The following is a 288,358-nucleotide window of genomic DNA, read 5'->3' on the forward strand; positions in this document are numbered from 1 at the left end:
TCTTATTCTCCTCACGTTCCGTACTAATCCTTTCCTTCTTATGGAGAGTCAAGCTTCCTTTCAATGTGCCTTTCTTGTGCCAGCGGACCCAGATCACCGAGGTCCGCTGCAGCACTTCCATCAATCCATCCCTCTCCTGGGGATCTCTCAAAATCTCTCTGACAGACTGACTCAATCCTAAACTCTTCTCGCTCTTTTGTATAAACTCAGCTCCACCCACCTCCCAGCACGTTTCGTGTTCCAAGCAGGGAGCCACCAAGGGATGCTATGCTATACTCCAAGCAGGGAGCCGCCGAAGGTGCTTTGCTACACTACTTTGTGGTGTGGGGTGCAGGTGTTGGAGTGTGGTCAGGTGTCCCCACCTTACCTGGATAGTGGGGTACCACACCTCAGGAGGAGGTGCAGTACCTCTGTGGCGACTGAACCCTCAGGGGCGTCACATAAGCAAAAGACAATACTGATAATACAGCAGGAGATCGCAGAGGTGTGTGTGTGAATGTGTGTGTGTGGTGCGTACGGCATATAGAGTGTGTGTGGTGCGTACGGCGTATAGAGTGAGTGTGTGTGTGGTGCGTACGGCGTATAGAGTGTGTGTGTGGTGCGTACGGCATATAGAGTGTGTGTGTGTGTGGTTCGACGGTGTTCCTCTGGTGGTACCGCATAATAGGTTGGTACCAGGAGCAGTTTCTATATTGAGGCACCCATCACTTGGGTGTCCCAATATGGCGGTCATTGAACTTCCTCCGCTTGGAATTCTGGGATACGGTGACATCTGGACAGAACAGAAAATGAAAACATTACAAGGCAATTATATAAATAGAAGTATAAAACAATGAGAAAACCCTATTTGCTGAATCTGGAATACCTTTTTATTAGAGATCAGCAAACTACACTCGTCTGGTGTCCAGCTAAGCCTCTGCCTCCCCCTAAGCCACCCATGACATCGAGGCGTGCTGCACATCTTGACATCCCAAAGATTAGGCCTCATACTACATCAACACAGTGGTCTAATAAATAGCAGAGGTGCCCTACATTAGGGCTATATACAAGCTCTGAGTTGTACCGAGCTGTAATACAGTTTGCAACAAAGTCAAATAACCCGTAGAGTTTTCACAGGAGTATGGAAAGAAAATGTTATGTTTCATCATATTCCAATGTATTAGTTAGACTTGAAGGGAATCTGTTAGCAGATTTCACACTCCAAACTGTTTATATGCACATGGAGCTCTTTCAAAGTAAAGTCCAGCGATACCTTTACATGGCCAGTCCGTTCCTCCATTACTGAGAAATCAGCGATTGAATTGTTAATGCAAGCCTCTGTGGTAGAAGCCTCTGTCACTCCAGCTCTAAGCCACTATGCTGTGGGACTTCATCAGGCATAGGAGTTGTCAGTTAAGCAGGAAGAGGCGGCGCTGTGTGGGGAATAGAACTGGAGTGACAGATGCTTCCGATCTACTGTAGTCAGTCAGCCTCATTTGCAAATCAATTGAAATGCTGATTTCTAAAGTGTCAGTGAAAAACTTTAATCCATGTAGACATCTTTTGAGACGTAACCTATCATCCTCAAATTGAAAATATAGGGTTAATTGAAACTGATGAAGTGAGAGAGAGCTGACACTTCAACCTCCATTTAAGTAGTGACCACCTGCAGTTACCAGGTACTTATAACAAAGGTCTGCTCTGGGAACTAGCCACCAAGAATAGGATTCATTTATTCAGAGATGGAGAAGTACAGGGGCTTACTCTGTTCAAATGATTTTTCTTAGACCTTTTGGAGCCAGTGGTTAGTGATGAATATTGGGGTTTGCATCAATCCAAAGTTTATGGGAGGAATATTTTCAGCGCTGTAGCAAAAGGACGAACATAATGCATTCACTCACACATGATATAGTGGACTGGTGGGTACAGCGAAATTAGTTTTAACTTGTGGTGGATGAGGCATCAGGTTTTGTGTTGAAGGACAGGTATGTATACATCTGGAGATTTTTTTTCCATATGTACTCCGTATGTTGTAGGTAAGCCTTACTCCATTTTATTGCAACAGTCAACACAAATATTTGACAGATCGGGCAATGTCTTGATGTCAGGATGTCTTTATGTCCCCCGTTTTAAAAAAACCTTTTACTCACAGTCTAAAGGCCCCGTCACACTAAGCGACTTACCAGCGATCCCGACACCGATATCAAGGTGTCAGGATCGCTGGTAAGTCGCTATGTGATCGCTGGTGAGCTGTCACACAGACAGCTTCACCAGCGATCAGCACAGCGATGCCGAGCGCCCGGCATCGCTGGCCAAATAGAATCAAAATAAAAAATAAAGTTATTCTCACCTTCCGACGTCGCGTTCAGCCATCCGGCCTCTCTCCACGCTCCAGTCCCAGTGATCCTTTGCACGAATGACAGCGAGATGTCACGGTCTCGAGGGATAACAAAGTCTCGCGGTCATTCGTGCAAAGGATCACTGGGACCGGAGCGTGGAGAGAGGCCGGAAGACTTCGCGGGACATCGGAAGGTGAGAATAACTATATTTTTTATTTTTTTTATTATTTTTTACACCTGATTGCTGGTCTCCCGCCTGTCACACACAAAGATGCGTGCTGGCCAGTGGGAGACCAGCGACAAAAGAAATGTCCAGAGGTTTCTTCCAGCGATCAGCGATACCGGCAGGGGGGCCGCTCGCTGATCGCTGTCACACACCGTGATCTCGCTGGTGAGATCGCTGTTACGTCACAAAAGTTGTGACTCAGCAGCGATCTCGCTACCGAGATCGCTTAGTGAGACGGGGCCTTTAGGTGTAAGAAAACAAACTGAGCTTCACTTACCCTTCCCGAGTCCAGGGCTGCCTCTCTGTCTCTGCCCCAGTCTCTGTTGATCGCTGGCAGCAGTGACGTCAGGAACGATTGTCTGGTGAGTGATTGATCTGCCTATGCAGCCAGACACACTTTTGTCTATAACTGTTGTTCAGATTGGCTATATATGGACTTGTACAAGTGGCGAAGAATAATGCTTCTCGATGCGTTTTTCCATGTGAAGATCTTTTGTGAACTTGTGACTCGGCTAATCACAGAAAAGTTTAAAAGACACCCAATTCATTTCCAGACGATGATAATCTGACGTCAGTAGCCTAAAATGATCCTTTATGTTGGAATTTTTAGTGGAAATGGCTAATTTTTATCACTTTTTGGCATCTTTGAAGGGGCCTTTAACCACAATATTTATTGGCAAGTGTAGGCTGGTTTCACACTTCGGAGTTTCCTATATCTTGACTATGGATGAGCAAAACCGAACTGTCCAGTGATGAAATTAGATCATTGACTTCTTACGGAAGTCCGTTTCATTGTTCGGAGTTCAGATGCTCAATAAAGCCTATTGAAAGGCCGCAGCACAGCCAATTAACAAGCTTTTCAGCTGTGGGAAATATCACAGACTTCATTGCCGACTATTGGCATGGCTGTGATTTCCCGGTGCATCACGAGACTCAGCCTGTATAACCACCGGATCACAGGTGGCGTCGCAATTCTGTTCTGACTAGCAAAGGGACAGGACGTGGCTTGAGTGAGGGGCAGTGTTAGCTTCTGTGGGCGGTACTCTGCAAAGCAACCTCGTTGGGGGTACTCTGCAAAACAGTCTTGGGGATACTCAGCAAAACAGCCTCTGTGAGGGTACTCTTCAAAATAGCCTCTGTGGGGGTATTCTGCAAAACTGCTTCTGTGGGGGAACTTTGCAAACCAGCCTCTGTGGGGGTACTCTGCTAAAAAAACCTTTGTGAGGGTACCCTGCAAAAAAGCATAATTGGGGGTACTCTGCAAAACAACCCAGTTGGGGGTACTCTGCAAAACAGCCTCTGTGGGGGTACTCTGCAAAACAGCATCTGTGGGGATACTCTGGAATATACAGTCATGGCCAAAAGTATTGACACCCCTGCCATTCTGTCAGATAATACTCAGTTTCTTCCTGAAAATGATTGCAAACACAAATTCTTTGTTATTATTATCTTCATTTAATTTGTCTTAAATGAAAAAACACAAAAAGAATTGTCCTAAAGCCAAATTGGATATAATTCCACACCAAACATAAAAAAGAGGGTGGACAAAAGTATTGGCACTGTTCGAAAAATCATGTGATACTTCTCTAATTTGTGTAATTAACAGCACTTGTAACTTACCTGTGGCACCTAACAGGTGTTGGCAATAATTAAATCACACTTGCAGCCAGTTGACATGGATTAAAGTTGACTCAACCTCTGTCCTGTGTCCTTGTGTGTACCACATTGAGCATGGAGAAAAGAAAGAAGACCAAAGAACTGTCTGAGGACTTGAGAAACCAAATTGTGAGGAAGCATGAGCAATCTCCAGGCTACAAGTCTATCTCCAAAGACCAGAATGTTCCTGTGTCTACCGTGTGCAGTGTCATCAAGAATTTAAAGCCCATGGCACTGTGGCTAACCTCCCTAGATGTGGACGGAAAAGAAAAATTGACAAGAGATTTCAACTCAAGATGTGCGGATGTTGGATAAAGAACCTCGACTAACATCCGAACAAGTTCAAGCTGCCCTGCAGTCCGAGGGTACAACAGTGTCAACCCGTACTATCCGTCGGTGTCTGAATGAAAAGCGACTGTATGGTAGGAGACCCAGGAAGATCCCACTTCTTACCCCGAGACATAAAAAAGCCAGGCTGGAGTTTGCCAAAACTTACCTGAAAAAGCCTAAAACATTTTGGAAGAATGTTCTCTGGTCAGATGAGACAAAAGTAGAGCTTTTTGGGCAAAGGCATCAACATAGAGTTTACAGGAGAAAAAAAGAGGCATTCAAAGAAAAGAACACGGTCCCTAAAGTCAAACATGGCGGAGGTTCCCTGATGTTTTGGGGTTGCTTTGCTGCCTCTGACACTGGACTGCTTGACCGTGTGCATGGCATAATGAAGTCTGAAGACTACCAACAAATTTTGCAGCTTAATGTAGGGCCCACTGTGAGAAAGCTGGGTATCCCTCAGAGGTTATGGGTCTTCCAGCAGGACAATGATCCAAAATACACTTCAAAAAGCACTAGAAAATGGTTTGAGAGAAAGCACTGGAGACTTCTAAGGTGGCCAGCAATGAGTCCAGACCTGAATCCTATAGAACACCTGTGGAGAGATCTAAAAATTGCAGTTTGGAGAAGGAACCCTTCAAATATCAGGGACCTGGAGCAGTTTGCCAAAGAAGAATGGTCTAAAATTCCAGCAGAGCATTGTAAGAAACTCATTGATGGTTACCGGAAGCGGTTGGTCGCAGTTATTTTGGCGAAAGGTTGTGCAACCAAGTATTAGGCTGAGGGTGCCAATACTTTTGTCTGGCCCATTTTGGGAGTTTTGTGTGAAATGATCAATGTTTTGCTTTTTGCTTCATTTTCTTTTGTGTTTTTTCATTTAAGACAAATTAAATGAAGATAATAATACCAAAGAATTTGTATTTGCAATCATTTTCAGGAAGAAACTGAGTATTATCTGACAGAATTGCAGGGGTGTCAATACTTTTGGCCATGACTGTAGCCTCTGTGACAGTACTCTGTAAAACAACCTCTGTGGGGGTATTGTATACAGGCCGTGTTTACTTTTCACAGCGCCGTTCACTGAGGCCTGCTCTCGCTGCAGCGAGCCATTCTCTTCAGCATGAGCATCAGGGCAATGGATTCTTTCAACTTCGGACAGGTGAGACTTATAGTTGTTTTTAATTTTTGTTTGTTTACAGGGTACATTGGCTTCAGGGGATTATGTGTTAAGGTAAGTATAATGTGATTTTTTTATTCTATTCTTAATTTTATACTTGAATACAACTCCCACGCTCTTGCTCATCACAGGGAAAGCAGGGAACAATGATGTGCACTGTCTTCATTACCCGACACCTGAGAACAGCGTGAAATGTGCCAGCTTTTCTCAGTGTGATACTTAAGCACATGGTTGTCGCAAGTATGAAACACACGGACACGGGTAACTCCGGTACTGTATTTTCAAGTACCGGAAATATCAGGAAGTGTAAGGGGTTGTAATATATGTAGCAACTTTTTATCCAACCTCTTTAAGTATATTGTCATGTTGCTATGATGTGTATATTTAATGTGTATGTCTTTGTATGTTGTTATGCTGCTATGTATATTTTGGAAATGTCATACGTATAAGGTGTATTACATAGGGATAGTGTAGTACCCCGGGTCGGCCACTAGATGTGGCACAATGTAAAAAGGGAGCATTGTCTCATAGGGGCCAATGGAGGGGGGCCTTACAGTATTTATTTAAGAATAGGGATGATGGTAGTAGAATTAGTTTAACATAGGAGGGGCACGGTGGGATACTTTAGTGAGAACTTCCTGATTGGGGGTAGTCTGGGCGAGGGCGCCCATTAGCTCAGTAGGGCTGGCTAGCCCTGGGCAACATTGTGCTCCATAATTTTTTGACAAGCTTCAAGCCCAGCATATATTTGTGACCTGTATCGTCACAGGAAGGGATTACAGCACCAGCGCTGGCAGTGCAGTTACTGTGGGTTTGCAGGTGCTAGTGAACACTAAGCAGAGCGGGAACACTGAAGATGTGGCAGCCAATCTCATGGGCAGACGCCCTGAAAGCCGGGGCGAAATGGCAGGGAACACCCAAATGGAGTGAGGCTGGGCACTGAAGATCCTGTGGGACCGTTTGGCATGGTCCGTCCTGGAAGCGGGCTTAGTGACAGGGAGAGGAGGAAAGGGACAGAAGAGAAGCTGCATGTGGTGAAGCCTGATGATGATGCTGGAAAGAATATGAATATGCTGTGTACAAGTCTCAGTAAAGTTGCTCCGTTTAAAGTTGATCTGGACTGTGACTCCGTTATTTCCAAAGTGGATCCTGAAGTCCTCCAGAAACGTTCAGAGGACCCTGATGAGGCTGGAACAGTCGCTGCAGGTATGCTGAGTGATGGGCAGTGTCTTTATGTGTTGGGAGGCCAGGGCACACTGATGCAGATGTTGGTGGCCACGACTATGTCCTTGGCCCTCCCTCAGAGAGGCATAAAATAAACCAGGTATGGATCCCACAGGACCTGTCTGTACCTTTGCCTGAACAGAGAAGTATATCAGCCACCCCCAGCCATTGTTAGGTCACTTGCACACTTTGAGTATTTGGTGAGTTTTTTACCTCAGTATTTGTAAGCCAAAACCAGGAGTGGGTAAAAAAATGCAGAACAGGTGGCATGTTTCTGTTATAAGATAAGACAGAGATTTTGAGGGTGATATGGCTGTCTAAACCCTTCTAAAAAGTCTAAATAATATCCATCATTACTATCATCTGTAGGCAGATGCCAGTGGAGACAGGAGATGTTGGGTGCACAAACAAAATGTTTGTGTAGGAGGCCGTCAGTATGATGACACGTCATGAGTAACAACAAGGTAAACAACATGAAAAGATCATATTTATGTCAGATACACCATTAGTCATCCTAAGAATAAGGACTTTAAGGCCGGGGTCAGACTTGCGAGAAACTCGCACGAGTCTCGCACGTCAATACCTGGCACTGCCGCCGACACTTGGGATCGGAGCATTCAGCTGCGTAGAAATACATGCAGCTGCACGCTCCGATCCGAGTGCTGGCGGCGGTGCCAGGTATTGACGTGCGAGACTCGTGCAAGTTTCTCGCAAGTCTGACCCCGGCTTAAAGCCACGTTCAGTATTTGGTCAGTATTTTACCTCAGTATTTGTAAACCAAAACCAGGAGTGGAAAAGTATAATAGAAACATGTCACCACTTCTGCATGTTTTTTTTACCCACTCCTGGTTTTGGATTGCAAATACTGAGGTAAAAAACTCACCAAATACTCTAGGTGTGCACGTGGCCTTATTCTCCACAGCAGTTTGTTTGTTCTCTCTGCCATTACCAATGTTTTGGGGCCTCCTCAAATACTGTAAAAAAAAAAAACACAAAAACAGTGTTGGCCTCCTTCTCAGCCTCTTCCACCTGCACCACCTCCTCCACCTCCACCTCATGGTTCAAGATTATTATTTTTTTATTCTATGTTATTTTTAGTCATCCACATTTGTTTGAATGGCAATTTCCCTGCTCTTACCCCCATTTTGCTTCCTTTTGCAACCTCCTAGCCCTTACTATGACCATTTTACAGAACCAAAATTTGGGTCCCCATTGGCTTCTCTGGGGCTCGGGTTCAAGTTCGGGTAATTTGGACTAGAGTTCGGTCGAACCCAAAGAATCCGAACATCCATGAATCCGCTCTTTTCTAATCTTGACCAGTCACGGAGTTTCGTGACCCAACCTCCATAGTCTCATATATGCCTTTGGTTTTGGGCTAAGTGATCTGCAGCAGGCCCGGACATCATGGTCCATTCTCAGACCCTGAAAGTTGGACGTCTGAAACCGGCCTAAAATACAGCTTCGCTTTAAAGTCTTTTTGTGGCGGTCTCCATATCTCTCAAAAACCCATCAATTATTTATGTGCATAAATTGTTAAGAAATATTTGCTGTTAAGACTATAAAAAAACAACAGATGAGAATTCTCCTTCTTTGCTCAATCTATGTTAACTTCTGGTTTGCAGATGTCTTTCCAGCAATATAACGTTTTATTTTTGACTTTTTAGTTTTTTTTTTACCTTAATTACAGTCGTTAATCGGCAGTAAAGCGCTGTCGTTTGTCCTTTGAGCCATTGAGCAGGTGGATATATGCTTGTGTTAGTAGTTAAATGGGAAGGCCATGGAGAGAAGGCAGCGAGCGAGGGAGGAGGAGGGAAGCAGAGCAGTGACGTGCTGCCTATTGCATTTGCTCCTCCGAGTCTTTAGCAGCCAGTCTCATCTCCTTTCTCTGCAGAGGCAAAGAATAACCCACCCACCTAGAGAAATCCCTTATCCAAACTCACAATCTGCCCCCACCCAGAGACTACCCCTATTCCTCACCCATCCACCTTCTACCTGCGCCTCTGTACCTTCCAGCATGGCTGAAACCACTAAGACCCACGTTATCCTGCTGGCCTGCGGCAGCTTCAATCCTGTAACAAAAGGACATGTTCAGATGTTTGGTGAGTCCATACATGTTCACCTGTCTATCCGCATAGGGGTATTTTTTTTTTTACTCTTCTCCTTCCTTTACTGTACCGTCCTCCATCTTCCACACTCGGCTTCCATCTAGTTCATCCGCATCCTCTATTCTTCCCATTAGATATCCATCTCTCCTGCCCTTCCGTCAGTCCAATTTTTCCATTGCGTCTGCCTTGCTGGCATTGCTCCATGATGGAGATTGCAGAGTCAACAGATCCCCCCTTCTCCAAAAAGCACATTTCCTTGTTACATATGATCCTACAAAATTGTCCCGGGCCCGTTATCTAATGCGGTTTGTGTTTTGCAATCCCTGCTCTATGGACATGACGGCATACAATACAATTGATCTATGCATGAAATAGTTAATATTGTCGTGGGTAAAAGCTAATGGCTCTCCGTGTGTTTCCAAGGCAGACAGTCCATAAAGGAAGCTATTCCGTGCCATGATAAATTTATGCATATTTAGGATCCATAACAAAGAGACCCTCGGGCCAAAAGAGGGGAACTCTAGGCGCCCGAGAATTGTGGCAGTCATTACAGGTTCGGTGGAAAGGGTTTAATACGTGCACCTGCAATGTTAGATTCGTTTTTTTTAATTACGTTTGTCATTTAATTAAGGGTTTCTATCACTGTGGTGGAATTTCACAGTTTATGTGGCTTTTAGACATCACCAAACTAAATCATGAGCCCCCAATGTTGCGAGTCGGAATGTCTCGGGTTGGACCGTAGTTGGCATTAGTTTGTCATTTGCTACATTAATATTAATAATATCAAAATAACATCAAAATGCAATGTTATAATAATGTTAGAATCATGATAATGATAGCAAAGAATTAACAAATTGTCCTTATAGGATGCATAATTAAAGTACCGGATGGAGGTCCCAGCTGCTGGAAAAGTGTTAGGAAATGAAATGTCATCTCCTGCTGTGAAAGGATGACAATAAAATGAGAATGTGGACTAGTAGCAATGCTCAGGAGACTCTGCAGTATGATCACTCGTGCGGCCTTTTAATAATCCGTAAGGAAAAAGACTCCATAAAATCTAGACTGGAGTCAATTAGACTTTAAGATTTGGATATTAGGAGTAAATAAATAATAGTTGGTCAAATGGTCAAAGCCCCATGGGAAACAATCCATTAATGAGCATACATGATTCTATAAGCTTAGATGGGTCGTGGACAACCCTTTTTTATATAAAGTGGTCCCCCTTGTAAAACTGAAAAAAAAAACCTTATACTTACCTCCCACATGGGTGCCATTCCAGCGATGACAGCGTCAGGGTTCGTATGGGTGGCATTATCCCACATGAGCTCTGCAGACAATCAGCGGCTGTTATTGGGATACTACACTCTTATTAGCAAAAGAAGTGAGCGCAGCTGCCGCTGATTGACTGCACGGGTCACATGGCATAACAAAAAATGTCACGTGAACCTCGGCTGAAGCAGCGTCAACATTGTTGGAATGGTGCCCGTCCGGGAGGCAACTACCGTATAGCTTTTCTTTTTTTTTTTATTTAAAAAAGGGGCTGGCCAGGTAGTAGACCACCCCTTTAAGTTTGTCTAGAATGTCCATTGATTTAAAAGGATACTTGGATGTAAATGGTGTAAAAATTATTATTAGCCTGCAGTTGGGAATTTGCCTTGAGATTCTTGTCCTTTGCCCTGAGCTTCTTGTCCTTTGCTCTGAGCTTCTTGTCATTTGCTCTGGGCTTCTTGTCCTTCTTTGCCCTGAGCTTTATTGGGTTGTTCAACTATCCATTAGATAAATTGCTATAAAATAACAAAATAAAGTAATATTTTATCTATCTCACTCTGCAACCAGGTTGGGTTCGCCATCGGTGTCTGTTCATCCATGTCCACCGATGCCCCTTACATGTGATAACTGAATCACTGGCTGTAGCGTTGACATATCAGTACCACTGACATCACAGCAATATATAATTTCTACAGCAGGAAAAATAGAGACTGGAAGGGGACCAGGGGGAAATGTTGAAATAAAAGGTTTGGTACTGGGAAGAGCTTCAAGCATCCCAAAATTCACAATAAAAACCTCATACATTTTTAAATAGATCTTTTAGACCTGATTAGGCTGGTGTATTTACTCTGAAAATCCATGTCCGAATAACTGTAAAGTACTCCTTTGACATTTTCTTGAAAGTCCCAACAGGACTCGTATAAAATTATCATCTTAATACTAGGATTGTACAGCCATACTGCCATGGATTTTCAACGTAAGTACACCAGACCCTTCTGGTCACTTGCGTTGGGAAATCTGGTGGCAAATCTACTTTAATCTGTGAATCAAATTCTGCTTAGTACTTTGAGTGTTAATTGGCTACTGCTTTAAAAGAGGTGTGAATACATACGTATATTGTAGGCCAGCGCCAGCTAGTCAGCTTGTTGACAGTTCCTTTTTACTTACATTTAATTACATTTATGGGATCAAATAAGTAAAAATCGGCATGTGAATATGTATGTATTCACTCCTTTTGCGATGATGCCCCTAAAAATTTAAGTGTCACACCGTCTGTCAGTATATACATTTTACCTTTTCTGAAAGTACACAAAGGCTGCAACACTAGTAGGCAAGAGGCACCACTATCCAAACAACACCATGAAGACCAAAGAGATCTCCAAACAAGTCAAGGACAAAGTTGTTGCGAAGTACAAGTCAGGATTGGGTTATAAATACATTTCCCAATCTCTGATGATCCCCAGAGCACCATCAAATCCATTATCATCAAAGAACATGGTACCACAACAAAGCTGCCAAGAGAGGGCCGCCCACCAAAACTCTCAGTCTGGGCAAGGAGGGCATTAATCAGAGATGCAGCACAGAGACCAAAGGTAATCCTGAAAGAGCTGCAGAGTTCCCAAGCAGAGACTGGGGTATCTATACTTACGACCACAATAAGCTGTACACTCCATAGAGAAGGTCTTTATGGAAGAATGAGCAGAAAAAATCCTTCACTTACAAACATTTTAAGGCTCGTTTTGAGTTTGCCAAAAGATATGTATGAGACTCCTCAAATATATGGAGGAAGGTGCTGTGGTCAGATGAGACTAAACTTGAACTTGTTGGCTACCAAGGTAAATGCTATGTCTGGTGCCAAACCAACACAGCTCATCATCCAAAGAACACCATCCCCACAGTGAAACATGGCCGTGGCAGCATCATGCTGTGGGGATGTTTGTCGGCAATAGGGACACGGAAAATGGTCCTAGTAAAAGGGAAGATGTGTGGTGCGCAATACAGGGATATTCTTAAGCAAATCCTGTTTCAGTCTGTCAGTGATTTGAGACTGAGATGTAGGTTCACCTTCCAATAAGACAATGACCCAAAGCATACTACGCGTACTAAAACAACACTTGAGTGGTTTAAGGGAAATAAAGCAAAATGTTCCCAGTTATAGGCATGTTTTTTTTACATGAACTGATGCAAACCCTAAAAAAGGTGAAATTCCAGGGTTGTGAGGTAGCACAAATGCCAAGGGAGTGAATACTTTTGCAAGCCATTGTATATGTCATATGTTAACAGTTGGAATTCTTGTCTTTAAAATTGAACTATAAAAAAGTAAAATAACTTAAAAAGAAAAACTTGAGTCCTTCAACCTTAAGACCGCATTTAGTATTTGGTCAGTGTTTTACATCAGTATTTGTGATTGTTCCTAATACTGAATGTGTGAACGTGGCCTTAAAGTCCTTATTTTCAGGATGACTAATGGTGTATCTGACATAAATATGATCCTTTTCATGTTGTGTTCCTTGTTGTTACCCATAACGTGACATCATTCTGGCGGCCTCCTACACAAACATTTTATTTGTGCACCCAACAGCTCCAGTCTCCACTGGCATCTGCCTACAGACAATAATCATGGATATTATTTAGAACATAAATTAGAAGAAGGGTTAAGTCACCCACACCACCCTCAAAATCTCTGTCTTATCTTCAGCAAAAGTGTGTTTTTCGAAAAAAGTGAATCCAAGACAAGAATCATTTTCAATGTAAAATGGAAGAATTAAAAATGTAGATTTTATTGAATGTTTAAGGTTTTTTTTATAGCTTGAGTATATTTCTGTTGTCTTTGGATTCATTTATAACATTTTTGAATGTCTTGTTAGTTAAATAATGATACACATGTGTTTTGCATATGTATAATATTTCTGCTGTCGGTCATGTTAGTAAATAACATTCCTAGTGGCATAGTGGAAAAATAAGGGACAATCATGTTACAGCAGAATAAGTCTGAGTGGCTGGAGCCACTCAGACCCATGTGTCTTTAGGCCCCCTTTGGCCATCGATATTTAGGTCCCCTCTCACCATGAGTCTCTAGGTCATCTCTGGCCATGGGTCTTTAGGTCCAATCTGGCCATAGGTCTTTAGGCCCGCTTTGACCATGGGTCTCTAGGTACTCTGGCCATGGGTCTCTAGGCACTCTGGCCATGGGTCTTTAGGCTTCCTCTGATCATAGGTCTTTAGGTCCCCTCTGGCCATAGGTCTTTACATCCCCTCTGGCCATGAGTCTCTAGGTCCCCTCTGGCCACAGGTCTTTAGGCCCGCTTTGACCATGGGTCTCTAGGTACTCTCTGGCCATGGGTCTTTAGGCTTCCTCTGATCATAGGTCTTTAGGTCCCCTCTGGCCATAGATCTTTACATCCCCTCTGGCCTTGAGTCTCTAGGTCCTATCTGGCCATGGGTCTTTAGACCCCCATCTGGTCATGGGTCTTTAGAACCCCTCTGGCCATGGGTCTCTAGGTATTCTCTGGCCATGGATATGTAGACTTCCTCTGGATATAGGTCTGTAGGCCCCTTCTCGCCATAGGTCTATAGGTCTATAGGCCCCCTCTGGCCATGGGTCTCTAGGTACTCTCTGGCCATGGGTATTTAGGTCTCCTCTGGCCAAGGGTCTTTAGGCACTGCCCTATGGCCTCAATAATCAGTACTTTGCTGCTGGACTAATAAAATGCAAATCTTAAAGGGGACCTGTCAAGTTCCCAACCTCTCTAAAACATCACCTGGATTATAAGAAGGTCCTTTATGTACCATACACTTATTTCTAAGACTGAAAAAAATCAAGATACTAATCTAGTTTGTGATGTGAAAATTGTCTAGAAAAAGAACGGCGGGACATTGATTGCCTGAGACTAGTCCTGCCTCGGATCTTGTAATCTTGCCCACGGGAACCTGATTGACATCCATCACACAGGAGATGTGTCCATCAGGACTCTGCTACTCTCGTGCATCTGGGTGACATTTGTCTTTCTGGTCATGCACAATGAAGCCAGGTGTATGCGCTTCGGCTTCATCAGCGCACCATGCATGCCCCGTTAGGGGTTAGTAACACTGATCCTGATTTGCATCCATCTTTGCAGAGATCGGTGTCACTAATGCCCTTTTTGGCATGAGGAGTGTATCTATGGATGAACCTGGTGAGTGTACACTTGGCTTCATTCTGCATGACCAGGAAGGCAGAACATCGGGTCATGAGAGTTGCAGAGCCATGAAGGCGACGTTTCCTGTGTGGTGTATCTTAATCACCCATCTCTGGGAGTGATTACAAGATCCAAGGAAGAACTAGTCTTGGGTATCAATGCCCCATCGGACTAGTCCTGGTTAATTATATAAAGCTATGGTTCTGGTTTAGGAGAGGTTGGGAAACTGACATGTTCTTTTTAATATCAAGCAAGAAAATTTTTGCAAAGGATTATACAGTTGTTCTGAAACAGGTTTTCAAAGTCAGCATACCAACCTCATCAGGTCTAAAAAATATTAATAATGTTAATGTATGCAATTTGTATTGAGAGAGCTGGTGACAGATTCCCTGCAATGCACAGAAGCTCATATATTAGGGATTTGCATTATCTGATTTAGCCTTGACACAAATAGAAACAACTTTGTTAGGAGCCACAAAGAAAGCAAATTCCCCTTGTCTCACTGTCAATAGGATAAATAATGTTTTCTGGGGGGCTTTGTCTACAGATCCCATGGGAAAATGCAGAAAAAATGCAATTCATTGCCACGTCTCACCCTTCCCCCATGGAGTATATAATGGAATTGTTAATTTGGTAAAATAATAAATTATTACTAAATTTTAAAAAAGTAATTACAATTTTTTATTTTTTTTTTAAATATAACTCCATTTTTCCCTTTTCAGCACAATGCCCACTTTGGTCTCTTTATCCATCAAAAACATATCTTGCTCTTTTTAAAGTCCACAATCTTGTCTTCATTAGTCTAAAGGTCTCATTTATGAACACAGTGTATCAGAGACATTGGTCTTCTTGCCCATAGTATCCACTCAGAGACATTGGTCTTCTTCATTATTTTAGCTGTTCTAGAAAATAAAAGCTGCAACGTGATTGCTGTAAGCAAAAAAAAAATCAGTTTTTTTGTTCGTCAACATGTACTGTATTATGGCTCTGTTTAGCTTCCACGTTGTATTTCGGCACTGATAGACGTCTGATTTGTGTTATACCCCATTAGGTACTACATTCTTTTTAGGGGAAATTATCTCTACAATACTTTTGGCTGTGGAACCACAAAGAGTTTGCGCCAAATTATTGAAGTCACTCAGTATACAACCGGAACATAAAGCTGTGTATTAGCTGTTTTAATGGGTATTTGACCCAAAAAACTACCGTATTTTTCGGATTATAAGACGCAACCCAAATTTTGAGGAGAAAAATAGGAAAAAAATATTTTTAATAAAATGGTGGTGCTTCTTATAATCCATGCATCTTATTGCTTACCGGGGGTGGTGGCTGCATTGAAGCGGTGTCCCAGGGTCGCTGCTGGAGGAGGCAGGAACGGGGTGATGCTGCAGGCTGGGATGAGGGGGTGTTCTGATGTGTGGCGCACCGCTGCGGGTGTCTGGTGCTGCTGCGGTGTCAAGTGCTGCTGCAGGTGTCCGGCGCTGTTGCAGGTGTCCGATGCTGCTGCCCGTTGCTGCGAGTGCCCTGCGGCGCTACAAGAGTGTCCAGCAGTGCTGCTCGGTGCTGCTGCGGGTGTCTCTGGTGCTGCTACGGGTGCCCAGCAGTGCTACGGGGGTGTCCAGCGGTGCTGCCTGGTGCTGCTGCAGTGTCTCCGGTGCTGCCGGGGCTCTGCCAACATCTTGTGAAAGGCCAGAGCCCTGGCAGTTCCATGGTTTCCTGTGCGGTGGACTTCAGGAAAATGGCTGCTGGGGGCGGCGCATGCGCAGATGGAGATCTCGGCACCAAGATCTCGGGAGATGAGATTTCAGCACTGATACCCCCGCGGCACCGCCAGACACCCCCGTAGCACCGCCGGGCATCCGCGGCACCGCCAGACACCCCCTCATCCCAGCCTGCGGCCTGCAGCAACGGTACCGGTAACGTATATATGCATTGTAAGACGCACCCCATTTTCCCCAAAAAATTTTGGGGAAAAAAGTGCGACTTATAATCAGAAAAATACGGTAAGTACCTTTTGATGTATTCTTTTCTGAAGTCTCCGTTCTGTTCATTCTTGTCTTGGTTACCTTGGATTCCAATGTCTTTCATGAATACTGGTTCCAACCACTTATGACAGTAATTACCGAACATAATAGACTCTGTGGACTTTCTGACAACCATGTAAATTGACAATGTTGGTTTATACTCTGACACTGCTTCCTTTTATTTTACTTCTTAATATTTCATAACATTTTGGATTGAGGGACATGACACAGTTCAAATGTTCCAGATCTAATCTGTAGCGTGCTGAAAAAACTACCTTGATCCATGGAGACCTTACCTTGCACCGTACATGAGATAAGACACCTCCTGCTTGTTGTAAGATACCACAGGACACCTTAAGGGTATGTGCACACAAGATGTTCTTCAGTCTGATTCCGATGAGGAGAGCCTCAGGAAAAACCTATCACATATCATCCAAATGAATAAATGTTTGCATTTGTATGCAAAAACGCCTTGGCTTTTAAATACACTGGTCAAAAAAATAAAGGGAACACTAAGATACCACATCGTAAATATCACTGAATGAAATATCGCAACTGCAAATCTTTATTCATTTCATAGTGGAATGCGTTGAGAACAAGAAAACATAAAAATTATCAATGTAAATCAAAACTAATATCCCATGGAGGTCTGGATTTGGAAGGATACTCAAAATCAAAGTGGAAAATCATATTACAGGCTGATCCAACTTCAGTGGAAATGCCTCAAGACAAGGAAATGATGCTCAGTAGTGTGTGGCCTCCACGTGCCTGTTTGACCTCCCTACAACACCTGGGCATGCTCCTGATGAGTCGGCGGATGTTGTCATGAGGGATCTCCTGCCAGACCTGGACTAAAGCATGTCCCAGATGTGCTCAGTCAGATTCAGGTCTGGGGAACAGGTGGGCCAGTCCATAGCTTCAATGCCTTCATCTTGCAGGAACTGCTGACACACTCCAGCCACATGAGGTCTGGCATTGTCCTGCATTAGGAGGACCCCAGGGCCAACCACACCAGCATATGGTCTCACAAGGGGACTGAGGATCTCATCTCGGTACCTAATGGCAGTCAAGCTACCTCTGGCGTGCACATGGCTGTGTGACCCTCCACAGAAATGCCACCCCACACCATTACTGACCCACTGCCAAACCGGTCATGCTGAAGGATGTTGCAGGCAGCAGATCGCTGTCTGTCACATGTGCTCAGTGTGAACCTGCTTTCATCTGTGAAGAGCACAGGGCACCAGTGGTGAATTTGCCAATCCTGGTGTTCTGTGGCAAATGGCAAGCGTCATGCATGGTTGTTGGGCTGTGAGCAGAACCCCCATCTGAGGACGTCGGGTACTCAGACCATCCTCATGGAGTCAGTTTCTAACCGTTTGTGCAGACACATGCACATTTGTGGCCTGCTGGAGGTGATTTTGCAGGGCTCTGGCAGTGCTCCTCCTGTTCCTCCTTGCACAAAGGCTGAGGTAGCAGTCCTGCTGCTGAGTTGTTGCCCTCCTACTGCCCCCTCCACATCTCTTGGTGTATTGGCCGGTCTCCTGGTAGCGCCTCCAGCCTCTGGACACTGCGCTGGCAGACACAGCAAATCTTGTCACAGCTCGCATTGATGTGCCATCCTGGATGAGCTGCACTACCTGAGCCACTTGTGTGGGTTGTAGAGTCCGTCTCATGCTACCACGAGTGTGAAAGCACAACCAACATTCAAAAGTGACCAAAACATCAGCCAGAAAGCATTGGTACTGAGATGTAGTCTGTGGTCCCCACCTGCAGAACCACTCCTTTATTGAGGGTGTCTTGATAATTGCCAATAATTTCCATCTGTTGTCTATTCCATTTGCACAACAGCATGTGAAATTGATTGTCAATCAATGTTGCTTCCTAAGTGGACAGTTTGATTTCACAGAAGTTTGATTGACTTGAAGTTATATTCTGTTGTTTAAGTGTTCCCTTTATTTTGTTGAGCAGTGTAAATTCTAACTACTTCAAGTTTCTAAAAATGTCTATCGGTTCAAAGAAGTGACGTCCATTCTTCTTGCTTTTTCGCTCGGAAGATGCTCTATACTTTGCAACATAAGTCAGTTGGAAAGCTCAAAAGATATCTGGAAGATGGACAGATATTTTGCCATCGGTTTTGCTTAAACAAACTCGTTTTTCTTCATTATTCCATGGAGTGGGAAAAAAACGACCATTAAACGACAGTAAAAAAAAACATGACAAAAACCATTGGAAATCCTCCCAAAATAACGCTGGCAGCCAAGATAGTCAGAAATTGCTCAAGAAATGACCAAATAAATAACACAAAAGGCGCTTCAGAAAAAAAGACCCCAGAGTTTCCTGAAACTTCTTCTGCTTGACAATATCTGCAGGTTCTCCTGAGTTTAAAAGATGTTGTGGGAAAACAACGGGAGTTATCACTCATGCGCTGCTGAGATAGAATTCTTAAAATAAAAAGTTTTTTTAGAACAGGTTTACAAGTCAACGCATTTCGAGGTCACGCCGGACCTCTTTATCAGGACAAAGAGGTTTGTGTTCTAATAAATGTTTTTATTTTAAGAATTCTATCTCAGCAGCGCATGAGTGACACCTCCCATTGTTTTCCTTTAACCTGTGGTCATCCTTTTGACCGGTATCTGTGCAGCAGCTGTTACATGCCTTTCATGTGTTGCCATTGAGCAACTCAGTAAGGTGAGTGTATCTCACTTTTTCCCGACACCCTATTGTCATTGGATAAGACTCTATTGCTCTTTTTTCTTGCCAGTTATTTTCCTGTTAAAAGATGTTATGGGCATATACCCTTAGACCTCATTCACACGTCAGTTTTTTTTTCAAGTATAAGTAAAACGGACCAACTTGCATCAGTGATTTTCATCATTGTTTCACACGAGTTTCATCATTTTTTCTCATGCAGGAAAAAAAAAGTTTCACCACCTTAGGCTTCTTTCAGACATCCGTCTTCTGTGTACCGGCGCCGTGCGGTGAAAAGCCGTACTGCCGGATGCGGCGTGCAGTGCTGACACCGGATGTATGTGCACGGCCGGATACGGTGTTGTGAAGATTTAAAGGAGCCAGACCGCAAAGAGGGCGAGAGACGCAGACAGGTATGATGATCCGGGGGACGGGAGGAGAGATCGATCCGGGGGACGAGAGAGAGATCCGGTGGACGGGAGAAGATAGAGAGATCCGGAGGACGGGAGGAGAGAGAGAGATCTGGGGGACGGGAGGAGAGAGAGAGAGATCCGGTGGACGGGAGAAGAGAGAGAGATCCGGGGGACGGGAGGACAGAGAGAGATCTGGGGGACGGGAGGAGAGAGAGAGAGATCCGGTGGACGGGAGAAGAGAGAGAGATCCGGGGGACGGGAGGAGAGAGAGCGAGAGATCTGGGGGACGGGAGGAGAGAGAGAGAGATCTGGGGGACGGGAGGAGGGAGAGAGAGAGACTTTTTCCTCTAGATGGCTGTCACTTATGGGGTTAAATCACAAAGTGTCTGGGCATGCGCTGTTCGGAAAACCGTTCCGGCACTGTCAAAAAACGTTCCAGGGAACGTTTTTTGCAGACGCCGGACAGCGCATTTTTGCCATCTCCGGCAGAAACCTGACATGCCGCATGCCCATCCGGCACGATGCAGCGATAATATCAGTCAATGAGGAAAAAAACGGATCCGGTGCCAACCGGCGCCGGATCAGGTTTTTTACATTTTCGCCGCATCGTGCCGGATTCCAGAAGACGGATGTGTGAAAGTAGCCTTATCCTAACAGTCCATGAAAATGGGAGCGCACGCAGATGACATCCAAGTGCTGACCAAAATAATCACGACTCATAGACTTGCATTGCCGATTTTTATCCAACAATCAGATCAAAAGCGAACATGTCTCCTCCATTTTTCCTGGACCGTTGGTCTTCGAAAAATCATGGACACGTGAATGACCCTATTCTCTACTATAAGTACGATCCGTGAAAAACAAGGATTGAACTCGTATGCAGAAGACGGACGTCTGAATGAGCCTTTAGAAGTCTTGCTGAATCATTGACCTTCACAGGGTCAATGACTTGGCAGCAAAATACAATATTATTACACCATAAAGGACAGGTGGTTTTAATTTTACAGCTTTACATGGTTTTCTTTGACCACATATTAAAGGACATTTCTAGGCAATTTGGGGTATGAGTGGGCATTTTGGCATTTAATTGTTGACCTGTATGGTTTTCTTTGTGGTTTTAGCATTCAGATCACAAAACTTGAATTTAATATTGAATAGTGACATAGATCCCATTCGGATAGAGGGAGTGTTGAGAAATATGAAGTGCAATTTTGAAAGGTGAAATAAAAATTGGTAGATGAGTGAAATATACACCTTAGGGGGCATCAATGTATTTTCGGAGGGAAAAAAAAAATCATTTTTGAAATTAAGATTCAAGAAATTTGCGTCGTTTGCAAACATACCATATATCAGAGCCTGACCGAAAAGTAAAGACTCCGGGACTTCAACATACGTTTCGCCATGGCTTTCTCAAAGAGTCTTTTTAACTGAAAAAGCCAAGGAGAAACAAATGTTGTAGTCCTGGGGTTTTTGCTTTTTGGCCAGTCTCTTTTTATATATGGTATGTATAGATCTGATATTAGTATTGAATTATTCATATAAAATGTATTTATGCTTTATTCTATATATCTAATTTGTGGCTGTATATATCTTATTTTGCATATTATGATATTCTATTTGCTTCTTCCAATACCATGTCTTTATGTACAGCCACTTAATTACCATAGAACACAATACTGACTCTTGTATATATTACACCCGTATCTGATGCATTTTCCATGAACTTTCTTTTGTTTAGCGCTCCTCGTGTTTCTTTAATATTTTCATATATCAATAAAATTGATTTTGTGGTCACTTTTTGAGTAGTTATTCATTTTTGGTATGTTTTTCATTCCATAGCAAGCAATAGAAAGTGTAACAGAGGATACAGCAGGCAAACAATGCAATATTTTTTATGAAACTCAATAGCAAAAATGATATTTACTTAAAAAATAAGCATATAAGTAAAATAAAGACCCTAAACGCGTCCATATCTTTTAACCGATTAACATATTTTAGTTTACAGAAACATTGAATTGAAGGGGTCTTATAAAATTAGAAAAATATGGTTCCTTTCTTCAGGGGCATTGCCACTTTGGGATGAGCTGTCTGGATCATGAACAAATAATCAGCTTCATAGTATATTCTATAAAAAATGTAAGACCGATAGTATGCGTCTCCATGAAATATTTGTTTTGCATGTTGGCGGTTTCTATCCATCCTAGAAAAATGGTGATTGACAGCACTGCTTCCCTGGGGGATCCAGAGCAGCTCGGTTTCTAGAACCAGGCTGCATCCTCATGTTATTGAATATCTCACCAGCCTCTGCTGCAAAAAAAAAAAAAATCAAACATTTTCATCAGCTTTCTCATATTTGATCTCAGTTGCTCATGCTCTTTCTTCGTAATCTGATGCATGCAACATAAAAATAAAAATATTGAATGTCATCACATGGCAGAGTGTCTAAATATATTCCTGCAGATTCAAGGAAAATTTCTGTAAAACAATCAGGTTATTTAGAGAGGAACCAATGCCGGCTGGCATTCGAAACGCGTTGCTTTTCTTTTCTTCCACCATATCTTCTTTTTGCTTTTATTTTGTTATTTTAAGGATAATTTAATAAATAAACAAGTTTTAACCTTTATCCAGGGAGCTGTAACAAATGTTAAATAATACCTGAATCTCTGTGTCCATGAAGATGCCTTTCAGATAACCTGGGTGCACAACTTGCATAATATTGATATTGTAGTCAGGCATTTATCAAACTAATTGTCATGCTGTGACTGTACGTAAATAGGGAAAGGGGGCCCTGCACTGTCCCAAGGGCTAGGACCCTAACTATCCCTGCTCCCAAAGATGCCTCTAAAGGTGAGGAGGTTTTGGCCACAAGCCTTACTGTTCTCCTGTTATACCCTAAGCCAGTGGTCCCCAACCTTTTTTGCACCAGGGACCGGTTTCAAGCAAGACCATTCTTCCATGGCCCGGCAGGGCGGGGATGGAGGTGTGGCAGGGGCGGGGCTTTGGTCATAAGGGGGCGGGGCTATGGACACGGTTGTAGTGTAGCAGTGCATACTTATAATTAAATAACATTTATAATGTGATTCAACTCACCATAGGTTTTGAATGAGTGCTCCATCACCCCCTTCTCCCCATCATTGCCTTCACCCCATCACTCCCCTCTCCCCATCATTGCCTTCACCCCATCACTACCTTCTCCCCATCATTGCCTTCACCCCATCACTCCCTTCTCCCCATCATTGCCTTCACCCCATCACTCCCCTCTCCCCATCATTGCCTTCACCCCATCATTGCCTTCACCCCATCACTACCTTCTCCCAATCATTGCCTTCACCCCATCACTCCCTTCTCCCCATCATTGCCTTCACCCCATCACTCCCCTCTCCCCATCATTGCCTTCACCCCATCACTACCTTCTCCCCATCATTGCCTTCACCCCATCACTCCCTTCTCCCCATCATTGCCTTCAGCCCATCACTCCCCTCTCCCCATCATTGCCTTCACCCCATCACTCCCCTCTCCCCATCATTACCTTCACCCCATCACTCCCTTCTCCCCATCATTGCCTTCACCCCATCACTCCCTTCTCCCCATCATTCCCTTCAGCCCATCACTCCCCTCTCCCCATCATTGCCTTCACCCCATCACTCCCTTCTCCCCATCATTGCCTTCACCCCATCACTCCCCTCTCCCCATCATTGCCTTCACCCCATCACTGCTGTCTCTCCATCACTTCCCTCATGGCCTTCTCCTCATGTCCCCATCTCCTCCAGGGCCAGGCTACACAAACACAGACCAACACACACATACATACACACACACACACAGACAGACAGACACATACACACACACACACACACACATACACACACACACACACACACACATACACATACACACACATACATACACACACACACACATACATACACACACATACATACACACACACACACACACATACACATACACACACACACACACACACACACACACATACATATACGTACACACACACACACCACCTCTCTCCTCTCACCTGCCCGCCGCCCGCGCTTCCTCGCTCTGACACAGCAGCGGCCGCGCTCCTCTCTGTGTCAGAGACAGGAAGCGCGGGCGGCAGGCAGGAAGCTGGACGCAGTGGACGGGTCCTTGCAGCTCCGCTCCTGATATTCCCTCTTGCAGGCAGCGGAGCTGCTTGGATCGCTCCCTGCCACCGCTACACACGCCGCCCCAGCCCCCGCTACGCCACTGACCGCCCCTGGCTCCCCTTGTGTCCGCGGACCGGCAAGGGCACTGCAGCGGCCCGGTGCTGGGCCGCGGACCGGCGGTTGGGGACCCCTGCCCTAAGCTGTCCCCTCTCACTGCCAAGGCTTTGTGTGTTAATTGCTGAATTTGTTGCTGAATTTGCAGAATGGGCAAAACAAAAATTGGAACAGGACCCCCATTTTACACAGAACATTATGTTCAGTGATGAGGCAAACCTTTTTGGGGTGGGCCATTTATATGGATACACCTAACTAAAATGGGAATGGTGACAGTTTTCTTGCGTAGGTTGTTTTGCTTTGAAATCTGCTGCAATGACCCCGGATACTGTGTTCACCAGACATCAACACAATTTCCGCTCCTCACGTGTTAACCTCTGCGACATGTCAATGGCTGTAAACAAAGAGAAACTTATAAATAACGCATGAAAGAATAAAGTTACGTTAAAACCAAGCACACCATTGTTTTTCTTGTGAAATTCTCAATAAGTTTGATGTGTCACATGACCCTCTTCCCATTGGAAAAAATAAAGTTGGATCCAAAATGGCCGTTAGTACATAGTTTTCACTGGGGAGGTGTACTCCTGCTTCCTGTGTGATGCTGACCAATCATAAACAGGCAGCAACACAGAAGTGTAGAAGGATGTGTAATGATGTCATCAGAGTCACATGACCTTAGTCCACTGGTTAGCTGGAGTGTGCAGCCTAATTAAGCACTCTAGATATATCACACAGCCCAGAAGTTCTGGAAAAATTAACACTTCTGTGCTGAGTAATATTTATTCAGCCCTTTTTTGGGCTGTACACTCCAGGTGGCAGATCCTGTGGGCTCAGGTCATTTGACCCTGATGATATTATCACAGGGCCTTTTGCACTTCTATGTTGCTGCCTGTTTATGATTGGTCAGCTTCATACAGAAGACAGAAGCATACGCCCCCAGTGAAAACAATATAGTAACACCCATTTGGAGTTAATTAAACTTAACTCATTAGATGCCATATTTTTAATTACTAATATCTGTGCAAAATAAAAAAAATATATAAAAATGTTTTATTCCACTTTGCAGCTGTTATTAGATCTTGGGTCCAGCTCAACATGAAGAATGTGATTGTTAGGTATTTTAGCTAAAAACAAATTAGGATCTACCTTATGGAGTCTTTTAATACTTTTCTAATTTCTCTGCATCTGAGCACCGAGCGAGAGATAAGACTATATATTATCATGTACCTTAGAAATATGGCTGAGCTCAGACGCCTGTATATTGGTATGATCGGAGCGATTAATAAATAATGAGTCTGAGCGTGTTCCTCCTGTGCAGGTCCGGTTTCATTATTTATTAATGGCTAATTGTGGTAGGTCAATGTCACTGGTTGGATTTACAGGATGAGGAATGGCTATAGTGCATGAGATGTAGCTGCATAGCCTCATATCAGGAATGTGATGGCACCATGTCATTTTTAAATCCAAAATTCTGTGCTGTTGGAGCTCACTGATATAGGAATATGGCCAGCACTATGCAGCAATTTTGGGCCTATTGCACAATGTTTGTAGATTAAACTAAGGTGATAGCACAGTGTGCACTTGTATCTTTTCAAGCTCACCTGTCCTTTCACAAAAAACCAGCAGAAAATTATACCTCCACAACAAAAATAAAACTGCTTCTAGTGGAACTGGGGTCTAATATATCCAGCCACTCATTCTCATTCTCTATAACTTGCCATCCACTCTTTTTTTAAATAAGCAGTTCCTATTGGTTAGCTTTCTTCCAGCACTATAGGTGCTGGAACTTCCTTTCTTCTACTTCCTAGCATGTGCTGCTACTGACATGTAACAGCTTGCCTGTCCCACAAGGATAGCCCACCACCATGTTTGCCTGTATGTACGTTTTCAGCATAGCAAGAACAGAGAGATAATGACCTGCCCTTACTTCCCTGTTATTAATGGGTCACCGAGGAGAGCAAGCCCAAGCTAAGCCACAGAAAACCAGAGAGGTTGCTAACTAAGCGAATTGCAGACCCCTGATACTATCCACACAACTAGCAGTAGCCGTGGAGCGTACCTACGATGATCCTAGATGCCTCGGCACAGCCGGAGAGCTAACAGCCTAAAGCAAGACAGGGTAAATCTAAAGTACCCCAGAGCAGACCCCAAAGGAATAGAAAACACAAACGCAGGCAGGAAAATAGATTGAGCAAATGATGGGGCCCACACTGACTAGACAGGACAGGAAAGGAAAGACGTCTGCAATCACGCAAAAAACCCTGCAAAAAGTCTAACACGTCTGATGCAAAAAACACTGAAGTCGCACGACTTTGCCCACTATATCAGCACTCTGGTATATTCTGAAAGCAGAGCAAAAAGAGGCCAATCTAATAAGGGACAAAAACAAACTGGCACAAGCAGGAACATATGGACGGTGATTCAGCACAGCCCCAGCCGGGGCAAAACTGAGATAGACAAAACCAGATCAAATGCAAACAGAATAGCAAATGAACACTTAGCTGAACATGCAGGGACTGAGCTGGAAACATCAGACCTCAGGAGGCAGAAGAAAATCACCAGCAGGGATAGAGGGAGTCGGCTGTCTTAAATCCCAATCTGAAACCCCAGTTCTCCAATCGTCGTCCTCATTATCACGTGGCAAGCCTCTGTTAATCAGATCAGCTCCATTAATTCCAGCAACCAACAGAGGGAGCCAAGAAAGAGAACTCGCAACCCCTCTGTCAATCTGACCAGCTCCACTACCTTCAGTAATAACCAGATGGAGGTCAGAAAGCGAATTCACAACACTTCTCCTATCGCAGTGCCTCTACTGCTGGTGATGGATTACAACTAAATACAGGCAGTGGACAGTAAGTTATTCAGAAGGGAGACACTCAGTGGCTGGCACTTTGGGCTGATTTCTTTGTGCGTAAGACTGCATCATTTTTAAATAAAGTGATTTTCACAGAGTCTATTTATCACATCTATCAAGGAGATCAAATTGACTGAAAATCTAGCAATATTTCACCATGACCGCTATAAGACCACTATATTAAGAATTTAATCAACACAGCATTTTGCCTTTTATAAGATTTTTGCCAACAAATTTGTGTTCAATGACCTTATAATTTTCAATAGCTTTGAGATATTATATTATTACACTCAATATGCACATCATTACTTTTCTATGGTGTTGCTATTAAGTAATTTTGACATACCAGAAGATGTCACTTCTTAAAGGGAATCTGTCACCAAGTTTTTGCCACCTAATCTGTGAGCAGATTGATGTAGAGACAGAGACCTGGTATCATGCATCTGGGTTCGAGCCCTTGAGCCTGTGCTTTGTGGTCGGCTTCACTGTCCACCGAAGCACAGCAGATACACCTTTTCTCCTGGTGTTTAGTCTCTGTTATCCTTGCTTCAGTTTTTATGGTAACAGGTGTTTTCATTTACTCATTTCCCTGCCCTATCACCTTTTGGGTGTGGCTATTTATAATTTCCCCCTGCTGGTGATATTTTCATTTGGATGTCAAGTCATACTGTTGTATGAAGTAGATGGCATGTTCTCTGACATTACATTTATTCTTCATTTTGCATTTCGTGGTTTATTTTACTCGCTTTTGAATGTTTTCTTTTTTTCAGCACACTTTCCCTTCTGTTAGTAATTTGTACTCTGCTCTGCCCTCCCATTCTTTAGGAGGAATGAGAAGCGCTTGATGCACTTTCAGGCAGCATAAGTCCGAGTTGCTATCATCTAGTCTGTGGTTAAGGCTATCTCAGCTCATGCAGGAACCAGTAGGGACTGCGGGGTCATGACCTCTAGGGTTCAGTTGCAGTTTTTAGTGTGTTAACTATTTTTCCAGAGTGAGTTGCTACACTGTCACAACACCCTGATTCCGGCGATGTGTCACTGGGCTACTTGCTTATAATCTCCTGCTGATAAAACAGCGATTTTAACACAAGAGGACTAGTAAAACTTTTGCCATGTAGTCCTCCATATTCATGACCTCTGTATAACCCCACCCACACCACTGATTGACAGCTTTCTGCCTATGCACAGTGTAGAGAGAAAGCTGCCAATCAGTGGTGTGGGTGGGATTATACACAGCTCAGCTTTCAGAGAACTGCTAGATCTGCAGCAGAGAAAACAGTGATTTTATAAAAATTGCAATAAGGAGCCCAGTTAGTGACACATCGCTGGAATCGGTGTCTCTGTCCCTACATCATATTGTTCACAAATGGGGTAGCAAAAACCTGGTGACAGATTTCCTTTAAAGGCTGATTGTCTTCCACCCTCGAGCAACCATCCTAGCACAGTAAAACATGACCACCTCTTTTACAAAACCACTCGTTTATTCAGACCAGATTTTATGGGGAAGATTTTCAGTTGCACCACATATTATGCATACTGACCAATTACTTTATGAAGATCACCCCACTTTATAAACACATTTCAATGCAAGTTTGATTTGCCTTTGTCTCAAAAGAGATTTCACATGTAGTTTGTACTGTATACTAACAACAAAACTAATAATTCTTACATAAGTTGAAAAAAAGACCTAGGTCCTTCAACTTCATCTTTTTTTCCAGCAGTTATAAATTCTTTGTCACTAAATTACCTATAACCCACAATCTCATTAGTGCTAAGGATTGAATCCACCTCTTTTAAAAAAAAAAGCTGTAATAGTGGCTGCCATTACTAAACATCATTCTCTCTTCTTTAGAGCTAGTCTCCCCAGGTATAGAACCCGCTACCTGTATCATTGCAGACAGCAGCCACAACAATGAGCCACAGCTTACCGATAATTCTTCAATATTCAATATTTTCAGTGTCCAAATAATTAACCACACAGTATTTATGGTGTATTTATATTAATGGACAGAGGCTAGAGATAGTCTTCATTGTTTTATTTTATTAAAACATCTGAATTAAAATGATGCATTGCTTGGTAAAATAAAGGAACACTAAACCTAGACATGAATAATGAAATTAGCCAAGACATATACAATATTTGCCCTCACTTTTTGTTATTTTGCAGCATTTTCTTGTAGTATTTTCTTCAGTCTTGTAGAAATCCTGCAGAGATTGATCTCCTGGAAAGGACAGAGAATATTTTGTATATTTCTCAGTTGTGATTGTAAAATGAGAAAAAAAAATAGGATGAAAGTAAAGTAGGTTTTCCTTAATGTTGCATCATTAGATTTATGCTGCCCAAGCCACAGGCAGAATTAATCAGAAGTAGTATAAGAGAAATTTGGATAAAAATTGTTCAAAAACTGTATAGTAAATTGGGATAAAGTAGGACAGTCCCAGTGCAAGAAAAAGTACGTGCGAGCTTTCCTATGCGTTTCTCCTGATTAGTCTGGTGTGGCCCCAGCAGCTTCTTCCCACGCCACTCCCATTGTTTGACAGGTCTCTTGCATGTGTATTCATAAGGAAAGACCTATCTGTCACCTGAAACAGTTCTAGGAGAAACCAGCCGGGTGCCGAATCAGACTGGTCTCATCTCTCCCTATAGTTACCTGCCGACTTCTCAAACTGCGCAGTATTCCAGAGAAACACATATCTAGCTGCAGTTGTGCAGCCAGGCTGAGATTCATGCTGCGCGTGGTTCGGGCAGGATGAATTTAATGTAATTTTCTCTTTAAAGGAAGAAGGGAAGAAGTGCTGGGATTTTTTTTATTATTCTTTTGTGCATTTGTTGTTTATTTTTATTTATTTAGTTATTTTTTTAAAGAATCGATTTCCTTTGAAGTTCTTCTTTGGATATTTTGTTAAGTTTATCTTGATTTCAAAGTAAAAAATCAACAACGTCATTTGTACATTAAGTGCTATTTTGTATCACCGTGCCGGTAGTCATGTAAGATGTATTGTTCTATAAAGAAACAAGTTCAGTTTCCAAGCAACACTGGCTCTATCGAGCAGAGGGCACTGTCAATGTGTCACACAGGAAGGACGTATATGGATCTCATATTTGGTATCTATTTGGTATGATTTCAGATTGATGAGAAATAGAATTTTTAGGTTCACATAGTTTTTTTAAAGTCTGAAGCCTGATACATTGCCCAGTTTAAAAAAAAAATAAAAATATATATATATATACAGCTGTAACTAAAAGTATTGACACCCCTGCAATTCTGTCAGATAATACTCAGTTTCTTCCTGAAAATGATTGCAAACACAAATTCTTTGGTATTATTATCTTCATTTAATTTGTCTTAAGTGAAAAAACACAAAATAGAATGAAGCAAAAAGCAAAACATTGATCATTTCACACAAAACTCCAAAAATGGGCCAGACAAAAGTATTGGCACCCTCAGCCTAATACTTGGTTGCACAACCTTTAGCCAAAATAACTGCGACCAACCGCTTCCGGTAACCATCAATGAGTTTCTTACAATGCTCTGCTGGAATTTTAGACCATTCTTCTTTGGCAAACTGCTCCAGGTCCCTGATATTTGAAGGGTGCCTTCTCCAAACTGCCATTTTTAGATCTCTCCACAGGTGTTCTATGGGATTCAGGCCTGGACTCATTGCTGGCCACCTTAGAAGTCTCCAGTGCTTTCTCTCAAACCATTTTCTAGTGCTTTTTGAAGTGTGTTTTGGGTCATTGTCCTGCTGTTAGACCCATGACCTCTGTGGGGGACCCAGCTTTCTCACACTGGGCCCTACATTATGCTGCAAAATTTGTTGGTAGTCTTCTGACTTCATAATGCCATGCACACGGTCAAGCAGTCCAGTGCCAGAGGCAGCAAAGCAACCCCAAAACATCAGGGAACCTCCGCCATGTTTGACTGTAGGGACCGTGTTCTTTTCTTTGAATGCCTCTTTTTTTCTCCTGTAAATTCTATGTTGATGCCTTTGCCCAAAAAGCTCTACTTTTGTCTCATCTGACCAGAGAACATTCTTCCAAAACGTTTTAGGCTTTTTCAGGTAAGTTTTGGCAAACTTCAGCCTGGCTTTTTTATGTCTCGGGGTAAGAAGTGGGGTCTTCCTGTGTCTCCTACCATGCAGTCCCTTTTCATTCAGACACCGACGGATAGTACGGGTTGACACGGTTGTACCCTCGGACTGCAGGGCAGCTTGAACTTGTTTGGATGTTAGTCGAGGTTCTTTATCCAACATCTGCACAATCTTGCGTTGAAATCTCTTGTCAATTTTTCTTTTCCGTCCACATCTAGGGAGGTTAGCCACAGTGTCATGGGCTTTAAACTTCTTGATGACACTGCGCACGGTAGACACAGGAACATTCAGGTCTTTGGAGATGGACTTGTAGCCTTGAGATTGCTCATGCTTCCTCACAATTTGGTTTCTCAAGTCCTCAGACAGTTCTTTGATCTTCTTTCTTTCCTCCATGCTCAATGTGGTACACACAAGGACACAGGACAGAGGTTGAGTCAACTTTAATCCATGTCAACTGGCTGCAAGTGTGATTTAGTTATTGCCAACACCTGTTAGGTGCCACAGGTAAGTTACAGGTGCTGTTAATTACACAAATTAGAGAAGCATCACATGATTTTTCGAACAGTGCCAATACTTTTGTCCACCCTCTTTTTTATGTTTGGTGTGGAATTATATCCAATTTGGCTTTAGGACAATTCTTTTTGTGTTTTTTCATTTAAGACAAATTAAAAGAAGATAATAATAACAAAGAATTTGTGTTTGCAATCCTTTTCAGGAAGAAACTGAGTATTATCTGACAGAATTGCAGGGGTGTTAATACTTTTGGCCACAACTGTACACTATATGAACTACAAAAGCTGTGCAATGTATCAGGTTTCAGACTTAAAAAAAAAAACCTATGTGAACCTAAAAATTATATATACAGTGGGGCGAAAAAGTATTTAGTCAGTCAGCAATAGTACAAGTTCCACCACTTAAAAAGATGAGAGGCGTCTGTAATTTACATCATAGGTAGACCTCAACTATGGGAGACAAACTGAGAAAAAAAAATCCAGAAAATCACATTGTCTGTTTTTTTTTCATTTTATTTGCATATTATGTTGGAAAATAAGTATTTGGTCAGAAACAAGCAAACAAGATTTCTGGCTCTCACAGACCTGTAACTTCTTCTTTAAGAGTCTCCTCTTTCCTCCACTCATTACCTGTAGTAATGGCACCTGTTTAAACTTGTTATCAGTATAAAAAGACACCTGTGCACACCCTCAAACAGTCTGACTCCAAACTCCACTATGGTGAAGACCAAAGAGCTGTCAAAGGACACCAGAAACAAAATTGTAGCCCTGCACCAGGCTGGGAAGACTGAATCTGCAATAGCCAACCAGCTTGGAGTGAAGAAATCAACTGTGGGAGCAATAATTAGAAAATGGAAGACATACAAGACCACTGATAATCTCCCTCGATCTGGTGCTCCACGCAAAATCCCACCCCGTGGGGTCAGAATGATCACAAGAACGGTGAGCAAAAATCCCAGAACCACGCGGGGGGACCTAGTGAATGAACTGCAGAGAGCTGGGCCCAATGTAACAAGGCCTACCATAAGTAACACACTACGCCACCATGGACTCAGATCCTGCAGTGCCAGACGTGTCCCACTGCTTAAGCCTGTACATGTCCGGGCCCGTCTGAAGTTTGCTAGAGAGCATTTGGATGATCCAGAGGAGTTTTGGGAGAATGTCCTATGGTCTGATGAAACCAAACTGGAACTGTTTGGTAGAAACACAACTTGTCGTGTTTGGAGGAAAAAGAATACTGAGTTGCATCCATCAAACACCATACCTACTGTAAAGCATGGTGGTGGAAACATCATGCTTTGGGGCTGTTTCTCTGCAAAGGGGCCAGGACGACTGATCCGGGTACATGAAAGAATGAATGGGGCCATGTATCGTGAAATTTTGAGTGCAAACCTCCTTCCATCAGCAAGGGCATTGAAGATGAAACGTGGCTGGGTCTTTCAACATGACAATGATCCAAAGCACACCGCCAGGGCAACGAAGGAGTGGCTTCGTAAGAAGCATTTCAAGGTCCTGGAGTGGCCTAGCCAGTCTCCAGATCTCAACCCTATAGAAAACCTTTGGAGGGAGTTGAAAGTCCGTGTTGCCAAGCGAAAAGCCAAAAACATCACTGCTCTAGAGGAGATCTGCATGGAGGAATGGGCCAACATACCAACAACAGTGTGTGGCAACCTTGTGAAGACTTACAGAAAACGTTTGACCTCTGTCATTGCCAACAAAGGATATATCACAAAGTATTGAGATGAAATTTTGTTTCTGACCAAATACTTATTTTCCACCATAATATGCAAATAAAATGAAAAAAAAACAGACGATGTGATTTTCTGGATTTTTTTTTCTCAGTTTGTCTCCCATAGTTGAGGTCTACCTATGATGTAAATTACAGACGCCTCTCATCTTTTTAAGTGGTGGAACTTGCACTATTGCTGACTGACTAAATACTTTTTTGCCCCACTGTATATAAACTCTGAGTATAATTGTGTGGTCGTGTAATTCTTACTGCAGTTTTTTCTGAATTGTGGCACTAAGTTCATTCATTGATTTGTGGATTATCTCACTGCATTTCTGTCCAATATCCTAGTTTCTGATCTATATTGTCATGAGGATGGCTGTACAGTATGTTGGTGACACAACAGGATAAAAAATTGATCACTTGTTTGGTGATGTCACATCCATTGTGTCTGAGCTGTGATCTCACTGTTCTTCTCTCCTTTGCTATGACATCACTGAATCCTTTATCTGCTATCCCCATGCCGTGAAATCACTGTTTATTCCTTCTGCTCTGTGACATAACTGTGTTTTTTTATCCCTGTTCTGTGAATTCACTTTGTGCATTCTGATACTAATCTATAACCCATGTATTATCACATAACCATCATCAGCTATTAGCTGTGATATCTACTTATTCCCTGTCCTGTAACATCACAGTGTATATTATTGCCAAACCATGACATTACGGTGTGCAATTACCATTTTCTTTGACTTTATAGTGTTTATTATCTATACTGTCTGTGATATTTTCTTTTTATTGGTTATGGTGAAGCACATTTAATAAATTAAAATTTGACTTTGGAATGTGAAAAAGGGCATCTGTCTTGAATCAGTAAAATTAGCTACACTTTAGAATGTCATCATGGTGGTAAAAGAGATCTATGAACAATATATATTTGTATGTGTTAGTGAATTGGCAGTAATTCAGTAACGCCAAAAATGTTATTATGAACATGTAGGGATATATTTCTTCTTTTTGTTCTTCACCTTGTTCTTTTTTTTCTTCTTTTTATTGTTCTTCTTGTTCTTCTCCTTGTTCTTTTTGTTGTTCTTGTTCTTTTTGTTGTTCTTGTTCTTTTTCTTCTTGTTCTTCATCTTGTTCTTTTTTTGTTCTTTTTCGTCTTTTTATTCTTCTTCTTGTTCTTGTTCTTCTCCTTGTTCTTGTTCTTTTTCTTCTTGTTCTTTTTCTCCTTGTTATTCTTTTTCTTGTTATTGTCCTTGTTGTTCTTGTTCTTCCATATAAAACCTGTAATATTCATGTTGTTTTAGCATATAGAGATATTACAGAGCACTGACATGTCCAGGGGGCACAAATGTTTATCTTCACTTACTAAGAAAGTCTTGCAGCTATAATAAGAGTATCCAACTGTGAACTGTCCAGCATCCTGGTGCTGAAAATGTCTGTTGATCTTTGACACATACTCATCTTTATGGTCTGTTGATAAGACAGTATATTCATACAAGTCTCTGCTGAATAGCAGAAAGCACAAATCTTCTAAATTGTGAGGAATAAACGTCAAAAAGATACTGACCCTTGTATGTGGTTTCAGTATACATGATAAAGGATTTTTTAATGCTAAAACTTAAATACCCCTTCATTTAACATTTGCTCATAAAGCAAGAAACCCTGATAACAGAAGTAGTTATTTCACATAAAGTATTCTTTATGGAAAGGGGCTAGTTTACTTTAATAGGCTGATAATGGTTTGTAATATTTCATAAGCCATTATTCAAATAACTAGAATTATACGTATAACCCCGTAGCTCTAGAGCTGGAACATTTCCGAATAAGATCAGACTATTTTTCTAAAAAATTAATAAATAACTGAACTATTTGTACTGTATACTGTACTACAGCTGGTGTGTATCAATCACTATCATTGCATCATAAGAATAAGCAATAATATAGTTGATGTTCTGTTCTGCTATATCTGTACTACATGTTATTCACTGAAGTCTATCTGTGCTACACATACTATACCACTCTATCTCATACCAATACTACATGTACTGCACTGCTCTCTACCTGCACTTCATGTGCTGTACTGCGCTCTAGCTGTATTACATGTACTGCACTGCTCTCTGTGCTACATGTACTGCACTGCTCTCTACCTGCACTTCATGTGCTGTACTGCGCTCTAGCTGTATTACATGTACTGCACTGCTCTCTGTGCTACATGTACTGCACTGCTCTCTACCTGCACTTCATGTGCTGTACTGCTCTCTACCTGAATTACATGTACTGCACTGCTCTCTACCTGTGCTATATGTACTGCACTGCTCTCTACCTGCACTTCTTGTGCTCTACTTCTCTCTACCTGTAAAATAACATTTTTATCCTGTTCCTCGTTCCTTTTAGATCTCCCCCATGTAGAATAACAACTTCTACAAAATTGTTATTAAGACGGATCAACCCACAGAAAGATGAGGAACTACATACAAAAAGGATATATATCGTTATGTATATATGTGGATATATCCACATACATACGTACACACATGTAAACATGTGTGTAAATATAAGATGAAAGTCTCTTCTTCCTTCTTTCCTCTTATCTCCTCTGTTGATATAGGGTAGATTATTCACAAAGACCCCACTCTACTCCAGACAAAACAGATGGCAGATTCATGCAATTGTGGAAAAATTGGATGGTAAATGAGTCCTAAAAAACTAAACCAATGCAGGATTAAAAACAAACAAAAAACAAGACATACTAATACCAATTAAGGGTCTGTCACACTAAGCGATATCGCTAGCAATATCGCTATAACGTCACTGGCTTTTGTGACGTTATAGCGATATTGCTAGTGATATCGCTATGTCTGATACTTACCTCCGACCGGCTCCCCCGCTGGTTATCGCTGATCGCGCGAGAACGTCCTGGGCCGTTTCTCATCGTCAGCTTCCTGCTGGGCTTCCTGCTGTGACGACGAGCGACGCGTGGACGCGGGCGGGAGGACGTCAGGATCGCCTCATCTGACAGGTAAGTAGCGACCCCCGACCCCTGCGATGTCGCTGGTGAGATCTGCCTGTGTGGCAGCTCACTAGCGACCACTTAGCGATGTACCAGCGATCCTGACCGCGTAATATCGCTGGTCGGGATCGCTGGTACATCGCTAAGTGTGACAGTACCTTTAACCCCTTCACTACCAAGGGTGGTTTGCACGTTAACTCCCGGGCCAATTTTTACAATTCTGACCACTGTACCTTTATGAGGTCATAACTCTGGAACGCTTCCCGGTGATTCTGACATTGTTTTCTCGTGACATATTGTACTTCATGTTAGTGGTAAAATTTCATTCAAATAACTTGCGTTTATTTGTGAAAAAAACGGAAATTTGGCGAAAATTTCGCAATTTTCCAACTTTGAATTTTTATGCCCTTAAATCACAGCGATACGGCACACAAAAAACTTAATACATAACATTTCCCACATGTTTACTTTACATCAGCACAATTTTGGAACCAAAATTTTTTTTTGTTAGGAAGTTATAAGGGTTAAAAATTGACCAGCGATTTCTCATTTTTACAACACCATTTTATTTTTAGGGACCACATCACATTTGAAGCCACTTTGAGGGGTCTATATGATAGAAAATACCCAAAAGTGACACCATTCTAAAAACTGCACCCCTTAAGGTGCTTAAAACCACATTCAAGAAGTTTATTAACCCTTTAGGTGCGTCACAGGAATTTTTTGAATATTAAAAAAAAAAATGAACATTTAACTTTTTTTCACAAAAAAAATACTTCAGGTTCAATTTTCTTTATTTTACCAAGGGTAACAGGAGAAATTGGACTGCAAAAGTTATTGTGCAATTTGTCCTGAGTACGCTGATGCCTGATATGTGGGGGGGAACCACTGTTTCGGCGCATGGCAGACCTCAGTAGGGAAGGAGCGCCGTTTGACTTTTTCAATGCAAAATTTGCTGGAATTCAGATCGGACGCCATGTCGCGTTTGGAGAGCCCCTGATGTACCTAAACAGTGGAAACCCCCTACAAGTGACACCATGTTGGAATCTAGACCCCCCCAAGGAACTTATCTAGATGTGTGGTAAGAACTTTGAACACACAAGGGCTTCACAGAAGTTTATAACGTCCGGGCGTGAAAATAAAAAAATCGTATTTTTTCCACAAACATCATCTTTTAGTCCCCATTTTTTTTATTTTCCCCGAGGGTAACAGGAGAAATTGGACCCCAAAAGTTGTTGTACAATTTGTCCTGAGTACGCTGACACCCCATATGTGGGAGAAAACTACTGTATGGGGACACATCGGGGCTCGGAAGGGAAGTAGTGACGTTTTGGAATGCAGACTTTGATGGAATGGTCTGCGCGTGTCATGTTGCCTTTGGAGAGCCCCTAATGTACCTAAACAGTAAACCCCCCACAAGTGACCCCATTTTGGAAACTAGACCCCCTAATGAACTTATCTAGATGTGTGGTGAGCACTTTGAACCCCCCAGTGCTTCACAGAAGTTTATAACGACCGGGCGTGAAAATTAAAATATCGTATTTTTTCCACAAACATCATCTTTTAGTCCCCATTTTTTTTATTTTCCCAAGGGTAACAGGAGAAATTGGACCCCAAAAGTTGTTGTCCAATTTGTCCTGAGTACGCTGACACCCCATATGTGGGAGAAAACTACTGTATGGGGACACATCGGGGCTCGGAAGGGAAGTAGTGACGTTTTGGAATGCAGACTTTGATGGCATGGTCTGCGGGTGTCATGTTGCTTTTGGAGAGCCCCTGATGTACCTAAACAGTGGAAACCCCCCCACAAGTGACCCCATTTTGGAAACTAGACCCCCTAATGACCTTATCTAGATGTGTGGTGAGCTGTTGTGAGTTCATTTAACCCTTCATGGAGTATGAGGTAGAGAAAGTACTGGATTCCCGTCTGGCTAGACGGAGACTCCAGTATTCGGTTAAGTGGAAGGGTTATGGTCAGGAGGATAATTCCTGGGTCTCCGCCTCTGATATTCATGCCAAACGATTGGTGCGTGCCTTTCATCGGGCTCACCCTGATCGCCCTGGTGGCGTAGTTGAGGGTTCGGTGACCCCTCCTCAAGGGGGAGGTACTGTTGTGAGTTCATTTTCCCCTTCATTACTGAGGCCCGAGGAACTCCCTCTTCTGGTAAAGAAAGGTAGTGAGCCTGATTGTCAAACACCTGAGGCTGATGATTGTGACTGGCTGAGTGGAGTTACGGACTGGATATAATGCTGCCGACGCCCTTCTGCCCTGCGGGTGATTTCTCTGTGGGATCCTTGGAGACGAGTCTGAATTCCTGCTCCTCCAAAGCTAAGTTTGCTGCTCGGCCTTTTGCTTTTGTGCTTTGACTTTGTTTTTGCTTTGTTTTTCTGGATTTCTGCCATTCCCTGCTGGGGTGTGCTGAATTCATTTAGCTTTGTCTTCTGAAAATACCTGAGTGCTGATTCAGTTTTTGAAGCCTAGCTGCTTCAGGGCCTTTTTCTTATCAGCTGGTTGGCTTATGTCTTTGATAGGGTTTTGGCAGATTGCAGACAGCAGCCTTCCTGTCCTTTCCTATCTAGGTAGTTTTTGGGCCCCGTCTTTGCTCAGTCTATCTTTCTGTCTGTGTTAGTATTTTCATCTTGCTTCACCGTCATTATATGTTGGGGGCTGCCTATTGCTTTGGGGTCTGCTCTGGGGCAGTTTAGATTTCCCCTTTCTTTCTTTAGGCCTATGTATTTCTCCGGCTGTGATCGAAGGGTCTAGGGCATCGTAGGAACCCCCCACGGCTACTGCTAGTTGTGTTGATAGGTTCAGGGGTCTGCAATCTGATAGTTGCCAACTTCTCTGGTTTTCTGGACTTAGCTTGTATTTCTGCTTTTGCCTCCTACGGTGACTCAATCATAACAGTGAGCACTTTGAACCCCCCAGTGCTTCACAGAAGTTTATAACGACCGGGCGTGAAAATAAAAATATCGTATTTTTTCCACAAACATCATCTTTTAGTCCCCATTTTTTTTATTTTCCCAAGGGTAACAGGAGAAATTGGACCCCAAAAGTTGTTGTCCAATTTGTCCTGAGTACGCTGATACCTCATATGTGGGAGAAAACTACTGTATGGGCACATGTCGGGGCTCGGAAGGGAAGTAGTGACGTTTTGGAATGCAGACTTTGATGGAATGGTCTGCGGGTGTCATGTGCGTTTGGAGAGCCCCTGATGTACCTAAACTATTGAAACTCCCCACAATTGACCCCATTTTGGAAACTAGACCCCCCACAGAACTTATCTAGATGTGTGGAGAGCACTTTGAACCCCCAAGTGCTTCACAGAAGTTTATAACGCCTGGGCGTGAAAATAAAAAAAACATTTTTTTCCGCAAAATTATATTTTTGCCCCCAATTTTTTATTTTCCTAAGGGTAACAGGAGAAATTGGACCCCAAAAGTTGTTTTGTAATTTGTCCTGAGTAGGCTGATACCCTACATGTGGGGGTAAAACCCTGTTTGGGCGCATGGCAGAGCTTGGAAGGGAAGGAGCACCATTTGACTTTTTCAACGCAGAATTGGCTGGAATTGAGATCAGACGCCATGTTGCCTTTGGAGAGCACCTGATGTGCCCAAACAGTGGAAACCCCCCAATTATAACTCCAACCCTAACCCCAACACACCCCTAACCCTAATCTGAGCCTTAGCCCTAACCCTAGCCCTAATCCTAGCCCTAACCCTAGCCCTAACCCTACCCTAACCCTAACCCTAGCGGGAAAATGGAAATAAATACATTTTCTTTTAGTTTTATTATTTTTCCCTAACTAAGGGGGTGATAACGGGGGGTTTGATTTACTATTTATGCCGGTTTTTATTTTTGGCAGCTGTCAGACGCTAAAAGACGCTTTTTATTGTAAAAATAGTTTTTGCATCACCACATATTGTGAGCTATAATTTTTCCGTATTTTGACCCACTGAGTCATGTGAGGTCTTATTTTTTGCGGGACGAGTTGGCGTTTTCATTGGCACCATTTTCGGGCATGTGACATGTTTTGATCGCTTTTTATTCCGATTTTTGGGACGCAGAATGAACAAAAACCAGCATTTCATGAATTTCTTTTGGGGGGTGCCTTTACATCGTTCCGCGTGCGGTAAAATTGATAAAGCGTTTTTATTCTTCGGGTCAGTACGGTTACAGTGATACCTCATTTAGGTCTTTTTTTTATGTTTTGTCGGTTTTTTGCAATGAAAACAATTTTATATAAAAAATAATTATTTTTGCATCACTTTATTCTGCGAGCTATAACTTTTTTATTTTTTTGCGGATGACGCTGTATGGCAGCTCGTTTTTTGCGGGACAAGATGACGTTTTCAGCGGTACCATGGATATTTATATGCGTCTTTTTGATCGCGCGTTATTGCACTTTTTGTTCCTTGGTATGATAATAAATCATTATTTTTTGCTTCGTTTTTTATTTTTATTTTTTAAGGGGTTCGCTAAAGGGGTTAACTAATGGGACAGTTTTATAGGGCGGATCGCTACGGACGCGGCGATACCAAACATGTGTACTTTTATTGTTTTTGTTTTTTTTTATTTTGAAAAAATTGATTTATTGGGGAATATTTTTTTTTTTTTTTTACTAATTTATTTAGCGATTTTTTTAAATTATTTTTAACACTTTTTTTTTTTTTTTTTTACTTTATTACCTTGTCCCAGGTGGGACATCACTGTCCTGTGACAGATCAGCGATCTGTCACAGGCACTGCTGCAGACTTCCTCATGCCTGCGCTTTGCAGGCACTGAGGAAGTCAGCTCCCTGCAGGCCCCCGAAGGCCCCCGTCGCCATCTTGGATCCGGGGGCCTGTAGGGAAAGAGCCCCCCGCAGCAGCGCTGCACATTGCGCTGCCGTGGGGGGCTCAGGGAAGCACGGAGGGAGCCCCCTCCCTGCCGATGCTTCCCTTTAACCCCCGGTACACCGCGATCGTGTTTGATCGCGGTGTGCAAGGGGTTAACGTGTCGGGGGAGGTCCGTGACCCCCCCTGACACATTGTGCCGGGTGTCAGCTGTGATAATCAGCTGACACCCGGCCGCGATCAGCAGCGCTCACCACGTGGGCGCCGCTGATTGCTGGGACGTAATATTCCGTCCATGGTAGTTAGGTCCAGGGTCACATGGACGGAATATTACGTCCATTGTAGGTAAGGGGTTAAAGAAAAGGGGCAAAACTCAAAATCTCATTAAACCCATCTGGTTGAACAGAGCATATCATAAATATTGTGAAGAAACCAGACTATATCTTAATTACCCAGACAACTGTGTTTTTGCAAGCCAAGGGGAGTTGGTTTTTCTATCTGTATATTGGCTTGTGGATTTAAGTGTTTCTTGTCTGGTGGGTCAAAAGCACAGTCTTGTAAGCTGATATACTATTTAACATACTGTGTAAAGGGGGTTTTACACATAGCGATATCGCTAGCAATATCGCTAAAACGTCACTGGTTTTGTGACGTTATAGCGATATCGCTATGTGTGATACTTACCTCCGACCTGTTCCCCCGCTGTCCATCGCTGATCGCGCGAGATTGGGCGGCTCCATTTCTCGTCGTCAGCTTCCTGCTGTGACGACGAGCGACGCTGGAGACGGGCGGGAGGACGCCAGGATCGCTGTGTGTGAAAGGTGAGTATCGTGCGCTGCGTCGCTGTGAGGTCTTTCTATGTGAAAGCTCACTAGTGATCATTTAGCGATGCACCAGCGATCCTGACCGGGTCAGATCGCCGGTCGGATCGCTGGTGCATCGCTAAATGTAAAAGGGCCTTAAGTCTGTAATAGTGACTTGTACATAGTGTGTGTTTATCTGTGTTTATTGTAAGCTGATATGCTAATTGTGTATTGTATTCTATAACCAGTTTGTTGACTGTAGATAGGGAAAGGCTGTGAGGGGGTACTGAAGGACACTGGGTAATTTTAAAAATAGCTTACCTTTCTGGGGTATGGATGGAGAGACCAGGGCTAATCTCATCTCATCACACAGAGAGCTACCAGTCTGCACAACACTCAACGGACGAGAGAGAGGACTGCAGCCAATTCACTATGGCACCATCACGAGGGACACGGATCTATGATTCTAAGAAAAACAACCTAGGAGTGATCGGCTCCGGTTGGAAGGATACAGATCTGAACCAGTGACCATGTTATACCGACCGTTCTGGACATACCCGGCCTACGCTCCCTCACCGTCTTTGCATACTCATTCGGCCTCCGCTCCCACGCCGCAGCCTCTCGCCACCCGACGGCCACGACGGTCACCGCTGACAGGCTCACGGCCGACGCCATCTCTGCATGCAATGCGCATGCGCCATAGGCCGCGGCCGCGCCTCCCTTCTGCTTCTTGTGCTCCGCTGTTCCCTGACCCGGAAGCACCTTCGGACCAATGGCAGATCAGACGGGGCCATATCAGGCCGCTTCCCCCTGAGGGAGGCGCCTGATTGTTGTGCTACCTTGCACACTGGGCCCTGCTTCCTCCTGTGCTCTCTGCAGCCTCTCGGTGCCATCCTCGGTGTTTCCTGCAGCAGCCTCGCAGCCTGTCTTCCGTGTTCCCTGCAGTATTCTCAGTCCTGCTCCAGTGTGCCTGTTTCCTCCGTCTCCTGCCCTGTTCCTGTGTTCCTGTTCCAGCCTACTCCAACCCTGCCTCCGGTGTTCCTGCTCCACTCAACTATCCACACTCCTGTTCCATCCTACTCCAGTCCTGCCTCCGGTGTTCCTGTTTCATCCAGCTATCCATACTCCTACAGTCCTACTCCAGTCCTGTTCCTGTATTCCTGTTCCATTCAGCTATCCACTCTCCTACAGTCCTACTCCAGTCCTGTCTCCTGTGTTCCGCTCCAGCCATCTCTCCACGTTCCAGCCTTACAGTCTACACTTCAGTCCCACACTCCCACTCCAGTCCATCCTGAGCCGCCCCTCTCGGTACCAGCTACCGTGGTACTTGAACCCCTGGGCCTGCTCCTAACGGTCCCTGTATAGGGGTCGGTTCCACCTGGCAGCTCGCCCGGGGCCCCTCGGTGCCACGGTCCAGAGGGTCCACTCCTGGAGATTCCGGCTCCTGACCACCCACGCTAACAGACCATCTCTGAACCATGGATATGTTTGGAGAAAGCCAGGTTTTGGGACCCGCTGCTCGCCTGGTTCCATGGAGATGGTCGGATAAGCCAGGTGGTGATTCTCGTGTCAGCTGGCTTTGGACCTTGTATGGACAGTATGGACTGTCACCTCCCTACGCTTGTTGTTATCTCTTCTCTGTGTGTATATCACAGGTGGAATAGCAACCCTGGGAGCTCTGACGTTGTGTCAACTAGCTTGGACCTTGTACAGACTCTATGGACTGTTCTCGGTCATCTCCCTACGCTTGTCAATATCTCTTCTCTGTGTGTATATCACAGGTGGAATATCGACCCTGGGAGCTCTGACGTAACATCTACCATTATCCAGGCGAGTCAGCGGAAGGGTTAGGCCCTATAATGTGCACCATGTTGGGGGTAATTGCTGGGATTGTTCTGTTTCCTATTGTTGTGGTTCAATAAAGCATTGCCACACTGTTTTGTATGTTGCCCACTTGGAGATAAAGTGGGCGTTCAGTGGTATGAGCCCTGGTCTATGCAGTCTTTCTAAAGGAAGTCAGGCCACCCTATTATAGTTAAAAAAGGGGCTCTTCATTCAGGACCCATGTTCACTGTGGCCAGTAGCTACTAAGAGCTTCTCTAGCCGTGGAGGTCTCAGCGCATGCATGGACTAAACACACAGTCTACTCATTTCCATGGACCCCGTTATGCCTGATTTCTCCTGTAGAGGCGCTGTAGGAAACACTTGGACCCAGATTTACCCTCAAATCACAACCGATCACCTGAAGGACATCCTCTTATCTGCTTATCCAAAGACAACAGCCCTTTTTATACTGTTGCTTCATGTTTTTGCACATATAGGAATAACTTAATACAGTAATAATTGGTTTTAATACCAAAAATGGGAATTTCTCTGTGGCTCATTTCATGCGGATTATTCATTATGTCCTGTATTCATGTGTGTGGAAAAGTCCAGAGGAATAGATATCAGCTGTGTGGTCACCATCAGGTACTGAATGCATATGACCAGCTAAGGCCGGGGTCTGACTTGTGAGAAACTCGCACAAGTCTCGCATCTTAATACTCGTCACTGCCGCCGGCACTCGGGACCGGAGTGTGCGGCTGCATAGAAATACATGCAGCCGCACACTCCGGTCCCAAGTGCCGGCGGCAGTGCCGGGTATTGATGCGCGAGTTTCTCGCAAGTCTCACCCCGGCCTTAAAGGGGTTGTCTGATGTAAAAAAAAAAATAAAAAATAATGTTCTTTTAGGCATGGATTATTGCTGTGACCCATCTGGGTCCAGTATAGACCTCTCCATTGGTCTGCATTGGAACCAGAAGCAGTGACTGCACCGTCTATGTCGTCTGGACAATGCAGCCATTGCATCTGGAGCAAACGATGACCGCGAGAGCTGCCTGCGCTGGATCCACAGGAGTGACAGCAGATGAGTGTCCCTCTAGTTATTTTTTTTTTTTAATAATCCATGACTATGAAAATGTATATTTTTTTCAAAATGTAATTTTTATTGAAAGGTTAAATAATTTTCAATCACAAAAATACTGCAAAAATAAAAGAATAACTAGGGCTAACGCCTATTTTATCAATAATTTACTGTTCATTTATATGTAGTCTACTGTTCTCTGTTAGCAGCCCTCTTAGTATAGGGAGGGCCTGACTGTAGCGTTTTTCAATAGGAAGTGCAAGGAATAAATCCTTTGCCCCTATAATCACTATTTTACCTCTAGATTCAGTTTCCTGTGGATTCCTAACCGTAATCCATTTTCTGTTTGCAGAGAGAGCCCGGGATTACCTGCATAAAACAGGACGGTTTATTGTGATTGGAGGAATCATCTCCCCCGTCCATGATTCTTACGGCAAACAGGTGCGGATTAGTAAAGATTCGTTGTTATCTTTCCTATAAAAGACAAATATGTTTTTTTTTCTATGTCTGTATTTGTGCGGCTAACGAGCGATCAATAATCAGATCACAACCACGTGTTTCTCACCATGGAAATAAACTGCGTCGTGTTTGTAAAGATATTTCCTTTCGACATAATAATGTTGATGACAATCAAGACTAGGAAAAGCTGTGTGACATTAGATCTTGTGATCAGCGAATGTGCTGGGATAAGGTGTTATCTGAGCATGCTCTGGTGCTAACCGAGTGCCTTTGGCGTGCTCGAATAATATGTTCGAGTCCTCGCGGCTGCTGTTTGTGAGGCAATCCCTGCATGCGTTGTGACTGTCGAACAGCCATGCAACCGCGGGAGCTCAAACATATTTTTTTCGAGCACGCTGAAGTCACTCGGTTAGCACCGGAGCATGCTCAGATAACACCTTATCCCAGCACATTCACTCATGACTAATTAGATTATATTCAGGTAGATGGAAACTGGCATGTTGCACTTGTCCTCTTCATCGTGCGCCATTCAAGTCACCTCCACAGTGTTACGTAATTTCTGTTCTAGCAAAATAGAAGAAAAAAAGGTCAACTCACCCAAAAATAAAGGTTCATTGCAGGGAAACTTGCGGTTCCACCGGAAAACCAATTAGAAGAAATGAGATTCCAGAATCAGGATCTTCATTACAAACACTTTGTTAGAAAATGGTTTAAAAAGTCACAATTCCAGAACCAACCATTTAGTCATTGCAATCTCCTTTCTTCTAATTCATTTCTAGCCCCCCTGACTCTACAGCTGGGGCCCCCAATCTGGAACTCTAGGCTGGGTAAGACATCCATGTTTTGCGGTCCGGATCAGCCACTGGTCACCTGACACTAAGGCCATGTGCATACGGTGCGTTTCTGCTGCATATACGCAGCAGATTTGGCCCTGCGTATACGCAGCAGAACTGCATGTGATGTACAGTACCATTGTAGCCTATGTGAAACAAAATCCGCTGTGCACATGCTGCTTTTTTTTTCTGTGCGGATTTGGTGCAGAATGAAAAAAGCAGCATGTCACTTCTTTTGTGCGCTTTTGGTGCAGTTTTCCACCTGCTCCATTCTAGAAATCCGCAGGTGGAAAACTGCACAAAACATGCAGTGAAACCGCAGGAAATATGCAGGTCATTTGACCTGCAGATTTAGAGAAATCTGCGCAGAAAATTCCAAAGCAGAATACGCACCGTGTACCGGCACATTACCCTAACTCTATAGCTTCATATATGCCGGTGCCTGTATGGCGGCCCAGACTCGGATGTGTGAATCTGGCCTTAGCCGGCGACTTTGCAATCGATATACGTTGCGAACAAAAAAAGTTGCTGAAAACCCAAATCATTTGAGCTATCTTTGCCACTTGCGGGTTGCAGGTGCCGTAACTTGATGGTTGAAATCCAGCAACATTTACGGTACTTACTTTATGGAGTGATATAGCGGTGGCATTGTGCGAGTGACCATGAGACGAGCGTGAGTCTCCTTGTGGCCCCGGCTTTAGGCTTCAACTGTTCATAAGTTGTGAAACCAACATTTTGAGCTGCAAAGTTCCGGATTTACATCTTCTGGCACCTGGGGTATACGAATTTAATAGACATCTTTTTGCATGCAGCACATGTATTGGAGAAGAGGACCCCATGGCAAAAATCAAAATTGGCCCTTGAATTTTTTTTTCATCCCAAGAAAGAAGCGGCTAATGTTTGGTAATAGAGATGAGCTAATCAATTTGTGCGAGCCTAGTCCAACAGCCATGACCAGAGTCCTCCAACCTACCGGAAGCATTAGTCTGAATGGTAGACCCTGTCATTTCTGATCTGTTGGCCCAACGCTAAGGCCGGGGTCACACTGGCGAGGAATACGGACGAGTGAGAGGCGCTAAAAGCATGCATTAGACACGGACCAATGATTCTTTATGGGGCAGCTCCCAACAGCCGTATATTTCTCATCCGTATTCTACGCTCCGTGCCAGTCGCAGCATGCTGCGATTGTCAGGGTACTACGCCCGTAATACACCAATGCAAGTCTATGGGTGCGCTAAAAATACGGATTACACACGGACCACACGTGTGACTTGTGAGAAATACGCACACGGTGCCTTTTAGAAAAGCCGTCAATTCAGTGCGCTATACAGTAAACTCACACTGACAGGTTTAATAAAGAAACGAAAGAATAGATATAACAGATAGAATACATATATATATATATATATGCATTCTATGTGTCTATATCTATTCTTTGGTTTCTGTTATAAACCCTGTCATAGGGCTCCATTATATGTCCATTTTGCAAGCCTGCAAGAAAATCTCGCCATACGGATGCCATACGGATTACATACGGATGCTTACATGCGCAAAGTACGCGACCACACCTTGCTTACGGATGACATACGGAGCACTGTTTAGGGGTCATTCATCCGTATTATGCCTGTAAACTACAGACCGTATTTTGCGTCGGTTAGTGTGACCCCGGCCTAACCCTTCTAATCAGAAGAGACGCAGAGGATTCCGACAAGAAGGAGTCAGATGGCAGGGCTCCGGTATGTCAGCCTCAGACCCCTAATGTGGCCGCTGGACCAGCATCCTGCAGTCGATTCGCTCCTCATATTTGACCTTTGGGTCAATAGTCGGCCTCTATGATTTGTATGTCCTTGATTATGGCATTGTCCAGAAGCCTCAGTCTATAGGGACCTGTAGTGATGACATCTTCCCATTAATACCAATCACTGATTGCCAGCAGGCTATAATACAAATGATTCCTGAAATTATACATGTATCATTAAAAGAGACGTCAAGAGGGAATTGCTCAATATTACATAAAATTCTGCTAAGGATTCGGGTCGTCATTTATCAAAATATCTTTATCTGTGCAGTCCTCAAACGCGAGCAATGCTTTCTTCCACTGCGGGTGACCTTTCATTACATGCAATGCATATTTTATGGCTGCCATAGGGGTCATAATGAAATTGAATGATTATTCGGCTACATGTGGATATTAGAAGATAAATCCTGATAGCGTTGTCCTAATCCTGTCATTAACAGAAATCCGCAGCAAAGAAAATGACATTTTTTATTTTAATAATTCAAAACAGGTTTTTTTTTTGTTTGTTTTTTTTTAGAAAACCTCAAATACTTGTGACCTACAAATATTCTTTAAAAATTTGTTTGGGTGATATATAATGTGGATTAAATCTGACATTACATTCACAGATTGTGGAAAGAGTTTTCCAGCCTAAATAAAAAATGTTAGCGGTCGTATTGATGGGGTGAAAGTAACAAAATTGGGTATACTCATCCACTATTACCCCTGTGGATACAACACTGGCCGCTCTTGCGGGGCCGGAAGTGATGACTTCACTATTCTTGTGTCACAGGACCTGTGATTGGGTGCAGCGGTCAGGTGACTGGAGTGGCGCATTTTCACAGAAATATCTTATGATGAGTCATTTAAGTCACCTGACCACACACTTAAGTGGTCTTGTGATAGAAAAATGGTGACTTTGTCTGTCCAAGTGCTAGCGCAGACCACCAGTGTGGTCAATACAATACATGGTGGGGGAAGGGAGCTTGCCAGACTTTGTATAAGGCCATAATATCAGTGACCACAGACTTCTAGGGGGCGCTACTGTGCATTCATAATCCATTCATTTCAAAATTGTGCCACTTGATGCCATATTATGGGGGTGTTGATTCCAGAAGCGAATAACGCCGCGCAAAACAGCTCCATGGCATCACATACTGTAATATCTGCCTTATTCACGAAGACTAAAAGAAACATTATAGGTAAAGCTAATAGAGGCTATTTCACTTCATGTAAAGCCTGGTAGTGCCAGTGCATCGCACAAGGAAAAGAGTACCAAAATAAGTCATGCCCCCTTCAAGCTCTGCACAATGATAACATGATGATATGTTGGTTATAACTGGATTAAACTCTTTAAAGGGGACCTGTGACCAAATGAAAATTGGCCTGTTTTTGAGATAATTTTTTCCCCACTGCTCCTCTGAGTATTCCATTTTTTGTTTTGTTAAAATCCTCCCTATGGATCCAGAGATACAAGCTTTTTTTTTAAATTTGCTCCTAATGTTTATGTTCTTTACAAAGGGGGCGTGGCTCATGGTAATAATGCAGCCACGCCCCCAGAGAATTCTCTGAGCCACGCCTCCCTCATAAAGACCTTAAAAATTAGTGGTAAATAAAAAGGCCTATATCTCTGGAACTGCTTAGAGGATTTTAAAAAGACAAAAAGTGGGATACTCAGGGGAGCAGTGGGAATAATATATGATAAAAAATTGACTGCTTTTGGCCTGGTGACAGGTGCTCCTTAAATTGGGGTAACATAGTAATAATGATCATTCTTACACTGTATATAAAGGGGACTATTGGATGATACAGTATCTAGCGGTTCCTCCTTTATAAACTACACGGACAGTTTGACTGATTTAATTGATCAGACTTATTTCTCTTTGCTGTTCTTTCTTTTGATGCTACTACGCTGCAGGAATATGATGTCTTAGCAAGTGAAATTCTTTGCGTACTCATTACTCATCACAGACGATAGTTTACAAAACACATGTCAATGGTGGCAATTATCAAACCTTAGAATTCCATCTCCGAAGTGAATATTCTGAGACTCTATTGTATTGTCTTCTCTGCTTTTTTTTTTTACACTTCTCCTGTTCCAGACGATTCTTATCTAGCGCTTGTTATTTTTGGTACCAACCTATCATTCTTGTCTATCGTGTCTCTGCCTTCAGCTGACTTTATTGTTCTTCAGGCCAGGCTGCCTCCTCCTTCTCCCTTCATGCTTTTAGTCCCCTTTAATGTCCTCCAGTCTTCCAGCCTGGTAACTTCTCCGTTCAGAGCTTCACATTGAATAGCTTTCATTTTTGATGCTCAGTCTTTTCTCCTCCTCAGCTATTTTCTGCTGTTCCTTTCCCCCATAGGGTTGTCCGTAGACTCATTCCCTCACCATCAAATTATAAGGCCGGGGTCACACTGGCGAGGAGTACGGTCGAGTGAGAGGCGTTAAAAGCACGCATTACACACGGACCAATGATTCTCTATGGGGCAGCTCCCAACTGCCGTATATTTCTCGTCCGTATTCTACGGTCCGTGCCAATCGCAGCATGCTGCGATTGTCAGCGTACTACGCCCGTAATACGCCAATGCAAGTCTATGGGTGCGCTAAAAATATGGATTACACACGGACCAGATGTGTGACTTGCGAGAAATACGCACCCGGTGTCCTTTAGAAATGCCGGCAATTCAGTGCGCGACACAGTAAAATCACACTGACAGGTTTTATAACACAAACGAAAGAATAGATATAGACACATAGAATACATATCTAATATATACACAAGTCATTTAGACACATATATATATTTATATTTCACAGAGTTCTTCATAGCAGAATAGCCGCTAATTCAATTGCCGGCTTTTGTCAAATCATTCCCCAACCCGACATGAAATGACACATGGTTTACATTCAGTAAACCATTTCATTCCATGTTTTGTTTTGTATGTCTTTCATTAGTAATTAGATGAGGGTTGATGTGTAAAATTTGGGAGGTGTAGGTGTTAATGTAAGGGGTTAATTCGTTGTAAAAAAATGTGTGGGCTCCCGCAGGAGCCCACACATTTTTTTACAACAAATTAACCCCTTACATTAACACCTACACCTCCCAAATTTTACACATCAACCCTCATCTAATTACTAATGACAGACATACAAAACATGAAATGAAATGGTTCACTGTATGTAAACCATGTGTCATTTCATGTCGGGTTGGGGAATGATTTGACAAAACCCGGCAATTGAATTAGCGGCTATTCTGCTATGAAGAACTCTGTAAAATATAAATATATATATACGTTTGTCTCAATGACTTGTGTGTATATATATATATATATATGTATTCTATGTGTCTATATCTATTCTTTCGTTTGTGTTATAAACCCTGTCATAGGGCTCTATTATATGTCCATTTTGCAAGCCGGCGAGAAAATCTCAGCATACGGATGGCATACGGATGCTGACATGCGCAAAATACGCGACCACACCTTGCTTACGGATGACATATGGAGCACTATTTAGGGGACATTCATCCGTATTACGCCTGTAAACTACGGACCGTATTTTCCGTCGGTTAGTGTGACCCCGGCCTCAAAGGGTTAACATTGAAAATAATTTTTCAAAAACACGGACACAGACAGCATACGGACAGCACACGGACAGCATACGGATGGTACACACGGACACACGGATAGCACACGGATGTCACACAGATGGCATACGTATGCACATGGACACACGGACACGGATAGCTCCGGTACCGGTTTATTATCTGGACGTGTGAAACTGCCCTTAGTGTTTTGGATTTGTGTGTCATCAGTGTTTGGTCAGTGTGTCATCAGTGTTTGGTCAGTGTGCCATCAGTGTTTGGTCAGTGTGTCATCAGTGTTTGGTCAGTGTGTCATCAGTGTTTGGTCAGTGTGTCATCAGTGTTTGGTCAGTGTGCCATCAGTGTTTGGTCAGTGTGTCATCAGCGTTTGGTCAGTGTGTCATCAGCGTTTGGTCAGTGTGTCATCAGCGTTTGGTCAGTGTGTCATCAGTGTTTGGTCAGTGTGCCATCAGTGTTTGGTCAGTGTGTCATCAGTGTTTGGTCAGTGTGTCATCAGTGTTTGGTGAGTGTGTCATCAGCATTTGGTCAGTGTGTCATCAGTGTTTGGTCAGTGTGTCATCAGTGTTTTTCACGTATGGTTAAATAAATTACAAAGATTCTCTGATCCTTTGCAATGATAAATATGGACAGCACGCGGACTGTACACTGATGCCATCCATCTGCTGTACGTGTTTTTCACAGACACATAGGAAAAACACTGTGTGCACAACTGTGGTGATGCCGAGGTAGGTTCCCAAACCATATATAGTATAATGAAAACCTGGCACTCAACTTAAATGCTTAAATGGAACAGTTTATTTGTAGTACCAAACAAAAGGTTTTGGTCAGTGCAGACCTTCATCAGTTACGTGCTCAAAGATTGTCTGTACTTAGATTGGAAGGCGCTTTTTGTATGTCCCTGTAAAGCCAAATGTCAGTGTGCTGCTGGAGCGCAGTTAAGTCTTATCTGTCTGGCAGGGAAAGCACAAGCCGGGTCCTCCTGGTCCACACAGCGTCCAGGAGGACCCGGCTTGCGCTTTCCCTGCCAGACAGATAAGACTTAACTGCGCTCCAGCAGCACACTGACATTTGGCTTTACAGGGACATACAAAAAGCGCCTTCCATTCTAAGTACAGACAATCTTTGAGCACGTAACTTATGAAGGTCTGCACTGACCGAAACGTTTTGTTTGGTACTACAAATAAACTGTTCCATTTAAGCATTTAAGTTGAGTGCCAGGTTTTCAATATACTTTCACAGACACATAGACTTGTATTGGCCCTTTTCATCCATGATACCGAAAAAACAATGGACATTTAAACAGCCCCATAGACTATAATGGTACATGTTTTATCCGTGAAAAGCACGAACAGAAAACGTTCGTGCAACCTGGACATCTGAATGAGGCCTGATGTGTAGGGTCCTGGTCACATTACCATTGTGTAGGGTCCCGGTCACATTACCATTGTGTAGGGTCCCGGTCACATTACCTTTGTGTAGGGTCCTGGTCACATTACCTGTCAGGGTCCTGACAGCGCCGGCGAGCAGCATCTGCTAAGCAGGGACTCACCCGCACCGCAGGGACCCCCGGGGACAAGAATAGCCGGAAAATGCACTAAGAAGACTAGAAAGCAGGCACAGGACCTTCGGTCATGTGAACGGTCATGTGGCTGCAAGGGGGCAGGGCTTAGCGTCAGAGAACTCAGATTCAGGCAAAACAGAAGTCATGTACAGTACAGTCAAACGAGGTACAGGAGAGATAAACAGACGGGAGGTCGGACAAAGCCAAAGGTCATACACAGGATCACAGTACAGTACCAGGGATGAGACAGAGCGGATAATCAGGGCCAAGCAGAGATCAAAACCAAACAGACATAGGAGGTACCAGGCAGAATCCAAAGCGATATCCAGAGAACAGATCGAGTCATACACAGATTATCAAGTAACCAGAACACAGCAACTAAGGCCTCTTTCACACATCAGTTTTTCGCCGTCAGGCGCGATCCGGCTTTTTTTTGTAAAACCGGATCCGGCGAAATGCAATGCCGGATCCAGTTTTTCCCCATTGACTTGCATTAGCGCCGGATCGCGCCGGATGGCATTGCGTTTCATCCGTTTTTTGCCGGATCCGGCTACTTGTCTCATTCCGGCGTCTGGGAAAAACGGCTACTGTAACGTTTTTTGTCTCCGGCGAAAAAGCCGGAAGCGCCGGATCCGACGCTTCCGGCTTTTTGCCACAATGAAAGTCTATGGGCGCCGGAATGCGCCGAATCCAGAAAAAGACGGATCCAGCCACCGGATCCGTTTTTTTAAGTCTGCGCATGCTCAGATCCAATTGGCCAGCCCCCAGGAAACAGATATAACCTGCTAGACTGATCCGGCAGAAAAACGGATCCGTTTCTACAGTTCTCCAAAATTTATGCCGGATCCGTTTTTTCTAAAAATAGCCGGATCCTGCCTGACGGCAAAAAACTGATGTGTGAAAGTAGCCTAACACACTCAGGGGTCACCACACAATGCCAAGGGCAAGAGTATAACTGACAGGGATGGGAGCGTCCTGAGGCTATAAGAAGCCTCCCCCAGAACCAGGGAGAGGCCACAATCATAGCCCCAGGTGTGCAGGTAAGCCTGCACCGCGATCACAACCTTTAACCCCAGAAATGCCAGTCATCAGCACTGGTTCCAGACATTAACCCCACGTGTGCGAGTCAAACCCGCACTGAGATCATGACAGTACCCCCCTCTCAACGGGGGGCCTCTGGACCCCCAGGCTTGCCCGGGTACTTAGCATGGAAAGCCCGCACCAGGCGATCAGCATGCATCAACCGGGCCGGTACCCAGGACCTGTCCTCCGGTCCATACCCCTTCCAATGAACCAGGTACTGTACCGACCGCCGTACCAACCTGGAATCTACGATATGACCAACCTCGTACTCCACCTGCCCCTCGACCAAAACAGGAGAAGCAGCAGACTCGGAGTCTCCCCGGACTGCTTCAAAAGGTTTCATTAGAGATTTGTGGAAGACGTTAGGGATCTTGAAAGAGGGTGGAAGGCACAGCCTATACGCCACTGGATTGATTTTTTCCACAATCTTGTACGGGCCAATGAATTTGGGTCCCAACTTGGCTGACGGAATCTTTAACTTAATGTTTCGCGTGGAGAGCCAAACTTTCTCTCCCACCCGAAACATGGGACCAGGTGTTCGTTTCCTGTCCGCGAAAAACTTATACCTGTCTTGAGACCTAGATATACGCCGCTGGACTTCTGCCCATGTTTCTTTTAACCGCTGAGCAGAGTCCTCAGCCCCGGGACACCCCGAATCCAGACGAGAAAACTCACCAAAATGAGGACTGAACCCATAGTAAATCAAGAAAGGGGACCTACCAGTGGATTGACTCACCCGACTATTGAAGGCAAATTCAGCCAACGGCAGTGCATCGCACCAGTCATTCTGTCTAGCAGAGGTTAGACACCTGAGGATCTGTTCCAAGGACTGGTTAGTGCGCTCCGTCTGCCCATTGCTCTCAGGATGGTATGCAGGCGAAAAGGACAGAGACATACCTAATGTTTTGCAGAAAGCACGCCAAAACTTAGCCACAAACTGCACACCACGATCAGACACCACATTCAGGGGTACCCCATGCAACCGGATCACATGCTGCACAAACAACCTGGACAACGTCTCAGCTGACAGTTGTGCGGACAGGGGTACGAAATGAGCCTGCTTAGAAAACCTGTCCACCACTACCCATACCACTGTATTACCCTTAGATGGAGGGAGATTGGTAACAAAATCCATGGATAAGTGAGTCCATGGCCTTTCGGGCACTGCCAAGGGTATCAGCTCCCCTGCCGGCTGGCTATGAGAGCTTTTAGAACGAGCGCAGACCCCACAACCAGCAATGAATTTTTTTTATGTCCGAACCAAGGGTAGGCCACCAAAAGATCCTAGCCACCGCCAGACGTGTGGCTGAAATACCAGGGTGAGCACTCAGCTTGGATTCATGGAACTCCTGCAAGAGTTTCAGGCGAAGTTGCTCTGGGACGAACAACTTCCCCTCCGGCTTGGCCGCCGAGGCCTGCGACTGGGCCCCCTGAATCTCCCGTTCCAATTCAGATGAGACCTCTGCTATCACAACCCCAGGGTGAAGAATGGAGGACGGTGGCTCAGGGGGCGACACCGGCTGAAAACTGCGTGATAAGGCGTCAGCCTTGACATTCTTAGACGCTGGACGAAATGTAATCATAAACTGAAAACGGGAAAAAAAAAGTGACCAACGGGCCTGTCTGGGCGTTAGTCTTTTAGCAGACTCAATGTACGACAAATTTTTGTGATCCGTGATCACCGTAACCGGGTGACTGGCCCCCTCCAAAAAGTGCCTCCATTCTTCAAACGTCAATTTGACCGCAAGAAGCTGTCTATTGCCTACGTCGTAATTTCTTTCCGCAGCAGAGAACTTCTTGGAAAAGAAAGCACATGGCCTGAGGTTGGTTAGAGTGGCAGGCCCTTGGGACAACACCGCCCCCACCCCCACCTCAGAGGCGCCAACTTCCACGACGAATGGTTTGGACGGATCTGGCTGCACTAACACAGGAGCAGACATAAAACATTTTTTCAGCGTTGCAAAGGCCTCTTTTGCGAGTGAGGACCAATTTCTCACATCCGCACCTTTGCATGTTAGATCCGTGAGAGGTTTGACCACTTGCGAAAACCCCCGGATAAATTTGCGGTAATAATTGGCGAACCCCAAGAAGCGCTGAAGACCCTTAAGATCTCGGGGTTGCACCCAATCCGCAATGGCCTGCACCTTCTTGGGGTCCATGCGAAAACCCTCACCGGATACAATTAACCCCAAAAAGGACAACTCTTGTACACAGAATACACATTTCTCCAATTTGGCATACAAATGATTTTCTCTAAGCCTTTGGAGCACAGTTCGTACATGTTCCAAATGAGAATACTTGTCGGGGGAATATATCAAAATATCATCTAAGTAGATAACGACAAAACGACCAATGAGATCCGAAAATACCACGTTGATGAAATTCTGAAATATGGCAGGGGCGTTGGTAAGACCAAACGGCATGACTACATTTTCAAATAGTCCCTCGGTCGTGAGGAATGCGGTTTTCCATTCATCCCCCTCTCGGACCCTTATCAAATTATATGCCCCCGAAGGTCCAGTTTAGAAAACCACTTTGCCCCTGATAGTTGGTTACATAAATCGGGAATCAACGGAAGGGGGTACGTATTCTGTACAGTAATTTGATTAAGCTCCCAATGTCACGGTCACGTGTCTCTGGACGCAGCGGATACCGCAAGGCGAACCCATAACACACGTGACCCTGGATACACCGCCTCCAGTGGGGCGCATTTAAATAATAAAACGTGCAGGTGGATACGCCGCCTCCACCTGGCGAATTTAGGTATTACACGTTATACAATAATCAAATAATAAAGGGGGAACCTGGGTAACTTTAACAATGGTGGGCCCTGCGATAGGGAATGGGGGACGTGGAGACCTCCTAAGCTCCCCTGAGCCAGTGTCCCTGCACTCCTTACGTTCCCTATACAGGCTCCGCACCTGTCGCCGCACGCGTACCTTAAAACCCTTGCTCACCCTGACCCTAAACCCTCACTAGGGAATAGGTCGGTGCGGAGACTAATCCCACCACTGCACTAACAACACACATGAGGAAAGAGACAATACAGGGGAAACACCACTTAGCTTTGCTCTGTTGCGTACGCTCCTAGCAACAGAGCCCACCACCTGCGTGCATCTTCTCCTCCACCTGGATCCATCACCATAACAGGATCCTTCACCTTAGTGCAGCCTTGGAGCAGAGTCCACCACCAGTTGCTGCTGCTTAGTAACAGAGTCCCCAAGATGAGTCCAGCTTCTGCCACGAAGTCAAGCATGCTTGAGTCCAGCTCAGCAGCCAAGTCCCACATGGTGAGTGCCACTCTCCATAGTCGCCACTCCACCAGTCCATGCAGACACTTCCCGCCGACACCATCACTGCGACCCCACCACGCCATGCCAGCCCTTCGTCCAGACACCATAGCTGAAACACGTCCCCCCCTGGCTAAGCAGCGCAGGACTCCTCTCCAGCTCCATCCTTCCATCAGGCTCTCCAACTCAGAATGAACACAATCTCACAATATCACAGGCAGTGATTGCACACCCCTAGCACACCTTTATAGGGAGTCACACCTGATCCATAATTAAGTGAACATTAACCTAAACCTAAGGTGCGATACCACTAACCACCACCGGGGACAGTCAAAACACCTTTGAACTCAACCAAAGTAAAAAAAGTTCACTTTGTGCTTTTAATACCGCCAGATCCAACACTGGATCATGACAGTACCCCCTCCTTAATGAGGGGCCTCTGGACCCTCAAGACCACCCCTCATTAGGGAAACACCTACAGCGGGGACGCCCAGACCCTGAGTTCACCCCACCATTCCCTGACACTTCAGGTTTATGACAAACACCGCTGATATTGGCAATATATGTTCCTTTTGGAGGCACCAATCATCTCCACAGCGCCGACCTTGGGAACGAGTTAATGTATGTGTAGGTTTGCTCAGAGCTGATCAGACTCCACAACACATTTCCACAAGATGTTTTTTGGTGGCACCCATACATGCTCGTTCACACACAGGTCCGGACCTGAACGTTTATTGCACACATAAATATGTCATAACTTGGTGAACTCACTCTGGACTCAACAGAGGCGTCCCCCTGTGTCACCACACTCACACCCCCACTATTCACCAAGGGACACCACCCTCCAACCCTTTCACCATGAGGACTGCGCCTCCTAGGGTTGGTTAATGGAGAGGGTAGAGATTTGTCCCTACTCCCCCGCAGCACACCTGCTGCACAGACCAGGAGGAGAAGGGGACCGGAAATGGAGGAAATATACTCTCGCTGGTCGCCTCCACACGACCAGGAGGGCGGCTTCTTCGATGGTATGAAGATTTGGCGTAAAACCCCGCGGACTATCACACCAGTCAGCTCACCACAGGGGCGTACCCCTTCACCTCGGGGAATACCAGGCAGCTCCGTGGGGCACCATTCCTCCCACCTGCCTGGGTGCGCCCGCCTGCATGAACCAGTCCTGCTCCCCAGCAGAGACTCTAGGGGGTTTTAGCAGACCACAGTCGCCATTTTTGTTTCTCTGGTTATCTGAGCAGAGGCCCCAGACCCTGATAACTGCTGCTGCAGCGGATTAAACACGCCTTGCCGCTCCCCACTGCACCTCAGTGAGGCCCGGCAGCAATTACCACAGGTCTCCACATGGCCAAAGCTCACCAGAAAAAAAAGTAAGGGCTGGTGATAATGTCATGATCACGTGTGTCAGGACGCAGATGATGTCGCAAGGCGAACCCATAACACACGTGACCCTGGATACACCGCCTCCAGTGGGGAGAATTTAAATAATAAAGCGTGCAGGTGGATACGCCGCCTCCACCTGGCGGATTTAGGTATTACACGCTATGCATACATATATCTGGAAACACCGCCTCCAGTAAGGCGCATTTAAATAATAAGGGGGGAACCTGGGTAACTTTAACAATGGTGGGCCCTGCGATAGGGAATGGGGAAATGGAGACCTCCTGCACTCCCCTGAGCCAGTGTCCCTACACTCCTCACATTCCCTAAACAGGCTCCGCATCTGTCGCTGCACGCGTACCTTAACTCCCTAGCTCGCCCTGACCCTAAACCCTCACTAGGGAATAGGTCGGTGCGGAGACTAATCCCACCACTGCACTAACAACACACATGAGGAAAGAGACAATACAGGGGAAACACCACTTAGCTTTGCTCTGTTGCGTACGCTCCTAGCAACAGAGCCCACCACCTGCGTGCATCTTCTCCACCTGGATCCATCACCATAACAGGATCCTTCACCTTAGTGCAGCCTTGGAGCAGAGTCCACCACCAGTTGCTGCTGCTTAGTAACAGAGTCCCCAAGATGAGTCCAGCTTCTGCCACGAAGTCAAGCATGCTTGAGTCCAGCTCAGCAGCCAAGTCCCACATGGTGAGTGCCACTCTCCATAGTCGCCACTCCACCAGTCCATGCAGACACTTCCCGCCGACACCATCACTGCGACCCCACCACGCCATGCCAGCCCTTCGTCCAGACACCATAGCTGAAACACGTCCCCCCCTGGCTAAGCAGCGCAGGACTCCTCTCCAGCTCCATCCTTCCACCAGGCTCTCCAACTCAGAATGAACACAATCTCACAATATCACAGGCAGTGATTGCACACCCCTAGCACACCTTTATAGGGAGTCACACCTGATCCATAATTAAGTGAACATTAACCTAAACCTAAGGTGCGATACCACTAACCACCACCGGGGACAGTCAAAACACCTTTGAACTCAACCAAAGTAAAAAAAGTTCACTTTGTGCTTTTAATACCGCCAGATCCAACACTGGATCATGACACCCAGAAGTCGAGACAGGGACGTAACCCGCCATCTTTTTTCTTTACAAAAAAGAAACCTGCCGCCACAGGTGAGACTGAAGGACGTATGTGTCCTTTGCGCAGACTTTCAGTAATGTACTCCTTCATAGCCAAGCGCTCAGGACAGGAAAAATTAAACAGACGGGCTTTGGGTAATTTAGCCCCCGGGACCAGCTCAATAGCGCAGTCAAAGGGTCTATGTGGCGGTAACGTCTCGGCCTCGCTTTCGGAGAATACATCTTCGAAGTCCTTCAGGCATTCCGGAATACCTTCCAGCTCGACAGATGATACAGACACAGATTTAACAGGTTCAACCAGCAGTGCGGATTTATCACATAACTCAAAATCATTAAACCCCCATTGAACAATCTCCCCTGTTTTCCAGTTAATAACTGGGTTATGGCGTTGTAACCAGGGCATGCCCAACACCAACCCTGCAGGTAGATTGTCCAGCACAAAACAACTTATGTTTTCCACATGAGTAGCGCCCACTCTGAGCGAAAACACATCAGACATAAAGCGAATTCCCTCCTTAGTGAGTGGAGATGAGTCAATGGCCATCACCTTGATCGGAACCTTGAGCCTAACTGTCCCTATCTTGCAGTGTGTGACCAATTGGGAGTCAATAAGATTAATAGATGATCCGCAGTCCACGAAGGCTGTAGAGGAAAAAGAACTACCATCCACAAACAGTTCCACAGGCAGTACTACTTTAGAAAATGAGGAAAATGGTACCTGAGGGTCTGAGCAGCCTCCCCGTTGACTACCCAGACCTAGTCGTTTCCCGCCGACCGGGTTTGAAGACGGGCAATTCGGGCACTCCCTTTTCCAATGTCCCGTTTTACCTCAGTAAAAGCATAACTGCTTGTCCTTCCGGCGTTTCCTCTCCGTATCCTTCAGGGAGAGGGCGCCTACATCCATGGGCTCAGGGGCAGTCTCTTTTCCACTGGGGAATAATGGAGTATCCACCTGCATCACCCCTCTGGCCCGCAGCCTGCGGTCCATCCGGACGGCCTGGGTCATGGCCTCCTCGAGAGAGTTAGGTGGGGGATGTAACGCCAAGGCATCCTGCAGCCGCTCGGACAAGCCTCTGCGAAAGAGTCCTCGGAGTGCGGCGTCGCTCCAAGAGACCTCTGCCGCCCAGCGGCAGAACTCAGAACAAAACCACTCAGCTGAGTGTTTCCCCTGACAGACACTCATCAACATGTCCTCTGCCAATCGCACTCGGCCAGGTTCATCATAAATGTGCCCGAGGGCCTCAAAGAATGCGTTCACTGACATACGTTCAGGAGCAGAGGAAGACAGAGAGAGAGCCCATGCTTGCGGAGCCCCCCGAAGTATGGAAATAATGACCACCACCCTCTGGAACTCATCCCCGGAGGAGCGGGGCCTTAGAGAAAAAAAAAGCTTGCATCCTTCTCTGAAAGACCTGAACTCCTTTTTATCCCCTGAGAAAAGTTCTGGCAATTTGACCGGAGATTCGGGGGACGCTAATGACACATCCCTACCCCCAGAACTAGAAGCCCCTGCATCGACAGCCCCCGCACAGTAACCACCAACTGTTGCTGGGTCTGGGCCATCGTGCGTTGTTCCACATTGAGCTTATGCAACATTTGGGTCAGGTGCTTGACCTGATCAGCCAAGGCTTGTATGGGATCAATGAGGACAACACACACTTTTTTTTTTTCCTTCAGAAAAAAAAAAAAAAACTGAAACGGTCAGTTATAATGTCAGGGTCCTGACAGCGCCGGCGAGCAGCATCTGCTAAGCAGGGACTCACCCGCACCGCAGGGACCCCCGGGGACAAGAATAGCCGAAAAATGCACTAAGAAGACTAGAAAGCAGGCACAGGACCTTCGGTCATGTGAACGGTCATGTGGCTGCAAGGGGGCGGGGCTTAGCATCAGAGAAGCCAGAGAACTCAGATTCAGGAAAACAGAAGTCATGTTCAGTACAGTCAAACGAGGTACAGGAGGGATAAACAGACGGGAGGTCAGACAAAGCCAAAGGTCATACACAGGATCACAGTACAGTACCAGGGATGAGACAGAGCGGATAATCAGGGCCAAGCAGAGATCAAAACCAAACAGACATAGGAGGTACCAGGCAGAATCCAAAGCGATATCCAGAGAACAGACCGAGTCATACACAGATTATCAAGTAACCAGAAGACAGCACTAAGACACTCAGGGGTCACCACACAATGCCAAGGGCGAAAGTATAACTGACAGGGATGGGAGCGTCCCGAGGCTATAAGAAGCCTCCCCCAGAACCAGGGAGAGGCCACAATCATAGCCCCAGGTGTGCAGGTAAGCCTGCACCGGGATCACAACCTTTAACCCCAGAAATGCCAGTCATCAGCACTAGTTCCAGACATTAACCCCACGTGTGCGAGTCAAACCCGCACTGAGATCATGACATTACCATTGTGTAGGGTTCAGGTCACATTACCATTGTGTAGGGTCCTGATCACACTACCATTATGTAGGGTCCCGGTCACATTTCCATTGTGTAGGGTCCCGGTCACATTACCATTGTGTAGGGTCCCGGTCACATTACCATTGTGTAGGGTCCTGGTCACATTACCATTGTGTAGGGTCCCGGTCACATTACCATTGTGTAGGGTCCATGTCACACTACCATTGTGTAGGGTCCCGGTCACATTACCATTGTGTAGGGTCCCGGTCACATTACAATTGTGTAGGGTCCATGTCACATTACCATTGTGTAGAGTCCCGGTCACATTACCATTGTGTAGGGTCCATGTCACATTACCATTGTGTAGGGTCCTGGTCACATTACCATTGTGTAGGGTCCTGGTCACATTACCATTGTGTAGGGTCCATGTCACATTACCATTGTGTAGGGTCCTGGTCACATTACCATTGTGTAGGGTCCTGGTCACATTACCATTGTGTAGGGTCCTGTCATATTACCATTGTGTAGGGTCCTGGTCACATCACCATTGTGTAGGGTCCAGGTCACAACACCATTGTGTAGGGTCCAGGTCACATTACCATTGTGTAGGGTCCAGGTCACAACACCATTGTGTGGGGTCCCAGTCACATTACCATTGTGTAGGGTCCCGGTCACACTACCATTGAGTGGGGTCCAGCTCACATTACCATTGTGTAGGGTCCAGGTCACATTACTATTGTGTAGGGTCCAGCTCACATTACCATTGTGTGGGGTCCAGGTCACATCACCATTGTGTGGGGTCCTGGTCACACTACCATTGTGTAGGGTTCCGGTCACATTACCATTGTGTAGGGTCCCGGTCACACTACCATTGTGTGGGGTCCCGGTCACATTACCATTGTGTAGGGTTCCGGTCACATTACCATTGTGTAGGGTCCTGGTCACACTACCATTGTGTGGGGTCCAGGTCACATTACCATTGTGTAGGGTCCTGGTCACACTACCATTGTGTAGGGTTCCGGTCACATTACCATTGTGTAGGGTCCCGGTCACACTACCATTGTGTGGGGTCCCGGTCACATTACCATTGTGTAGGGTCCTGGTCACACTACCATTGTGTAGGGTCCTCGTCACACTACCACTGTGTAGGGTCCCGGTCACATTACCATTCTCACCATTCTGTCCGGACTGTTCATCTCATACGGATCCTTGTAATTCTGCCAAGGTAAATTCAATTACTTTCCAAAAACTCCAGTGGGATAATGCCATCATTTCAGGAGCAGGCTGCTAAAATTAGTCTCCTCTTTCATCAAGTAATCCTTTGAAGAAAATATAATTTTACTCATGGGAAATCTAATTGGCAAAAATAAAATACATTGAAATATAATGTTAAATCACAAGTCCTGGGTCTCTGGGTATGAAATGTTTCCTGCGCTGATTCCTTTGTCTTTTCTTGTGATAGAATAAGGCAGATTATATCAGAATTTTCCATGTCCATGAGATGTCCTCCTATGTGTCTTCCTTAGGGTCTGGTCTCAAGTCGGCATCGCCTGAATATGTGCCAGCTGGCCGTGCAGAATTCGGACTGGATTCGGTGAGATTTGGCATATTATCAATTACTCATAAAGATGATTGCTTGTGTAACTAAAGCTCTGCAGGTACAGACCGGCCCACCGGGAAATCAGATGGTCCACCTTTGGTGACTCTATTTAAACATGACCTGTCTCTTGCCATAAATATATATTTTTATCTGGTGTAAATGCTGTCATTTTCCTGAATCCGGCATTGTTTTTCTTTTGCTTCTATGCCTCTCCTTTCCTGAGATATGGCCCTCTCTTCCTTGTATATAAATCTAGTCTTTTTTAATCAATTGGGCGTGGCCATCAAGTCTTCTCATTGTCTTCTTCTACGCCCTGTTGGCTAAAAAATGTTACATTTATATTCAGGGAAGAAGGGGTCACATCTCAGGAACGGAGAGGCGTAGAAGCAAAAGAAAAAGAGTGTCGGATTCAGGAGAACAGCGGCATTTACACCATTATGGCAAGTGACAGGTTCCCTTGAAAACTAACTTTCAGTCAATCAGTGTCACAAATGAATTTCTTATGGGTTGATTTGCACAAACATTTTCGGTCTTATTTGTGAAGCATTCAGTGAGCCATGAATTAACAATGCTCTGTAAATGGATGCGTACATGTTCTGTATAGACCCTCTGGCCCAATAAACCAATAATGGCACTCTTTCTTTATGCTTAACTATGGTAGCTTTGTAGCTTTTGATTAATTTAATTACTCTTTACGAGATCGTATACGTCACTAGGACTTCCTGATGTCCACATCCAGCGGACACCCTGAGGCGTGGGTCACATGGCCGATCTTCTCTCATCTGATCAGACTCTGATCGGAGTGTGATCTGATATTCTAGGAGGTGGAGAAAAAGCAAAGTATCTCGCCCTTCTTCTCCATTTAGTCTGTCCATAAAAATCGGGCTGCACTCGGATGTCATGGTGCGGAGGCCGAGCGTGCTCCCCTCTTCTCTATTCAGAATAGAGCTGCAGAGCCTCATTCTCTGGGGTTCTGGAGTCCCCATCTCAGGATCGTTGGGGGTTCCCCAGCGGTCAATGTGTTATCCACCATCCTAAGGATAGGAGACAACTTGATTTCTTGGAATTAACCCTTCGATGTGGGTTAATGATTGGTATGATTTAGCGAATCCTGCTTTGAGCAGGGGGTTGGACCAGATGGCCCAGGAGGTCCCTTCCAACTCTACGATTCTATGATTCTATGATTCTATGATTCTATGATTCTGTGTACAAGGCTATTGTTAGGGCTACATTCACATATCGGTAGTTCTCATTGTGAACCTTTCCTCTCTGCAGGGTGGACCCGTGGGAGTGCTACCAGGATACTTGGCAGACAACGTGCAGTGTTCTGGAGCATCACCGAGACCTAATGAAAGTGAGATATACGATATATTATGGGGGACAGAATGGATGACTATAAGAGCAGTACACTGTGCCGTAGACACCAGATACCACCGTGCAGAAGGACAGTATTTCTTGGCTTCACTTTACACTGAGAAGAAGCCTATAATAATGTGGTGTCTGCAAATAATAGATGTCGTGTTACTATTAATTCACGTAAAACTCCTTACACTGCCGTCATTGCTGATACTAACAGACCTGCCGTTCCTTTCCAGAGGGTAACTGGCTGCATCCTGTCTAATGTGAACACACCATCGGTCACACCGGTGATCAATCAGACCCTGAACCAACCTACACAGCCCGTCTATCAAAATAACAACCTCACCAACAAGCCCACCGCAGGCAAGTGTGTGCGTGATCGGTGCAAGCAACAGGACCGCCCAAAATACAGTCATCATTGGCACTCATCATGACTTATCTGTAGCCTCCTGAAAGGTCTTCAGATACTGCTGCCGACCTGGGGAATACATAAGACTAATGACTAGTCATCATACAGAACAATTAACAGCAGATTTATTGATAAATCATGTCATAGCCGGGTTCTAATATGCATTTATTGACATTATTCAGACTGATATAGTGTATATTAAAAATCAAAATCAATACATTAGTACAGGAACATTTATTCTTAAAGTGGTACTCCCATGTCCAAAATCCTATCCCAGTACTGTATGTAGTAGGTGTAATAATAATAATATTAGCAAATACATCCAATTACAAATGTAGTATAGTTTTTCTGATTCGCTATGTTTCTTTCCTCGTGTGCAGGCATTGCAGGAACTTAGGCATCCATGGTTACGACCAATTATATCATCCCAGTTAGTTGCTAGAGGTCATAACCATGGATACCTAAGGTCCTGCAATGCCTGCACACAAGGAAAGAGACATAGCGAATCAGAAAAACTATACTACATTTTTAATTTGAGGTATTTGCTAATATTAATATTACTACATATTGGGATACGATCTTGGAGATGGGGATACCCCTTTAATGGAACTTATGGAGATAGTTGAGCGTTGCACTTGGCTGGTCTTCGGCACTACAATAGGAATGAATGGAGTGGCAGTGCACTCGATCAACCACCACTCCATTCACTCTTCAGAGCCCTAGCGGTCGGAACCCCGAGTGATCGAGAAGTTATCCCCTTTCACACAAATAGGGGATAACTTTCAAACTTGAGAATAAATACATCCTCAGCTCTGTTCACACCTGCATTATTTAGCTTCTCTGGTTTAGAAACGGAATTCCTGCAGAGGGCGGATCCGTTACATGGCGGATGTAAATGACACCTGAAGGACCTCATTGACTATAGTGGACTCTGTCTGGTGAATACCCCTTTAAGGGAGGCACAACCTCATAGGCTCGTGCACCTATTGTTGCTATCCTTATCTTAGTGGAAATTTAGATATTGATAACCTTTTGATAATTGGAAACCATCAACCAGTAGATTAATTCAACAATGCAAAAAAAAGCAGAAAAAGAAAATGATAAACCCTGGTAAGATCGTCACTTGCAAACTCCTAATGTTCTGTATGTACATTGTCACAGCGGTAACACAACTGGATAATTGATGTTTATTTGTGTTAGTGAGGTTTCTGGGAAAAGTTGGAGAAGGACTGAGTCGTATGTGCTGTGTCCGTCCCAATCTGCAGCGTGTTACCTTCGTGGGTAAGTTTTAGGAGACACTTTATTTTATTGTAATTAATAATAATAATTTTATTCGATTTTTGCCTTTATTTTGTTATTTTTTCTTGTCATGCCTTTGTTTTTGCGGTTGTGGATTTAGCGCCAAATTCTTTCAAATGGGAGCAGAATGTGTGATGAATCGCAACTTCGAAAATGCACTTTTTGGGGCCTCTTATCCATGTCCCAAAAAATTTAATTAGACTAAAACATCTGGGTAATGAAAAACGCACCCATAGCCCCAAAAAAACTAAACAAAACTATTAAAACCATTTTCGCTCCAGAAATAAAAGTGCAGAAGCAACAATGAATCAACCCTTTAGTGTTTAGACTGTGCATGTAACATCTAGAGTGCTATATCTCCGGTGTCCTGCAGAGGTCACTATAGCTGTGCTATTATTTGTTGGGGTTACAAACTTTTAAAAAGTTTTCTGTTTTCTTTTGTGATTTTACAAGATTGTGTCGTTTTTTTGTCTACAGTGTACACAATGGTATAACAAGTGTCTCCCACCCTAGAGGGCTCAATGTGCACACGTATGACGCTGCAGACCATTGTATTCAGTGGGTGTCGTGTAGAAAGACCACTTTTTTTTGCAGCTGATGCAATACATTTAGCATTGATGCCGCTTTAATACGAGATATTGGATTGTACTGTTATTTAAAATAATAAGTGAATTGATCCATAACGAATTTGTTTCGGATTTTGGCAAATCTTATATATGATATGCATAAATCTCTATATGTTGTGTTAGAATCCCAACCTTTTATCACTGTCATTTTTGTTGGTTGAGGGGGTGGCGAAAAGTTCTGTGCTAATTAATTTTTTTAACATATCCTTATGGAGATGAAGATGCCACTAATTTGATGCAGAACTCCAAAAAAATTTTTTATAGATTGGTTTAAAAATTATTAAATAACTGGTTATCTACAACCACCACAAGAGGGAGCACAGGAGCTTACCGCATACTCTCTTATGATTGACTTCAATGTATAGCAGAATGCGGTTAGCGCCCTCTAGTGGTGACTACAGGCACCAGCAATTTATCATTCTGTGCAAGGGATTTGATTAAAGATATATTAAGAAAGGATTTTTTAACCTATTTAGATGAAAAATAAAATGGTTTTACAGAGGAGATTCTTGAAAGTGTGCATCTGGCCATTTGTGACTGTACTGACCTGGTTGTGTTTCATTTGACAGATGAGAATGCAAACTTGGGCACAGTGATGAGATATGAAGAAATAGGTAAGTGCCGATAGGGGACATGTTGTGGGCGCTGGTGGTGCCCTGTCTCTATGGTACTGTTGGCTTTGGTCTTCTGACTCATACACTTGCTATCCTTCCTACCCAGAGCTGCGGATCTTGCTCCTGTGTGGTAGTGACCTGCTTGAGTCATTTTGTATCCCCGGCCTCTGGAATGAGTCGGATGTGAGTATTGTTCCTTATGTCGTCCAGATCCTCCTCCATCCTCGTATGGATGACGTGTTTTGTTATACGGATGACTGGATAGTGACTTGATGTCTGGATTTCTTTCTTCCTCACTGTATCGTGTGTCTGAATTTCCTCTGCAGATGGAGGTGATCGTCGGGGATTTCGGCATGGTGGTTGTGCCACGTGACGGTACAGACACTGAGCAAATCATGAATCACTCGTCGGTTCTCCGTAAATACAAGGTGTGTCCTGCTCTTATCTGTAGACTTTCATTTATCAACTACACAAGTGTTTCTCAGCGGAACAAAAAAAAAAAAATTATTACCATTTCTAAAAATTGAGACTTTAGGTCTGATTCATGTAGTCAAAGAGTAATTGCCGTTTTCATTTTGCATTTCATAACTCAATAATACACGAGAAAATTGTAAACTTTGTAATATATCTTATCAGAGGAATCTGCTTCTTTCTCCTCCTGTACTTGTCAGTCACTGTCAATTCTAGGGGTAAAATCTGTATTGAATGAAGACAAATTTTCCAATAAGAGATGACAGTTGGTGATTATAAAATTCTATGGAGAGGGGAGGAGCTAAAGGCAGAAACAGACATTCCATAGAATGTTACAAGCACCAACTGTCATCTCCTATCTCAGGAATGGGAAAATCTGTAATCACCTGTGAATTTGAGAATGAATGATCAGTCCAGGAGGTGAAAGAAATAGATTTCTCTGATGCATTTTGCGTGCTCGTCTTATTGCAAGAAACTCTCAAGTATGATGTGCCAAATTCATTACGAGCTTGAGTTCATTTCTGGCTTAAATTAGGATGAATCAGTTCGGTGTAAAAGCTTTAAAAAGTTTTAACATTTTAGTGCAATTTTCAGCTGATCAAAAAATTTTGAGTAGTTTTACACCAGAAAACTGTCAACAAAATTTACTCCTTGATTAATTAGGCCCATTTTGCTAAAAAAAAAAAAAAGGAAAGCAGTGGGACAACCATTACAGTTTTATCTGTACATTATGGTTGACGAAACCCATGAGTCAGGCTGTGTGCACACGCTGCGGATTTTGCTGCGGTTCCGCAGCGGTTTTGGCCGCTGCGGACCCGCAGCAGTTTTTGCTGCGGTGTACAGTAGCATGATTCCCTATGGGAATCAAAAACCGCAATGCAGATGGTGCGGAATTTTCCGCGCGGATTATCTGCGGTTTTCAATCCCCAGAAAGAATTGACATGTCAATTCTTTCTGCGGATTCCCCTGCGGTTTGCCATCTCCTCCATTGAGGAGATGAAAAACCGCAGAGCAATCCGCAGGTAAAACCACAGGTCTTTTGACCTGCGGTTTCACCTGCGGATTTTACAAAATCCGCGCGGATGAATCTGCACCTAATCCGCAGCGTGTGCACACAGCCTAAGACTCTTTAGCCCAAACACGTAGGTGTGAAATGAGGCTGCCGTAAACCTTTTAACTTGCTAATAAATATGAAGTTTTGATACTTGCCTCGCTTCATAGCTGGATCATTTTTCTTTTTCCTTTAACACTTGTCTCTCTTCTTCTGAGCCACCTTCTAAGCTGATGTATGACCAGTTGAAAGACGAACTTTGCTCCGGTCATAAATCAGCTTAGAGGATGATTCAGGAGAGAAAAGAGATAAGTTTTACCGCCGGCCTTGCATTTGGAATGAGCTCACTGACGGATTCACTGGGAATCCTGGTCTGCTATGTATTATGATGCACAGAGGATGTGAAACCAGGTTGGTCAAAGTTTTGAATGTAACTGCATTGCAACACTTATTTACTAACATTGCAATGCCTGGGAAGAGTAACAGAATGAATCCATCCAGAAGGGAGGGAAATGTCAGTTCCCTGAGCTGATGCCCCTGTATATGCCCCCCCCATTGATAGGGAGCATAAACCCTTGAATGGTTTTGCTTGGGGAACATATTTTTGTTTCGAGAATTGCGGTATATTGGAATAATATTGCAGAACTTAACTTGCTAAACGTCCCTTACAGAACAACATCCTTGTGGTGAAAGATGACACCAACCATCCGATGTCCCATGTGAGCTCCACCAAGAGCAGGTAATACTGCACATTAAGTATCCTACCGGCCAGAAAAAAATATTCAATTTGTTTCAATACATGATGATTCTCAGTCTGTATATCAGAATTACTTGCAGGCAGGAACGGATTGGGGCTGAAATTCAGACTTGGCAATAGAAAATCACACAGGCCCATGTTTTCCCCATCCTCAAGCACCAGATGGGATATATTACTAATATTACCCTGCTTGTAGGAAAGCAAGATTTACTACAAGACCAATATTTCTAATGATACCCGTGGCCTGTTGGGTTAAGTGACGGAGTCAACGACTTTGTGCTCCATCACAATTCTTAACATTGTGGGTGTCTTGAGAACACCGATTGTGTTAACAACGTTGCAGACAAGGTGGCCCACGACCAAACAGGCCCTTCTGGCATTTGCCAGAATTGCCAGATGGCCAGTCCGGCCCTGCTTGCAGGACACTTTTGTTTAACACCTAACCAGCCTAGTTAGCTTTAGGCCTCGCTCACACTTGCATATAAAACGAACGAGTGCAATCTCATAAAACAAAATCAGACTGCTTTCGGACTTATGTTATTCACTGAGGCCTTGCAGATCTGCAGAGTTTTCTCAGCTGTATTCGGCATGCTGCGATTTCACTTCGAAATCTGACGGTGCGAGAAAAAAAATCGCATGCCATATGGACCGTCAGTATGGAAGCTGAGTTTTACAGATACATTACAATTCTGTAACAAAAGAAACTGTAACTGGTTTATAGTTTCTGGGTAAAATAACGGATTGTACACAGACAACACATGGATTACTAATTAGAAAAATCATCCCACCCTCCAGGATGAGAATGGGACGTATACACCAGTGTGAGCGAACCCTTAAAGTGGTCATCTTGGAAAAAGAACAAGTGCCTTGGTGCTCGGACCTCTCGGTTTGATCAGTGGTGGTCCAAGGAGATCTCGCTTTACTGATCATACATTAATGGTTGATAAATCCTATATAACCCCTGAAGGTTTTCATGATTCCAGATATGGAATAGTGATGATTATGGGATGTTCTGGTTATTGGGAATCGAGATTACTCTGAAATGCAAAGCAAAGGGAGATAGGAAACAGTTTAGGTTTAGTGTCGTCTTAAAGTGTTTCTCATCACCTTATTAGGAGTGCACCTAAAAATATGACCTCCGGGGGTCCATGAGGACTGGAGTTTGGGAAACAATGTTAGTCTGTAGCAAGAGGTTGTAAGCACTTCACTCCTTGCCTAGGAACCCAGCCACCGCTGATAGCCTGCAGAGGTGGCGGGGAAACTGTACTATTGTTAGGCGTCGGATTCCTGCAGCTGCACAGCAGGAATCCAGAGCCATACATCCAGCGGTCTCCCATTCCTTTCCGACCGCTGAGGGACCTGCACAGCAATCTCAGCGATCCAGGCGCCCTGCTCAGACCAGCTCTCTGGGTTTGGATGTTGCTGCCACCTCTGGACCAGCAATGGTAGCGCAACCTGCTTTGCAGGAAACCACTCCAGAGGCTAAGTCCGCTCGCCGCGCTACTGGGCATGCCCACGAGATGATCTCCCAGTGGAGATCGCGGGTCACATGCTCAGGTCCTTGTCCTGATCTGATTGGCCCATCTCAGAGGTCTGGAAGGTCCCGGTAGCGCACGGCTATAAAAGGCCCGCATGGCCGCTCGCCCATGCGCTAGTATAGGCTATACTTGCTATCTGTGAATGGTGACGGATGTATGATTCTGGTGACTGACTCATTTGAAACCCCTTCCCTCTGATATTACGCATGTTGATAGGGAACTAGAGAGATAGTCAGCGCCAGTCAGTGGCAAGCTATAGGCCACAGTGCATACTGCACCTCTGCACTAGCGTCCGATGGTGTCACGGCTCACGGCACTATCGGATAGCAGCAGTAGTTACCGCCGCGCTGCAGTTAGCATCACTTACCGGCGTCTGCGACGCCGCACGCACGGTAGGTCAAGACGGACACCGACCTCTGTCTTGGGCCGTGTCCTGTGATCATATACCTTGTGTGCACGCCAGCTGAGACCTGTGAAGCTAACAGGCTCGGCGTTTATGCTTTAGGGCCTCTGTGAGTTTAACAGAGTCCGCTCTGCGCACCCCGGGTGACGTTTAACCCGAGCGCAGTATACCACCATATAAGTGAGTCCGCCATTACTCAGCAGCGGTTGTTACACCTACTGCACGGTGGACCCCGGGCGGCGAACGCACTTCATATTATTTGTATTTAGTGCGTTCCGCCGTCCCTAACAATGAGCAGTCAGCTATAGAATTAAAAATCCATCCGTTCTTGAGAGCAGAAAGGATTTTTAATAGCAATCAAATTGCAAAGTTGCCAGTTTTTACAAGCCAACCCCTTTAATACTACCGAAAATGTGTATTGTCTTCCTATTCTTTAAAAATTGTATCTTGCTTTGCAATCATATTAAGTACAATTTTTTTTTTTAACCTTAAAAAGGGTTGTCCAGGCTGGAGGTTCAAGTCTGCAGTCACTATGTGACTGCAGACTTGTGAATGCTCACAGCGTGCCTTGTGCGCGCTTGTCAGGATTCTTCAGTGTTGGCGCCGGGAGCAAGTGGTCAAGTGAGTGCAAATATGCGATTTGCATACTTCCGACCACATTCCAACTAGACGTGTCAGACCTCTCTCAATTCACTTGTATTGAGCAAGTAATGCACATTTAGTTGGCACGTGACTGCATTTATGCAAGTCACATACTTGTGGTCATGTGCCCACCTGTTCCTGGTGCCGGCACTGGAGAATCCTGACAGTGTGAACACTGCACGGTCTGAGGATTCACAAGCATGAACAACCTGTTTAATGCTATAGAAGAATTTGCTTTAAAAGAACCAAGCAAACCAATGCAAAATCTGTAACTGGGCCACTATGTATCATGTCCCCTTTATAATGCTGACGTCTTCCTATATGGCATAGAGGTCATTGGACTGCCACAGGCCCAAAATGCAATAGCCACCTTTACACCTCCATTAGTTTCACCCCAAGCCATGAATAGTGCTAAAAAAAGTGAGAAAAATGTATAACATGGATACGGCTGAGATTGACGTTGCAGAATAATCTTTTTGATGCCCATGTCTGTCTCCTTCAGGTTGGCCCTGCAACATGGGGATGGACACGTGGTGGATTACTTGGTGCAACCCGTCATTGACTATGTACTGAAAAGTCAGCTTTATATCAATACATCGGGGTGACCGTGCCCGCTCCTGCTGTAGGCGCAGCCTTGTGCTCACCTTGGTCATCACAATCCAATGTGTTATTACTCACTACCCACCACAGTCTCCTCACGGATCATGATGCCTCTCTTACCCCACTCATTCCTGTCCTCCTCACCTCTATGCCTTACTCATTCACTTCTAATATCTTATGACTCCAAAGCCCAAAGTGAGGGAACGCTAGCGGTACATCTGAGGGGAGTGCTCGGGGCAGTGTTATTCTGGTGTGTAACCATGCTGTTCAACCATTCTGTATATGATAGGGGAAGGGTGGGGTATATAATGTAGCAGGGGAATATATATATATATATATATATATATATATATATATATATATATATATACCTCTGTATGTCAGGATCTCAGGGTGGGAGTTTACGTACAAATCATTTATTGTTTTCTCAACTTTCTTTAGTGGTGGTAACTGGGAGTAAATCAAATATTCCAGTCCTCTTTCTACCATTGGAGGACTGTGAATGCCAAGAGAAGGGGGTCCTTGATGCATTCCCTCCATAAGCATTCTGCATGCGAGTAGCATGTTCTTCCCCTGCTTATAGCTCCATGGTGTTAGCATAACTTTTAACAAGCACCCTATCTGGGAGGAAATGACATATGACTCACTCAAAAGTACACAGATTAATAGAGAACTTGTCCAGATCCTTGGATACAATTTTTTTTTTTTTTTTTACGCAGGATCCTTTACCCCAGTTACAACTATTTTGGAAGTACACCTCAAAATGGTGTCACAGTCTAAGAGTAGCCCAACTTTCTAAATTTTCAACTTTCAGTGTCTGCTTTAGCAAATCGAGACTCACATGACTTCCTATAAGATGGGGTAGCAATTTTTATGACGTATATGTGCAGTGGTGCACACCGATAAACCTTTGTGGGCCACTCCCGAAAAGACCTTTTATAGCGATCGGGGCCAACAAATAAGCTGATGCCATTTACCGTATATTAGACTTTTAAAGGGAACAAAAGAATTTTCAGTCTAATAATTAGAGATGAGCGAATTTGTTCTGTATTTGTCCCCAAATCTGATTTTGACGTATTCGGGCCATATTCAAACACTATTCATGCCGAATATATGTTTGATGATCGGTTCCGAACATATTCGGTAATTTGGACTCCTATTGACTCTAATGTGTTCCGACGAATATTGCAAAAACAATATTTGATGCCGATCATATTCAGAACTGAATCCGAACAAATTCACTCATCTTTACTAATAAGCACTTCAAAAAGAATATAAATAGTGATGAGCCCAAGAGGTCGTTACTCGAGTTTGCCAAGGGTGCTCGGATATGCACTGAGCATCGCGGGTGCTCGACTGACGTGTTTGAGTCGCCGCTCCCGCATGTTTCGAGGCTGTTAGACAGCCATGAAACGCTCGTGTTTGTCAGGCAATCCATGCCTGTTTTGTGGCTGTATAACAACTGCGAAACATGCGGCCGAGGGGGACTCGAACATGTCGCTCGAGCACTCGCAATGCTCGGTCCACACCCGAGCATCCTTGGTACACTCGAGTAATAAGCACTTGGGTTCATCACTATATATAAAATATTAGTGCGATTATTAGAGATTGTAGAGTAACCTAAAACACAATATAGAACTACATGTGAAAGGGCTATCGGTGAGCATTGACTATTGTAGACGTACGAAACAGTGAAATCAGATCGAAAAAATAAAACGTGGCATCAGTCATGGTCATTATTCCAAGATGGTCTCTGCTGACTCCACAGACTAAGGCCAGACATTGTCTACATGATCCCACCAATGGACTGACGCTGTGAGGACCATCTAAGTGCATAGGCTTTTCTGAACATAGAACTTTCATTTTTAGCCAGCATGCATAATTTCATAGAGCCTGAACCATATAGACATGTCTTGTATACATCAGTGCCCATCCCTCCTCATCATATGTTGGCTTGGCTTTCATTACGGCATGTAATGGATGAATTTCCTACAAAAACGCAAATGGAGTACTGTCTTTTAGGACTGTAAAAAGTTCAGCTGGGATTGTGAAAATGATAAAATCACTTGCCCTTGTGGTTACTGGCCCCAAACAAGGTTTACTACTATCCCTTATTGGCCTCATTTACTTGCAGGCAAGTTTGGGAAATAATTGAATTTTGTGTGGCCATAAAAAGTCAAGAATGAAGGGACCAGAAAGGTTTTTTTTTTAATTGATGTAACTTGTGCAACAAAAAAAAACAAATTAATAAAAAGTGGGGGTTTGTCTCATGTTTGGAGGGGATGATTGCAGTTCTTTGACTAGTGTATGGTTCTGTTCATATTAATGTCGCTGTTTTACCAATAAAGATCTTGCTTTGCTAGAACGTGCGAGTTGTGATATCGACGACAGGTGGAAATGGTAGAATAAGGATCACATTTTATTAATAAATAAATAGGGACAGTACAAAGCAGAATTACAACGGTGCAATGGACGAAATTCAATGTTTCAGGTAGTTTTATATATATATATATATATATATATATATATATATATATACGCGAGTCCTCTCTCTCTTTCAGCCAAGTCCAAAACTGCATACATTCCTTGAAATAGAAAAAATATCAATGAGTGATCGTGTACTTAAATACTGCAATATATTGCACCCAGTATGGGTGAGGTGGGGCGGCCATGTGGCTTTTGGCGCCGCTTTGATGAACCATCATTGTGCGTGGTGCCTTCAAGGTCTCTCAATGGCAGAGGTACTGTAACACCCTGGTGGTAGAGCTTTACGTATGTCACGAAGGTTTTGGATGTCAGTGAGAGCCTGTTGAATCTCTTTCTCTAAAATGAGAATTTCCTGTTTTTGAGTTTTAGCTGCTGATTCCAACACCTCCAAAGCGGGCCTGAGCTCCCCGGTGACCTTGGTACGAGCGGTCTGCATACTGCGATCCAGTTCTCTTAACCCTTCTTCACTGCCTTCTACAGGTTGGTCTGCAAAAGAAAATCAGACAGTCTAGAGACAAATGCAGACAGGAGAGCAAGTGAGAAAGAATGAGCCAGAGTAAAGGCGAGATGAAGGGAATGAAAGAGAGAATGAGAGAGAATAAAGGAGAGAAAGAAGGTATGAAAGAGTAGAGGATAAGAGAGAAATAGAGACAAAAGGAGAGAGAGGACAAGAGAGAGGACGAAAGTGTAAAGGAGAGGACAAGAGAAAGGACACAAGAGAGCGAGAAAGAGAGACAGTAGGAGAGATGGAGAGAATGATAGAGGACAGGAGAGCGGAAGAAAGAGTGTAAAGGAGAGAAATAAATAGATGGAGAGAATGAGAGAGGGTGAGAGAAGGAGGAGGGGGAAAATGAGAGAGAAGGAGCAAGAGAGAAGATAACAAAGGAGTGAGAAAGAGAGACAGAAGGAGAGAGAGAATGAAAGAATGTTAAGGAGAAAGAGTGACAGAAATAGAGATAGAAGGAGAGAATGAGAGGACAAGAGAGAAAGGATGTGAGAGAGAGAACTCGAGACAGGAAAGATTGAGAGAGTGAACAAGAGACACATAGAACAAGAGAGAAAAAAGGGAACCAGAGTAGAACAACCAGAGGAAGGATGAGAGAGAACGAAAAGAGAACATAAGGGAGATTAAGAAAGAGAGGATGAGAAAAAGAAATGAGAGTACAAGAAAAAGAGGAGAGAACAATTAAAAGGGAAGGCGAGAATGAGAGCAGAGAATGAAACAACAAGAGAGAAAGAAAAATGGATAACAAAAGACAGAACAGAGAGAAAAGGAAGAAAAGAGGGAGACAGAGCGCTAGAGAGAACGGGAGAAAATACAAGAGAGCGAATGAGTGAGGGGATGTGCATTGTGGCTGAACGACGTGTATGGCTCCAGTGGCGGATTATAATGAGGTCAATTTGGGCAGTTGCCCCGGGCCCAGTGGGGTTAAGGGGCCCACAGCCCAGGCCAGTAAATTGCCCCATTATAATCTGCCACCGCGCAGGGCCGGATTATAGGCAGGGCAGGCGGGGCTTCAGCCCCGGGGCCCCCACCACAAGAGCTTCTAAGGGGGCCCCCACCACATTCCTGCTGGCTGCTGCAATGGCACTCCATCTTCTCCCCACCTACAAGTGAGTGACCGTGGGGGCGGCATTATGTGCTCTGCTACCAGCAGCATCTACAAGTAGCGTGAACGCTGATACTGCTGGTAGCGTGCAAAGGCTTGTGATGAGATCACAGGAGGTAAGGTGTCAGGGCCCCCGATCATGTGACCCCTGTCTCCTCCCCTCCTGTGACCTCATCACAGGTCCTGTGCGCACAGCACTGAGAGCAGCCATGTATGTGGAGTGCGGCTCTGCGGGTGGAGGTCGGTGCTGGAGGCTCCATTATTCTCTATGTGGAGTGGGGCTCTGCGGGTGGAGGTCGGTGCTGGAGGCTCCATTATTCTCTATGTGGAGTGCGGGTGGAGGTCGGTGCTGGAGGCTCCATTATTCTCTATGTGGAGTGCGGCTCTGCGGGTGGAGGTCGGTGCTGGAGGCCCCATTATTCTCTATGTGGAGTGCGGGTGGAGGTCGGTGCTGGAGGCTCCATTATTCTCTATGTGGAGTGTGGCTCTGCGGGTGGAGGTCGGTGCTGGAGGCTCCATTATTCTCTATGTGGAGTGTGGCTCTGCGGGTGGAGGTCGGTGCTGGAGGCTCCATTATTCTCTATGTGGAGTGCGGCTCTGCGGGTGGAGGTAGGTGGTGGAGGCTCCATTATTCTCTATGTGGAGTGTGGCTCTGCGGGTGGAGGTCGGTGCTGGAGGCCCCATTATTCTCTATGTGGAGTGCGGCTCTGCGGGTGGAGGTCGGTGCTGGAGGCTCCATTATTCTCTATGTGGAGTGCGGCTCTGCGGGTGGAGGTCGGTGCTGGAGGCCCCATTATTCTCTATGTGGAGTGCGGGTGGAGGTCGGTGCTGGAGGCTCCATTATTCTCTATGTGGAGTGTGGCTCTGCAGGTGGAGGTCAGTGCTGGAGGCTCCATTATTCTCTATGTGGAGTGCGGCTCTGCGGGTGGAGGTCGGTGCTGGAGGCTCCATTATTCTCTATGTGGAGTGTGGCTCTGCGGGTGGAGGTCGGTGCTGGAGGCTCCATTATTCTCTATGTGGAGTGCGGCTCTGCGGGTGGAGGTAGGTGCTGGAGGCTCCATTATTCTCTATGTGGAGTGCGGCTCTGCGGGTGGAGGTAGGTGCTGGAGGCTCCATTATTCTCTATGTGGAGTGCGGCTCTGCGGGTGGAGGTCGGTGCTGGAGGCTCCATTATTCTCTATGTGGAGTGCGGCTCTGCGGGTGGAGGTCGGTGCTGGAGGCTCCATTATTCTCTATGTGGAGTGCGGCTCTGCGGGTGGAGGTCAGTGCTGGAGTCTCCATTATTCTCTATGTGGAGTGCGGCTCTGCGGGTGGAGGTAGGTGCCGGAGGCCCCATTATTCTCTATGTGGAGTGCGGCTCTGTGGGTGGAGGTCGGTGCTGGAGGCTCCATTATTCTCTATGTGGAGTGCGGCTCTGCGGGTGGAGGTCGGTGCTGGAGGCTCCATTATTCTCTATGTGGAGTGCGGCTCTGCGGGTGGAGGTCAGTGCTGGAGGCTCCATTATTCTCTATGTGGAGTGCGGCTCTGCGGGTGGAGGTCAGTGCTGGAGGCTCCATTATTCTCTATGTGGAGTGCGGCTCTGCGGGTGGAGGTAGGTGCCGGAGGCCCCATTATTCTCTATGTGGAGTGCGGCTCTGCGGGTGGAGGTAGGTGCCGGAGGCTCCATTATTCTCTATGTGGAGTGTGGCTCTGCAGGTGGAGGTCGGTGCTGGAGGCTCCATTATTCTCTGTGGAGTGTGGCTCTGCGGGTGGAGGTCGGTGCTGGAGGCTCCATTATTCTCTATGTGGAGTGGGGCTCTGCAGGTGGAGGTCAGTGCTGGAGGCTCCATTATTCTCTATGTGGAGTGCGGCTCTGCGGGTGGAGGTCGGTGCCGGAGGCTCCATTATTCTCTATGTGGAGTGCGGCTCTGCGGGTGGAGGTAGGTGCCGGAGGCTCCATTATTCTCTATGTGGAGTGCGGCTCTGCGGGTGGAGGTAGGTGCTGGAGGCTCCATTATTCTCTATGTGGAGTGCGGCTCTGCGGGTGGAGGTCGGTGCTGGAGGCTCCATTATTCTCTATGTGGAGTGGGGCTCTGCAGGTGGAGGTCGGTGCTGGAGGCTCCATTATTCTCTATGTGGAGTGCGGTTCTGCGGGTGGAGGTAGGTGCTGGAGGCTCCATTATTCTCTATGTGGAGTGGGGCTCTGCGGGTGGAGGTCGGTGCTGGAGGCCCCATTATTCTGTATGTGGAGTGGGGCTCTGCGGGTGGAGGTCGGTGCTGGAGGCTCCATTATTCTCTATGTGGAGTGGGGCTCTGCGGGTGGAGGTCGGTGCTGGAGGCCCCATTATTCTGTATGTGGAGTGCGGCTCTGTGGGTGGAGGTCGGTGCTGGAGGCTCCATTATTCTCTATGTGGAGTGGGGCTCTGCGGGTGGAGGTCGGTGCTGGAGGCCCCATTATTCTCTATGTGGAGTGCGGGTGGAGGTCGGTGCTGGAGGCTCCATTATTCTCTATGTGGAGTGCGACTCTGCGGGTGGAGGTCGGTGCTGGAGGCTCCATTATTCTCTATGTGGAGTGCGGCTCTGCGGGTGGAGGTCGGTGCTGGAGGCTCCATTATTCTCTATGTGGAGTGCGGCTCTGCGGGTGGAGGTTGGTGCTGGAGGCTCCATTATTCTCTATGTGGAGTGCGGCTCTGCGGGTGGAGGTCGGTGCTGGAGGCTCCATTATTCTCTATGTGGAGTGCGGCTCTGCGGGTGGAGGTCGGTGCTGGAGGCTCCATTATTCTCTATGTGGAGTGCGGCTCTGCGGGTGGAGGTCGGTGCTGGAGGCTCCATTATTCTCTATGTGGAGTGGGGCTCTGCGGGTGGAGGTCGGTGCTGGAGGCCCCATTATTCTCTATGTAGAGTGTGGCTCTACGATTCGTGACCCCCGTCACGTGACGAGGGGGGCCCACAGAGTGTGAACTGCCCCGGGCCCTGACTACCCTTAATCCACCCCTGTATGGCTCCCCTACATTTGATGCCTTGTCCTTTACACTGATATATAGTAATTTACAGCTGTTAAACAGATATGAGCCAATAGAATGAGATATAAGTATATGAAGGAGTGAGGTGGAAGGTTCATTATTTATAGTCCTCCTATGGAAATCATTAATGAAGTGCACACTGCAACAGAGCAACTGGCCACAGAGGAGAAACCATCGCTCCAGGCAGGATTTACCTAATTTCTGCCCTGAAATCTGATTTGGAGTGACAATGGTCTCTGAAGACTACGAGGCCTCAGCTGGCGCAGAAGTACTAATAGCTGCAGTAATGTAATCAGGACGTGATGCAAGTAGAGCCGCCACCTCCGGAAGATAAATGATGGCGGCCTCTTACCTAGTAGACTCAGAACATGATCAAGGGCATTCAGCGTTTCTGTTACAGCATCCAGGCTGCCGCTCGCGCTGACCTCTGCTTCCAGAGCACTAACAGCAATCTAAAGGAGGACAAAGAAAATTATAAAATGCATCCAGGTATCTCCAGAAACATCAGAACTCGGCTGTGACTTTATTTTTTTTTTAATGATTATTGTTACAAATTTAATCAGTTAGCAGTGACGAAGTTGAGATCGGTGATATCTATTGGCAATTTGGATGTTTGTATAGCTTGGATGCAATGCCACATACCACCTGTAAACAGGAGAGGTGCTGTGCTGGGGAACAAAGTATTTTCTAACATTAATGTAATGGTTCTAGATTCATGCTGCCTGAACAATGTGAAGCATAAATGAGAGACCGGCTCCGTTACAAACACAAAAATTGGGAAAGACCCGTCAGCCAAAGTGATTGGGACCAGGAGAAGCCAAGAGAAACCGACGTCTTGGATTAGACATCTTAGGCTAATTTCACATTAGCGTTTTTTGCACAGCGCATCGTGCGCAATAGAAACGTATGAAAAAAATGCATCATGCGTTTTTGCATGCGTTTATGCTTATTCGTTCTCTAGGGGTTAAAACCAGTGTCCACATTTTTACGCCAAAAACGCATGCGCACTAAAACACAGACGAACGCATGTCCATGCACACGCCTGGGTTCCTATAGACTGCAATGCGTTATTTTGTCGCATTCCCTTTTTTTTACGCATTTCGGCGGACCCCAAAATACAACAGGTTGCGTCTGGCGCACCTGGGCGCACACCTTGAAAAAACGCATGTGCGCGAAAACGCATACGAACGTGTGCAAACGCAAGAGCATGCGCACGCCATGTTAAACATAGGTACGCATGACTCATGCGCATGGACGCACTGCGCAAAAAAAAACGCTAATGTGAAACCAGCCTTAGTCGCATCATCCCAAGCCGCCAGGTCAAAGTATGTTTTCTCTGAGACGCCGCAGTATTTCAGAGTGATACATGTCTGGCTGCAGACTGATTCACGCCGTACGAGCACCATGAAGCAGCGGATTTAGAACAGATTAATAAAAATGAAAATATATGGTCCCCAGAGGATGATCTAAAATTGTGCCAATAAATGTCTTGAAATATTCCATGGGTAATGGAAGTAACCTGCACTGCTGGATCAATGACGAGCCACGATGGAGAAAGAAGATGTTGGTTATTGTCAACGCTTTTCAGACTCCTTCAAGACAAGTAATATGGCTTTTATTTTTGTTGTCCTGAAGAAGAAATCAGAGTGACACTGAAATACATTGACAATAAACCAACATATTTTCCATTGTGGCTCGTCAATGATCTAGCAGCGCAGGTTACTTCCATTACCCGTGGCATATTTCGGTACTTTCCTTGGAAGCTGGAGCAGTTGGAGTATATGTATTTAGTAGTTGTGTCACACACAACCCTACAAGTTGAGCACAACCACATATTTGCTCTCCTTCACTACTTGGATGAGACCTTATTGCGCTTTTGCTTCCTTTATCTACCAATATATGTCTTAGGATAAGATGAGTCGTACCCCTTGAGCTGCCGCACTGTCTTGTTCTGCAACCTTTGTCCTGTCATCGAGATCTCCAGCTGTTTTGGTAACCATCTTACGCAATTGTGCAAACTCTCGTTCCAAAGTCAAGGCCAGTTCAGCTGTGCTGTTTGCATCGAGGCTCATCTGCATCATGTCCTGTGAAGTAGAGCATGGCATGTATTATACAAGACGAGCCAAAGACTACTAGCATCTCATCAGCATGGGCAACACTGTGCGTATCTCTACTAAGAAAAGTGTTGTCTTCATGCAATCCAGACACACATCCACAAGCCTGCTATCCTCAACACTGGGATGGTACCATCGATAATGGTCCTAGGAAGTGGTGGTAGCCAGGACATTTTCAAGTTTTTCCTTGATGAAAAGCAGTATTCATTGTAGTGCTGCATTGTGTGGACCAGTCTCTACTCATCAGTGCTTGTCAACCAGAAAACTGTCATACGTATGCCACATCTGGTCTACAGTAGTGATGGACGAACATGCTCAGATTAGGGTGTTATCCGAGCATGCTCGGGTGGCAACCAAGTGTCTCCGGCGTGCTCGAAAAGTATGTTCGAGTCCCCGTGACTGCATGTCTCGTGGCTGTTCAACAGCAGCAAAACATGCATGGATTGCCTAACAAGCAAGCAAATGATGCATGTGTTGCGGCTGTCGGACAGCCATGAGACACGCAGTCGCGAGGATTCAAACATACTTTTCGAGCACGCCGAAGACACTCGGTTAGCATCCCAGCATACTCAGATAACACCTTATCCGAGCACGTTCACTCATCACTAGTGCAAAGGATACAGGCTGAGGACCTAGCCCTAGACCTTTAAATATGAACACATAAGTAATTTGGGGAGATATGAAGCTTGACATTCCCCATTAATCCAACCCTGGGAAGTAAACAATCGGCGCATGATGGTGATAATCAATATCTACAGAACTGCATAACTACAGCATCATCATTGTAAAGAATAAATGTTATGGAATGGGTTTCCTAGAATGTAAAAACATTAGAGAAATTTTTTTTTTTCAAGATTTTGAAAAACCGCTCTAAGGCTAAATTATGGCAATTGCATTATTGGCGGTGGTACGGAGCCACAATTTAGTAGTGTACATACAGTCATGGCCAAAAGTATTGACACCCCTGCAATTCTGTCAGATAATACTCAGTTTCTTCCTGAAAGTGATTGCAAACACAAATTCTTTGGTATTATTATCTTCATTTAATTTGTCTTAAATGAAAAAACACAAAAGAGAATGAAGCAAAAAGCAAAACATTGATCATTTCACACAAAACTCCAAAAATGGGCCGGACAAAAGTATTGGCACCCTCAGCCTAATACTTGGTTGCACAACCTTTAGCCAAAATAACTGCGACCAACTGCTTCCGGTAACCATCAATGAGTTTCTTACAATGCTCTGCTGGAATTTTAGACCATTCTTCTTTGGCAAACCACTCCAGGTACCTGATATTTGAAGGGTGCCTTCTCCAAACTGCCATTTTTAGATCTCTCCACAGGTGTTCTATGGGATTCAGGTCTGGACTCATTGCTGGCCACCTTAGAAGTCTCCAGTGCTTTCTCTCAAACCATTTTCTAGTGCTTTTTGAAGTGTGTTTTGGGTTATTGTCCTGCTGGAAGACCCATGACCTCTGAGGTAGGCCCAGCTTTCTCACACTGGGCCCTATATTATGCTGCAAAATTTGTTGGTAGTCTTCTGACTTCATAATGCCAAGCACACGGTCAAGCAGTCCAGTGCCAGAGGCAGCAAAGCAACCCCAAAACATCAGGGAACCTCTGCCATGTTTGACTGTAGGGACCATGTACTTTTCTTTGAATGCCTCTTTTTTCTCCTGTAAACTCTATGTTGATGCTTTTGCCCTAAAAGCTCTACTTTTGTCTCATCTGACCAGAGAACATTCTTCCAAAATGTTTTAGGCTTTTTCAGGTAAGTTTTGGCAAACTCCAGCCTGGCTTTTTTATGTCTCGGGGTAAGAAGTGGAGTCTTCCTGGGTCTCCTACCATAAAGTCCCTTTTCATTCAGATGCCGACGGATAGTACGGGTTGACACCGTTGTACCCTCGGACTGCAGGGCAGCTTGAACTTGTTTGGATGTTAGTGGAGGTTCTTTATCCAACATCCGCACAATCTTGCATTGAAATCTCTTGTCAATTTTTCTTTTCCGGCCACATCTAGAGAGGTTAGCCACAGTGCCATGGGCTTTAAACTTCTTGATGACACTGCGCACGGTAGACACAGGAACATTCAGGTCTTTGGAGATGGACTTGTAGCCTTGATATTGCTCATGCTTCCTCACAATTTGGTTTCTCAAGTCCTCAGACAGTTCTTTGGTCTTCTTTCTTTTCTCCATGCTCAATGTGGTACACACAAGAACACAGGACAGAGGTTGAGTCAACTTTAATCCATGTCAACTGGCTGCAAGTGTGATTTAGTTATTGCCAACACCTGTTAGGTGCCACAGGTAAGTTATAGGTGCTGTTAATTACACAAGTTAGAGAAGCATCACATGATTTTTCGAACAGTGCCAATACTTTTGTCCACCCTCTTTGTTATGTTTGGTGTGGAATTATATCCAATTTGGCTTTAGGACAATTCTTTTTGTGTTTTTTCATTTAAGACAAATTAAATGAAGATAATATACCAAAGAATTTGTGTTTGCAATCATTTTCAGGAAGAAACTGAGTATTATCTGACAGAATTGCAGGGGTGTCAATACTTTTGGCCATGACTGTAAAACCTAATACAGCTAACAAGCTGAACCAAATACATGATGCGTTATTTGTCGGCAACTTGCAGACTCATGCATCCATCAACTCTACAGATGAATCTTACTCATTGTGTATTCCGATGTTTCACCTTTTGCAGAAAAACGAAAATTGGGATTATCGCGGCTACTGTACTGCTATCTGGACATTGTAGAAGTGCAGTATACAATCCTCAAGATCCGCCTCGTACAGTCTCCTCTGGGTCATTGCATTGACTATAAAATTACTCTTGGATTTTTTAGACAACCTTTGTAAGAAATCTTAGAAAACAAGACAGCGCCATTTTTAGTATTGTCGCATTCTCCACCAAGGTTCCGGCTGTACCTGTTGTATTGCCGATGTTATACTCAGCGCCTCTCTGGCGTTTCCGACCGTAGTGCCCGCATCCTTCTCTGCCCCCTTCAGGGCGGCTCCTGCTTCTTGTGTAGTATCGACAGCAGCCTGAGTCTGGCGCATGATCTGTGGGAGACGTCTCAGTGCGTCTTCAGCCTCCGCGCGACGGTCGCCTACAGAGTCTCCACACCCTAAAAAAAGAAAGTTAGGTTTATGGCAAAATTACAAACCCTGCGTAACCCCATTTAATGGAATGTCTGGATTAAAAGAAAAATCAATATTCTTTGACTCGATACTGAGTTAATAAAGGGTCATCCATTTTATCCACCCAAACCTCTATGTGTACCCCCAGAATTATGCCTGTAACAACTACGGTAATCCAAAAGGCCTCAAAATGCAACGCAGTCATAGAGAATTTCCATTTTCAGAAAACCTGGAGTTTATACAAAAAAAAACAAAACATAATTATGCTATATTCACACTCTTCGAGTCCAGCAAGGAGTCTCCGCCGTTGCTCACAATGTCTGTTATTGTCTGCAGCGGTGACGTCACATCGATCGTGCTGCAGCCAATCAGTGAGTTCAGCAGCTCATGCTGTTCGCTCGCGCAGATCCGCTGAGCTCACTGATTGCATGCAAACACCGGGAGCATCAGAAAAAGCTCAACACTGGACCAGGGGAGGGTGAGTAAATCAGACTTATTATTTTCCCTGGCAACAGAGGTTTTCTAGAAACAAAAAAACCCCACTTTGGGTAAAGAAATATATAGCTCTCAGAATACAGGGAGGTGAAAACAGAAAAATTAATGCAGCCCTTAACATGAAAATGACATGATCCATAAAATGTTATAGACCCATTGAAAAGCAATTCAGGAGTTACTATTATTATTATGCTGTAACATTCCTCAGTTATTTCTCCTGAATATTTTTGTTTACATTGATAAATGGATGGTATGATTACCGTTGTCCTTACAAAATGTGACGGTACTGTATGGAGTCAGATTGTATAGGGACATTTCCCATGAGAATGGTAATAATTAGTTGTCAATTTACTCATGCAACAGATGTTGTCATTGGTGGGATTTGAACCCAAGACCTCAGTACTACAAAGCAACAGTGCTAACCACTGAGCCACGTGCGGTGTTTACAGGGTTCAGATATAGAGAAGTAGCATATTCATTTGGGCTTGTTAGTTATAGCTTAAATTACAGAAAAAAAAGCAGCAAAAACAACGGCAAGATCACAAACTTCAAGAGTCTTCTTCACCTAGGAAAACCTCAACAGTTCCGCCGGCATCTTAAAGACACTGCGTGCTCATATCCTGACTATTAATGTACACATACTCACCACTCAGGCTGCTCAGAATCCCTTCAATCTCATGGTACGTGCTATTCCCTGTTTGCATCGCCTTTTCCGCTTTATTCTTTGCAGCATTTGCGCGCGATAGCAACTGATCTGCCACCTGCAAGAAATACAGAAAAATAAGTTCTCAACTGTGTAAAAATAAAAAATAATAAAGATCCAGTCCGTCTGAGGAGAGGTGGAGAAAGATGATCGCATGCAGAGGCCGATTTCTCTCATTGACATTCATCAAGGTCTAGTCTGGCTGTGTCTCTTGTCCCAAACTCAACAGCCTCTAATACATGAAATGAGGATGAGAAAGATCAGGTCAGGAGACTTTCAGCCACACCGGACATTGCAGTCTGTAATTGGATCATGAATGTTGGATGTGAGAAACCAGCTTAAAAAAGTGAAATATTCATCATTCGATATTTTTAACTATACTTATAGAACCATAGGGGCCGATTGATTCATCAATTGCATTTTTTTCCCAAGTCACTTTTTTGTTATATCTTGTGGTATTTGTTGACATTATTCTCCAAAATGGTACATGTGGTTCATGAATTTTGCGCAAATTCAAAAATGCTCTTTTTTTGGTCTTTTATCATATTGGTGCCTTTTTAGGGCAAAAAAGTTGATTGTTTTGCTTAAAAATGTCACAAAATATATGCAAAAATCACTCCTGAATAAGTGCGGAAAATGTGCGCAGAGTTGGATGTAGAAACGCATCGGTCTGTAAAATCTGCACCAAACGCTCATGTGAACCATGCCTTAGTTTAGTAGGATCACCTCGAAACGCGTTGACAAATAAAACCGCATCAAAACCGTATCTGGTCTCTTATCATATATTTGGATCCTCGGCAGCACGGGTTTACATTCACTTTCACCTCCAAGTTTGCACCCTATCTTTTTGGTGGATCTGCAGCAGTCGTTTCCATACAAGCTAACAGGTGAGCAAATCTCATTTTACTCTTTCAGGATAATACCCTGTTGCGCTTATTGAAATTCCAGTTTTATCTATACACAAGTGCGAATCCAAGAAGAAGGAAAAATATGACCCAAAGACTGATACTTGTCTCTACTGTATTCATTCCCATCTTTGGCTCATAAACTGCATTGAAAGTTGCATTCATAGCAATATAGGGAGGTCTACAAAATAATTACCAGTATATCCATATAAATTCAAATTCTTTGCTGGGGTATTAAAGGGGATTGGTGGTCAGTGGTGATTTATCTCCTTACCAGCCGGCTGCTTCGTCCCTCCTGAAGCTGCTGCTCTACATCCTGTTCCCAGACAGTAAATTTGCTTTGTAAATTCTTGATCTGAGATATCTCAGCTTCCACCGAAGTTCTCAAGGACGAGGATTCTCCTCTCAGACGTTCCATCTCCCCCTGATAATTAAGAAGATGTATCACCGTGAGTCCAAGCAGATGGTTCCTAATAATTATTACCAGGTACTGAGAACCTTCTCCAGATCTGACAACCTAGAATGTCGGGTATTTCACCCATGATTTGTCACTGAGACATATCTGTAGATATATATATATATATATATATATATTAGTATATACTTTTCCCTCTTGGCGTAGCAATTTTATTATGGAGAAGTCATGGAATAATGGACATATCTTTCGATCTTATTTCAATAATTCCATTTTCCTTCTTGGCGTTGCAATTTCAATTCTGAGGCGTGTACATTTATGTATTCTATTCAGGATGTGTTTTTTTCCTGTTAGTTATAAGGCTATTTTGTAGATCTGTGTTTAGATTGTAACCTCTGATATCAGCCCCGGTCCTGGATGGGGCTCGCAATATAATTCCTTACATATACAGTTAGGTCCATATATATTTGGACAGAGACAACATTTTTCTAATTTTGGTTCTAGACATTACCACAATGAATTTTCAACCACACAATTCAGATGCAGTTGAAGTTCAGACTTTCAGCTTTCATTTGAGGGTATCCACATTAAAATTGGATGAACGGCTTAGGAGTTTCAGCTCCTTAACATGTGCCACCCTGTTTTTAAAGGGACCAAAAAATAATTGGACAATTGACTCCAAGGCTATTTCATGGACAGGTGTGGGCAATCCCTTCGTTATGTCATTCTCAATTAAGCAGATAAAAGGCCTGGTGTTGATTTGAGGTGTGGTGCTTGCATTTGGAAGGTTTTGCTGTGAAGGAAACAAGCGGTCAAAGGAGCTCTCCATGCAGGTGAAACAAGCCATCCTTAAGCTGCCAAAACAGAAAAAACCCATCCGAGAAATTGCTACAACATTAGGAGTGGCAAAATCTACAGTTTGCTACATCCTGAGAAAGAAAGAAAGCACTGGTGAAGTCATCAATGCAAAAAGAGCTGGGCGCCCACGAAAGACAACAATGGTGGATGATCACAGAATAGTCTCCATGGTGAAGAGAAACCCCTTCACAACAGCCAACCAAGTGAACAACACTCTCCAGGAGGTAGGCGTATCAATATCCAAATCTACCATAAAGAGAAGACTGCATGAAAGTAAATACAGAGGGTTCACTGCACGGTGCAAGCCACTCATAAGCATCAAGAATAAAAAGGCTAGACTGGACTTTGCTAAAAAACATCTAAAAAAGCCAGCACAGTTCTGTAAGAACATTCTTTGGACAGATGAAACCAAGATCAACCTCTACCAGAATGATGGAAAGAGAAAAGTATGGCGAAGGCGTGGTACAGCTCATGATCCAAAGCATACCACATCACCTGTAAAACACGGCGGAGGCAGTGTGATGGCTTGGGCATGCATGGCTGCCAGTGGCACTGGGTCACTAGTGTTTATTGATGATGTGACACAGGACAGAAGCAGCCGAATGAATTCTGAGGTGTTCAGAGCCATACTGTGTGCTCAGATCCAGCCAAATGCAGCCAAACTGATTGGTCGTTGTTTCATACTACAGATGGACAATGACCCAAAACATAAAGCCAAAGCAACCCAGGACTTTATTAAAGCAAAGAAGTGGAATATTCTTGAATGGCCAAGTCAGTCACCTGATCTCAACCCAACTGAGCATGTATTTCACTTGTTAAAGACTAAACTCCAGACAGAAAGGCCCACAAACAAACAGCAACTGAAAACCACCGCAGTGAAGGCCTGGCAGAGCATCAAAAAGAAGGAAACACAGCGTCTGGTGATGTTCAAGACTTCAGGCAGTCATTGCCAACAAAGGGTTTTCAACCAAGTACTAGAAATGAACATTTTATTTACAATTATTTAATCTGTCCAATTACTTTTGGTCCCTTTAAAAACAGGATGGCACATGTTAAGGAGCTGAAACTCCTAAACCCTTCATCCAATTTTAATGTGGATACCCGCAAATGAAAGCTGAAAGTCTGAACTTCAACTGCATCTGAATTGTTTTGTTTAAAATTCATTGTGGTAATGTCTAGAACCAAAATTAGAAAAATGTTGTCTCTGTCCAAATATATATGGACCTAACTGTATACACGCACTATGATACAGAACATAGTATAGGTGGTAAACGTATCATCCGTGAAGTCCCACCGCTGGGGCACACACCAATCGCGAGAACGGTGGTCCCGTGTCCCCCCACGTTAGTGTCACGGTAGTGCCAGTGTGTGGCCATTGCTCCATTCACTGTGTAAAGGCCAGGAGGCCGCTCACACCTGGGCTCGAACCCTCACGTGGTCCCATCAAAGTGCATTTACTGGTGGTCACACATGAGCACGGCCACTCCATCCACATGGGGGGACACAGGACACCCATTCTTGTTTATTGGGAGTCTCAACAGATGTAGCCTCAATGATCACACATTTATCACCATTTTTGCTTTCTTTGTAGGAGAACTCAATAAAACAGGAAGATATTCTCCAGAAAGAAAGCCCAAATCAATCTGTGAAACACTGCAGATCTGTCTTGATCCCAATTACCAGACCTGTTGGGGCATATACATATATAATACAATGGTTCCTCACTATTAATAGGCCATGGTGTCATTTTATTGTCTTCCACCTCATCCGTTATTATGCACCGAGAATAATGAGGCAGAAAAATGAAATATTATCTTTCTTGCACCTTAGCAACCAATCACAATGCAGCTTTCAATTTACCAGAGCTGTTTTATAAATGAAAGCAGTTTTCTGATTGGTTGCTATGATTTCCTTTTAGACAGGAGGTGTTCTACAGTCGGCATGGAGACATTGGCACACGTTTCTTCTTGTCTATTTAATCTGTAAATGGATGAAATTATATTTCAGCATCAACTACTCATGTGCTCAAATAACTCGACTTGTTTTGAGTCCTTCATATTTTCAGGACTTGACACTGAATATGTAAAATACCCAAACGCTAGATACCAGTGGAATTTGAGACGATCGATGTAATTATATGCGGTGGTCTCGCTGACACTATTACCTGGAATCCTAGAGGATCTGTAAGAGACGCCTGCGCCAGCGCGCGAGCTGTTTGCACGCTTTCATGGTAGGACTGCTCTGCCGCTGCTGCAGCTTTTATGGCCTCGCTCTCTATTTCTCCATTTTGGGTGCGGACATCATCCAACCTATGAGCACAAGCATAACAATATAGACATATCCAGGGAAAACAAGGCATATACATGTCGGAGTACCCCCATATATCAGCTAGAACAAGGTTCTGATGGACTCAAGCTGTCTGCTCATTACATGGATGACAAGGACCAATACAAGTCTATGGGTCCATGTAAAACACGAACAGCACATACACGGCATCCGTGTGTCATCTACGTAACGTCTATGTGCTGTGCCTGTCTAACATTGCAAAGTATAGGAGAAGCTTTAAACTGATTTTTCTTAAGCCATAATGGAGAAAAATGGATGACACATTGATCCAAAACTCTGACCCTAAACACCGACCCTAAACTCTGATGACACCGGTACCATTTTCTTGTTTTGTTAGTCAGATTTGGCATTCAAAAAGTTAGGAACACTGACAACCCATTGAGGGCTGTGTTATTGGTCACATTATCGTAAACCCTGGGTGACAACCAAATAGAAAGAATTAGAAATACTTTTACAGAAGCCCTGTCACTTACACTAATAAAAAAAATACATATTTATGGCAACTGCCTCTGTTCGCCTGAATACGTTGTTTTTTTCCCCCTATACCTTACTATTTCTGAAATATGCCTCCTATTTTTGGTATATAAATCTAGTCATTTTTGCCAAGTGGGTGTGGCCATGAACTCTTCCCTGTGGATGTACTATTATGGACCACGCCCAGTTGGATAAAAAGACTAGCGTTACATACAGCGAAGAGGAAGCCATATGTTAGGAATGGAGGGGGACAGCAACAAAAGAAAAAAAAAAAGCCATATTTGGAAGAACAGCTGCATTTAAAAAATGTACATATTTAGGGCGAATGGCTGGTCCTCAGTAACCTTCCTTTACCTACATCTATGTGATTATAAATCAGGGCATTATATGATTTATTGGCATTTGAGCTAGTATTATTCCTGGATCTTAGTAGTTAAGGAGCGCAGTGAAAAGCAGTAATTCCTTTACATAATGAGAGGTGGTCGTCACTATTGGGACGCACGCAGATGGCGGTATTATGGATTTGGGTCCTTGAGCTGGGCATTATATGGATGTGGTCTCCCTCGGCTGTGCATCCACTAGTTGGGCTCAGTCCCTCTCAGCCCTTATCCACATGCACGTCACTTGACAAACAGTAAGGTTTTTAATATTAGGGTTAGGACTGTCCCAATTACGGTCACCGTGGAGTGGTGGGATGGCTTTCGCATTGTTTTTTAATCAAAAAACGATTAACTAAATACCGTATATTATTTTCATGCACTACGCTGTTTATTTACTGCAGGGTATTTCATCATTATGTTTCGGTCTTTGTTTTTTTTTGGGGGGGGACTTGGGTAGATTAGACATTTAATACAAAGCCCATATACAGCTTTGGGACCATACAGTACCTGTATGTGGCTTATATGAGGTTCATAGAGTTTTCTCTCATAGAGTTATCCATGAGATAACAATTAGGGCATGTCCCATCACATTACATACTATGGTGATGTTCACACTTTCATGGTTTGGTAGTATATTATAAACATTTTGTGCACACACTGTCTGCAGCCTTAATTGATATATCAGTCATCATTTTGCAGGAAGCAAGTGGAAGCTGTAAGGAATCATCAGACTGGCAATATAACTTTCTTCCATCATCCATGCCCTAGGCTTTGGAGACTGCATTGCATTGACCTCTCCATTCTCTCCTGTAATCTGCCATGATGCAGATAATGGTTCTTCTATGTCCCAAATAAAACAATTTATTCTCCCACAACCTCTAAGAACCAAATGATTCTTCTGAAAGCCGAAATCTGCAACGGTTACCGCTTTCCTGTACCTTGCTCTTAGTCTCTCTGCGGCCCCGAGGTCCACATCTCCGGAGCGCAGGATCTGCATTGCTCTCTGAGTATCTGCCAGGGCATCAGCTGCATCCTGCACTATGGTCTGAGCATCTTGAGAAAGCCTGTATGACAGCAAGATGAATAATGAAGGTACAGTGAAAAATAAGATTGTTTTTTTTTTCTTTCCAGTATCTGGATTATTATTATCCAGGGAGATGGATATAACCCAGATTACATAATATTTGGAAATTAAGAACTAGAACAACTAATCACGTTGACTATCACGCAAGACCCTACAATTTTCTTCAACCCCAGCACTTGTATCTCATCAGCTCTAATTTCCTTGCTGATTATGTATAGTTTGCTGCTTGCACGGACATATTGGCTAGAATAATTGTCTTACATTGATTGCATATTTGCAATTTTTTAAGGCAACAACGAAGCAGTCGTGATTTATTGCTGCTCTCTCGCACGCGAGAATCGGAGCACAGGTGTGGAGAAGATTGAGGACTTAATTTCTCCATCTTCTCCATTGTTTGAGTCCGTGGATGTCGCAGTGCACTCGGATGACATCCGATTGCAGTCGGGATGTTTCACACCCACCCATAGACTTGAATGGGTGTGTGTGATCCGAATATCAAAACCACTCACACTGCGGTAGCACTGCATTTTTCTGCATTTTTACTATGTGGCAATAGTCTAGGACAATCAGCAGGACATTACCTGTTTGCTATAGTCTGGGCCTCTTGGCCAAGTTGTGAGAAAGAGTTTGAATTCCAGGATGAATCTACAGAAGAAAATGTCTGTAATAAAAGAAAAAGAAAATATTAAAAGAAAAAAAATAAATTGTGAAATATTGTTAAAGGGGTGGGTCTGAGACCTTATAGAAATATTTCCAGCAAAGGCCATAAACTAAGTTGTGTCTGATAAATCTGTTATTAAGACCTCTTACTATGCATAATATATGGGCTGTGTTACCACTGGTGGTCTCGGTGTCAGTAATTTATCCATGTGATGCTTTCTTGGCTGCAGGAACTCAACAAGACCAGCGCATGCGCACATACAGGCAGTATGCTGAACACATGGATATAATGGAGATATATGGAGTAAGTGCACAGCATATTAGCTTACCAGTTGGTTTAATTCACTTTGGCCACTATTGAGTTGCTGCATTGCTATTGTGATCTTCCCCTTTAAGTCCTGTAACCGACTCCGGTGCTGACTGGAGTCAGACTCTGCACGTTGTAGCTTCGTCTGCAGTCGCTCCAGGTCATTCTGGGTTTCTGCCTGTAATCCCTGCAGCCCGGACATCTGTCTTTGAAGGGATTGCTCAGCACCTGTAGAATGATTATCAAACAAATTGATATATTTCCCTTACAGGCAGATAGAATATTAATGGGGGTTGTTCACCTTTGGGGACAATTTTTTTTATTTTTACTTAGATGCATGCATTTAGGGCTAAAATTAGCTTTACAATTAGTTTTTATTAAACATTTTTGCACCGTGTTCCTTCTATATTTTCTGCGTGTTGCACTGTCTGTTGCTGAGTTAACTGAGAAACTGTTGGTGAGCTCATTCAGATTGAATGGCAGGAGAGTTTTCAACTCTGACTTTTTCTGAGCTCTCCTCACCTGATTAATGTCCACAGACCACATCAAAGTTGAATATGCAAAAAAAAAGCCCGTAAAAGCCAAGCACTGCAAAATTTCTACTGAGATATCAAAAATTATTTTAAGCCCAAAAATTCATGCATTTAAGTAAAAAAAATATATTGTCCCTAAAGGTAAACAACCACTTTAAAGATGGTCTTCGGTGGAGATCTCACCATGAGCAGATTCTGCATCTCTTAACATGGCCTTAGATACCTCCTCCGCTCTTCTCATTTGCTCCTCTAAGTAACGTGTATCTGTCCCCTGATTCTGGCCATTGCCCCCACCCGCCAGACCCTGCAGTTGTCTCTTGTACAATGTCATCTAAAAGAGACAAGGAAATTGAAAGTTCATATTCTTATATAAATACAGGATTTACACAATATAACAACTATATACTTCTAGCAGCTGGTTTACGTACCTTGTCGCTAACCTGGGAATAACAGCTAGGACATTGTGGCTGATCACAGTTGTCTCCATAAAAATCAGGTTTGCACACACAGGAGCTATCCTTCTGACAGCTTGGCTGCTGGGAACCAAATGGGTGACAGGAACAAGCTGCGGCAGAAGATAGAAACTTAACATTTACAGCAAAAACCATTCAAATGTTAGCATTTGTGTTGTTTCTAAAACCACCACTAGGGGGAGTGTAGGTGCTTGCTGTACACTTTAACAACAAGTATGCAGTTGGCTCCCAAGCTCCCTCTAGTGATGGCTGCAGTCATCCAGAATATTATGACTTAAATCTGTCTATGCAGAGGATTTGGCGCTCTGTATCAGAAAAACAACACTGTGAATGCTACAAAGAGGTTTTAAAAGTTTCAATCATCGAAAAAATTGACGAAGTGGACATTTCAATGAAAGAAAATTCTAACTTCTGTTACAATATAACTCTGTTACACTGTATGGTAATATGTAATAAAATATATAATATGTGTGAAAAATGGTACAGAAGATTAACTATGAAGCTGCTGCACAAAATTTACAACATGGCTCCCCTAGTAACGTGTAATTTACAGATGTTATTTTCTTTCCGTGGGGTTGCTAGATTGTTTTGGACAATGTCTACTTAAATGATCGCTGTTATCTATACCGCTGAGAACTTTCCACACTGGTTACAGACAAATTTGGGTAAAATAAGGTGCAGTCAGGGCTCGTCATTTTTCTTTATCTGGGTCACCCTTTTCTGGGGGGATTTGATAGGAAATCAACTATAAACTATAAGTATGTGTTTTGAGGTTTGGATTGGAGAATCTGATAGAAAACCTACAAATGTCTCGGGAGAAAACAAACACCATACAGAAGTGGTCCTAATCAGATTCATACCTAGGACCCCGATGCTGCGCGGCATAAAGCAAAGCCACTGATACACCGCGCAACGCAGCCCAATTCTCACGCATCATCCACACAGTAATACGCTACCTATGCATTTGCGTTCAGGGTTTGGATCCAAAGCGTTCCCAAAGTATCCTTCTCTGCAGCGGTCACAGTAGAATCCGGCCGTATTATGGGTACATCTCAAACACTCGCCGGTCACTGTGTCACAGTTTCCCTGTACGTTAGGATCAATATTGTTGTTACATGCACAAGGTCTGCAGGGACGTTGTGGTCCACGTTGTCCTTCAGGATCTCCAAAATATCCATCTGCACAAAGGTCACAGCGAGGACCTGGATTGGGGGGGGGTTGTTAAAAGACCCCTGATTAGATGGTTACAGTTGACTGCACAATCTCTGTCTGCCTGCATCTTTTTATTTCACCTGCAACTTTTTATTTCCCCTGCAACTTTATTTCTCCTGCAACTTTTGTATTTCTCCTGCAACTTTTGTATTTCTCCTGCAACTTTTGTATTTCTCCTGCAACTTTTGTATTTCTCCTGCAACTTTTTATTTCCCCTGCAACTTTATTTCTCCTGCAACTTTTGTATTTCTCCTGCAACTTTTGTATTTCACCTGCAACTTTTGTATTTCTCCTGCAACTTTTGTATTTCTCCTGCAACTTTTGTATTTCTCCTGCAACTTTTACTGCAGTTTGAATCTAACTAGATGTAGGAGAAAAACTGTGGCTTTCAATAATTGATAATTATTATGATGGCTAAAGCTTATTAATGGGATGTTTGGACTTATGATATTGATTAGCTATCCTTCAATAGGATAAATGATTCACTTCTCTAAGAGCCGATCTGCAGATCTCAGCAGTGGACATTATATAGAGAAAGGAGCTGTGCTTCTCCGGCTCCGTACAACTTTCCACATCCAGCTGATTGGTGGGGGTGTTCGCCTTGAGACCTCCACCAATCTGATATTTATGACCTATTCTAAAAAAAATAAATAAATAGGTCATCAATATCATAAGTTTGGATAACTCCTTTTAATGGAAAGAATATATTTAATACAGAAATTGATAAAATAAAGTGGTTTCTCAGAAGGAAGAGGATCCACCTACCCACCTCTAGACTCCACACTTGTAGAAAATAGATATCTGATATTTCATGGATGTCTTTTTATTTCAAAGTAGACTATATTTGGTTTAAAGGGGTTGTCTGGTTAAAACAACCTATCCACAGGGTAGCTGATAACTTGATCCGTGGCAGTCCCACCGCTGGGACCCGTACTGACAGGCAGAAGAGGGAATTTTTATCCCTGTGCAGGCTGCGCTCCATCAGACTTTTACCGCAGCCCCATGGAGAATGAATGGAACACCAGTTGGCCATTCAAGCTTCCATGCCATTTTTTGCATCACAATACTCGGACTGGCCAGCGGCTCTCCTGACCCGAGCGTGACAGCTTGTATTTCTATGATCTATGTTTTAATGATCTAATGCTCTTTAATAAGTCAGAAATGGACCTCAAGGGTTATACAGGGCAGCTAACTAGAGGAAACACAAAAAAAAAAATAGTTTTCTCTCTTCTGGAGGAGAGCTAACTTGCATACAGACAATGCATTGTGACCTCGGTCCCCTTCCCAGCCCGGCTTGTTACTCACCACTTAGGCCGACAGGACAGTGGTCACATACGGGTTCCTGAGTCTCCGGAGACAATGAGCATCCTATGCCAGAACCACAAGGACATGGCAGGCATCTCTGGGGGTCCCGCGGGTCATTATACTGTCCGTGTGGGCAGTCAGCGCAGTCAATGTTCTGATTCTCATCACCAGAATAACAGTCACCTGATGAGTCACCAAAATGCAACACAAGAAAAAAAATAAAAATCAAAAAACTGAATGTGCGAAAACTCCTGACCAAACATGAACGTATTGAGACGTTTACCCGTTTCTGGGTCACACCGGCCTCCACCTTGGCATCTGCAGGGGACACAAGGGCTGAAAGCCCCGAGTGCTGGTGATTCTCTGTAGTATCCTGGGGAGCACTGATCACACGAGTCACCTTTATAGCCAACAGGGCAATCACATTTCTCCACCCATGGGGCCGAATCCTCGGGGCCAGGACGAGCGGTGATGAGAGAAACACTTTGCAGGTATCCGGTGCCTGGTGGACATAGTAAATACAGATAATATATTACATTTCCTAGTTTTCTGTATCAATCCAACAACTTAAAGAAATCCTATTTCTTCCTGTTCCTGGGCAAAATGTCAAGGTTTTAGTAGCCAATCTGATTGTTTGCAGTGGTCAGATGACATCACCCCCCACTCCAACACCATCACCATAAGAGGCGGTCAGCAAGACTTTGAGGAATACTTGCAAACATATAGAGGATTGGTGCTGTCATGGTAGATGAGGCTCTTCTTTTTTTTACGTTTTGACCACCTGAGCCTCTTAAGAAAATGTCTTAAAGTAGTGAACAACCCCATTAAGGTGACCGTATATATTAGATGCCAGTTTTTCCACTAGTGTTTGTGCTTGACTATTTATTGTGTACTACATGGTGGCATCGTGTATTAGTTCTCATTCAATGGAAAATGTTGGGGAAAATAAGGACTGGGCATGCTGAATTACAACATGCCCAATCCTTTGTTCCTACGGGAGATAAACTGCAGCCAAAGGCAAGAGCCTATTCCCCCACCCATTATTTTACGCCAATAAAATGTTAAATTGATCTGCCATGATAAGGTCTGCAAAGCAAAACCAGAAATCGATGTTTCTAAAGATTGCCAAATCATTGCACCAACTCTTGAGCGCCTAGCCAAATTTAAATTTATTAGCCCTAAAATACCGGTGCGTGATACCACACAATCTGAGTATTTTCCAAAAGTTTTTTTTTTATTCCTCAGCTGACTAGCATGGAATTAATTTTGGCTTTTTAAATAGAAAACAGATCCCCTGAAGAAGTAAACGTGTGAAACGTCTGTCGGATTATCGGCAGGCACATAGTATATCCACTGTTAGGTGTATTACAATGTATTATGATGGACTTGCACTTTCTGTCTCAGTTCCTTGCTTGTACCTTGTGTTATAATATACGTTTGTATAATAAGATAATTGGTCTCCTTAATGACTTTATACTGTGTGTTATATCTGTTTGTATACATGTTTTTGCTTTGAATTTCCCTGAAAGACCTCTGTACATGTTATGTAAACGATGGCTTACAATATCTGTTCAATAAAGTTATGATGGTTTTTTTTAAGATACTTTCGTGGCTCTAATTTCTCTTTTTTTGGCACATTATAAAAAAAAAAAAAAAAACAGTAAGAGATGTAGTAACCAATTCCATCACTAGAGGGCGCAATAAACAGACATGAAACTTGCTTTTACTTGCACTTACTGTATTCTCCATAAGTAGCGCGAATTCTTAAAGACGTCAAATTACTTAAAAGACGGCGAAAGTCAAAATGACTGATTTTGGGAGTCCAAGGGCTGAAGGAAAGTTCATCCAATCTGTAGAGAGGAAACGGGTTTGTAAGTTTTATTCATAGTGGGAAATTCAGGAAAGGATGTTATCACCAGACAGCAACGTCCTCACCTGAAGGTGTATGTCTGAGGCAATCTGCAGGGCAGCGAAGTTTTGGATGAAGTAAGTGGCGCCGTTACTCTCAATCCTCCGCCTTCTAGTATTAAATCTTCAGTACCGGCCCGGTGACGGCCTCGATCCACGCGGAAAGTTATGGAGAACAGTTGGCCGTAACTTACTGACTGATCTCCTAAGAAAGCTCCTGCAGAAGACAAAGCTCAGACATTAAAAACCTGGAAAAATCCAGAGGAAAAAGGAAATATGAGTGCTACTATACTGTATGGACTAAAGTATGTGCCCCCTCCACATTGCACCTCCAGGAGCTTTTCTAACCTTCCATTCTACGTCCATAGACATTAATATGAAGTTGGCCCCTGTGCAGCTACAGCAGCTTCCCTTCTTCTAGGAAGGTTTTCTACAAGATTTTGGAGGCATCTGTGGGAGTTTTTGCCCCTCGATCCAGAAGAGCATTTGTGAGATCAGACCCTGATGTTGGAGGAGGCCGGGATCACAACCTCCATTCTAGTTCATCCCAAAGGGGTTGAGATCCAGGGTCTGTGTGACCGGTCAGGTTCTTCCACCGAACTCCCTGAACTTTGTCTGGACCTTGTGAACCAAGTACAGTCATGGGGAACAGAAAAGAGCCTTCCCCAAACTGATCCAACAAATTTTTAAGCTATAATTGTCCAAAATGTCTGATCTGGTGAAGTATTAAGATTTCCATTCACTAGAATTATAAGGTCTTGGCCAAACCTGAAAAAGAAGCCCATAGCATTATCCCTCTTCCACCAAACTGTACAGCAGGCACAACGCAGTCAGGCAGGTAACGTTCTCCTGGCATTCACCAAACCCAGACTCGTCCATCAGACGCCGGACAGAGAAGTGTGATCCGTCACTGCCCAGACCACGTTTCCATTGCTCCAGAGTCCAGTGGTGTTGACATCTGACGATTGACATTGTGCTTGGTGATGTAAGGCTTTCAAGCTGCTGCTTGTCCGTGGAAACCCATGCCATAAAGTTCCTCTCATACAGTGTTACTGCACAGGAGGTCTGGACTCTGCATTTATGGAGTCAGCAGAGCGCTAGTGACTTTTCAGCGCTCCGCTCCTCAGCACTCGGCCCCCCACTCTGCAACTTTACAGGGTCTCCACTTTATGGCTGACTTGCTGCAGTGCCTTCCATTTTTCAATAATATCACTCACAGGTGATGGGAGAATATTTAAGATGGAGGAAATGCGATAGGTGGCTACAGGACCGCCTGGGTATCAGCGAGCTCTGCACCACCGGCCATGGTCCCGTCAGCAAAAGCAGACAGAATGACAGCGGGGCGGAGGAACCGAATCAAAAACCTGAATTCACAGATTAAGAAGTGTATCCTAATACTTTTTTTTCCGTATAATGTTTATATCCTGACTGTCGGCTTGAGCTTGATAATCTCTTTCAGCCAACAGACTGTCTACTGATATTTTGTCAAAACACTGATCTGCCATGTTGGATTTTTGGGTGATTGTATTATGTTAATATATACGGTAATAAATATATTAATTTATCACTATAATTTGGCCTCTAATCTTCAGCCATATGGATAACATTACCTGGGGCGCTGAAATATAGAGGTTCCAGCTGTCGTGATGCTAGATACACCTCCTTATGATGGCGGGACATGCGGACGGGGGCTGAGGCAGGGGATCCGTCCTTTAGAACTGCAGTCCAGCCTTCTACATCTACAGGGAACAGGACAGATACAATGTCAGATAGAAAGCAAGTGATGTACAAAGAAATATCTGTGATAATAATACCAGAGTCGGATTATAAACCCTTCGGTACTTTTTCAATGGAAACATTGTGGATTTTGTCCTTTGCAATGGAAAGGGTGAAATCTGTATTTAGGGTAAGTTTTTTGTTTTCTGCAGCAAAATCTGATATCTTGGCAGGAAAGAAGCTGCAGAAAAAAAGCAGATTTTGCTGTTTTTTTTTTCTTGCATTTTGCTGTATTTTTTGGCATGCTAGATTTGTGTATTAAACATGCTTATAAAGTTTAGTAAAAAAAAAAAAAAAAGTCCTATTCTACAGAATCAGGTTTTGGCACACAAAAAGCAGCAAACCTGATACCTGGTTTTTTGTTGCAGATTTTCAGCATTTTTTCACCAGCCATTCATGTCAATGGGTGAAAAATGCTGAAAAGGTATGGAAGTAATGACATGCTCAACTGTGCAAAAAAAAATATGCAAAGCACCAAAAAAGCTAAAAAAAAAAAAACCAATGTGTGTGCGTGAGATTTCTGAAATCTCACAGACCTAGTACTCGAAAATGCAAAAATTTGCATTAAAAAAACGCTGAAAAACACCTAGTGTGGATTTACCCTTAGTCTGTAACAAAAAAGGCAGCAAAATCTGCACAAATTCTGCTGCAATAAAACTGCAAGAATGCTGGCAAAAAAACCCAAAACATACGCAATATGTGGACGCTGCCTTATAAGAAAAGCATTTTTCAAGATTGGATAGCTTTTACATTGACGAAGCCTGTGGTGAAAGGTGCGTTGGGGCCAGTGGACCAGAGCACATGCACCTTACCCCCTATTTCACTGGCACATCATTTTGATGTTAGTACACTATGGTTTCCCTCTATTTAAGAGGTAGTCTCAGTATTTTGCATGTATGACTAAGGGTATGTGCACACGCTGCGGATCCGCAGCGGATTTGGCCCTGCGGATCTACAGCAGTTCCGCAGACAGTGTACAGTACCATGTTATCCAATGGGATTTCAAATCAGCAGCGCACATGCTGCAGATTTTTCCCTGCGGTTTTAAATCCGCACCATGTTAACTCTTTCTGCGGATTCCGCTGCGGTTTGACACCTATTCCATTGTCCAGGTGTCAAACCGCAGGGGGAAAACCGCTGGCAAATCCGCAGGTAAACCGCAGGTGGAAAAATCCGCAGGTGAATCTGCAGCCTTAGGGTATTTTTTGGTATTTACCTGTTTATATATTTTTGCATATACACATCGTGCACCTGACCTTTTGATAAATCTATTATGACATATACAGTTGTGGCCAAAAGTATTGACACCCCTGCAATTCTGTCAGATAATACTTAGTTTCTTCCTGAAAATGATTGCAAACACAAATTCTTTGGTATTATTATCTTCATTTAATTTGTCTTCAGTGAAAAAACACAAAAGAGAATGAAGCAAAAAGCAAAACATTGATAATTTCACACAAAATTCCAAAAATGGGCCAGACAAAAGTATTGGCACCCTCAGCCTAATACTTGGTTGCACAACCTTTAGCCAAAATAACTGCGACCAACCGCTTCCGGTAACCATCAATGAGTTTCTTACAATGCTCTGCTGGAATTTTAGACCATTCTTCTTTGGCAAACTGCTCCAGGTCCCTGATATTTGAAGGGTGCCTTCTCCAAACTGCCATTTTTACATCTCTCCACAGGTGTTCTATGGGATTCAGGTCTGGACTCATTGCTGGCCACCTTAGAAGTCTCCAGTGCTTTCTCTCAAACCATTTTCTAGTGCTTTTTGAAGTGTGTTTTGGGTCATTGTCCTGCTGGAAGACCCATGACCTCTGAGGGAGACCCAGCTTTCTCACACTGGGCCCTACATTATGCTGCAAAATTTGTTGGTAGTCTTCAGACTTCATAATGCCATGCACACAGTCAAGCAGTCCAGTGCCAGAGGCAGCAAAGCAACCCCAAAACATCAGGGAACCTCCGCCATGTTTGACTGTAGGGACCGTGTTCTTTTCTTTGAATGCCTCTTTTTTCTCCTGTAAACTCTATGTTGATGCCTTTGCCAAAAAAGCTCTACTTTTGTCTCATCTGACCAGAGAGTATTCTTCCAAAATGTTTTAGGCTTTTTCAGGTAAGTTTTGGCAAACTTCAGCCTGGCTTTTCTATGTCTCGTGGTAAGAAGTGGGGTCTTCCTGGGTCTCCTACCATACAGTCCCTTTTCATTCAGACCCTGACGGATAGTACGGGTTGACACTGTTGTACCCTCGGACTGCAGGGCAGCTTGAACTTGTTTGGAAGTTTGTCGAGGTTGTTTATCCAACATCTGCACAATCTTGCATTGAAATCTCTTGTCAATTTTTCTTTTCCGTCCACATCTAGGGAGGTTAGCCACAGTACCATGGGCTTTAAACTTCTTGATGACACTGCGCACGGTAGACACAGGAACATTCAGGTCTTTGGAGATGGACTTGTAGCCTTGAGATTGCTCATGCTTCCTCACAATTTGGTTTCTCAAGTCCTCAGACAGTTCTTTGGTCTTCTTTCTTTCCTCCATGCTCAATGTGGTACACACAAGGACACAGGACAGAGGTTGAGTCAACTTTAATCCATGTCAGCTGGCTGTAAGTGTGATTTAGTTATTGCCAACACCTGTTAGGTGCCACAGGTAAGTTACAGGTGCTGTTAATTACACAAATTAAAGAAGCATCACAATACTTTTGTCCACCCTCTTTTTTATGTTTGGTGTGGAATTATATCCACTTTGGCTTTAGAACAATTATTTTTTTGTGTTTTTATCAATTAAGACAAATTAAATGAAGATAATAATAATACCAAAGAATTTGTGTTTGCAATCATTTTCAGGAACAAACTGAGTATTATCTGACAGAATTGCAGGGGTGTCAATACTTTTGGCCACAACTGTACCTCTATGTGCTTTGATACCACTCCATTGGAGTATTCTGTTTTTTTGTAACATTTTTATTCGTTTTTTTTTTTCCATCAATAAAGTATTAGTATATAACATAGCTTTTACACTGAGTCAGAAAAATCTCTATTCCTGTGGATCTAAGTGAACTGTATTTGTTTATGTGTGCTGATTAAATATATTTGTTTCTGTTGCTTCCTATTAGACAATACAGACTTGGGAAAAAAAAGAAATAAATAGGAAATTACAACCGGCGAAGCAAAGTAACTGAATATAAAGGAAGCTATAGGAAGGCTCACACAGAGACAAGTCTGCCTAGGAGGAAGCTCCCACGGAGAGGCTGTGCACACATGGGGATCTATAGGAAGATATTAAATACTACTTTGTTACAAACCTTTCTCAAAATTAGATGTGATCTCATTCCGGCTGTAGTCCGTGGAGCTGCGACAATTTGCTGAATGCCCATAGCAGAAACACTGCAGGCATCCCTCTGATCGGCCGGCCTGCAGGTCATAGTGTCCTGGCTTACACCTGCAATTATCACCAAAACACCGGCGTTACGCCGCTGAACACATTGTTTTCTGCTATTGTTCGGAACGTGGATCGAAAAAGTTAAAAAAAAATAAATAAATAATTTACACAATTTTTTTTTTTACTTCGCAGTCAAAACGAAGTCTACATTTTAAATTTAATCTTAGTCAATTCCCTGGTACGAAATAGGTGTAGGATTTATTTATTTACTTTACATTTTACACAATAAATACATCTTATAGGAAAAAAAAAATCTCTTACGTGACTGCATTCTAGGAGCCATAACTTTACAGTTTTCATTTGACACAGTTATAGGATAACTTGATTTTTTTTTTTTTTGCTAGTCAGAACGGCAGTGCCATATAATTGTATATGTACATTGTTATTTATCCAGATTATCCCCCATCGTCTCAGATCTTAGGAAAATGAACAAAGCGCCAAAATGCTACATTACCTGTCACAACTCTCTCCAGTGACTTGTGGCTTGCAGACACAATTTCCTACCCTGTCGCACCCTTGGCTGCTACCCGCTGGGTCACATAGGCAGCCTTGTCGTCTAAAATTTGGAGAAAACAAAGGGACAATGTTACATAGGTTGAAAAAAGACACAGGTCCATCAAGTTCTACTTTTCTCCACCAGTTACACATTCCTTAATACTGATATAGTGTCTGTCTTTGCTAGTGCTTGTGGTTGGCCATTCCACAGACCAATTGCTGTAACTGTAAAGAACCCTTTCCTATTTGGCTGCTGGATTTGCCTTTCCTCCACACATGATGAATGCCCCCTGGTCCTTTGTATTATTACAGTGATTCTTATTTATCTGAGATTCTAATATGCAGGGATCCATGTATTGCTAATCTGAAGTAGTTACATCCTATAATGTATCATAAATTCCATTTCGCCTTCCTAAGATTGGTTTATGAGTAACAATCAATATGGCTACCATGACACCTCCCACAAAGATCGTCACTAAAAAATGTACTGTATGGAGCAGATAATGGCTGAAAGTCACACAGATTGTTTTTATGTATGTATTGATGCTCTATGAATGCCTCTCTTTTTTCATATAAACATCCCTTTGATATTAGTTGATGGGATATTGTAGTCCTTGTACATGCTGGTTGCCCGTTACATGAGAGAGAATAAACTCTGGAAAAAATGTAAGATTCACATCTTCAGAGGTGGATCTTCAAGTTTCTTAGGGATAGATTTTCAAATCTTTAGTGGGAAGATCTATTTTCTATGGGGAAGACCTTTAAATCCTCAGCGACAGATTCCAGTTGCTCAGGGGTGGACCTTCAAGTTCTCATAGACAATTATAGTTTCTCCAGGTTGGACTTTCAAGTCCTCAGTGACAGATCTTGTAGCTTCTCAGGGGTGGAGCTTCAGGTCCTCAGGGACAGATCTTTTAGTTTCTCAGGAGTGGATATTCAAGTCAATGGGGCAAAGACAAAATATTTATTTTCATGATGTTTTACAGTAGAGTGAATCAACTCTGGAAATAATGTAAGAGTCACATCTTCTGAAGCGGATCTTTTAGTTTCTTAAGGGGTAGATTTCCAAATCCTTAGGGGAAGACCTTCAAGTTTCTATGGGGTGGACGTGTACCTACTAGTCCTCCAGGACAAATCCTCTAGTTTCTCAGAAATGGATTTTCAAAACCTGAGGGACAAGTCTTCAATTTTCCAGAGGTGTACCTTCAGATCCTCAGAGACAATTTTAGTTTCTCAGGTAGATTTTCAAGTCTTCAGGGACAGATCTTCTAGTTTCTCAGGGGTGGACCTTAAAATCCTCATTTACAGATCTTCTAGCTTCTCAGGGGTGGCTTTTCAAGTCCTCAGGGACAGACCTTCTAGTTTCTCAGGGGTGGATATTCAAGTCCTTGGGAGCAAAGCCAAAATATTTATTTTCATGGTGGTTTATCATGTTGTTGAGCTTGAGTTTCCTTCACTGTCATGGACACCTCATGCCTACGTGCTACAGCTCTGGAGAGGTTATTAACCCACTTTAACCTGCAGGTCCAATAATGTTAGTTCTCAATAAGATATCTTGCTAGCAAGCAACTACAAAATAATGGTCCATCTTTACTATCACAGCAGTTCTTTTGGTTAAGCTTCTCACATATTATATTTACCTGCATCCAGCTTCAGTGAGTGAATGCCAGCCGGGTTGGCATCTGTCACACTTCTCACCCATTACACCAGGCTTACAACTACATCGTCCAAAGTCATCACACCGAGAGGTAAGAGAACCTACAAGGAAAGACATAAAACGCATCCAATCAGTAAAGGAGAAAAATTGTTTATTGATGCCTGACTCTTACCATGCCATAGTTATATAAAATTAGTAGTTACTCTTCTTCAAAATATACCTTCAGCATGGCAGTGACAGGGTGTGCAGGCACCATCCTGTTGTGGGTAATAACCATCTTTGCATTTCTCACAGTTTGGACCATCTGTGCCTCCATTACAGTCTATGCAGCGGAAGCCGGACCCCGTCTGTGCCTGCAATTCTGGGTCAAACACACAGCGCTGAGTGAGGCCATTACAGTTGCACACTGATATATGGACTGAAAAGGAAAAAGAAGCAAAACGTAAGGAGGTTACTTACAGGAGTTAGAACGTACATCAATAACATAAAGGATTTCAACACACCTGCTCATCCTTTGGTAACAGGTCCTAACTACAAGAATGGAATGACGACATTGTTAAGGAACACAAAGATTCAGATAAAAAAAGGGATGGTCCAGCTCCATTAATTTTTAAAGTTCTGTATTTTAAGGGCAGGAGCAGAGGACCCCATTATCGGTCTGTGCGTTATCCGACAAAATATTAGATCGCATTCGGACCAATGTCATTCTATGGGGCCCTGCACATGTCCAATTTTTTACTCGGTCTGAGCGGTTTGTGGGAAATATTGGAGGCATGTCTGAATTTGATCCGGAGGGTGAGAACAAAAATCAGCAATGCAAGTCAATAGGTCGGTGGAAAAGTCAGACCGCCCTCGGATGACATTTAAATGCGGTCCCATTTTCACTAACTGTCAAAATTTATTTTTTGTTTTGCTTTTACATTTCACCTCGCACAAGAAAATAAGATAACACTCAGACCATACTCTGATCAGAATAATCCATCCCATTTTATCGTATGTGAAAAAGAATAAATTCGACTCAATGAAGCCTATTAAAGTTTTTTTTTTGTTTTTTTTTAATCTTGAGCATGCACCAAACGCAATCTCTTTTTCGGCTTTGCCCAAAGCTGAAGTGCACAGTCTGATGGACCGGGGTTCTGAGTATCGAGTCTCCCAAGTCTAGTGGGCATGCTCTGTAACTCTTGAAAAAGTGCTAAATAAGAAGAGAGAACATGTGTACTGCAATGTAAAAATGCCTTGCTCTGCACACTATGTATTCAGGATTGTACGCTTCTTTTATCTGTTTTTTTTTGCTTGCAAAGATGCAAAGCTTTTAAAAGAAGTCATCTGTCCTTTCTTCCAGTGACTTTTGCTTAGAAGTTTCTCAATATCTTATTCATACAAGGATAAAACAAAAAAGACAGAGTGAAAAGCTGCCACAAAAAATATGAATAATCTTACGAAAAAGACACTTCAGGAAACACAACGCCAGCATTTTCCTGATTTGTAAAGCTTGGCGGGTACGCCGGTATCCAACAACCGCTGTGTGCACAGACCCTTAGACATTGTCACACCATTTCACCCGACTGCCTACGTCATTCCAGCTCCCTAATCTACAAGTACAGGTTCATTAAAGGTAAGCCTTCTCTGTCAATGATCCATTTCTTCTGCCTGCACTTGTTACAACGCATTTATTTTCCAACACCAGACAGTGAAAACATCTTTAACTGGATAATCAGAGCTGAGAACTGGTAATTTAAGATGTTTAAGTGACATACACTTACCGTACGTCCTACGGTTTGTCTCCCTATAATCATTTCCTGATATAAATAGTTTACAACTGCTTAGATCTCTATTTCAAGGGGCTGGCAATTCTGTAAGTGACGGATCAGACAAAACTCAGGTTGTAACATGACGACATTCCACGACAATTAGATGCCAGCCAAAGAGTAGATTTCCTTCTTGTTCCCTCCCGCATTGTCCCATGTAATGAGCTTCTGCACGGCCCCTTTACAGCGTCCTGGAGTCACACGACTTAAACATTTCGCCACCACGACACTCCCCGACATTGTGCAGTAAATTCTGCTGTCAACACTTATATTGCTACAAAAATCCATCCCCATAGGGGTTCTGCACCATGGATGTGGTTTTCATGCTCTCATCCTACATCTTTGATTCTCATTAATAATTAATGGGATTATCGATTACTTCTACGGTATATTGATTCCTCATCAGCGGTGTCGGACTGGATTGGTAAACTCCCACTAGAAACATTGATTCTTGGGCCACACTGTTCAGCTACAGGCAAATATAACCTGTCCCTGGTACACAAACTTACTTTTGCTTCTATGTAGTATTTAGCTAGTTTGTTTAATGAATGATTAATACCTTTTTCTGAAAATTATGAATCAAGTGTAATAGCTCTACTCATCAGCACTCCTTCATAGGGGCGGCCTACCGGAGGATTCTCCTGTTATCCTGAGGGCCAGTCCGAGCCAGCTCATCAGTATAAGAATGGTGGGGGTCTAACACCCGACACCGCCATCAATCAGCTGTTATATCCTCCAGCCGAGGCGAGATGAAAATACATAGAATGGAACAGGGATTAATGATGTCTGCTGGGCAGTGTCAGACTCGGGAGCCAAGGTCCCACCAGTAACCATCTTCAGGGCCCCACTTTTCAGGTACATGAAAATGTGATATGACAAGTTTATATAACAATGAACTGGAAATTCCCAAATAAGAAAAGCCGAATATTAGGTCATAAAAGGAGTCAAAGACAATGGGCTCAAAAGTAAAAAAAAATCTTTTATTAACAAGCAATGGTTAAGCAATTGCACTGTGCCAAAAAGTATAACAGAGTATAAGCAGGAAGTACAAATGGAAAACATAGGATTATACAAATGGTAAGAGGTAGAAGCTTATTATGACATAAGACAATACTTGGGTATAAGAGGAACCATAAGTACAAAAAACTATGTAAACTGATCATCATATCACAAATCAAGCATGCACCGAAATAAAAGCCCCCCCCCCAATACAGTCTATATTAGGTGTATACATTATACACAGGAGACCTATCAGTATTTAGAAAAAGTGGTAGGTAATATACATATGTAGAAGAAGAGAGGCAAATGCTCAAGTGGGTCATGTAGGCAAACTGATAGGATTCCACCAAGAAGGGCTGCATGTAAATCAGCATACAGTAGAGACCAAGGGCAAAGGGGCAAATAAAATATATAGTAAAAGAGTAAGAATAGATAGAGAAGGAAAGGATACAATTATATGCTGAAAATATTTTTTATATTATCATGCAACCTGCACCTGAGTTTACCTCTGCAGAATCAGAAGCGCTGTGGAACTAAAGCTGGCTTGGATCAGGACAAAGCTAAAAGTGGGCTTTACCAGTCCCAGCCAGTAAGGGAAAGGTGCTTACAAGCCCAATAAGAAAGAGCTTGTAAACACTGTGTATGTCCAGAAGTACTAACGGTGGCGGCTGCCCCTCTGGGCAACAAGCAGTAAATAAAAGAGAAAAGTTGGGAGATTTTTTTTTTTTTTTTTTTTTTAGAGATTTTGGATTAGAAGAGGAGGAAGACCAAAGATTCAAACGTTAAGGTTGGACTTCAGAAAGGCAGATTTTATTGGCCTCAGAAAGAGGGTATGAAAGGTCCAATGGCTGGATATTCTAAAGTACAGATATGTCCAAGAAGGAGGGGAGATTTTGCTAAATGAAATTCTCACTGCACTATCGGTAACAATCCCAAAAAGAAGGAAGGATCGGAAGCATTTAAAGAGACCATGATAGATGAACACAGAACTTAATTACGTGTTAAAAATGAGAAAAAGAAAGTATATTACATGGAAAGAGGGAGGCATATCGAAAGAAGAATATAATGCTGTCTGCAGGGAATGCAGGGCAAGGGTTAGAAGAGCTAAAACCAGTAATGACGTGAGGCTTGCAAGGGAGACCAAAAGCAACAAAAAAGGATTTTGGAGATATGTCAATAGAAAAAGAAAAAGTCAAAGATGGTCTAGGATTTTTACCGGATAAAAAGGGTGAAGTGGTCAAAAATGATATTGAGAAGACCAAACTTTTCAATTCCTATTTTGCATCTGTGTTCTCTAAGAAAGCCATTGTAACATTAATTGAGCTTTACGGTGTAATCGAAGGAATAAAAGAATCCACTCTTATGAATGAGTCACTGAGGAGGAAAGCGCAAAAGGCTATGCTACCAGAATACCAGAGAGGTTGGTTACTCAGCGGATTGCAGACCCCTGATCTTAACAACACAACTAGCAGTAGCCGTGGAGCATTCCTACGATGCCCTAGACGCTTCATCACAGGACTAGCTAAGCCTAAAGACAGAAAGGTGAAATATAAACTGCCCCGGAGCAGATCCCCAAAGGAATAGACAGCCCCCAAACATATATTGTCGGTGAGACTAGATGAAACACAGACACAGAGAAAATAGACTGAGCAAATGATGGGGCCCACACTGACCAGATAGGACAGGACAGAAAAGGCACTGTCTGCAATCACGCAAAAACCCTAAAAGTTCCAACACGACTGAAGCACAAAAATACTGAGGTTAGCACAACCTCACCCCCACTATATCAGCACTCAGGTGTGAACTGGCGGCTAGCAACAGGCTAATACAGCAGGGGACTGAGCAAACAAACAAAAGATAAAAAAAATACAAAGCAGGAGCCAGCAGCCCCAGGGGGGGCCAGCTGACTCCTGACAGCAAGGCAAAATCAATCAGATGCAAAGGATTTAGCAAATGACACTTAGCTGGAAAATGCAGGATCAGGCAGGAGACTGATATCCTCACTATGCACAGACAGGAGTATCACTGGCAGCCACTGAGAGAAGCTTGCTCGCTTATGTACTCCCAGTCACTACCTCTACTTCTCCAATCATTCTCTGCAGCTGTTGGATTAACATCCTATTGACCAGCTCCACTACCAGCAGTATCCACCAGAGGGAGCCCTGCCACAAAAGTCGGATTAAGAGAGTTCACAACACCACTCTATCCATAAACAGAGAGATGGTGAGGAAACACTTAGGTAATTTAAAATATTTTAAATCTCCTGGTCCAGATTAATTACATCCTATGGTACTGAAAGAGTTAGCAGAGGAAATTGCAGAATCACTGGCCAGAATGCTTAAAAATCATGGAGAACAGGAGAAGTCCCAGAAGATTGGATCAGGGAAAATGTTGTCCCTATCTTCAAAAAAGGAAAGAAGATGGAGCCAGGAAATTACAGGCCAGTGAGTCTTACTTCTATAGCAGGAAAGATCTTTGAACAAATAATTAAACAGCATGTATGTAAGTACTTGGATAAGAATACAGTAATTAACTAGCATGGGTTTGTAGCAAACAAGTCATGCCAGACTAATCTACAGTTAGGTCCATATATATTTGGACAGAGACAACATTTTTCTAATTTTTGTTGTAGACATTACCACAATGAATTTTAAACCAAACAATTCAGATGAAGTTGAAGTTCAGACTTTCAGCTTTCATTTGAGGGTATCCACATTAAAATTGGATGAAGGGTTTAGGAGTTTCAGCTCCTTAACATGTGCCACCCTGTTTTTAAAGGGACCAAAAATAATTGGACAATTGACTCCAAGGCTATTTCATGGACAGGTGTGGGCAATCCCTTCATTATGTCATTCTCAATTAAGCAGATAAAAGGCCTGGAGTTGATTTGAGGTGTGGTGCTTGCATTTGGAAGGTTTTGCTGTGAAGGAAACAAGCGGTCAAAGGAGCTCTCCATGCAGGTGAAACAAGCCATCCTTAAACTGCAAAAACAGAAAAAACCCATCCGAGAAATTGCTACAACATTAGGAGTGGCAAAACCTACAGTTTGGTACATCCTGAGAAAGAAAGAAAGCACTGGTGAACTCATCAATGCAAAAGGACCTGGGCGCCAACGGAAGACAACAGTGGTGGATGATCGCAGAATAATGTCCATGGTGAAGAGAAACCCCTTCACAACAGCCAACCAAGTGAACAACACTCTCCAGGAGGTAGGCATATCAATATCCAAATCTACCATAAAGAGAAGACTGCATGAAAGTAAATACAGAGGGTTCACTGCACGGTGCAAGCCACTCATATGCATCAAGAATCAAAAGGCTAGACTGGACTTTGCTATAAAAAAAACATCTAATAAAGCCTGCACAGTTCTGGAAGAACATTCTTTGGATAGATGAAACCAAGATCAACCTCTACCAGAATGATGGAAAGAGAAAAGTATGGCGAAGGCGTGGTACAGCTCATGATCCAAAGTATACCACATCATCTGTAAAACACGGCGGAGGCAGTGTGATGGCTTGGGCATGCATGGCTGCCAGTGGCACTGGGTCACTAGTGTTTATTGATGATGTGACACAGGACAGAAGCAGCTGAATGAATTCTGAGGTATTCTGAGCCATACTGTGTGCTCGGATCCAGTCAAATGCAGCCAAACTGTTTGGTCGTCGTTTCATACTACAGATGGACAATGACTCAAAACAAAGCCAAAGCAACCCAGGAGTTTATTAAGCAAAGAAGTGGAATATTCTTGAATCGCCAAGTCAGTCACCTGATCTCAACCCAATTGAGCATGCATTTCACTTGTTAAAGACTAAACTTCAGACAGAAAGGCCCACAAAAACAGCAACTGAAAACCACCACAGTGAAGGCCTGGCAGAGCATCAAAAAGGAGGAAACACAGCGTCTGGTAATGTCCATGAGTTCAAGACTTCAGGAAGTCATTGCCAACAAAGGGTTTTCAACCAAGTACTAGAAATGAACATTTTATTTACAATTATTTAATCTGTCCAATTACTTTTTGTCCCTTTAAAAACAGGGTGGCACATGTTAAGGAGCTGAAACGCCTAAACCCTTCATCCAATTTTAATGTGGATACCCTCAAATGAAAGCTGAAAGTCTGAACTTCACCTGCATCTGAATTGTTTTGTTTAAAATTCATTGTGGTAATGTCTAGAACCAAACTGATAAAAATGTTGTTTCTGTCCAAATATATATGGACCTAACTGTATTAAGACTGAGAAGTATAGAGTCTAGATCACGTGAAGTAATTATCCCCGTCTACTCCTCCTTGGTCAGGCCACATCTGGAATACTGTGTTTGGTTCTGGGCACCACATTTTAAATAAGACATTAAAAAACTGGAGTAAGTTCAGAGAAGAGCTACCAGGATGGAGAGCAGACTGCAAAGTATGTCCTATGAAGAACGGTTATAGAATCTGGGAATGCTTGCAAAAAAAGAAACTAAGAGGAGACTTAATAGCTATCTACAAATATCTGAAGGGATGACACAGTGTAGAGGGATCATTATTCTCATTTACACTTGGAAACACGAGGAGCAATGGAATGAAACTGAAAGGGGGAAGATACAGATTAGATATTAGAAAAAACGTTTTGACAGTGAGGATGATCAATGAGTAGAACAGGCTGCCAAAAGAGTGGTGAGTTCTCTTTCAAGGGTTGGAGAGAAATCTGCCTGAGATGGTTTAATGAATCCTGCATTGATCGGGGGGTTGGACACAATGACCCTTGAGGTCCCTTCCAACTCTAACATTCTATGATTCTATGAAATTTTAATAACTAAATTCCATAGGTGCTTGTTTTATTACAAATCTACCTATCTTAGAAGATGGAAATATCCTTTTAAGGCTCTTTGAAGGTTAAATATTCATATAGATGTTTGTACACAGTGAGTTAAGATGAACCTATATTGTTACTTTCAGTAAAACATGTATTATTATTATTTATTTATATAGCACCATTGATTCCATGGTGCTGTACATGAGAAGGGGTTACATACAAATTACAGATATCACTTACAGTAAACAAACTAACAATGACAGACTGATACAGAGGGGAGAGAGGACCCTGCCCTTTCGGGCTTACATGCTGCAGGATGGTGGGGAAGGAGACAGTAGGTTGGTGGGTTGCAGCAGTTCCGGTGTTGGTTGAGGTGATATCACCGGTAGTGGTGAGAGAGAAGGAGGTAGCGGGGTCATTGCAGGCTGTAGGCTTTCTTGAAGAGGTGGGTTTTCAGGTTCCGTCTGAAGGATCCAAATGTGGTTGATAGTCGGACTTGTTGGGGCAAAGAATTCCAGAGAATAGGGGCTATTCGGGAGAAGTCTTGGAGGCGGTTGGGTGAGGAGCGAATAAGTGTGGAGGAGAGAAGGAGGTCTTGGGAGGACCAGAGATTACGTGAGGGAAGGTATCGGGAGATTAGTTCAGAGACATATGGGGGAGACAGGTTATAGATGGCCTTGTAGGTCAGAATTAGTAATTTGAACTGGATACGCTGAGGGAATGGGAGCCAGTGAAGAGATTTGCAGAGGGGAGAAGCGGAGGAGTAGCGAGGAGAGAGATGAATTAGTCCGGCGGCAGAGTTAAGGATGGACTGGAGAGGTGCGAGGGTGTTAGCAGGGAGACCACAGAAAAGGATGTTGCAGTAGTCAAGGCGGGAGATGATGAGGGCATGCACAAGCATTTTAGTAGATTGAGGGTAGGACGGATTCTGGGAATATTTTTGAGCTGGAGGCGACAGGAGGTAGAAAGAGCTTGGATGTGCGGTTTGAAGGACAGGGCAGAGTAAAAGGTTACTCCGAGGCAGCGGACTTCTGGTACTGGGGAAAGTGTGATGTCATTAATTCTTATAGCTAGGTCGGGTAAAGAAGATCTGTGAGATGGAGGAAAGATGGTGAGTTCAGATTTGTCTACATTGAGTTTGAGGAAGCGAGAGGAGAAGAAGGAGGATATGGCTGATAGACACTCTGGGATTCTGGACAGCAGAGAGGTGATGTCTGGGCCAGAGAGGTAGATCTGAGTGTCATCAGCATAAAGGTGGTAGTGGAATCCGTGGGACTTTATGAGTTGCCCCAGACCAAGTGTATAGATTGAGAAGAGTAGGGGTCCTAAAACAGAACCTTGGGGGACTCCAACAGAGAGAGGGTGGGATGAGGAGGTGGTGTGGGAGTGGGAGACGCTGAATGTGCGATTGGAAAGGTATGAGGAGATCCAGGATAGGGCAAGGCCTTTGATGCCGAAGGAGGAGAGGATCTGTAGTAGTAGGCAGTGGTCAACTGTGTCAAATGCAGCGGACAGGTCTATATGTATAACATTTAGTGATACTATAGTAAAAAGTATCAGCTCTGCGACACTGAAACCTGGAAATCTCAGCAGGATTGTCCATCCATCTCATATGTATCCGGGCCTCCCAACTCTTCCCTGGCAAATGACGAGGTAGAGAAGGATGATAAGGCCAATAGTTCAGGAGACCTGCGATTGGTCCAGACATTTTGGTCTATATACAAACCATGAAACACAGACAGAAGGCCAAATGCAGCCTTAGCGTCACCAAATGCATTAAATTGCTGTTACAATGACCAAATGCTCTGTCACCTCACGGCTATCATGCCTGATCCGGCGTGCATGTGTCTAGTATGAGGAGAGAGAGAAAGCCGGAGCCAGACCCCTCTGGTGGCCCCTTCACTGCCATGGAGTATAGACTCCATGGCAGATTTCAACGTAAGGTTACCTTTCTGACACTAAAGTAACAATGTATTGGAAGTTTCCTATGTAACCTGCATATATATCAGCTACTAAAGCATATACCGTATATATATATATATATATATATATATATATATTTATATAGCCTATATACCTGCAATTACATAGATACATAAACTCTATAATGTATCATCAGCCACAATCCAGAAAACGCAGTATCTTCCTAGGAGGTCTCTAATACATAACTATATAAGGTAAAGGTAACGTGTCTCTGACGTAACCGGAGGACTTGTGCCAAACAATCCCATAGGGCTCCTTTTAATAAACACTATTCATCACCTCATTTAAAGGGTTACTCGTAAGTTTGGACGTTATTCCCTATTCTCAGGATAGGGGATAAATTCTTGATCGCTGGGGGTCTGACCGTTGGGACCACCACTAATCCTGAGATCTCTTAAGGGCCCCGTGTAAATGGAGGGGAAGTCGATCAAGCACGCTGCAACTCCATTTATTCCACTGCTCGGACAACCCCTTCTCAATTACTGTGCTTTCCTCAGGTAAAAGTCATTCCTGCAGCCAATAAGCAGCCGCTTCACTGTCCCCTCTTTCAGATAAATCAGATTTTCAGAGGAAGTTAGTGAGCATCTGCAGCTCTCACTTCCTCTTGATGTCAATTACATCTGAAGAGAGGCAGAGTGAAGTGACCGCTGATTGGCCGCAGGGATTGCATGACAATGTCACACAATCTCCTTGATAGCCAGTGCTGACACCACTGGAACAGAGCCAGCACTGGTGGAGGCGAGTATAGATGTAATTATTTTACTTGGTGGAAACAGTGATTGAGAAGAGGTTGCACGAATAATGGAGAACTCCTTTAGTGACAACACTGGAGATAGACGAGTGTTCTTCCCGGGTGGTCTTTGATACACCCATAAGAATGACAGAGCGGCAGTGCTCATTATCAACCAAAACTCCCATCATAAGAGGCTCTTAAAAGCCCTAGTTGTCGGGAACCCTAGTGATCGGGAAGTTATCCTTTATACCAAGGGTAGGGTATAACTGTGAAACTTGAAAATACCCCTTCTTCAATTAGAGCAACTTCAATGTCACTTTTTCCATGGACATACATACACATAAGCACTTGACAATAGCTTCTGCTCCGTACAAACTGTGATCAGAAAATATTACAACTTCAAAAACTATTGGCGAGTACTCACACCGATATACTATATTTTGAGATGTTTTGTTCTTGATGTTTGTATAACATTTTTAGATCTATTCTTAAGATTCTATTGTGGAACTTTGTTTCACTTTGTGATTTATATATAACTGGAATAACTATGTAGCGGTACAATGAAGCAAACAAACTTTACTCTAGCGTTTTCTTACTAGTGCTGTAGATCTGCATTATTTGCACAATCACTCCCAGCATTTCTGCTGGAGAAGTAGTTGCACCACATCTAGAGAGCCTCTGGGCACGCTCTATTACAGGCCTGTACTAATGCCCACATAGGAGCTGACCCTTAGATTTTCTTAGTCCTGACTGAGACATTTGTCACACATCTCTGTATCCTCACAATACTAAATATATACGTCTTTCATAAATCTGGGAGGGTTAGGTGACAATAATTGAGTAAATTAATTATTTTTTACATTTGAAAAAAAAACCCTAATATTTTTTTATAATTTAGAAACATAACTGTTTAAGGTTTATAAAAGGGGTCTGCTTTCTTTTTTTTTTCTTCCTAGAAACAGCACCACCCTTGCCCAAAGGCTGTTTCTGGTATTTCAGCTCAATCTCGGTCACTTAAAAAGGTGAGCTGTAATACCCAAGTACAAGAATAGATCTTATTCTGGGGTGAAAAATAAAAGTATTTTCTCTTAGGCATTAAAAATAAAAATAAAACTATTTTTCTTGTTGTCAAAGCCACAAATGTGCGAGTCCTACTCTTAGAAAGCAAAAGCACATAACAAGGTTTTAACTCTTTGGATCCCATTGTACATGATGAACCATTACCCACCACCAAAAGAAAAATCTTGATTCTCACCATCTATGGATGATGCAGTAAAAGCCACTGACAGTAAGCCCAGGAATGGAAGCAGCAGCGGGTCCAGGCTCCTCCATAAAACCATCCTATTGTGGTTGCTTTGGTATTTGGGGGGTTCTGCGTGTCGTGCACCCTGTACCCTCAGTCTGGCTGCTTCTGTGTCCTTCAGGTGTGTTTTATGAGTTCGCTGTAACCTGACTCATTACAGACACAAAGATCTTCTGTTGTGACTCACCCTCTGAATAACAGCCCAACCCTTCCCTATTTCACAGACACACACTAGATCCTGCTCCACACATCATCCAACCTGCTCAGTGTGCGCCAGGGGTGACCGGCTCAGCAGGACGCAGGATCGCAGATTGCTCTATTCCAAAAGTCCTACATGGATACTATCAAAGTCTAGCTACTTTAGGCCATGTTCACACGCAGCGTACATGTGCTTCTTCTGCAGGTGTCCGCACCAAAATACACAATAAGGGTACGTGCACACGCTGCGGATTAGGTGCGGATTCATCAGTGTGGATTTTGTACAATCCGCAGGTGAAACCGCAGGTCAAAAGACCTGCGGTTTTACCTGCGGATTGCTCTGCGGTTTTGCCCTGCGGTTTTTCATCTCCTCAATGGAGGAGATGGCAAACCGCAGGAGAATCCGCAGAAAGAATTGACATGTCAATTCTTTCTGCAGATTGAAAACCGCAGATAATCCGCGCGGAAAATTCCGCACCGTCTGCACTGCGGTTTTTGATTCCATAGGGAATCATGGTACTGTACACCGCAGCAAAAACTGCTGCGGGTCCGCAGCGGCCAAAACCGCTGCGGAACCGCAGCAAAATCCGCAGCGTGTGCACACTGCCTTACAATCTTCTCAGAAAATTGCATTTTTTAAAAAATTTGAATCGACATTTTTTAAAAGTTTTAATTCTGCACTTAAGGCGCTGTGCACACAGTGCGTTTTGATGAGTTTTCACTGAGTTTCCGAGTGTATTTGCAGTGTGTTATTTTCTGCAGCATGTCAATTCTTTTTGCGTTTCTGCAGCGTTTCCGCACCCATTGACTTCAACTGAGTCATTCAAATCCGCAGCAAAAACACAGGTATAAAAATGTTTCCGGATTTGCTGCGTTTTTGTTTTGCGTTTTACAGGCTTCATAATTTGTTTCCCTCGCTGTCATCTGGGTGACAGCGTGGGAAACACTGATGCAGTGGTTCTTATCGGCATTAATGCTACCGCCGGTAAGACCGTCGGTCACAGCGCTGCGGGATCATGCTGTCAGATGTCAGCGTGACCCCGCAGCTGTGACTGTGACCCGCGGTAACGTTACCGCTGGTAAGGTGGGTCAGATGTCTACGGGGTCACGCTGTCACATGTTAATGTGACCCCGTAGCTGTGACTTTTACCCACAGTGGTGACCTGTGGTAAAAAGTTTACCACAGGTCCGCAGGCGTGTTCTGATGAGACTACGGCTCCCATCATCCTACATCTGCTGTCACTGATAACAGTGACAGCAGGTGCCGCTGATGGGAGATGTAGACTCATCTGCTGGCGCCTGTGCTCACAGTTACAAAAAAGTAAAATAATTATATACATATTAACATAAAAATAAAAACCCATTATACTCACCTAACACCAAATCCCTGATGCCCTCGTATCCTAGAAAAAATGTAAATTAATAAGCCAACATATACTCGCCTGTCTGCTGCAGTCTAGGTAATCCAAGTGTCCCATGACGATCTCACGTGTAGAGCAGTCACATCGGGAGATGTGACCGCTCTACCCGGCCACCGGCGATACACTGACAGGAGGTTATCGCTCCCGCAGTGTATCACTGAGCTGCCGTGAGACTTCACCAGAGTTCATCAGCTCCGGTGCTCTCACGGCACCGCTGCATGAGAGCTTTCTCACACAGCAGTGGTGCCGTAAGGGAGAGCACTGGAGCTGATCAGCTAATGAACTTTGGTGAACTCTCTTACGGTGGCTCAGTGATTACCTCCTGTCAGTGTATCGCTGGCTATCTTTGATTCATTATGATCTATAGTATTCATATATTCACTTTATTTAGTAATATAAATTTCTTGAGAAAAAAAATACTTCCTCAAAATGGCGCCGGCCGCACCTATGCAGTAGCATAATTCGGAACGCGATAGATTCTACTGCCCAGGCGCTACCACCGGCACCATTTTGCTAGAGGAAAAAAAACAAATTTGTCTCCACCAAGACAGTAATCACTATTGGTGACCCGATATATGCTACTGCACAGGCGTCGCCATCTTGGTAGAGACATTTTTTTCCCTCTAGCAAAATTGCGCCTGCACCTGCGCCGTAGCAGCTATCGCATTCCGATTTATGATACTGTGCAGGCACGGCTGGTGCGATTTTGAGGATGAAATTTTCTTTTCTCAAGAAATTTATATTACTAAATAAAATGGATATATGGATACTATAGATCCAATCATGCTACAGCGCCGGCACCTGCATAATGAATGTAATTTTTTTTTATTCAAGCAATAAGATATGCAGTATGAGGGATCAGTGCCCTGTCAGATGCCATACTGATGCATATGTAATCAGAGCACGACAAAGCCCCACCCACAGCCCTGTCCTGAAAACGAGCATATAATTAACTAAAAATTATAAATAAAGATCAAACAACAAACACAAGATGGATTTCATCTCCGGGTATCAGTGTAAGGCCTTGATGACACATGCGATAAATATGGCCGAGTCTCGCATGTTAATACCCGGCACTCGGGAGCGGAGAATGCGGCCGCATAGCAATACATGGAGCCGCATGCTCCGCTCCCGAGTGCTGGCGGCAGTGCTGGGTATTAACATGCGAGACTCGGCCGTATTTCTCGCATGGGTGATCCCGGCCTAATCAGTATAACGGCGCCGACCTGACACTGTCTGTAGGTTACTGCTCACAATCCTGCTGACAGGTTCCCTTTAAACATCTGTAACGTTGACCGTAGACATAAGATTAATATCAGCTGAATCTGCCCATTTTGGTGAGACCATCAGACTGATGGGTCAGTGTGTATGGAATGTCCTGACTCCCTTCCCCCGACAACAGACATTGAGGAAAAGAAGAATTCAACTCTGGGATTCAACTTGCCCAATCCTTTTATTATTTGGGTAGATAAGTTCAGCAACTTATTCCCCTTCTCCATGCATAATATATGCTTGCTCGGCCAAGTGGAGTGTGCATATGGATGTTGGGAGGGATAATAATAATAATAATAATAATAATAATAATAATTTTATAAAACACTTATTTTAACTCAAAATATTTTTAGTCTCCATGTTATGATAAAACCAATGAAATGCCCCAGAACATATTTTATATTGGTATAAGTGCAGTCACCATTTAATAAACAGAATCAAATAGAAAAACTGAATAAAAAAAAATCCCACAGTAAGTAAATAAATAATAATAGTGCATGTAAATAGCATAGAGTACTTAATTAACACTATTTTGATTAAAAAAAAAGCCATCCCACCTTGACAAGTTGTACCCAATCGGGACAGACCCTAACTCTAGTATCTCACCTCGCTATTTATCGGTGGATCACCCCCTCAGGGCTGTGGGTTTACTCAGTACCGGGCCGATGTCTTAAAGGAATGTGTCGCAGTGGCAGTGACCCAGTCCGTGGCCCTGAGTGTCCATGTAAAATAAGAGGATTGATGCTGAATAAAGTTTATGTGTAGATAAGTTCGTTATGCCACCTGTGGTATCTGGTCGTAAGGGGACCAGCGCTGCAGTGCAGATCCTCTGGGACAGATGGTGTGATGCAGCAGAGATGTAATAGCTCTCCACAGGCAGAGCTGTAGTCCCAGGGCAGTTGTAGTAGATGTTAAGGTAGATGGTGTAGTGTTCAGGCAAGGGATGTAGCAGTGCTAAAAGGTTGACGCAGGAAAAAGGCAGAGACTCAGCTGAATGCAGTTCCAATGCTTTACTCACAGTTTTCTGATGCAAACAGATGCCCGCTTCAGCGCTGTGTCCCCCAGGTGAGAGACTCAATCAACCCCCAGGCAAATGAAATACACCTTTCCAGCACTCCCTCAATATGTGCCTTTCCTGGACGTCTCCTTTCTAGCGCTAATATGAAGTACTTACAATTATGAATTACACTTAAGTTCCTCTTTCTTTCTATTACTTAGAACTCCACTTGCATGACAGGCAGCTGTAGCCTGCTTCAGGGACCGCTTACATTCAAGTCCCGGCTCACACACGATGCTACTGTGTCGGTGAGTCTCAGTTGGGAATAAAGCATTTACAGCTTCTATTCCTCCGGTTTCTGCTGTAGGACCATTAGTATCCACACAGCCTCAGATACCGGCGCTCCGCCTCTGGCGAATAAGCTTAGGGACAGGGCTCTGCTCTAGCCCCAGTCCCCCACATGTCCCGTCCTTTCCTCTCCTTCAGGGAGAACTCTCCTTCCGCTCCTTTCCTTCCCAGCAGCTCCAGCTACCCAGGAGCTGCTGCATACACGTCCTCTCACTGCTTCCCCACTTGGGGAACTGACCCTGACTTCCTATCAGTTCTCCCGCTTTCTTAAACTAAACTAAACTCCACCCACCTCCCAGCACCCTTCATGAATCAAGCTGGGGTCATATAGGGTGCCCTGCTGTTCTAAGGTGTCTGTGCTGGGTGCAGGTGTTGGAGTCTGGTCAGGTGTCTCCATCTTACCTGGGCAGTGGGATACTACACCTCAGGAGGAGGTGCAGTACCTCTGTGGCAACTGAACCCTCGAGGGCACCACATAGGCAGACCACAAAATAGATGGGGGGCAGAGCAGGATCCAGACCTGACTGCTCATACACCTGCCTGCGGAAAGCTATAGGAGCAAAATGTCGAACCCAAAAATGGGGGCGCCTGTATGTACAAAGTACAAAAAAAACTACAGTAAAAACAAGAGACAACTACAGTATGTCCCCTATGTTCTTTACATGTACTATTACTACTTATATTTTTTATTGCGGGGTATTTGCGCATTTAATTTAATAGAGCTGGTGAACGGACCATAATTAACCAGGATCAGTATATGTCTCACATCAGCAGAGTGCAGGCTGCCGTTTATGCCAACCTGCAATCTGTCATTCGACTCTGAAACCTCTGGCGGGGTTGTCTTATTAAATTCCCAACTATCCATGCATTATGGAAATACGACAGTCGGTCATACAAATATCCGGGGCATCACCATGTGACACTGAACGCTCTCCACTGTGAGAGGTGGAGACCTGTGGGCTGCAGACAGGAAGCAGCCAGTGAATCAGACACTTAGGTAATGATTGCTGCAGCGGTCAGAGCAATGACACCCAGCTGAGCACAAGCCTGCAGGGAAGGTAGACGCGGCTGCGGTGAGGCGCTCCCTATGCACAGACTACATGCCCTGCGGATACACAAAGTAAACAGCAAAATGGGAGGGAAACGTCCGAAAACATTCTCCTGTCACCACAAATAAATAAGACGGGTAACAATGTATCACTGCACGTGAGTGGGAGGTAATTACAACACAACTGAGATTAGGAACGCATAGGGCCAATGCAACCGGCCGTATTATAAGGCCTCCCTCATATGTCCCCGTCGCAGGGCATCCACTTATTTATTATGCTTTGCTTATATAGCTCCATCATATTCCACAGTGCTTTACAGGCATTATCACTGTCCCCACTGGGGCTCACACTCTACATTCCCTATCAGTATGTCTGTGGAACGTGGGAGGAAACCGGAGAACCTGAAGGAAACCCACGCAAACATGGGGAGAACATACAAACTCCTTGCAGATGTTGTCCTTGGTGGACTTGAACCCAGGACCCCAGTGCTGCAAAGCAGCAGTGCTAACCACTTAGCCACTATACAGTGCTAACCACTGAGCCACCAGGTTTCACACGTACCCATTATAATCTATGGTGCTGCTCACATCATGTTTTTACCAGTAGCATAGATGATCAGACCAATACAAGTCTATGGGTCCTTGTAATACACATGGATGGCATCCGTCTGTCTTCTGTGTGTTGTACACGTCTAACATTACACAGTATAAAAGAAGCTTTGGAATTGATTTTTCTTAAGCCATAACAGATAAACACGGATGACACACTGATCCAAAACATTGATGGCACCGGTACCACTTTTTTTTCCCACTGCCGTTATTATATGGACGTGTGAAGGGGACCTAATCTCTTTTGTATAAATCCATGAAGCCCCCCATAGATCACTATAAACCATATTGTGCCCCCTGGTGCTGCCCATTTTCTGCACTTCATGCTGAATTACATAGATATTGTCCCCTGGAAGAATTACTCCATTGCGTTTTTTTAACCCCTTTACTGCCAAGTGTGGTTTCTTGTTAATGACTGGGCCAATTTTTACCATTCTGACTACTGTCCCTTTATGAGGTAATAACTCTGGAACGCTTTCATGGATCCCGGTGACATTGTTTTCCTTGTGACATATTGTACTTCATGTTAGTGGTAAAATTTCATTCATATAACTTGCATTTATTTGTGAAAAAAAAACCTAAAAATTTCGGAATTTTCCAAGTTTGAATTTTTACGCCCTTAAATCACAGAGATATGGCACAGAAACAATATTTCCCACATGTTTACTTTACAGAAAACAAAGGAGAAGGAGAAGAGCCAAAGGTGTCATAAAGATAAAAGTCAAATTTTATTTTACAAAAATTCGTAGTAAAAGTTAATATGACAATGCACAAATCCCAGTGAAAAGGCAGAAAGGTAAAAACTAACCCCAAGTGCCGCAATGCCTTTCAGGTAAGTAGAAAAGCATGACACATAATTAATGTGAACCTAATGAGCCATGGTAACAAGTATTATCCAGTGAAAGATCAACAGCCATGGCGCAATGCGCATCAGGCGTTATGTAACAGCAAGTAACGGCTCAATAAGTAATAGTACAAATAATCCAACTTACCCAAGAAGGACAGAGGGCACAAGTGGGAGGGTGTGATACTCCCCGACGCACGTTTCGTGGCCTAAAGGAGCCGCTTCCTCAAGGGGAAGTGAGGCAGCAAACCGGACAGGACCCTGAAGTAACCCGGTGAACTGGGTCACATGATCCTAAGTGGCCAATAGCGGTGAACCAAACGGCGCATGCGCGGTGCGCCGAAGGAGCCCTGCGTGCACCAAGGGCGTCACATACACGCGGGCCGCCCCAGGGATTAACCCTGTATGCGGCGCATGAAATGTAAAGACGCCCTGACGCAAGCAGGACCCCAAGGGAAGCACCGCCATGCGCACCGTCACCGCTGATTAAAGAACATATATCGCCAAGCGATAAATAATAAAAAAGGGGGAAGGGAGGAAAAAAGGGGGGAATATCAGACATGGGAATAAACTAATATCACAATATAATGCAAGTACAGCAAGTGTATACATGATGTAAAGAAGCACCCCAAACACCTATCATATCAAAAACATCATGATAAAAAGAGTTAAAGATACATAAATGGATATTTCCACAGAACAAAATCATGTATATAGGTTGTCTGTATCCTCCATGATGGAAAGTCCAAAGCCCCTTCCATCCAAGTGGTTAGTATCAGGATCCCTCCGGAGCATGGTAAGTAGAATTCACGAAATGACTATTCACTAATAAAATAAAAACAAACATGAAAAATTAAAAAGATTAAAAACAAACACATCCTCCATTGGGGAAAGAATAGTGTGGTTGGGAATAGCAGGAGGAAAAAAAGGGGACGTCACAAGGACATGTAGAGAGATTTTTTTTAGAGAAATAGGGCAAAGCTTAAGGACTCATTCAAACCATGGGGTGTGACGGTGTCAAGAAGCACAATCCACCTTGCCTCCATTTGAGCAAGAAGTTTCTTGTGATCACCGCCTCTAATCCCAAGGTGTAAAACATCGATACCCCTGACACTAAAGGACTTGGCATCACAATTGTGATGGGCCTTAAAGTGCCGTGGGATCGCTTTCAGGTCTCTGATGTCAGTCACGGTTTTTGCTGCACCAATGTCCCGCACATGCTCCCGGACCCTAACCCGGAGCTCCCTAGTAGTAAGACCTACGTAAATCTTGGGGCATGAGCAGGTAGCATAATAAATAACATTAATAGTCCCACAAGAAATGCGTTGTCTGATAGAAAAATTTCTGGAGCCATCCGAGGAGGAGAACGTGGAGCAGCGCAGGACATTGGCGCACGCGAGGCAGTGGCCACATGGGAAAGAGCCGGCCTGTGGGGTGTAAGAACCCAGATAAGTGCTGGGGGCCGGAGTGTAATGGCTTCTTACTAGAAGATCCCCAAGATTTTTGGATCTCCTTGATGTCATACTAGGGAAACTTCCCAAAGCAGACCCCAGGGCCGGGTCAACCTCCAAAATTGGCCAATGTCTTTTTAGAACAGCACGCATCTGTTCCCACTCATGGTTAAAGGTAGAAATAAACCTTATGGGGCCCGTAAAATCCACCCCAGTGTGTTTTTTTGTGACATTCAACAGATGACTGCGGGACGTGTTTCTTGCCCGATCGTACCCAGTTTTCACGCATCTTCGGCTGTAACCGCATGCGTGAAATCGGTCTTTGAGATCCGAAGCCTGTGCCTCGAATCTCGTGTCTGTGGAGCAGATTCGTCTCATCCTAAGGAATTGTCCGACCAGGATGGCCTTAATGGTGGTCGAATCGTGCTGAGGACGCGTGTAGCAAGGAGTTAACTGACGTTGGCTTCCTGAAGACGTCTGTCTGGATGCGTCGATCAGCGTCAACCTCCAGACGCACGTCCAGGAAGTCAACCGTAGAATTATGGAAAGTATATGTAAGTCGTATATTGAATTTATTGTTATTAAGCGTCCTCATGAAATTCTCAAGCTGGTGAGCCCCCCCATCCCACAACAACAGTATGTCATCGATATACCGGTACCAGCACAGCACATGGGAAGCGGCCTGTGGACCCCGTCGCCAAAAATGGATCTCTCCCAGGCCCCCAGGAAGAGATTAGCGTACGAGGGCGCACAGGCCGCGCCCATGGCTGTGCCACGCCTCTGTAAGTAGAAGACGTCCTTGAAGACAAAGAAGTTGTGGGTGAGGATATAACCCACCAGCTCAATGATCAGCTCACACAAAGGGCCACCCAGGTCGGAGGCCCCCAGGAAGAGACGAACCGCATCCAGACCCTGGGAATGGTCGATGCAAGTATATAAGCTCTCAACTCAACGTCAGCTGTGACCAATAAGACATGAGAATCCACAAGGACACCATCGACCCGTGACAGGACGTCCGTCGTGTCTCTGATATAGGAAGGTAGAGTCTACCTTCCTATATCAGAGACACGACGGACGTCCTGTCACGGGTCGATGGCGTCCTTGTGGATTCTCATGTCTTATTGGTCACAGCTGATGTTGAGAGCTTATATACTTGCATCGACCATTCCCAGGGTCTGGATGCGGTTCATCTCTTCCTGGGGGCCTCCGACCTGGGTGGCCCTTTGTGTGAGCTGATCATTGAGCTGGTGGGTTATATCCTCACCCACAACTTCTTTGTCTTCAAGGACGTCTTCTACTTACAGAGGCGTGGCACAGCCATGGGCGCGGCCTGTGCGCCCTCGTACAGATCCATTTTTGGCGACGGGGTCCACAGGCCGCTTCCCATGTGCTGTGCTGGTACCGGTATATCGATGACATACTGTTGTTATGGGATGGGGGGGCTCACCAGCTTGAGAATTTCATGAGGACGCTTAATAACAATAAATTCAATATACGACTTACATATACTTTCCATAATTCTACGGTTGACTTCCTGGACGTGCGTCTGGAGGTTGACGCTGATCGACGCATCCAGACGGACGTCTTCAGGAAGCCAACGTCAGTTAACTCCTTGCTACACGCGTCCTCAGCACATGATTCGACCACCATTAGGGCCATCCCGGTCGGACAATTCCTTAGGATGAGACGAATCTGCTCCACAGACACGAGATTCGAGGCACAGGCTTCGGATCTCAAAGACCGATTTCACGCATGCGGTTACAGCCGCAGATGCGTGAAAACTGGGTACGATCGGGCAAGAACACGTCCCGCAGTCATCTGTTGAATGTCACAAAAAAACGCACTGGGGTGGATTTTACGGGCCCCATAAGGTTTATTTCCACCTTTAACCATGAATGGGAACAGATGCGTGCTGTTCTAAAAAGACATTGGCCAATTTTGGAGGTTGACCCGGCCCTGGGGTCTGCTTTGGGAAGTTTCCCTAGTATGACATCAAGGAGATCCAAAAATCTTGGGGATCTTCTAGTAAGAAGCCATTACACTCCGGCCCCCAGCACTTATCTGGGTTCTTACACCCCACAGGCCGGCTCTTTCCCATGTGGCCACTGCCTCGCGTGCGCCAATGTCCTGCGCTGCTCCACGTTCTCCTCCTCGGATGACTCCAGAAATTTTTCTATCAGACAACGCATTTCTTGTGGGACTATTAATGTTATTTATTATGCTACCTGCTCATACCCCAAGATTTACGTAGGTCTTACTACTAGGGAGCTCCGGGTTATGGTCCGGGAGCATGTGCGGGACATTGGTGCAGCAAAAACCGTGACTGACATCAGAGACCTGAAAGCGATCCCACGGCACTTTAAGGCCCATCACAATTGTGATGCCAAGTCCTTTAGTGTCAGGGGTATCGATGTTTTACACCTTGGGATTAGAGGCGGTGATCACAAGAAACTTCTTGCTCAAATGGAGGCAAGGTGGATTGTGCTTCTTGACACCGTCACACCCCATGGTTTGAATGAGTCCTTAAGCTTTGCCCCATTTCTCTAAAAAAATCTCTCTACATGTCCTTGCGACGTCCCCTTTTTTTCCTCCTGCTATTCCCAACCACACTATTCTTTCCCCAATGGAGGATGTGTTTGTTTTTAATCTTTTTAATTTTTCACGTTTCACATTTTATTAGTGAATAGTCATTTCGTGAATTCTACTTACCATGCTCCGGAGGGATCCTGATACTAACCACTTGGATGGAAGGGGCTTTGGACTTTCTAGCATGGAGGATACAGACAACCTATATACATGATTTTGTTCTGTGGAAATATCCATTTATGTATCTTTAACTCTTTTTATCATGATGTTTTTGATATGATAGGTGTTTGGGGTGCTTCTTTACATCATGTATACACTTGCTGTACTTGCATTATATTGTGATATTAGTTTATTCCAATGTCTGATATTCCCCCCTTTTTTCCTCCCTTCCCCCTTTTTTATTATTTATCGCTTGGCGATATATGTTCTTTAATCAGCGGTGACGGTGCGCATGGCGGTGCTTCCCTTTGGGTCCTGCTTGCATCAGGGCGTCTTTACATTTCATGCGCCGCATACAGGGTTAATCCCTGGGGCGGCCCGCGTGTATGTTACGCCCTTGGTGCACGCAGGGCTCCTTCGGCGCACCGCGCATGCGCCGTTTGGTTCACCGCTATTGGCCACTTAGGATCATGTGACCCAGTTCACCGGGTTACTTCAGGGTCCTGTCCGGTTTGCTGCCTCACTTCCCCTTGAGGAAGCGGCTCCTTTAGGCCGCGAAACGTGCGTCGGGGAGTATCACACCCTCCCACTTGTGCCCTCTGTCCTTCTTGGGTAAGCTGGATTATTTGTACTATTACTTATTGAGCCGTTACTTGCTGTTACATAACGCCTGATGCGCATTGCGCCATGGCTGTTGATCTTTCACTGGATAATACTTGTTACCATGGCTGATTAGGTTCACATTAATTATGTGTCATGCTTTTCTACTTACCTACAAGGCATTGCGGCACTTGGGGTTAGTTTTTCCCTTTCTGCCTTTTCACTGGGATTTGTGCATTGTCATATTAACTTTTACTATGAATTTTTGTAAAATAAAATTTGACTTTTATCTTTAAGACACCTTTGGCTCTTCTCCTTCTCCTTTGTTTTCGGTATACTTTGAGCTGGTGCATTTCTCTTCTCTTGGACTGACAAACGAGATCTAAGCTGTCCAGAACATGTTTTGGGAATTTGGTTTGTTAATCATGTTTACTTTACATCAGCACAATTTTGGAACCCAAATTTTTTTTTGTTAGGAAGTTATAAGAGTTAAAAGTTGACCAGCGATTTCTCATTTTTACAACACCATTTTCTTTCTAGGGACCACATCACATTTAAAGTCACTCTGAGGGGTCTATATGACAGAAAATACCGAAAAGTGACACCATTCTAAAAACTGCACCCCTGACGGTACTCAAAACCACATTCAAGAAGTCCATTAACCCTTCAGGTGCTTCACAGGAATTTTTGGAATGATTTAAACAAAATTAACATTTACATTTTTTCACAAAAAAATTACTTCAGGTCCAATTTTTTTATTTTACCAAGGGTAACAGGAGAAATTGAACTGCAAAAGTTATTGTGCAATTTGTTCTGAGTATGCTGATACCTGATATGTGGGGGGGGGGACCACTGTTTCGGCGCATGGCAGAGCTCAAAAGGGAAGGAGCGCCGTTTGACTTTTTCTACGCAAAATTTGCTGGAATTGAGATCGGATGCCATGTCACGTTTGGAGAGCCCCTGATGTGCCTAAACAGTGGAAACCCCCTACAAGTGACCCCATTTTGGAAACTAGACCCCCCAAGGAACTTATCTAGATATGTGGTGAGAACTTTGAACCCCCAAGGGCTTCACAGAAGTTTATAACGTACAGCCGTACAATTAAAAAATCATATTTTTTCCACAAAAATGATCTTTCACCCCCAATTTTTCTTTTACCAAGGGAAACAGGACCCCAAAAGTTATTGTGTAATTTGTCCTGAGTACGCTGATACCCGATATGTGGGTTTAAACTACTGTTTGGGCGCATGGCAAAGCTCGGAAGGAATGGAGCACCGTTTGACGCAAAATTGGCTGGAATTGAGATCAGGCGCTATGTCGCGTTTGGAGAGCCCCTGATGTGCCTAAACTGTGGAAACTCCTCACAAGTGACCCCATTTTGGAAACTAGACCCCCCAAGGAACTTATCTAGATATGTGGTGAGCACTTTGAACCCCCAAGTGCTTCACACAAGTTTATAACGCCCGTGCGTGAAAATAAAAAAATCATATTTTTTCCACAAACATGATCTTATAGTCCACCTTTTTTTTTCATTTTCCCAAGGGTAACAGGAGAAATTGGATCCCAAAAGTTGTTGTCCAATTTGTCCTGAGTACGCTGATACCACATGTGGGGGTAAACCACCGTTTGGGCGCCTTGCAGAGCTTGAAAGGGAGGGAGCACTGTTTGACTTTTTCAATGCAGAATTGGCTGGAATTGAGATCAGACGCCATGTTGCATTTGGAGAGCCCCTGATGTGCCCAAACAGTGGAAACCCCCCAATTCTAACTCCAACCCTAAACCCAACACACCCCTAACCCTAATCTCAGCCCTAACCCTAGCCCTAACGCTAACCCTAATGGGAAAATGGAAATTAATACATTTTTTACAGCGATACCTCATTTATGTCTTTTTTATGTTTTGGCGCTTTTATACAATAAATTTTTTTTTACAATTTTATAAAAAAAATAATTATTTTTGTATCACTTTATTCCGCGAGCTATAACTTTTTTATTTTTTTGCTGATGAAGCTGTGTGGTGGCTCGTTTTTTTGCAGGACAAGATGATGTTTTCAGCGGTACCATGGTTATTTATATACGTCTTTTTGATCGTGTGTTAATGCAATTTTTGTTCGGCGGTATGATGATAAAGCATTGTTTTTTGCTTAGTTTTTTTTTAAGGGGTTCACTAAAGGGGTTAACTAGTGGGACAGTTTATAAGGTGGGTCATTACGTTTGTGGCGATACTAAATATGTGTACTTTTATTGTTTTTTTAATTTACAAAAAATAGAATTTATTAGTGAATATTTTTTTTTTAGTTATTTAGGAATTTTTTAAATAAATATTTTTACACTTGATTTTTTTTACTTTTTTTGTATTGTCCCAGGGGGGACATCACTGTAAAGTTTCATATCGCTGATCTGACACTTTGCAGTGCACTGTGTCAAATCAGCGATCTGACAGGCACTGAGGCTTTCTCAGCCCCTGCTCTCAGCAGGCACTGAGAAAGCCACTTCCCTGCAGGACCCCGAAGGCCTCAACGGCCATATTGGATCTGGGGGGCCTGCAGGGAGGAGGCCCTCGGAACAGCGCAATCACATCACGCTGTTCCGAGGGTCTCAGGGAAGCACGGAGGGAGCCCCCTCCCTGCCCGATGCTTCCCTGTACCCCTGGTACACTGCAATCATGTTTGATTGCAGAGTGCCAGGGGTTAATGTGCGTTTTTTTCACCCATAGAAAGAAATGAGTAAGTGCAAAATCGCAGGATGAAACACAATCATCAGGGTTTGCTGCTGATTTTTTTTTTGGGGGGGGGGGCACAAGACACATCAAAAACGCAGTAAATCCTGCTTTTTGTAAGCAGATTTTATACTGCCAAGAAAGCAGGTTTTACCTGCAGAAAAAAAATTAACATGTGAACATAACCTAATGCTTTTCTTTTTTTAAGCTGTCAAGTTTGTTATTAATAGAAAGCATCTTATGAGTTCCCCTCTAACGTATTTCACCAAAACTCAAGCGATTTAAGCCATGTTCCCATGTAGCGGAAATGCTTCCCTTTTGTTTTTCACTGCATTTTTTGTGCATTAAATTTGCTGCTTTTAACAATCTAGACAAAGTGGTTGTGATTATATGAAATCCCATGCCCATTGTGTTTAAAGACACCGTTGTACTGTGCATTTTTTAGATATATTTGTTTCCCCTATAGGCTTCTATGTGGAGCCTGAAAAAGCTCATTCAAAAGATGCATCTTTCCCACAGGTACTGGATACAACTTTAGCCCTGGTTCTTGGGATTGGTGGCATATCCCCCTCTCTGGCTTTCCTAGCCCTTGGGGATCTTCCTCACCTCTAACAGTATATCTGGATTGCAAAACCTTCCGCCCCATGTGGTCCGAGTCCATCTTTACCTGTAGCGGTGCAAGCCGAGTGTGCCCCTGACCACTGATGTTCATCTCGAGGTTGCCATTGGCCATTAGATAGAATCACACAAAATTTTCTAAAATCCACTGCCCCAAATATTAAGCTCACTTTGTCCCTAGCAGCCCAAAAGTCCTGCTGAATACTCACTGCTGCTCTAGCATCAACTGACTGACACTTCCTGCCTCTGTTACTAACACTCAGTCCCCCCTCCCAACTGGGCTGACCACTTCAGTTAACCCTGTCCCAGCTTACTGCAGCCCCAAGGGGTATTTTACCTGTACCACATACAAGTACATAAAACACATTTAACCCTTGGGTGTCTGGGAGAAATCCATGAGCACCCACCACCGTTACATTCCCCCACACTTCAATCATGGTCATCCCTGACCATGTCATGGTTTCCGCCCCCATCATTCCACTGAGACAGCCCTGACCACAATTACTAAAGACCTACTTACAGCCAAAGCGAAGGGACAATACTCTACACTCCTGCTTCTAGACCTGTCCTCTGCCTTTGGCACAGTTGACCACTGCCTCCTACTACAGATCCTCTCTTCCTTTGGCATCACAGACCTCGCCCTATCCTGGATCTCCTCATATCTCTCCAACCGCACATTCAACGTCTCCCTCTCCCACACTACCTCCTCATCCCACTCTCTCTCTGTTGGAGTCCCCCAAGGCTCTGTTCTAGGACCCCTACTCTTCTCCATCTATACACTTGGCCTGGGGCAACTCATAAAGTCCCATGGATTCCAGTACCACCTTTATGCTGACGATACTCAGATCTACCTCTCTGGCCCTGATGTCTCCTCTCTGCTCTCTAGAATCCCGGAGTGTCTATCAGCCATATCCTCCTTCTCCTCCCGCTTTCTCAAACTGAATGTGGACAAATCTGACCGGATCATCTTTTCCCCATCTCACAGATCTTCCGTACCTGACTTATCTATAACAATTGACGACATCACGCTTTCCCCCATACCATAGGTTCGCTGTCTCGGAGTAACCCTTGACTCTGCCCTGTCCTTCAAACTGCACATCCAAGCTCTCTCCACCTCCTGCCCCCTACAGCTCAAAAATATTTCCAGAATCCGTCCCTTCCTCAATCCTCACTCAACTAAACTGCTTGTGAATGCCCTCATCATCTCTCGTCTCGACTACTGCAACATCCTTTTCTGTGGCCTCCCTGCTAACACCCTTGCACCTCTCCAGTCCATCCTTAACTCTGCTGCCTGACTAATTAATCTCTCTCCTCGCTACTCCTCCGCTTCTCCCCTCTGCAAATCTCTTCACTGGCTCCCACTCCCTCAGCGTATCCAATTCAAATTACTAATACTGACCTACAAGGCCATCTATAGCCTGTCTCCTCCATATATCTCTGAACTAATCTCCCGATACCTTCCCTCACGTAATCTCCGGTTCTCCCAAGACCTCCTTCTCTCTTCCACACTTATTCACTCCTCACCCAACCGCCTCCAAGACTTCTCCCGAATAGCCCCCATCCTCTGGAATTCCTTGCCCCAACACATCCGGCTATCAACCACACTCGGATCCTTCAGACGGAACCTGAAAACCCATCTCTTCGGGAAAGCCTACAGCCTGCAATGATTCCCGCTGCCTCCTCACCACTACTGGAGCTACCGCCTCACCATCACTGGAGCTGCTGCAACCCCCCAACCTACTGTCTCCTTCCCCAGCATCCTGTAGAATGTAAGCCCTCAAGGGCAGGGTCCTCTCCCCTCTGTATCAGTCTGTCATTGTTAGTTTACTGTAAGTGATATCTGTAATTTGTATGTAACCCCTTCTCATGTACAGCACCATGGAACCAATCGTGCTATATAAATAAATAATAATAATGTCATACCTTAAATAGAAGACGGTAGTGCCGAGACAAGGCATTATAAACATCAGTAATTTTTGTAAACAGCAGACGGCGAGATGATCTCGACGTCTCCTTATTAGAACTGGCCCTTCTCAGTTAGGGGCCCTGGAACAGCAGGTGTGACAGTCCATATGCATTAATCTCCTTAGCAATACAACTCCTTAGCAAGACACTCGGTTAGCGCCCGAGCATGCTCAGATAGCACCTTATCTGAGCGTGTTCGCTCGTTACTAATGCAGATGCATTTCTAAGTGCTGAATCCCAATATTTCTGCAATATAAAATCACTTCATTAAAATCTGGACAAAAATGTATAAAAAAAAAATGCAGAAAAAAAGTATCAGTGTTTTTGCACTTGGGAACATGATCTAAAGTGACTCAAAAGAACAGTCCACAATTATAGAATTGTCTGAACCGATATGTTGCATAGCCTCGTACAAGAGCATATTCAATACTCAACATCATTGTGGCCAAGATGAGTTTACAGTCTAACACCTCTAGCAAAGGAAGATGGATGCATCAATAAAAAAAAAGACAAAAAATAAGCAAATATTCTGATCTGAGTGACGATGACTTATCTTCAGTCACATAATGTACAGTTAATCGGGAAACACCCTGCTCCTGTGCCAGGCGAGATGTGTCTTAACCTGCTTGCTGTTACTACGTAAAGAACGCTGAATCTGCCTCCAGTTCTTCCCCTCGGGAGGAATTTTAAAATAGTACCCACACCCATTAATCCTTGCCGAAATGTATTAAAATATACTGTACCTGGGACATGTTCAGCTTTGCAACCTCGAGCATAGGAGAGGTAGACTGCACAAAGTGTCCCATTATGAAATTTACAGTGTGGAGTCCCTGGACTCTCATCTTTTATAAAGAGGGGATATTAGGAGGGTGTCTCCTGGAGCCCCTGACCCTTCGTGGCATCACATGAAAAGCATATCGAGTTTACTTAAGTCTCTCCAAGTATTTTCTGGGGAAGATGGCAGTTCCTTTTATTGTGCGACTAATTGGGAGCCAAGCCAGGGTCTCTACAGATTGTGTTGGAGGAGTACTTATATAGTGACATCGGAGAGGAATGTAGTAGGCCCCTTCTCCTCTACCGCAATCCATATATCTGGCAAACGTTTCATGCACTTACAGTACATCTCAGGCTAAGATAGCGGATATTCAACCCACAAACAGAGGTTTAAGCTTTATTTTATACTCTCATACCTTTTCATTGAAATCTATGAGCGCATTTTAAAGTTTTGGCTACATGACATTGTCCAGGGCTAGTACGTATAGGAACATCATTGGTGAAGCAAGCTATATGTAAAATCAATACTAATGTGTCACCAGATTTCACAATGAACTGCCTGGTATACTCACTTTGAAAATATACAGAATGGCTGTATAATCCATTTTGAAAAGTTTATACTTAGTTTATGTACAGCCTAGTCTGATCGTCAGCTCCTCAGTGACCCTCTTCCCTGCCGATATCTCACACTGCTCAGTACAAGCTGCAGCTGTTAAGTCAGGCTGGGTGGGAGGAGACTGAATACCCCCCAGGCGTTTTTAAGTAAAAGAGCCACCTTGTGCAGCACTAATGCTGCATTCTGTCAAGGTGGCTCTTTTATTTAGCGTCCTTTCCACCGCAGAAATAATCATTTATAAAATTGGTCAGACATACTTGATATTTGACAGGGGGGCAGGTCTTTCCCCCCCTGGACACAGATGCCTCACATACGTCAGTCATGTCCAGCTTTTGAATTGGGGGCCGCCTCCTCAGCGTTCATTTCTTTCTCACGCCTGCGCTTTAATATTCTTTCAGTGGTGCAGCAGGACCTGTGATGACGTCAGCACCATGTGACCAGTAGGGGCGGAGCTCACCAGAGCAGTGGTGCAGCAGGACCTGTGATGACGTCAGCACCATGTGACCAGTAGGGGCGGAGCTCAGCAGAGCAGTGGTGCAGCAGGACCTGTGATGACATCAGCAACATGTGACCCGTAGGGGCGGAGCTGAGCAGGGCAGCGGTGCAGCAAGACCTGTGGTGACGTCAGAATATTACAGCGCAGGTGCGAGAAAAAGAGATGAACGCTGAGGAGGCGGCACCAAATTCAAAAGCTGGACATGACTGACGTATGTGAGGCGTCTGTGTCCAGGGGGGAAAAGACCTGTCCCCATGTCAAATATCAGGTATGTCTGACCAATTTTATAAACAATTATTTTTGCGGTGGAAGGGACGCTAAATAAAGGAGCCACCTTGACAGAATGCAGCATTAGTGCTGCACAAGGTGGCTCTTTTACTTAAAAACGCCTGGGGGGGGGGGGGGTGACAGGTTCCCTTTAAGTATGGAGAACATAAAGGGAAGAGAACAGTCTGAGGACTAATCTAAAATTGTTGAACAATATCAATAATCTCAAGATTACAAATCCATCTCCAGAGATCTTGTTGTTTCTTTGTCCATGGTGTACAACATAATCAAGCAGTTTACAACCCATGTAGTTAATCTTACTAGACAAGGACAGCAGAGAATACATGATGAAAGTCTGCAACGCAGGATAGTCTGTTTGGTGGATAAGCAGCCCCAATTAGGCTCCAAAGTAATTCACGCTGTCCTGCAGGCTCACGGTGCGTCAGTGAGAACTATCCGTGGACATTTGAATAAAACACTATGGCAGAAGACCAAGGAGGTCCACACTGCTGACAGAGAGACATAAAAAGCTAGACTGTGGTTTGCCAAAATGTACATGAGTAAGCCAAAAAGCTTCTGGGAAAGTCTTGTAGACAGCGGAAACTACAATAGAACTGCTTGATAAAGCACATCATTCTACTGTTTACCCAAAACACAATGAGACCTACAGTTAAAAGAACACAGTACCTACAGTCCGGTATGTTGGAGGTTCAAATACTTAATTTTTTTTTGCTGCTTCTGGCATTGGGTGCCTTGACTTTGTGAAAGGCATCATTAAGGCTATGTGCCCACGTTGCGTTTTAAAACGCACACTGAAAACCGGACTCCTTCCCAGAAATCGCGCGTTTATTTCCGCGTGATTTCACCGCGATTATGATCGCGATTTTCGCGTGCGATATTCAAGTACTTTCCAAGCGATTTGATGTATCGCTTGGAAAGTGATTGACAGGTTGGTCACACTCGTCAAACATAGTGTTTGACAAGTGTGACCAGCTTTTTACAATTGAGGCTGCCTATGCGGCATCAATAGTAAAAGATAAAATGTTAAAATGCTAAAAAAAATAAAAAAATCGGGGTATATTTACCTTCCGGCGTCCCACGCTGCCATCCCGGGCCTCAGCGTTCCCAGTAATGCCTTGCGAGACCTGTGATGACGTAGTCTCGCATTTCTATAGGGAACGCTTAGGCCAGGAATGCAGCGCGGGACGCCGGAAGGTAAATATACCCCGACTAGTGTTGAGCATTCCGATACCGCAAGTATCGGGTATCGGCCGATATCAGCGGTATCGGAATTCCGATACTTAATTCCGATACTTTTTTCATATCGGATTCCGGGATCGGAATCGGAATAGGAAGTTCCCATCATGCTATGAGCCTGCTTGCTTTGATTAAGCCAATGGGAATCCTCCGAAGTGTGGGCACATCCTGTTAGGCATGTAGGCATGTTAACTATTGGCATGGCTGTGATTGGCTGCCGAAATGATGTCATGATGCACTATAAAAGCCACCGCAGCCGCCATTTCTGGTCACTCTGCTGTGAATTCAGTTAGGGACAGGCTGCTGTAGAAGACTGTGAGGGACAGTTAGAAATAGCGATTCTAAAAACAATATTGTGCTTTATCCAGGCTACATAAACCACCACTGTAGCTTGCTTTTCCCTAGCAGCGCTGTTTTCACAGCTGTCTGCAAGGGCTGTGTGAGTGCAGCTCACGCTGTGGAGTGGGTCCTGCAGCCACGTCAGGCTGTAGGCCACCCAGTGTGATCACTGCTGCCTCATACATCTTTTATTTTTTGAGCTGCATTTTTTAAATAATTTCAATCTAGTGTGCTTCCATCCGTATCCATATACGTTGGTTGCAAACACTAGTAGTAGACAGCGGAGCCTTTCTGCAGTCTTTCAGTGCTAGTGTCCACTTTGCTGCACTGTTCACGGCTGTCTGAGAGGTCTCTGACTGTGTGTGAGTGCAGCTCACGCTGAGTAGTGTGTCCTGCAGCTACGTCTGGCTGTAGGACGCTCAGCGTGCGTCACTGCCTCACACATATTTTTATTTGAGTGCAGCTCATTTTTTCTTCTATTAGTGTGCATCCATCCGTCTCCATCTACGGTGGTTGCAAACACTATATAGGAGTACACAGCGGAGCCTTTCTGCAGCCTGTCAGTGCCAGTGCCCACTTAGCTGCACTGTTGACGGCTGTCTGAGAGGTCTCTGACTGTGTGTGAGTGCAGCTCACGCTGAGTAGAGTGTCCTGCAGCTACGTCTGGTTGTAGGACGCTCAACGTGCGTCACTGCCTCACACATATTTGTCTCTGAGTGCAGCTCATTTTTTCTTCTCCTATTAGTGTGCATCCATCCGTATCCATCAACATTGGTTGGTTGCAAACACTATATAGGAGTAGATAGAGGAGCCTTTTTTTCTGGCTTGTGCCCTGCCGGCGCAGCCAGATTAGTATTACCCAATTTTTTTGGAGCCTCATCTTTTGCATTGTAGGTTACCTGCCTGCATTGTAATAGCTCCAAAAAGTTGGTGATACTATCAGTTTCAATTCTTTGTTCTCATACTTTGAGTTTGTTTCAAACAAAGAAACCACATAAAAAGTTCACCAAACACTACATTTTGAACTTGTGTAGGCCACATCAGCTCCTATTAAAGTCTAGTCCACACACACACACTTCATAAAATTAGTGTTTCTTGTACCTGTAACCAGCTGTTCAGGAATAAGCACACTAAGGCCCCCCTTTGTCCTTTTTTGCCTATCTTAAGCAGTCTTGCAAGATGAAGAAGGCAGGGAGTAAGGCGCGGGGGCGTGGGCGTGGGCGTGGAGTTTCAGCAGGGAGAGGACGTGGGGATTCTGCAGGGAGAGGACGTGGGGATTCTACAGGTAGAGGACGTGGGGATTCTGGGCCTGCTGCGGGCACCAGTGGATCAGCATCCCCCAGTTTTAGCAGGCAACAGTCCTTTATGCGCAGCTTTGTAGGACCTCAACGTACCCCACTGCTGCGGGAGGAACAAATTGAAGCCGTTGTCGGATGGATGGCAGCTAACGCATCGACTTCAATTACTTCCGCATCCTCTCAGGGTCAGAGCACCGAAGAGCAACCATCTGTCTCTTCACCACCTGCCAAAGTGCCCAGGCAGTCAGAGAGACATGGACAGGAGCCATCACAATCTCTACTTCTGTTCTCGGAATCTGTTGGCTTGGAAAGAGGGGGCCAGCCAAGCAGCATTCCTGAATGTGAAGAAGAGGGAGTATGCAGTGATGCGCAACTTCTTTGTCCCTCTGAATCTGAAGAGGCGAGTGGGCCAGTGCCTATGGTCAGCACACCTCAGTACGCATCAGATGATGACGAGACTCAGTTGCCACTTTCTGGTGCGTACGGTGCTGGCGAGACAACCCCGGAGAAGCAGCTGTTTGAAGAGGGGAGGGAAGATGATGAGGTCCTTGACCCATCATGGCGTGAGCAACAGGAAGGTGGTGGGAGCAGCTCGGAGGAAGAGATTCCCCTACCGGCCAAAACAGGAGGCAGAGGGAGGGGGAAGACTTGGTTGCCTGTACCCTCCACTTCGGCACCCGTTAGGAGCATTCCTCCTTCCAAAGGCAAACCGGGCGCTCACAAGAGTTGCAGTGCGTGGTCCTTTTTTGACACAGTTGCAGATGACATTTGCTTTGTCAAATGCAAGCTGTGTCATCAGAGAGTCAAAAGAGGGAGAAATGTCAGCAACCTCAATACCACAAATATGTGGAAACATGTGCGCACCAAGCACGAGTTGGAGTTGCAGAGACACCCTCAAGACGTAGGCCAACGTACAGCACCACCTACCACCTCTTCAGTTCGTGTTGGGCCCTCTTCCTCCAGCTCACACACTGCTGGTTCGGCTTCCTCACAGGATCGCCAAGGAAGAACCTCTGCCACTGTTGTCCGGAGACCCTGTCAGATTCCACCCATAACAGCACGTTCCCATCCATCACAGCCATCGGTAGCACAGGCATGGGATAAAAGGCGCCCTTACTCGGCAAACCATCCCAGAGCACAGTCTCTGAATGCTGGCATTGCCAAACTTCTGGCAGTTGAAATGCTGTCATTCAGGCTGGTGGACACTGACACCTTCCGGGACTTAATGGCATTGGCAGTCCCCCAATACAACGTGCCCAGCCGCTTTTATTTCAGCAGGCGAGCCGTCCCTGCCCTGCAGAAACATGTTGAGGGCAAAATAAAACATGCGCTACTAAACGCCGTTAGTAGCAAGGTCCACCTGACCACCGATGCGTGGACCAGTAACCATGGACAGGGACGATACCTTTCCCTCACTGCCCACTGGGTCAATGTTGTGGAGCCGGGTACGGATCTGGAGAGTGGCGCTGTACGTGTTCTTCCAACGCCACGGATTGCAGGACTCCAGTCTGTACACATAGACTCCTCCTCCTACTCAAGTTCCTCAGAAACAGCAGAGCAGGAGCCTGTTACGACCGATATGAGCACAGCCGTGGCCAAACGTCAACAGGCTGTACTCAAATTAATTTCTTTGGGGAATCGAAGCCACACAGCGCAGGAGCTCTGGAATGCTATCAAGCTGGAGAGCGATGTGTGGTTTGGGCCAGCGAATCTCCAGCCGGGCTTGGTAGTGTGTGACAATGGCCGAAATCTGGTGGCAGCTCTTGGCCTAGGCAACCTCACACACATCCCATGTCTGGCACATGTTCTTAACTTGGTCGTGCAGAGCTTTCTGAGGGACTATCCGGATCTTGATGCACTGTTGCACAAGGTCCGCATAGAGTGCGCTCACTTGCGACGTTCCAGCACGGCAAGATCGCGCCTCGCTGCTCTGCAGCGACGATTTGGCCTTCCAGAACATCGCATCATATGTGACCTACCCACCCGGTGGAATTCAACGTTACATATGTTGGAGCGGTTGTGTGAGCAGCAGGCAGCAGTCATGGAGTACCAGCTGCATCAGGCGCAAACAAGTCGCACTGTGCGCCGTTCACACTTCAGCACCATTGAGTGGGCCTCTATGAAGGACATCTGCCTCGTTTTGCGTGCCTTCGATGAATCCACGCGGATGGCGAGTGCAGATGATGCACTAGTCAGCATGACTGTCCCCCTTATCTGCCTGCTTCAACAAACACTGCAAGCACTAAGGGATGAGGTTTCAGAAGAGGTGGAGGATGAGGAGTCCCAAATGCCATCTGCTTCTGGACAGTCTGCGCTACGTGTTTCCTCACAAAGGCCTAGGCAGGGGACACTTTGTGAGGAGGATGAGGAGGAGTCGATGGAGGAGGAAGACATCTCTCCAGAGGAGGGAGGTACACAAACCTCTACTCAGTATGTACAGCGAGGGTGGGGTGATGCAGAGCAGGTCGAGGTCACGCCTCAAACAGGGGACAGCGGTTCTTTGGCAGTTGGGAGTCTGCAGCACATGGTTGATTTCATGCTGCAGTGCCTGAGAAACGACCGCCGCATCGCCCACATTCTCGTCTCGGCTGATTATTGGGTGTACACCCTCCTAGATCCTCGCTACCGGGACAGCGTACAAAGGCTCATACCAACGTTGAACCGGGAGCGTAAAATGCGGGAGTACGAAGAGTCACTGGTGCAGTCCATAATGTTTTCCATTCCACCCGACAGCATTGTTGCAAGTGCTTTACAAAGCAGCTCTGTGCGTCGAGGCAGTGGAGGAAACTCTGCACAAAGAGGGAGCAGAGGCAGTGCCGCAGCACAAGGCAAGACCACTATGGCCCAAATGTGGCAAAGTTTTGTGTGTCCACCACAATTGTCTACACCATCAGCGACGCCTCGAGTCAGCAGGAGGCAACGCTTCCGTCAGATGGTGTCAGACTACATGTCTTGCCCTGTCGCTGTACTCCCAGATGGCTCTTCCCCCTTCAAGTTTTGGGTCTCTAAGCTGGATACATGGCCAGAGCTTAGCCAGTATGCATTGGAGGTGCTGGCTTGCCCTGCTGCCAGTGTATTATCGGAACGTGTCTTTAGTGCCGCAGGTGGTGTACTAACAGACCGTCGCACGCGACTATCTTCCGATAATGTTGACCGGCTGACTTTTCTGAAAATGAACAAGGCCTGGATCTCCAAAGACTTTGCCATTCCTCTTACAGACTAAATTAGTGGTTGGCAACTGTATCCAGGTCTGCTGGTGTGTTCATTTTTCTACCACCTGAACTATAATCCCTGTGCTTCAACACAGCCAGTTGTCGCTCAGATGTGTCGTCTGCACAGAGAAACACACTAGCTCCTGTGTTACTGGGGTTCAGTAATGCCAGCTGATCCCCTGCTGTGTGGACGGCAGAGTCACCAGCTCCATCAACATTCAAACCACTACTGATTTTTAACCGTGCCCAACTTAGGTCTCTGGCTCCACTGTCTCTACTATTTCCCCTGACCTCCAACCCCGCCATCTACATCTCTGAAGTGGCGTCAGCACAATCTACACTTGTTCCTGTGTTCCTGTGGCTCAGTCCCATCAGTTTATCCCCTGATGTGTGTCCGGCAAGGTCTCCTGCTCTGTCCACATTCCCATAACCAGTAGTGGGAATGAGGACAGAGCTGGCGAACTTGCCGGACAAACATCAGGGGATCAACTGATGGGACTGAGCACCAGTAACACAGGAACAAGTGTAGATTGTGCTGACGCCACTTCAGAGATGTAGCTGGCGGGGTTGGAGGCCAGGGTAAATAGTAGAGACAGTGGAGCCAGAGGCCTAAGTGGAGCATGGTTAGAATCAGTAGTAGTCCACAACCTCCATAAAAACCGCTGCCCATTGGCCTCTGCATGCGGCATGCGTAATCCTGGGCACCAACAGCGTCAGTTGGTGTTCAGAAGTGTCGTCTCCACAGAGCCAAACACATTCGTTCAAGTGTTAGTGGGGTTCAGCACTGCCAGCTGTTCCCCTGCTGTGGAGATGGCAAGTCTCCTGCTGCATTCACCTGCCAAAATCCAGTAGGCCCCAGCCTGCTCCTCGCCTAATCCTGGGCTCCAACAGCGTCAGTTGGTGTTCAGAAGTGTCGTCTCCACAGAGCCAAACACATTCGTTCAAGTGTTAGTGGGGTTCAGCACTGCCAGCTGTTCCCCTGCTGTGGAGATGGCAAGTCTCCTGCTGCCTTCACCTGCCAAAATCCAGTAGGCCCCAGCCTGCTCCTCGCCTAATCCTGGGCTCCAACAGCGTCAGTTGGTGTTCAGAAGTGTCGTCTCCACAGAGCCAAACACGTTCGTTCAAGTGTTAGTGGGGTTCAGCACTGCCAGCTGTTCCCCTGCTGTGGAGATGGCAAGTCTCCTGCTGCATTCACCTGCCAAAATCCAGTAGGCCCCAGCCTGCTCCTCGCCTAATCCTGGGCTCCAACAGCGTCAGTTGGTGTTCAGAAGTGTCGTCTCCACAGAACCAAACACGTTCGTTCAAGTGTTAGTGGGGTTCAGCACTGCCAGCTGTTCCCCTGCTGTGGAGATGGCAAGTCTCCTGCTGCCTTCACCTGCCAAAATCCAGTAGGCCCCAGCCTGCTCCTCGCCTAATCCTGGGCTCCAACAGCGTCAGTTGGTGTTCAGAAGTGTCGTCTCCACAGAGCCAAACACGTTCGTTCAAGTGTTAGTGGGGTTCAGCACTGCCAGCTGTTCCCCTGCTGTGGAGATGGCAAGTCTCCTGCTGCATTCACCTGCCAAAATCCAGTAGGCCCCAGCCTGCTCCTCGCCTAATCCTGGGCTCCAACAGCGTCAGTTGGTGTTCAGAAGTGTCGTCTCCACAGAACCAAACACATTCGTTCAAGTGTTAGTGGGGTTCAGCACTGCCAGCTGTTCCCCTGCTGTGGAGATGGCAAGTCTCCTGCTGCCTTCACCTGCCAAAATCCAGTAGGCCCCAGCCTGCTCCTCGCCTAATCCTGGGCTCCAACAGCGTCAGTTGGTGTTCAGAAGTGTCGTCTCCACAGAACCAAACACATTCGTTCAAGTGTTAGTGGGGTTCAGCACTGCCAGCTGTTCCCCTGCTGTGGAGATGGCAAGTCTCCTGCTGCCTTCACCTGCCAAAATCCAGTAGGCCCCAGCCTGCTCCTCGCCTAATCCTGGGCTCCAACAGCGTCAGTTGGTGTTCAGAAGTGTCGTCTCCACAGAGCCAAACACGTTCGTTCAAGTGTTAGTGGGGTTCAGCACTGCCAGCTGTTCCCCTGCTGTGGAGATGGCAAGTCTCCTGCTGCATTCACCTGCCAAAATCCAGTAGGCCCCAGCCTGCTCCTCGCCTAATCCTGGGCTCCAACAGCGTCAGTTGGTGTTCAGAAGTGTCGTCTCCACAGAACCAAACACATTCGTTCAAGTGTTAGTGGGGTTCAGCACTGCCAGCTGTTCCCCTGCTGTGGAGATGGCAAGTCTCCTGCTGCCTTCACCTGCCAAAATCCAGTAGGCCCCAGCCTGCTCCTCGCCTAATCCTGGGCTCCAACAGCGTCAGTTGGTGTTCAGAAGTGTCGTCTCCACAGAACCAAACACATTCGTTCAAGTGTTAGTGGGGTTCAGCACTGCCAGCTGTTCCCCTGCTGTGGAGATGGCAAGTCTCCTGCTGCATTCACCTGCCAAAATCCAGTAGGCCCCAGCCTGCTCCTCGCCTAATCCTGGGCTCCAACAGCGTCAGTTGGTGTTCAGAAGTGTCGTCTCCACAGAGCCAAACACGTTCGTTCAAGTGTTAGTGGGGTTCAGCACTGCCAGCTGTTCCCCTGCTGTGGAGATGGCAAGTCTCCTGCTGCATTCACCTGCCAAAATCCAGTAGGCCCCAGCCTGCTCCTCGCCTAATCCTGGGCTCCAACAGCGTCAGTTGGTGTTCAGAAGTGTCGTCTCCACAGAACCAAACACGTTCGTTCAAGTGTTAGTGGGGTTCAGCACTGCCAGCTGTTCCCCTGCTGTGGAGATGGCAGTCTCTCCTGCTGTCTCCGCATTACAAAGACAGTAGGCCTCTGCCTACACCCTCCTATTTCCTGGGCTTCAACACAGCCAGTTGTAGTTCGGAAGTGCCGTCCACACGGAAAGAGACACTTGCTCCCGTGTCTCAGTGGGGTTCAGTAACGTCAGCTGATCCCCTGCTGTGTGGATGGCAGTCTCTCCTGCTGTAAACTCATTCAAAATACAGTAGGCCTCTGCCTACACCCTCCTATTTCCTGGGCTTCAACACAGCCAGTTGTAGTTCGGAAGTGCCGTCCACACGGAAAGAGATACTTGCTCCCGTGTCTCAGTGGGGTTCAGTAACGTCAGCTGATCCCCTGCTGTGTGGATGGCAGTCTCTCCTGCTGTAAACTCATTCAAAATACAGTAGGCCTCTGCCTACACCCTCCTATTTCCTGGGCTTCAACACAGCCAGTTGTAGTTCGGAAGTGCCGTCCACACGGAAAGAGACACTTGCTCCCGTGTCTCAGTGGGGTTCAGTAACGTCAGCTGATCCCCTGCTGTGTGGATGGCAGTCTCTCCTGCTGTAAACTCATTCAAAATACAGTAGGCCTCTGCCTACACCCTCCTATTTCCTGGGCTTCAACACAGCCAGTTGTAGTTCGGAAGTGCCGTCCACACGGAAAGAGATACTTGCTCCCGTGTCTCAGTGGGGTTCAGTAACGTCAGCTGATCCCCTGCTGTGTGGATGGCAGTCTCTCCTGCTGTAAACTCATTCAAAATACAGTAGGCCTCTGCCTACACCCTCCTATTTCCTGGGCTTCAACACAGCCAGTTGTAGTTCGGAAGTGCCGTCCACACGGAAAGAGATACTTGCTCCCGTGTCTCAGTGGGGTTCAGTAACGTCAGCTGATCCCCTGCTGTGTGGATGGCAGTCTCTCCTGCTGTAAACTCATTCAAAATACAGTAGGCCTCTGCCTACACCCTCCTATTTCCTGGGCTTCAACACAGCCAGTTGTAGTTCGGAAGTGCCGTCCACACGGAAAGAGACACTTGCTCCCGTGTCTCAGTGGGGTTCAGTAACGTCAGCTGATCCCCTGCTGTGTGGATGGCAGTCTCTCCTGCTGTCACCTCATTCAAAATTCAGTAGGCCTCTGCCTACACCCTCCTATTTCCTGGGCTTCAACACAGCCAGTTGTAGTTCGGAAGTGCCGTCCACACGGAAAGAGATACTTGCTCCCGTGTCTCAGTGGGGTTCAGTAACGTCAGCTGATCCCCTGCTGTGTGGATGGCAGTCTCTCCTGCTGTAAACTCATTCAAAATACAGTAGGCCTCTGCCTACACCCTCCTATTTCCTGGGCTTCAACACAGCCAGTTGTAGTTCGGAAGTGCCGTCCACACGGAAAGAGACACTTGCTCCCGTGTCTCAGTGGGGTTCAGTAACGTCAGCTGATCCCCTGCTGTGTGGATGGCAGTCTCTCCTGCTGTCACCTCATTCAAAATTCAGTAGGCCTCTGCCTACACCCTCCTATTTCCTGGGCTTCAACACAGCCAGTTGTAGTTCGGAAGTGCCGTCCACACGGAAAGAGATACTTGCTCCCGTGTCTCAGTGGGGTTCAGTAACGTCAGCTGATCCCCTGCTGTGTGGATGGCAGTCTCTCCTGCTGTAAACTCATTCAAAATACAGTAGGCCTCTGCCTACACCCTCCTATTTCCTGGGCTTCAACACAGCCAGTTGTAGTTCGGAAGTGCCGTCCACACGGAAAGAGACACTTGCTCCCGTGTCTCAGTGGGGTTCAGTAACGTCAGCTGATCCCCTGCTGTGTGGATGGCAGTCTCTCCTGCTGTCACCTCATTCAAAATTCAGTAGGCCTCTGCCTACACCCTCCTATTTCCTGGGCTTCAACACAGCCAGTTGTAGTTCGGAAGTGCCGTCCACACGGAAAGAGATACTTGCTCCCGTGTCTCAGTGGGGTTCAGTAACGTCAGCTGATCCCCTGCTGTGTGGATGGCAGTCTCTCCTGCTGTCACCTCATTCAAAATTCAGTAGGCCTCTGCCTACACCCTCCTATTTCCTGGGCTTCAACACAGCCAGTTGTAGTTCGGAAGTGCCGTCCACACGGAAAGAGATACTTGCTCCCGTGTCTCAGTGGGGTTCAGTAACGTCAGCTGATCCCCTGCTGTGTGGATGGCAGTCTCTCCTGCTGTAAACTCATTCAAAATACAGTAGGCCTCTGCCTACACCCTCCTATTTCCTGGGCTTCAACACAGCCAGTTGTAGTTCGGAAGTGCCGTCCACACGGAAAGAGATACTTGCTCCCGTGTCTCAGTGGGGTTCAGTAACGTCAGCTGATCCCCTGCTGTGTGGATGGCAGTCTCTCCTGCTGTAAACTCATTCAAAATACAGTAGGCCTCTGCCTACACCCTCCTATTTCCTGGGCTTCAACACAGCCAGTTGTAGTTCGGAAGTGCCGTCCACACGGAAAGAGACACTTGCTCCCGTGTCTCAGTGGGGTTCAGTAACGTCAGCTGATCCCCTGCTGTGTGGATGGCAGTCTCTCCTGCTGTCACCTCATTCAAAATTCAGTAGGCCTCTGCCTACACCCTCCTATTTCCTGGGCTTCAACACAGCCAGTTGTAGTTCGGAAGTGCCGTCCACACGGAAAGAGATACTTGCTCCCGTGTCTCAGTGGGGTTCAGTAATGTCAGCTGATCCCCTGCTGTGTGGATGGCAAAGTCTCCTGCTGCCTACACAGTCGTACCACTACTGATTTTTAACCGTGCTCCAATTAGGCCTGTGGCTCCACTGTCTCTCGTATTTCCCCTGTCCTCCAACCCTGCCAGTTACAGCTCCGAAGTGGCGTCTGCACAATCCACACTTGTTCCTGTGTTACAGGTGTTCAGTCCGATCAGTTAATCCCCTGATGTGTGTCCGGCAATGTCGCCTGCTCTGTCCACATTCCCATTATCGGAATGTGGACAGAGCAGGCGACATTGCCGGACACACATCAGGGGATTAACTGACCGGACTGAACACCTGTAACACAGGAACAAGTGTGGATTGTGCAGACGCCACTTCGGAGCTGTAACTGGCGGGGTTGGAGGACAGGGGAAATACGAAAATCAGTGAATCCACAGGCCTAAGTGGAGCTTGGTTCAAATTAGTAGTCTACAACCGATCTTAAAATTTCTTCAATGCAGCCTAAGCCTGCTCCGTGCTTGTCCCTGGGCTTCAACACAGCCAGTTGTTGCTCGGAAGTGCCGTCTTCACAGAGTAAAACACTAGCTCCTGTGTTTGTGGGGTTCAGTAACGTCAGCTGTTCCCCTGCTGTTTTGATGGCAATCTGTCCTGCTGCCTCCCAATTGACAGCACATCAGGCCTCAGCCTGCTAAGTGCTTGTCCTGGGCTCCAACATCGCCAGTTGCTGCTCATAACTGACTTTGGCACGGGTACTCCCTCCTGCCCAGCTTGGTTCCAGCCCTGCCTGCTGTTTCCGGGAAGTGTCAATGTCAGTTTGCCACCCCAAGTTGCCATGTCGTGTTGCGGTTGGGTTAGCCGAGGCTAGGGTGCCAGCAGTTTAGGTGCTTCCTATGTGGACTGCGGGTTCTGGTAAGAAAGGTTTGTTCCATAGTGCCAGTAGGACAAGCACCCCCTGTAGGACTGTGTGATTCGGTAACTGCGGCCAGCTTGCGGCATGCCAACTTTGCTTTTCAGGGGTAACTTCTGATACCCCTCCGGGTTCCAGCACCGTCAGCTGGTTCTCATCAGAGCCTTTGGCCTAGGTGCCTCCATCTCGGTATCCGAGTTCCAGCAACGTCTGCTGGTCCTTGGTAGTGCTTTGTAGCACAGGTACCTCCTGCTTAGTAACCGGGTTCCAGCACCGTCAGCTGGTCCTCGGTTGTGCCATTGGCTCTTATTCCTTCTGCTGCCCCTCCGGGTGCCAGCACTGTCAGCTGGTCCTCGCTATTTCCATTTGCTCTTGCAGCTTATGCTACCCCTCCGGGTTCCAGCACCGTCAGCTGGTTCTCGTCAGAGCCTTTGGCCTAGGTGCCTCCATCTCGGTATCCGAGTTCCGGCAACGTCTGCTGGTCCTTGGTAGTGCTTTGTAGCACAGGTACCTCCTGCTTAGTAACCGGGTTCCAGCACCGTCAGCTGGTCCTCGGTTGTGCCATTGGCTCTTATTCCTTCTGCTGCCCCTCCGGGTGCCAGCACTGTCAGCTGGTCCTCGCTATTTCCATTTGCTCTTGCAGCTTATGCTACCCCTCCGGGTTCCAGCACCGTCAGCTGGTTCTCGTCAGAGCGTTTGGCCTAGGTGCCTCCATCTCGGTATCCGAGTTCCGGCAACGTCTGCTGGTCCTTGGTAGTGCTTTGTAGCACAGGTACCTCCTGCTTAGTAACCGGGTTCCAGCACCGTCAGCTGGTCCTCGGTAGTGCCATTGGCTCTTGTTCCTTCTGCTGCCCCTCCGGGTGCCAGTACCGTCAGCTGGTTCAAGAGGACAAAGAACAGGAAGACAACCACCAAGATGCAGAACAACAAGAGAGAGAAGACAAAGAAGCATAAAAAAAACAAAGCAGAAGAACATTAAGCATAAGACTAATACTCTGAGCAAATGATATTATCTTATTTATAAGCAGAAGAAGACTAAGCAGTGTATGGGGGTGAGTCCGTTCCTCCTCGTGGTGCCCCTGGAAAAGGCCTGCTTCTGCAGGCCAAACTGAACGCGGACAAATCCTGTTGTAAATCTTTTGTGACAGGCAGAACGGAAGGTGTAAACTTCTAACTTTTCTAGATAACAACTACAGGAATGCCTGACACAAACAAGAATATGATGAAGAAGAATAGGAAGAAGATGAAGAAGCTGAATATGTAGAATAATAATTGTTGAATAAGAAGAATATGAAGAATGTAAGAAAAGGAAGAAGAAGAAGAAGAAGAAGAAGAAGAAGAAGAAGAAGAATGTAAAAAAAGGAAGTAGAAGAAGAAGAAGAAGAATGTAAAAAAAGGAATAAGAAGAAGAATGTAAAAAAAGGAAGTAGAAGAAGAAGAAGAAGAATGTAAAAAAAGGAAGTAGAAGAAGAAGAAGAAGAATGTAAAAAAAGGAAGTAGAAGAAGAAGACATACATGTCTGGCAAAATATAAATGAGGCTAACATAGTCAATATCTTTGTAACTCCTAACATCTTTAAAAAAAAAAGTTTAATTCCTGCTATTCCATTTGATTGGGCTAAACCTCTATGGCTTTAATGTCTCCTCCACCTCCCACAATACATTCTACATTATTCTTAGTTGTTTTTCTTCATGTAGAATTAACCTACAAGGAAAGAAAGGGTTTTTTTTAATTCCGATATTTTGGCCCCATTGACTTGCATTGGTTCCCGGTATCGGAATCGGCGATACCGATACTTTTTTTTAAGATCGGCCGATCCATTCCGATCCGATATTTTCAAGTATCGGCTGGTATCGCTCAACTCTAACCCCGACTTTTTATTTTTTATTCTTTTTTTTACAGGGGTATGGTACCCAGGGCCTGGAGGACAGTCTCCTCTCCTCCACACCGTGGGTACCAACCGCACATGAGACGCTTAACTTCCCGCATGGTGGGCATAGCCACATGCGGGAAATAAGCGATTCTCATGCATTCCTATGGGAGCGGAATCGCGGCAATTCTTTGCGATTCCGCACAAAAGAATGAGCATGCTGCGATTTTTTTCCGCGATGCGATTCCGCTGCGGAAAAAAGCGCAGCATTAGCACAGCATGTGCGGAATGCCATAGGAATGCATGGGGGGCGTTCTGTACACGATTTTTAAACGTTTTTGCACCGAAAATCGCGCCAAAAACGCTTAAAAATCACTACGTGGGCACACAGCCTAAATCTGAAGATTACCAAAGGATTTTGGGTGGCAATGTAGTGCAGAGTGTCAGAAAGCTGGGTATGCATCCTAGTTCATGGGTCTTCCAGCAGGACAATGGCACTAAACATACTTCAAGAAGCCACCCAGAAATGGATGGAAGAGCTCAGAAGTCTGAAATGGCCAGCAATGAGTCCGGATCTAAATTCCACTGAACACCTGTGGAGAGATCTTAATTTCTGTTGGGAAATACTTCATTTCCTGGAACAATTTCAAGGATGTCAACACTTTCAACCATGACTGACATGTGGAGCGCCTATGGGTCAGAAATGAAAAACTGTCAGAACCCTGTGTATCCCCATACAGGACTTGCACAATGTTGATTGAAAAGCCCACGTTCATCCTGAAGAACAATCCAACAGTTCTCGCAATCCTGTACTTTTGGCTTCCGTCCGGCCAGGAAACTCCCCCCACCCCACCTGCATAATTATTAAAAAGTATAGAGTGAAACTGAGCAATGGCTGCAACTGTTTATGGCATCTGTTGAGGTATTAGTTTGTTGGATACGTTCTGGTGTAAATGTTAAAGAGGACCTACCATGAGATCAAAAGTGGACAGTTTTGCTCTTATTTTATTCTGCTCTCCTGAATATTCCATTTTTTTTTTCAAATATGACAAACCTATACCTGAGACATGGGACTTAATTAGCGCTAATTTTTGCGGCTTTTTCCGTGTCTTTACTTGCCTTTGTATAATTACTCAGAGTGCCATCCCCTCGTAAAGATCATAAAAATTAACCATAGATAAAAACCTAGCGGAGCAGTGGAATTTAATTCTGAGCCACTTCTGACCTGGTGACAGGTCTTCTTTAAAGGGAATCTGTCAGCAGGTTTATTGCCAGTTAATCTGAGAGCTGCATAATGTGAGGGCAGAGAGCCCGTTTCCAGTGGTGTCACTTATTAGGCTGTGTGCTGTAGTTGCAATACAATCAGTGTTTTATAAGCAAGAGATTATCCCTGGAGGACTACATCTCAAGTGCAAACTAGTCAGGCTGATCTGTATAACCCCGCCCCCAACCACTGATTGACTGCGTGTTGACAAGTCAGTGCACACAGGCGTGTGGGCGGGGTTATACACAGCCCAGAAGTCTTCGCTCTGCTACATCTACATCAGTCAAAACAGGGATTCTATCAGAACTACATCAAACAGCCAAGTAATTGATACATCGCTGGAATCAGGCTCTTTGTCTCTACATTATGCTGCTATCAGATTACATTAAAGAAACCTGCTGACAAATTCCTTTTAACCAGAGGCCATAAACATGGTCTGAACAGACCCTTAGAAAAATTTTAAGGCTGGACTAGAATGAGGAAAGAATGCACAACTGGCGTATGATAAGGGGTTACAAATATTCAATTTATTATAAATAAGAAATACTGTTTTATACATAAAAAAATGCGTTGTGTTCTGTTGAACCCCTTTCTTCCCTGGACAAAAAAAAAAAAATTTGGCCACAGATGACCCAGTCTCCCCTTCTGAACAGTCTGTTGTACATTATGTGTCTAAGGACACATCTAACGGAGAGAGCAAACCGGGCACAAATCTTTGTGGCCACAGGAGCGGGCGTAACAGTGAAATGGTTGCTTCTCTTTTCGGGAAGGGTCCTTTGATGAAGGATGACACACGAGGAGGTAAAAACAGAAGAAACACCGACACGAGTTAGGGTCTACGAGGGGTTTCAGTGAGGGAGTAAAATGTAGCTTTGTGCTGTAACCCTACACAAGTGTCTGTGCTTCTATGGGGGGGGAGCTATACTTAATGTTTCAGAGAGACTGTCGGGTGGAGGACACGGAGACCAGGAGGAGAGGGAGAAGGGATCGGGGGGCACACCTTACACCTTAGCTACAAATGACCACCACCTTCCTCTCCTCCTAATGCCATCTCCTTCCAGCCAGAAACATATTTACAGAAATAAAGATTAAAAACTGGAACAAAATAGACATTCAACTTGAGTTATAATCTGGATACAAAAAAAATAAAATAAAAACACTCACAGGAATCAAGCAAAGTCAAAAATCATTTATAGCACCAGTGTCATTTAAAAAAAAGAAAAAGGGGTTACTCTCCAAGAGACCCCCCCAATACATAACTGGGGAGCAGGGATGGAGAGCGTCCTTCAGACGAGTGATTGCTGTATAGAAAGACCAGGTGTAACAGATGTACGGTTCCCAGAACTGTAAAGCTAATGTCGGACACAAGCCGGTACTTTTGCGGTCATTCGGAACTTTATACGGCGAGTATGTCGTTCGTTCCGATATATGTATGTGTAAAGATCATGGAGTCCTACACTAGAGTCAGCACCAAAATATACGTGGATATCCTCAAGCAGTGGGTCGTGGCATTGGTTTAGCGCTAGGTTTTAAGTTTTTCCTGCACAGTGGCGATCCGGACCACACAACTGTGCAGGGAGACCGCAGCCGGGTACATTTAGGACTCAGGTCTTTGGTAAAACTCTGGTCCGAGCAAGGACTGTCCGGCAGCCTCATGGTCACATACGGGAAGCAGTCAAGCTTGGTCAGGATACCTTCAGACAGTCCACACTCCGACGGGTTTTTTTTTTTTTCTTTTTACAGACGCCTACATCGAACCTTACTTGAATAGAGTGGCGCTACATTTCCCCATATACACAAGATTAGCGGTGGTTTCAGAGGTTGGACCCCAACCAATCATTAAAGGCGTAGATCGGAATCACCCCTTTATGTCGGGTTCTACGTTTAAACACCAAGGCTGACAAATGACATGAGTACCAGCCTTGCAATACCGGGGTAAGCTCAACCAAAGCCAGTGCAATACAACTAAGGTTACCTAGCCTTAAAGGGAATCTGTCACCTAGTTTTCGGCCTATCAGCTGCAGCCACAGCCATCAGGGGCGTATCTACAGCATTCTTTAATGCTGTAGATAAGCCCCCGATGAAACCTGAAAGATAAGAAAAACACGTTAGATTATAATCACCGGGGGGCGTGGTCGAGTGCGGTGGGTGTCGCGGTTCGGTCCGGCGCCTCCCATCTTCATACGATGCCGTCCTCCTTCTTGCTTCTCCCTCGGCTCCTGCGCAGGCATACTTTCTCTGCCCTGTTCAGGGCAGAGTAAATTACTACAGTGCGCAGGCGCCGGGAAAGGTCAGAGAGCTCCGGCGCCTGCCCACTGCAGTACTCTGCTCTGCCCTCAATAGGGCAGAGAAAGTACGCCTGCGCAGGAGCCGAGAGAGAAGCAAGAAGGAGGACATCATCGTATGAAGATGGGAGGCGCCGGATCGGACGGCGACACCCATCGGACCGGACCGAACGCCAGGGTGAGTATAATATAACTCTTTTTTCTTATCTTTCAGGTTACATCGGGGGCTTATCTACAGCATTACAGCTGATAGTCCAAAAATGGGGTGGCAGATTCCCTTTAAGGGACACATCTTGTGTGACATATTAGTTATAAATATATGTTAATTTGTTCTCACAATCTCATGGCAACTTAATTTATTTTCCCCTTTGATAATAATAATAATAATAATAATAATTAAAATGCCCAAAAAGTTAGAAGTGGAAATTGACAGCATGCCACAATAAGATCATCAAAATCACAATCGTGTTGGTCTTTGAGGAGATGCTCGGAATTACTGATTGTTATTTTTTTTTCACATTACGGTATTTCTTCTGAATAATTATTTATTTTTTCATTTTTAATACGAACTGGATATTTTAGTAAAATTTTTTATAAAATAACTCTTAAGTGTGCAGTCTAGATTAAAAAAGGGGTTCCTCAGCTTGGAAAATGAGGGTCTTTTTCCAGAAAGCGCACCATTTCTGTGCATGGGCTGCACCTGATGTTGCAGTTCAGTCCCATTCACTTCCCTGGGGCGGTGCTGCAATACCAAACACAGACCACGGACAATTATAGGGATGCTTTTGGAAAGCCGATCCCCCTTTCTAATCCCCATTATCACCTGGGAGTTGTGTGCATGCCGGCTGGTGTATCCCTGTAGTGGCAGTTGTGGCATTTTTTTTTTTGCATATCTGACTAGTAAGATCCTTCCTTTGTTCTGAACAGCAAGTGGCCATATAATAATAATAATAAAATAATAATATTCTACTATACTACAGAGTGCAGAAATCTCAAATATATAGCTATGGACTGGATATAAACACCTCCTCTGATACTGCCAACATATAAACTATAGTAAAGGTATATACAAAGTATGGCATCTAAATAATATTCCAGTGGATTTATTTTTTTTCCTTTTCAAACGGGAGGAAGAAATAGGTTTTAAGCCGATTGCTACTGGAAATAATGACTTCATTCTAATTATGGGTAGGTGTAAATGAAAGCTTTAGTGTGCACATGACGTATGTGGCCGGATGGGGGGAGTAGATCTCTCGGTGCACAGTTTGGAGATGCCAGGGAAATCCATCCACACAGTTACGTGATCCGTATACCTTGCCCCGGCTTCTGCTAGCCCCACATTTGCCGGTTACATATGACATAGACTAGCTGAATGACGAGGAGGGAAAGCTTTTATATTTTCCCAGGACCCTTCTATACAGCAAAAGATTACATTTCTGCGCGGTCAGGGATAATACTGGCTGTGTGGCTACATTACAGGGCAGGCGGCCAGGCAGTAGGGCGGCCAGGCCGTAGGGTTAGTCAAAGGCAAGTAAAAGGTAGAATTGAGTGTAGACAAGGAACGTGTGTATGGCCTAAAGGGCTTGGAGGGCAACAGGCCCACGTTTTTTAGAAGGCTGAGAGTATAGCTTTAGTAACCACTTCTGTGCTGCAAAGCAATTGAGGACTGCAGCCATCACTGAAGAGGTTAACCCCTGTTAGAAACAGTCCCTTGGCTAATTACTGCACAGGGCCACTGCATGGCACTGCGGCGTTACTAAGCCGCCCGGAGAGGCCTGAGCATCTGTGTTTCTCTCACCATTACAGCAAACCTCTATATCTCTCTGTAGTAGCAAGAAAAAAAAAAAACAACTGAAATGGATGAGTCTTGCACACAGAGTATGGTGGTACAGTTCACGTGAAATAATACAGTTTCAAATACTGTCCCCCCTTAAAAAAGTTCAATATGTGGAGGGTATGGAGTGATCATTGTGTAGGGCAGATAGTCTGGGGTGGGTGAGTAATAAGGCACTTCACAGCCAAACATGGAGGTTGGTGAGGAAGGAAGTGTGGCTGAAGTCCTTCCTTGCTGCGTTTTTTTTTTTTTTTTACATTTTTTTGGCCAAGCATTTAGGGCTTCTCGATAATGGGGGTGTTGTAGCAGCCGGGAGGCAGAGTGTTTTTAATGTCTTCTAGATTATCAATGTCTTTAAGGATCTGGTCAATTTCACGTTGATATGAGAGGAGGGCTTCATCCTGCTGTTTGGCCGATAACTCCAGCCCTGCCACCTTCTTGTCCAGATCGCTTTCGTTCAGCTGGGTCTTTGCGTTGTCTAGCGTCCTTTCAAGCTCGTTGAGTTTTCCTACATCTACAGAATCCAGTTTACCTGGTGCAGAAAGCAAAGACAACTTTTATTTTACAGTTCCATCATTTACTATCTACAGGGACATAGAAACAGGTTTTACACACCCTATTACCTGCATGATATAATCTACCAGAAAATTGTTTAGTATGTTAAAGCCCCCCAGGGATCCATGACAGCAACTTGCAGTGGAAAATATATAGAACATTATACAAGTATTGGCAAAACACAAAACTAATGCACTTGGACGTAAATGAACATAATCTGGTGTTCATGGTCCATAAACATGCGATATATTCTAACCGGACACTTCTCAGCCTATGGACATGTAAGTGATCTAAGGGGTTTCTGTAAGAGATTTCTACATCTATGATTACATGGCTTCAGGTTTCATGCCCCCAGACACATTACATAAAAGTCGCGGGATCCGCCATCTAATGTGTAAAGGAGCCTCCCGAATCTGCAGACAGATGGTGTTGGGGCAAGGAAAGATCCACCATGTTGAATTTCACCGGCCAATCCTTCTGTTCTCCAGAAGATAAGTGTGGTCTTGTCAGTGGCGCTTTCAGAGTCTGGCCGAGTGTTAATATACATGGGGGGGGAGTACGAAGAGAAAGCTGTCGACACAACGATTGCTTGCCGGACCGCTGTCAAATGTTTAGGTGTATGACCAGATTTATAATGGAACCAAAATTACCAATATTCACAAAGTAATAAACTTCAAAACATTTCCTACCAAGTTGTCCAAGCAAGTCATTAATAATTCCAAGGACGTTATTGACGGAGTTCTTTGCCTTTTTGGCATTATCTTCTGCTTCTTGTGCTGCTTGTGTGGCCTGGGGGGGAAAAAAAGAGGGTTCTAAATTCCTGGAGATGCCCAGCACGGGGGACACACACTTCCTATCGGTGGTCCATTTTACATACCATGTTTGCCATCATCATGTCTTGGTCTGCTTCCGACTGCTTCTTAGACAACTGGTTCTCTGCATCTTGCAGCTGACGCAACATATCTTGTAATTCTCCATCTAAAGCTGTAACGTCCTTGAATGTCTGGTCAGCTTCCACTTTGGCGGCGGCAGCATTCTGGACGGAAAGAAAGAAACAGAAATGTATCATTAGAAATACCTTAAATAGTTCCTAAAAAAAAAAAAAAAAAAGGACTGTAGTCTAAGAAGGAAAATCCCAAGACAGAACAAAACTCTTGCATAGTACTTTTAATACACAGCAGTCTGAATTTTCGTTTCATCCAGCATTCTGCGCCAATCCCGCAGTGGCAGAATGCATACTCGACCATCAATCCATTAAACACAGATCAGTCGGACCCCAGCGATCAACAAGTTATTACCCATCTTGTATATATAGGTGATAAACCCCTATAAATAAAATGAATGTCTAATATTGTAGAATATGCATCTGACGGAATCTGTTACTCTTTTCTCAAAGTAGCAGATACGTTCCATGTAATTTAGGATCCTGATGCAAGTAACCATTACACTCTTCTGCTGTATCTGTGTAATTTTGCTTGCAATTAGGCAAATTATGTTTTTAGCTTTTGCCAAGCAGACATCTCTCCTAAGCAGATAATTACAAAATTTCATGAAGAATGAGTGTAGTAAAAAAAAAAAAAAGCAAGTGGAATCATAAAATGTTTTCCCAAAATCGCAAATAATCCCAAACTATAGAATAGAACATAAACTTACTAACCCCCTACAGTCCCCAGAACAGACCTCTATAGAGCCCAATGTTCAGTGGAGCAGAGGTGCACATTTTCCATTCATTATCTATGGTAATCATTAATAATGTCCAATTGATAACAATGCATTGTAAAGCATAGCACTTCTATAGAACATGAAAACACCAAATACTCTGACAAGAGTATGATCACAGAGAACTGAACTATGAATCTTTAAAAGATACTAATTATAAATACATTTAAAAAGCATACAAGTAACAAAACTGAGGGACACTTAAAATACCTGAACTAGATACAAAGTGAACGCAAGACCTGTGGCATAACTATGAAGGTTAGAGATATGATACAATGTCAGTGTCCATAGATCAGAAAAACCATAGTGGTTTATAAAATGTCAATACGGGAGACCCCGGAAGAATTTGGTGAAACGCGCATCGGGGTATAGAGACACTGACCCTGACATATCCTCTATAGCAGTGACTTCACTACTAGAGGTATTGACATTTTATATATCACTACGGTTTTTCTGAAGTCACTGCTATAGAGGATAAGTCAGGCTCAGTGTCACTCCATCCCGACGCGCGTTTTGCCTAGTTTCTTCTGGGGGTCTTCGTATTGACATTTTATACATCAGTATGGCTTAAAATTTTGCTAGGCTGCTTGAGGTTACATTAAGCATACTAGGACATAGGCATATTCATATTGTGGATAGGGAGTTTTTCAGATCTATTGGCAATGACATTGTATAATCTCCCTATCGTTAATAGTTATGCTTCCAGTCTTACATTCACTTTGTATCTGGTCCAGGTATTTTAAGTGTCCCTCAGTTTTAGATAGTCCCTGTTTTGTTACCGGTCTGATTTTTAAAATTTATTAATAAATATCTTTTTAAGATTACATCATAGTTCTCTGATCATATTCGTATCACCGTATTTGGTGATTTCATCGTCTGTTGTAATTCTAGAAACAGCAGAGCGCTGTACTCTGCCCTCTTTGGCAGTCCCATAGATGATGAAAAGAACAGAAACAGAGCTTGCGCACCTTAACTCGGTCCAAGACAGGGCTCTACCTAGCCCCCATGCTGGGGAGTCCCGGTGGTGAGTTATTCTCTATGGACAGCAAATAACTTGCAATTTTATGGAACCCGCTTTACCTTGCCAGGTCATCATGTGCATGTTTTTCCTGAAGTTGTTGAAAACCATTGAGAATACCAGTCAGCCTGGAGCGGAGGGGACTTGAGTAAGACGAGAGACCGGTTTGCTAAAAATTTCCCTTTACGAAAAGATTTCTAGTAAGATGACCGAAGGCATGGCACTGTGCTAATAGCAGAGATGGGGGAAACCAGTGCGGCAACAGGTAAGCCATCGTATTCCCTTACTCCACCGGACCCATATTTCCCTCTGCAGTCAGCGGGGGCCCCATACACATTAGACTGATGGCAGATATATTTGATGTGAATGGGTATAGCTATATAACTATAGCTTGATGACGCTGACGCGCGTCGTGTCTCCAGCGCACCTTTTGAACAGTATTGGCAATTTTCTCCGCTTCCTCCGCTTTGCTCTTTGCTCCTCTGGCATCAGCATTGGCATTGCCCAGTGCACTTTCAGCTTGGCGAGTCTTGTTATTAGCTTCAGCAATAATCTGGGTGATGGCGGGGATTCGCCTTAAAGCGGCTTCTGCTGCGGTTTTATTGTCATTAACTCGTTTGTCAAAATCTGCAATGGATGCGAGAAAGATTAGAGCCTACTAAGACCACATGTATTTACTTTCCTGTGTTGGTGAATGTGGAGACAATCGCGTTCTTCAATTCTGCGTTATCTGAAGGCTTACTAACCTCTCAAGTTGGTCAATATGTCGTTGGCCTCCTGTAGAGTAGAACGACCCTTCTTTGCAGCCTCTTCGGCTTGTGCCTTTGCTGCATCAGCCCGAGCCAGCAACTGGTCAGCGGTCTAAAGAGACATCGCAATGTTAGGAAGAGGTAAAATACATGTACTAATGAAAAGAAAAAAAAAAACAACAACCTGTCAACCTTGCACTTCAATTTATCAAGACTTTCATGCACAACCCCCCCCCAGACATTCCTTATTATGATATGAGCGATCCGTGACACGCAGAATTTCGTAGGTGGAAAGGCCTTCAGGAAATGTCATTTGTGAAGGGTGGGGAACAAGCTGAGAGCGCTGTGATATCAATACTCACTACCTTGGCACGCAGCAATTATAAGGATAAATATTTTGCAAGACGAAAAATGTAGAATCCAGTTAGGCGATCTTTCACAAATACAGTTTCCAGATGGCTTCTGTATAGCCAATCAGTGCATCAGTCAACTTGGGCACAGCCACTGAGTTGTCGACACAATGTTAGCATTGCAGACATATCGGACATTGGGAGCAATGGCAGAGAAGCAGAGCTGGACCTGGGGAGTGCGAGTGAGGAACAACTTATCTAGCCAGGAAAACATTGGCATTCTGAAACTGGAAGAAAACTGCTTTAAGATTTATTTTTCCTGTATTCACGACTTTTTCCTATAGGGGATAAATGTATGATCGCTGAGGGTCCTACCACTAGAACCCCCCACAGATAACGGGGATCCTGCTTCCCCCGTATGATGCGTTCATACAATCGCTCTATTGAGCGTCTTATGGGACTATAGGAAGTAGTCGAGAAAGTTGCTCAGATATCTCTAGACGTAGCATTTGTCTGGAGTGTGCGTGAGCGATCATTGCGCCATTCGAAAGAGGAAACAGGAAAACCCTTACTCTTGTGATTATTAACGACAGTCTGCAGTCACCCATCCTTCAGATACATGATTAACGGTATTTATGCCAAACCTTAAGGCCCCGTCACACACAGCGAGATCGCCAGTGAGATCGCTGATTGTGACGCCACAGCGATCTAGCCAGCGACATCGCTGTGTGTGACATGGATCAGCGACTGGCCCCCCTGCCGGGTATCGCTGATCACGCTGGAACGTCCTGGGCTGTTTTTTGATCGTTGGTCTCCCACTGGCCAGCGCGCATCGCTGTGTGTGGCAGCGGGAGACCAGCGACGCTGGACACTGTGGTTTCCAATGTAAACAGCGAGTATCTAAGAGCCACGCGGCTCTTAGATACCCGCTGTTTACATTGGAAACCAGCTTGCTCGCTGGTCCTGATCGCTGGTGGGTCTGTCTATGTGACAGCTCACCAGCGGATCAGCTAACTATGTCCCAGCAATCCCATCCACGTCAGATCGTTGGTAGGATCGCTGGGACATTGATATGTATAATGGGGCCTTTACTGTGGCCATATCTCTTCAAATGCTACCTGCTGTTCCTCCTGACCTGCCTCATACATGTGTACGCTCAGTTATTCCGAGTGTGCATGTGGTCACAATGGAATGAGGGCAATAAGAATACAGTTAGGCCCATATATATTTGGACAGAGACAGCATTTTTCTAATTTTGGTTCTAGACATTACCACAATGAATTTTAAACAAAACAATTCAGATGCAGTTGAAGTTCAGACTTTCAGCTTTCATTTGAGGGTATCCACATTAAAATTGGATGAAGGGTTTAGGAGTTTCAGCTCCTTAACATGTGCCACCCTGTTTTTAAAGGGACCAAAAGTAATTGGACAGATTAAATAATTGTAAATAAAATGTTCATTTCTAGTACTTGATTGAAAACCCTTTGTTGGCAATGACTGCCTGAAGTCTTGAACTCATGGACATCACCAGACGCTGTGTTTCCTCCTTTTTGATGCTCTGCCAGGCCTTCACTGCGGTGGTTTTCAGTTGCTGTTTGTTTGTGGGCCTTTCTGTCTGAAGTTTAGTCTTTAGCAAGTGAAATGCATGCGCAATTGGGTTGAGATCAGGTGACTGACTTGGCCATTCAAGAATATTCCACTTCTCTGCTTTAATAAACTCCTGGGTTGCTTTGGCTTTATGTTTTGGGTCATTGTCCATCTGTAGTATGAAACGACGACCAATCATTTGACTGGATCTGAGCACACAGTATGGCTCTGAATACCTCAGAAATCATTCGGCTGCTTCTGTCCTGTGTCACATCATCAATAAACACTAGTGACCCAGTGCCACTGGCAGCCATGCATGCCCAAGCCATCACACTGCCTCCGCCGTGTTTTACAGATGATGTGGTATGCTTTGGATCATGAGCTGTACCACACCTTCGCCATACTTTTCTCTTTCCATCATTCTGCTAGAGGTTGATCTTGATTTCATCTGTCCAAAGAATGTTCTTCCAGAACTGTGCAGGCTTTATTAGATGTTTTTTTAGCAAAGTCCAGTCTAGCCTTTTGATTCTTGATGCTTATGAGTGGCTTGCACCGTGCAGTGAACCCTCTGTATTTACTTTCATGCAGTCTTCTCTTTATGGTATATTTGAATATTGATACGCCTACCTCCTGGAGAGTGTTGTTCACTTGGTTGGCTGTTGTGAAGGGGTTTCTTTTCACCATGGAGACTATTCTGCGATCATCCACCACTGTTGTCTTCCGTGGGCGCCCAGGTCTTTTTGCATTGATGAGTTCACTAGTGCTTGCTTTCTTTCTCAGGATGTACCAAACTGTAGATTTTGCCACTCCTAATGTTGTAGCAATTTCTCGGATGGTTTTTTTTTTCTGTTTTTGCAGCTTAAGGATGGCTTGTTTCACCTGCATGGAGAGCTCCTTTGACCGCTTGTTTCCTTCACAGCAAAACCTTAGAAAATGCAAGCACCACACCTCAAATCAACTCCAGGCCTTTTATCTGCTTAATTGAGAATGACATAACGAAGGGATTGCCCACACCTGTCCATGAAATAGCCTTGGAGTCAATTGTCCAATTACTTTTGGTCCCTTTAAAAACAGGATGGCACATGTTAAGGAGCTGAAACTCCTAAACCCTTCATCCAATTTTAATGTGGATACCCTCAAATGAAAGTTGAAAGTCTGAACTTCAACTGCATCTGAATTGTTTTGTTTAAAATTCATTGTGGTAATGTCTAGAACCAAAATTAGACAAATGTTGCCTCTGTCCAAATATATATGGACCTAACTGTAATTGTAGAATTTGCTCAGAGGCCTTTTGAACAATAGCTAGAAAGAATGAATATTCAGATACACACAGAACACTCCTGAACATGCATGTCTATAACCTGGCTACCTTAGGATGCAATACACTACAAAGTTGAGAAAAACAATTCGCAGGACCCTGATGCAGCAGCGACATGGATACTCCATGGTCGTCATGATGTTGCGGGAACCTACTAATCAAAAGAGGCTCCCGAGACGTTGCAGGAAGTAGGGAGTTCACACTTCTCTGGCCCGAATCCCATGGAGTGCCGGCGTGGTCTCTGGATGAGGGTCTTGTGAACCATTTTGCTTATCTCTACAAAACACAAGTATACACTCACCTGTTGCTCGCTTTTGCCTTTGTCAAGCAGACGTTTGACCTCCATCTCCCGATTTCTCATGTCTTCACGTAGATCCTCATAATCTTTCAGCTTTTGGTCAATCAGAAGATCTAGGTCTTGTGCCTCTTTCTGGATCTTTCCAGCCTCGTTCTGGACAAATTAAAAAAAAAAAAAAAGAAAAAAAAAAAAAAAAAGGTACTTATCACACTGGCATCAGTTTATGACAAATTAATAGTTAACACACACCTATTTTCAAATGGACCCAAGTAAATGTTTAATCCTAGTGACGAGCGAACGTGATCGGATAAGGTGTTATCTGAGTATGCTGGGGTGCTAACCGAGAGTCTTCAACGTACTCGAAAAATATGTTTGAGTCCCTGCGTCTGCGTGTCTCGTGGCTGTTTGATAGACACAACACATGTAGGGATTGTCCCAACAAGAAGACAATCCCAACAAGATTGGAAAAACTTAAAGGGATCTGATCTACGTAAGGCCACCATCTTGTTTCCCCTTCATTCTTGTTCTAAAAACTGTAAACTACAGTAAATCACTCAGATTTCGCCAGTAGCTTTATAAATGTGCTGTATTCCAAAGGGGAAAGGAGAAAATTATGTCTGTAATGAAAATAATAAACGTAACTGATCGTATCTGTATTACACATCTGCACTTTTTGCGCACATAAATCTTGCATTTCAAAGGATGGCGACCTTTATCAAACAAATCCTGCGCCTGGAGAACATCTGTGCCGCTGCACGCGTTACTCATGGGATGTAAAGGTTTTCTAGCATAAAAAAGTGTATTATTTTTTTCCAGATGTGTAATCAGAATCTGATAATTGATCTATAAAAAGTTTCTTAAGATATAATGACATCAGAAAGCACACAGCTTTCCGAGGCTCGGGGAGGAATGCTTCTTATTTCCAGATCTTTTGTTACCTGCAAAGCCGTCGTGTCGATCGGTGGGATGCTGGTGAGGTTGGCATAGATCTGCAGGGCCCGGTTTCCTGCCTCCTCGGCCTCTGCGTGCACCTTGCTTGCCTGTTTCTCCAGCTCCCGGGCGAGATCCTTAGCTTGGTTATATCTGACGGACAAAGCAAAAAAAAACATATTAGTTCTCTTCAGATTTAAAAGTTACACTTCATCGAAAAGGACTTTGTATAAAGCCGTGAACAGCTGCCGATATACAAGGTGGATTTCTCACTTCTTATTCAGCTCCTCAATATCGGACGCAGTCTGGTTTTCGGCTGCCAGAGTCTTCAGCAGCAGGCGGTAGGCTTCATTTGCCGTGTCGTTGGCCTCCTTAGCCATTTTCTCAATCTCGCGAGCTTCCTGGGTATGCCTGAATGCAACATTTATGTAGTGAATGTGTGCAGGAAAGTAGCAGTGGAAAATAACAGGTCATCCAAGTAAACAATGGCAAGCATGTAAAGCAATTAAAAAAATAAAATAAAAATTCCGGTCTCCATCACATTTGGCACACCATCCAAATTGAGAACAGCCACATTTGGATCCATTCAAAATGTATAACGCAACATTGCACTATTAAGTATTTTCAGTAAATGATGGAAAGGAGCAGGACAGCTCCTGAGCCTCTTTTGATTAGCGCAATGTTACATGGGCCAAGATGAGGTTGCTCTAGGCCAGCAAATAGAAAGACTAGCCGCGGATGGCGTCAGGTAAGAGGCGGTTCTCGCACTTCAGTCCTGCAGCCATAGACCACCGTCATTGCCAATGCATTGGGAAATGAGAATCGATTTGTACCAACTCTACTGTAGAATGTTCTTAAGAAATAGATTTCAACACACCAGATTGTTATATATTCTAACCACTGAACACCCCTTCATCGTGTGCCTATTGGCAAAGACTGCAATTAACTAAGTGTAATGTCCATGATGGGGTCTGTGATTTGCCATAAGTGCACTCACCTTTCAGCTAGTTTTCTTGCCTCTTCTGCCAGCAATGTCATATTGTTAGGATCACCAGAAGTCTCGGGTGGGGTGATTGACTGCAAAACAAAGGGACACATAATAAGCGCTATTGCAAAGCAATGAAGATTTGTCATTATGAAATTACCATGGATAAAATATATAATATACACTCACACACAACCCCCCCGTAAGTGACTATACAATGTGTGCATGAACTCAAGTATGGGCCGAATTATTTTTTGCTTTAATTCACTGTAGATGGACTGAATCTGCAGATATTATGACCTTGCGTGATCCATCCAATCCTTCATCGTGCCACATCAGTGCTTACCACATTAGCGATGGCCACTTTGGCTCTCTCCAGCTGCGCTCTTGCAGACGCAATGATCAGTTCTGTACTTTCCACACGGTCCCGAGCATCCTGTGCCTGTTTGTCGGTGTCTCGGACCATATTCCTGATGTTCTGCAGACGCTGCAGTTGAGAACTTAACGTGGCATTAATCTCGGCAAGGCGATCCAGCATCCCCTGATCTATATCTGAGAACAAAAAGCCACAAGATCAGTGACCGTTGATAAAACAATTTTCTCAGTTTTCATACAAGGAAAAAGCTGAAAGTTACTGCACCTTTGCTGCCCTGGGCATCCAGTAGGAGGTCACTGACCGCCTTTTCGGCATCTCGCAGCCGCTCTTCAAAGTCCTTATCGGTTATAGCGTCATCGCCTGTTCCCAGGTTCTTCAGGAGTTCTTCCAGTTCCTGCAGTTTCTCTCTTTGCTCAATTACCTAAAAACGGTAAAACACATCACCTGATCTGTTATATCCACGCAAGTGCATGAGACAACCCAAAAGCAACATATATTGTAATAGTTTAGAGGGGCTGATCACCACACCATTCACAATCTCACACCCAGGGGGGTGCGACAGGGTTTAGCAAGAAGTGGTGGTCAGACACCTGACAGCCCACTGATCAGCAGGTCCGTAAAGTACAGAGTCCATTGTATCGTGGTCGTTCTCGTGCACTGCAGATTGGCTCCTAATGAAGTGAATAGGAACAGTATAACCATTCAGCGGTTAGCAGGTTCCATGTACTTCCACGGACCATAGGACCTGCTCACAGCTGATCGGCGGAGTGCCAAATGTCGGACTCCCAAAGAGCGGAGAATGACCTATCCTAAGGACAACCCCTTTAAGCAAGTTAGCACAAGTGCCATCTGCTGGTAAGATTTAGAAGAAAAAAAAAAGAAAAAAAGATCATAAAATGCTTCAATTTATAACACTGCACCGAAGTTGACTCACCTTGTCCTTTACCAGTCTGTAGCAGGCCGGACACTCTTGGCAGCCGGGTCCTGAGCGGTTATAGAAGTAGTTCTCCTCGCACTGGTCGCAGCGGATTCCCACAAAGCCATCTTTACACTCGCAGCGCCCATCATCCTTGCACTGTAACCTGAGGGAGCCCTCGGGGTCACAGTCACATGCTGCAAGACACAAGAAATGAATGGTGTCTTGGTGAATAATTAAAGCAGAAAAAGTACCGTATATTATATTTCTGATAGTTCAGTTCCTTAGGTGCAGCTTCTCTCATGGTGGCGCTTTAGATTTTCAATGCTGAATATAATGGTGAAATACTGGCGCATTCAGGCACTTACGTTTACAGCCTTCCGGTCCAAAGCCAAAGTGGTTGGGCTCACATTGCTGACAGCGGAGACCACTGATCCCTGGCTGGCATTCACACTGCCCAGTGCGAATATCACACTGACCATTGGTAGATCCCAAGGGATGACACTCGCATCTATTAAATTAAAACATGTTTTCATTATTTAAATTCTAGAATGCTTTTAGAAATGAAAATAATGCCATACGTTAATGGATACCATTAGTAAATGCATTTGCACTAAGCAACAGTCTGCAATATTAATTTTTGATCCAAGTCTCAGACACGTCTTGTAGGAGTGTCTCTCCCTGTAATATAGGCTGGATGTGAATTCTGTGTGTATCTACAATGCTGCTTTCATATCAGCACAGCTTCAATCATGCAATTATTTCCTTTCCATGTCTTTAGCCCGTTTTCTCTGCCCTCCCTAACACTGAGAATGCTTTCCCGATTTCCACTGATCTCCCAAGAACACAGACAGGAATCAATATTACCAGCACACGAGATTTCCACCAAAAATGTGTTTTCCACAATAACTTGTAGGAGAGAAGTAAAATGGATGACTCTTACCGCTCGCATCCTTTACCACTCAGTAGGTTGAAGAATCCAGGCTCGCAGGCGGAGCAGTCCCTCTCGGTAACATGTGGCAAACATTCACACTGGCCGGTCACCTGATTACAATTGCTCTGACTTTTTACGGTCCCATATGAGTTGCAACCACAGGCTGAAAAGGGACAATTCCAAAGTGACATCCATAATCACTGATCGCAGACAAAGGCGCTCAAACATTCTTTGTAATAATCGCTTGCAATCGAAATAAAATGTTGGATACCTTTGCATTTTTGGTCCGGTGTAGCCCCCAGAGGGTTTCCGTAGAAGCCATCTCGGCAGCGGTCGCAGTAAAATCCAGCCGTGTTATAGATGCACTTCAGACACTCGCCGGTCAGACGATCGCAGTTCCCCACAGCGTTGGGATCGATATTGCTATTACACTCACAGGAACGACAGGGGCGGGGAGCGCCATTCTGACCAAGCGGGTCCCCGAAATATCCATCGTCACAAAGCTCGCATCTTTTTCCTATTGTTACAATAAATTTATAAAACAAAATTGAAACTCCAAGTTACAAGAAACGCTAATCTTATGAAGTTCGAATTTTGCCAGCGGCGAGCTGCGGTTGGACCAGGGACAGTGGAGCAGCAATGTGACAGTGATATGGCCACCATTTTTCTGGATTTGTGCAAATCATTTGCAGAAACGTAGTGTTCAACTGATTTAGAATGATTTGCTCATCCTTATTATAACTAATACGGTTCGTTAGACAATCCCTGCAAGTGTTGCGGCTGTTGAACTGCCACGAGGCATGCAGCTGCGGGGACTCGGACATATTCTCCGAACACGCCGAAGACACTCGGTTAGAACCCGAGCATGCTCACATAACAACTTATCCCAGCACGTTTGCTCATCACTAGTAAAGACCAATAGAAAATTATTTGGACAGACAAACCAGTGGATCCTTCTCACCTGTGGTCCCCAGGGGACAGTTGGTACACACCACTTCCTTAGTGCGAGGTACAACAGCACAGCTGGAGCCTCCAGGGCATGGGCACGGCTGGCAGTCCGAGTTGGTGCCTGCAGTGCTGTCGCCATAGAATCCCTCGCTGCACCGCTCACAGTGGGGGCCCGCTGTATTGTGCTGGCAGTTACACACTCCTACAGAATAGGGTAAAACATGTTGTCAGAGCAGGCGCTCATCTACTGGTCATATAAACATAATGCACCAACAACCACCATAGTTAAGGTTTAATAAAACTGTTGACAGGTCGTAAGTCGTAATCAGTGGGGGTCCGGGTGTAGAAAACTCATCATTCGCTAAAAGAAAAGAAGAAGAGGCACCCGGCACCACCGAGCACACCTGAAGGGGCGCCCGGCACCACCGAGCACACCTGAAGGGGCGCCCGGCAACACCGAGCACACCTGAAGGGGCGCCCGGCAACACCGAGCACACCTGAAGGGGCGCCCGGCATCACCGAGCACACCTGAAGGGGCGCCCGGCATCACCGAGCACAGCTGAAGGGGCGCCCGGCATCACCGAGCACAGCTGAAGGGGCGCCCGGCAACACCGAGCACACCTGAAGGAGCGCCCGGCAACACCGAGCACACCTGATGGGGCGCCCGGCAACACCGAGCACACCTGAAGGGACGCCCGGCAACACCGAGCACACCTGAAGGGGCGCCTGGCAACACCGAGCACACCTGAAGGGGCGCCCGGCACCACCGAGCACACCTGAAGGGCCGCCTGGCACCACCGAGCACACCTGAAGGGGCGCCTGGCACCACCGAGCACACCTGAAGGGGCGCCTGGCACCACCGAGCACACCTGAAGGGGCGCCTGGCACCACCAAGCACTAATACCCCTTTAGTGATAGGTGTAGATCTTAGCACCTGGATCAAAATGATTGTTATTTTCCTACAATATGTCAAAGGATTTATAAAACGGGCAGCTTTTAAAAGTAAAGCAAAGAAATGTCCGTGTCTTAATTAAACATCAGCTAATCGATTGGTAGGACCCTGATCAGGTCAGCAGCCATCGCCAGCTTCTTTTTTGATTAGCAGTCCTAGCACAATGCTATCGTTGCGGCAGTGTGCACACATGACAATGCACCAGGTCGGCTAATCAGAAGTGGATCCACAGATGCAGAGGTGTAGTAAGCAGTTTGCAGGGCTCCCAACCCTGTACCATGGTCCTGCAAATTTATTCGCTCAACTCAATCCTTGATTTGTCATACTATATACTATATTACAGCTGCCTCGTCTATATGTTTAACTCCTAAGTAAGAAGGGGAAGGCTTCATTTCCTAGCATGTTCATTACAAAGCAGCTGCTGCCAGCACTCACCCGTCTCAGGGTCGCAAGACTCACTATGACCATTACAAGTGCACAGCACACACGGGCTGTAGGGTCCTAGGCTGGGATTCTCTCTCCGGTATCCAGGGGCACAGCTTTCACAGTACTGCCCAATATACCCTACAGGACAGCTGCACACCTCTACCCACGGCGCAGGACTACCAGCTCCAACTTGGGCAGTCACTAAAGTAACCTCTTCTAGAAAGCCAGCACCTGGAAAGAAGAGACCGGGGATTACACATCAAATTACAATTCACTGATAAATATAAAATACTGATGTATGGGAGAAAACAAAAAAAAATAAAAAAAAAACCAAAGTAGAAAAATAAAGATATTGGGCAAGTTTGGGAAGATTAGCATCTCCGAGAATGTTCATCTCCCACAATAGTGGAGACCCGGCGGCCGCTCGTCTTGGTATTAGTGTTCTTGAAATCCATTTTGCACGGCTGTCTATTCCAGCAAGGGATGCACCGGTCACATAATAAAGTACATGAAAGGGGATTTAAGCCGCTTTATGAAAAAAGGTTTACCACGTATGATGGGGACAGCAAACACAGCAACCCATCATTGATGCAACAACTCTTCACTAATACCTTGTAGCCCTGGAAGATCTCGGGTGTCCGGCGAAACCAAGAGGGCTGTGATTTTATTAAATACCTTGAAATGTTGCAGAGAAAATAGATTGATCCTGAATCCCCTCCTAACGCTGCAAAACTCTCACCAGGACATCAGATGCAGACGCCAGACCGTAAAGTCTGCCCGTATTCTGTATAATGGGCTATATAACCGTAGTATAATACCGCGCTGTATATAGAGGACCATTATAATGTACCTTTTACAGTGGCTCTCATTATAATGGCACACACATAGTGAAATAGTGCTGAGAAGCCAGAACTTCATCAAAAGCCGCATCTATAGCAACCGCAGCCCCAACATGGGAATGGCGAAGATCATTCAGCGGCTGCGCTCCGTGGTGGCCCATGGTCATTAGGTAAGGGTTACATACACTACGATGGCGGTGGGAATGGCACAGTGACAGGGCTGCAGCCGCAAAACTCACTTCTTTCGCTGTATGTGCCTCGGATTTTGATGGCAGTGAGATTTTGGAGCATTTTCTGGAATTCAAAGGGCGATACTGACGGCCTCCATGGATAATCGGTAGCCTCGTGCAGCCTGAAGGAACAGAGAACATCATTTGCATTTCCAGGGGAACAGATTTGCTATAGTCTGCCATTAAAATGGGACCTGGATTGGGTTATCATAAAGTCAAACGACTCAGGGGACACAAGCTAGATTTACTAGTACAGTATATGGGTGCTTTTCTCAATAATTAACATTTGCAATTAACTGGTTATTAAGAATCCCCTCTGTTCTCAAGAGTGAAGGGATTTTTAATTTTTTTTAGTTTACTGGCCACCTCTGCAGTTTATCTGTGGGGGCCGGTCTCCTAGGCAAGGAGCTTAGCACTTACAAGCTTTATTGGAAAGAGCTTGTAAGTGCGGTTTCCGACGTGCGCTGGTTCTGTCCACAGCCTCAGCGGCGTTGAACTCCTCTGACTCTGTGAATCAGTCATGCAATGTTCAAACAATGAGTTCAATAGGTTAATAATCAGAACAATCCTTTCCTAATTGCTAGTGGTCTAAGCTCTGGGACCCCCCACCGGTCTAGTAAATAAAATGCAGCAAAGCCTCGCTTTCACAGCAGCGCTCCTGGCCATTGACTTGTTAGGGAACTGTAGCTGACCCAATTCACTTCAAGCCCCTCTATTTTCTGACCCCCCCCAGCGATTACTGAGTAATGGCATATCCTACTGATACTGACACCCCTTTAAAAGAAAAGAAGTTCAGATTTGTAAAATTTCCCACAAAGTGGCTTGAAATTCAGACGTCTCTTGTGTAACATCTGGAAATCTTCCATTACATAAACAAGAAGGAAGATTTTAAATGTGATTATATGTCTAAAAAAAAAAAATCAACTGCAGCCGCCTTCTTCCCCCTTTAAAAACAAAAGCAGATGTCTACTAAACATATAATGTATAACATCAGTAAAGATGAAAAGAAGCAAGACGTATGGAGCAGCACAATCCTCGGTATGGACCGTACACACTAGTATAAGGCCTAGAACAAAATCTACTGTAAAATTCACATAGAAAATAAATGTTAGATGTGGACGGCATTACAGCTTCAGTATGAAGCATCTACTAGAGATATTCAGTCTGGAAGAAATATGGTGGGGGTCTCAGATGCCCACCAGTGATGAGCGAACGTGCTCGGATAAGGTGTTATCTGAGCATGCTCTGGTGCAAACTGAGTGTCTTCTGCGTGCTCGAATAATATGTTCGATACCCCGCGCCTGCTGCTCGACAGCCACAAAACATGCAGGGTTTTTGCCTGTCGAACAGCAGCGAAACATTCAGCCATAGGGACTCGACCAGATTATATGAGGACACCGAAGACACTGTTAGCCCTTGAGCATGTAAAACCGTATCTGAACACATTCGCTCATCACTAATGCCCACCAATCTGGAGAATGAATGTGGTACTCCCATCTGAATGGTGAATATTACATAGGGCTCTGTGGAAATTTAAAGGGCTTTTACAGTGAAAACAAGTTAGCACCTACCCAGATAGATGATGTATAAACTAGTGGGGATCTGACTGCTGGGTGCCACAATGATTAGCAGAATGGGCACTTACTCCCTTGTAAGAATGGATCTGGTGCTCCATTCATTCCTTATGGATCTGCACTTGGATTTTTCCTGCAGCCCCTGAGAATGAATGGAGCTGCGTCGGACTAATGGGGAAAAAAAAGTGCCCTGTTCCCCCAATCAGTGTGGGTGGCAGCGGTCGGATCCCCACCGATCAACGAGTACTCACCTATCCTTAATCCCCTTTAAGGTTGTGCAACTGACGAAAGGAAACGTAAAATTAATGTCTTCTGTGATTTATTTAGTGGTAACCCTTTCCTTCCCTCGGATCGGCCTGTCTCCACTTGCATGCAGGAGGTATGCAGCAAATTCCTGACATTTTGCTTGACTGACAAAAGCCCGATCCATCCTAGAGACTGGCAGAGGACTAACACGTGTCCCTCGGCTTTACCACCATGCATCTGCACACATTGCTCATCTCTATCGGCTGCAGGCCACATGTGCATTGCTCAACCTGCCGGCCCCAGACCCCTAGAAAGGAATGTGTTAATATCCCTCCTGTCACTGGAATATAAACAGGCTCTTGCTATAGATCAGAGGAGCTAAGTGCTCCATTTATCTCAGGCCCATCGCCATACACTGAGCTCACAGCACTTACCTGAATACATATTGCAAAGAGGTTTCACTGGGGTAGGAATTTCCCTGCGCGATCAGAGGCACCGACACCCGGAGCCCGGCCCCTTCCAAGACCAGATCTTCAGCAGAAAGACGTGTATCCCGCCGCTCCACCCGGAAACTAAAGGTCAAATTCTGTCCATAGCTTAGACCCTGATTACCAAGGAACTTGGCTGCAAGGAGAGAGGAAAAATCATAAGTAGGGTACTGGGGTCTTATAAAGGGGTTTTGAAATCTCGTCTGAATGGAGAGAATAGTGCATGTGTGACCACCACTCAATTCAGTCACATGGGTCCTATGATGTACATGTGCCACCACCTTCCCCCATAGAAAGTGAATGGAGGAGCAGTCATGCATGCACGCCACAAACAGTGAATGGAGGAGCAGTCATGCATGCACGCCACAAACAGTGAATGGAGGAGCAGTCATGCATGCACACCACAAACAGTGAATGGAGGAGCAGTCATGCATGAACACTACAGACAATGAATGGAGGAGCAGTGATGCATGAACACTACAGACAATGAATGGAGGAGCAGTCATGCATGCACACTACAGAGTGAAAGGAGGAGCAGTCATGCATGAACACTACAGACAATGAATGGAGGAGCAGTCATGCATGCACACTACATAGTGAAAGGAGGAGCAGTCATGCATGAACACTACAGACAATGAATGGAGGAGCAGTCATGCATGAACACTACAGAGTGAAAGGAGGAGCAGTCATGCATGAACACTACAGACAATGAATGGAGGAGCAGTCATGCATGCACACTACAGAGTGAAAGGAGGAGCAGTCATGCATGAACACTACAGACAATGAATGGAGGAGCAGTCATGCATGCACACTACAGAGTGAAAGGAGGAGCAGTCATGCATGAACACTACAGAGTGAAAGGAGGAGCAGTCATGCATGAACACTACAGACAATGAATGGAGGAGCAGTCATGCATGAACACTACAGGCAATGAATGGAGGAGCAGTCATGCATGAACACTACAGACAATGAATGGAGGAGCAGTCATGCATGCACACTACAGAGTGAAAGGAGGAGCAGTCATGCATGAACACTACGGACAATGAATGGAGGAGCAGTCATGCATGCACGCTATAGACAGCGAATGGAGGAGCAGTCATGCATGTACACTACAGAGTGAATGGAGGCGCAGTCATGCATGTATGCTACAGGGAATGGAGGAGCAGTCATGCATTTACGCTACAGACAGTGAAGCAAGGCGCAGTCATGCATGAACACTACAGACAATGAATGGAGGAGCAGTCATGCATGCACGCTATAGACAGTGAATGGAGAAGCAGTCATGCATGCATGCTACAGACAATGAATGGAGGCGCAGTCATGTATGCACGCTACAGTGAATGGAGGAGCAGTCAGGCATGCACACTACGGCTCCCCTTAGCCCTTATAGTCTGAGCAGACAACCATAGATTGTACACTTATCTATCTTGTGGATAGGAGATAATTGTTGGTGGGATAAACCCTTTAAGTAATAAGCCAATAATCCCCCTTAGCTGCAGCACTGCAGTGGAGCCACTAGATGTCAGAGCAGATAGGGAGCGAGTCTCAGCGGTGACATTGAGCGCCTGACCTCCCGCAGACCGCATTTCTAAATTAACCACATCCTGGGCCACAGACGGCCTTTCCCGTCGCTTAATATAACATTTTGTCTGCCAGCTACAAAGAACATTTCACCAGAGTGCAGAAGATGACGGCTGCGATAAGAGAGTTCATCACTTATTAATTTCCTGCAGAAAATCTTCTGCAAGCCTTCTCACACAGCAGGAACTGGATGTCCCAAAATTATAATATAGAGCAAATACTTGCTGGGAAACGAGGCTCTGGAAATAATGGAAAACACAAAGCTCATACTGTTCACAAGAATAACGACTGAGCCACGACCAAAAGGACACATCGGGAATCAGATGCATGCCAGGCAACTGTTCGATGCCTAGCAGATATCGTGCCAGTCTGTCCATCAGAGGAGTTTTACAGTTTCGGAGAACCCATCTCCCGGCTAAAATTTAAAAAAAACAAAAAACAAATTGTGCTTTACCCACACTCCCCAGGTCCAGCACAAACTCTCCAGTGCTGCTCCTGGAGTCTGCTATTGTCTGCAGTGCGGACATCACGTTGACAGTGCTGCAACCAGTGAGCTCAACGTAAACTTGGACAGATCTTCTGAACTCCATTGTCAACGTAATTTCAGCAATGCAGACACCGGACGCAGCAACGGAGGGGAAGGTGTGAAAAAGAGCAGGTTTTTGGTTGATTTTTTTTAATTAAAAAAAAAATAAAAAAAATTATATATATATATATATATATATATATATATATACACACACACACACACACACACACACACACACACACACACACACACACACATACATATACATACACACATATTTGCACCCAGGAAACCACGGGAGTTTCCCCGAAGGCCACTTTATCACAAAACACATGCACAATATTAGTCGGGTAAGGAATAATTGCATGGGCACGTCCGATATCAAATTGGGCAAAGCACAACCCCTTTAAGATTTATGTTTTATTTGTCCTTCATTTACAGAACAAAACTGGTAGAGATGGTGTTGTTCGGTTTAAGACAATACCCCTGATGTAGAGCAGAATACAAAGATGGTGGCGCATCTGCTACGCCACTGTGTACGATGGTGGTGATCTATTCGGTCTAATGAGATTAAGTTTTAGTACCAGGTGCAGCTGTCCATACGGACGAAGCACGGTGACTGTGTAACCAATTAAAGGGATGTGATGATTGCACATATGTACGGATAATTTTCAATTGCGTAGTGTCACGAGCTTGTAGGCAAGGATCTCTCTTTTATAGACTTACCAGGTGCAATGAAGTAGATGGGAAAGTAGCTCTCCGAGGTGACCGATAGCGAGCTGCTTTCAGAAACCCACGTTAAGGGGTATTCTCCACCATCCCTCTGCTGTGCCAACCAATCATCTGTACCTAAAAGACACAACACAGGCATCGAAATGCACGTTACAGTGGTGATAAGCCATCGTTTTTCTCCTTCCTTTGTATAAGTAATGAAAAAATGCAAAAACAGGCATTTACACAGCAAAGAACCTACCGCGGCCAACAACCTACCCCCCGGCGAACAACCTACATTTGTGCCAGCAGAACAAAACTGTAAAAGTCCTGCAGCAAGAGATCATAATGTGAGCACTTAAACCCACTCGAAAAAGGTGGCCGCGCAATTGTTCTTCTAAAGACGACATCCTCATTAAAGTCCATACTATTTGTGCGCTATTCATGTCGAATAAACTTCTCACCCGTATCGTCATCAGTGTGCAAATATCTAATGGCATCGTGTCGCATGCCAACCAACAACTAATCAGCCAGTAATAACATGTCAGGATGTGGCCGGTATTAATGTAATACAGTAGCCGTTGCAATTCCAAGAGGGTTATTAACTTTTCTCCTATTTTAGGACACAGCGGAGGGTGACAAAAATTCCCTACCCTAGAAGATAATTACCGATCTCAAATGTGGAGACGATCTTGGACACGGTGAAGCCTTCAGCACTACTGCACACTGAGGAATGGCCGTAACAGAAGCAGGGGGTGCAGCCACGAGGATTAGCCCCATCCATGTGAAAGAAACCAGGTTTACATCTAAAAAAACAAAAAGGGAGGGAGAGGAGCAACATGGCTTTTATCACAGCATACAAATGGATTAACAGATGAGGGTTGGAAGGTCATATTCCTTTCCATGTGCTTCTTGCAAAAAAAATGGACACGACGAACAAAAGAAAACGTATCTTGGAAATGTGTTTGTGTCGCCTTTATACCTGTTTGGATCTTTGTGTAGAGAAAGTCAGCCTGAACGCAACTGCTTCATCTATTGACAAGGTAATTTACAGGGCAAATTCTGCAGACAACTGCAATAAAAGGGGACGAATTGCTGCATATCCCATCCGCATGCTGCGGACACTTTTTTTGCACAGTATATGGAGTACACTGCAGATTGTCATACTTGTAGCATGTTAATTAGCAGACAAGAAATCCACAGCAAAAACACTGCAGTTAGTAGCAACACCTGCTGTGGAAAATATCTCCAGGGCGTAGATGCAGAGGAACCGCATCAAGACCGAAACGGGAAACAGAACAAGGACCTGTCTACATCCCGTTCTAGCCTTATGTTGGGTGTAGGAGCGGAGAAAGACAATTTATAGGCCCCTTAACTCTACATGTGGCAAGTTTAGCCCTCCGTAAGTTTACCTTTTCTCCCGTGTAGTATATATTTACAACCCTGGCAGCCTATTTGTGATGAATCCCACATGTATCTTTCCATCAGAGGTATACATGGGAACATACTCCAGATGTAACCCTCCAACGTGAAATGCTTTTAACATCATTGAGAGGCTTAAAGGCTGATTAAAGGCAACTAACGAGCACCAACAGACTGTTTTCAAGTCCTTAAATGCTCTTTTTACCGGATTGTTTACATGGGCCGGCAAACGATGACAGCGACAGAGTGAATGTTCATATGATCGTTCTGTCCCCATACAGCATCATGTTATCGGCAGCACATCCTGCTTGAACTGGATGATGTGCTGCCAATAATGGTAATTTCTATGCTACCAAAAATTATCCAATCACTCAACACACAAGCATTTTACTTGTTCTTTGGATTATTTCCAACCTGGGCCGATAATCGTTAATGAATGCTCATCGCTGGTTTCCATATTGCACTCATCTTACCTTTCACAGTTGAATCCTTCTACGTTATCTTTACAGCTACAGCGACCGGTCTCCAAGTTGCAGTCATCTGTGCTACCGGCGGCGTTGCATGCGCAGGGTCTAAAAATAAGAGAATTTAATTGCTATTCAATATAACATTCGTCAATATAAGAAGAATAGCCTTGGAATAAATCTGTAATTAGGGGGTTACCTGCAGCCAGCCTCAGTAAGTGAATGGAAGCCCGGCTGGCATCGGTCACACTTCTCTCCCATAACCCCGGGTTTACAGCTGCAGCGGCCATAGTTATCGCACTGGGTGCTAAGAGAACCTGCAAGGTATCAGAGTAGTAACAAAAGATTTAGATGACAAGTCAGGATTGTAACAGGACTTACAAGATTTCCCAATATTATTTTGGAACTAAGGTTTTCTGGTGTTTCTAGGTTATTCCTCCAGGAAATTGATTATCTCGTTCTCTGGGAGAAAAAGGTGCCGCCATAGGAGTCTGGCAGTGGCTTTCTCGTAGGTTATCCAGCGCTCCTATGTATTGGGGGGAACGTTATATTAGGAAGTTTCAGCAGATTATGTACACAAGAGTAATTAAGACAAAAGCGACCTCTGTCAATTGCACCGTGTATGAACAGCTGGAAATTGTTATACAAAGTAATAAGGATGGAAAAACAAAGAACGAGACTCTGGACCCAATTTTCTGGATAACCGTTCTCTTTATATATCTCGGCTTCTTTTAAGATCTGAGGATGTATAATTCACAGATAAAAGAATATATCTAGAGTTATCTGGTACATATTCCTCCAGTATGGAGCCGTTGTAGGATCTCCGGTCGGGCAGGCGGGAGGTTGGAATGCAGGGGCAGAGCTCAGATAATCAGTGTGAGGTCTCCTTTGTTTGGAGGACAGCGTGATGCTTATTTACACTGGATGCAGTGCTGGACACCGTCTGCTCCAGGCCCATGTGTTTAGAGAACCATTTGTTGTTTGTTTCAGACCCAGGAGAGATTTTCCAGCAAAGGATGTGGAAGATAAGCATCGCTGAACTGAGGAGAAAAACACAGACATCCAAGAGGGCGGATGGCAGAAAACGTATGTTCTGTGCACTGCATGGAAGAGGATGACCCCCAAAGTGACCTCTTCATTATCAATGTATACAGTGAAGCCCACCCCATAAGGACCAGATTTAACTGTGATGGATTTATGGCCACTGTACACATTAGGTGGCATCAGCCAACATTAATCTGTTTTGGTAGGACGGTCCGACCATCTTATGTGTATGGAAGCCTCTCGTTCATCAAGTGTATGCGTCAAAAGAAACTGCCATTAGCATGTATCTGTCTGACTACTATCTAAAGTGCATCAGCAGTGCACATGCCCAACCACCACTCCATTTCGGGTTGCCAAGTGTTGCACTCGGCATTTTGCGGCAGCGCCATAAAGGATGACTAGTGCGGCAGCTGGGCGAAGAACCTGTCCCTCTATTTTGTAACAGGGATAAAAATTCCCAGTTCTGATGATCAGAGCGGCTCCAAAACGTTTGGAACCCCACCGGTCAGAAAGTTATCACCAATGACTTTGACTTCAAGTCTATGTAAAGTGGGACCACTTTAAAAAACACCCCTCATTGAACAGGTTTTTGTCTAGGACCCCCTTTGTAAAGAAAGAGTGTGTCATGTGTTTGACCCTTTTTGCCCTGCTTTGTCCCATTGAGATTACATTCATCATGGCAATCCGCGGATTGGAGAGATCTGCCAAGTTTTCGTTCTCTTCCTTTGCGTTGGCACAAGAAGTAACAAGTAGCTGGCGTATCATTAGTTGAGACTCTCTAACAGAGGCCCCCAACTATCATGGGCGATTAAACAGTAGTGGTCCTCTCACGGGGGCCAAATTGCTTTTTTTGTGCCCGCTATGATCTACAACGCTAGTGCGACTGCAACCCTTGCACCCACTGTAGTTGCGCTCCTGAGTGCAGGGGAGCAATGTGCCTCTTACTGCAGGGCAGGAGGAACCTGCAAGAGCCCAGCATCCCGCTACACGTAATCGGAGCGCTCAATGCTTTTTGTGCAGTTTTTGATATTTTTTTTTTTCAAAGCAGTTTTAATGCATAAAAAATAAATTAAAAAAAAATTAGGGGACAGGGCCACCAAATGCTGCTGTACATGGGTTGTCCCAAAACTTTTCTGCGCTAAGCAAATTTACTCCATACAAATCAATCAAGAAGATTCTATGGAGCATCTAGGTAGTAAAAAAAAAAAAATACAAACCAACAGGGTTACAATTGCAAGCCAAGCAATGTTCGTCATCATTCTGCCGATAGTAGTTTTCTTTACAGCGCTCGCAGTTTGGGCCGTCTGTATTGCCTGAACACCCCGTACAATGGCCGCCGTGACCAGTAGACCGATACAGCTCTGGATCAAAGTAACACTCCTGAGAGCGGCCATTACAACTGCAGGCTGGAAAAAGGGAATAAAATATAAAAATATTAAAAAACACCCCCATTATATACAACATCTGTAAATCACAATGCAGGCTCATTTCAGAAGGGGCATCATTTGTTGCAGCTGTTACGGCAGTGTCACGATGGCTGCAATAGTAACGGAGAGTCTAATGACACATCGCGTCCAAAAAGACGACATTAATGTCGCCATATAAATCAGATTAAAATGGATTATACACAGGAAGAGGGGAGAGGGGTGCTGCTTCTTCAATTTTGCCAATATTTAAAGAAATGACTCACGCAAACACTCGTTGGCGCTCTCGGATGTCGCCCGTCTCCAGGGCCGATCGTTGAAGAAGGGTAAGCATTTCTCACAGTCCACACCGAACGTGTTGTGCTTGCAGTTACACACCAGCTTGCTGTACTCGTTGCGCACACATTCGCTGGCGTGGCCGTTACATTTGCACCTGAATACGAGAGAGAGAGATTCTGGATGATAAAAGCAAATGATACTCAAAGGAGCAAAAAAGGAACTACGCCCTACAAATCTTGGCTTGTCCACCAGTGTCCCAACACTAATAACAAGGCTGTTCTCACGATTTACTATCCAGAACATGGATGCACAATAGAATGAAGCTGGAACAAGCGCAGTTACTCTGCGCACATGTCCGGAGGAGGCTCGAGTGTCCGTACGTCCATTAGTTAATTGATCATAAAATAATAAGAAAATCTAGGCCTCCGCACTAGAATGGTGTTTAACGAAAAACTAGGGCCTGGCGGATGTCAAAGAGATGGTAATTCAGAATTTCTATTTTAGAGGAGGAAAAACAAACATTAAAGGGAATCGGTCAGTAGTTTGTTTTTTTTTTACATGTAATCTGACAGCAGCATGATGTAGTGGCAGAGAACCTGATTCCAGCGATGTATCACTTAGTTTACTGGGTGCAGCAGTTGTGATAGAATATCACTTTCCTCTGCTGCAGATCTAGCAGAGCTCGGGAATGCTGAGCCCTTTATAACCCCGCCCCCCACCACTGATTGGCAGCTTTCTCTACACACTGAATATTTTACAGAAATCTGCCAATCAGTGGTGGGGGCGTGATTGGACCAGGAGGCACAAGACAACTAGTCCTCTAGTGATAATCTCCTGCTGATAAAACATTGCCAAGTAGGTGATATTGCTGCAATTAGGGTCTCTGCCCCTACATCCAGGTGTGCTCATATTAAATAGCAAAATCCTCCTGCCAGGTTAATAATAACGTCAGTGGAGTTGTTGGCTCATTTTAAGGTTGCCTTTTCACCAATAAATATTACTATTACTATATGTAATGTATAATAGTTTCTGCAGAATATCAGGTGATTAAAGCACAAATTCAAGAAAAGTGAATGGAAACTCACCTGCCTCCTACTGCAAAATCAGAAATGGCATAGTAATAGGACTTCAGCACCTTCGGATCACTGAACACCTCGTCCCCAAAAGTATTCAGTCTGTTCAATGTCACACGGATATCTGTGGCCGTTACCCAATCCTGCGGGAAAAAAAGGAGTCAAAAGACAGTGAGGAGTCATGGCCGCGCACGCTTAGGCCTCACTACTGTATGTAGACAGTTTTCTAGGGTATGATCACACATCTCAAGCTCGGCTATGGCAAGTCCGAGAGGACCTGCTGCAGAAATCTCGCGCGGATGCCCCTTCTACCGTAGACATGCAGGTTGATAGATCCCAGTCCCATCGCTTGCAAGTATTTAGCGCATTGCAAAAATAAATATGCGGATAAATTTTTTGCATTGTGTGAACAGGTTTGTGAAAACTCTATCCACCACAGCGGGGGGTTTGATATAGATTTCAGGATCCAAGTTCGATAATTGCTCAATGGGAAATGTCAATTTAAATGGTGGCCATACAAATAGATGACCATCTATCTAAAGGCAATCATACGTATCAGATGGCTGTCAGAAGCACCGCCGTTGGGCCGACAGTCATCTCGGTCGATTGTCCCATACACAGGAGTACTCCTGTCACCAGCTGACACGTAGGCGGGCGGCTCATCGGGAGAACAATGCAGTCCGAAATCGGACGTGCTGATCTACATCTCTCCCAATCATCAGGACGTCGGCGTCCCCATACATATTAGACCGTTGGTCGACCCCATGGTTATTGGTGGGGTCGGCCGACATTAATCTAATGTGTATATGGGGAGACTTCAGACATGGGCACCCTGAGCCGTCATATTGAGAGGACACAATTGCTAGCATGTACACCAGTGGCACATGTACCTGCAAAACGGGACTGTTGTCAAAGTTGTAAGCGCTCGGTCTGCCCTCGAGAGTAGAGAAAGCGACATTGCCGCCCGTTAACGGCGAGATATCGCTGAATTCATCGGTGCATTGAGCCTGCTGCTCGTCTTCTCCGGTGCGGATGAAGCCTCGGTTGATTTTATGGTACGTGTTCTCGCAGGAGCCACTGTAGTACTGGTAGGGGATCCACGGACCGTCTTCTTGTGTCCGCTTGTATAGTGCAAAACTCTCTGGGCGGCTGGTATGAAACTTTAATCGTACGTAAGTGATATCAAAGGCCTTCCCTATAAGAAAAAAAGGAGAGATAACGATGATTGGAGATGGGTGGGAGAAGGAAAGTTGTCAGATAGCAAAAATTCCAACAATGAAAATCATATATACATTATATAATCCAGCGGATGACATTAAAATTTGCTACAAAATGCAAAACATTAGATAATGAAGACCAGCCCCGTAAGGATCAAGGATGCGCATGACAGACCGAACAGAAGTCAGGAAAATGAGTAAAGGAAGAAGAATGCATCTGAAAGACGCATGAAATAAAAGAAGCGAGGGGAACAAATGAAAGATGAGCGATGCAGACAGAGTGTCAGTGAGAAAAGCAGCCGCCCCCCACGCAATTATTTCACAGAACATCTGGAACAACTGTCCGGCACGAAGGTTCCCAGGGTGATGAGCACAGCTGCAAACCAGCTGCTCCATTGTTAGTTTATGGGAGGCACAGAGCGTGCGTCAGGGTCTCCTGCCACTCACACTTACCGTTCACAGCCTTGGTTGGTGACCTTTGGGGACATTTTTTTTTAAAACTTTTTTTTTTACTTAAATGCATGCACTTTTGTCCATTAAAGAAAAAAAAGCCTTTGTAATCTGATTTCATTAAATATTTTGCACAGTTTGCCTTCTATAACCTCTGTGTTGCACTGTCTACTGCTGGCTACAGAATGAGTTAAATGAGAATCTGTCAGATATCTAGTTTGTACCTCCTTTAGCTGTATTTTTTTTTAGCTCCTCTTAGCCAATTTATCAATTCTTATGGAAACTATTTATGGACTTCCATGCGCTGCTTGACAAAATACAGAATCCCACTTACGGTGAAAGATTAATCATTTATTCCCAACGCGTTTCGAAGGACTACTTCTTCCTCAGAGGATGACAATGTTTGTTTCCTTACTTCGAAACGCGTTGGGAATAAGTGATTAATCTTTCACCGTAAATGGGATTCTGTATTTTGTCAAGCAGCGCATGAAAGTCCATAAATTATTTCCATAAGAATCAATGTATCAGCGGTCACTCGGTTTGACCCTTGGACGTGCAGCAGCTGACTACCAATCCTATGTGCTTGATCTCTCCTACAAATAGGTGAGTGAATTTCTTTTAATCTTTTAATATGAACTCGGATAAGACCCTATTGCACTTTTCTGTTCCTTTAGTATATTGCTTAGCCAATTTATGACCTACAGACCATATCAAAGTTGAACGTGGAAGATAACGAAGTCTGTAAAAGCCAAATTGTGCACTTGTTTGCGTGCAAAAAGTGAATTTTAGTCTCAAATTTGGTGGAACTGCTGCAATTTTCAGTAGGAAAACGTGTGAAGACTCCAATATCTTTAAAGGGAAGTGGAACATGACAACACCATGTTAGCATTCGGGGGCTTCAGCTGCGGCCTGACTGTGTAGTCTTACTGAATTCTTGGGGGACTACTCATACCCCACTGAAGAGCAGCCGCAGGAAAAAGTTTTTATATTTTGTTTACTAGATGCAATTTGCGCAACAGTTTTCCAGTTGGGTCCGCTTTGTCATGGCGTCTGTCGTGTTTAATTTACTGCTAAATGCAACTAAATCTGTGCATTTATTTTTTCCGTATTAGATCTCACTTTTTTGCAGTTGGACACTTGCTCCCCGCAGGTACGGTGCCGCACCTCCTGGCGCCTCCGACAGATGCAGATGGTTGCAGGAAACAATCTCTCTGCTCCAGGATGTGTACGAGATCTAAACAAAATTCCATACACTCCGCTGAGCCGAGGGGGAGAGAAGGAATGAAACAGGTGCTAAGGAACAAGCAGAAAGGCTGAGAAAATAGCAGGGATGGAGGGACGGACTGTGGGAAAATCTATACCGTGAAGTGCTCACCCCGCAAGGGAATAAATAGGGTGCAACTGCTCCAAAAAAATCTCTCAATGTACGTACGACTCCGTGATTCTCCTATCTGCGTGGAAACCAAGTGGTTCTACATACAGAAGGCACGGAATATGCGGAGCCGGTAGGGTCTTGGATTTTACCATTTTCAGATCAGGGCCTCAGACATAAGTGTGCATAACGGCAGCACTCAATACCAAATAAAGTGCTGACCTTTTATTGAAGCATAAAATTGCTGAGTCTGGCAGACGAAAACCCAGTCGGCCAACGTTGTTTCGCATTAACACACGCTTTCTCAAGGGCTCCTAGAAACTTTTCTCAGAAAAGTTCCTCCATGCAGATTGGGGTGTTCCTATACGCCGGATCTGCTGCGCTATTATATGTGACTGTGTCGCTAACTGCAGCTCAGTCTAAATAACGTGAATGCCGGTGCCAGGCCCAAAATACACGCAGGGATGCATAATGCGTTTAGAGAACAGCCAACCATGTCTTCTGGTCAAGGGTGGAGGTCACAAGGGTTGGACCCAATCCCAATCACACCCGTCCATAAGCCATCATTACGTTTCCCTGAGAATTCCTTTATACAACGTGGGCAAAGTAATGCTATGTATATCAAGTGAGAGTTATGCAATTTTCTCCTCCAATAATTAAAGTTTAAAAGTGTTTTACACCTTCAAAAAATTTTTAATTTTCTTACTAAATGTAAAAATAAATAAATAAATAAAGTAAGGCACTTTCTAAATGGTTTTCCTTAAAAATGTCTATCATTTTGCTGTAGCACAGTGTCTGCCAGTCCTTTATCTAGTGGAATGATCCGCAAAAAAATGTTACAAATTCATCTGCTCCTGGATCTGATGGCTCTCTGCTCCCCATCCCTTCCCTGTGTTGAGAGAGCAGCAGGAAGGCAGTAGGGGATTTCCACAATGAGGAGAGGAAAAAAAGTATGGTAGCTCATGGAGGGCAGAAAAAAAAACCAGGCTGTAGACAGGAAATAACTCAGAGTAAATAAGTGCAGAATAGAAGCTGTGATGATATGTGAACAGTGAAAACAGCAGGAAGCACTCTGGATACACACAGATCTCACATCCAACCTGTATTACTGGGAGAGAAATCAAACTTGGGTCAGGCTGCAAATTGCATATCAATGGGGGATAGGGAACTGAATGAAGAACTAAACATTGCAGACTGAAAATTAATGGCTTCCTTGAGTTATTAAAAAAAAAAAAAAAAATGAAATTGCACTAGTATGCATAAAAAATATTTTCCCCCATGCCACTATAGCCTTTATAGCCACTCAGATTTTAGGGCTTGTTCACACTGTATGGCAATAAATGCTTCTGCTAGACATACTATGCCCCTTTGAGTCATCCTGCTGTCCTCATGATGCATTTTACTTTGGACCATTTACTTCCATCCAACTAGATGACCCTAATTAGCTGCTTTCTGTACAATATAAAATAAGTCAGTCTCCGGAGACTATTCACGATGCTTCACTGCAAAGTGCAAGACAGGAACAGTCTATAGCTTTCATATATGTTCCTTCTAAAAGGGGAATTGCTGTTTCAGGATATGAAGAGATAACCCACAATTATCAGCATTCAGCGATGTGAATGTCAGATAGAGGCACTGTACGTAATATGGCAGGAATCTCAGGAAGGAGGTGGTCAGACCAGTCACATTGTGCAGGTTGTCTGGGCTGGACGCTGTGTGTAGACATAGCCAGCACCTCATTAGGAGACACTCGTCTCAGAATGTGCTATTTGCAGGATCTGACAACAGCCGGCTCCTCACATCTACGTCATGGCCCATACGCCCCAAAGCAGTCTATTTTCTGAAGCTCGCTGCTTGTAAAGTCCCGAGCCACAGAAGAAACAGCCATACGGAAGATATCCTACTGCTATATAGCTCAAAGTATAGAGAAGTGCAAAAGTAACATTAGCACCAAGCACCGGAATCCATACATTAGATGAAATAAGAATCCGCTGTGATCCCACTGTATTCCCGGCACAAAGGATAAGTTTACACTGAATGGCGATGTTCACACACTGCGTTTTTTTGTAGCTTTATTTCTGTAAAATAAGGATGTTGTCCAGGACTATTTTATGTTTTACTATAAGCCTAAAAACTAACAGTCAACTACCTGAATGTTGTGCCCAGCGTCAGCTCAGAGTGGTTACTGACTGCTCCTGTCGGCGATTCAGCTGCTCCTTGCCAACAGAGCAGATGTTCTTCTGGGCTGCTCTGACGATGGGGTGCGACTGCTGGTGTCATACCGATTGACAGACTGTTCCCTACAGTGAGGCAGCGAGGAGTTGGGCGTCAATCAGCATGATGTCACCAGTCGCTTCTATGTTGAAGTGATGTCAGAGAAAGCCGTAGGAGCGTTCAACTCCGGCATGCCCCCTCATCCATCAAACCCAGTGTGAATATTGCCAGTCCTGATGGACCAGGGTCTTAGACTAGACTACGTATGTCAAACTCTGGCCCGCAAGGTGACTATATTTGTCCCTCAGCGCCAGGCGGGTCCCCCCAAGTATATTTGTCCCACGACGCCAGGCACAGCCTGGGCAGGTCCCCTCCCCGATAATGCACTATATCAGCATTCTGGAGGAGATACAGTTGAAAGTAATAATGGATCAGGGTCTCCCATCATTCCCTTGTGCGTCTGACGTCTCAGCACTGCGGGCACAATGATGTAACTTACAATGCACCCGCTGTACTGAGATGTGCAAAGAATCTGAAGAAACCATGAAGAGACCAGGGAAGCAGGGAAACAGGCAAAAGCAAATATTTTTGGCAAAATTATTATTTTTTTTTTACGTGGGTCCCATTACACTGTATGGAGCAGTACTATGTGGGTCCCATTACAACATTAGGAGCAGCACAGTGTGGGGGCCCATTACAACATATGGAGCAGCACTATGCGGGGGCCCATTATACTGTATGGAGCAGCACTATGTGGGGTCCCATTACACTGTATGAAGCGAGCAGCACTATGTGGGGTCCCATTACACTGTATGAAGCGAGCAGCACTATGTGGGGGCCCATTACCCTGTATGAAGGGAGCAGCACTATGTGGGTCCAATTACACTGTATGAAGGGAGCAGCACTATGTGGGGGCCCATTACCCTGTATGGAGCAGCAGCATGTGGGGGCCCATTACATTGTATGGAGCAACATTATGCGGGGGCCCATTACACTGTATGGAGCCGCACCATGTGGGGGCCCATTACACTGTATGAAGGGAGCAGCACTACGTGGGGGCCCATTACACTGTATGGAGCAGCACTATGCGGGATCCCATTATCCTGTATGGAGCAGCACTATGCGGGGTCCCGTTATACTGTATGGAGAACCATCTAGGGTCATTATACTGTATGGAGGACAATGTGGGTTAGATACTGTATGGACTTTTTGTCGCCATTATTGTATGGAGCAGCAATATGTGGTGGCCACTATACTGTATGGAAGATTTATTATGCTGCATGGAGGGCTGTGTGGGGAGTACAGCTGGAGAATCATACTGTGATGGGGTCACCAAACTGTGTGAGTTGAGGGTACTGTGGATGAATTCACTGTGGGGGTGTCATACTGTGTTTGGGGGGCACTTTTGTTGGCATCATACTTTATCATCTGTATTATTCAAGGTTTTTTATTCTTTGTTATTTAAAATTAGGCCATTGGGCCATATGGTTTTTACTGCTCTTACGTAACATTATATTATTCCAATATTCTATTCTACAACCTATTAATTAAAATGTACTTTTTCTGTGGGACAACCCCTTTAACTTTGTTTCCATATCAAAAAGTTTACAGAGAGATAGATATATATATTTTTATAAATATCCAGGTTGGCCCGTGACTTTGTCGAGGCTTTTAATTTTGGCCCTCTGTGTATTGGAGTTTGACATCCCTGGAGTAGACTGTTTTAAAAATTAGATTTACCAGACGGCATGACCCATAATGATAAATCTGGCGCATTTTAGTAGTCTCCTCGAAGTCGGAATTAGATGGTGTTGATAAATTTGCACCATTACAATCACAATCCATTTTGCAGCAGTTTGTTGCGGTTTTGTGATGCTGTAATTGGCTGCATGTTTTTTTTAATGTGAAACATTACTTTTGCATGCTTCACTTGAAAAAATTAGACTGCCAAGAAAGTGCACTGCAAAAATCCCGTAAACTTTTCACATCAAGTGCAGTGTCCCCATCAGTGCAATCCAGTAAGGGCAACCTGCACCATCTGGACATTTCGGGTTAAAAAAAAATCTGCATTTCCAAACTGGTTTTCCATCTATCTCCGCCCTCCCTCTGCCTCCTCAGCTGTCAATCAAGGAAGAGAGGTGGAGACAGATGGAAAACGAGTAGGTGTGAAAGGTGGTCGGAACTGTCTGGCCACGCTAAGGGTGCACCTAGAGATTGTGCTTGGCTTGAGCAGTCATTTTGTGCCGACGGACTCCGGCGCACACCGCTCGCTGTCACATCCGGCTCACTACTGAAATATTCACCTATTTAAACAAGGATTTACACACAAAAGAATAACGTTTGGCTTTCATCACCAGGCATAAAGCGGGCTGCTCGGGTATCCAAACAGTCCAATTCATGCGTGGCGTCATCATTATCATCTTCTTTGATCTTAAAAAGCATTTTGAACAGCAATGTGTGGAGCCTAGCCTTGTGTACATAAATATATATTCAGTACAGACCAAAAGTTTGGACACACCTTCTCATTCAAAGAGTTTTCTTTATTTTCATGACTATGAAAATTGTAGATTCACTCTGAAGGCATCAAAACTACGAATTAACACATGTGGAATTATACAATTAACAAAAAAGTGTGAAACAACTGAGCCAGTTTCTTTGTAGCTCTTGATGGTTTTTGTCACTGCACTTGGGGACACTTTCAAAGTTTTCCCAATTTTTCAGACTGACTGACCTTCATTTCTTAAAGTAATGATGGCCACTCGTTTTTCTTTGCTTAGCTGCTTTTTTCTTCAGTAGGACTATCACCTGTGTATCCATTTAGGAGGCCGCAATGGCACAGCGAATATAAAAAACAGATTAGGACTGCCCCATATGAGATTACCTTGGCGTGGTGGGGTGGCTCAAATGATTGATCATTGTTTTGCAAAATGTCTCATTTTGAAATACAGTTAGAAATTAATATGTGCATATGCACTTTATGTATTGCGTTCTGACCACAAGCAGCGCTGGCTTCTCCCCTTTTTGTCTTTGAATGAGAAGGTGTGTCCAAACTTTTGGTCTGTAGTGTATATAAGGATATGAAGTGTGTAAATTGCGATGGTCGCCACTAGCCTGACATCTGTTGAACATACGACCTGTCATGTTGCAGGATTTCACACCCCAAAATTCAGATGTAGTTCTTTCAAAGACAAATCCAGCAATACCTTTTAGAGTCCGTTCCTCCATTACTGAGAAATTAGTGTATTAATGGATATGCAAAATGAGGTTAAAGAGCTGTGAAGATCTCAACCCTCAGTCACTCCAGCTTTATTCACCACCCAGCCTCCTCCTCCTCCTTGACTGACAGCTCCTTTTGCCTCAAGTCATGCAGCAGAGAGGCTGTCAATCAAGTCGCAGGAGGCGGTGCCAAAGGATGGGAAATAGAGCTGGAGTGACAGAGGCTTCACATCTACCACAGTCGGTCTAATTTGCTTAAGAATTCAACTTTACTTATGTAAACTTATTGCTGGACTTTCGAAAGAGCTACAAGAACATAGTTTGTGGGGTGAAATCCTGCTCACAAAGTTCTCTTTAAAATGGTCATAAGCGGCCAGTTCTAGCATATATTTTAATCCCTCTGCCCCTTAATATTCTAGGAATTTTTTTTTTACTGTTTTAATAATCCATCATACAGTTTGATAGATATAAACATATTGTTTTTTAGTACTCACTATTACGATTTTAAAAAAGTCTTTACTAGTGATGAGCGAGTATACTCATTGCTCAGGTTTTTCCGAGTATTTTGGCGTGCTCGGAGATTTAGTTTTCGTCGTCTCATCTGCATGATTTGCGACTGCTAGACAGCTTGAATACATGTGTGGAATGCCTCTTTGTTAGGGAATTCCCACATGTATTCAGCCTGTCTAGCAGTCGCAAATCATGCAGATAAGATGACGAAAACTAAATCTCCGAGCACGCTAAAATACTCGGGAGGACACCTGAGCATGCTCGGAAAAACCAGAGCCACGAGTATACTGGCTCATCACTAGTCTTTACTAAGGGGGCATCTTTTCAGAATTCCTAGGGAGCTTGTCTTTAGACTGCTCATTAATAACCCTGCGAGTAATGCCCCATCGGGAAAGAACATAAAAATGTGCATAAAAATGATTAAAAAAACAAACAAAAAATCCTGGAACCATAGAGCAGATTAAAAACAAAAAGAAAAAAAAAATCTAAATACTAAGGGCAACAGCAAAAATAAAAGAACAAAATCTGTCCACTTTTGACCCTCCCGATCCTCGTTAGTTGATGCGTTTTGGAATTACCATGAAAGTGCTGGTGATAGTAGGTCACGATTCTGAACAGTGTTCACATCTTCTATAATCACCGTTAATAATATACTCATAATACAAGAAATCACCGACGTCGCTTACACTTTTTGTATCGCTCTTGTATGTGTGAGCCAGATATTTAGTAACAAGGACAAGAGATTTGGAAGTCTGATGTATTGGGACAGACTCAGATGCATCATTAAATTTTGGGTGGGTGCACTGCTGTAATGTGTCCAAGAGCTCTTAGGCTATGTGCACACGGTGCGGATCCTCCCGCGGATTTTTCCGTGCAGATTTTAAGACCTGCATTTTTCCTGCGGATTTCTTCCTTTTTTTTTTGCGGTTTTACTGCCGTTTTTGTGCGGTTTTCCACCTGCGGATTTGTAGAATGGAGCAGGTGGAAAACTGCAGTAAAACCGCACAAAAGCGACATGCTGCTTTTTTTTTACCGCACAAAAATCGCGCGGAAAAATCCGCAGCGTGTGCACAGCGGGTTTTTTTTTTTTTCATTGGCTATAATGGTACTGTACATCACCTGCAGTTCTGCTGCAGATCCGCAGCGGCGGATCCGCGGTAGAAACCGCACCGTGTGCACAGGGCCTTAGGCCCAGAACTGCAGCAGTTGCACATCCTTCACTTCCTAACATCACAAGTAGTAATGTAGGTAAACCGTGACGGTAGACCGCTATTATACTAAGAAAAACCCCATTATTAGTAGCTGGTTTATAGAAAATGCCTTATTTCCACTGTGAACCAGCTGTTTCCTCATCCCCAGGGGACAGAGGCTCGTCGTTCTCTGTATTCAGAGCGGTTCCGATATTACTGTAAATGGAATAAATTCCTCTAAGTCGACTCAGTGGGTGATGAATAAGAACTGCTGACCACTTCAGCCAGAAACCTCTTGCATATATTTCCCTCCTTGAGGCTATGTTTTTTCCTCTATTGTAATGTAACTTGCCGCAGAGGGACACAGTATATACTCGACACTTCCGGGAATTTGGAATTGTTATGTTTAAAAAGGATGAAATTCCGTGCCAAAAGCTTTTGCAAACAGCTGTAATCTCTGAAAACAAACAGTGAGCAAAGTGGTAAAGGAGGAATTTTAGGTAAGAGCCTTTTTATTTGCTGAAAATTCCATCGCACCTTATAAAAGAGAGCAGCTCTTAGATATACAGAACAATATTACCGTAGACTAACCCCACGAGAGGTGGAGGCCTCAAGTGCAGAAAATAGGAAATTAGTATAGAGAAAAAAAAAGAACAGTTACCATTACATCCAAAATTGGGGAAATCCAGAAAACATGAGGTTGGTTTCACACGTCCGTGTGTCATGGTGGAAGTACGGACTGCGATGTACGGAGCGGGCGCAGGTTTCTTGACCTGAACTTGACTCATGTTTCGTGACCTGTCCATCTGGGACAGGATGCAGGCAGCGGGTGGGAATTGGGGAGAGAAGGAGGAGAGCTGTAAGTGCAGCACCAGCTCATTGCACTTGCAACTCATCATACAAATTCATCTATGACTTTTTCTAAAAAACAGCAAAACAGGCTATCTACAGTTGTGACCAAAAGTATTGACACCCCTGCAATTCTGTCAGATAATACTCAGTTTCTTCCTGAAAATGATTGCAAACACACATTCTTTGGTATTATTATCTTCATTTAATTTGTCTTAAATGAAAAAACACAAAAGAGAATGAAGCAAAAAGCAAAACATTGATCATTTCACACAAAACTCCAAAAATGGGCCAGACAAAAGTATTGGCACCCTCAGCCTAATACTTGGTTGCACAACCTTTAGCCAAAATAACTGCGACCAACCGCTTCCGGTAACCATCAATGAGTTTCTTACAATGCTCTGCTGGAATTTTAGACCATTCTTCTTTGGCAAACTGCTCCAGGTCCCTGATATTTGAAGGGTGCCTTCTCCAAACTGCCATTTTTCGATCTCTCCACAGGTGTTTTATGGGATTCAGGTCTGGACTCATTGCTGGCCACCTTAGAAGTCTCCAGTGCTTTCTCTCAAACCATTTTCTAGTGCTTTTTGAAGTGTGTTTTGGGTCATTGTCCTGCTGGAAGACCCATGACCTCTAAGGGAGACCCAGCTTTCTCACACTGGGCCCTACATTATGCTGCAAAATTTGTTGGTAGTCTTCTGACTTCGTAATGCCATGCACACGGTCAAGCAGTCAAGTGCCAGAGGCAGCAAAGCAACCCCAAAACATCAGGGAACCTCCGCCATGTTTGACTGTAGGGACCGTGTTCTTTTCTTTGAATGCCTCTTTTTTTTCTCCTGTAAACTCTATGTTGATGCCTTTGCCCAAAAAGCTCTACTTTTGTCTCATCTGACCAGAGAACATTGTTCCAAAACGTTTTAGGCTTTTTCAGGTAAGTTTTGGCAAACTCCAGCCTGGCTTTTTTATGTCTCGGGGTAAGAAGTGGGGTCTTTCTGGGTCTCCTACCATACAGTCCCTTTTCATTCAGACGCCGACGGATAGTACGGGTTGACACTGTTGTACCCTCGGACTCCAGGGCAGCTTGAACTTGTTTGGATGTTAGTCGAGGTTCTTAATCCAACATCCGCACAATCTTGCGTTGAAATCTCTTGTCAATTTTTCTTTTCCGTCCACATCTAGGGAGGTTAACCACAGTGCCATGGGCTTTAAACTTCTTGATGACACTGCGCACGGTAGACACAGGAACATTCAGGTCTTTGGAGATGGACTTGTAGCCATGAGATTGCTCATGCTTCCTCACAATTACGTTTGGTGTGGAATTATATCCAATTTGGCTTTAGGACAATTCTTTTTGTGTTTTGAAGATAATAATACCAAAGAATTTGTGTTTGCAATCATTTTCAGGAAGAAACTGAGTATTATCTGACAGAATTGCAGGGATGTCAATACTTTTGGCCACAACTGTACAATAAAGGTAAGGCTTTAATCAGCAGTAAATCGCCTTTATATACATGGCATCAGTTTGGGATATAAACCAATTTTGAGTTAAGGGCAGATGGTTATTTAGCGCTGCGCTCATAGCTGCTTGCCGTTACCTTAATCAGGGCACTTTAGCATTTACATGTATAATCCGACAGGTTTAACATTCTGAACTAAAAATGTAGACGGAGATCAGACACAATTAAATCTGTGAGAGGCGATCAGACACGATTAAACCTGTGAGATAAAACTGGCTCTTTTTTTTGTGTGAATTTTGATGCCTTTTTCACAGACGAGAAATCCTAGACTTCCTACACAAGTCCGGACAAGTCCTACATGTTATCTGTGGACTTTTTATGTGTTCCTGTCTTTAGATATCTTTTCCATAAGAACATTCAGGTTTTGATCAGACATAACATGTTTGATGATAAATAGCAACAAAAATCTATATTTCTCAACCAAACAACTTTCAAAATTGTTACCTGAAAATAATACAATTAAAAGCTTCACACAGAACAACAACAAATTAACACAGATTGCTTTTTAACTTGAATTTTGCAATAAGGCCCTTAAACTATTTTTATGCATTTTAACTTTTGTTTATTAGTGGTCAGATTTTGAATATTTTTTTCAGTCTGGAACCCCTGAAGAATTGACATATTACGTATTTGTCCACATGGAAAGAAAACAGCACCACTTGCAATATAGGTGTGACTTCCCATTGAAATGAATAAGAAGCAAGGGTATTTGAAATCATTTTTCATGTGGATTCCGAGAAAGAATCTGCTCCAAACGCCATGTTTAAAGGGAATCTGACAGTAGGATCACAAGCCTTCTATATGGGCATGCAGGTCATAGACAGTTGACTAAAGGCCCCTTTACATTTAGCGTTGCACCAGCGATCCCGAGCACGATATGAACCGGTCAGGATCGCTGGTGCATCGCTAAATGGTCGCTAGTGAGCTGCCAAACAGGCAGATCTCACAGCGATGTAGCAGCGGTCGCTCTTACCTTTCAGACGCGGCGAGGGTGTCAGTCTTCCGCCTGCGTCCATGGCTCGCTCGTCGGCGCCAGCAGGAAGCCGATGACGAGAAATGGACCAGGCCAATCTCACTCGATCAGCGATAACCAGCGGGGGAGCTGGTCGGAGGTGAGTATCACATATGGCGATATCGCTAGCAATATCGCTGCTGCGTCACAAAATCGGTGACGCTTTAGCGATATTGCTAGCGATATCGCTATGTGTAAAGCCCCCTTAAGACGATACTTTGATATCTGCGACCTGATGTGTTATTCCAGAGAATTCAATGTTTTTTCTTAATATGTAAACGAGCTGCTAAGGTTCAATTGGCCGGACATAAAATTTCCCCAAGAATCTGACTCTTTTCATTTACAATGAATTCTGGAGAGTTACCAGTGTGAGACATGTATATCAGGGGAACAGACTGTCAGTCATTACATGTCTCACACTGGTAATGCCCTTTTCATTTAAAACAAGCTCTGAAGGCAGATTCTTGGGGAGATCTATGCCCGACCCATAGATCTTAACAGCTCATTTATATATTAAGAAAAACATTATCGCAGACATCAAGGCATCACATTATTAAATTTCCAATGACCTACATGCTTATATAGACAGCTTAGAAGGGTTGATCCTACCAACAGATTCCCTTTATAAAAAAAAAAAAAACAAACAAAAAAAAAAACAAAATACATCCCAAAGCCCTTCTATCATCATGTAGAACTCATGGCATTTCACAGATGTTTTATTTACAAGTAGCATAGGAAATTATGACTTAGTCATTAAGGTCAGGGTGCCCCAGTGGAGACACAGTGACGAGAGAACTTTAAGTAACAGTAAAACGTAATGTTTTTCTTTTTCCCAATAGGGACATCCTTTATGAATCTACATGCCACGAGAAGTCATCAACATTTTCATGTAGCACATAAGCCAGCCAAGAGATTATAACTTAAAAAAGTATTTTTAAGTCAGATGCATCTAGAACAAGAACACCTCATCACTGAGAAAATGACCCGTGCCATGTAAACTCTCGTTTACGGATTTGAGATTTCTGTAGACCAGCTCCAATAGGGCAGGTCTGTGATCAGTGATTGGCAGGGCTTACAGAGAATCTGGTGGTCTGAGTCCACCCCCATCTCCATCTCATCATTGGTTGTGGTTGCTGCTCTCACCTTCCCCTGCAGCTGCCCCCTGATACAAGCTCACTAAGAAGTCAGGGCACGGAGAGCCGATGAGAGATTAATAAAAAGTACTAGAGAGGAACACCAGCTAATTGCAGCTCATACTCAAGGACATGAGCCTGCAAAGTTGGTTGAAAACTCAGCAACTAAAGCTGGCCATACACATTCGATGGTTGTCGTCAAAACAATGCCTTGAGGATAAAATCGGCAGACAGCGATCTCAGACGACTTTTCCATACACAGGAGTAGTGATGAGTGGAAGGATCAACTTTATTCTCATTTGCACAAGGAAAGACTAGAAGCAATGGGATGAAACTGAATGGGAGGAGACACAGATTAGATATTAGAAAAAACTTTTTGACAGTTAGAGTGATTAATGAGTGGAACAAGCTGCCACGAGAAGTGGTGAGTTCTCCTTCAATGGAAGTCTTCAAACAGAGGCTGGACAGACATCTGACTGGGATGATTTAGCGAATCCTGCTTTGAGCAGGGGGTTGGACCAGATGGCCCAGGAGGTCCCTTCCAACTCTATGATTCTATGAGTGAGTATACTCGTTGCTCGGGTTTTCCCGAGCATGCTCAGGTGTCCGAGTATTTTGGCGTGCTTGGAGATTTAGTTTTCTTCGTCTCAGCTGCATGATTTGCAGCTGCTGGACAGGCTGAATACATGTGAGGAATGCCTGTCTGTTAGGGAATTCCCACATGTATTCAGCCTGTCTACAAGTCTCAAATCATGCAGCTGAGACGAAGAAATCTAAATCTTCAAGCATGCCAAAATACTCAGAGGACACCCGAGCATGCTCGGAAAAACCCAAGCAACGAGTATACTCGCTCATCACTACACAGGAGCGCTCGCTCAGTCTAGTGCTCATGTCTTAAGAGAATGCAGTAGGTTGACATTTCGGCTGGCGTCTTATTCCAGGGAGAACAAGTCAATCGGAAATTGGACATATGCGATCAACATATCTCCTGACCATCAGCCCCTTGCACACTGTCAATCTCTACCCACGGTATAGGGAATAACTTCCTAATTACTGCGGGTCTTACTGCTGAGCCAACCTCAGTTCCGGAGAGTGGGGTTCTGAGCCCCATCTAAATGAGCCAGAGGTCCACGTGCCATTCTAGTCTATCTATAGGACTGACGTAAATAGTTGAGCACAAGGTCTAAAATTTTAGACAGGATTTGATATTTTGTAGTGTCAGTGGTTACAACATGTCACCACAATCGTCATGTCACTGTATTGGTCCTAGCTGAAAAGGAGACTGGTACCACCAGGGCTGTGGAGTCGAGTCGGAGTCGTGGAGTCGGAGTTAGTTTTGGTTGGAGTCGGTAGAAATGTACCGACTCCAGCTTTAAAAAAAAAATGTATTAATATTTCATAATTGAACTTTCATATGAATTTTATAAATGTTACTCAAATATATATGTTCTATCAAACTATGAACAACAGTGATAAGCAGTTCTGCTGGAGATAGAGACATTTCTTACTTCTTGTGTCTCACTGTTCTCCACTGCCCTTATCTAATCTTATACTTGGTTAACCTCATGCTGCCCCAACCCCCCTACTTACAATGTATGAAACTGAAAGTGAAAATGTGTTGCAAATTCTTAGTAGTAAAGCTCCTCCTCTAGACTAGATCATACTAGGTGTGCATCTTCCAAGCATCTCACAGCTGCCTGCTACTCAGAAGACGAAGACTGAGAAGTATTATCCTTTCAACAAACTTTGCATCAGTTAACTGTGAGTACATGAGGAATAATAACAGTATTACTGACCACTATATCAGTTGTACGACCTGGCAATAATTTTGTACAATTGTTTTTAGGAAAAACAATTGTCATTTGGATTGTGAATGCAGAATTAAAAACCTGAGAATGTCAAAGAAGCATCACATTAAATCAGCTGTATTTGAACATTTCACCATCACTCAAGATAGAAAACATTATGTCTGTCAGTGTATGACAAATGATCCAGACGAAAACAAATGCTGTGAAGCCAAGATGAGTGCATATTCAGGCAAAGATAAAAATGCTCCTACCAGAGCTTCTAATCTAAAGAGACATTTACAGCGCTTTCATCCAGAAGTACTGAAAGCAGTGGATGAGAAAGACTGCATCCAAACCAATGAACCAGTGCCCAGCTCTTCCAGCCAAACAAAGGAGCAGAGAACTTTGCAGCCATCAGTTGCAAGATATTTTGTCAGTGACAAAGTTACTGTGACAATGACAGTAGATACATTTAAAAAACAGATCATAGAGCTTGTTGTAAAGGATAGTGTGCCTATTTCATTATTTTCACGACCAGCTTTTATGTGTCTGAATGGGGAAATGGCCCGCAAGCTTGGTGTTTCTCTGGAGAGAGAGAGTATTAGAAAATTAGTAATCGAAGAAGCTTTTAAACAAAAGGAAGAACTTAAAAAAACTCTCAAGGGACGCTTTCTGTTTCTTAAAATGGATGCCTGCACACGTCACAGAGTGAACTATTTTGCCATCAATGTCCGATTTGTTTGTGACAAAAATGAAATAGTTACCAAGACATTGGCAGTAAAAGACACCAAAGCTCATCACACCAGTGAGTTTCTCCAGGTCTTGGTGGAAAAGGTTCTGCAAGACTATGAACTTAAAAAAGAGCAAGTTCTTTCTGTCGTAACTGACAATGCTTCAAATATGATAAGTACTATTAAGCTAATGAATGAGAGTAATGATGGTGACCAGCAGCTAGAAGAACATTCTGGGTCCACAGACACAAATGTTTGTAATAGAGGAACACAGTATTGTAACTGAGGAGCAAACTGAAGTTGCTTCAGATGAACAGCAACATGATAGTTTAGATGATCTTGTTGAAACTGTGTCAATATGTTCTTTCATTCATCACATGCGCTGTGTTGTGCATACGCTACAGCTGGCTATAAGAGACAGTCTGCAAGAAGGACATGCTGCTGCACTGATTGGCAAGGTGAGAAAATTGGCTACTGTTGCCAGAACCCCTAAAGTTGACTCAATTTTGAAGAGACGTGCTGGAAAAGGGGCAATTATTGATCAAGCCACACGATGGGGCAGTACTTACTTAATGATTCAGCGCTTGGTTGAACTGAAAACCTTTCTTGTAGACATGGCTAACCCTCAACTGATGCTAAATTAAAGTCAGTGGAATCAGGTGACTGAGCTGGAAAAATTGCTAGAGCACCCATTTACAGTGACTAAAAAATTACAAGCAGAGGACTTAACTCCAGGTATTTTCTTAAAGGAGTGGAAGAACCTGATGTTTCGCCTGTCCCAAAGAGGAGGGTTAATTGTAAGTGGAATTGCTACATCAATGAAACGGAGAGAGGAGCTACTATTACATAATAACATTCTTTTGGCAGCTGTTTATGTAGACCCAATGCATCGGATTCTTCTAGATGATCAACAGCTAAGTAAAGGAAAAGAAGCTCTGTTTGAAATAGCAGTAAGGATGAAAGGGTTGCAGAACAGTCAGGAGGAACAAGAAGAATTTGGTCGTCCTGCCACATCTTCACCCTCATCATCAACTGATGAAGAATTTAATTTCAAAAAAAATATTTGGATCACAAGGACCGTGCAAAGCGTTCCCGCATGGAAGAAGAGTCATCCCCATCAAGGAACACAGCCAGTACATTTCAGCAGAATTTTTCATGTGCACTAAAAGAAATTGAGAAATCTGACCGTTCATCAAAAATAACAGTGCAACAAGCGATTCCTCTGTATCCTGACATTGTCAGAGATGTTGCCCGAGTGGTTACTGCTTTGCCACCAACACAAGTTAGTGTAGAGAGGTTGTTCTCTGCTCTCAAAATAATTAGATCAGATTTGAGGGCATCCATGAAGGAGGATCTGACAGAGGCAATACTTTTTCTGAGGACAAATTTATAGATTTCTTCTTATTAACTGCATAAAAGTGTTTATTGCATATTTACTTACAGTTTAGAAAAGTTTATAAAAGTTATTTGCTATATTCTAATTGTATTCTAATAAATGAAGTTTTTGCTCTAAGTGGTCTGATTACTTATATGATGGTGAGAAACTGAATAAGCACGATGTTTAACCCCTTCACTACCAAGGGTGGTTTGCACGTTAACTACCGGGCCAATTTTTACAAATCTGACCACTGTCCCTTTATGAGGTCATAACTCTGGAACGCTTCCATGGATCCCGGTGATTCTGACATTGTTTTCTCGTGACATATTGTACTTCATGTTAGTGGTAAAATTGCATTCAAATAACTTGCGTTTATTTGTGAAAAAAACGGAAATTTGGCGAAAATTTTGAAAATTTCGCAATTTTCCAACTTTGAATTTTTATGCCCTTAAATCACAGCGATACAGCACACAAAAAACTTAATACATAACATTTCCCACATGTTTACTTTACATGAGCACAATTTTGGAACCCAAATTTTTTTTTGTTAGGAAGTTATAAGGGTTAAAAATTGACCAGCGATTTCTCATTTTTGCAACACCATTTTATTTTTAGGGACCACTTCACATTTGAAGCCACTTTGAGGGGTCTATATGATAGAAAATACCCAAAAGTGACACCATTCTAAAAAATGCACCCCTTAAGGTGCTTAAAACCACATTCAAGAAGTTTATTAACCCTTTAGGTGCGTCACAGGAATTTTTTGAATATTAAAAAAAAAAATGAACATTTAACTTTTTTTCACAAAAAAAATACTTCAGGTTCAATTTTCTTTATTTTACCAAGGGTAACAGGAGAAATTGGACTGCAAAAGTTATTGTGCAATTTGTCCTGAGTACGCTGATACCTGATATGTGGGGGGGAACCACTGTTTCGGCGCATGGCAGACCTCAGTAGGGAAGGAGCGCCGTTTGACTTTTTCAATGCAAAATTGGCTGGAATTCAGATCGGACGCCATGCCGCGTTTGGAGAGCCCCTGATGTACCTAAACAGTGGAAACCCCCCAAGTGACCCCATTTTGGAAACTAGACCCCCCAAGGAACTTATCTAGATATGTGGTGAGAACTTTGAACCCACAAGGGCTTCACAGAAGTTTATAACGTACAGCGGTACAATTAAAAAATCATATTTTTTCCACAAAAATGATCTTTTCACCCCCAATTTTTATTTTTCCAAGGGTAACAGGACCTTAAAAGTTATTGTGCAATTTGTCCTGAGTACGCTGATACCCCATATGTGGGTGTAAATGACTATTTGGGCGCATAGCAGAGCTCGGAAGGGAAGCAGCGCCATTTGACGTTTTTGGCTAGAATTGAGATCGGACACCATGTCGCGATTGGAAAACCCCTGATGTACCAAAACAGTAGAAACCCCCCACAAATGACACCATTTTGGAAACTAGACCCCCCAAGGAACTTATCTAGATGTGTGGTGAGCACTTTGAACCCCCCAGTGCTTCACTGAAGTTTATAACGTACAGCAGTACAATTAAAAAATCATATTTTTTCCCACAAAAATGATCTTTTCACCCTCAATTCTTATTTTTCCAAAAGTAACAGGACCATAAAAGATATTGTGCAATTTATCCTGAGTACGCTGATACCCCACATGTGGGTGTAAACCACTATTTGGGCGCATGGCAGAGCTCGGAAGGGAAGCAGCGCCATTTGACGTTTTTGGCTGGAATTGAAATCGGACACCATGTCGCGTTAGGAAAGCCCCTGATGTACCAAAACAGTAGAAACCCTCCACAAATGACACCATTTTGGAAACTAGACCCCCCAAGGAACTTATCTAGATGTGTGGTGAGCACTTTGAACCCCCCAGTGCTTCACTGAAGTTTATAACGTCCAGGCGTGAAAATAAAAAATTCGTATTTTTTCAACAAACATCATCATTTAGTCCCCAATTTTTTTATTTTCCCAAGGGTAACAGGAGAAATTGGACCCCAAAAGTTGTTGTCCAATTTGTCCTGAGTACGCTGATACCTCATATGTGGGAGAAAACTACTGTATGGGCACACGTCGGGGCTCGGAAGGGAAGTAGTGACGTTTTGGAATGCAGACTTTGATGGATTGGTCTGCGGGTGTCATGTGCGTTTGGAGAGCCCCTGATGTACCTAAACTATTGAAACTCCCCACAAGTGACCCCATTTTGGAAACTAGACCCCCCACGGAGCTTATCTAGATGTGTGGAGAGCACTTTGAACCCCCAAGTGCTTCACAGAAGTTTATAACGCCTGGGCTTGAAAATAAAAAAAACATTTTTTTCCGCAAAATTATATTTTTGCCCCCAATTTTTTATTTTCCTAAGGGTAACAGGAGAAATTGGACCCCAAAAGTTGTTTTGTAATTTGTCCTGAGTAGGCTGATACCCTACATGTGGGGGTAAAACACTGTTTGGGCGCATGGCAGAGCTTGGAAGGGAAGGAGCACCATTTGACTTTTTCACCGCAGAATTGGCTGGAACTGAGATCAGACACCATGTTGCTTTTGGAGAGCACCTAATGTGCCCAAACAGTGGAAACCCCCCAATTATAACTCCAACCCTAACCTCAACACACCCCTAACCCTAATCTGAGCCCTAGCCCTAACCCTAACCCTAGCCCTAACCCTAGCGGGAAAATGGAAATAAATACATTTTCTTTTAGTTTTATTATTTTTCCCTAACTAAGGGGGTGATAACGGGGGGTTTGATTTACTATTTATGGCGGTTTTTATGTTTGTCGGCTGTCATACGCTAAAAGACGCTTTTTATTGTAAAAGTAGTTTTTGCATCACCACATATTGAGAGCTATAATTTTTCCGTATTTTGACCCACTGAGTCATGTGAGGTCTTATTTTTTGCGGGACGAGTTGACGTTTTTATTGGTACCATTTTCGGGCACGTGACATTTTTTGATCGCTTTTTATTCCGATTTTTGGGACGCAGAATGAACAAAAACCAGCATTTCATGAATTTCTTTTGGGGGGGTGCGTTTGCACCGTTCCGCGGGCGGTAAAATTGATAAAGCAGTTTTATTCTTCGGGTCAGTACGGTTACAGCGATACCTCATTTAGGTCGTTTTTTTATGTTTTGTCGGTTTTTTGCAATGAAAACAATTTTATATAAAAAATAATTATTTTTGTATCGCTTTATTCTGCGAGCTATAACTTTTTTATTTTTTTGCGGATGATGCTGTATGGTGGCTCGTTTTTTGCGGGACAAGATGACGTTTTCAGCGGTACCATGGATATTTATATGTGTCTTTTCGATCGCGCGTTATTGCACTTTTTGTTCGGTGGTATGATAATAAATCATTATTTTTTGCTTCGTTTTTTATTTTTATTTTTTAAGGGGTTCGCTAAAGGGGTTAACTAATGGGACAGTTTTATAGGGCAGGTCATTACGGACGCGGCGATACCAAATATGTGTACTTTTATTATTTTTGGTTTTTTTTATTTTGAAAAAATGGATTTATTGGGGAATATTTTTTTTTTTTTTTACTAATTTATTTAGCGATTTTTTTTAAATTATTTTTAACACTTTTTTTTTTTTACTTTATTACCTTGTCCCAGGTGGGACATCACTGTCCTGTGACAGATCGCTGATCTGTCACATCACAGATCACTGTGACAGATCAGCGATCTGTCACAGGCACTGCTGCAGACTTCCTCATGCCTGCGCTTTGCAGGCACTGAGGAAGCCAGCTTCCTCAGGCCCCCGAAGGCCCCCGTCGCCATCTTGGATTCGGGGGCCTGGAGGAAAGGAGCCCCCCGCAGCAGCGCTGCACATTGCGCTGCCGTGGGGGGCTCAGGGAAGCACGGAGGGAGCCCCCTCCCTGCCGATGCTTCCCTTTAACCCCCGGTACACCGCGATCGCGTTTGATCGCGGTGTGCAAGGGGTTAACGTGTCGGGGGCGGTCCGTGACCGCCCCTGACACATTGTGCCGGGTGTCAGCTATGATAATTAGCTGACACCCGGCCGCGATCAGCGGCGCTCACCACGTGGGCGCCGCTGATCATGGTGACGTAATATTCCGTCCATGGTAATTAGGTCCATGGTCACATGGACGGAATATTACGTCAATTGTAGGTAAGGGGTTAATATTTTACAACAGTAAATTTGTTGTTATGAATTGGCCATTTATGAAGGAGTCGGAGTCGGAGCCGGAGTCGGAGCCTGATAAAATCCAGGAGTCGGAGTCGCAACTGTGGCTTACCGACTCCACAGCCCTGGGTACCACTGTCAGCCTATAAATAAAGACTGGTAGGTAACCACTGGAACATCTGTACTGGACTGGTGGCAGAATAAAGAGGTGAGCACTCTAGGGTTTTGTTTGGAAAATTAAAATGTTCTACTGTTGGAAAAACAGGTAAATGGAATTAAAATGACCAACACAACACAAGTTGACTTAAAAAAGTTGCGTAAATGGTCATCCTCAAAATGTAACTTAACTTCTATAACTTAAAAGGAGGAAGGATAGGAAGAAAATGTAGAAGTTGGATGAAGTTTGCTAATGGTCCATTAAACAGAGAAACTAATCGTGGCTGCAGTTACTGGAGCTGAACATTAGGAAAGCTTCCCACCAAAAATAGGTAGAAATTGAGGTGACTCATTAACTAAAATACACACACCACAGTCATAGCTCATAAACTGCGAAATATACATGTGCTCAACATACAAGAAACGTATTAAAGCTAAAATGTTCCAGAATTGTGGTGCAATTTGCTAAGACATTGGTTGGTAGCAGTTGTGGCTTCCGTCCTCTTGACAGCAAAAATTGTACCAAATTTTGAATGATTTGTGACGTCAAATCTGAGGTTACTAATCTCAGAGTCTCCAACAGCTGTATAAGCATAACCTAATGAACCTTTTACGTGGGCCAACTAAATGACAAGTAATTGGCACTAGAAAAAACGCCCTTGTATCATTGGGCCGAACGATCATTAAAATGATCAAATATTAATTTGGCTGTATAAAATGTCATCAGATCAAGCCTTTACTCGACTGACTGCCGCCATGTTTTATCAGGAATGAGTGTTCTTGGCTCAGTTGGACGATTTCCAGCTTGTGTAAGAAAGTCTTAATGTGGCACACTGAGGTCATATGTTTGGGTATGTAATGTACACATACATTCACCAAGACACACAAATACTGAGATAATTGCCAAAGTACACAGTAAAAAAAATACAACGGCCAAACTAGCAAACAAGAAGGATACTGCAACGTGTAGACTTTGAAGTCTAATATACCAACGATGATCTTTTAGCATGAAATAATTCCCTTATGACCACGAACAGAAGGCCCCTGGCACTAATTATAATCATTGTTGACATATCTAACAGTCCGGTAATTAAAGCCTTGACTTCCTTCACGAATAGGTAGTAAACAGTGATCTATCGCCGTCCATTGCTAACCCTGAGAAATCCAAATTGAAAATGAAAGAGGAGCCGTGTGGACACAGCTGTTTTTGTAAGTAGACAGGAGAGACCAGAGATGTTTGACCCTCATGTCTCCACCGCTCAACATGAACACTAAACAACTCGGCTAAGGTTTAGATCGAAGACCACCTAAAAACTTCACAAAATACCCAACGGTACCTTAAACTATGCATTAAACTGCAGCGGCCTGACTAGTGGCATTTATCGAGCCAGAAACGCGTCAGTGAGTTTTAATTTTCCCACCTTTCCTCACTTATAAATGGATAACTAATAAAAGGACTATCAAGTTTTACATTACCGGTTGGAAGTGCCGATTTCCTTTGTTTGTTCCAGTTATTGCTATGCCCCACTAGAAGGATCTGGCTCCCACCGGATCAAGTTTTCCCGGCTCCATCTTCCCCTTTTTCCCAGCATGAAATAAACTAGTGTACTATTACATATGCTAAGTTTATGCGGATACAGTATAAACGTGGAATCCATTAACCCTTTAGCATACATTTAGGCTAAAGTTACACTGATCATGCAACAGGAGATTAGTTACATTGCAACATCTCATCTACTACTTGTCAATTTTGCACGTTGCATCTTACGACCTACCATCCAATTTTTGGGGATTTTTGGTCACATGTTGCTCTCAACCTTGCTGCCACAGACTTCAGCACAATTCACTTGCGACGGGTTCATAATTTTGCTCTCGTGTGAAATCAAGTTGCACAAATAATTTTGGTTGCACAACTTTTCTGAGACTTAAGCCCCCGTTACACACAGCGAGATCGCTAGCAATATCGCTGAAACGTCACAGGTCTGATACTTACCTGCGACCGGCTCCCCCGCTGGTTATCGCTGATCGCGCGAGAACGTCCTAGACCATTTCTCGTCGGGCGCTTCCTGCTGGGCTTCCTGTGGCGCCGACGAGCGACGCGTGGACGCGGGCGGGAGGATGTCAGGATCGCCTTGTCTGACAGGTAAGTAGCGACCCCCGACCGCTGCTATGTCGCTGGTGAGATCTGCCTGTGTGGCAGCTCACTAGCGACCACTTAGCGATGCACCAGTGATCCTGATCGTTGTCGGGATCGCTGGTGCATCGCTTAGTGTAACGGTACCCTTACTCTCGTTTGCTGCACGCCAAGTAACCAACCCAAGGATATGCCATAAATGTTTGGTAGTAGATGAAGGCAACAGATCTGGAAATCGTGTCTATGTGAAGAATGGGGATCCATCTGGCGATGCATTTACTCAAGGTGGCAAAGAACAAACGCATGAATGAACGTGGAAAGTGGAAGTCAAAGCATTTTGGTACAATGCATGGCTTGTGAAAGTCATTCCATGGGAAAAAAAAAAAAGTAGCAAGATCATCCTCTGGGAAATGGTAATAAATAATAACCTTTATTTTTATATAGCGCCAACATATTCCACAGCGCTTTACAGTTTGCACACATTATCATCACTGTCTTTAGAATGTGGGAGGAAACCGGAGTACCCGGAGGAGACCCACGCAAACACGGGGAGAACATACAAACTCCTTGCAGGTGTTGTCCTTGGTGGGATTCGAACCCAGGTCCCCAGGGCTGCAAGGCTGCAGTGCCAACCACTGAGCCACCGTGCGCCCAAATGTTAATGTAAAAATTAATTTTTATAAGTACGGTCATGCAAAGCTTTCGAAATAGGTTTTCTTTTGGATAACTGCAGTGCGTTACCTTTTTGTTTGCCAAGCATTACAACATTTACTTACGTTATAGAAAAAGGACCCTTTTGTAAACTTGAGTGCCCAAACTGGGAAGAAAAAAACCTCATCTGTGACATCAATCTGTGATAATTTGTTGGCAAAGCATTCACCATCATATAATCTTCCATTAACTATGAAGAAGCGAATTGCTATGGATTACTATAGAGCCTGGAATTTCCCATTGAACATTTTTTTCTTCTTTTTAAAGAGGATCAAGCTTTAAAAGTCAAAATTGAAAGAAAAAAAAGAATTGTTTGAAATCTTCATTCACAAACAGTAAATTCCAAAAATAAAGAACGGTTAACTGTCAGCGGAGCAGAACACATCACCATATGCTCTCTGCTTAGGAACCATTTTATATTTGCTATTTCAAGAATGTCGTGAATATTGTAAAGTTGCATTTTTTAAACCTAAAGTTAGAGGTTGTTATCTGGTTCTCTATAAACAAGACTATTTGGCTGAACAGATATGTTGCTTTAATAATGGGTGTGAAATAAGTGGCTACCGCAAAACTTGCCGACAATCCAAAGTGTTACAAGTACAGATGAGCGAACCAGAGTGCTGAACGCGGAACACAGGTTTATCCAAGTTTGGTCGGGAACCAGAATCCGAACTTCCACGGGTCCACTAATCACTAGCTAAAAGGTAAATGGTAAGAATCTTTTGTTATCCCTAGTAATGGCCAATAAATGGTGAGTGTTAGTAGGAATGCTTCTCTAATGTCATCTATCAAGTGTAGGCACCCTATAAGTAAACGTCCAAAGATGAGGGGAAAGAGCTATCCATTTTGGAGGAGCCTCTGCTTTTATAAAGGGTTGTACATTAGACAGGTCTCACTATACAGTTTTCTTCCTCTTGGAGGAAAAGTAATTTACATAATTGTCACTTGGGCAAGGATAGGAAAAAAATGTAAAAGTTGAAGCAGATGAGGAGGAGTATGATGATCTTGTAAGAGGCAGTGACCTGTCCACATATGTAATTACATGTAGTGACGCAGAAAGGGGTGGAAAATGGAAAGTCACATGGAAGGGGCTGGACAACCCCTTATGTACTGATGATTTACCCATTTAATGTCGAAAGAATGATATCAGAGGAAAATATCTATATGTGAAAAGAATCCAACTTGGTTTGTTGAGCCAGTACAAGAAAGCTATAAGACACGGATGAATGTCTTCATAGTTTGGTTCCTTAAACAATGAATGTAAAGAGGACCCTTTCAATAGCAAGGTATCAAAGGCATCTTTTGTACGTACTAACCCTCTATAAACGTGGAGTAATCGCCAAGTTCATCAGGAGTGCTTTATGTTTGGCAGGAAGCCGCACAGGAAACCCATTAACAAAAAAAAAGCTAACCATCCGACCGCAGACTAAGCCAACATCTTGTGTGCAGCTGCAGGACCCCAAGAGGTGGGGAACAATTAAACATTACACGACATTCAAGAGAAGGCCGCACATCATCATCGTGTCGCTGTCAGCTATGTGAGCCACCCCACAAGCAGTCTCCTAAGCTCCATACACCATGGATGGACTACGAAAAGTAACAAAGAAAATGGAGAACGACAGGATGGTAAGAAATTGGATTCCTTTAAAACTAAGGCACAATATGCCCATGTAATGCTAAACTAGCAAAGTGGCATTAAACGAGGTAACATGACAACGACCCTTTCACAATTCTGAAAATCACACAGATTTACATTTTCTTTGGCTGCACTCTCTTCTTCCAAGGTTGCAGCTGTGAAAATGTCATAAAAATGTCCACTGGCCAAGCGGAGAACATATGCAGCTTGGCCTGGGATCCCATAACATCTGTCTGATTCGGTGATGCATAGAGATAGGATCTGTACTCTCGGTGGGGACTTTGTGTCCTGAAGATGGAATATGGGGATAGAGAGATGCTAAGGGTGGGAAGAATGGGCAAAAGGACGCTCCTCAAAGATCTCCGGGACCTACTGCATTTTGAGAGATGGAGGGGTTGGGATTTGGAGGCGGGCGGGAGGACGCAGGATCGCTGTGTGTGAAAGGTGAGTATCGTGCGCTGCGTCGCTGCTGCATCGCTGTGAGATCTTTCTGTATGAAAGCTCACTAGCGATCATTTAGCGATGCACCAGCGATCCTGACCGGGTCGGATCGCTGGTTGGATCGCTGCTGCATCGCTAAATGTAAAAGGGCCTTTACTGTAGAATAGTTCCAATCCTCATCCTGTCACCTATTTTTTCGCATATAAGATGCGGCTATCGCCATCAGGGGCTTATCTACAGCATTCTGTAATGCTGTAGATAAGCCCCCGATGTAACCTGAAAGAGAAGAATAACGAGTTATATTATACTCACCCAGGGACATTGCGGGTCCGGTCTTGGTCTGATGGGTGTCACGGTCCGGTCCGGCACCTCCCTTCTAACGGTGATGTCCTCTTTCCTTCCTGTCGTGGCTCCTGCGCAGGCGCACTGCTCTGCCCTATTGAGGGCAGAGCAGAGTCCTGCTGTGCGCAGGCGCTGGGAGAGGTCCGGCGCCTGCGCACTGCAGTATTCTGCTCTGCCCTCAACAGGGGTGGTCCTGTCCGGGTCCGATGGGTGTCGCGGTCCGGGACCTCCCATCATCTAGCGATGACGTCCTCTTCTTTGCTTCCCGTCGCGGTTCCGATGCACTGCTCTACCCTGCAGAATACTGCAGTGTGCAAGCGCTGGGAAAGGTCAGAGAGGTCCGGTGCCTGCGCACTGCAGTACTCTGCCCTCAACAGGGGAGAGCAGTGCGCCTGCGCCGGAGCCGCGACGGGAAGCAAAGAAGAGGTCATCACTAGAAGATGGGAGGCGCTGGACCGGACCGCAACACTCATCGGACCCAGACTACCCCTGGGTGAGTATAATATAACTCAGTTTTCTTATCTTTCAGGTTACATGGGGGCTTATCTACGGCATAACAGAATGCTGTAGATAAGCCCCTGATGGCGGTGGCCGCATCTTATATACGAAAAATAGGTGACAGATTCCCTTTAAATTAACGTACCTCCAATGCATTTAAGAAAAGGATCTTATAATCTTGTAAACATGTGCCAGAAAAGAAACCAAGCGTATTTTTGCCAATTTATCCAAAAAGGATAGAAAGTCATCTGAACAGCCATCTAAATGGGGCAAATACACCACACAACTGTACAACTGCAGCAGAAATCTAAGTGTCAATCTCAAAACTTTGCTTTTCACCGATTCCCAATATAAATCGATCAATTCCAGTTAGTTAATGGCTTCATCAGAGGTTCGGGTAAAGTAGGAATCAGACACAGACCCGCTGATCCTGCCGTAGTACGTGATCGTGCAGCATGTGTGGGCAGCAATAACCTTTATTACCCGGACAATAAAAAGGGATTCCATTAGGCGGATCTTTTTTTATGTACACACTGTAAATGCTGCAGTCATTTTTATTCTTTGTATAATAAAAATAGATTTGACGACTAATAAAAACCTTACGGTGAACTCACAAGTTGAAGCAGGATGAGACAATAGGTTAAAAATGCAAATCTAAAAAAAAAAGAAAAAGGAAAAAATAAATACATCAAGTGTCAAAAATGCCATTGGTTAAATGTGATAAAATAACCCCAGCAAAGACAGAAATGAGAGGCAGATGTCTGCAGACAATATGATGAGAACAAAATAAAAAGCAGATGTTCCTAAATTGGCATCACTAATGAGAAATTACCCACTTATGCCGATCGCCCTCCAACACCGAGAACATGCTCCCCCCTTCTACTTGTTATACCGCCGGTGGACTGTCCACAAGTGACACCATCAACAAGTAACGGCATAGGGGTCTCGAGCTGATAGGATAGAAAAAGAAAAGTTGAAGAGCTAGCCAGCTGAAAAAAAAGCTAAAATCTTGTATCTAAAGAAATGGCGCCATGAACCATGATCACTCCAACTTCGCTGAGTGTAGTTCTACCGCCTCTTTCCTATTCGTATCTTTAATATTCAACTTTTCACAGTGTTTAGATCACAGCTAGATTTTGGAAAAAGTCAACTCTTTGATGACTATCCTATTACAAGTGAAAGATACACTAGTATCTACGTCTTCAGGTAACTTTTTTCTTTTTTTTTTACACTTCAATGTCCGCCTGATATTCTGGAATGTTGAGAATTTGACACCTGGAGGACTGGAAAAAAATACAATACTGCTAGATGTCAGGTTCAATTAATTTAATACGAAATCCATTCGGACGCACCCTTTTACATGGCATACACCTGAGAAGGCGCTGTTGAAGTCAGGTGATCCCTAACTGGTGATTCCCAAGAATGGAAATTAGTAATACGAATGTAATCTTTTGAAATGTTATCCACAAGTCACATGAAAGAAACCCCTTTTGTCTCCTGCACCTATCACTTTCTCTTAAAACAGGGTGAAATCCATAGATGAAAGTTAAATTCTGTGACCCATACAAATCTAGGGAGAAAGAATGGAGATTGAGACAGACACACAAAAAGAATCTGCTGAAGGCTCTAGTAGGAGATAGGTCTCAGCCCAGTGAAGGATTCACAGATGCACCACACAGTACTATTGATGTCCTCCATGTTGCTACTGCTTCTGAGGGTTTATTAAAAAAAAAAAAAAAAAAAAAAAGAGATTGGGGAACAGGATCTCCCCTAAGGTGTGTGCCATGTACACAAGACATCAAACATTTAGGTCTCCACCCAGTAGCTCAGAGACAACTGTCAGAGACCGCAGAGGGGAAAACTAATGATAAAAGTAAAATACAATAGGATAGCAAGAAAATAATTTTTAGTGCATTGCTTCCAGTCTGTAGGACCCTCTAATAAAGAATTACAATAGGAATTCTGAATTTAGTGGTGGTCCGCTTTATAGTACAGTGATTGAAAGTGGGAAACCGATACTTACTGTGACTTCTGCATCAGATCTAGCAGTGAAGGAAACTGTACCTGCCAAAAATATTACCGGAATAATTATTAAAAAAAAATCCTAATATTCCTGGTTCCCAGTGTGAGTCCAGCTCTACATTATGCATGTTATAGGTGGGGACATAAATAATTTTATTAGACGAGGTATTTTCATGCACTCTCCCTACTGAAGATCAGCTCTGGACAGTGTTTCCTTCCTCCCCATGATTCCTCTCTCCTCCTCCCTTTCAAAGTGCAAACATACACACCTAGTGCCAGTCTCCATGAGAAAATGACACTTCCAAGAACAATGTTTGACTCCCGATTCAAGCCCGGTGATTTAAAGAGGCTGTAAGGTCAATTACCTTACAGATCCCGCCCTGCATTTACTATTGAACCAGAGGTGGGAAAAAAGTGTTTTGCAAAATGCTAACACTAAAGAATGCCGCCATAAGGGAGGGGATGGTACAAATCCTACTGTAACGTGAGGAATGTAAGACCTACTAATGGCAGGCAATTACAACGCGCGTCAGGTGCGAGATATCAACTAAACGCTCCTTCTCATTGGGATATATAAACTACTGCCCCCGCAGGTTTTAATGCATTTATTATAGGTGGAAGGAACGTAAAACAAATCTAAACCTACACTTTTCTGAAAGCTTAAAGTTAGTGACATCTTCCAACAAAATATATCTAAAGAGGCACTGAGAGATGAGATATTTTCCATATATGCAATTGCAACGGCTCCTTCCCATCATACTGAACTGGATTGGTGGTGGGTGGAAGTTTTGCCGGCGGAGACCAGTTATCCGTCCCAGTAAAGGAAGCCCAAATGTGGTAGAACACTTAGTTGACAAATTAATATTTCCTAACGGCGGATGTACCCGACCGTTGATTGAAATTGCAGAACATACAACATCTGTTTGCCTTATTACATAAAAGTGGCCTCTAAAACATTTTTTTAAAGAGACCCGTCAGCCGCTTGAGGCATATTTATTAAATGGGGTTTCTGCAATCAATGATCACTGCAGTCCGACCACTGAGATCTACGTATCACAGGAACGGAAGTCGGAGTTTGAAAGTATATTATTGACAGCTTCCAATTATTATGCTTGCTTACGGTAATATGGCGCCAATGTATTGCACAGCACTTTACAGACATTATTAATTGCTGCCCTGTATCTATCATGACCGGAAGCGCGTAGTTCATGGGAGAAAACCCACCAACATAGCAAGTAAGCTATTTTGTAGGGAGGAATGGGCTAAAATTCCTCTCCGCTGATGTGTAGGACAAATCAACAGTTAGAAAAACCGTTTAGATGCAGTTATTGCTGCACACAAGGGGGTCACACCAGAAACTAAAAGCTCACATCCTTTTACCATTCACAAAATGTGATATTCAATCGTTTTACGCATTTAAAAAAATTTACAAAAGTCTAATTTTTTTTTCTTGCTTAAATTTTATCTACTTTTAGGTCAAATTTTTTCAAGAAATATGGAAAATTCAGAAGGGTTCACAGACTTTCCAGCAACACTGTAACCTAACATTTCATGCCAGTGTTACATGAGGATACGTAGAAGTTTTGAGTACTTCTCCCTGGTACACCTCTCCTTTCTACTGCCCTTCCCAATTCATTAAATCTTTGAACAATAGGAAAAAAAAAAAAGAAGAAGAGGGGAAGGGACTTGAATACACACAGCTAGAGGGAACAACATTTTTCCTGCTAGAGGCAGGGGTGACAGCTAGATGCCGGAGGTCATGGTATCAGCAGAAAAGAGTGTATAGGACGTGGAGGGCGGAAGTCAGGACGACTCCCTGGACCCGCTAATGACCTCTTAACCACTTTCTCATATGTGTAATAACACGTTTATGCCATTTATACCTGCAGGACTAGCAGCACAAATAAAAGTGCAGTCCCATGGTCACCAGAGTCATAGGTTAAGTACCCACTAGTGTATGTGAAAGAAGATTGTCTAGGGTTCACTGAACAAAAAAAGCTGCAGTCTGAGCGAGTCCATCAATGTGGTTGGTGGGGTAAAACGTTCGGCACTAGGAGGGGACCCCTATGGGGCCTCGACCTTAAAGAGCGACTGCACTGAAATTCGATCTTGGAAAGTAACTAGGATACATAGGGCTAATTCAGAAGTCCGATTTTCACAGATAGAACACACATACCCAATATAATGAAGGATTAAAAATATAACAAACCCCAACAACACAGGAGACTCAATGATGGACCCGGGGATGGTGAGTAAAACCAGTTGGATTATGCGCTCAGAGTCTTTTCCAGAATACTCCTGAAAAAGCGCCCCATAAAATGAACGTAGTTCCCTGCAATGTAAAAACTACCCTGCTGTGCACGCGTTGCCTTACGTAACTTTCTTTTTTTTTAAAAAGTAAAAAAAAAAAACTACTTTGAGGTTTGGAAACTTTACAGGTTTGCCTGGCAAAACTTGACGGCTGACCAAGTATCTAAAAGACGCAGTGTGCACATGGACTGTGTTTTTTTTTGTTTCTTTCAAACAAACTGCAGCTGGGTGAAACCTATTGTTTGCTAAGACAAACCTCAAATCAGATTTTTTTGCATAATGAGAATAAAAAAAAAAAAAAAAAAAAAAAAAAAGTGATGAAACCCAGAGGGTAAAACCAGACACACAGATCATTAAAATCAATCCTTTTTTTTTTTCCCTTTTTAAGTGCGATAAAAATTGCTGGACGTCTGAATGAAGCCGTATTGGTTGGAAATGGGTGGTTGTCATTTTCCTTGTCATCAGGTGTAATCCTAGAAACGTCCACGGATGATGGCATCTATTTATGTGAACGGGATCATACGCCACAGTTATAATTGGCCCACGCTGAGGAGCCGTTCCCAGAACTACACGCCGCTGAGCACACTTGTCTCAGAGAGGAAAAAAAAAAAAAAAAGATAACTCTAGGTGGTCATAAATCTTTTGCACCTTATGAGAGGTAAAGAGCTGTATGTTACCAGGTGTATTAGAGGCTCAATGGCGGCTCCGCTCTGCCTCCCTTCCCCCCTCCAGGCTTATTTTCCTAGGGTGGTGAGCGGAGGATTGGCAAGTGATGACAGGACCTGCTATCTTCAGGTGATGTCATTGCAGGTGAGCACATAGGGAGATCCCACACAGGGCGCATTTCGCCTGTCTTCTGAACTCGGGACAAGGCCCTCCACCAATCAGTAAAATTAAAGATGAAAAACAAGCGATAGGAAGGGACTACATGTGTAGAGAAGACTCCTGGGGGGTACAACAAACCATCAACATTCGCGGTGGCAAAAAACAAGAATATGGAATACGCAAATACTTCAAGAATGACTCGGACCATGAGAGTTGGAGGTGTGAAACCTGGCTGAAGTGCACGCTGTGAGGTCTAGAGCGGCCGTAGGTCTCCTGACCCAAAATCCACAGTTCATAGGCACATTTCAGGGAGACTTGTGGCCGATCCAGACATCACGGTCCGCGCTCGGAATGTCAAAGTCGGGCGTTTGAAACCAGCCTAAAACAGACCAAGGTTTATTTGCAAAAAAGCTCTAATGGTGCATGGAAATGGGGGTAATAGAAATCTGGCATTTCAGAGAAAATATAATCAAACATTTCCCAGAGCTGCTCCAGGTGATTAACCGGTATCTCCCATAGCAAGAGACCTGTCAATCACCTAAGACCGATGCAGGGAGAAGCAGGCCAGGGGAAACGCCGGACTAGTCTGTCTCTGGACCCTGGCTACATCTTCTACGTATATTTTTTTCTGACATGCCAGAGCATGCAGCCAGGCTCCAATGCATGCTAAAAGTGGTTTGGGCAGCATAAATCAGGTCAGAGGCTCCCTTTAAAGCAGTTTAGCTGTCTGCAGCCACTACTTTCAAGAGATCCCTTAAAGCAGTCATTATTGAGTACAATGCACACACTGTATGCAGTCTGCTCACAAGCACCCTCTAGTGGTGGCTACAGGCACCTAGATTATTATGTCTGATTATTGCATTTGCACTTTTTTCTTACATTTTTTTTTTTTTTTTTTAGAGTTTTTCACATATTTTTCAATTTGCACCTTTTTTAATGTTTATCCTATGTATTTGCCTATTTGTGTTTTCTTTTTGTCTTTCACTGTGGGCGGGGTGCTGCGTTTTTCAGCAGACTCATCAGTTGCAACTTTAAAAAAAGAAAAAAAGAAAAGTTGCAAAATTTTTGTGCAAATGTTCTCCAGTCCACCCCCCCTCCACCTTCCCTGGAATGATTTTTGTGTATGTTTGAAATATTTGCACAAATTCGGTGAAATTTTAGGGCATCGTTCAACTTTTCCTATAAAAAAGTAACACAAAAAAAGTTAAGGACAACAAGAAAGAGCAATTTTGTGCCATTTTTTAGAATTTCATTTTTAATAAATTTATGCCTATGGGGGAATCTGGATCTTTGGCGCTTCCTATATGTTAAAAAAAGAAAAAAGCAGAGGTTCATATTGACAAGTCAGAAGCTTTATCAGAGAGGGTCATAAGCAAAAGGGGCACAGATTCCGCTTTGGTCAGCTCTTTATTGAAAACTGCTCTGCTGAGGTCTGTTCAGCCGAAGGGATGCAACACTCAGCTGGGAGTGTCCGCTCCTTCATTTTATCATCTGTAGGGGGCCTCAGACCCTCAGAGTTTCACAAATGCAATCTTGTGAGTCACTATCAATTAGGAGTTTTTCCAATTGTTACCTACTCTTGGAGGGGTCCGCTTCCGGCTCCACTTCTGCACCGGATGGTGAGCGGGTCGGATATATCACGACTATTGATACCTGCGTCTATCATCGACAGGCATCGTACCCCTGGTCCTATTGGGTCGTGTACACTTCCAGGTTGGTAATGTTGGTTGTGACATCGGGCCGCTCACCTCCTGATGCAGAAGAAGAGGAGCCAGGACACCCCTTTAAAAGAAGTTGATCCACAGGCAAAACAATGAAAAATGTGTTCAAGGAGGGTGCACATTATTTGATACATAATAACACTCATGCTGCTGAAATACAAATTTGGGCTCCATGACTTCCTGTTATCAAATTTCTGATATCAAGTTTTCTGCATTCCCTACATAAATATCAACCGATGCCAGGGCACGCTGCCATGTATTTTTATTTAACCCCTCTATATATACGCAGCGCTGACTGCACCCTAATGCCGTTCTTCCAAGCCTCTCATTAATATACTGCTGGTGTCATACAGAACAGTCTTAAATATTATCGAATTTCCTGTGGGAAACTGAACTGCAATCATCATGTTGCCAAAAAAATCCAACGTGTAAGAGCTCTTTCCCCGGAGATGGAGGGAAAACACTGAGAACTGCAACGTAACAAGCAGCCAAAAACTTCAGTTGTATATAAAAAGTTTCAGTGATTGTATCATTAAATCTCCAAGAAATGATCATGACCGACTAGAGGAAATGATCAACTCCAAAGAAAGGCCACGGCTTACTGCAAAAGCAACAGTTCCAGCCTTTGTTTTGTCATACACCAGCAGAGTATTGTCAGAATTCCTAATCTCCCCCCCAAAAAAAAAAAGAGCTTACATTTACAAAAACGAAAGTTCTGTCCATATCTCTGAAACCCACAGACAAAACATAAGCAATTACAACAGGTAAAACAAACACATAATTATGGAAAGCGACAAGTTCTTTTTAAGGAAATCTGAGTCCATAATGAGGGCCCCCTTTTTAGATAGCGTTGACGGTGTCCTCCCTTCGAATGGGTTCTGTGCAATGCTTGATTTTCTCCGTGATGGCACTGCTCAGAAAATTAATACTTAATGAGTTATCAGTCTGGGGTTGCCCTTTTAATTCCAGAAGAGTGGGCACCCTCAGACTTGAGATTTTTCTAAATCTCTTTTGTTAATAAAAGTGGTCAGAAGTGCCCCTAATGCTACCATGAAAAGGTCCAACTGTATAGCAAAAGTCAGGTATAAATTTCTGGGTTGTGGGACACCGGCATGCAGAACTGGTGATTGGGCTTTATAGAGGACCTATTAGATGGGCCATTTTAAACCCATTAAACCCACTATTGACTATACATAAACTATATGCAATAAGAGGACCTTTTGTGACAGAGCTCCAAGATGACAGTCGCTTTCAAGACAAACCTTGAAACTTTCGTTCCCATAAGTCCTGGGTGACCCCATGCTGATGTAGAGCCAGACCCAAAATGTTTCCGAGATGATTTAGACTAAAACTGCATTTATGTCGCAACGCAGAGCAGAACTGTTCATACTGTGCGAAGCTCAAATCAGAACTCACACCTTCGTCCTAAAATAAGGTCATGGCACTTACAATTCAGAGGACGCTTATTTATGTAAGTCTCCATTTAGGTTTTCTTCCATTGTTTAAAGAGACTGCTCACATGTTTTGGGTTCACAAGAACTCCGCTGTCATGGTGACATAAATAAGAATAAACTACTGTAAGCGAATATGTGGACTGGAGCACGTGAGGGTCCGAACATAAACTGACATATTCCAGCTGGGGGAAGATCAACGATCCCCAAAGTAGCTGCATTTCGCGAATGGCTGCATTTCTGCTTTCTAAGCAGACCTGGACCAGGGTCAAACACACTTGCATTTGACCTCACGCAAGCACTCGATTAACCCATTGTTCACAATCAACAAAGACTTTCCTAAACCTTCTAAATTATTGATTTCTAAATTCAGTACAGGTCACATTGCAAGAATTCTCTAAAAGGGGGTCATTTAAATTGGAATCCTAAACCTGGCCATATACGTTAAGTTTGGCCGATATGAAACTAAACAAGCTCGGCGGTGCAGGTCAATCAGCAACAGGTGTCCTATGTCATCAAAACTGGTTGTAAGAATAATAATATCTTCAGACTCAAGATTTAATTAATAATCCATCCAGATTCTCAAGGTCTCCACCGATATTCGGTCATAAGTGGTAGCATCATATAATGGCAAAGTCTAGCTCTATAAGCCACTTAGATAGTGGTGGTAGCCAATGTCTGCTAGACGGATCACTGTCTAAACAGCCCGAGAGCAGAATGCAGCAGGTTTCAGTTCAAGGGCGCACTATTTTGAGAGTAATTCCTAGGTGATACCTTCAAAATTGTTCAGCAAATTCGTGTGGGCATAGTGTGGGCTACAACAGTGTGGGAACTCGGTGTCATTGCGCCTTGAATTAATGTTCTGTAATCAGTAATTACAGCAAATATTTGAGAAAAACCTTATCTCCTGAGGTTCCTTCAGAAATACACAATGTACATCCAACTAAGAACTGTGAACTGAAGCTGCAGTTCTGGCGCTGGTCACGAAGATGTCTGGCACTAGTCACTGCGCTCTCATCGATTGCAACATCCGCTCACATACTTAAGAGGACAAAACAATTCGAGTGCTTCCAGGCAAAAAATTTCCAATGCGCAAGATCGTTAGTTGAAAATAAGCAAGCGAGACTCGTGAATTTTTATGATTAGAGTCAAGCTGTTCCAGGAGGCCCTATTAAATGGCAGCCCCAGACATAGCAATGTTTACAATTGTTGCTTGAAGTTATTAGTCAGTGTTCCCAAACTCATCCCAGCCTAATATGCCCACCCACCGCAGCTAAACGTTTCATACCTCCAGAATATTAGATGAAATCAGTCAACACATTTTCTGATCCTAAGTTCACATCATGGTGTTAAATACTTCTACATATACTCTGGGCTAAACTCTTCCTTCTAGGATCAAGAGCCACGTGCAGTTATAAAGCCGCGAGCGCTGTATGTTACCGCAATTACCTGTAAAAGTCATGTGGGCGGTCCCCGGTCTCCTGAGGAGTCACAGTCTTGCCTTGATTGACTTATAACAGGCCAAGATGTGTCATTATAAGCTGGCCCTGCCAGCAACTCGTTTATGTGGTTGATCGCACAGTAATTTGTGAAGAGCTATGTGGGCGGTTGCCAGTCTTTTGAGGATTCACTCACTCTTAGGGCGCAGTCAGACGGCCGTATAAATCGTAACGAGATCTGAACACAGTTCACGGATTGTCCGGCAGATCACCCCACCGAAAGTGACAGCTTCAAGTATTTCTACGCAGCTGTCACACTCAAGGTTGGGGAGTCGCCGGCCAGTCCATGCACTACAGTCCGATTTCGTTCCGATTTATACGTCCTTCTGACAGTGCCCTCATCTTCATTGACTGATCACAAACAGAGACCTACACATCTAATTTCACTGCACATGTACCAGATGCTACTGTATCTGGCTTGCAATGACTTATCTAGTTAGGACCGTATGACCCACTCGGGAGACTGGGAACGCCCTTGTGATTCTTCAAAAAGGTAATTAAAATGTAGCGTGCGCCACTTTATAAATTAGCTGTAAAATTTAAGTTGCAAGGGACAGTTTAGGAAGGTCCTGCTTAGTTTAAGGCCATTGTGGCAGAAAAGTTTGAAAAAAAAGGGTACCTCTTAAAATTTTCCATTAGACTGGAATATTTTAAAGGACGGCTGTTGTTCACGGATTATATCATCAATGAAGCAGAGCTGCAATGCCAGTCAAGAACTAACGGCAAGACTGTTGCTGTTTCTGGTCATTCCAGTCTGTAGAGACCATAATACATAATATTATTCCATTGATTATTTTTACGTCACCGTCTTCTGTGTCTCTTAGTGGTCATAATCCACCACAATAATGATAATTTCCATTTCACTGCTTTGGAGTAATGTATGGACCTAGAACAAAGACGCCATTCTGATTTCTAAACAATCAGTTATGGAGCTGTCACAACCTCTTATGTTCTGAAACATCTTCGGTATTCTACAAAAATGTCAACGGAAAAAGAAAAGTGGGTTACTGTATGATATAGACAATAATAAATGTAATGGGTGCATGCTTGGGGAATCTCACTAGCTGTAGACACAGGGGACTCATTTACACGATAAATGAAGTCTACAAAAGACGTATTGTCTTGAATGAATCTTTGAAGAGAAGATCAGAACTTACTGATGGGTCTAAATATCTCCCCACCCACAGCCGAGTGCGCTGGTTAACCACAATATCCCCCACCTCACCAGCTTCCTAATGTGTTAAAACGGATCTTCAACAAGTTCAGACACAAGGCGACCTTCCTCCCTTGATCCCATGCCACTTAGATACACCTACTTAAGTTAGAAACACAAAAGAAAGCAGTCAACTGTGTGCCATTTCCGGTGGGTTTCCGTTAGTTCGGATTATGTCAGGTAGAAGGTCAAGTACTGTTGGCAATAGAAGAAAACAAAAGTCATGAAAAGATGACATCTCCATTGTTCTTCTCCAGGATTAAAGTGGAAGTTTTCAAGAAGACATAAGGGTCATCATGAATTATATTGTACATGGGTGTGGGAATGAGAAAACGACTCATGAACGGTCCGACACCACATACTCCGAGCAAGCTGGAGATCTTCAACAATAAAAGGTAGCCCTATGCATTAGAAAAATGTTGTACGACCTACAAGATTTCTTCAGGACTGGTCGAATATCCAACACCTAGAGATATATGATGGGGGGAGTGAATTGGGTATCTTGAATTCAAACATGCCTTATTCTTTGATATCAAGTAATATAGACCACCCCACCAGTGTATGGCAGCGACTTGTTCCACTCTCCACCAAAGCGATCACTTGCACTCTTGGCCAATCCTTAAGTTTATGTATAGTCAGCGTCGGACTGGCCCACCGGAGAACCGGTGGATTCTCCGGTGGGCCCTGGCATCTGGTGGGCCCTGGCACCTGCAGGCATACAGGGCCAGCAGTTGCCTAGGGCCCCCGCTGCTCCAGGGGCCCCCAGCCAGTGGTGTGTGGCACACCATGCAGCTGCTATGGGGGCCCCTGCCAGCGGAGCAGCAGCGGGTGTCAGGAGCCCCTGTCCCCGCTGCTAAAGAGAAATGAATATTCACTGCGAAGCAGTGAATATCATTTCAGGACTCCACCCCCCCAGAGGCCCCGCCCCCAGCCCAGTAAGCTGCTCTGCAGACTACAGCTGTAAATCAGGGCCGGCGCCACCCTCAGTCCTCTCTGCTCCTGGCTCACAGCCAGTGCGCGATGACGTCACTACATCGCGCACCCGCTGTGTGTCTGGCAGAGGGGGCAGCTCCTGACACTGAAGCCGGGATCAGCGTGGGAGCGAGGAGGAGAGGTGAGTATTGTGTTTTTTTGGTTTTTTTTTTATATCTCTCTCGCTCTCTCTATCTGTCTCTATCTATCTATCTCTCTCTATCTCTCTTATATCTATCTTTCTATCTCTATCTATTATCTATATCTATCTATTTCTATATCTATCTCTATCTATCGCTCTATCTTTCTATATCTTTCTATATATATCTCTATATCTATCTATTATGTCTATCTATCTCTATATCTATCTATCTTACTCTATCTATCTCTATATCTATTATCTCTATATTTATTATCTATCTAGCTACCATCTATATCTATCTATCTTTATCTATATATATATATATATATATATATCTCTATCTAATATCTATATCTATCTAATTTATCTATCCGTTATATATCTCTATATCTTTTCTCTGTATCTATCTCTATATCTCTCGCTATCTATCGCTCTATCTCTATATCTATCTCTATATCTATCTTTATATCTATATATCTATCTCTATCTATCTCTATTTCTCTCTATATCTATCTCTATAGCTATCTATATATCTCTATCTATCTCTATATCTATATATCTATATTTCTCTATCTATTTATCTCTATCTTTTCTCTGTATCTATCTATCTCTATATATATATTATCTCTATATCTCTCTATCTCTATCTCTCTGTATATCTATCTATCTTTCTATCTCTATATCTATATATATCTTTCTCTATCTATCTATCTCTATCTATTATCTATATCTATCTATCTATCGCTCTATCTCTATATCTATCTTTCTATCTCTACATCTATCTCTATATCTATCTTTCTATCTATCTCTATATCTATCTATATCTATATATTATGTCTATCTATCTAGCTATCTCTATATCTTTCTATCTTTATATCTATCTGTTATCTCTATATTTATTATCTATCTATCTCTATCTATTATCTATATCTATCTCTCTATCTATTTATCGATCTCTGTATCTATCTCTCTATATCTATCTCTCTATCTACCGCTCTCTCTATCTATCTTTATATCTATATCTATCTATCTCTATATCTATCTATTATCTCTATATCTATCTATCTCTATATCTGTTTCTCTCTATATCTATCTCTATATCTCTCTCTCTATAGCTATCTATATATTATCTCTATATCTATCTATCTATATATTATCTCTATATCTATCTCTATATCTATCTTTCTATCTAACACTATATCTCTATATCTATATCTCATTATCTATCTATCTCTCTCTCTTTATCTATCTATTGATCTATCCATCTATCTCTATATCTATTACATCTATATCTATCTATCCATCTATCTATCTAGCTATCTCTATCTATCTCTATATCTCTCTCTATATCTATCTATCTTTCTAACTCTATATCTGTCTATCTCTATACATATCTCTATATCTAGCTATTATCTCTATATCTATCTCTATATCTATCTTTCTATATCTATCTGTCTCTATATCTATCTCTATCTATCTCTATATATATATCTCTATATCTATTTTTATTTATAGCCATCTATCTATATATATTTATCTCTATATCTATCTATATATGTCTATATTATTATTATTATTATTATTATATCTGTATATCTCTATCTATTATCTATCTCTATTATCTATCTCTATCTATATATCTATCTCTCTATATCTTTCTATCTATAGCTATGTATCTCTATAGCTATCTATCTATCCATTATCTATTTTCTATCTATCTCTATATCTATCTACCTATCGATCTATCTATCTATCTATATTTCTTTCTATATCTATCTTTATATCTATCTCTATCTATCTCTATGAATCTTTCTATCCATTATCTACTATCTATCTCTATATCTATCTATTTCTACATCTATCTTTCTATCTATATCTATCTAACTCTATATCTATATATCTATATAGCATTATACCCTATGAGGGGGTGCATTATTCCCTATGAGGGGGGCAGCATTATACCCTATGAGGAGGCAGCATTATACCCTATGAGGAGGCAGCATTATACCCTATGAGGAGGGCAGCATTATTCCCTATGAGGGGGGCAGTATTATACCCTATGAGGAGGCAGCATTATACCCTATGAGGAGGCAGCATTATTCCCTATGAGGGGGGCAGTATTATACCCTATGAGGAGGCAGCATTATACCCTACGAGGAGGGCAGCATTATTCCCTATGACGGGGTGCATTATTCCCTATGAGGGGGGCAGTATTATACCCTATGAGGGGGGCAGTATTATACCCTATGAGGGGGCAGCATTATACCCTATGAGGGGGTGCATTATTCCCTATGAGGGGGGCAGTATTATACCCTATGAGGGGGCAGCATTATACCCTATGAGGGGGCAGCATTATACCCTATGAGGGGGCAGCATTATTCCCTATGAGGGGGGCAGTATTATACCCTATGAGGAGGCAGCATTTTACCCTACGAGGAGGGCAGCATTATTCCCTATGACGGGGTGCATTATTCCCTATGAGGGGGGCAGTATTATACCCTATGAGGGGGGCAGTATTATACCCTATGAGGGGGGCAGTATTATACCCTATGAGGGGGTGCATTATACCCTATGAGGGGGTGCATTATACCCTATGAGGGGGGCAGTATTATACCCTATGAGGGGGGCAGTATTATACCCTATGAGGGGGGCAGTATTATACCCTATGAGGGGGGCAGTATACCCTATGAGGGGGGCAGTATACCCTATGAGGGGGGGCAGTATTATATTCTATGAGATGGCTGCATTATATTCTATGAGGGGTCTACATTATATTCTATGAGGGGGCTGCTTTATATTCTATGAGGGGGCTACCCCAACTCCTGCTACATAATTAAGACATGTACAACCTTATATTATACCCGGATATTAGCGTGTTTTACCGCACAATTGGTGGTCTGGTATTTAACTCTATGCAGCTACATAGTGGGCCCCAAGAATGATTTTCTCTGGTGGGCCCAAGGTGTTCCAGTCCGACGCTGTGTATAGTGGAAGGTCGGGAGGTATAGACATGGGTCCAACATCTATTCAACTGTGCCACACTTTAATTTAAAGTAAATGATAGAATTGGACAATGAAAACATAAGTCTCACCGACTTTAGATATGAGGATGAAGGCCAGGAGTCTACACATAGACCTTACATTTTCAGCAGATCCCAGTTATACCCAAAGTCTACATGACACTTCATGGTAGTCCTAAAACAAATAGTTTTTCTATATTGAACCACAGACAATTTCTCTATTTGTTGGTACAATAAAGTACGAGATAACAAATAAGATATTCTATGGGATAAGAAAAAAAACAAACCCAAAAACATGAGTTATGAGGTAACAGCTTCAATGTCAGCAAGCGTTACTATTAAGTAGGCCCACACAGAGGATCCACTTCAACGGGTGTTAGTAAGAATGCTCGTTCTTGATCATCGGCCTGTTTTATTACGGCATAGGCAAGTAAAAAATAATAATAATAATTCAGCAGCCTACTGGATCCACACAGATGATTTAACGATTGAGACTCGACATAATTTACATGGGTCCATGTAAAAAGGCAGTAAGGCTGTGTGAACACGCTGCGGATTTTGCTGCGGTTCCGCAGCGGTTTTGGCCGCTGCGGACCCGCAGCAGTTTCTGCTGCGGTGTACAGTACAATGATTCCCTATGGGAATCAAAAACCGCAGTGCAGACGGTGCGGAATTTTCCGCGCGGATTATCTGCGGTTTTCAATCCGCAGAAAGAATTGACATGTCAATTCTTTCTGCGGATTCTCCTGCGGTTTGCCATCTCCTCCATTGAGGAGATGAAAAACCGCAGGGCAAAACCGCAGAGCAATCCGCAGGTAAAACTGCAGGTCTTTTGACCTGCGGTTTCACCTGCGGATTGTACAAAATCCGCGCGGATGAATCCGCACCTTTTCCGCAGCGTGTGCACACAGCCTTAATGAGCGCTATATGCAATATGTTACGGGCAGAAATTTGGCACTTTCTACCTGACTTTACTTGTTCCCTTTTGCCTTGCGGCTAAATATCAGACATGTCCCACTGGTGTTGTTACAGATACAGTCATGCCAATATGCCGCTGATGCCAGCAGCTTTCTGCCACTCCGCTACACTCAAGACTTCTACCTATACACCACAGAAGAGAGCCGCCTCATGTTTTGTTTGACGGAGAAACGAGTATAATTAATTATTCTACAATGTAAATCAATTTGATCGGCTTAGCAGAGACCGCAGGGCACGGATTCAAAGCTAGCGAGGCCGCTCTCCAGGAAATCTTACTCAGCAGGGCTTTCCCTCTGGGCATACAATGGGGCAGGAGGGATTTAGCATCAAAGAACTCTGAATGAGTGACCCCCAGCAACAAGAGATAAGCCGACTAGAAAAGGACAAAGATGACATTTCCTAAAGAGGGGGAAAAAAAGGGCGGAGGTGGCCATTATGTGTGGGGAGAGGATGGTCCTTATACTCACACACCTGGAAGTCAATTAGGTGGAGGAATGAAAATACTCTAAGGAATAGAACACAGGTCACATCTACAAAAAACGGCCACCATCTAAACTCAGCTGAACATCAAAGCCTAGTGCTAGACACAGAACGCACGTCAGCAGGTAAAAATGCTGGGCCGCCAAACTAATAACAGCTCCTACTGTGAGTCAGAGGGGAGATGGCAGGAGGACCACTGGCCCATCACAACAGTCAGAAGATTTGTCCCATGCATCTGACCAGGTCTTGGAGAAACCCATGTGCCTGTAAGGGGGTGGAATAATACTACTCCCTTGTTCTGCCTCCTACGTAGGTCTTAATGTTTGATGTTGTATTTCTAGTAATCCAGTGGTACTGCTACATGTCGTCATATATTATCACCCAGAATCAATGGTATTGCCACACTTTTATACGGGTTTCCATTTCCTGTAAATATGTTGTGTTCCGTTGTATAATACTATATTTTAGTCAGGGAAAGTGTAGTGCACCCTTTGGAAACTAGAGGGGGCACTTTAGTACATTGAGTTCTTAGCATGATAGGGTTAAGTGTAGGAGGGGCTGCCAGGAGGTAAGGCTAGGCTAGAAGGAAGTTAGTTCAAACGGGGCCAGGGTGCCCGAGGTACCCACATGGGCTATAGGCCCAGGACGGCTAGGCAGCCACATAACGTTAATTAGTGAAAGTCCCAGTTATCCACAGCTATAGGGCATTGGTACACTGAGCCAGAACAGCAGCTAATATGTGGCGACTCATCGCTTGTGCGGACACTTAGGGCCAGAGTCGGATGGGCTGAAGAACAGAAGGATGCTGTAGCTTCACAGGGAACAGTAAAGATGGGTTGGATGCTTTTTCAGAGGCAACTAATCCAGGTGACTGATGATTTCGAGTCTGGGGCGAAACAGGCCGAAGGAATTGTCATCATGGCGAGGTTAGGCCAGGAAGAAGCTGGGAAGCAGTCTAAGACGGTCCGGACACGTGCCATGTGGAAGTGTCAGCAAAGTAGGGAAAGCTGAGGAAGCATGTAAAGACGGATGTGTTAGAAATGATGTGCCAACTGTGGATATATTGTGTAACTTTGCCAGTAAAGAAACCGTTCAAGTTACCATGGACTGTGTCTCAGTTATTGGGAGTTGCCTCGGAGAGGGGCTTTCGCCGCTTGGGAAGTGCCCAAAGGGACCCGAACCTGGAGGCGCAGGTTCGCCGACTAGAGGACTTTCCTTTTCTGTGGGGGAAGGCCTGGATGCTGATGCTCTAGCTTCCCTTGCCACGACTATAGTCCTGGCCCTCTCTTACATGCCTACCGCAGAAAAACCCCATTTAGATGCACAAAGGAGATTTCTTATCTGCAGGAAAGTGTGGCATTTGGTGGGGAAAAAGGATTGGGCATCTTGAATTTCAACAGCCATGGAATAACAGTGTTCAACAGAACAGATATATGTGAATATACAAGTGCACACAATGGTTAAAAAAATATTTTTACATTGTTACTGGTTAACTTCAATTAGTAATTTTGGACTTAGTTTTAGTTTGCAATTTACTTACCTTCATTAATTTTCTGCCCCCTCCTGAAATGCAGTTTGCTGCCTGATACAAGGTTCAGATTTTTCTCTTGTAGGAGTGTCTCTCCCAGTAGTATAGGCTGGATGTGAACTCTATTGATCCAGAATGCTACTGTTCTTCATTTGCTTTCTTGTACAAGCAAAGCTCCCATGCTGCTCTTAATTCCTCTTCATCAGCTTTCCTCCTCACCTATAACCTGTTTTCTACCCTCCCTGCTGTTGTACATTCTTTTTGCTGTGTTTTTGTGGAAATCTGTGTATTGCTCTTCATCTCCCTCCTGTTTACTCTAACACTGAAAGAAGGGGGGGGGGGCAGAAAGGGCTGTCAGTACCAGCTCTGACAGATGTCACATTTTTGAAGCTCACCAATCGAGAAAAAAAGACTTATAGACACTAACTGCAAACAGATGCAAATATATATATATATATATTAAAAATTTAAGAAAGTTGTTAAACTTTGCAATGAGGAATAAACACATTACCAAACACATTACCTTTAAAGGGGTGTTCACATCTCCAGGATTTTATTCCAATATGTAGTAGATGTAATAATATTATCAAATAGATCCAAGTAGAAATGTAGTATGGATCTTTTGGTTGGCTATGTCCCTTGCCTCATGTACAGGCGATTGCAGTAACTTAGGCTACTTTCACACATCAGTTTTTTGCCGTCAGGCAGGATCCAGCTATTTTTAGAAAAAACGGATCCGGGGTAAATTTTGGAGAACTGTAGAAACAGATCCGTTTCTCTGCCGGATCCGTCTAGCAGGTTATATCTGTTTCTTGGGGGCTGGCCAATTGGATCTTAGCATGCGCAGACTTAAAAAAACGGATCCGGTGGCTGGATCAGTCTTTTTCTGGATCCGGCGCCCATAGACTTTCATTGTGGCAAAAAGCCGGAAGCGTCGGATCCGTCGCTTACGCCTTTTTCGCCGGAGACAATCAACGTTACAGTAGCCATTTTTTCCAGACGCCGGAATAAGACAAATAGCCGGATCCGGCAAAAAACGGATGAACCGCAATGCCATCCGGCGCGATCCGGTGCTAATACAAGTCAATGGGGAAAAACCGGATCTGGCATTGCATTTCGCTGGATCGGGTTTTACAAAAAAAAAGCCGGATCTCGCCTGACAGCGCAAAACGGATGTGTGAAAGAGGCCATAGTTGCGACTACTCATAATAACAGAGGTTAGTCGTTGTAACCTGGGCTACCGCAACGCCCTGCACATGGGGTAAGCGACATAGAAATAAAATTTAGTTCTTCCGATTCACTAATTGGAGGTACTGGGTAATCATATTGGGACAGGATCTTGCATATTTAATGGCAAACCTCCTTTAGCACCTTTCCAAATCTTAGGAAATAAACGTATGAAACCTGACAATCAGACAGCAGACAGAGTCAGCCCATAACAGGTGAACAGAACGGCGGTAGAGCATGCACGCAGCTGCTCCATTTACACAGGGGACTTAGGGATCCCAGCAATCATATTAATCACCGCTTCTGTGGACCGGGGATAAATATACATAGAAGGAAATCATCTTTAATGGGGACTTCACTTCAAATTATGGTGCCAATGCACTTTTACAAAGTTCCTATTCACCAACATTGAGTATCTGGTAAAGTCTGGTGTGAAAACGGACAAAAAAAGAAAACCAGAGATCCAATATTCATCTTACACTATGGAATGATTCTTGGAATATGTAACAGCCAAAAAAAAAAAAGCCTATAAAACTAATCTTAAAATATTTTCTACATGAAGTACAGTTGTTAAAAAAATAAAAAAAAAAGACTTATTCACACTTGCTCTAAACCACGGTATAGTTTATAGTACATGCAAGGTCAAGGATTACAGTTTTAACGTTTTACCAGGGGTAAGCAATAACCGTAACGAGTGGAAACTACTCACGCGGAACCACGTGACTTACAAAATGCAAGAATGAGTAAAATATTAACGCAGTTCCCATCCAACAAGCACCATGCCAAAATACCACCAAGATATCTTAAGTAAACAGTAAAGCATTTGCGCCCATATAATCTTGGCAGTACAACAATTCTTGTATTAATGCCAGCACCGAAATCTTTCCCCATCAATGTCCGTGCGGCCATACTGGGGGAGCATTTACTCACTATAAACTCCAAATAATTGTGTGTCTACGAGGTGACATACAGACCACCGCACACGCAGATCTTCAACTATGGACTCTTAAGGTGTACAGTACTGCCTCTCCTTGTGGAGACTTACAGGCCACCGTGCATTCTGGGAAGAGGGTATGCAAATGATCTCTTCATCCTTGCCGCCTTCCCCCTGAAGGAGAGCCAATTTGCATTAATATGCATCCAGATGATATAAGTACTGGAATACGTTTGTTTCTTCCTTTATGAGTTCTGATGCCTGATGCTGTGGAGCTTAGCAGCAGAGCCTGAGCTTAGTAATTTACTTTTTGTCTGTCCCGTAAGGCTGTGTGCCCACGATGCGATTTTTAAGTGTTTTTGCCGCGATTTTCGGCGCGAAAACGTTTAAAAATCGTGTACAGAACGCACCCCATGCATTCCTATGGCATTCCGCACATGCTGTGCTAATGCTGCACTTTTTTCCGCGGCGGAATCGCATAAAAAAAAAAAAAAAATCGCAGCATGGTCATTCTTTTGTGCGGAATCGCAAAGAATTGCCGCGATTCCGCACCCATAGGAATGCATGTGAATCGCTAACTTCCCACATGTGGCTATGCCCACCATGCGGGAAGTTAAGCTTCTCATGTGCGGTTGGTACCCACGGTGTGGAGGAGAGGAGACTGTCCTCCAGGCCCTGGGTACCATACCCCTGTAAAAAAAAAAAAAAAAAAAAGAATAAAAAATAAAAAAAAAAAAAATCGGGGTATATTTACCTTCCGACGTCCCGCGCTGAATTCCCGGCAAGGTCCTGTGATGACGTGGTCTCGCGAGATCGCTATAGTAACGCGAGACCAATGTCATCACAGGTCTCGCAAGGCATCGCTGGGAACGCTGTGGCCCGGGATGGCAGCGCGGGACGTCGGAAGGTAAATATACCCCGATTTTTTATTTTTTTTTCATTTTTAACATTTTATCTTTTACTATTGAGGCCGCATAGGCGGCCTCAATAGTAAAAAGCTGGTCACACTTGTTATACACTATGTTTGACGAGTGTGACCAACCTGTCAATCACTTTCCAAGCGATGCTTCAAATCGCTTGGAAAGTGCTTGAGAAAATCACGGCAAAATCGCAAACAGAATCGCGCGGAAAAAAACCGCGCGATTTCTGGGAAGGAGTCTGGTTTTCAGTGTGCGTTTTAAGACGCAACGTGGGCACATAGCCTTAGTCTCTTCCCTATGTGCTACCATCTGTAGTGGCGAGGCTAGGGTCCTTGCCATCCAGTGCACTAGCCAGGGTCAATAGAGGCGACAGTCAGAGTAGGCACGTGACAGCGGTGGGGAGGACCCGCATAGGGCATTAGGGGAGCTCAGGGACAGGCATAGGTTGGTGTCAGGAAGTGATCCATCCCTTGCTCACTTTTAGGGCCTTCCTCTTTCTTTTCCATCCTGTCGTATTTATAATCGGTGTCGTCTACCGGACTTACCAGTGCCCAAGCTTCTATACCAGGAAAGATCTTTGAACAAATTATTAAACATGTATCTCAGTACCTGGATAAGAATGAAGTGATTAAACAGAGTCAGCATGGGTTTGTGACTAATAAGTCATGTCAGACTAACTTATTTCCTTCTATGACGGAATCACTGATTGGGTGGATCAGGGAAATGCTGTAGATATAGTATATCTTGACTTCAGCAAAGCATTAAACAAAGTATCTCACACAATCCTTATTGAAAAAATGACTAAGTATGGAATGGACAAGGCAACTGTTAGGTGGGTTCATAACTGGCTTAGTGATCGGACCCAAAGAGTGGTCGTAAATGGCTGCACATCCATTTGGAAGAATGTCTCAAGTGGTGTACCACAGGGCTCTGTCCTGGGCCCTGTATTGTTCAACATCTTTATCAACGATTTAGATGAAGGAATTGAGGGTAAACTGATTAAATTTGCTGATAACACAAAGCTAGGAGGGATAGCTAATACTAGAGAAGAGAGAGAAAGGATTCAAAAAGATATAAATAAACTGGAGCAGTGGGCAGCAACTAACAGAATGGTTTTTAACAGAGAAAAATGCAAAGTACTACATCTGGACAATAAAAATGAAAAAAGCATATACAGAATGGGAGGTATAGGGCTAAGCAACAGCACATGTGAAAAGACTTTGGTATACTAATAGATCACAGACTGAATATGAGTCAACAGTGTGATGCAGCAGCAAAAAAGGCAAATGCAATTCTAGGATGTATTAACAGAAGCATACAGTCTAGATCACGTGAAGTCATTATTGCCCTCTACTCCTCTTTGGTCAGACCTCATCTGGAATACTGTGTCCAGTTTTGGGCGCTACATTTTAAAAAAGACATCAACAAACTGGAGCAAGTTCAGAAAAGAGCGACCAGAATGGTAACCGGTCTGCAAACCCTGTCTTATGAGGAAAGGTTGCATGATTTGGGAATGTTTAGCTTGCAAAAGAGAAGACTGAGAGGAGACTTAATAGCTGTCTACAAATATCTCAAGGGCTGTCACATTGTAGAAGGATCAACTTTATTCTCATTTGCACAAGGAAAGACTAGAAGCAATGGGATGAAACTGAATGGGAGGAGACACAGATTAGATATTAGAAAAAAAACTTTTTGACAGTGAGAGTGATCAATGAGTGGAACAGGCTGAGTGGAACGAGAAGTGGTGAGTTCTCCTTCAATCGAAGTCTTCAAACAGAGGCTGGACAGACATCTGTCTGGGATGATTTAGCGAATCCTGCTTTGAGCCGGGGCTTGGACCAGATGGCCCAGGAGGTCCCTTCCAACTCTACGATTCTATGATTCTATGACAGGGAGTGAACAGAACAGCAGTCTGCATAAATCGACCACACCATTTTAAGAGCCCCAGTTCTCGGGATTGGTGGGGTCTCAGCGGTATGGAAGTCATACTTTAATCCATGAACATTGGATAACTTCCAATCTTTAGAATACCGAGTTGTCAATTAATTTATACAATTCCTAAGAAGAATAAAAGAGGAACCCAAACAACGTCACATCCTAAGAGAAGATGTTTTGGGTTTCATAAGGAATATTGATGGGCGAACTTGCTCGGATAAGGCGCTATCGAAGCATGCTCGGGCGCTAACCGAGTGTCTTCGGCGTGCTCAAAGAATATGTTCCAGTCCCCGCTTCTGCGTGTCTCGCGGCTGTTCGACGGGCACAAAACATGCAGGGATCATCTGTTTGTTAGGCAGTCCCTGCATGTGTTGCGCCTGTCGATCAGCGGTGAGACATGCAGCCGCGGGGACTGCAACATATTCTTTGCAGTTAGTACACGAGCATGCTCCGACAACACCTTATCCGAGCACGTTCGCTCATCACTAATAAGGAATAATTTACTAAGACCAGATATACAGTATGTCAGTAGTGGGGACTGGTTCTTTTTAATTCTTCCAAAATACTCTGGTTACCTTACTGTCATTCATTACAAAGATTAGTCAATAATGCAGGTATTATGTGCACAGACAACGGCTATGTAAGCAACTTATTTTATTACAAGCATGAAGCCATGAAATTACCAACAACCATGCTAACAAAATGGTCACTTATGTGTGATGGACCTGGAAAATGCAAAGGAAAACGACATTTACAGAGCATGAAGGCTATAACCATGCATGACATTCATCTACTCCTTACTTGCCGCTGCTGTATGTAATGTATTCACCCCAAGCTTAAGCAACATTCAGATGCTCATTTTTTTTTCTTTTTTTGTATACGAGAAAAAAAAAAGCAAACCTGTTATTCATTAGTTAGATCCAATTTTCATCCACCTATGACACCGGAGTAAGTTAAAAAAGAAAAAAAAAATCATTGTGGCACCACCCTTCAAATAAAAAATATATAATACTAATAATAATCACAGACCCATGAACCTGCACTGGAAAGTTAAATCCAGGACATGAAACAAGGACTGACATGTCTACATTTTTGGGGTGATACTTTTGAAGTGTCCAGAAGGGGAAAAAAAAAAAAAAGCAAAACTATTGTGGACCTTTGCTACCCACAAAGCCCATTGTCAGGAATAGCAGGGATTAGCTGGGTATTCCTGCTCCGATCCTTGCAAAGCTGCAGACAGTTATTCGGGCAGTCGTTCCCTGTAAATCCAGACTGAGTTGAGCCGCAAAGATCCTTTAAATACGGGCAGACATCACACGCTCCTCAAACAAGATTAATAACGAGACCGTTTACTAAGGAGATTTGTGAAATTGCGGATGAAGTTAAAAGCCCAGTGTGGAGCGAATGCCTGCTCAGCGGCGCCATCGCCAGGCGCCCGGTGTGAATATGTAATATATAATGCACCATTGTGATTGAAGAGGGTCAAGTCCCCGCCACATGAAAGAAGTGCGCAGGTGAGTGCAGGATGCGGTCTCAGAAGTGTGTGTCGGTGGCGTCAGGCCAGTCATCGCCAGCACCCCTAGCCGCCCCCCTGCTCCAGTCCCAACACCACACTTCAGCCTTTCTGCAAATAGCTGCAGCATGCCATAAAGCGCTAACTCTGGCAGTGCCTTAAAATAAGCATGAGACTCAATGGATAAGCTTCCGAGGCTGCAGTCTGAGGAGGGGAAGGCGGGATGGGCCTGCAAAAAAGGACAAGTGGGATTTAAAAAAAAAAATAAAAAAAAAAAAATTAAAAAGGTGATATATAGATTTAAGAGAGGAGCGGGAAGGATGTCCCTTTAAAAAGTGTGTTGTAACCTGTTCCGCGTTCAGACATGCACACATGTAAATGCAGGCCTTTTGTCAAAATACAGCAACGAGACCCCCTAAAGGGGGGCAGACGAATTCCAAGGCTGCAGCTCGGAGTAATTCTCGGGACACTTCAGCACTTGACAGCTTAGGGTGCATGTAGGTATTACGAGTGCCCCCCAAATCAGGCAGACCACTCAATAAGGAATTACGTGCGAGATCATCTATCACCTTTTGCCTGACCGGATGATTAAAGGCGCCCATTGCTGCATATGGTAAGCGGCTATTATAGAGCAATATACTAAGTTTGGGAGAGAAAAAAAAATTAGAGCGAGAAAAGCAGATCCTGTAATCCATATGCGGTGGCTTATTGCTGGACATAGCAAGCATTGGGGGACGCAGACGCCACCGAGCTTACTGCCTTCCGTCTATTTCAGGCCAATGTAAACAGAGAAAGCGAAGAGAGAACTTTAATAGATTTCCAACAATGGCCGCACATTTATCCAGCGAGGTCTCCTACATTGGGCATGTGAACATTTCACTACTACATGAATCTGGTAAAATGCAAGTAAATGGAAGAAGTCTCAAACTTCTACAGGTACAATGGAAAATGGATGCATAATACAGCTGGTTCTAGACAGGCATTTTAGCACCAGGATTAAAAAAAAAAAAAAAAAAAAATCACAGTCTCCCACCCCTCCACAAAAAAATAAAAAAACTGGGGACAGTGCTGATAATGTATGTAAAGCGGTGGGGAATATGACGGTGCAATATAATTATACAAAAAAAATAAAAAAAATCAGATTTTCATCAGAGCTTAAACAGGATCAGTTTTTACCATCAGAGGAGGTTTATCAGTGTTACTCCTATGCAACAAGAAAAAATAATTAAAAATTAACTGGAATCTGTCACCCTATTTTTCGCCTATCAGTTGCCGGCACCGACATCAGGGGCTTATCTACAGCATTCTGTAATGCTGTAGATAAGCCCCCGATGTAACCTGAAAGATAAGAAAAATGAGTTAGATTATACTGACCCAGGGGCGTTCCGGGTCCGGTCTTGGTCCGATGGGTGTCACGGTCCGGTCCGGCGTCTCCCATCTTCTAACGGTGACGTCTTCTTCTTTGCTGCCTTCGTGGTTCCTGCCCTGGCGCACTGCTCTGCCCTGTTGAGGGCAGAGCAGAATACTGCAGTGCGCAGGCGCCGGACCTCTCCCAGCGCCTGCGCACTGCAGGACTCTGCTCTGCCCTCAATAGGGCAGAGCAGTGCGCCTGCGCAGGAGCCACGACAGGAAGGAAAGAGGACATCATCGTTAGAAGGGAGGCGCCGGACCGGACCGTGACACCCATCAGACCAAGACCGGACCCGCAATGTCCCTGGGTCAGTATAATCTAACTCATTTTTCTTAGCTTTCAGGTTACATAGGGGGCTTATCTACAGCATTACAGAATGCTCCGTGTGGAAAAATCAGCACAGCAATCCGCAACGTGTGCACATACCCCAATAGAGGCTTCTTGAGCTTTTTCCATCAAACAGTCCATGAAAATCTGACGGCACACAGATGGCAATCAGTTGCTGTCCAACTTTTTTTATGGAGCCATAGACTTGCATTAATGAGCTTGATCCGCGACTCGGATCAAAATAGGATATGTCTCTGTGTATTTGTGTAAAAATACATGGAAATGTGAACAGCACTGTAGGGAAGGTGGACTAACGGACAGACCTGTCTGTAGTGGGAAGGCGGAGGTGTAGCGCAGTGTAGGTGTGAAACCGCTGAGATAAAGAGAAAGGGTGTAGTATTGTAGTTTGACCATTAGAGGGCAGTGGAGAGTGTAAGAGTGGGACTGAACAACTGCCATTGGTCAGAGAAACTGTCAGGTCGTGGTGGGCGGAGTTACCAGAACTGGAAGTATAAAAGGCTGAGGGAAGGTTCTGGAAGGGTCAGTCAGCGAGAGGAGCACAGTAGAGAGGAAGTTCTGTTGAGGAGAAAGAGACAGTAGAAAGGCTCCGGAGGGGACTGACAGTAGAGGCGGTCACGGGAGGGGGCCCAGAGGACAGTAGCCGCAGACGAAGACAGCCTGGGGGTACCAAACGGACGGCGTACTCGGACTGGTGAAGCGCTGTGGTGGATGGGCCTAGGGCAGCCACAGTGAAAAGAGCCACGAGGGACGCCACAACTACAGTAAAAAGGAAGTGAAGGTACCCGGGCCTGTGTACGGAAAAGTGTGAAGCTGCTGTGGTAAATTGCTGTGTTCGTCAGAAGGACAGCCAATAAAAACGGACCTGTTGAATACAAATTCTGTCTCAGTCTCGTGTCTATCTGCGGCAAGAAGTGGGTCACCCCCTCCTGTCGGTCAACCTACCTACAGCACCATAGACCATAATAGGCACAAGTCAGGAGCGGACACAGAAGAGGGTCCCTGTGCAGTCCAATATCTAATGATAATGTGCAACTCCACCTGTTTTGGAGGTAGATGTGGCCCCTTTAACTCTTTTGCCCCTGTGCAGATGCACAGGTTGCACCAATGTTATGTCCGCCCCTGGTACGGGTCCCATCTGTGAAAACCACTGACAGAACTTGTATGCAAAAAACTGCAGTGTAAATGAGCCCTTACAAAAACAAGCTCAATTTTTTTTGGGGGGAGGAGGGGGTAAACATCCGATATTCCCATATGATTTTCTTCTGAAAATTCCGAAAAGGAGGTAATCTGTTATTCTTCCTGTTGAAAAAAAAAAAAAAGATAATTCCCTGCCTCGAATGTTATTTAATGTGTGGGTGGAAATATGATAGCAGGAAAACGGAGCACTGTAAGATTATCTATGGAGAGGAATGAAGACCGATAATAGAAAAATCTTCACCCTTGGGGAGGAACCGAAGTGACCGAAGCCGGGACTGAAGATCGCAGCATCACTTCCTGAGGATACTAAGCCAATTATACTAGCCAACAGTTCCAATATGGATTACTCTCCTGTTTACACAAGGTCCAGACTCCTCTTAAAGTAATCTCAGAGTCAAACATTTTCCCTCGAGAGCTCCTGACTAACCTCAGGACTGAAGACCAAATGCCAAAACGCTAGTGCACACCTTTTGAGAAAAGCTCATGGATCCTGCGTGACGTGACCATGGGGGATTTTTGGAATTCCTGTTGTATGATCGCCTCAGAGCAGAGGTGGGTCTGCCGAGAAGAATCTATGGTGGATGAAGTAGGCAGAGGCCATGGCCCGCATAGTTCTTATTTGCAGGGAGACATTCATTTTCCATTCCCTCCTCCCCTGAAGGCACTCCGCAACCTCGTCTGAAAAGCAGTGCCTCCAAAACAAGGACTAAACAAAACCCTTGTACACAAATTAATTCCCAATCCGATTTAGAAACTAATATGTCAAGATAAAAACCATCTCTGTCCCCGGCATTCAGATGACCATTCCTTTGTATGGCGACAAACATACCCCACAGAGCAAACCTTGCTACTACTATAGAAGAAGTGGATGCCCATAAACAAAGGGTGGCTTCTCCGTGCATCGCATGCCAAGCGCTGAATTCAGGCTCGCTTCTTATATCTAAATAAAAGTGGCATGGATGCCTAGGCGCCAGCACTGTCTGGGTTAACATCAGGTCGTGGGAGCAATGCTCAAAAAAGGCCACAGGCAAAAGAAAAAAAAAAAAAAAAAAAAAAAAGATTAAAATTAAAAAAAAAATTAAAACTGATGAAGAAACTTGGAAAAATACAGATGTTAAGTTTTATTCTCCCAGGAGACTCTGTCCACTGACTGCCCTCCTCCTAGCACTTGGAAATTGGAAAATTCATGTCAGTGAAGAGGACAAGGACACATGCAACGACTGTCCCAAACATTTCTGACCAAGTGCGACCAACAGCGCTCTCTTTGTTTCCTCTGTCGCCCCGGTCCCTGGAATGGGTCTGTATTTTAACTCGACTGAAAAAATAAAAAAAAGGCTTACTGAAGCTGGAATGCTACAAAAAAGGCAGTTTAGCCTGTGGTCTGGAAAATCCCGAACCATCCCCCGCTCAATGCGAGGTGGACACAACCAGAATATCCATGAGCATTCCCAAACCTCCTCTCTCCCAACACACACACACACAAAAAAACATATTCCCTTCCCCTGACCCGTGCCTCTCCAATGTGTCCCCCTTGCACCAGGCAGGAAACGCGCCTCGTTTCCCAAGATTGATCCACAACAGAAACCAAGAGACAAGTTTGCAAAACACTCGTTCAAGCGTCTTTCTCCCTTGCGTGACGGACATGCAGCCCGGCTACTGGGTGGGAACAGGGGGCACTTGTTAGATACAAAAAAAAAAAATAATCAAGGACCGGTCTGATAAGACTTCCTTATAACGGGAAGAAAATGCAAATTAAAACAAAACCTTGAAGTTAATAAGACGCTTCCTCAGAGGTAATGAGCGTGAAGAAACAACTCTGGCCTCCACTCACAGATGAGGCTCCTACATGACTACACCAGAACATAAAGAATCAGCACCAGGAAGGAAAGAAACTTGGTCAGCGCAAAATAGGGCTCTTGTGGATTTGTTTCCGTGAAAGCACAAATATATACATATTTTTAGGTCATTTCTGTAATATTGTTTTGCAATATGCACGATGTATGATTGTAGATCAATGACTTACGTGTCACCATTAAATGTAATGTGATCAAAAAGTGACAATTTCCATATTTTTTTTTCCAAATGAATGAATGAAAACATTTTTCGAAGCCAATCTTTGCGGCCAACGTGTGCCCAAGATGCTGTCGTAAAACTCTTCGACATGCCCATCAGTGCAGTTTTCAGATTGAGCGGAAGTAAAGGCATCCATGCACATTGGATACATGTTGGCTGCAGCCACCAATAACAGTGGGATTGGCCAACAAGCTAATATGTATGGGGGTCTCCTAACTCCCCCCCCCCCCCCGACAGATGACGTAATGGAAGAGAGGGATCCTGCCTGCTGAATTTCATTATTGGCTCCCAGAGAGCACAGGAGTGCTCTTATGTATGGAGGGGTCTGGTGGATGATTGCTGGTCCGGCCGATATCTAGAGCGTACAGCGAGCTTAATAGCCACGTAGTTCCGCAGAAAAATGGCAGTGTGACTATTAGTCACCAAACGGCCAATCAGCGTGTCAATAATTGTGCAACTTCCCGGCGCTCCTGGTAGCGGTGTAGTTGCAATGTGAGAACACAGCTAATGTTTATTTTGGTACATGCAATTCCATTGGTCTTAAAAAAAAAACATTAGCGACTTCACTTACAAAAGTAAAGTATGGCACAGGAATTTTTTTTGACTTTTCTTTGAGCGTAATTCAGCGCAAACTGCGCCCGAACCAAAACTAAGGGGCCACTGCTACATTACAGAAAAAAGTCAAGGTTCTGATCAGTGGAAGTGCAGATGATGAGCATCACGCCGGTCACTGGAAGGGCGGGCCGTGGCACTCCATTGGGCAGCATGCACCTTCACATTCTCACCTTCCATTTCGGAGAGCCAAATATAGCCAATATACTGTTTATATTCAGCTCTCCGAGGGAAGCCAATGAAAGGGGCACCCTACTCGGACCCTTTAATTCCTCACTGACTCATCGTGAAAAAGAATTGTGCGTCTACATATAAAATATGAGACATGTGAAGGTGATGGGCGCCATTTTTAAACGAGCTTTTCAACACGGGATACACAATATAGACATTTGCATGGGCACAAATTAAAAAATAAAAATAAATAAATGAACACAAACCATAATTACCCACAAAACTGATATGTCTGCATTCTTCACCACCATCAGTAGCACCACACATCTGGAAAAACATTTCTTGTCTTTTCTAAAACCAAAGAGGAAAAAGTCCAGAAGCAGACATAAGCACATCCCCGGGTTAGCCCCATTAATCTACAAGGGACGCTTGTCCTTTTCATAGGTCACTTACTAATAGCTTCCTGATTACAATGCACTGACGGGTTAGGAAGCGCTGATGTAAATCATGCCGCCACTTTTCCAGCTTCGCTACAAGGAAGAAATGTGCCGCTACCATAAGTAGCGTTGTCTGCACCATTATAGAAAAGTACATTTCTATATAAAGCTAGAGTCTAATATATCTGTACACAGTATTTTTTTTACTGGATGGAATGACAGTGCTGCACTATTTTGTATGGGAAAAAAAAAAAAAAAGATATAATGATGTATACTAGCCTGAAAGTTGACAGTTTTGACCCTCCTCAGGTGAAAGGAGGCCTATGGATGAATTTGAAGTTTCTTCTGGAAGTTTTCCTGCCACATACAGCAAAACTGTGTGAACCAAGCCTATGGGGTCTGTGCACACAATGTCTTTTTCAGGCAAGATTCCAAAATGGAATCCACCTTAAAGAGAAAAAAGATAAACGTAATGCACAGCAATGTAAAGACATTACAGTGCACAGGTTCAGCTTTTTGTTACTTGTATAAACCAATTCAAGGTTCGCTAATCAAAAAGCAGTTAAAGGGAATCTGCCAGCAGGTTTTTGCTACCTCATCTGAGGAAAGCATGATGTAGGCAAAGAGACCCTGATTCCAGCTAAACATCCCTTAGATTACTGGGTGCAGTGGTTGTGACACAGAGTTCTTTTATGCAGCAGAGCTGGGAAAGCTAACCCCGCCCACACCAGGCTTTGTATGTATATAGACTATAGACAGTGAGCTGCTCATCACAAGAGGGGGTTGGAGTCGGACTAGCAGTTGCCCAAACATCAGATCTGGCAATGATAGTCTCCTAGTGATAAAACCTTCGGTGTACATAAAAAACAGCACACAGCTTGATAAGTGACACATTTTTGAAATTTGGGTTTTATTCCCTTCCTCATTTTGTCCTCCAATCACATAGCAGTCACTTCAGGAAAAGACTGTCAGCTTTTTCCTAAAGAGGCGTTGTGTGCTCGTACACTAAAGATGGTGTCACTTTATTTTTGGGAGTTTTTCAAGAGGAGACAAGGGGACAATGGTGTGTCATTCAGGGTCAGAAGCAAGCTGGAGAAAGTAAACTTTAATAACTGATAGTGATGAGCAAATGTGCTTAGATGATGTGCTGAGCGAGGGCGCAAATAATATGTTCGAGTCCCAGCGGCTGCATGTTTCGCGGCTGTGAGACAGCAACAAGACATGCAGGGATAACCTAACAAACAGGCAATCCCTGCATGTGTGACGGCTGTCTAATAGCCACGAAACAAGCAGCTGCGGGGACTTGAACATATTTTTCGAGCACACCGAAGTCACTCGGTTAGCACCTGAGCATACTCAGATAACACCTTATCCAAGCAGGTTCACTCATCACTAATGACTGGTGAGACCTAGCATGGAATATTAAGGCCCTAGTATGTCTAGAGAGTGCACATACTATACACTGGCTTAAATACAGCAGCAAATGTCCTTTTCTTTAGGTCCTGCCCATGTAACATCACATTCCTCCATCTGTGGTGTTTAAGGGAGAACAGCCTCCTTTAAAACACATTCCTCACCAGCCGGCTGACTTCATAATGCTGCCTTGTTTTCTGAAACACAATTCTCTTTATTTTCCCAAAATTCCAGGAGGAGTAGGCGAAGGATTATGTAATCTCATCATTTGTACTGTTCCAAGATCTATGGGAAAACTCTGGAATCGGGATCCAAAATCCCAATCATATAGAGATGAAGATATGTGGAAGATGTAGTTCCGGTTGATACAAATCAACCAGTCTTAACTAAGGAACACTGGAAAACAATGCAAAACAGTTCATACAACAATTTATACCCAGAATAATCAAATGCCTAATGAACTGCACATGATGGGTAATAAAAGGTATAATCGGTGGGAGGCTGACAATCCCTGTGGTAGTGTACAATGGTGGTCCTGTATGTGTACCACCGCTGCATTCACACAAAGGACATTGGACCACCATTCTCATGATTGGTGACTGATCCAGCGACCGGACCGTCACTTCAGGCCTCTGTGGCAGCCAGTTTTCACTTATGTGCCCGGCATCCTGGATGCTTACTAGGGACCCACAATGTCATGACTTTGCGGCACAATGCAAGTCATGACATCACAGGACCTAGTAAGCGCCAGGGCAGCAGAGGATGACAGACACTTTGTCACAGAGGACCAGACTGGTCGTGAAAATCAAAATCTCCATCTTTAATCCCAGGCATAGGTGATAAATGTTGGTGGGAGAACCCCTTTAATATGACCACACACCTTTAATATCTCAACCAGCTGTCAGCTATTCCTCTGGACCCCACCATAACCGGGCTACGAGGGGATCTTCAATCATACAAAAACTCCCAACTGAAGCAGATTGGAGCAATGTACTATTCTACCATAGTCCCTGGTTCATAGTGTCCAGAACCAATAATCGCGCATATGAGGAGCGTACAACTTTTACGAAGCGCCTCTCCATCATTCCATAGCAAACAGTCAGGTGAGGTGGACCCTCTGAGCCATAGGCTCGGGTGGGCACACGGACCTAAGGCATCAATACAGCAGCAAGAAGGTACGTGGGAATTGGGAAACGAGGACTTTGCACACACAGGAATCTCGGAAGAAGCAGGATGGAAGAAGTGAACCCAGAAGGGACGTATGCCAGTACAAACAAAAAAAAAAGCACAGATGGTGGAGCATGGAGCACACCTGACACGGGACTGGAGTCCCAATCCCAAGACAAAAGGTCTGTGTCTAAATGGGCCTTAAATAAGTAGGGAGAGGATGTCATTGATCCACTCCGGGAAACGTGCAAAGCCCATCGTGGAGCACAACAGAGGGCACCAGACTCAGCGGAAGGAAGCGGTGCCACAGGTAAGTGTGTAACACATACATTTACATAAAAAAAACTGTCCTGATGTCCTAGTAGAATATGGATCTAACACCCCCCATGATCTGACCTCTCTCTATTAAGTAGAACACAAAGTCCCTCTGTGACTATGCTCCTGCTATGGCAGGGTTAAAACGCCCGTATATCAAAGGCCGTATACATATTACAACTTCCGAACTGACTCGTGGTCTCCTGACCAGAGCCGACACCGTCATAATGTGCCTATGAGGCTGTAAATCCAGGTCAGGAGACCTGCCGTCAGTTCGGGCACTATGGCCAAACACTCCGATTCCAACACTGTGACGGCTCACCTGCAGGAAGGCTTCACATCATTGTTAGCATTCATCATGTCATAGTCACAGTTCTCGATCCCTTATTGTTCCATTGAGGTCTATGACGGAGGTCACATAGTAAACAATCTTTTTCTACTCATACAACGAAAAGTAAACGCGTAATTCGAGATTCCCCGTTGAGATTGACAAAACATGGAATAAAGTCCAAAACTTCTATGACAACAAAGTGTAAAACCATTGGGTTGATTTCCTTTATCAACTAACATGCAGGTATGTCATCACAGAACTGGCAACGTGGGCGAGGTATTTCCAGGCTCGGTGTCTGCCAAGTGAATGAAGTTAGACTAAATAAAGTGTATATTTTGCCTACATCCCCCCTCGCTGAACACAATCGCTCTCATGTCACACAAATTACAAACACAGAGAAGGAGAGGATTAAAGTGGTGCTTCCAAACAGGATCCAAGGTACTACTGGCTAAACAAGAAAAAAAAAAAAAAAAAAAAATTAAACTAAAATCAGATACTCATGTGAAAAAAAAATCTTCAAGGACTATGAAAAATACATAGTATGTTTACAGAATATTCATTAAAAAGGGAATATGTTACCAAGTTTCTGCTACCAAATTTGATAACCTATTGATGTAGGGGCGGAGACCCTGATTCCAGTGATGCATTATTTTACCGATGGCTGCAGTTTTGATAAAATTCTGTTTAAGCATAAATCCGCCCACACCCGATTGGCAGTTTTCTACCTATGCATAGTGTATACGGAAAGCTGCCAAACAGTGATGGGTGGGCGGGGAAAGTACTACATGGCGGTAGCATTACAAGTCTTGTATTGTTTTTTTTATCAAGACTAGAGCAAGCAGCCCAATAAGTGATACATCTCTTGAATCAGGGTCTCTGCACCGAAATCTATGTCAAATCCAAGACCCCTGAAAGAGAGGTTTCCACAACACTGTTTATATGAAGTCAATAAAAGTTAGACAGATTGTTGTCAATGTCTTATGGAGGTGGGTGAGCACGAGATCTGGGGCGAGAACAAATAGGGAATTTGTGCGGAGCATCAGTAACTATAAGCAAAATCAATGGGGTGAAAGTTACAATAGGTATTAAAAACAGGTTCTCTCACTAAAAGTATACTGGAAGGAGGGGTGGTCTGACTGCCCAGACCGTCACAACAACAGCTCCATATTGCACACATCAGCTTACATGTTGGGAAATCTTCCCTGGCTACTGCTAACATTTCCAGACATTCCCAGGAAAAAAAATAAAAAACCTAGAAGTGGATATAATCGCCCCGGCTGAGCGAGGCACCACCTGCATCTGACAGCTCAGTCCATAAGCGCCCCAGCAATAAGGAAAGGGCTGATGTTCGCAGGGTCCAGCACAACTGCTCAGGTCAAAGCCACAAGAAGGAGATGATTTACCCTCTTGGTAATACATACACAATTAACCAATACAAACAAAATGTGAGACCTACAGAGTATTTGCCTCGGAGCCAAGAGACCAGAAGGAAATCTGCTTCTAATCCTCACAATCTGTTATTAACTACATGTTCCTGAGCTTCTAAGAATCGTGGTCCTACCTAGAAGACGACTTCATCGTGCACAGTTATTCCTCTTTATGTTCAGTTTCCCCAAGACACTAATTTTTTTTTTTTTAATGAATGTGGATATATCTCAGATTAAGAAATCTCATGGAGATGAGAAAATTGACATTGTATGAGTTGAATAATTCATGGATGCCTTACAGAAGCCAGGCAAACTGCCTCCTACCTGAAGGCATCCATGGCTTTACTTTTGATTAGTTGGCCTGGCGCGCGACGTCTTCGCTGCAGAGCGTCGCACATATGACATCACGTCCCGGCTAATCAAAAGAGGAGCCGAGGATGCCGTCAAGTTATAGGCGCTTCACAGGGCTCCCGCCCGTACTGACCTGGCTGCTGTGAATTTATTCACTCATCTCTACTTGCAATACAAAGGAGAAAATCCACAGCAAAATCAGAAAGTAAAGGCCCTGCCAGCGAGACCGTTGATTTTTTGACGCCACAGCGATCTCACCAGCGAGATCGCTGAGTGTGACATGGATCAGCCACCGGCCCCCCTGCCGGGTATCGCTGATCACGCTCCATCGTCCTGGGACGTTTTTTGATCGTTAGTCTCCCGCTGGCCAGCGCGCATCGCTGCGTGTGGCAGCGAGAGACCAGCGATCAGCGACGCTGGTTTCCACTGTAAACAGCGGGTATCTAAGAGCCGCGTGGCTCTTGGTTACCCACTCTTTACCTTGGAAACCAGCTTGCTCGCTGGTCCTGATCGTTGGAGTGGCTGTCTATGTGACAGCTCACCAGCGATCAGCCTAACGATGTCCCAGCGATCCCATCCATGTAGGATCATTGGTGGGATCGCTGGGACATCGTTATGTGTAACAGGGCCTTAACAAATGCAGATTTTTGGAGGAAGAAAAACAGCAAAAATAATCCATCACGTCTGGAGTTAAGAAGGATGAAAAAAATCAAACTCTTGTTCCCAATCACTGGCCCACGTTCACATTGTCGATGTTGAGCGACATGTCACCGTGTAGCCTAAGGGAGCGTATCATACAAATAATCGTCCAGCCCCATTCAGATTACATTGGCTCACGTAAAAGGGCCTTTGAATGATCAACTAGCTAAATAATAATAATTAAAAAAAAGACTCAGACCAGTGAGCAGCCCCATAGGCTACAATGGGTACATGTTCTATCCGTAGCAATACAAGGGACGTCTAGAATGAGGCCTAATACAGCTCAGTAGCGGGTCTAAGGACAGATATAAGAAACCTGAATGAGGTTTCCGTACCCCTGGGTGCCTCCTTATAGGGAGAAATAACAACACTTGCCAATATGTAGTGAGCATACATACTTGTGGTTGCAAGTTACAAATTCTAATATTGGTAAACTATTTTCTTGTGTAAGCAGAGCCCACCCAAAAGCAAAGAAAACCTCAACTGTACAGAGGATGAACCTTAAAAGGGACTCGGCACAGAACGACTGTTCAAACCAAGCACATACGCTCGCTGCTCCCGTGGCGTGGTCAAACATTTTAGTGCCCCTTCCAACCTACTTGTTTTCCCAACTATCTCCGCCCTTCTCTAGTCTCTATAAAGCAAAAACTGTCAAGGAAGAGGGGGGTTGGAGATAGATGGAATACAAGCAGGTGGGAAAGTGCACTTAATTGTTTGGCCACGCCATGGTGCATCGAACACCTGTGCTTGGCTTGAACAGTCATTTTTTTGCAGACACAATCCATTTCAAAGCACCATGGCGGTACACATGAAGCACAGCAGAAAAAAACAAGCAATTGTGCAAGGTCTACTCACAGTCCTCCTCACAATTCAAGGCACACCTCAACAAGCAAATCTTACCGTTCCTGGTATTAGAATTCAGTAATAACAGATTTATATGTAGAGAAGGCCATACCAGCTAGCATGAAACACTGAACCTTAAGAACCACTTCCACCAGTCAGGTACTTCTAGGTCTGTCCCTAATACTTTACACTGCAGCTCTGTGTATAAATACGAGTGAACCACATGATCACAGGTGCCAATTGTCTTATTTTAAATTTGATACAAGGATAAGAACCAGTGGCGAGAAAAAGATAATATCAGGCAAACTGGGAAGAAACGCCATAAAAATAGCGATATACTGTATGTACACGATCAATATTTATTCAATATTTTACAATATCTGTAAGCAACCAATACCGATCACCGCCCTCATCAATCAGATCAAATTTAATTTTTGCTGCTTCCGGATATATTCGCTCAAGGATATTTATTGAGAGGAGTTCAGTGAAAATTCAGCGGGTGCACGGAAGGGTCCAGCAGGAAAAAGCATGAAGGGTAGACAAAATAACATGATTTCTGCGCATTATGGGAAGGATGATGGCTTTGATGATGCGACTATTCTTGTAGAGCATCTACGTCATCGGTTTTGTTTTTTTCCATTCCGTCAACGGCGGAAAATAAACTGATCTTTCAAAAAGTCCCCAAAAACATCATAGACATGAACAATCCCGTCCCCAAAATATCACATGTTAAAATGTGCGGAGCGCGGCGTTCACGTCTGGACCGGCGACACACCTCGGCCTTATGGTACATTCACCTTTAATGGCAGGCGGGGCGAGTAGGGACGGGAGGACTGGCAGATGGCGCGCTCACTCACAGCCCGGGGGGCTATTTTCTGCACCAGCCATTCAACTGCTTCTTCGGTAAAGGAAAAAAATTAAAAGGGTTTAATTACCCAAAGGTATAATCAGGAGCTCATTCATTATGGACGGCGTCACGGATCCCTATTGGTATGTCTGCCGCCGACTTTATTCTTTTTGCAAGAACAGAGATCCCACATGAAGGAGAAATATAAGACTGTGTTCACACACAGTAAAGTCTACGTGCGTCACACAACACTAACATCACTTCTAAAAATTTTCTATGGTGTCGCATTGCGACCTGCCGAGACCGCAGCAGTTGTAGACCGTTTCCAAATGTGTCGGATTTTCTGCCGCTGGTCGCATGCGATTCACTCGCCGCAGACTTCAATGCTGCTGCGACTTGCGTGCCACTTTATAAGTTGCACAGATGTTTTTGGGAGCAGAAATGTTAGCACCCGACACGTGTAGATTAAGCCTAAGGACATATTCACATTAAAAAAATTTTTGGTCCATGCGCGGTCCTTTGCACACAGGAGAGTACAGTAGGTCCTAGCGCACACGGATGACTTTTCACAAAATTCCCCCCCCCCCCCCCCCCCCCCAAGTCTGAGCGGAAAGAAATCGCAGCATGCGCTAGTCAGGTATGATTTATGGAAAAGAGCAGGCAGCTGCTGATACATCTACTACGCGGATGAGCACACGTTGCTGCGGATGTGACTGCTCCATAGCGTTCAGCGCTCGTGTGAACGCAGGCTTAGCCTGGGTCATAAGTCTAAATGTATTATGCTGATGAACCCACCTTAAACTCCGCAGAGAAATCAGCGTGTGTTATATATGGAGTAGGTGGCGGAATTAGCCATGGATTTCACTATATATGGAACCAAGGATGAAAACTCACCGCATTTCCATGGAAAGTGAATGGGGCTTGCCTAGACAGTACTGGATATTGCTGACGCATTTCAGTGTACCCAAAATGCTGCACCAAATACACGATGTGTGAAACGTGGCACCTCACAGCAGTAATAGGCCTTCACACAGGTTCTATAGACGTCAGGTGAAAGTTTTTCTTGTTTTCCTATAGGAGATGGAAAATCTGCAGATTGCTGATTAAGAGCTTGTTCACACATTCAAGTGAATGGGGAAAAACACACATGCATTTTACGCAGCATTGTTCCTGCTGCAAAAAACTAAAAGTGTGCGCATCGTCTATGGTAAGCTTGAAGAAACCACAATTGTGCGTTAGGCTATGTGCACATGTATGCAGAACATTTCTGCATAAAAACAGGCCTCCTTCCCAGAAAAAGCGCTTTTTTTCCACGCGGTTTTTGCGCAAAAAACATACATTTTTTTCCGCGCGTCCCCAGACACATAGAAAATAGCCAGAAATGCGGAATTTTCCGCGAAATTAATGAGCAGGCTGCAATTTTTACCATTAACCATTTTTTTCGCGGTAAAAAACGCATCAATATGCACAAAAAGTGCAAAATGCATTAAAATGAATGGGAAGCTTCTTTTAAGCGTTTGTGAGCGGATTTTTTGGTAATAACGTGAAAAAAACGCTGTGTGTGAACACGGCCTTAAAAGTGTGGAATCATTGTAATTTTTTTCAAATTGTAATGATAAAACTAAGTTTTGCAATGCAACGACAACTTGGAGCAAGAAGAGTAATGTGCTATAAGGAGCATATGCTGAGTCTTGTCTATAGGACCCATCAGCCAAGATGTCAGGTCTGCCAGAGCCGAACTCGTATACTGGGTATAAAAAGGTTTACAATTCTGCAGAAACTTACAAGGGTACAACAGGTAGTCAGGGAGGAGGCAGTGACTCATGGTAGGGTTGTCAGCTGCCAACTGCATGATGCCAAGGACAGGGTGAAAGCCACAGAGTCAAAAGCATGGAAGTAAGAAAAAAACATTCATGGAGAATACAACAAGACTTGGACATGACATGTAGTGGATAAAAAGAACGGGGGTACAAAGCACAGAGCAGCAGTGAGGAGCCGGGGAAGTGAGGAGGGCAGCGACAGACCACAGGGCTCCATGGCAGGGAGAGAGTACAGCACTGTGCATTGTGGTGTCAACAACAGAGGTTGTGTATGACATGGCCCCAGGATATGGAAAAGGCAGCTCACATGCAATTATCAAGTGTGGAAGGAAACCAGAGAGAATGCGACACCCGGGGCAAGTGCCAGTGACATGGAAGGGAGGAGCGGGCGGTACTATGCATCTAAGGCTACTTTCACACATCATTTTTTTGCCGTCAGGCAGGATCCGGCTTTTTTTTTTAGAAAAAACGGATCCGGCATAAATTTTGGAGAACTGTAGAAACGGATCCGGTTTTTTGCTGGATCCGTCTCTGTTCCTGGCGGCTGGCCAATTGGATCTGAGCATGCGCAGACTTAAAAAAACCGGATCCGGTGGCTGGATCCGTCTTTTTCTGGATCCGGCGCATTCCGGCGCCCATAGACTTTCATTGTAGCAAAAAGCTGGAAGCGCCGGATCCGGCGCTTCCGGCTTTTTCGCCGGAGACAAAAAACGTTACAGTAGCCGTTTTTTCCGGAATGAGACAAGTTGCCGGATCCGGCAAAAAACGGATGAAACGCAATGCCATCCGGCACGATCCGGCGCTAATGCAAGTCAATGGGGAAAAACCGGATCCGGCATTGCATTTTGCCGGATCCGGTTTTACAAAAAAAAGCCGGATCGCGCCTGAAGGCAAAAAACTGATGTGTGGAAGAGGCCTTAGGGAACCTGTCAGCATGTTGTTACATATGGCGGATACTATAGGCGCTTTTACCCCTTTTTTTTTTATAGATATCTGATGTGTCAGGCATGAGAAATCTCGTGTAGAAATCCTGTACACATCAGATTGGAAGTGCACTGGAGGCGTGGCAATGCACTTGGAAGACACAGGCACACTGCAGCGACACGCCCCCGTGCACTTCCAGTCTGATTTGCATAGGACTTCTGCGCTAGATGACTGTCACATCAGATCCTTACAATCAAGGTGTCATTTTTATTGAGGGACAAGTACCCTTATATCCAGACCACCGCTGCCTGTGTGGGAACCTACTGACATGTGTGAACAATCCCAACAGCTGCGGACTAGCTACATGGAAATTGTGCACTGGTTCACATCTGGCAAAAAGAAGACTTTAAAAATTTGCAGAGGGCACGAGACCTTAGGGCATGACGAAGTCACCCATGACAGTAAAATCAGAGCTAGGGGTACAAGCGAGATGACAGCCCCCCATTCACCAGCCAAGACAACAGCCCCCCATTCACCAGCCCTGGCTTACATTGCATTGGGGTAGGCCGGATCTGGGGCATCTTATCTGCCGTGCGCCCTCACCAGACGTCTGCACCAGGCACGTACCGGTCAGAAATTACGCCATTTCTTGGTGTTAATTGCAGTGAATCCGTCGTGCACGCTCGGCCGCGTCCCCTATCAACTGAGCTCCGACCGATTTTCAAATAAAGTAGGCGCAGCTGGCCGATACTGGAGACGGAACTCTCAAACGTTTCTGCGCAACTCAAAAAAATGTGCGACATTTCGAGGAGTTTTATGCCAGAAAATCGGTATGAACTGCTTTCTGACGTCTCATCCGATTCGGCCACACGGCAGACTGGTCGCAAGAGACGGTAACGAAAGGCAAAATTCGGCAGGTTTGGATTTCCCGGTGACAACTTAATAAAACAGACATAAGACTGCGGTCACACTTTGGTCACACGACATTGCGCCCGACAGGTTGCCGTCATGTGACCGTTGGCACACACAGGTCTAAACTGTGAGTCGCGACTTAAGTCCAACAGTGAGGTCACAGGAGGGCAACGGACCCTGCCAGATATATAGACCCCCGGTGGCAGCACAGCTCCCCCCCTGTCACATACACCCCCGGTCGGACACAGTGGCAGAACTCACCCAGGTGCAGGGTCAGGTTGATGGAGTGCGGGTACTGGATGCCGGCCAGCATGGTCTGGCTCTGCCACCAGGTGGTGTCGGCCTGGTTGTTGTAGTCGGTGAGGTAGTCGGCGCCGTGCTGCAGGGAGGGCTGGCCGCTGTCGCACAGGTGGCAGGACTTGGTGACGCCGGTGACCCCGGTCTGGACGCAGTACTCCTCGGGTGGGGAGCCGCAGGTGTTGGTGGCCACTACGGTCACGTTGAAAGCCGCGTTTACAAACTCGGGCATGCAGCGCTGCGGCCGGCCGCCCTCCGCACACTCGTCCATGGCGGCCCGGGCTGCATCCAGCAGGAGCAGCAGGGCGAGGAGCACGGGAGGCCGCATCCTCCGGGGACAGGGACGGCTCTACGCTGCACACAGGGGCTGCTTGCCGGGAAGGGTCGCAGTCAGCCGGGAGGGACGGTGCTGGGAGCCTGCGCTCATAGGTGGCGGCGCTGTCTGCCCGGGACCTGCTGCAACTTCCCAGGAAAGTTTCTCCGCTGCTCAGAGAGGAGGTGAGTGGCCGCCCGGCACGGGGAGAGGAGTGCGGGTGGGTGGTGCAGGGTCCGGCTCCCGGGTGGGCTGATACTCTGTGCTGCGCTCTCCTCTATGGGGCAGGATAGAGGGGCCGGACGAGGACACGGGGTGGGGGCTCTGGGAACGCGGTGCAGCCTGGGAATCGATGTAAATGACTTCCAACGGGATCCCGGCCACTTCGGAACTTTCCGGAAAACTTCGCTCTGCGGGAGACGAACTTCACGGGGGTTCTAGTCACCGGACTGTCCCATGGAGGTTCCCAGAAAGGCAAAAGCACCTCCCCTCATCCGCAGTGGAACATTCCACTAGGTGGCCAGCATGGAGTTACTTGTCATCTGCACTCATTGCCCCACATTTACTATTTGCTATTGTTTGTAAAGTACTTTGTGCAAAACGTTTTTTTTCTCCCCCAAAGAATAATCATGTGCACCATATTGAAAACTTGTGAGGCGAAAGTGATGATTTGCGTAAGCGAATTGCCAGAAATAAGCCACTGCTCCAATTTTATATAAAATAATAATAAAACAGACAATAAATTAATTAACAAGTCCAGGGAGGCGAAAAGATTAGTACTTACCTTCTGGATCGGCTCCGCTTCTCTGTAGTCAGTGCAGCATCCCCTGCTGGTTGGTGGGAATCCTCAGCAGCTGGCGGCATCCTGTGAACACTGCAGCCAATCAGTGGCCGGTGATTGGTTGCAGTTCTCACTTAACACCCCCCCTCATGGTGATCTAGTGGGGGACTGTTATGATTGGGTCACCGAGGAGGAAAGCAAGACCAGGCTAAGCCACAGAAAACCAGAGAGGTTGGTAACTAAGCGGATTGCAGACCCCTGATCCTGTCCACACAACTAGCAGTAGCCGTGGAGCGTCCCTACGATGATCCTAGATGCCTCGATACAACCAGAGAACTAAATAAGCTTAAAGCAAGAAAGGGAAAATCTAAACTGCCCCAGAGCAGACCCCAAAGGAATAGATAGCCCCCAAACATATATTGTCGGTGAGACAAGATGAAAACACAAACGCAGGTAGGAAAATAGGCTGAGCAAACGATGGGGCCCACACTAACTAGACAGGAAAGGAAAGGAAAGACTGTCTGCAATCACGCAAAAAGCCCTGCAAAAAATGCCCAACACGTCTGATAGAAAAATACTGAAGTCACTAGATTTCGCCCACTATATCAGCACTCTGGCATATTCTGAAAGCAGAAGCAAAAAGAGGCCAATCTAATAAGGGACAAAAACAAACTGGCACAAGCAGTAACTTAAGGATGGAAATTCAGCACAGCCCCAGCCGAGGCTGGCTGACCACACAAAACTGAATAGACAAAACCAAATCAAATGTGAACAATAGCAAAAGAACACTTAGCTTGAGCATGCAGGGAATGAACTGGAGACTAAGACCTCAGGAGGCAGGAAAAAATCACCAGCAGGGATAGAGGGAGTCGGCTGTCTTAAATCCAGTCAAAAACTCCAAATGTCCAATCGTCCTCTCATTATCAGGTGGCAGGCCTCTTTTAATTAGATCAGCTCCATTACCTCCTGGAACCACCAGAGGGAGCCCGGAAAGAGAACCCTTGACCCCTCTGCCAATACAACCAGCTCCACCACCTTCACTAGCAACCAGAGGTAGGCCAGAAAGTGAATTCACAACAGTACCCCCCCCTTGAGGAGGGGTCACCGAACAATCATCCACGCCACCAGGCCGATCAGGATGGGCCCGGTGAAAAGCACAAACCAGTCTATCGGCATGAATGTCAGAGGAAGAGACCCAAGAATTATCCTCCTGGCCATAACCCTTCCATTTGACCAAGTACTGGAGTCTCCGTCTAGCCAAACGAGAATCCAATATTTTCTCTACCTCATATTCCACATTGCCTTTAACCAACACAGGGTCAGGAGGTGCCGCCATAGGAACTACTGGCTCCACAAACCTCTTCAACAGAGATTTATGAAACACGTTATGGATCTTAAACGTAACTGGAAGAGCCAATTGAAAAGAAACAGGATTAAGAATCTCCAAAATCTTTTAAGGTCCGATGAATCTTGGCTTGAACTTTGGAGACACAACCTTTATAGGAATATTCTTTGACGACAACCAAACCATATCACCCACTTTAAACCGGGGACCAATGGTCCTATGCCGGTTGGAAAACCATTGGGCTTTTTCCTGAGAGAGGGACAACTTGTCCACCACTTGGTCCCAAATCTGCTGCATTCTCTACCAGTGTCAACACTTGGGCAGGTCCAAGATTCCACTTGCCCTGAAGAAAATCGAGTATGAAACCCAAAGTTACAGAAAAAGGGCGACATCAAAGTGGCAGAACTAGCTCTATTGTTTAGCGCGAATTCGGCTAAGGGCAAAAATGAGACCCAGTCATCCTGATCAGCAGATATAAAACATCTCAAATAGGACTCCAAAGTCTGGTTTGTTCTCTCAGTCTGCCCATTGGTCTGAGGATGAAACGCAGATGAGACCGATAACTGAATTCCCAGATTGGAACAAAAAGTTCTCCAAAATCTGGAAACAAACTGGACTCCTCTGTCCGACACAATGTTCTCAGGAATGCCATGCACCCGAACCACCTGTTGTAAAAACAAGGGCACCAACTCTGAAGAAGATGGCAACTTTGGGAGTGGTACAAGATGGATCATCTTATAAAATCTATCATAAATCACCCAGATAACAGTCATTCTCTGAGAGACAGGAAAATCAGAAATAGAATCCATTGAGATATGGGTCCATGGCCTCTTGGGCACCGGCAGGGGCATCAACAACCCACTAGAACAGGGTTTAGACCGAGAACAAGTCCCACAGGACTGCACAAAATTCCTGACATCACGAGATAAGGCAGGCCACTAAAAAGACTGACTCACCAAATCTCTGGTACCAAAAATACCTGGATGACCAGCCAACGCGGAGCAATGAATTTCAGACATTACTCTCTTCCTCCACTGGTCAGGAACATACAATTTTCTCATAGGGCAACGCTCTAGTTTGTACTCCTGAAATTCCTCCAGGGCACGTCTCTGTCACATGGACCCGTCCTGTGTGACACGACCCGCAGGCCGGTAACTAAAACGACAAGACACAGGGGAAGGGAAAACAGTTACAACGGTGGGCCCTGCGATAGGGAACGGGGAAGTGGAGACCTCCTGCACTCCCCTGAGTCAGTGTCCCTCACACTCCAAACGTTCCCTATACAGGCTCCTCACCTGTCGCCGAGGTGGAACCTGTCAACCTAGCACACCCTGCACCTATCCCTTGCTAGGGAGCTGAGTGGTGCAGGCACTGGCCCCACCGCTGTACTAATACACACCAAGGAAAAATACAAACAGGGAAACACCACTTAGCTTTGCTCTGTTGCTCTTGCTCCCAGCAACAGAGTCCACCACCAGAATGCAGCTTTCCTCCTGAATAGCTGTCACCAAGCTCTGTCAGAGCTGCAAGGAAATCCTCTCTGACTCCTTCCACACCAGGACTCTGACTTAGCTGCCAGGAACTCTCTCTCTCCTTCCTTCACCAGTCTTGGTTGGAAATGAGCAATATCACCAACAGTGATTGCAACACCTGACACTCTTTTACAGCAGAGCCAGAGCAATCACACCTGCTTTATAATCACATGCACTAAAGAAACCAGAGTGCAATGATCCTAATGGCCACCGGGGGCAAAAGTAGAACTGAAACCACCACAGTGCAATGACCCTAATGGCCACCGGGGAGCAAAACTATCTTTAAGCACCACAGCTTAAGGAAAAAAAAAAAGGTTACTAGTGCATTTTATCTGTCATGATCCAGCATGGGTCATGACAGTCTCAAATCGGGCGAGATGGCGGAAAGAACTACCCCACCTACCTCATCTAGAATGGCAGTAGGCTCGGTCACAATAAGAGAATCCGCAAAGAAACTCCTAGAAAGGGCGTCCGCCTTAACATTCTTAGTGCCCGGAAGAAAAGAGATCACAAAATTAAAACGCGTGAAAAACAAGGTCCACCTAGCCTGTCTAGGATTCAAGCGTTTGGCTGATTCAAGATAAATCAAATTCTTGTGGTCGGTGAGGACCACAACTTGATGTCTAGCGCCCTCCAACAAATGTCTCCACTCTTCAAATGCCCATTTCATGGTCAACAATTCCCGATTCCCCACGTCATAGTTACATTCAGATGGGGAGAATTTTCGAGAAAAGAAGGCACAGGGATTCGTTTTAGAAGTCACCGGATCTTTTTGGGACAAAACAGCTCCTGCACCAATCTCAGAAGCATCTACCTCCACCTGAAATGTAAGTGAGACATCAGGTTGCCGCAGAACTGGAGCAGAAGTGAATCTCCGCTTAAGCTCCTGATATGCCAAGACTGCCTCTGGAGACCAATTCACCACACCAGCGCCCTTTTTTGTCAGATCAGTCAGTGGTTTGACAATAGCGGAAAAATTACCTATAAATTTACGATAGAAATAAGCAAAACCCAAAAACTTCTGGAGAGCCTTCAAAGAAGTGGGCTGAACCCAATCATAAATGGCCTGTACCTTGGCCGGGTCCATTTCAATAGCCGATGGAGACAAAATAAATCCCAAAAATGAAATCCTCTGTACACCAAAGAGGCATTACGATCCCTTAACATACAGGGAATTTTCCCTCAAAATCTGGAACACAGTCCGGACATGTTCCACATGAGAATCCCAATCACTGGAAAAGATCAAAATATCATCCAGATAAATCATCAAAAACGTATCCACAAAGTCCCAGAAAATATCGTTCATAAAAGATTGGAAGACAGAAGGGGCATTAGTGAGCCCAAAAGGCATCACCAGGTACTCAAAATGTCCCTCCGGAGTATTAAACGCCGTCTTCCATTCATCCCCGTGCTTGATGCGAATAAGATAATACGCCCCCCTGAGGTCAAGCTTGGTAAACCAGCAGGCAATTTTAACTCTGGAAAATAAATCAGAAATCAGAGGTAACGGGTACTGATATTTAACAGTGATTTTGTTAAGGGAACGATAGATAGTCAATACAAGGCCTTAATGAACCATCTTTCTTAGTCACAAAAAAAACCCCAGCACCTAAGGGTGAAGAGGATGGTCTAATATGACCCTTCTCCAACGACTCCTTGATATAAGATCGCATAGCATCATGTTCGGGTACCGATAAGTTGAAAAGCCGACCCTTGTGAAAGTCATAACTCCTATGAGGAGGCAAAGACGCAGACTTACTCTCACTAAATACATCAGAAAAATCAGCCAAATAATCAGGAATATCATGAGACTGGGGAGAGGTGGAGAAAACAGGAGTGTCACTAAGAACTCACTGACAACCCCAACTCACCACAGACACAGATTTCCAATCCAGAACAGGATTATGAGTTTGCAACCAGGGAAAACCCAGAACAATAGTATCAAGCAAATTGCGCAGCACCAAAAATGTACAATTTTCTTGGTGGTCCGGGGCGACCCGCATTATCACCTGGGTCCAAAACTGGGGTTTATTCTCTGCCAAAGGAGTAGCATCAATACCCCTCAAAGGGATAGGAGTCCGCAGGGGTATCATAGGAAAACCACAACGTTTAGCAAAGTCCAAATCCATCAGATTCAAAGCTGCTCCTGAATCTACAAAAGCCTTAGCGGAAAATGTAGACAAGGAGCAGATCAGAGTAATTGCCAAAGGAACTTAGGTTGTACACTGCCCACAGCAAATGTGTGCGCAAAACGTTTCTCTCCTTTAGGGCAGACAAATAGTATGAGAGGCGTCCCCACAAAAAAACCCACAGCTTATTACGCCTTCTAAACTCCTGACCTTGCGCCCTAGACAAAACCCTATCACATTGCATGGGTTCAGACGTTTGTTCAAAAGGCGGCAACGCCTCTCATGTAGTTTTACGTTCACGTAAACGCCGATCAACTTGAATAGCTAATGACATAGAATCATCAAGACCAGAGGGAACAGGAAATCCCACCATAACATCTTTTACGGCTTCTGATAAACCCTTCCGAAAGAGAGCTGCTAAGGCACCGTCATTCCATGTAGTAAGGACCGCCCACTTTCGTAATTTTTGACAGTATAACTCTGCAGAATCCTGACCGTGGTTCAATGCCAATAGGGTTTTCTCAGCTTGATCAACAGCATTAGGTTCATCATACAACAACCCCAAGGCTTGAAAAAATGCATCCACATTAGTCAGAATAGGATTTCCAGATGTCAGAGAAAAAGCCCAATCCTGAGGATCGCTGCACAGCAAGGAGATGACAATTTTAACCTGCTGCACAGGGCTCCCTGATGAGTTAGGCTTCAAGGCAAGAAATAGTTTACAATTATTCTTAAAATTCAAAAATTTAGACCGATCCCCAGAAAACACATCAGGAGTAGGGATTTTTGGTTCAACAGCTGGTGATTGAGCGAGATAGGCGGAAATTCGCCGCACTTCAGCAGCGAGCTGCTCAACACGATCAGACAATTGCTTAATCTCCATTAAAGAAAAAATCCTCCTACGGCCCCAGAGAAAAAGAGAAAAAAATATTAAAAAAAAAAATTACGACACTTTTTTTTCTACAATTCTCTCCTGCTTTTGAGGAGGAAAGCAAGACCAGGCTAAGCCACAGAAAACCAGAGAGGTTGGTAACTAAGCGGATTGCAGACCCCTGATCCTATCTGCACAACTAGCAGCAGTCGTGGAGCGTGCCTACGATGATTCTAGATGCCTCAACCCAGCCGGAGAACTAAATAAGCCTAAAGCAAGAAAGGGGAATTCTAAACTGCCCCAGAGCAGACCCCAAAGGAATAGATAGCCCCCCAAACATATATTGTCGGTGAGACAAGATGAAAACACAAACGCAGGTAGGAAAATAGGCTGAGCAAACGATGTGGCCCACACTAACTAGACAGGAAAGGAAAGACACTGTCTGCAATCACGCAAAAAAACCTGCAAAAAATGTCCAACACGTCTGATAGAAAAATACTGAAGTCACTAGACTTCGCCCACTATATCAGCACTCTGGCATATTCTGAAAGCAGAGCAAAAAGAGGCCAATCTAATAAGGGACAAAAACAAACTGGCACAAGCAGTAACATAAGGATGGAAATTCAGCACAGCCCCAGCCGGGGCTGGCTGACCACACAAAACTGAATAGACAAAACCAAATCAAATGTGAACAATAGCAAAAGAACACTTAATTTGAGCATGCAGGGACTGAGCTGGAAACTAAGACCTCAGGAGGCAGGAAAAAATCACCAGCAGGGATAGAGGGAGTCGGCTGTCTTAAATCCAGTCAAAAACTCCAGATGTCCAATCGTCCTCATTATCAGGTGGCAGGCCTCTTGTTAATTGGATCAGCTCCATTACCTCCTGTAACCACCAGAGGGAGCCCGGAAAGAGAACCCGCGACCCCTCTGCCAATACAACCAGTTCCACCACCTTCACTAGCAACCAGACGTAGGCCAGAACATGAATTCACAACAGGGGACACAGTGCTGATTACCATGGAGGTAATGGCAAGTTGTTGTTTTTTTTTTCCCCCACCTCTTGGCCCATTGAAAACGGGTTATCAAGGAATGGACAAGGCCTTTAAGGGCTCATACTCACATGCAAGAAACTCGGACAAGTCTCCCACGTCAATACCCGGCACTGCCGCCGACACTCGGATCGGAGCGTTCAGCTGCATAGAAATACAGGCATCCGCACGCTCCGATCCGACTGCCTATGGCAGTGCCAGGAATTGACGTGCGAGACTCATCCGAGTTTCCCGCATGTGAGTATGGCCAGGCTCACATTGCGTTATGCAGACCGTTCAACGCATAGCGTTGACAGTCTGCGTTATCGCTATAGCATGAATGCGATCGCATTAATGCTGTACCGCTAGCCAGATGCTTTATCTGTGCTAGCGGTGATGGAGCCTCAGACGCTGCAGCCCGCGTCGAGGCTCCGTCACTTAATGACGGCACATCGCAAACGCATGCCGCTTTATGGCATGCATCGCGATGCGCCCGACAATGGGGGTCAATGGCAGCGTTAACGGACTGCGTTACACCGTGTTATCCCACGGTGTAACGCAGTCCGTCTAACGGACTGCCTAAATGTAATGTGAACCCAGCGTTATACTGGTGTACAGCCAGGCGGTACATGAAAGATTTTTGTGCTGAAGACCATCTCCTTTTTTTTTCTGCACCAAAAAGTGGAAAAACTTTGATAAATCAGTTACAAATGGTTTAAAGGAGTTTTCCGGGCTGTCATGATTCCCCTGTATTCCCAGTGCAGGTGGGTGGTCATGATGCGATTTTTCACAGAGGAGGAGATCCCATTGGTGCAACCTATGCAGCTGCATTGGGACTCGTAAGTACGGTGTATGGGGGTCACTGCCACCTCAAAAGATGTCTAAGGGTGTGTGCACACGCTGCAGATTCTGCTGCTGAATTTTCAGCGCGGATTTTGCAAAATTCGCAGGTAAATCCGCAGGTCAAAAGACCTGCGGTTTATCTGTGGATTAGCCTGCGGTTTTCCCCTGCGGTTTAACACCTGGACAATGGAGTAGGTGTAAAACCGCTGCGGATTCCGCACAAAGAAGTGACATGCTGCGGTTTTGAAACCGCAGAAAATCCGCGCTGAAAATTCCGCACCGTGTGCACTGCGGTTTTTGTTTTCCATTGATTATAATGGTACTGACCAAAACCGCTGCAGATCCTCAGCAGAATCCGCAGCGTGTGCACACACCCTAACACAGCGCATGTAAGGACCTGAGCCTATTAAGTCCACACCTGACACTGATGAGCTATTGGGCAGCGGGGGGGCCCATATACCGGTTTTGTGTCTGTGTTCACCGCTGGTTGTAGGTGTCAGAAAATACAGAAGAGCCCAGTTCTTTTCTATGCAATCAGACCTGATAGATAAACACAGAAACTTGATGGAGCTGTTATTATATGATGGGATCGGTAATATTCTAGATGTAGCTGTTTTTATTTTGTTTTATGAGAAACAGAGGCACATGCTACCACACAGACTAAGGCCCCAGGCTCATACGGCCACATAGTCACTGTGCCGCCTCTGTGCTCAACGAGCAGCACACTGACCCAATAATAACCCGTGTGCCCGTACACACCAATGATTTTTCACATGGACCAAATCGCAGCATGCACTAATCCAGTCCGATTTATGTCATTGCATGTCACTAACAGGCAGATCGTCTGAGCACATCCAGCTGGTCACTTCTGCAATTTGCGGACATGTCTGGTCTGAATTTTAGTATAATCATGTGAACCTGGCCTTAGGATGTATTCACACTAGCATTGTAGCCACTGTTTGTAACAGCGACTACAATGCTCTGATGTATTATTTTATTTTATGATGGGGAAAAAAATTGCGCTTTCGATAGCTCTATTCTTTCTATCAAATCTGGCTACCCTTCAATTCAATAGGAGGCAGATGTGTAGTAACAAGCCCCGGCCACTAGAAGTAGACAGCCAAGCTGGGCAAGTAAGTACTTCCGGCCAGCTGCCACCGCCGCTGGCAACGATAACAGCTGATTGGAGTGGGTGCCGAGTGCCGGACCCCGGCTGATGAGACGTTGATGCCCTATCCTAAGAATAGGGCATCAATGCAAAAGTAGTGGACAACTTCTTTAAAGGGAACCTGTCATGTAAAAAAAACCCTATTAACCTGCGGATATGCGGTTCATCTGCAGGTTAATAGCGTTTTGAACCTGCCCGTCACGTGCACTGAAAGCCCCAGTGCCGGGAGAAAATGAGTTTTATTACTCCCGGCAGCCAGGCTTTCAGTCATCACTCTGTGCATAGTGATCTGCAGCTGTAACCACACTCCCGGCACTGACTGACACAGCCGGCTCAGCATTAGATTAACCTCATATCTATAGATTAATAGCGTTTTTTTTACGTGACCAGTCCCTTGAAGTGGTAACCCCCTCACTCCACAATATTGTACTACTAGGAGTCAATTCAAATCTTTGCTCTCTGTAGTGTCTTTATTGTGGCATACAGGATCATGAGAAGGGCAACCTCTAAAATGACCATGTGATCTACTAGGGCAAGTAGAAAGGTTTTGTCCAAGATAATGGGGACTTTAAGGCTATATTCACACACAACAGCAATGTCAACGTGACGTCAGCAATGCAGACAACAGATCTGAGGTGCAGACTCGGCACAGGACCCAGGGAGGGTAAGTAAAGAACTTTTTATTTTTTTTTTTTTAACATTTAACAAAGTTTATGGGAAAAACTTTTCTGAAAAGTGTCAACTCCTTGTAAGTGAATTTTTAGCAAGCTGTTTAACCACAGTGTCCCAGGGGCACTACAATTTTTGCCCGCAATCATGTTGGCTATGTGTGAACACAGCCTTAAACACTCTTATTCATGATATAGCTAAATGATAGGCCTTGTTGCGGGGTCTCACTGGTGAGACATTAAATTATTGTTAACATGAGGCAGTATTGTGATCTGCAGTATATTACAATTGCCGCAAATATATATTTTACTAAATCTCATCTAGACAATGCATAAAAATGTGAAAATTGTCCTTAGGCGCAGATTTTAACTTGTGTCAATTTTTTTGCCATGGATTTCACACCTTTCAGTAAATACATAGCAAAATTTGTGACAGATTTTCTCTCGCCACAGACTTCTCAGCAAATCAGTAAGAGAATTTTTCTGTTGCAGTTAGGTCCCATGTGGATGTTTCCTAAAGGCTAAACTACAAATGTGCAACATTCTTGTACCTATCACTCAGCCTAATTGGAATGTGTCATGAAGACCTTGCTATTGAGCCTCCATGTCTGTGGAGAACAGCTGAGCTTTCCTGCTTCTTTGTTGTAGCAATCGGTCGGGGTCTCTAAACCTGGAACCCCACTGTCCAAAACTTCGGACATGCCTCTATCGGGTTCTTATTTAGATTTTTCTTTTTTTAATTTACAGTTTTTGATGACACTTTCTGTTCTACAGAGATCAATTTGTAAGCAGTCAAGTCATTAAAGGGATGGTCCGGGCGCATAGTATTAATGATCTCTATCCTTAAGTCGATGGGAGTCCAACACTCGGCACCTCCAGCAATCAACTGTTATTAGCGCTAGCAGCGACCGTATGTAAAGACTGAATGTGCAGTTCTGCATGATGCTGTAAGGGGGTGAAGCATAAGGCTAAGTTCACACGTACCGGAACTCTTGCGAAAATTACCGCGAGAATTCCGGAATTCCATTCCGCGGGAAAATCGCATTTTAAATTCCCGTGATTTTCCCGTGGAAAAACTTACATTTTGCAAGCGTAATTAGCTTGCAAAATGCTAGCGTTTTCCAAGCGATCTGTAGCATCGCTTGGAGAACTGATTGACAGGTTGGTCACACTCGTCAAACATAGTGTTTGACGAGTGTGACCAACTTTTTACTACTGAGGCCGCCTATGCAGCATCGGTAGTAAAAGATAAAATGCAAAAAAAAAATCAAAAATGGTGTTATTCTTACCTTCCGATGTCCCGCGCAGCCGTTCCCAGTAATCCTTTGCGAAAATGCCCGCGATGACGTCAGTTCTCGCAGGATTGCGACGTCTCGCTGTAATTCGCGATGACGTCGCGCGAATGACCGCGAGACTTCACGATCCCGCGAGAACGGACGCCATCGCGGGCATTTTCGCAAAGGCTTACTGGGAACGAGAGCGTGGAGAGAGGCGGGAAGGCTGTGCGGGACGTCGTAAGGTAAGAATAACAATATTTTTTATTTTAAATTCTATTTTTTACAGGGATATGGTACCCAAAGCCCGGAGGACAGTCTCCTCTCCTCCGGACCGTGGGTACCATCCGCAAATGTTCTGCTTACTTTCCGCATGGTGTGCACAGCCACATGCGGGAAGTAAGCGGAACAATGCATTCCTATGGGTGCGGGATCGCCGCGATTCTGCAAAATTAATGAGCATGCTGCGTTTTTTACCACGAAGCGAATCCGCCGCGGTAAAAACCGCAGCATTAGCACAGCATTGCGGAATCCCATAGGAATGCATGGAATGCTTATTTTCGCGTTTTCGCGGCAAAAATCGCGCGGTTAAAACCACCGCGGAAACGTGAAAAAAATGCAACGTGTGAACTCAGCCTAAGAAGGACAAGAAAGGGTTTACCTCCTCTGCTCCATACCCGGAACCATATAGCTGCGCAGTAGGGTTGCCAGGGGGAAGACTTTTGGACCAGGACCAACTGCATCATGGGCCTGTCAGTAGCAGTGGGGAGGAGGAAGTGGTGCTGCATAGGAAGGAAGCCGGGCAGACAGCGAGAAAAGCACGCACGCAGACCTCAGAGCAGCCTGGGCAGCGGTCAGGACAAGACGCAGCAGCAGACTGGGGGAGAGAGAGAGCTCCCTTTCAGAAGGCAAAAGCCGGGGGACAGCACAGAGAGACCATAGCCCGTGACTACGTGAAGCTGGAGTCTGCAGTGACAGTTGAGGTGTGTCCTGACCCCTGTATAGAGACTGTGGCCCGTGCAGAGACAGCGGCCCGTGCAGAGACAGAGACCCGTGCAGAGACAGAGACTCCCGCGTGAAGCCCTGGTGCCCGCGGTGTTAGTGCAGAGCCCCTGATTCCTGTGGAGAGACTTAACTGTAGCGTTGGAGCTAAGGACTCGGAGCAGAGGGGACCCCGTTTGCCTCGTACCCCCTCTGACTCCCGCAGTAGCCCCTGAGACCCCGGTTGGGGATTATTCAAGGACCACAGAGTTCACAGAGACTGGAGACGACAAGTGCCGCTGTTGTTCGGTGCCTACGTGGGAGAAAGTTGACCCTACAAGCAAGTCCTCTTCAGACTGTTAAGTTCATTCCAGGAAATATTGTCTAATACGGTTTATTCTGTTTGCCTGTTCTATAACCTGTTTCCATTTTACCAATACTCACACTGTTATTTTGCCAGTGTTTACCCCTGTAAGTAAACCTCCCTTTAACTGCTGGTCCGTCTGTTCCGTGGTGACATACCCAACACCTGCACTTTATTACAATGCTGCCAAGAACAGGAGATCAGCTCTTATTTAATAGAATAGGAGCTGATCTGCAGTACCTGGCAGTGAGTGCTACACATTGTATGGAGTTAGGTTGTTCTGCTCCATTCAATGTTTACATCTGGCCACAGCTTGAGCCAATAACCGCTGATCTGTGGAGGTACCAGGTGTCTAACACCCTCCGATTTGATATTGATGACCTGATCTAAGGTTTAGGTCATCCATATCATTAGTCTGGGCAACCCCTTTAACATGACAGGCAGGAATACAGTGACAGGTAGCATCTATATATAGATAACTGTCACGATTCCTCCTGTCTGAGTGTCTGGATGCAGTGAATGACAGTTCTGCTGTCCAATCTAGGAATGGGGCGTGCTGTGCTGTCAGCGTGGTGATTGACAGCTCAGCCATTCAATCGGATGCCAGGGAGTGCTGAGCTGTCAGTGTCTGGAATGACAGTTTAGTTGTCCAGTCAGGACCGGGGTGTGCCGGGGCTTTATTCACGTGTCTTGTCCACAGTTATTACCTGGCTATTTAGCCAGCTCTCTGCCTTTGATTGCTGCCTAATGTAGCTTTGTTCAAGAGGTGAGTGCTTTCCCTGTGCTCCTTGTCTGATATTCTGATCGTTGCTGCTTGACCTTGTCTTCACCATCCATTTGCCTAGCCCCTTTTTCGTTATCCGTTGCGTTCTTGAATTATTAACCTCGGACTGTTTCCTGACTATACCTTCGTTTTGCCCCTCTATCTGTGACCTACTCTCTTGGCTTTTGATCTCGGACCTCTTGACTTCCCAGCCTCATGGCTTATCTGTGAGAAGTGGCTAGAGTCACAATAACACTATTCACAATAGGTGATGGTCACAGCTTGCCACCTCCTCTTCCCTGTACAACGATCTCTGCATAGGTCACAGTGCACACCCATAGCGCTCTCCAATAAAAGTCAATGAACTCCTCAAGACTATTGTTTCTTATGCTTTACAGTTGCCGCATGACCCGTAACTGTACAAATTGTCAATAAAAATATGGGTATACCATATTAGTAAACATAAAATCTAAAATCAGAAAATAAGGGTTAAAAAAAATTACGCTTCACTATCACTTTTGTGGACAACTCAGTACAACACTATATTTTTTGCTGTATACAGTTTAACCATGAAAACCATCTGTCATAAAGAGGTTCTCAACAGGACACTGACATCACAGATGCAACTGCCCAACTTCTATACCTGCTGCACGTCTACTGTCAGTGAGAATACTACTGGCATGCCAGCTGCAATTTTTACAGATTGCACATTCTGCATCGAACTACTGTATCACTGTTGTACCTCTATTAGCCAACAATACCGTATACTCTGTAAATTCTGGGTTTCCAATGAGCACATTTGGTTTAGAACATTAACACCACCTATAGGTCACACTTAGTATTGCAGCAGCAAGTGATTATTCTTGGTTTCTTGCAAATAGCACTGTATCAGGAGGAAGGAACACATCGATCCCAATATATCAAATGATAAAGTGGAAAACTAATGGTTTATTTAAAAAAAAAAAAAAAAGTATGTTTTTTTTTCTAGCCTCTCTATATTTTTAGGCAGACTGTCCTTTACCCATCGGTGCAAAATAATACAAGATAGCAATTATATTCTGGTTTAATTAAGTTGGAGTTGACTGCAAATAGGAAAGAGGCTTCTAGTTGATTGAGCATCTTTCAGTGATTTGCAACTGTAGTCTCAAGATGGATCCTGGCAAGAAATGATCTTTGTTCTCTAAAAAATAAAACCTAGATCTTAAGGTGTAGGCGACGCAGACTGCAAGGTGCAAAGTCTGCATCGCCTCCATTGGGATTAGTTGGACAGATGAAGGCTGTTCCATGCTGAGGGTGGATTTGCTGCATGAATGCCTTCACTTTTTACAGGATTGGTAGTTGAGAGGGTTTGTATAATGACAGTGACGAACCAGAGATCTAGCATAATGGTAGTGACAAACCATGACAAATGAACGGTTCTCAGTGAATTACTAGAATTGCCATGTAGTCATTGAAACGGCTTAGATCAAAGGTAAAGTCATAACAACATGGAGTACAAGAAAAACCAGCCATGCTAAACCTATTCACATATAATCTAAGAGGAGGTAAATTGCCCACTGAACTTTGTAAGGGAACCTTATGCGAAAAGTTTGTTTTTTTTCTTACATACTCATACCAGGAGGGAACAATTTCTTCAAATTCCAAGAGGTTTTGCTTCAAACTTTTATTTTTCAGCAATGAAAGTCCAGATCCAAGTATTAACGCTTCACAAGGTGATGATGAAATTCCAATACTATTCTGTTAGGGTACCGTTACACCTAGCGATGCACCAGCGATCCCGACTAGCGATATGACGCAGTCAGGATCACTGGTGCATCGCTAGGTGGTCGCTAGTGAGCTGCCACTCAGGCAGATCTCACCAGCGACATCGCTGGGGACGGGGATCGCTACTTACCTGTCAGACGAGGCGATCCTGGCGTCCTCCCACCCGCCTCCACGCGTCGCTCGTCGTCACTGCAGGAAGCGCCGCAGGAAGTGACCGACGAGGAATGGTCCAGCAGCTTCTCGCGCGATCAGCGACAACCAGCGGGGGAGCCGGTCGGAGGTAAGTATCACATGCAGCGATATCGCTAGCAATATCGCTGCAACGTCACAAAATCGGTGACTTTACAGCGATATTGCTAGCAATATCGCAGTGTGTAACGGGGGCTTTAGTTTCAGGTGAAAAAAACCTTTACCAGGTGTAGATATGGGTGAGCAGGGTCAAATAAGAGGCAGATAATCTTGGGTAATAGCCCAACTTGTGCACCATGTATAAGCATTTCAAGAGTTCCCATATACAGTAGATCGGCATATACACTATAAAATGTATATATGTAGGAAAGTACTGGGAAGCCTACATGTTACACCCACGGGAGGCTTTATGACATCCCATTCTAAAGTCATAGCCATTAATAAGGAGTTGGTCTTTACCTCAATAACAGCTTCTATTCTTCTGGGAAGGTTTTCTACAAAATTTTGGAGGTGTCTGTGGAAATTTTTGCCCCTTCACCCGGAAGAGCATTTGTGAGGTCAGACACTGATTTTGGAGGAGAGGACTGAGCTCACAATCTTCATTCTAGTTCCTCCCAAGGATGATTGATGGGATTGAAGACAAATCTCTCTGCGGCCGACCAGGTTCTTCAATACCAAACTCGCCTAACCATGTCTTTATGGACCTTGATTTGCTCACTCGGGTAGTCATGCTGGAACAGAAGAACGGCCTTCCTCAAACTTTTCCCACAAAGTTGGAAGCATAGAACTGTATTGGTATAGTTAAATATCAATATTTCTATTTACTGGAACTAAGGAGTCTAGGCCAAACCATGAAAAACAAGCCCATAGTATTATCCATTATCCCTAATATCCCTCCTCCGCCAAACTTTACTGTTTGCACAACACAATCAGGCGGGTCACGTTTTACTTGTCATTCACCAAACACAGACTCATCCATCTGACGCCAGATCGAGAAGTGTTATCCGTCACTCCACAGAACACTTTCTACTGCTCCCAGAGTCCAGTGGTGGCAGTTTTACATAATTTAATTTGATTCTTGGCATTGTGCTTGGTAATGTAAAAATTTTATGCCGCTGCTCAGTGATGGAAACCCATGCCATGAAGAATTTTTGCTGATGTTATTACCAGAGGAGGTCTGGACTCTGCAGTTATGTAGTCAGTAGAGCGTTGGTGACTTTTCTGCCCTCTGTTCTTCAGCATTCGGTGACCCCGCTCTGTAACTTTAAGTGGTCTCCACTTTGTGGCTGAGTCACATGTGATGGTGGAATATTTGGTGTGGGGGTGATTTTCCATATCAATACTTTAGCTAATTCATCATTTGCGACTTTACAAAAGAACAATATTACCAACAGTGATTACTGCACATGACGACCTTTTATAGGAAGGAGGGGGGAGTAGTCATCACCTGTTGGTTAATTCACACGTGTAGTAATCCCAGCGGCCACCGGGGGCAAAACCAGCACCAAAAACTAAACCCCAGCAGCCGCCGGGAGAAAAAGGAAAAAGGTTTCTACAAGAATCCACATTCTGCCACGGCTCCAAAAATGGACCGTGACGCATACTGTGTGGGTGACACTACTTGGTAGGGAAGATGTCCAGCAACAGATCCGGAGAGGTAAATGTTAAAAACAACTATTTATTTAAAAAAAAAAAAAAAATTTTTGTATCATGTTGGTAAAAAGTGCATATCCCTGGGAATGCACCAGACTGACGTGTTTCAAACTACTTGTTCTTAGTCATAGTATGGTATGTGTGGGTGAGATTGTGGGGGCTGGGAGCGTGGAACCATTATAGTATTAGGGGGCATCATACACTGTGTGTGTGGGGGTGGTGATGGTGCATCATGCTGTATGTGTGTGGCTCTGGGGGCCATCATACTGTGTAATGGCCATGATACTCTGTGTTGGAATGATGCCGCCATCAAAGTATGCGAGGGGGCATTTTAGGGGCTTGATGCTGTGTGCGTTATTTTATTGTCTTGGAGAGTTGTTGGAGGCATTCTATTGTGTTGGGGTTCAGTGCCGTTGAGGTCATTGTAGCAGAATCATAATGGGTGGGGGGGCTCGGTTGTGGCATCAGGGCTCGGTTGTGGCATCATACATTGCTGCAGCAGAGTGGGGTCATCATATTGTGCAACAGTGTAAGGCAGTGACGGGTGTTATATGCGAGGGACGCTATGTGTCCCCCAGGATGTGCAAAGAAGCATATGGAGGCTGTGGGAGTGCATTGAAGTCACAGGCATAGCTTTGATTGTAAGTCAGAATAGAAGTAAATGTTGATCTTGGGCAAGCTGTTTGTCCAAGGCAGATTTAAGAAAACCTGCCATGGGCTTTTATTTTTTAAATGGATCACAGGATGGTAGTGGGGCGGTCCATTTCTTCCCCCAGCCCCAGGTTTTCCATATGGCCTAAGGCCACACGTTCTTTTGTAAAAACCCCTGCAGCAGAGCGTTGGGTGTGTCAGTTTTGGTCTTGCAAACAGGCAGAGCAGAAGGCTTTGCAGAGCTAAACCTGTGTGAGGCAGCGCAGGGCCAAGCGGAGCCAAAAGGCTTGGCACCCTCAGTGTACACGACGGTGCAGTCGCCCAAGGCAACCAGTCACAGACTGTCTTTGTTTTTCCCGGCTGCGATTCGGAGGATACCTCATGCTGTGCACTGTGTGAGTTTGGAAATTAAACACGTTTTGCTGTAAACTTTCCTATGGTCACTGCCTGTTTGTCACTTTGCACCAACCCCGCTGCACTACAGTAGGAACGTGGAATGAAATTGTAGGGGGAAATCATGCTGTGTGATGGGGTTGGGGGTCCACTATGTAAAAAAAACAGCACAGCAAATTATTTTTTCATTGTTATACTGTATTTATCCATGTGAATGTCATATCCATACATTCAGCATCTTGAATATTTCATAATAATATAATAATTATCACCACTGTGAATAAAACATCCAAACTGCGATGTGGCTCAGACAAGCTTCCAGACTGCAGTAAGAACGTTGGTGTAGACAGCACGTGCACATATAGCTCTATGAATAGAAGACATAAGAGCAGAGATGCTGACTGATGATCCAAAGGAACACACCTCCAGCACCATTTTGGGGACCTTCCCCTTTCTCAAGCCTTCTAGGCATTTTGGGCATGCCCCTGACTGTGTCACAATGCACAAAATTATCAAAGGGCAGATACTTCCATACTATGGGTCTAAGGTGAGTAATCTATGGATATTGATGGCTATAAAAGGATTTAGGAATGTTACTTTATAGTAAGATCAATATTGGCACACAGAAGCAGATAGCTTTTCTGCATAGAAAAGGGAAACAATGAATTTTACAAAACATTGTCAACAGTCTAGAGGAAAAATTCTGCCTACAAAGGATTTTTCCATGAATATATGTTATGGTATCAAACCTAGCAGATACATATTTGCACACGCCGGTAATCGGGGGAAAAGGAAGCTCATCTAAATACACCTTAAAATGCACCTTAAAGGGAATCTGTCACCTATTTTTTGGCCACCGCATGGAATGCTGTAGATAAGACCCCCCGATGTAACCTGAAAGATAAGAAAAACGAGTTAGATTATACTCACCTGGGCATCCAGTCCGGTCCGATGGGTGTTGCGGTCCGGTGCCTCCCATCTTGTAGTGATGACATCCTCCTTCTTACTTCTGTCGCGGCTCCTGCGCAGGCGTACTTACTCTGCCGTGTTGAGGGCAGAGTAAAGTACTGCTGTGCACAGGCGCCGGACCACTCTGAGCTTTCCCGGTGCCTGCGCACTGCAGTACTTTACTCTGCCCTCAACAGGGCAGATAAAGTACGCCTGCGCAGGAGCCGTGGCAGAAGTAAGAAGGAGGACGACATCGCTAGAAGATGGGAGGCGCCGGACTGGACCACGACACCCATCATACTCGCCCCCCCGGTGATAATCTAACTCGTTTTTCTTATCTTTTAGGTTACATCGGCGGCTTTACTACAGCATTACAGAATGCTGTAGATATGCCCCTGATGGCGGTGGCCGCAACTCATAGCCCAAAAATGAGGTGACAGATTCCTTTTAAGTGTTTGTGAGGGCGTTTGTCAAGGAGACCAATAAGGAAACTCTCAGCAAATTGAACTTTGGATCTGATGAAACCGGGGCAACAATGTTATTGAACTATATAAAGACAGTAATGTCTCCTTTTACTAAACTTGTTTCATATAGCTCACCATTTGGGGCTTTATGATTTCCATGGAGAGAGTCTACAGCCAGGATTCCAAAGCCGAGTGGAGAAAATAAACTTTCCAAGAATTAGCATTGGCAAAAAATGTTATCACACATCTTATTTTGACAGTTATGCCTTTTGGCTTCGTAGTATTTCTGTTGAGATATGAAAACTAACAAGAGCCACTTGTTTCCATGTGTTGTCATGTTCCTGTGATTAGCTGAGTATTTGCGTAGTGAACTGATAACAGATCCTGTTTGCTGTTGAATTCATATTTATAATCCCAAAGGGCCATCAACATGGAAGATTGAGTCAGGCAACATGGTTGAGCTTCCTAATATGGATACACACTGCCATAACATAGCATGACAAGTCACGGAAAAAGCATGATACATAACAATTCTCTTTAGGGGGAAATTCTAGTAGGAACTGGAATTTCCCATTCTAATTATTATCCTTCATAGTCTCCAGTGAATTGTTTTACGCATGATATATACCACAAAGGGCTTGGATGTTTGGACTGTCAGTAAGCTATCTAATGTGGAGATGTACGCTATTACCATTTAGTATCTATAAATGCTACTGGGGTGTATTGTTTAGTCACATAGTGAGTATGCAACGCTGATCAGTTTACAGGGACTCCTATTATGACCTAGAACAAGTCCTAATCTGGTCAGACCCAGATCATCTTTGAATTTATATAGTACATGCAGTGATGGTTGCAAGGAAAATGTTGGTCACTGACTTTATCCATCAGTAAGGACTGATCAGGTGATCACAGTAAAAAAAAAGAAATAGGCTTTGATTCCTCAAAGCAATTTAGCTTGAAATTGCTTTGAAAGTCTCCAAATTTTTGAGCAACTCAGAGTTGAGCAAAAATTTGCAATGCCAGCCATGGGCAAAGCTTGGGTTGCACTTTGGCACGGCAGGAGACATGATGCCAAAACATGGATTTTTGTGAGTACTCACCGTAAAATCCTTTTCTCCGAGACGCTCATTGGGGGACACAGAGACTGTGGGTGTATGCTACTGCCGTCTGGAGGCTGACACTAGGTATGCAAAAAACAAGTTAGCTCCTCCTCCGCCACATACACCCTCGCCCCGGTACCGGGCGGAAACCAGTTTAGTGCAAAAAGCAGTAGGAGGACATAAACATAATTTTAACCTTATGCCAAACATGTCTGAAAAAGGACCACCCTACCTTAAACAAGGAATTATATTAATTAAATAAACGAAAGCCACCTGGCTATTAGGGTGGGTGCTGTGTCCCCCAATGAGCGTCTCGGAGAAAAGGATTTTACGGTGAGTACTCACAAAAATCCATGTTTCTCCTTCGTCTCATTGGGGGACACAGAGACTGTGGGACGTCTTAAAGCAGTCCCTGGGTGGGAAGACAACTCACCGCTCCAAGCCGCATGCCCTCCTGTCTAAAGGTGTGCCACTGCTGCCTGGAGAATTTTCCTACCCAGGCTCGCATCAGACGAAGCCTGAGTATGCACATTGTAGTGCTTACAAAAAGTGTGCAGGCTGGACCAGGTTGCTGCCTTGCATACCTGCTCTGCCGAAGCCTGGTGCCGAAGCGCCCAAGAGGCGCCCACTGCCGAGTAGAGTGCACCCCTATTCCTGTAGGAACCGGCGTGCCTCTAAGACGGTAAGCCTCCTGAATAGTTAGGCGAATCCATCTGGCTATGGTTGACCGTGAAGCTGCGAGCCCCTTCCTGCGCCCTTCGGGGATCACAAACAGCAAGTCTGTCTGGCGGAAAGGTGCTGTCCTTGACACATACCTCCTGAGAGCTCTTACCAGGTCCAACGTGTGGAGCGCTCTCTCCACTCTGTGAACTGGTGCCGGACAAAACGAAGGCAGAACAATGTCCTCATTAATATGGAAAGAGGACACGACCTTCGGCAAAAAAGGCGGCGGCGGTCTAAGGACTACCTTATCCTTAAAAAAAGTAAAAAATGGAGCCCTACAAGACAATGCCCCCAACTCCGAGACCCGCCTAATGGAAGTTATGGCTACCAGGAATACCACCTTCCTGGAGAGATATGCCAACGAAACCTCCTGTAACGGCTCAAACGGGGCCTCCTGCAGGACACTCAGTACCAGATTCAGGTCCCAGGCCTCCAAAGGTGCCCTAAAGGGGGGTACCAAATGAGAGACCCCTTGAATGAACGTCCTGACCTGCATGATGGTAGCTATCTTCCGCTGAAAAAGGACCGACAAGGCCGATATCTGCCTCTTCAGGGAACTCGGAGCCAACCCTGCGTCTAGGCCGGACTGGAGAAAGGCCAGGATGTTGGGGACCGAGAAGGATAATGGCGCAACTCCGTGTTCTCGACACCACTGAAAGAAAACCCTCCAAGTGTTATGATAGATTCTTGCCGAGGCCGGTTTCCGGGCGCTAACCATTGTAGCCACCACATCACGCCCGAACCCCGCCTGGTTCAGAACCCAAGATTCAACGGCCACGCCGTCAAACACAGGGCCCCTAAGTTTGGGTGGCAGATCGGCCCCTGAGACAGCAAGTCTGGACGTTCTGGTAGCCGCCAGGGTACGTCTGCGAGGAGCTGCACCAGATCCGCATACCATGCCCAACGGGGCCAATCTGGGGCCAGCAGAATAGCCGGAACCCCCTCGGTCTTGATCTTTCTGATGACCCTCGGGAGAAGTGGCAGCGGGGGAAACAAGTACGGGATCCGAAACTGGTTCCATGGCAGGACCAGCGCATCTACTGCGATCGCTCGCGGGTCCCGAGACCGGGCGACAAACACGCCCACCTTGGCGTTTACCCTGGAGGCCATCAGGTCCACGTCCGGAGTCCCCCACCGCTGGCAAATTTGCTGAAAGACATCGGGGTGCAGAGACCATTCCCCGGCCGCGATCCCCTACCGGCTTAGGAAATCTGCTGCCCAATTTTCCACGCCTGGTATGTGAACTGCTGAGATCATCGAGTGGTTCCTCTCAGCCCAGCGGAGTACATGCTCTATCTGGCGCATGGTTGCCCTGCTGCACGTGCCTCCCTGGTGATTCACATATGCTACTGCCGTGGCGTTGTCTGACTGAATCCGGACTGGGCGCCCTGCCAGCAAGTGCTGAAACTGCTGCAGTGCCAACCGCACTGCTCGAATCTCCAACAAGTTGATAGGGAGACGCGCCTCTTGAGGCGATCATTGCCCCTGGGCCGTGTGGTGGCGGAAGATTGCCCCCCAACCGAAAAGACTCGCATCGGTCGTGATCACTGATCCGGGGGAAAGGGCCTCCCCTGACGGAGAGAGGAGTCGCGTGTCCACCATTGAAGCGCCCTTCGGACCTGAGAGGACAATCTGCACTGATGATCGAGCGAGAACGGACTTTTGTCCCATGTCGCTAAGAGAGCATGCTGCAAGGGACGGAGATGAAATTGCGCAAACGGAATTGCTTCCATCGCCGCCACCATCTTCCCTAGAACCCTCATCCCAAACCGGATAGTGTGGGGCCCCGGCTGTTGAAGGGTTCGAACTCCCTGCCGAAGTGCCCGAGCCTTGTCCTGAGGGAGAATCACCAACCCTCGGGAAGTATCGAAAATCATCCCTAGAAACAGAATCCTCTGGGCTGGAGTAAGGGATGATTTCTTCCCGTTGACCAACCATCCTAGGCGAGCTAGGGTATCCAGAGTGATGCTGCCATTCTCCTCGCAAGCTCGAAAGGACAGACCCTTTACCAGGAGGTCGTCCAGGTACGGCAAAACCACTATGCCCCGAGAATGTAGAGTGGCCATAACGACCGCCATCACTTTCGTGAATATCCTGGGGGCCGTGGCCAACCCGAAAGGTAGGGCCACAAACTGGAAATGTCGCCCATCGATTGCGAACCGCAGGAATTTTTGATGCGGGGGAAAAATAGGGATGTGCAGGTAGGCATCCTGGATATTGATGGATGCCAAATATTCTCCCTGCTCCATGGACGATATGACCGACCGGAGAGATTCCATGCGGAAATGCCTGACCCTGATGAACCTGTTCAGGAGCTTCAAGTCCAGAACCGGCCTTACTGTTCCATCCTTCTTGGGTACCGCGAACAGGTTGGAATAAAAACCCCGGGTTTTTTCGCCCTCTGGTACAGGGACAATGACCTTGTTGCGCTGCAGCACCTCGATGGCCTCTAGCAAAGCCTGTGCCCGAACTTCCGTCTTGGGAAGCCGAGAAAAAATCGTTTTGGCGGATCCCTGATGAATTCTATTTTGTACCCGGAAGACACTAATTCTGCCACCCATGCGTCGCACGCCACTGCGACCCAGACGTGGCAGAACCTGAGCAGACGTCCGCCTACCCTGCTGTCCCCGGGTACTGGATGTTTTGAGTCATTTTGTTGAGGTCCTCTGAGACCTGGCCCCCCTTGATCTGGGCGGCCGGCCCCGCATCCTGCCCAAGGGGTTGGCCTTGTACGTAACCTGACTTTGTCTTGGCCATGGCGAGCTGGGACGGAGGTACCGGCCGCTGCCATCCCCCCTGGGGTTCGAAATGCTCGAAAGCGCGCTTGCGGTTGACGAAACGGCACTTTACTCCTCTGTTGTGGAAGAAAGCTGCTTTTTCCCCCCGTGGCGTCTGAAATAAGCTTATCCAATTCTCCCCAAATAACCGGTCCCCCTGAAAGGGAAGAAGTCAACGATTTTTTAGAGATTCAATCAGCCCGCCACAGCCTTAACCATAAGGCTCTCCTAATTGCGATTGCGTTTGCCGCCGCTAGTGCTGCGCCATTCGCCGCATCTAAAGATGCACTAATTAAATAGTCCCCTGCCATTGCGATCTGACTTGCTATCTCGCCTACTTCTGTCGGCAATTCTCTATCCTGCAGGATCTTGTTTAAAGAATCCGACCATGACATCATGGCCTTGGCTACCCATGTCGCTGCAAAAGAAGGAAAGAGTGCTGACCCTGATGCCTCATACACCGAGCGGGCTAACCCCTCTATGAGCCGATCCGTGGGGTCCTTAATGGCGGAACCACTGGGAACTGACAACAGGGATCTTGAGGCTAGGCGAGACACTGGGGGATCCACTATCGGGGATTCCGCCCATTTTTTACAGAGTTCTGATGCGAACGGATACCTCGCTTCTAACGTTTTTTGTCCCGAAAAACGCTTATCTGGACGTTCCCTGTGCCGCTGCACAATGTCCTCGAACTCAGGATGAGTGCTAAACACTATGTGGTCTCCTGGCCTTTTTAAAAGACACCTTATGACCTGCAGCTGGGGAGACATCATCCTCAATCCCCAGAGTCTGATTGACAGCTTCAATAAGACTGTCTACCGTCTCCCGACACCCCGGTATATCCAGGTTCAAGGATTCTTCTATGTCGTCACCTGAACTCTGCTCGCTCCCGGAAAAAGGTGACGGTGAGCGTGATGCCACACTCGCGGATGCTGACGCACCGGAGGGGCCTGGAGACACAGTATGGGTTCTTTTCCTGTGCGTCTGCCTAGAGAGTGTGCGGCCCCTGCAGGCTGGAGGCTCCTGTGAGGTGGACGACCCCTCCCAAACAAGCGAGCCGTCGTCTCTACCCCATCCGGGGCCTGAAGGGTCTCAATCACCTTCGTAAGTGAAACCATGGACCGAGAGAGTGATAGCGCCCATTCTGGGGGATACAGACCCCTGGGCTCTGTCGCAGGGGAGGGCTCCTGGGCGCGTTCGGAGTCACAGGCTTCACACAATTTGATAGTGTGTGCTCGTGGGAACATAACCCCACAGGAAACGCATGCGGCATAAAGCAACGTGTGCGTTTTCCCTTTTCCAGACATAATGCCGCTTACTCCTATCACAAGTTAAAGGGGAAAGGAGGAGGAGGAGGGTAACCCTTAAATGTACCCGCGCAGTTCCAGGACGGGGTCGCACTTACCCTGCTTCTGTGTGCCCCCCTTCCAGCGTGCCTCCCTTGCCTCTGGGTAGGTCGCCCGCGCTGTTTCCAGATGCGGCCTACCCTGCTCTGAAGCCGGGGCCTTGATTTAAACCAGCGCCCGCCCTAGGCCTGGGGGGCGGCACCGGATATGACGCTGCGCCGGGGGCGGCGCCGACCGTGACGCCGTGCAGCGGCGCCCGATAGGACGCCGCGTCCGGGGGCGGGACCCCCCACCGGCGCCCAGGCCGAAACCGCGGCCTATCCGGCTCAACACTCACCCCCCGACGGCGCACAGGCCCGCGGGGACCTACTACCCCGGCTGCAGGTACTCTGAGGCGAAGGGCGAAGGGGGGGGGAGATGGTCGAGGGGATCCCTGGCTCCTACTCGCTGCCCAGAGCCCTCCCCAGCTGCATACCTACCGGGGTATTTGCTCTCTGGACGGTGCAGGCACCCTAGCCCCGTCTGCCCTGCAGGGGCGAGGAGAGGGACCGTCCGCCGCCATGCAGCACCGCCGTCTAGCGTTGGTGGAGCAGTGGGGGCGCACAGACTAGTCTTGTGCCACTGTGCAAGCCCATGGTTTCCATACCTAGGGGTGGACAGGGCTAAGTCTGGCTTAATGACCCACGTCGCGGGAGAGGAAACGTGGAGGAACACTCGCACGTGGTCGCGCGTTGCTGGTTTGGGGAAATCGTATCCTTTCAATAGGATGCGTTGCCCCTGTCTTATCTTCATAAAATAACAAACACGGAAAAAATAGATGTCTGGGGGAAAAGTCCCAGAGATGTCCCTCGGTGCGGGAAAGGATACACGGAGCGATGCTCAACGCGTGCTCGCCCGTTGTTGGTTTGGGGAGATCGGATCCTTTCAATAGGATCCGTCGCCCCTGTCTCCTCTTCATAGTGAGAGAACCGAAAAGGAAAAAAAAAAAAAAAAAAGTCTGGAGTACTCCAGACTGCGTGTGCCTCCAAAGACACTAAGCAAAAAACTGGTTTCCGCCCGGTACCGGGGCGAGGGTGTATGTGGCGGAGGAGGAGCTAACTTGTTTTTTGTATACCTAGTGTCAGCCTCCAGACGGCAGTAGCATACACCCACAGTCTCTGTGTCCCCCAATGAGACGAAGGAGAAAGTAATATAATTCATGATGAGCTGTGATGTTCCTTATGCCAGAAATCTAACTCTAGTCAGGCACTGGAGTAAGATTTCTGGCGTGGCGCAAGGAGGCACACGCCAATCATCAGATGCTCTTGAATCAGGAGCATTTGACTACAACATGCCCCCGCATCATTGTTGGCGAGAAAATTGCCGTCTTGATTAATCCGGATCATAGAACATTATATCTAAAATTTCAGGTTCATTTATCAACTTAACCAACCACACTGTGGCTTATTACATGACCATCCAATCTTAGAAACACACCTCTGTGTTTTTTACAGCAAAATTGCAGAAAAATAAAGGGGTTGACTACATTTTTTACTTAAATCCAGTAGCCTCTGGTATCTGCTCTAAAAGGGTAAGATGTAAACCATGAGAATTTTTTTGTGTGATTTATTAAAAAAAATGCCTGGATAAGCTACAGTCTGTTATTCAATTTTTTTATATTATACCTGTGCTTGTTTATTCTAATTTTAACCGGTTGAGTAGTATGTCCCACGTATTGAAGACCACAGCCACACTTCAATAAATAGAGGACAAAAGACTTACTATAACTCAGAAATTGGTTAATGGGGAAGACCTCTCCTGTTACCCTGGATTGAAAATTCTTACAGTCATGTTGAAGCATAGCACAGCATAGACATTTAGAATTCCCACGTCTACACACAAGTAGAGGCTGTGGATGCCCAGCTAGCAGGGATCATTGTGCCGTCATGCCGTGCTCATCATCCTCCCTGGCATGGGCTCTGGGTCAGCTGAGGGCGGCGCCGGCCCTGATTTACGGCCGCATAGCAGCTTACTGTGCTGGGGGGGGCCCCTGGGGGAGTGGAGACCATGAAATGATATTCATTGCTTCCCTCGCCCACATGGGCGTGGGAAGCAGTGAATATTCATTTCTCTTTAGCAGCGGGGACAGGCGCTCCTGCCTCCTGTCACCCGCTGCTGCTCCGCTGGCACAGGGCCCCCACATCACTGGCTGGGGGCCCCTGGAACAGTGGGGGCCCTAGGCAACTGCTGGCCCTTTATGCCAGCAGGTGCCAGGGCCCACCGGAGAATCCACCGGTTCTCCGGTGGGCCAGTCCGACACTGTACACACTCCCTTTAAATAAAATGACGGGGTGATCTGATATATTATGAGGCCCCATCGTTCCAGAGATAGGTCTTGGAGCAATGAAGTTCCATAATAAGGTGGGATGAGTCATGTATAGAGGAGTCAAGTTGTATTACATACTTCTGAAGGAACAGGTCTATAGAATGAGACACATTCGCCATAATAGATTTTACCCCTGAAATGATAGTGCGACCAGAGGGGTTAGTAATACTCTTATGCACCTTAGGTAGAATATAAAAATAAGGTAACTGGAAATGTTTGATACACAAAAAAATATTTTTCTCTTATGTTTAAGATATTGCCAACAGTCGCACTCTTCACTAACTTAGTATAAGATACTGAGGCGAGAGATCCCTGTCCAGTTTGCAATAGCACCTATCATCCCCTAATATACGTTAACCCTTCAGTGATATACCATGTTCAGTCCATGATAACCACGCCACCTCCCTTGTCCTCATTCCTTATCACAAGTTGTTCATTGGTTGGAAAATAGCTGAGATCTCAATCTGCACAAGTGCCGCCTCCAGCGGCAATTTTCCTGATGCCCACCACTGGGAAATCAATGGGAAGATCGTGGACTCCACTGCTACCTCACCGTTAACATCTTTTTAGGCAAGCATAAAAGCGTGGTTGGTGTGAACTTCTGACAAGAAGGATGACGCTAAACAGAGACCAGACAGAGTTGAGAGTAACTCTGCATGCTTCATTATAGTGAATGGATCCCTCGGGGGTTTCATCTGAATCACATCATGCAGAGATTCATATGTAAACTCTGAAGTAAATGCTCAGAGTAAAGCGCAGGATAAATGTGATCCAATATGTTATCTAAAATGTTCCCAATAAAAGCTTCCACTCAGTCCGCAAAAAAGCAAGTCCCCCCTCAGGTCCATTAGCTGTCAATGAAAATATAGGGGGCTTCCACGTTACTGTTAGCAAAAAAGGCTCTGGAAAAGCTCCTCTCACCCAAAAAGAAATCCAGTGAACTTTGCGCTTCCAAATCCAAATGCCCCTCTCGATTCCGAGCCCCACAGTGTGCCTAAACTGTAGTTAGCATAGACGGTTGGCATTTCTGTAGCGATGAGAGTCTGCTTAATTTACGGGGTGCATGTCTCCAGAGGCACGAACCAGGCACAATGTATGGGCACTACAAGGTACTGGACCCTACAATGTACTGGGCACTACACTGGCAGATTTGCCATTCTTGCTCGGCAACATTCACTGCTGCTTGTTTCTGGCAAACACCCATGGAGTCACTGCACCTGTAGGTAAATTCCCACAGGGGTGTAATTTCCAAAATGAGGTTACTTGATGGAGGATTCTGGTCTTCTGGCACTTAGGGGCTCTGTATAAGCAGTCCGCAATCTATTCTATGATAATTTGTTCTCCAAAAGTAAAATTGTGCTCCTTCTGTTCTGAGTCTTGCTGTGTGGCTAAGCAGTACATATGGTGCATTGCCACGTTCAGCAAAAATTGTCTGACAAATTTTGGTGCCATTTTTACCCATTTCCTCATGTAAAATCTGGGGCTAAAACACATTTTTTGTGATAAAAATGTAATTCTTTTTTCTTCACCACCCAATTGTATAAAATTCTGTGACAAACCCATGGTGTCAATATTATCACTGCACTCCTAGATTAAGTAATTGAGATGTGTAGCTTGAAAAATGAGGGGGGTTCTGCCAGTGTGATATGGCACCCCCAAACCATTCCAGCAAAATGTGCACCACAATATGGTGCTCCTTCGCTTCTGAGCTTTGCACTGTGCCTGAAAAGTAGTTTTCGACCACATATGGAGTATTGGCGTACTCAAGAGAAATTGCATAACATATTTTGGTCCATTTTCAACTGTTACCATTTTGAAAATTGAAAACTTTGGGTCAAAGTAACATTTTAGTGGAAAAAAATGGTAATTTTCCATTGACTCAGCCCAATATTATACAATTCTGTGAATCGCCTGAGGGTTAAAAATGCTCACAACACCACTAGCTGAAATCCTCAAGAGGTGTATTTTCCCAAATAGCGTCACTTCTTGGGTGTTTCTGCTGTTTTGGCATGTTAGGGGCTCTTCAAATGTGACATAGCATCGGCAATCTGTTCCAGCTAAAATTGTACAGTTCAATTGGCACTTGATTCATTCTGAGCCCTTCCATGCGCCCAAACAATAATTTTCCACCACATATGAGGTATTGGCATACTCAGGAGGAATTGTCCAACAAATTCTATTGTCCAGTTTCTCCTGTTACCCTTGCAAAAATGTAAAAATTTGGGCAAAAGGAACATGTTTATGGGAAAAATGTGTTGTTTTTTTTTTTAAATTTTCACGGCTTAACGTTATAAAATTTGGTGACGCACATGTGGGTTCAAGGTGCTTGCCACACCTCTAGATAAATTCCTTGATCGGTGTAGTTTACAAAATTGGGTTACTTGTGGGGATTTCCACTGTTTAGGCACATCAGGGCTTCTGCAAACATAACACAGATAAATTGCACAACAAGTTATATGGTTCATTTTCTCCTATTACCCTTGTAAAAATGCAAAATGTGGGGCTAAATGAACATTTTTGTGGGAAAAGTTCATTTTTTTCTTCCACATTGCTTTAATTCTTGTGAAGCACCTAAAGGGTTAATGAACTTCATGAATGTGGTTTTGAGCACTTTGAGGAGTGCAGTTTTTAAAATGGTGTCACTTTGGGTATTTTCTGTCACATAGGCCCCTCAAAGACAATTCAAAAGTTATGGGCTCCCTAAAAAAAATGGTTTTGGAAATTTTGTTGGAAGAACAAGAAATTGCCGATACATTTTTAACCCTTCTAACTTCCTAGCAAAAGAAATAGGCTTAAAAAATGATGCAGATGTTAAGTAGATATATGGAAAATACTATTTTGTACAACATAGCTAACTGGTATAAGGATATAAAAATTGAAAGTTTAAAAATTGCAAAATTTTCCGACAAATTCAGATATTTTCACAAAGGATCGCAAAAAATTTTGACCTAAATTTACCAGTAACATAAAGTACAATGTGTCACACAAAAAATCTCAATCACTGGGATTCATAAAAGCGTTCCAGAGTTATTACTATGTAAAGTGACACTGGTCAGAATTGTAAAATTTGGCCTGGTCAGGAAGGTGAAAACAGGCATCGGGGCGAAGAGGTTATAAATGAATACCTGTGAAGAGTCAACTAGCATTTATCGATGGGAAAAGTCAGGCAGTCTGGTGTCTGTTCCCAGCCTTACACAGTTTTTATTACTGTATCCCCAATTTCTATACTCACTGGCACCCTCCTTTATATCTCTTGTATCCACCATTGTTTTGTACTTCCCAGGTTTACACAGTGCAGAAAAATGTACTGTGATGAAACTGGACAAAGATGCCTTGCTGCTCTGTGCATGGCTGGCGAATACATGGTAGTGGATTAGGGTGGAACAATTATTTTAACGGATTCCCTAATAACTCTACCAGTATGTTTTGTGTGTGTGTGTGTGGGAAGAGACTGGAATTATTAAAGGAAACCCATAAAACCACAAGGAGTACAAACTGCATCCAGGTGTTGCCCCCAGGTGATATCCACTTCATCATCTCTCAATCATTACTATCAACAGCAGCAAACCCACAACGGCCAGACCGAGCATTGTGATACGATCCTCTCAGAAATATGGCAGTCTGACTGCACTCTCAGGCTGGAGTCACACTAGCGAATAAATCGGATGAATGCAATGCGATAAAAAATCGCATTGCATTCGTCCCAATGTTATTCTATGGGGCAGCTCCCATCATCCGATTTTTTTTTTCGGAACGCTTCCTCGGACTGAGACAATCGCAGCATGCTGCGATTGTCACCGATTTTCGGATCGGATTCGCCAATGCAAGTCTATGGGTGCGATTAAAATTCGGATTACAAACGGACCACAAGTGTGACTTGCGATAAAATCGCAAGACTTCTCCATGTCAACAGGAAATAGCATCAGGCATTGGCATTGGATGTCAATTGGATGCTTAGATGCGAATAAAATCGGTTCATCGCCGGAAATTCGGATGACAGACGGATCCCTGGACAAGAAACCTTTGTGCAATCTCGTACCGTAAAAATCGGACCGATTTTTTAATCATTGTGTGTGACTCCAACCTAACTATCACAGATGTTGGCGCAGAAAGTTGGGTGGGATTATGGGTGGGGCTAGAAGTGAATATTTACTTTTCATTTACATACACACGACTCTGAATTGTCCGGAGTTTCCAGCAAGACAACGTGGCACGGTACAGTAATAAATGTTACATATTCTGAATGGGCTGCCCAAACCGGATTTCAGGACGCTAGTACTATGCTATGAAAAAAAATCACCTGACGGGTTCCCTTTAACCCCTTAATGACCGTAGCTTTTTTCGGTTTTGCGTTTTCGTTTTTCGCTCCCCTTCTTCCCAGAGACATACGTTTTTTATTTTTCCGTCAATATGGCCTTGTGAGGTCTTATTTTTTGCAGGACTAGTTGTACTTTTGAACGACATCATTGGTTTTAGCATGCCGTGTACTCGAAAATCGGAAAAAAATTCCAAGTGCGGTGAAATTGCAAAAATGGTGCAATCCCACACTTTTTTTTGTTTGGCTTTTTTGCTAGGTTCACTAAATGCTAAAACTGACCTGCCATTATGATTCTCCAGATCATTACGAGTTCATAGACACCAAACATGTCTAGGTTCTTTTTTATCTAAGTGGTGAAAAAAAAAATCCAGAGTTTGCTAAAAAAAATTGCGGCATTTTTTGATACCCGTAGCGTCTCCATTTTTTTTGTGATCTGCGCTTGGGTGAGGGCTAATTTTTTGTGTGCAGAGCTGACGTCTTCAAGGATACCATTTATGTGCAGATACGATCTTTTGATCGCCCGTTATTGCATTTTAATGTAATGTCGAGGCGACCAAAAAAAGTAATTCTGGCGTTTTGATTTTTTTTCCCACTGCGCCGTTTAGCAATCGGGTTAATCCTTTTTTTATTGATGGATCGGGCGATTCTGAATATTGTTTTATTTTGAATGGGGCAAAAGAGGGGTGATTTAAACTTTTACATTTTTTTTTATTTTCATATTTTTTAAAACTTTTTTTAAATTTTGTCATGCTTCAATAGCCTCCATGGGAGTGTAGAAGTTGCCATAGCCTGATTGGCTCTGCTTCATATAGGCGATGAGTAGATCGGGTGGCACTCATAGCAATCCAGCATCAACAACCATAGAGGTCTCCAGGAGACCTCTGGTTATCATGCCAACGTATCGCCGACTCCCGATCACGTGACGGGGGTCGGCAATGCGCGTATTTCTGGCCCGGCAGCCGGAAGCGCTTGTTAAATGCCGATGTCAGCGTTTGACAGCGGCATTTAACTGGTTAATAGGCGCGGGTGGATCGCGATTCCACCTGCGCCTATTGC

General features: G+C 44.6%; 3 protein-coding genes across 3 annotated transcripts; 1 reads left to right on the forward strand and 2 right to left on the reverse strand.

Moving 5' to 3' along the window:
• The first annotated feature begins 8,751 nt into the window (after positions 1-8,751).
• Positions 8,752-75,906, forward strand: NMNAT2 (nicotinamide nucleotide adenylyltransferase 2). The gene is made up of 11 exons (XM_073571331.1): positions 8,752-9,030; positions 44,968-45,056; positions 63,699-63,766; positions 65,048-65,126; positions 65,368-65,498; positions 66,745-66,821; positions 68,035-68,079; positions 68,186-68,262; positions 68,406-68,507; positions 70,273-70,340; positions 73,444-75,906. Exons 1-11 carry the CDS (start codon positions 8,946-8,948, stop codon positions 73,544-73,546), a joined length of 924 nt encoding a protein of 307 aa, XP_073427432.1. The 5' UTR covers positions 8,752-8,945; the 3' UTR covers positions 73,547-75,906.
• Positions 75,907-75,939: 33 nt separating this feature from the next.
• LAMC2 (laminin subunit gamma 2) lies at positions 75,940-119,096 on the reverse strand. The gene is made up of 23 exons (XM_073571330.1): positions 118,893-119,096; positions 107,542-107,739; positions 107,305-107,422; positions 105,624-105,725; positions 105,033-105,169; positions 101,565-101,693; positions 99,982-100,171; positions 99,784-99,896; positions 98,330-98,548; positions 98,047-98,229; positions 96,486-96,731; positions 95,485-95,621; positions 95,240-95,387; positions 94,546-94,751; positions 94,138-94,217; positions 93,411-93,536; positions 91,437-91,581; positions 88,274-88,423; positions 87,038-87,152; positions 85,684-85,883; positions 82,566-82,724; positions 80,993-81,092; positions 75,940-76,514 (listed from the first exon to the last, which is right to left on the reverse strand). Exons 1-23 carry the CDS (start codon positions 118,975-118,977, stop codon positions 76,261-76,263), a joined length of 3,540 nt encoding a protein of 1,179 aa, XP_073427431.1. The 5' UTR covers positions 118,978-119,096; the 3' UTR covers positions 75,940-76,260.
• Positions 119,097-156,161: 37,065 nt separating this feature from the next.
• Positions 156,162-255,229, reverse strand: LAMC1 (laminin subunit gamma 1). The gene is made up of 28 exons (XM_073571332.1): positions 254,514-255,229; positions 184,512-184,816; positions 183,634-183,764; positions 182,536-182,702; positions 182,063-182,251; positions 180,001-180,118; positions 179,811-179,909; positions 178,585-178,721; positions 177,931-178,053; positions 175,041-175,230; positions 172,796-172,908; positions 171,727-171,948; positions 170,353-170,541; positions 169,663-169,908; positions 169,401-169,554; positions 168,826-168,968; positions 168,476-168,654; positions 167,806-167,962; positions 167,512-167,717; positions 167,178-167,257; positions 166,454-166,591; positions 166,189-166,333; positions 165,254-165,403; positions 161,695-161,809; positions 161,376-161,575; positions 159,089-159,247; positions 158,901-159,000; positions 156,162-158,188 (listed from the first exon to the last, which is right to left on the reverse strand). Exons 1-28 carry the CDS (start codon positions 254,875-254,877, stop codon positions 157,932-157,934), a joined length of 4,776 nt encoding a protein of 1,591 aa, XP_073427433.1. The 5' UTR covers positions 254,878-255,229; the 3' UTR covers positions 156,162-157,931.
• Positions 255,230-288,358: the final 33,129 nt, after the last annotated feature.

The sequence above is a fragment of the Dendrobates tinctorius genome, unplaced genomic scaffold (genome assembly GCF_039654945.1).
Source record: "Dendrobates tinctorius isolate UK_male_01 unplaced genomic scaffold, ASM3965494v1 ptg000029l, whole genome shotgun sequence".
Classification (NCBI taxonomy): Eukaryota; Metazoa; Chordata; class Amphibia; order Anura; family Dendrobatidae; genus Dendrobates; species Dendrobates tinctorius.

Coding starts and splice junctions, on each gene's coding strand:
- LAMC1 (XM_073571332.1), bottom strand. CDS start 254,877: ATGCGGCCTCCCGTGCTCCTCGCCCTGCTGCTCCTGCTGGATGCAGCC. Junction 183,765..184,511: donor ACAACAGTCCCGTTTTGCAG/GTACATGTGCCA, acceptor TTTTTCCCGCAG/GATTGGGTAACGGCCACAGA. Junction 168,969..169,400: donor AGTGGTAAAGGATGCGAGCG/GTAAGAGTCATC, acceptor TTAATTTAATAG/ATGCGAGTGTCATCCCTTGG.
- LAMC2 (XM_073571330.1), bottom strand. CDS start 118,977: ATGGTTTTATGGAGGAGCCTGGACCCGCTGCTGCTTCCATTCCTGGGC. Junction 107,740..118,892: donor TACTGCATCATCCATAGATG/GTGAGAATCAAG, acceptor TTTCCTTTTCAG/TCCATATATCAGTGTGCAAC. Junction 98,230..98,329: donor CCGGTGTGACCCAGAAACGG/GTAAACGTCTCA, acceptor GTGACTCATCAG/GTGACTGTTATTCTGGTGAT.
- NMNAT2 (XM_073571331.1), top strand. CDS start 8,946: ATGGCTGAAACCACTAAGACCCACGTTATCCTGCTGGCCTGCGGCAGC. Junction 65,127..65,367: donor ATCACCGAGACCTAATGAAA/GTGAGATATACG, acceptor GTTCCTTTCCAG/AGGGTAACTGGCTGCATCCT. Junction 66,822..68,034: donor GCAGCGTGTTACCTTCGTGG/GTAAGTTTTAGG, acceptor TTCATTTGACAG/ATGAGAATGCAAACTTGGGC.